The 282,048-nt window shown below is 40.8% G+C and overlaps 23 protein-coding genes across 32 annotated transcripts in view; 10 read left to right on the top strand and 13 right to left on the bottom strand.

The window, feature by feature from the left end:
* Positions 1 to 15,978: 15,978 nt before the first annotated feature.
* On the bottom strand, positions 15,979 to 51,655 carry ndrg2 (NDRG family member 2). The gene is made up of 16 exons (XM_030430543.1): positions 51,091 to 51,655; positions 27,211 to 27,295; positions 25,004 to 25,045; positions 24,061 to 24,166; positions 23,856 to 23,976; positions 23,288 to 23,350; positions 22,356 to 22,416; positions 22,133 to 22,219; positions 21,886 to 21,942; positions 21,329 to 21,432; positions 21,196 to 21,234; positions 21,051 to 21,102; positions 20,879 to 20,926; positions 20,745 to 20,780; positions 20,517 to 20,568; positions 15,979 to 19,098 (listed from the first exon to the last, which is right to left on the bottom strand). The coding sequence occupies exons 2-16, from the start codon at positions 27,280 to 27,282 to the stop codon at positions 18,935 to 18,937; spliced, it is 1,104 nt and encodes a 367-aa protein (XP_030286403.1). The 5' UTR covers positions 27,283 to 27,295; positions 51,091 to 51,655; the 3' UTR covers positions 15,979 to 18,934.
* Positions 51,656 to 69,444: 17,789 nt separating this feature from the next.
* hnrnpc (heterogeneous nuclear ribonucleoprotein C) lies at positions 69,445 to 82,861 on the bottom strand. 4 transcript variants are annotated; one of them, XM_030430522.1, is made up of 10 exons: positions 82,555 to 82,687; positions 79,959 to 79,992; positions 75,352 to 75,401; positions 74,580 to 74,851; positions 73,536 to 73,608; positions 73,367 to 73,414; positions 71,982 to 72,142; positions 71,784 to 71,897; positions 71,205 to 71,353; positions 69,445 to 70,539 (listed from the first exon to the last, which is right to left on the bottom strand). In XM_030430522.1, the coding sequence occupies exons 3-10, from the start codon at positions 75,354 to 75,356 to the stop codon at positions 70,435 to 70,437; spliced, it is 927 nt and encodes a 308-aa protein (XP_030286382.1). In that variant the 5' UTR covers positions 75,357 to 75,401; positions 79,959 to 79,992; positions 82,555 to 82,687; the 3' UTR covers positions 69,445 to 70,434. The 4 variants fall into 4 exon arrangements, with proteins under 4 accessions (XP_030286382.1, XP_030286384.1, XP_030286383.1 ...); XM_030430524.1 differs by lacking the exon at positions 75,352 to 75,401; XM_030430523.1 differs by lacking the exon at positions 79,959 to 79,992 and having other exon boundaries at positions 82,555 to 82,679.
* Positions 82,862 to 83,594: 733 nt separating this feature from the next.
* Positions 83,595 to 90,512, bottom strand: LOC115589548 (FH1/FH2 domain-containing protein 1). Of its 2 annotated transcripts, XM_030430497.1 has the most exons (10): positions 90,385 to 90,497; positions 86,512 to 87,846; positions 86,246 to 86,386; positions 85,863 to 86,045; positions 85,132 to 85,251; positions 84,888 to 85,049; positions 84,468 to 84,721; positions 84,124 to 84,346; positions 83,926 to 84,034; positions 83,595 to 83,849 (listed from the first exon to the last, which is right to left on the bottom strand). In XM_030430497.1, the coding sequence occupies exons 2-10, from the start codon at positions 86,971 to 86,973 to the stop codon at positions 83,821 to 83,823; spliced, it is 1,683 nt and encodes a 560-aa protein (XP_030286357.1). In that variant the 5' UTR covers positions 86,974 to 87,846; positions 90,385 to 90,497; the 3' UTR covers positions 83,595 to 83,820. The 2 variants fall into 2 exon arrangements, with proteins under 2 accessions (XP_030286357.1, XP_030286358.1); XM_030430498.1 differs by lacking the exon at positions 86,512 to 87,846 and having other exon boundaries at positions 90,385 to 90,512.
* Positions 90,513 to 90,556: 44 nt separating this feature from the next.
* LOC115589588 (uncharacterized) lies at positions 90,557 to 97,594 on the top strand. Of its 2 annotated transcripts, XM_030430571.1 has the most exons (7): positions 90,557 to 90,694; positions 92,561 to 92,662; positions 93,706 to 93,795; positions 94,013 to 94,087; positions 96,052 to 96,122; positions 96,223 to 96,394; positions 96,670 to 97,594. In XM_030430571.1, the coding sequence occupies exons 2-7, from the start codon at positions 92,594 to 92,596 to the stop codon at positions 96,880 to 96,882; spliced, it is 690 nt and encodes a 229-aa protein (XP_030286431.1). In that variant the 5' UTR covers positions 90,557 to 90,694; positions 92,561 to 92,593; the 3' UTR covers positions 96,883 to 97,594. The 2 variants fall into 2 exon arrangements, with proteins under 2 accessions (XP_030286431.1, XP_030286432.1); XM_030430572.1 differs by lacking the exon at positions 92,561 to 92,662 and having other exon boundaries at positions 90,592 to 90,694.
* Positions 97,595 to 102,200: 4,606 nt separating this feature from the next.
* LOC115589527 (uncharacterized) lies at positions 102,201 to 108,755 on the top strand. The gene is made up of 4 exons (XM_030430466.1): positions 102,201 to 104,547; positions 105,428 to 106,367; positions 106,471 to 106,638; positions 107,641 to 108,755. The coding sequence occupies exons 1-4, from the start codon at positions 102,555 to 102,557 to the stop codon at positions 108,161 to 108,163; spliced, it is 3,624 nt and encodes a 1,207-aa protein (XP_030286326.1). The 5' UTR covers positions 102,201 to 102,554; the 3' UTR covers positions 108,164 to 108,755.
* Positions 108,756 to 109,084: 329 nt separating this feature from the next.
* LOC115589585 (complement C1q-like protein 2) lies at positions 109,085 to 136,017 on the bottom strand. Of its 3 annotated transcripts, none has more exons than XM_030430568.1 (6): positions 135,942 to 136,017; positions 131,762 to 132,175; positions 131,283 to 131,348; positions 130,635 to 130,763; positions 129,596 to 129,893; positions 109,085 to 109,812 (listed from the first exon to the last, which is right to left on the bottom strand). In XM_030430568.1, the coding sequence occupies exons 2-5, from the start codon at positions 132,018 to 132,020 to the stop codon at positions 129,613 to 129,615; spliced, it is 735 nt and encodes a 244-aa protein (XP_030286428.1). In that variant the 5' UTR covers positions 132,021 to 132,175; positions 135,942 to 136,017; the 3' UTR covers positions 109,085 to 109,812; positions 129,596 to 129,612. The 3 variants fall into 3 exon arrangements, 2 of the variants coding, with proteins under 2 accessions (XP_030286428.1, XP_030286427.1); XR_003985544.1 differs by lacking the exon at positions 109,085 to 109,812 and adding an exon at positions 129,235 to 129,328 and having other exon boundaries at positions 129,409 to 129,893; XM_030430567.1 differs by lacking the exon at positions 109,085 to 109,812 and having other exon boundaries at positions 129,350 to 129,893.
* LOC115589584 (cerebellin-4-like) lies at positions 109,578 to 111,678 on the bottom strand. The gene is made up of 4 exons (XM_030430566.1): positions 111,365 to 111,678; positions 111,196 to 111,261; positions 110,522 to 110,650; positions 109,578 to 110,110 (listed from the first exon to the last, which is right to left on the bottom strand). The coding sequence occupies exons 1-4, from the start codon at positions 111,621 to 111,623 to the stop codon at positions 109,830 to 109,832; spliced, it is 735 nt and encodes a 244-aa protein (XP_030286426.1). The 5' UTR covers positions 111,624 to 111,678; the 3' UTR covers positions 109,578 to 109,829.
* Positions 117,985 to 123,400, top strand: LOC115589543 (macrophage mannose receptor 1-like). The gene is made up of 6 exons (XM_030430491.1): positions 117,985 to 118,034; positions 118,189 to 118,557; positions 118,720 to 119,064; positions 120,046 to 120,390; positions 120,553 to 120,885; positions 121,879 to 123,400. The coding sequence occupies exons 1-6, from the start codon at positions 118,001 to 118,003 to the stop codon at positions 122,229 to 122,231; spliced, it is 1,779 nt and encodes a 592-aa protein (XP_030286351.1). The 5' UTR covers positions 117,985 to 118,000; the 3' UTR covers positions 122,232 to 123,400.
* LOC115589383 (secretory phospholipase A2 receptor-like) lies at positions 132,500 to 140,786 on the top strand. Its single transcript, XM_030430226.1, has 6 exons — positions 132,500 to 132,545; positions 133,557 to 133,601; positions 136,524 to 136,662; positions 136,897 to 137,219; positions 137,364 to 137,702; positions 139,065 to 140,786. Exons 1-6 carry the CDS (start codon positions 132,500 to 132,502, stop codon positions 139,415 to 139,417), a joined length of 1,245 nt encoding a protein of 414 aa, XP_030286086.1. The 3' UTR covers positions 139,418 to 140,786.
* A 1,728-nt stretch (positions 140,787 to 142,514) lies between these two features.
* Positions 142,515 to 146,897, top strand: LOC115589567 (C-type mannose receptor 2-like). Of its 3 annotated transcripts, none has more exons than XM_030430540.1 (5): positions 142,515 to 142,604; positions 144,014 to 144,054; positions 144,238 to 144,609; positions 144,772 to 145,107; positions 146,089 to 146,897. In XM_030430540.1, the coding sequence occupies exons 2-5, from the start codon at positions 144,021 to 144,023 to the stop codon at positions 146,439 to 146,441; spliced, it is 1,095 nt and encodes a 364-aa protein (XP_030286400.1). In that variant the 5' UTR covers positions 142,515 to 142,604; positions 144,014 to 144,020; the 3' UTR covers positions 146,442 to 146,897. The 3 variants fall into 3 exon arrangements, with proteins under 3 accessions (XP_030286400.1, XP_030286399.1, XP_030286398.1); XM_030430539.1 differs by having other exon boundaries at positions 142,533 to 142,604; positions 143,864 to 144,054; XM_030430538.1 differs by lacking the exons at positions 142,515 to 142,604; positions 144,014 to 144,054 and having other exon boundaries at positions 144,145 to 144,609.
* A 9,834-nt stretch (positions 146,898 to 156,731) lies between these two features.
* LOC115589384 (macrophage mannose receptor 1-like) lies at positions 156,732 to 159,482 on the top strand. Its single transcript, XM_030430227.1, has 3 exons — positions 156,732 to 157,177; positions 157,340 to 157,672; positions 158,623 to 159,482. Exons 1-3 carry the CDS (start codon positions 156,757 to 156,759, stop codon positions 158,973 to 158,975), a joined length of 1,107 nt encoding a protein of 368 aa, XP_030286087.1. The 5' UTR covers positions 156,732 to 156,756; the 3' UTR covers positions 158,976 to 159,482.
* Positions 159,483 to 163,329: 3,847 nt separating this feature from the next.
* Positions 163,330 to 167,467, top strand: LOC115589568 (macrophage mannose receptor 1-like). The gene is made up of 5 exons (XM_030430541.1): positions 163,330 to 163,368; positions 165,106 to 165,146; positions 165,346 to 165,735; positions 166,202 to 166,540; positions 166,646 to 167,467. The coding sequence occupies exons 2-5, from the start codon at positions 165,113 to 165,115 to the stop codon at positions 166,990 to 166,992; spliced, it is 1,110 nt and encodes a 369-aa protein (XP_030286401.1). The 5' UTR covers positions 163,330 to 163,368; positions 165,106 to 165,112; the 3' UTR covers positions 166,993 to 167,467.
* Positions 167,468 to 174,039: 6,572 nt separating this feature from the next.
* LOC115589559 (myosin-11-like) lies at positions 174,040 to 180,410 on the top strand. Its single transcript, XM_030430515.1, has 5 exons — positions 174,040 to 174,729; positions 174,906 to 175,064; positions 179,277 to 179,363; positions 179,465 to 179,602; positions 179,698 to 180,410. Exons 1-5 carry the CDS (start codon positions 174,054 to 174,056, stop codon positions 179,964 to 179,966), a joined length of 1,329 nt encoding a protein of 442 aa, XP_030286375.1. The 5' UTR covers positions 174,040 to 174,053; the 3' UTR covers positions 179,967 to 180,410.
* A 161-nt stretch (positions 180,411 to 180,571) lies between these two features.
* Positions 180,572 to 184,060, bottom strand: LOC115589535 (kelch-like protein 33). The gene is made up of 4 exons (XM_030430479.1): positions 183,140 to 184,060; positions 182,044 to 182,992; positions 181,766 to 181,936; positions 180,572 to 181,326 (listed from the first exon to the last, which is right to left on the bottom strand). The coding sequence occupies exons 1-4, from the start codon at positions 183,957 to 183,959 to the stop codon at positions 180,807 to 180,809; spliced, it is 2,460 nt and encodes an 819-aa protein (XP_030286339.1). The 5' UTR covers positions 183,960 to 184,060; the 3' UTR covers positions 180,572 to 180,806.
* A 2,451-nt stretch (positions 184,061 to 186,511) lies between these two features.
* On the top strand, positions 186,512 to 188,215 carry LOC115589583 (complement C1q-like protein 2). The gene is made up of 3 exons (XM_030430565.1): positions 186,512 to 186,960; positions 187,278 to 187,406; positions 187,589 to 188,215. The coding sequence occupies exons 1-3, from the start codon at positions 186,582 to 186,584 to the stop codon at positions 187,870 to 187,872; spliced, it is 792 nt and encodes a 263-aa protein (XP_030286425.1). The 5' UTR covers positions 186,512 to 186,581; the 3' UTR covers positions 187,873 to 188,215.
* Positions 188,216 to 189,902: 1,687 nt separating this feature from the next.
* On the bottom strand, positions 189,903 to 204,530 carry LOC115589519 (protein mono-ADP-ribosyltransferase PARP14-like). Its single transcript, XM_030430441.1, has 15 exons — positions 204,244 to 204,530; positions 200,527 to 200,660; positions 198,079 to 200,214; positions 196,824 to 197,060; positions 196,504 to 196,728; positions 195,870 to 195,936; positions 195,234 to 195,386; positions 195,029 to 195,088; positions 194,679 to 194,855; positions 193,587 to 193,725; positions 193,408 to 193,463; positions 191,933 to 192,640; positions 191,692 to 191,825; positions 191,411 to 191,588; positions 189,903 to 190,335 (listed from the first exon to the last, which is right to left on the bottom strand). Exons 1-15 carry the CDS (start codon positions 204,416 to 204,418, stop codon positions 190,055 to 190,057), a joined length of 4,860 nt encoding a protein of 1,619 aa, XP_030286301.1. The 5' UTR covers positions 204,419 to 204,530; the 3' UTR covers positions 189,903 to 190,054.
* Positions 204,531 to 207,799: 3,269 nt separating this feature from the next.
* LOC115589565 (macrophage mannose receptor 1-like) lies at positions 207,800 to 211,616 on the bottom strand. Its single transcript, XM_030430536.1, has 5 exons — positions 211,596 to 211,616; positions 210,145 to 210,198; positions 209,547 to 209,945; positions 208,763 to 209,095; positions 207,800 to 208,666 (listed from the first exon to the last, which is right to left on the bottom strand). Exons 2-5 carry the CDS (start codon positions 210,176 to 210,178, stop codon positions 208,320 to 208,322), a joined length of 1,113 nt encoding a protein of 370 aa, XP_030286396.1. The 5' UTR covers positions 210,179 to 210,198; positions 211,596 to 211,616; the 3' UTR covers positions 207,800 to 208,319.
* Positions 211,617 to 214,922: 3,306 nt separating this feature from the next.
* On the bottom strand, positions 214,923 to 219,621 carry LOC115589566 (macrophage mannose receptor 1-like). Its single transcript, XM_030430537.1, has 5 exons — positions 219,602 to 219,621; positions 217,426 to 217,466; positions 216,664 to 217,053; positions 215,861 to 216,202; positions 214,923 to 215,755 (listed from the first exon to the last, which is right to left on the bottom strand). The coding sequence occupies exons 2-5, from the start codon at positions 217,457 to 217,459 to the stop codon at positions 215,409 to 215,411; spliced, it is 1,113 nt and encodes a 370-aa protein (XP_030286397.1). The 5' UTR covers positions 217,460 to 217,466; positions 219,602 to 219,621; the 3' UTR covers positions 214,923 to 215,408.
* Positions 219,622 to 221,089: 1,468 nt separating this feature from the next.
* slc12a10.1 (solute carrier family 12 member 10, tandem duplicate 1) lies at positions 221,090 to 234,704 on the bottom strand. Its single transcript, XM_030430470.1, has 28 exons — positions 234,696 to 234,704; positions 233,185 to 233,391; positions 232,510 to 232,666; positions 232,191 to 232,319; positions 231,975 to 232,050; positions 231,328 to 231,423; positions 230,630 to 230,769; positions 230,376 to 230,486; positions 230,140 to 230,251; positions 229,699 to 229,829; positions 229,532 to 229,616; positions 228,669 to 228,826; positions 228,467 to 228,574; positions 228,114 to 228,237; positions 227,803 to 227,904; positions 227,508 to 227,663; positions 227,280 to 227,379; positions 226,969 to 227,080; positions 226,696 to 226,830; positions 225,887 to 225,993; positions 225,544 to 225,626; positions 225,357 to 225,425; positions 225,152 to 225,256; positions 224,875 to 224,986; positions 224,490 to 224,576; positions 223,702 to 223,837; positions 223,517 to 223,584; positions 221,090 to 222,298 (listed from the first exon to the last, which is right to left on the bottom strand). The coding sequence occupies exons 2-28, from the start codon at positions 233,355 to 233,357 to the stop codon at positions 222,160 to 222,162; spliced, it is 3,111 nt and encodes a 1,036-aa protein (XP_030286330.1). The 5' UTR covers positions 233,358 to 233,391; positions 234,696 to 234,704; the 3' UTR covers positions 221,090 to 222,159.
* A 2,696-nt stretch (positions 234,705 to 237,400) lies between these two features.
* On the top strand, positions 237,401 to 248,806 carry LOC115589537 (kelch-like protein 33). The gene is made up of 7 exons (XM_030430481.1): positions 237,401 to 237,449; positions 237,882 to 238,616; positions 239,121 to 239,563; positions 240,271 to 240,513; positions 240,599 to 240,849; positions 243,552 to 243,722; positions 243,812 to 248,806. Exons 2-7 carry the CDS (start codon positions 237,941 to 237,943, stop codon positions 244,338 to 244,340), a joined length of 2,313 nt encoding a protein of 770 aa, XP_030286341.1. The 5' UTR covers positions 237,401 to 237,449; positions 237,882 to 237,940; the 3' UTR covers positions 244,341 to 248,806.
* On the bottom strand, positions 248,151 to 260,340 carry LOC115589386 (uncharacterized). The gene is made up of 9 exons (XM_030430228.1): positions 260,185 to 260,340; positions 255,988 to 256,545; positions 255,264 to 255,464; positions 255,095 to 255,135; positions 254,732 to 254,974; positions 254,516 to 254,593; positions 250,668 to 251,222; positions 249,881 to 250,157; positions 248,151 to 248,617 (listed from the first exon to the last, which is right to left on the bottom strand). Exons 2-9 carry the CDS (start codon positions 256,543 to 256,545, stop codon positions 248,231 to 248,233), a joined length of 2,340 nt encoding a protein of 779 aa, XP_030286088.1. The 5' UTR covers positions 260,185 to 260,340; the 3' UTR covers positions 248,151 to 248,230.
* A 2,720-nt stretch (positions 260,341 to 263,060) lies between these two features.
* Positions 263,061 to 267,726, bottom strand: LOC115589551 (E3 ubiquitin-protein ligase TRIM47-like). Its single transcript, XM_030430506.1, has 7 exons — positions 267,298 to 267,726; positions 266,053 to 266,418; positions 265,863 to 265,958; positions 265,117 to 265,350; positions 264,352 to 264,508; positions 264,215 to 264,274; positions 263,061 to 264,110 (listed from the first exon to the last, which is right to left on the bottom strand). The coding sequence occupies exons 1-7, from the start codon at positions 267,520 to 267,522 to the stop codon at positions 263,581 to 263,583; spliced, it is 1,668 nt and encodes a 555-aa protein (XP_030286366.1). The 5' UTR covers positions 267,523 to 267,726; the 3' UTR covers positions 263,061 to 263,580.
* A 202-nt stretch (positions 267,727 to 267,928) lies between these two features.
* LOC115589387 (uncharacterized) overlaps positions 267,929 to 282,048 on the bottom strand; it is an 18,710-nt gene continuing 4,590 nt past the window's right edge. Inside the window, exons 3-14 of the mRNA XM_030430229.1 lie at positions 281,310 to 282,048; positions 280,924 to 281,160; positions 280,609 to 280,833; positions 280,432 to 280,501; positions 278,480 to 279,560; positions 275,812 to 276,062; positions 273,808 to 273,932; positions 271,655 to 273,712; positions 271,263 to 271,499; positions 270,948 to 271,172; positions 270,772 to 270,841; positions 267,929 to 269,875 (exon numbers count right to left, since the gene is read on the bottom strand). The exon at positions 281,310 to 282,048 is cut by the window's right edge and continues 1,307 nt beyond it. Coding sequence (XP_030286089.1) covers positions 268,791 to 269,875; positions 270,772 to 270,841; positions 270,948 to 271,172; positions 271,263 to 271,499; positions 271,655 to 273,712; positions 273,808 to 273,932; positions 275,812 to 276,062; positions 278,480 to 279,560; positions 280,432 to 280,501; positions 280,609 to 280,833; positions 280,924 to 281,160; positions 281,310 to 282,048 — 6,403 coding nt within the window. The 3' untranslated portion in view covers positions 267,929 to 268,790. The remainder of the gene's footprint in view (positions 269,876 to 270,771; positions 270,842 to 270,947; positions 271,173 to 271,262; positions 271,500 to 271,654; positions 273,713 to 273,807; positions 273,933 to 275,811; positions 276,063 to 278,479; positions 279,561 to 280,431; positions 280,502 to 280,608; positions 280,834 to 280,923; positions 281,161 to 281,309) is intronic.

Below are 282,048 nucleotides of genomic sequence, written 5' to 3' on the forward strand. Positions count from 1 at the left end.
AGTATGCTGAGTGATGCAGAAGCAGAAATACAACGTGGCATGAATTTCACACCATGTGAACTGAGCCAAGACAAAAGTAAGTGCTATGTCCCTGGCTTCCTCACAGATCTTGTCAAATCTAAACTAAAGGTTTGGATTGAAAATGCGTTCTATGCTCAAACCATGACAGAGGATCATCATTATATCATAGAGAAACATGGGATAGTGCCTGTCGACTACAGCTGCACAGGTGTTGTTGAAAACAACATGAAGTGGTCCGATGGGCTACACCAGTTTCTTGAAATGAAACATCAGCTCAAGCTGAGTGACATGACAGCCATCACAAACTACATGTCCAATGTTGGCTTACTTCAAAAGTATGGAAACCAGATCTTTGGAATCTCAGGGACTCTTGGCCAACAAGCAGAAACTGAGACCTTGCAGAAAATCTATGAAGGTATCCAGGTCTGTCAGATACCTTCATTCAAACGCAGAAAGCTGTTTGAGGTTGAAGGAGTGATTGCTGATGATGAGAAACAATGGATTGAGAAAATCTGCCATGTTGTTACCAACCACACTCAACGAGCCATGCTGGTCATCTGTGAGACCATCAATCGAGCAAAGGTTATTCACAATGCTCTCGGAGATAAAGTCCAGAACAAAAGGCTTTACATAAGCAACAACATGGACAATACTGCAATCTTTGCAAAGAAGCTTGATGCAGGAGAGGTTATTATAGCAACAAACCTCGCCGGTCGAGGGACAGACCTTCAGATATCTGACCAGGTGAAGGAGGCTGGAGGTTTGTTTGTTGTTCAGACCTTCATGCCAAAGAATGCTCGTGTAGAGGCGCAGGCATTTGGTCGCTCTGCTAGACAAGGATCTCCAGGTTCTGCTCAGCTCATCGTCTGCACCAGCCATCTGCAACAACAACTCCAACAGCTAGTTTTGACGAAAAAACGTATATCTTTACTGGAAGATATAATAGATGTCACCCCACTTCACCAAGATCTTTTTATGATGCAGTTCAGGTTGTATCAAAAAAGCCCCAGTAAAGTACAAAGTGAAGAAATGTCCTCGTCACTGTCACATATTTTACCTAAAAACACCAATTCGGTAATGAGAACAGTCAAGAAGACCAGAGATGACTTAGTTGCCAAAACATTAGCCAGCTACTTGAAGTATGACATCCTAAAGATAAAGAAAGAGGAAGAGCTATTCAGTCAGTATCTGAACGTACTAGATGAGGTGTACAAAAGCAGTAACAACGAACCATCAGAATCAGAGGTGTCTGCACTGAATGAGTTCTGGGGTATGTGGCTACTCACAAGCTTCAATGAGAAAGAGTCTATCATGGACTTAACAACCAAACTTACTACAGACTTGAAGACAGCCAGAGAAAAACTGAAACAGGGAGAATCACCCTCATCAAACCTGCACCACTACACTGCATTTGGCAATGAGCTGCGCAAAAAGGGACATCTTGATGAGAGTATCAAGATGTACTCTAAAGCCATACAGCAGGACCACTGTTGGGCCGCAATTGCATATTACAACCGTGCTTTTACATCTTTAGCCCAACAAGACAGGCATCAGCAACCAGACTGCATTAAACAAGCTCTGGAGGACTTACAAAACTCACTCAAGTCAGTTGAGCTCTACTGTGACCAGATTGAGGTGATTTGTAGATATTCGAAACAACAAACCAAAGTCTTCCACAGTGATTCTGACACCAGATTTTCAAATCACATGGAAGTTAGACTACAAGTGTTGCTGTGTTTTAAGGAAAACATTAATAATGCCATTAGGGAGCTTGAAAGGGCCAGGGACACTGGTGGGGATGTTGAACTTAAGAAGAAGCCAATTTACTTCCTCATTTCAGCAGTGCGTTTTATTCCCATGGTAAGACGTGCTTTACTATCATCATATCAAATCTTCTCCAGAGACCCTGTGAGGATGCAGCAACTCATCAGTGATCAGTCCTTTGACATTTCCATTGAACTGTCCTATCTGAAATCTCTGGGGCTGACTCATGTCTATACTTTAGACAAATTGTCCTTTTTCTCTAGACTTTTCTCAAAGATACCCGGTGTCCTGAGTCTACTTTATGCCCTGTATAAATTTATTGAATGGTTGATAAGACGAATAATCAGGATCTTATCAAGGTCCATGAGGTGAGGTAAATGTGTGAGGTTTTGTGTATCTAGTGGCCTTTTGTTTGCTCTTGGTGGTCATCTCTTTGTCAAATCATTTGTCATTCTTGCTGCCTGTTAAAGTGTGTTTTGGTTTTGAGCACCCTGACTAGATAGCCGCCGGGTAAGTTCTAAAGCTTGCCACTTTATGATTTTGCCTTTCTTATTTTTGTGGTAATCTTGAGTGGGGGCACGCTTCAGTGTATTGCGGTTGACTACTTTACTGGTCTTCGTCGGTACACTGAGTTCAGCTTTTAAAGCCGCCTCGAGATTGGCAAGCCACTGAAGACTAGTTAAGTCAGTTAGCTGTCTGAGTAGGCAGTAGGGGGTTGGGGTGTCTCTAAGCAGCTTGTTTTCCTTAGTTTTATACTTTACACAGTTACTTGGTTTTGTGTGAGATGACTGCTTCTGTGCTAGTCACTTTGTGAGTTGTGACTGTAATTAATACTTTCTGTGTGCAGTAGCTTGAGGTTTGTGACCTAGGGTTGTGGTAACTGCACCCTACTTTTGTTTGGTCACTTGTGGACGCAGGTTATGGGGAAGCTGGTTGTATTTGTGTGTATTGGTGACTACAGAATGACGCCCTTGTGTGTTTGATGTTGCAGTCCACTTTTGGTTTGGTCATGCGTGCACATAACAATTACAGTTAACTTTAATTAAAGTAAAACATTTTTGTTTGGGATGGAGTCACTCCACAGATCAGTGGATCTTTGAGTGGTGGTTATGGCTTCCCTCCCAGTTTGACAAGTCACTTTCTATTGCTGGCTTCCTACATCCTTTACAGCAAAGACACCACAAGGTGTCCATTTTGTTTGCTGCGGTAGTGGCAGAACACTTTTGCTGGGACTTTTTGTGCTGCTGTTAGTGTACAGCAGCAGCTCGGTAGTTTACTCATGGTGACCCTTTCTGTTGTAGCAATCCAATGTTACTGCGTTGTCGTATGTTAATGCAGTAATTATGTTTGGTTCCGTGTTATCGTTGTACTCACCTCTTGGTGGTAGCTGTTTTGTTAGTGGGAGTTGCACTCATTGATATAGGTCGTGTGTATTCTGTGATTCTGAAGATGATCACTGTTGTGTTACCTGCGAGTGTGACTAGCTACAGGTCTGTTTGCCTGTTGAGTGAATAAGAACTGTGATTGTAGGTTGTCCCAGGGAGTTAATAGTTCCACCCTCCAAGCCAGCAGTTTAAAGGCCGGCCCCTCCCAGTTCCTGTGGGCTCCCCAGTCTCCACTTTCTGCTGGACTACCAGCATTTCAGTTTGTTTCCCCTACACCCATTCATCACAACTGTCAGTTCAAATAAACAATTGTTAGGCAAATAAGTCTTAATATTAATGATATTTTTTTTTATATTTCTATTTTTTAAGTACTTTTTACTTTTTGACCAGATGTGTATTGTGTGACCTTGAAGGCTTGTTGCCATATCTTACAGTTGTCATTTTTTTCTCTATCATAGTTATGATTGGTTTTGATCTTTACATGTTCAAATCTTATTTCATGTATTAAAATGACAATAACAAAGTAATGTTGTGCAATGATAGACTAGTGTTGTCTTTGATCTGTTGTGGTTTTGGAGTAACCATGAAAATAATTGAAAGGATGTTTATTAATTGAAAGTGTTTTTACTGTAACAATATTTTACTATAAAATATCTCATTTTGTTAAAAATAATGTTTTAAGGAATTCAGTATAATAAAAATCAAGTCATCAGACATCCTTTTGAGGAGTAACTTAAGAACTTGAAAATGCTTAAAAAAGGGTGAACATTTGCGATTTTTGAACATTCTGCCATTCATTTTAAATGGGGAAAATATTGTTAAATATTTGGCAAAGTATAAAAGATATCAATAATGATATGATAACAAAATAATAGCAATCATCTGCTTATTGAGCTTTATGTTTTGGTACTTGAATGGAGTTTCTATGTTAAAAAATGTGGAAGTGGAGTTAGGTGCCAAAGAAGGTAGAAGGAAAAGATTGTCGAACATTTGATTGATGGGGAAATATTCACAGCAGAAACATAGCAGTGAAAGGTGAGCAGGACTGTTACTAATCACTCCATTACTGCCACTGTGTGGTGAAATGTGGAATTGACATTTGCCTGAGAAACTTGATTAATGACACTTTGTAGGTTGTTCGAGTACATGAAATACATTTTTGTAAGATATACATTAATATTGAATTTATCTTACAATACTGTCTTTATAGTCTACTGGAAACCCCTATGTGGCCCATACTAAACCCAGAAATGTTGTTTCCTATGAACTTTTATTATTAAAATGTCATCTATAGGTTTAGTAGATGAGATTAAGCTTGGTTGCTAAAAGTTGCATGTTGGGCAATTTGCATAATTAGCATAATGATCTTATTAAGGGGAGACACTACAGGTGAAGAAAAGGGCCATTTTTTTTAACTAATGTTTATCACCATGAAACTTCCCTAGTTGATTACTTATATTAAGTCAGGTACTTATTGTATTATGAGTTTTCTGAAATTGTACGTTTAAATATGCAAATGATTCATTATCCAATTAAATATGCGCTAATTTGCATACATTTCCAGAACATAAATCTAAACACTGGATAAAGCCAGTCTCAAAATTCTTGTTTCATTTTGTTGACATATCATAGCCATAGGGTTTTTACAGAGGGAATCCTAGATATCTCAATTTCAATTTTGCCCTGTTTTTAGGAATAAAATTTTATATAAATCAGGCTATGAATGATATATGAACAAACCCCTCTGTTAAAACCTTCAGAATATGGATAGGAATAAAACTGGAAAGTTTGGTGTATATAAGTGCTACTGAAGTGGAGATTTTTGGCTCGAGTATGAGGAAAAAATCATTTTAAGAAAACGGCTATAAAACTGGCTATAATATGTCAACAAAATGAAACAGGAATTTTGATCCTGGCTTTATCCAATGTTTAGATTTATGTTCTGGAAATGTATGCAAATTTGCGGATATTTAATTAGATAATGCCTCATTTGCATATTTAAACATACAAGTTCAGAAAACTCATAATACAAAAAATAATTGTCTTAATGTCAGTAATCAACTGGGGAAGTTTCATGGTGATACACATTAGTTTAAAAAAATGTCCTTATTCTTCGCCTGTAGTGTCTCCCCTTAATTAGTTAATTATGCTAATTACTCAAATTGCCCAAAATGCAACTCTTAGCAACCAAGTTGAATTTCGTCCACTAGGTCTATAGATTACATTTCAATCATAAAAGTTTGTAGGAAACACGATTTCCAGTAGACTAATGTAAATTATTACAGTTGGGGTTTGTGCACCCACTTCAGACAGCAAGCACGCTCACGCTTTGAGCTTAACAGCTAGAGTGAAGATTTTAAGTGTCTTTGAACTTAGCTTATTAGCTTCTGAGGTAATAGCATTGGCGCCCACCCCTCTGAAGTGGGTGCACCAGTACAACCGTGTATCAAGGGTGTAAATATCTTCTTCTTTTCTGATTTATTCATTCTTTAAACAAGTCCCCGTCTATATCAGTATTTAGGAGAACGCTGCTTTGCTGTAAAGCTCCAGAAATGTTCTGTGACCTTCGAACCTTCATCCATCTGTCTATCAGCATGAAGGTGAGAAGATAATGACTGAATTTTCATTTTTTGTGTGAACTTATCCTTTGAAACTACTGGCTTCGTCTTCCGCTATTATTTTGAAGGCTACTTCCCATCACTTCCCTCCTCTCTCTGACAGAGTCAGCATGACACTGATGAAAGTTGTTCACTCTACTGAGAGCCTGTGCTCATCTCAGTGTGATCCGACTGGTTGTCCTCACCCAGCTCACCTGGGCGGTGTGGTCCAGCCGGGTGTGTTGACATGCTGATGCTGTGTGTGGACAGATGATGAAACTCTGCAGTGTTTTGATTGTTGAACACCGCCTACTTCAGTCAGACAGATTGACTAAAATTGCATTTCTTAATCAGTTCCATCTAAAAACATACTGGACTCTCACCACATGCAACAATCAGACATTTCCACTCTGTCTTTGGAATGATGTTTTCCTAAAAGACTTTTAAACAATTGGAATTGTAGATTGTATCAGTGTGATTGACAGGACTTAATGAATCAGATCAATTAAGACTAGTTCTTTGAGGATTTCTTATTGGATGAAATCACATACTACAATGTAGCTGCAATAAAAATGAGGTTTTGTCAGTTGAACAATAAGGCGATGACAACAAATGTTGCTGGAACAACAAAGTACAAAAGTTTTGATCCCAACGTCAATTTTATATGTAACAACCAGATGAGTGGCCTTGAGGCTGATGAAAACACCTGATGTACAGCTTTTTAAAAACCAACCAGTTATATAACTGCTCAGGATGTAGGCAAATGTTGAGTCCTGAATAACAAATCATATTGTTGTATACAGCGAGGAGCTTAAAGTTAGTGTCACCCCTTTAGGCACATATATAGATCTTCTGGATCACATTCAGCCTATGAGTCAATCGCTGAAGGAGGAGCAGCAATAGAAAAAGTAACTTGCAAACTGTTGGTAAGTTTTTCCAGTTTTTTACTTCAGTAAACAGAAAGTGTTGTGACAGTGTTTATCCAGCAGATGGCAGAAGCTCTGTATAGACTATGCAAATAATCTTTTGTTTCTGGATCTGCAGGTCTGGTAGTTCCTTAAAAAAAAAAAATATTATTCTTACATTAACCGGCTTTAATATGTTTAAAAATTGGTACAGTACCAACCATGTAACTCATGGCTCAAATCAATAATTTAGTCTGAATTGTTAAACTATTGTTATTTGCCATTTTTAAGGAATAATAATACTTCAAGATTTTTTAAAACACCAGGTACATTTAACCTAAAGCATTTTTACCTCATTTACAGACTGTTAAAAAAAGTTATACATTATATTTTAGCAATTCTAATTCTAAGGAAATAAAGGGAACCTTACATTGAAATACTACAGTGGAATATGAGCTTATGTGGCAACAAGACTTGACCAATATTCATTTAAAATCATTCCACATGTGAATTTAGATCTGCAAAAGATCTAAAAAAAGAGATTGGATAAGGAAATGCTTCTCACAAAAAACATTTGATATTTAATATCAAATGTTATGATGGCGTGTTGTCATATTATGTTTACAGTAAGCGTCACATGACCCCATCGGCCAGCCTCAACTTGATGGGTTTCCAAAAATCATGCGATTGTCAAAAAAGTGAAAGACGGCTCATGGAAACATTGATGACAAGGGTAATTCAGTCTACAGACAAACAAAGATGTTACCTTGCCACGGTATGAGTTTTGATAAGATCTATCGATGAGATCTATTTATGGATTTCATGTAAGCAGGCTCTACCCAACAAAGACAGAGATACTGAAAGCTTCAACAAGTTGAGGGTAGTAGGATGGCCCAGTAAAATATTAAAGATACATAAGCTCTGAAGATTTGATTCTATGTCTTTTTGGCTGATATATATATTAATACAATACAGTAATATACAAACCTATAAGGGCTGATACTGCACTCTGCCTTTGGCCTATTTTATAGACTAGAAAGGTATAAGAAGGGTTAGTCAATTATTAATTTTAGTCAACCTGAGCTAAGTGATTTAAGGAAATAAACTTTATCATGAATGTTTTACTTGAAAAGGGTATACTGACTAAATATATCTAATTTTTAAGTTTTTGTCTTCATGTCCTTTAATTATTTAGTATTGATATTCATGTAAGCAAGAAGGTCCTGGGTGTCAGACCTGGCAGGCTTCTATGCAGAGTTTGTATGTTCTCCCCGTCTGTGTTATTGCTGTACCCCGGCTTCCTCCCACAATCCAAAAACAGACAAAACGCAGGTGTATCATTCACTCTAAATTGTCTGTAGGTGTGTATGTGCGTGTGAATGGTTGTTTGTACCTATAGGTCAGCCCCGTGGTGAACTGGTGACTTATTTACCCTGCCATCGTCCAATGCTATGTGTTGTGTCAGTGTTGGATAAATTCCAGCAGTCTGTGTGGAAAGCTCATGGTGGCTGTTACTCTGTAATAAGGTCTGATTATTTGGCTTGGTCATGTATCAGAGTTGGCCCCACGAGCCAAAGTAGGCCCAGCGTAAAATTTCATTTTTCCGACAAAGGTTTCTTATTGCTGTAATTTTTATTGGAAGTAAAAAGAAGAAAAAAATACATTTCTTTAGATACAAATTGTCTCTAATTATGAGTTATTTTTGATGATCTGAGAACAGTGGGCTTTGGGATTTTTGGACACTGACTACAGAACCTCTGAGAGGGAAGTGAAAAAAGAAAAATTAAGGAACTGAGATTATGCTGGCAAAACACTTTTTGACCTAAATCGCAAGATAGAAAACAATTTGGACTAAGAAAATGGATCACTGGATTTTGTTTTCCTCATTTGCCACTCGACTTCCATTTAGTGCAATTATGCATCTTAACAATACAATACACACAGTGTTTGCTGCTGGCATGCAGTTCACCATTAAATTTTGTCCCTCCAAGAGAAAAAGTTTGGGTGCCCTTGTTCTTAAAGGGCAGTGTTTCACATTAAAACTAGACATAAACATTTTGACCTAGGTGTGTAAAAATGGCTTTACATGAGGGACATTGAAGGGAAATGTTTGTTTTTGGGAGGAAACACTTGTTCCTCCTCGCCTGAATATTTGATTACTATCTGCAAGTACAGAAAGGTCACATGGTTTACAGGTAGTCAGACGGTCTAAAAGAAAGGATGGCAGGAAATTCCCTGCATGCCCAGACAGGGCAGGGCTGCCGCAAAAGAAAGTAAAACAAACATATAAGCAAGATAAAAAGACGCTCACCTGCAGATCATCTCAGACTCACATCATTTCTCACCCTGTTAACAGGTAAGTACACAACTGCTACAACGATATATGAAATATATTATCATATATTATAATTATGTAGCTTACAGTTGCTGTAAGCTACATAATGCAATGGATAGTTATGATACCTGGGTTTTGATGCATAATCATGAATATTTGCTTCTTGGAGTAGTTACACTTTTAGTAACGGAATGTTAATAAGTACATTTACTCAAATACTGCCCTTTACTAAGTGTTTCCATTTTGCTACTTTATATTTCAACTCCACTTTATTCTGAAGACAAATATTGTACTTTTGATCGACTACATTATTTTAATAACATTAGATACTGGTTATTTTTAAGATTACACGCTACATCAGATCCAAATGAGTGCACGTTTAACGTTACTGATTTAATGGACAATTGGACAAATAGCGTTGATTCTAATAATCAGAAAAATGCAGAATACCAGATCTGATAATTGATCGACCCAAAGCAGAATATCCATACATGTAAATATAGGTGTCATTTACTTTTACTTGTTCATTTAATATCAGATGCAAAAACATACTTTTAATATTTAAGTACAATTAACATCAGACACTTTAAGACTTTTACTCAATAGCTAAAGAAGAGCTAAAGATTTTAATTGTGAATGACTTTTAGAATATCATATTAATAATTAAAATGTGTGCTGCGGACAATGTGTGAACAATGTATTAACTGTATGTGCACTGTTTTAAAGACACAGTTTCAAACTCCGGTTTTGATTCCATTTTCTTTTAAACAGATTTGACTGTTTTTCCACAAAATGGAAGAACCTGACATGGATACCAGTGATGAAGAACTGGTTAACAGACTCAGAACTTCCCTCATTGCTCACTGTTTGTTGTCTCCCAACAACAATGAAGAGCAACTTCTCAACAAGCTGAAAGGACTGGTTACAAACATCAAATGGAACCCAATTGATGTTCAGGAATTGTTTGTTGCTCTGCTGCAGCGATTTGAGTCAACAACAAAAGACAGATCCCATCTCCTGTCCTGGCTGTTGGAAATGTTGCACTGTATAGAGATTCATTTCATCACTCCCAGCTGGAAATATCAGAAAGGAAAGACACTCATCGACCTGGTTCGAGATGAGATGGTCACAGATGAAAACCTGAAGAGATGTTTAGCTGATGACACAGAAAAGAAACTGGATGAAATCCTGGATGAAATCCGACAGCAAAAGTTAAACCAAGTTGATGAGCAGCTTTTAGAAAACGTGAGAGACATTGTGTCATCAGTTGCTGAAGATCTGATGTCACACAATTATGGATCACAGCAGACTGGCTTGAAAAAAGACTTGCTGAAGCTCTGTCAGGCAGTGGAAAAGACTCACTTCAGACCACGACTGACACAGATGGTGAGCTGGTGTATTATGGCTCTTTCTAAAACAGGAAGGTTAATTCAGGTTGGCACTGGAGAGGGTAAGTCGTGCATTGTGGCAATGTTTGCAGCTTATCGAGCTCTAGGAGGGGAAAGTGTTGACATCATGTCCAGCTCATCAGTTCTTGCAGAAAGAGATTTGAATGAATGGAAACATTTTTATGAAGTTTTTAACATCAGTGCCTCCTGCAACACCAACAAACAAGACAAAGACCAGTTAAAAAAGATCTATGAGTGTCAGGTTGTTTACGGTACTGTGGAACAGTTTGCTGGAGACTGGCTTCGACACAACTTCAAAAGGGAGGACATATTTGGGAAAAGAACATTCCAGTGTGCAATTGTGGATGAAGTGGACTCCTTGATGTTAGATAAGGGTCTCCATGTTGTCTACTTTAGTAGCGAAATGCCTGCTTTGCAACATCTCAATCCACTCTTAGCATTCATATGGGCCACTGCTAATCAGTTCAGTAAGATTGGCACAGGGACAAATGTGGGGCCAAAATACTCCTTCCCTCATGTTGTGCTTAAAAACATAACAAAGGGCAAAAGTATTGATGAGTTCACCATCCTTCAGATGGCTGAGGACACCGGTATTCTGGCAAAAGGTTCAGTCAAGGACCTTAGAAAGAATCTGAGCCTTTTAACTGAAAAAACTGCAAGTGTTACTGTGAAACAGTTGACTGAGTTCTTTAAGACAGTAGAGAGGAGATTCCCATCCTGCCAGTTTGTTCTCCACTGCCTGAATAATGATGGTTCAATAGAGGAACTGGACAAAGGGCCACAAAAAGAAATGGCTGAAAGACAGAGAGTGCCACTGCTTTTAACTGATGGAGGCTTCTGTCAGTACATGTATACTAACAGAGAGAGTATGTTGAGTGATGCACTAGCAGAAATCGAATGTGGCATGAATTTCACACCATGTGAACTGAGCCAAGACAAATGTAAGTGCTATGTCCCTGGCTTCCTTTCAGATCTTGTCAAATCTAAACTAAAGGTTTGGATTGAAAATGCATTTTACGCTCAAACCATGTCAGAGGATCATCAGTATATCAAAGAGAAACATGGGATAGTGCCTGTCGACTACAGCTGCACAGGTGTTGTTGAAAACAATAAGAAATGGTCAGATGGGCTGCAGCAGTTTCTTGAAATAAAACATCAGTTTAAGCTGAGTGACATGACAGCCATCACAAACTACATGTCTGATGTTGGCTTACTTCAAAAGTATGGAAACCAGATCTTTGGAATCTCCGGGACTCTTGGCCAACAAGCAGAAACTGAGACTTTGCAGAAAATCTATGAAGGTATCAAGGTCTGTCAGATACCTTCATTCAAACGCAGAAAGCTGTTTGAGGTTGAAGGAGTGATTGTTGATGATGAGAAACAATGGATTGAGAAAGTCAGCCATGTCATCACCAACCACGCTCAAAGAGCTGTGCTGGTCATCTGTGAGACCATCAGTCGAGCAAAGGTTCTTCACAATGCTCTCGGAGATAAAGTCCAGAACAAAAGGCTTTACATAAGCAACAACATGGACAATACCTCAATCTTTGCAAAGAAGCTTGATGCAGGAGAGGTCATTATAGCAACAAACCTGGCTGGTCGAGGGACAGACCTTGGGGTTACTGAGAAGGTAAAAGAGGCTGGAGGTTTGTTTGTTGTGCAGACCTTCATGCCAAAGAATGCTCGTGTAGAGGTGCAGGCATTTGGTCGCACTGCTAGACAAGGATCTCCAGGTTCTGCTCAGCTCATCGTCTGCACCAGACATCTACCAGAACATCTCCGACTAGTAGTTTTGACAAAGACACTTCCATCTCCACTTTATCGAGATCTTTTAATGATGCAGTTCAGGTTGTATCAAAAAAGCCAAAACAAAGTACAAATTGAAGAAATGTCCTCAACGCTGTCCCATATTTTGACTGAAAACTCCAATTCGGAATTCAGAACAGTCAAGAAGATCAGAGATGACTTAGTAGCTGAAGGACTAGCCAGCTACTTTAAGTGTGACATCTCAAAGATAAAGAAGAAGGAAGAGCTATTCAGTCAGTATCTGAACGTACTAGATGAGGTGTACAAAAGCAGTAACAACAAGCCATCAGAATCAGAAGTGTCTGCACTGAATGAGTTCTGGGGTCTATGGCTACTCACAAGCTTCAGTGAGAAAGAGTCTATCATGGACTTAAAAACCAAACTAACTACAGACCTGAAGACAGCCAGAGAAAAACTGAAACAGAGAGAATCACCCTCATCAAACCTGCACCACTACACTGCATTTGGCAATGAGCTGCACCAACAGGGACATCTTGCTGAGAGTATCAAGATGTACACTAAAGCCATACAACAGGACCACTGCTGGGCCGCAATTGCAAATTACAACCGCGCTTTTACATCTTTAAACCAACAAAACAGGCACCCAGATCTATATTGCATTAATCAAGCTCTGGAGGACTTGAAAAATGCATTCAAGTCAGTTGAGCTCTACTGTGACCAGATTGAGGTGATTTGTAGATATTCCAAAGAACAAATCAAGGGCTGCTACAGTGATTCTGACACCAGAATTGAAAGTCACATGAAAGCCAGGCTAGAAGTGTTGCTGTGTTTTAAGAAAAACATCAATGAGGCCATTAGGGTGATTGAAAGGGCCAGGGGTGTTGAAGTAAATGAGAAGCCAGTTTACTTTCTCATTCCAGCAGTGCGTTTTATTCCCATGGTGGCACGTGCTTTACAATCATTGAAGCTAATCCACTCCAGAGACCCTGTGAAGATGCAGCAACTCATCAGCGATCAATCCTTTGACATTTCTATTGAACTGTCCTGTCTGGAATCTCTGGGGCTGACTCATGTCTACACCTTAGAAAAACTGCCCTTTTTCGCTAGAATTTCCTCGATGCTCAGCCGTACCCTCTATCTAGTTTCTGACGGGTTACAGAAACTCACTACTCGTATTTTTAAATGATTTGGGTATTGCCCTTGAGTGCAATCTGCAGCATGCACTCATGCAGCAAGTGGAGCTGAAAAACTGTGTAAGCCACAAACCTTTAGGAATAGGATTGGAACGATTGACATTGCTATCGTGGGCAGCCATTGACTGCTATCCCCTGACCATTGTATCAACCTGATTTAACAGGCTCTACAGCAGAGGGCATAATTAAGTGATATGTGGGGAGAGGAAATGAAAAGCAAAAAAAATTCGTCTCTATGTCCTGTTATTTTCTTATCAAATCATCTCAGTTAGGCGAACCAAGGACACCAAAATTTGTGGCAGCATTGCTTCTTTTCCAGTGGGCAGCTGTTTCTCTCAGTCATGCTGATTTAATATATTTCTTAGCCAACTTAGCTGGTCGGCCAACATTGCTTTATGCATGTGACGCTGAACAAAGCTAAATGACAGGCATGTGGTGTCTATCACTTTTGAGGAAACTTTGCTTACTAGGGAAAACAATGGAATCCCAACTGAAAAAACGGACATGCATAAACTAATGGTAAAGTGAGCATTAAAGAAAAAGTTTCACCCGTTCATTTATTGTGACATGAAGTGCACGTTCTTTGTCCATTATTAAAGTACTTCATATTATATTGTTTCTTTCATTCATTGCTGTCAGTTCAGTTTTCTTACTTTTTACATTTTAACCATATATGTAGTGTGTAACATTGATGGTTTTCAGCTTCATCTTCATATTTTTTGTCTTTTTTCTTATATCATATGATTGGTTGTTTTTATTCTATTGATTTAAATGACGTTAACAAAGTAACGTTGTGTAATGATATTAAACTAAGGTTGTCTTTGATCTGTTATGGTTTGGAGTAACCATGAAAATAATATCAAAAATGTCTACAAAATCATGTTGGCCGTAAGCTTATTCAGTGAAGGTGTTTTTACTATAACACAATTTTACAATAAAATATCTTGCATTTTGTAAAAAAAAAAAAAAAAAAAGCAAAAAGCAAAAAAAATGAAATGAAGGAATTCTGTAAAATAAAAATCGAGTTATCACCACAGAAATCTGGTGGTTATTGTCCAATTACTTACCACACTACACAACATTTACATATGTGACAAATCAATTGCAAAATACTACTTTCTTTTGAACAGTCACCTGATGAGTAACTTAAGAACTCTTCATACATGGGGAAATATTCACAGCAGGAACACAACAGTGAAAGGTGAGAAGGACTGTTACTAATCACTTCATTACTACCACTGTGTGGTGGAATGTGGACTTGACATTTGCCTGCACTAGAAACTGAATTAATAACACATTGTAGGTTGTTCAAAGTACATAAAATAAATTTTTGTAAGATAAACATTAATATGTAATTTATGTTACAATACTGTACTTAAATGATAAATGATGGGTTGGGTAAAGAGTTTGTCTAGGTTAAATATATAACCTAGACTTTTCTGGCACCTAACTCCTTCCACATTTTTCAACATAGAAACTCCATTCGAATATCAAAATATTTAGCTAAATTTGCAGATGATTGGCTCATTGATGAATGATTTTTCATTGATTTCCTTCACACTTTCCGAAATATTTAACATTTTCTGCAAAAAAATTCCCCATTTTAAATGAATGGCATAATGTTCCTACATTTTCACACTTTTTCAAGCATTTTCAACTCTTACCTACTCATTCATGCTTTCAACTTCAAATTCAAACTCAAACTTTGACATAATCCACATCTGTTTTACATTTAAGCTCTCATTCAACTTTCAAATCCCATAAAAAAATTTAAATTATTCATCTTTATTTAAAGCTTAGTTATACTGAAAGTCAATTAGAAATACCCTCAAACCCACTCATTTTCAGACTCTTCTCAGTCATACATACATTCACACAGAAACTCCATTCAAACTTTGAAACCTTCACAAAGATTCTGACTTTCTCATGTTATTTCAGCTTTTTAATATCATGCCTACCTTTTACACAGTAACAGTTCTTTTTAGCTAGAAACAATGGAAGCACAATTGAACGACATTTTGGCATTGACTTTGAGTTACCTGATCTGGAACCTATTAACAATTATGCATATTTTTCATTTAAAATATTGCAACTTACAGCAACTTCTTATTTTGAAATTCAAGGCAACAATGCAAGGTAGCTCCTGACCTATAATATACTTTTGAATCCCTTATTCCTCATCCTTATCCCTTACAACTGTGTTAAGCATTAGCTTTTCCACAAACAAGCAAAATATTCCAACCATCAATGTGCATTTGATGAGAGCTTTTTTAACAGCCTGCATTCATAACTGCACATTCTTCACAACTTACCATCTCTAGTTTGTGAAACTGACCCATCAAGGTTTGTTTTTGGTACCAAGCAACCCACCTGAGAGGTGAGAAACACTGGCATTGTATTGACAAAAAAATACAAACTTCCCTAAAATATCTTCACCTGGTGAGCAAGTGCATCCAATCTCATTTGATACCCCAAAATTTAAAAAAACAATACATTTATAAACAAGATGGTGCATTATATGTTTCTTGCGCTTTGAGGTGCACATAAACAATATTTTCCTCACATCAACCCCTTCTGAAAATACAACACAGGAGACACAAAATTTCTCTTAAGCTTTTATTAATATTTAGGTTTGCTTTTTTTTAGGATGTCCATTGTTTTACACAGAGAAATTAGCCACACATGTAAATTTGATTGTATTCTCTTTACTTTTAATCTTTTTTTTATTATTGTTAATTATATTATTCTCCCTTATCTGCGCTAATGCTAAAAAAGTTACACAAGAACTATCACACGGTTAACTAACTTGTGAGCACATCGGGACGGTAAACTAACACTTCACAGAGATAAAACAAACAAACAAACAAAATAAAAATTTAATAAAATTCCAAAACATAGAGGGGAAAGAAAAATATGATTGAAGTAAAAACCAAGAGACGAACAAAAGACGGAATTGACAAGCATTTACAATCACACAGCCCTGCTCAAACTCTTCGCAGAGAAGTACCACTCATTTTTCCTTATTTGGCAATTTAATTCTCTAGGCTCCACCCATTTCCCTTATTTGGTAGACGTTCCCATGTCCGGTTGTTTAAATTTAAGTCTGAGAGGAGCCAAACGTTTACATTCTACACTGGACAGCAACACAAGTGCCTAAAACATTTAGCACAAATCATTGAAACATCAAGATTTGCAGTTGCCTGATTAAATGCAACAGTAGTGAACATTTTAGCAAGTTGCACCAAGTGATGGTCCAGAGAGGAAATTGCTTAAAACAGATTACTGTCGCCATCGTCACCGCCATCATTAACACCTCCCGAGTAACCTTTCTTTTAAAAGCTCAAATCTGAGAACCTCCGCGGACTTTCCCGTCACCATCATCAAGATCACCGCTCTGTCTCTACCTCATCAGATGGGCTCGGGGAAGGAGCGCTAGACAGCATGTGAAAGACACCTGCAGCTGACTCATAAAAATGATACTGCTTGTTGAAGAAAAACAAAATCATCGGAAACACAAACTTACAAATGCACATGCGCACCAAGGATATCGGATTGGGTCCAACTAAGGGTCCTTTAAGAGTGCGGACAGTCCAATGGCTACACATCGCAGGGCAGTGGCAAGCTTTGTGATGTAATATGAACTATTTAAAAGGAATTTAGACTTTACAAATTTAGCCTACAGCATTTCTGAAGGACCCCATTGTATTTTGAGGCTCTTAGTTTTGGCAGTACGAACGCTTATTGGCTGCATTTCCAAATCAGTAGATTGAAGGTGCAGATATTGGCTGATCATTGTTCACTCCCAAAACTAAAGGCATTACCAAAATGGTGCAGCTTTTATGGAAACACCTTTTTTTGCGTGTTTTCTGAGTGTGTTGGCAGTGAAGGGGCTGGTACATTGTCATCGATAAGTCACAGGGGGGTGTTGCTGGTCTCAAAACTGAAACTTTTTTTCCAATAGGACCCTGGCCCTCCGTGCTGCATTAATTGTGCTTACAGGATACAATCGCTTCCATACACCTGGCGTTTACTTCCTCAGACACACACACACACACATACACATGCAAACGAACTCTCCTGTCCACTCGGGCGCGCGTTCATTTCTACCTCGCATCGCACAGAAACTCAAGTATGCTAGCTGGGTTTGTTGAGGAGGTATCCATGCAGTGGGCAAGGCTAAGAGCTTACAAACCCCAGATGATAAACACAGTGATCCCTTCTGGCCACGCCGAACACTTATAATGCAATATCCATGACTAGCATGCTACCGATGGAACGTGATGCTCGTGGATACCACACAGTGCGAGACCGCCAGCAGTATTGGAAGCACTATTCAACGTGCGACTACCGTTAACGATTGGGTGCTGGCTAGCGGAAAAGCGCGCGAACACCCGCCATCTTACTTACACTCGCCTTCCGACCGTCGCGTTCGCCAAACATAACATCACACGCACGCACGCCCGAATCCACACAAATCATTAGAATATAAAAGAAGAAAAAATAATATCCAGTCAATATTCACATGGGCTGAGACCAGGCATGCAACTTCCAAACAGTCCAGAAGAAAAGAAATAAGATTAAAAAAATAATTATAAGCTTCCTGCCTACTTCCTCAAATCCAATGGGAAAACAAAAACAGTCACTTGGAGACGGGGCAAGTGGAAGACGTAACGACCCGGCGACATCAAGGAGGAAGTAGTCACTAAAAAATGGCTCTCATTGGCTGTTTCTGTAGCACGTGACGGTTCAACCAATCAGTAGCTGCAGCCCCTTTCGCTGAGGCAGGCAGGTTTTTTACGAATAAAAAAAAAAAAAAAAAAAATCAGATTAATGACAAATTAAAAATAACACAATAAAAACTAGCTTAAAAAGTAGTAGACACACATCGTTATAAGTATCTCTGCTATAGTACGTTTTTTTTTTTATCTATGTCATTTTAAACTCGTTGCGTAATAAAGAGAAAAGTGTTACTGTTTTTTTTTCTATCATCATCATTATCGTCATCATTAGCTTCATCATCAACAAACATAATCATCATCATCATCAACAACAATACCGTTTTAATTATTACTATTGGTTAACGCAAGGTGTGTGTGGTCTCTACAGGCCTCCGTATCTAAATTAAAGGGCTCTATTGGCTGACACAGGCGCCGACGGAGGGAGGGAGGGAGAGAGGACTGGACGCCATTTTTCCCCCATACCTCCCCCTTGTTTAATCAATCTCTTAAGCTTACACATCTAATGTTTATTGTAGAGCAGCCCGATCCACTTTGTTTGCAGCGGGAAGGGGGGATGTGAGGAAGAGGGGCTGGACTTTTTAAATGTGGAGGAACTCATCTTCCTCTCCGTCCCTCCCTCTCTTCCTGCTCTGCTCTCGTGGGGAATGACGGGAGTTGTTTAGTGACAAATAAGTAACCCATTCGTCTCGTTCCTGCGTTATCGTCACGCTTTCACCTTTCCCTCTTTTCCCGCTCGCCCTTTTCTCTTTTCCACTCTTTTCACTCACTCGCTCTCATCTCTCTCCTGCTCTCTTTTATCTATCGTTCTTTTTCTCCCCTTCAGCAGGACACCTCCATCGTCTGGGAGGGGCTGGGCGGCATCTGGCCGCCCTGCGAGCCCTGCGACAGGGTGCGGGAGCGAGAGCGCGAGCCATCCATGGAGTAGGAGGAGGAGAGGGAGGTGGTGCGGGAGCGGGAGAGGCGGGTCATGCAGGACGAAGCCACTGTGGAGAGACGGAGAGAGAGATTAGCGTGTTAGCTTTAGCACCTCACAGATAAGGCTGCTGTTTTTCTGTTTCTTTCTTACTACGGTGGCCCTGAGAGCTCAAATATTGATTCTTTTAAACATAAACTGAATACCTATCTGTTCAGTCTGGCTTTTGTGTGGTGTTTTTATACTTGTTTTTATCATAGCCTTGTATTGGTTTTACTATATTTCATATAAATTTTACTGTTGTTCGTATTATTCTTATTCCTATATTATAGTTTATAAACTTCTTAAATCAAATGTTAGTGCAATTTTTTAATTTATTTCTATCATCATTGTTATTAACGTGTTTTTATCTTTACTTCCTTGTCCTTTATCATTTTTTATCATTATTTTTTTATATTTTACCTGTTTTCTTGCAATTGGTGTATATGAGTCTTTAAAACTGTTTTCATACTATGTCCTTTTTTTCAGTCACCTTTAAAACACTTTGAATTGTATTTTGATTTTTTTAAATGTGCTATGAAAATTAAGTGCGATTGATTGATTGATTGATTTAGACAGAACAGAGTAATTTAAAGGGCCTCTGAGAAACTTTTGCGTTGTGCCGGAAGCCAGTTGTTTCTAAACTACTGTTTACTGAGACGAGCATAAAGTCACATCTTCAGGAAACTCCCGTAAAATCTGACCTCTGTCCTTCACAAACAAAAATCCGCGGTCCAGCAGCGTCAAACAGCCTAAACAAATCATCCACAGGCTTGTAGAGACGAGGAGGGTCTCATTTTTGGTGTCAAGTTACAATCTGCTCACTTGTCGCCAATAAAAACGTGATTAATACTTTTGAAATGACAAATTTCGGCTGTGTGCGTTTTAGTTTCATAGTTTCCTTTTGCATGTTTTCTAAAAGTTGTGCAGACGTTTTCTTAATTTGCTTGTGTCCAAATCCAAAAGTGTGTCAGTGTTTCTCTCAGTGCATTCAGACTCGCTCCGAGCTGTTCTTTAATAGCAGCAGATGAGTTTCCTGAAACAGCTGGTCATCACAGTTGTCAGCAAACATTACGCAAACGAGAGCAAAAAAACAATGACGCATCTGTTGGGGAGTGTTTTCAGCCGCAGATTAAAAACACGCTTGAGCAGCAGGATGGAGGACGTGGGACCAGCTGAAGATACCAGTTTAGCTTGTTTCTTTCGTGACAACAATGCAGCTCCATGGCACAGAGGGATTAAGCTATATCTGGCTTCGGCTACATGAACAATACTTGTTGTTGGTGGGACAAATTCATTGTTGGGTTTTTGGCCGTTTGATTGGATTTGTTGACAATAAGAAGAAAAATAGAATATCTGCAGCCTCATCCGTTAAAGGTGGCGATACAGAACATGCTCATCACATGTGTTTTTGCGATAAAATCCTTCTGTTTTATTGGCCGAACTTACTGTAGCCCATTCCCTGGATGAAGTACTTGAACGCCTCGGTCAGTTTCGCCGGCTGCAAACACAAAGAGAAGAGATGCTGTCAACACAAACCCCATATTCTGACCTGAAGCAGGTATTAGTACAATGTGGTGACCCCTGATGGCCGCCAAGGGTTACAGCTTCAATTGAATTCTTGCTAAATCAATCAAATTTGCAACAGGATGCTTGAGGTTGTTGATCTGTTGTTACCTGGGTCAGCTGAGGGAGACCGCCTGCATCAGCCATCTGTGGAGGACGGAGAGAGAAGAAGAAGAAGAAGTGTGTGAGAAGAGAAAATGTGAAGAGAAAATCTTGTAATCAAGACAGAAACGAGGGTGAGTCACCTTTAGGAATGAGGTTGTCGTCGGGTCCATTTTGCTGTTGCACTCCACCTAGTGGCCACAGAGGGGAAAACAGTAAACCTCACAGCAAGACGCTCTTAAATAGTGACGACAGAACAACTCGGAATGTGTCTTAATGAGCCAGAAATAGGAAATAAAAACATTTTGGACTTACAGCAGCGTCCTCATACGGAGCCTGATCGCCCACCACCAACATCACTGGACACCTGAGGTCAGAAAGATAAGACCGGCCGGCTTATAAGGATTTTAAATAAAGAATATAAGTAAGCATGAAGATGAAAAGTTTGGAGGATATTTACTTGAAGGTGTTGTTGCGCTCGATGTTCAAGTCTCTGCGACTGAAGGGGAAAGAAAAGAGAAGATTACGTGGGTCTTCGTTCGATGTTCAGTACGTTCGTGCTCCTGCAGAGATGCGTGTGAAGGTGTACGTACCTGTTGTAAGTCTTCCAGAGGAGCTCTATGTTGACCAGATTAGAGGCTTTGGAGATGCGCTCTCTGTGAGACTGCACGAGGTCTGTGTTTGACGACAGCTCCTCCTGCCAAATACAAAGAAAATAGAGTTTTTTTCATCACCGATCCGAAAAACTAAAGAAAATGATGCAGAATAAGTGGTTAGGTAGGATTTTTTTTTACTTCTGCAACTAACCAAATATTACACAATGTCTTCATCTTAATCTTCTAAATCTTTTTTTTAATTTTATCTGTGAAAACACACTCGTGTGAAACCAAGTGAAGGAAACAGGAGAAGGAAAAAAATTAAGGAACTGATACAGATTGTCCTGGCAAAACTTTTTTTTAACATCTGTCAACGTTTGTTAATGTAAATCTGAGTTATAGGAACGATTACATCTTTTTTTCTTTCAATAATGTTTGACTTTGGGACTTTAAAACCTAATACCAGGTTTTACTCTGCACGAATGACCATTTGAAGCTGGTTTTGATACACATTTTTTCATTTACACTTTAAAAAACAGAACATTGTGGCGTACCTGGCTGAAGAGGTGGGACAGGATCTGCTCGGTGAGGGAGGAGGTCACAGAGCTGAGCTGCAGAGGCAGAAATCAATGAAGTTCATCATTAAATCCATTTTATATAGCAGGATCAATACTTCTCAGTGTACATACAGTCACATAATTTCATATCCACCGCTAAACATAAACTGATGGAGGACTCCCAGCAGGACTAAGCAGATTAAAACACCACATGTTTGTGTGACTCAGAGGAAGTGGAACGAACCTTCTGAGCGGCCCAGTCTATCCATCCCCGGGCGTTAGTGTCGATGTTGACCAGAACCAGACCCTCCACCGAGTCTGGGTTTGCGAGCTGGAGGCAGAGAGGAGGAAGCGGCAGAGTTATAGGCGGAAAACGTGCTGTGACCGCGTACGACCCGCGGCGTGATCGACAAATCAATGAAGCGCCATTAAAGCCGTGAGAGCTTTGAACCAACGGTGACACTCACCGCGAACTTGGAGAGGATGTACGCTCCCGCTCCCACGCCCACTCCGATTACAGTACGGAAGCTGACAGAGGGACAAAATTAGACAGTTATTGACACAAACACACAGAACACTCAAAACAAATGTTGATTTTCATCTTTGCATGAAAACACCAGTCAGACACGAGCCGCCATTTATTTCCATGCTAACGCCGGTTCCGTTGAAACGAAGATGTCGAAGGTACGAACGAAGCACGCCAGCTGGCCTGCTCAGCACATTTTCAAGTGGGGACAACAGCATTTAAAAAATGTTTTTAAACCTGAAGCAGCATGATATTTGATCAAGATGAGGGTCGGCACAGAGCTAACATTAGGAGCTAACATTAGGAGCTAGGAGCTAACGTTGGGAGCTAACATTAGGAGCTAACATTAGGAGCTAGAAGCTAACGTTGAGAGCTAACATTAGGAGCTAACATTAGGAGCTAACATTGGGAGCTAACATTAGGAGCTAAGCACAGGAGCTGCTCTGTTGTTGGCGACAAGACATCAACACAAACACCTTTGACTCCCATCTAAGGACGTCAAGACCAAGTGGATTCATTTTATTTTAGATGGAAATGTGATGGAAAACTATTGGACTGTGTGGCTACTATCAATGAACGAGGACCAGTAACTGGACAAGCCCAAGAAAAGGGTGTCTCTGACCCGACTTCAGGCCTGGAATCTGTACGTTTTATCATGTTTTACGTTGCTGTTGCTGTTTATGTGTCGAATCAAGCGTTAGCATGTTGCTCAGCTAATGTGGCTAACGTTATTCCCAGTCTGAGAGGAGCGGGAGATGAAAACGTAGCGCCTCAAGGGGGAGTGCAGCTGCAGCAGTGGACAGAACGAGTCAACTGATGTGTGTTTTGAGCACGTCTCCTCACCTACCGATGTAATAAATACTGTTTACTCACTTGAAAAACTGCAGGACAGCCGGGATCATCTCTGCTACAATGTCCATGGAGGGATACTGGTAGCTGCAACACAGACATTTCATTTTTTAACATGTGTTCACTCGGCTGAAGAGCGCTTTACTCAACAAACCCCGTTTATAACTGTTGCAAATTACAACTATAACTTCAGCTTTTTTACGTATTGTTTCATGCTGACGTGAAAACCAAGAGAATAAACTTCCATTTCCCAGAATCACCAGCGGGAGTCAAGGGTCACAGCGGAGATGCCGTGACGATAGCTGCATTAAAAATCCTCCTGAGCTCCTAAAAATAATCACACAGAGCAAGACGAATGCTGGAGAAGTGCGGAGGAGGAAGGAATGAAAACTGGTACAGAGAGACAAAGGGCCAGATTTTTTCTTTAAACCTTCTGACAAGAGCGTATTAGAGACCGGAAAGGAGGGAGATGGGAATATTAAGTATTTTTGGGAGAGATTAGTTTTTAAGCCTGCCACAGAGGATTGTTTCCATTTCTGAGAAAAAAGATCAAGGTCACTTCAGGGCGACAAACACACATATAATGGCGTACCCTGCGGGGTAGGCAGCGGCCCCCTCCTCCTGCCCCGGGGCGTCGATGTGGATCAGGGTGAAGTTCTTCACGATCTCCTGCATCTCCTCGAACTTGAACAGAGGCGAGAAGCAGCTCTTACCTGCCGGACGGGAAAAAGAGAGGAAATCAAATATGGGAGGATGACGGAGAGGGGGAACGGCGTGAGGAGGAGGGAGTCACTCACTGTCCAGACCCACGTCGTGGAAGGTGAGGATGGCGGGCCTGCGGGTGGTCCGTGTGCCGTGCAGGGTCACGTGCAGGACGCCGTGTGGGGTCTCAATGCTGTGCTCCTGAACGCAACACAGGCAGAGGGTGATGCTGACGTTTGTGAATCATTCAATTGTTACTATGGTCGTTTATTCTCCATCTTATTTTACATTTATTACAGCATCATATGTCTGTTTTTATCCTTCATATTTTAAATTTCATCTATTCGATACAAAGGCTTGATACAAATGATATGATAATTATGATTATTGAGGTCATTTTTATTCTAAACCAGCACACAGACAGACTCCTTCAATCGTTGTCAAGTTTTTTGCAAGCATGAGCGCCTGGAGCTTGTGTCTTCTGTCATTTTTCCTTCCACAGCACCTGCGTTTTCCTCGAGTTCGACGGTACAAACACCGTCCTCGAGCACCACCACCTGTTTCGCAAACCTTTTTTTTTGCGTCGAGGTCGTCTGCATCAAGATGAGAAAGACCCCAAAGTGTATTTTATTTCTCTCATAGGATTCACAGGTGGCGGTGAAACATTTGTGCTTTGCTTTTTCGACGAAAAGATGAAGTCTGTCTGGTCACCTTGAATACACTGCCGCCATCTCTTGTAGCTAACGCCAGCCAATAATAAAGAGATGTGGTTATTACTTTTAGGGTGAAATCATGCAAAACTTGAAGATGTGTCAGTTAGAACTGAAGAAGCGTCTTGGATGAGAGTTGAGACGTCATCAACAAACTGAAACAAGTCCAGCTGCACCTCGATTTACCGCGACCTGGACGACTGAGAACCTTCATCAACATGTCTTTAAGAATGTTCTACCAAGCTGTTCGTCTGTCCTGCCTCTTATATATTCACATCTTCAGTCGGTTAACCAGAATAATAGGATGGAATATATTTTTTTCTTTTACCTGTCCTTGGTCCAGGAGTATCCTGGCAGCCAGTTCAGCATCCTGTAAGAAATGAAGCAATGAAGTGTTATTATTGATGAGACTGGAGAGGCAACTTCACTTCTGTCCTTTGAAAACATAAAGAATGACACGTACGGCTGCAGCTAACAGCTAAATCTCCTCCGCAAAGCACGAGGAGGAAACAGTCCAGAGTTCCTGCTCCGTCAGATCAACAGTTCATCCAAATTAAAACATGACGCACGACTCTTCTGCAAGCGCGCCATGCTGATTCTGGTTTCCAGTCTTCTGTCCGTCTCGCCAAACGCCCAAAAACCCCGAAGATAATCAGTTTTCTGTTATATATTACACGGACGAAGAAGCAGGAACATGGGCATTGAAATGGGCTTCTTCTCTTCCTCTTCCCTTCTTATTGTCTTCAAATATAAAACAGAGAGCATATACAACAGATATTTCTCTGCCTTTTTGTCCCTTCACAAGCCCTTCATGTTAAGAGAAGCCTTGTTTCCTCATTAACACCCGCGGAGCGAAGACGCGGCGGCCTTACGCTGCCGAGGGGCTCTTCAGAGGACGGGTGGTTCTGGCTGCCGAGGATTATACGGAGGGGAGTCTGTCGGCGGGAGTTTTTTTTTGTTGTTTTCTTTTTGTTTTTTTAAATGGGACATTCATTAGCAGCCTTGGATCCATTCAGCTCATAATGAATTAAGAGGCATCGGGAAGCTTTAAAAGGAACTTAGCACTCTGGGAAGTTGAAGTGTGTGTGTGTGTGTGAGGGGGGGCGGGTGGGTGCGTGCAGACGGGTGTCATCGCGGAGGAGGACGCAGGGGAGTCCTAATCACTGGTTTATAGAGTGCAGCGGCAGAGGATGGATGGACAGTAGATGCACCAGGGTGGAGTCCGGAGGTTAGCGGTGAATGATGGAGGTTCAGGATTAAACGCAGAACCTCCCGATCTTTAGTACATTTCCTCCTCAGAATCACCCTCCGCGCCCCCCGTGACCCACGGGGGGCGCGGAGGGTGATTCTGAGGAGGAAATGTACTAAAGATCCATCCCTGTGATCTCTGTGAACCTTTACATCACACCTTTTAATCTAAAACGCAACTTCTCCTGCAACTTAAATGGAGACCTTACGCGTCCTCAGCTCCCCTTTTATAATCTCAGCGAGATGACTCCAGAGGCACCCTTCAACTTTTAAAAGGCATCATTTCCTATGCATAATACGCTGATACAGAGGCCACTTTCACTGCTACGTCTATCGAATTCTTCAGAAAACACCCCCAAAGGCGACTGGGTTATGTTAAAAAACTTGGAACATACTTGGCAACAAAGGGTGTTTTTTCCCATTCATCATGTCGAGTTAAAGTAATATGACACATGAGATTGTGGAATTTGAATGTACGGTTCTTGATGATAATAGAAGTATTATCGATTGAGTGTCCACTTTTTCGAGAAAGTTTTCCAGCTTCATTAGATGTGAATATTCTCCATTTCTTTACATCTTCTGCGACGGTAAGCTGGATTATCTTTGGGTTGAGGGACAAACGAGACCGTTGAGACGTTGTCTCAGGCTTCGGTAGGACCATGATCAACATTTTCCACCACTTTCTGACAGAAGAACTAATCAATAAATCACGACAGAAGTCCAGAGATGAATCAAAAACACTCAGTTCTGATAAAATGCTGCACTTTTGTCCCTCTGTTAAATCTGCGGCTGTGCTGTTTTTGTTTTAAAAGCTGTGTTTCCCTGATCGTCCAGCAGGTGTCAGCGGTGAGAGGCGGACCCCGCCGCTCTGCAGCGCAGCAGAGCAGAGGAGCCGCTCTCGCTTCCCCCCGGGGCTTTGACGTCAACCCTGGCAGATCTGAGCCGGCGCTGCAGCTGTGCACTGACACACACACACACATGTGTTTGAGACACATGTTGGCCTTGCTCAGACTCAAAAGTGCACACATACACACACACTTGCATTCACGTGCACGACAAGGACTCAAATGTTGACACACACAAACTGACCCTTGTGTTTTGTGTCTCCTGGGACACACACACACACACACACACACACACACACACTCCTGGTGTTTATCTGTGGTTTCAGATTACTCACGTCACACACTGACATCTTGCAATTATACACTCATGTGTGCTCATGTCTGTTTCTCCATGCTTGTAAACATTAAAGATATTGTGTGTGTGTGTGTGTGGCGGTCTGACCTTGGTATCAGCCTGACCCGTGAGTAAAGGCTTCTCCTCCGTGATGGCGATCTCCTGCATTTCCGTCGTCATGGTGTCGCCTCCTGTGCAGGTAGAAGAGAGCGGACGCATCAAGGTCTGCGCCGTGACAACCAATCGCACCACATTCCCACTGTCACGCCACCAGCAGATGCTTGTGTGCGCGTCCACACCGAGTGGTTAAATACTGTGTGTTTTTCCTTGTGGGACTCTGCTCGAGCTGTGGGACGTCACCAAAGTTAATTAGCAATTAGGGCCGGCAGGAGACGAACAGGAGAGGATTGAGGGGACAGAAAAGGAAAGAGAGGTAGAGGAGAAGATCAGCGGACACGGTTATACTGACAAACACTCGACGGACGCGTGAAACACACATAGCGAGTTGACAGCGTTGACGCTTAGCAATTCGAAGGCGTGATAAAAGCCCCGGAAGATGAAGGTGGGCGAAACGGGGAAGAAGACATGATTGTGACAAAATGACAACCGCCCGAGGGGGAAGAACCGACTGTGACGAATAAGAGGCAACAAAGACGACACAGTGTTGACACGGCACCTCATTTTCGCACACCTCTGCGCCCACAGGTTGCGTTACCGCGAGTGCATCGGAGGAGCCGAGGAATTAAATGCGGCGCCCTGAGGGCAGCAAGGGTGGCGGTTCAGAGAGGTGGAGGTAATTTAATTTGACCACACTGATCCCTTCACAGGTCGGAGGAATTCAAACTGGAGCCTGAAAACCTGTAGACATACCGGTCCTTACACGTTAAAGCGCAGCCATGGCTGCCAAAGAGTGAGTCACAGAAAACTCTATTGTATATTTTTGTGCCCGTCATCACATATCTATTCATTATCTGAGCCAAAAGCTAAATTGACTCTATTTATACACTTTATACGCTTATTTATACACTTTTATACATTTTGTATATTACTATTTTCTATTGCTATTTAATATGTCTAGGTTGATCCTCTTATTTCATTGTGTTGTTATTGTCTCTGTGTGTAATGCTGCTGCTACACTGTAATTTCCCAGCTTTGGATCAATAAAGTCTATCTATCTATCTATCTATCTATCTATCTATCTATCTATCTATCTATCTATCTATCTATCTATCCATCCATCCATCCATCCATCCATCCATCCATTCTGAGCCAAGACCCAACCTCCAAGTTTCCTGGATCCATTCAGTAGTTTTTGTCGAATCCTGTCATCAAACCAACCACCAACCAACCAACACACCAATAGGCGAAAACATTGCCTCGTGCTAAACTACTATTCTAGGTTAGGTTTAGGAAAAGATCACGGTTAGACAAAGAACAAGAACCAAGTTGGGACAGATGGGTGGGTCGCTGCCAGAACCCTCACATGAGTGACCGGGCTTTGCCTCCCTTACAGACTGAAGCTAGTTTAGCTCAGAGCATGAGTTCATTGTCAGAGGAAACCAACACAAACCCACAATCACACTGTAATACCTTAATTGAGTCAAGTAGCTAAAACCAAAGCCTTTCAAACGGCTACCCTCACGTAGTTAAAGAGAAAGAGACTCTCCAATCATTTTCAGAACTAAGTGCTGCAAAATTACCAAACTTCATCAGATTTTGCTCCTTCTGGACGCACAAAAGGCCCCGTACATTTTTTTTCACAGATACACTAGAACTCTCTGCAAACGGACTTTGAAGAATCAACACTTTCTCGGCAACAAAAGACACTGTCATTCAACAACAAGAACAATGCACCCGGCCAGACGCTCCGACACTTTCTGAGCTACCACTTGCAGAAATAATGCAACCATTTCCTGCTGTATCTCCTCAGATAACGTGACGTTGGAAACCAAGTGAAAGCTGTACATGTCGTCCGACGTGAAGCAACTAGACCATGGAGGCATGTGTGATTTGTTTACTCCGGCACTGCTGCACCGACTTGAGGTGTTATCGTGTAAAACCTCCCAAACTGAGAATCCCGACTGTCGCACAGCGGCTTCCTCGAGCCGAGAGGGAATAATAAATCTGAGCGGGTGGCGAGCACAGGTCGTCACTGCGTCCGGCTGACAGCCCGATCTGACATTTAGAGAGGAAATACGGGGCCGACTGACATCACGAGTGTGTGTGTGTGCACAACTCACGCTCCCATAAACCGATGACTGTACTCTCTCTGCAGATTTGGCATCGCGGGATTACATCAGAGGGGGTGAATGCAAGCGAGTTGGTGTGTGTGTGTGTGTGTGTGTGTCTGGGTGCGTGTGTGCACTCATCAGAAAATGAACTGCATCCCCAGGAGGCCTGTGTCTCTGTGGGTCCCAAACGGAAATGATTAGTCACCACAGCAACCCCCACCCCCTCCGACAAACACATTGCTTCCATTGTTCGCCATCCATCTTCCCTGCCCTCCCTCTACACTGAACTGTCCAGCGTCTGTCCGTCATGTGTCTCCATCATCTTATCCGTCTCGTTTCTGTCTTGTTTCTGACCTCGGGGTTCGGCTCTCAGTGAAGACAGCAGGTGTGTGTCACGTTGTTTGCGCTGGGCGTCGGACTTTCACCCCGCCAAGCAAAGAACACAGACCGAAAAAGGAAATAGTTCGGGCCCCAAACAAAAACGAACAAAATTAATCATCTAATGGCGGAAATCCTGCAGCCAGATTGCAGCCGAAATGTAATCAAGTGATCTTCGGGGGCCGACGGACATGAAGCCAAATCCACTGCAGTGCAGAAACTAACTATTTCATTACCAGTTCATCCATTAAATGGACCATGGCAGGCACGGAAGTCTTTGCTTGATCACAGAATCACGTCCGTCCAAATGTGAGTATTTTAGAATGTGGTGCTTTTAGAAATTAAAATATTTTTATTTTTATGTCCGTCCAACAGTCAAAAATTTCAAGATATTCATTTTATGACGATATGATCAAAGAAAAAGCAGCAGTTGATCACATTTAAGAAGCTGGGACGTGAAAATCTTTGGCCGTTTTGCCTGAAACCAGAACAACTTGATGATCTGATTCATGGCGGAGGAATTTACTGTCAATTGACAAGTTGATTAAATGAGCCAAAGGTCGCATCACTCGTCGGCCGAGAAGGAGAGAGAAGGAACCAGGAATCGGATTGGACGTGAAAAAAAAAAAAGGCATCTGTGAACCTCTGTTTGTCTGGCTGTCATAAATAATTGTCTGCTGACACTCAGCACCACATGAAATCGATACACCAAACACTGACGGGTGAAGAATAATTCTGTGGCTCGATACGGAGGTAACACAAGAGGCCCCGGCAGCTGTTTACAGGGATAGGGTGTCTTCGCCTACAGAGCCTCTTCAGGAATGTGCTATACATAGCCTGAGAGCGCGTGACGCCAAATCGCTACTTCTATTACAGTTACAAAGCATTCCGCGAATAAATGCAGGAGGATAAATGATGCATTTTGATCCGTCGGCCTAATTTTCCTGCATTTTCAGGTGAATCAATAACGACAATAATCCTAAATTGGAGTCGTATAAACCTCTGAAATACTACAGGATCTCTGATAACTACTTTGCACAAAGACAATTAAAATGAGACGAATATAAAAATCTCCTGGTTGTGATTGTCTCCTCCTCGCCGCCGCCCTCCCTCCCCCGTTCCCTCCATGACCAGCAGGCTTATCAAGGCCTGTTTCTGGACCGTGGCTTTGCCAAGGACTTTGGTGGCTCCGCTGCGGTTAACATGCCTTCAGGATCCGGCGCATTCAAACATGCACCAACGCAAAAATGTGCATGCAAGCGCTCGCGACGGACAACCCCACGCATGCAAACCCAACTACGAATGAAGTGACATGCGTTTTCACCTCAGGCATTATCAAATCAGGGGCGAACGAAAGCAGTGATGAACCAGAAACGTATGCACATTTATTATGAGTTTCAGCGCCAGAGCTTGACATTTGAGGGCGAAGGGGTGAAACTCATGATGAGACGGTAAAAATGTTAGTTAGTATTTTGCAGCATTGGACGACAGAAAACACAGGGTAACTGAAATATCCCAACAACAGTATCTGATTATCCAGAGCTGGTTTTGATTTGTGTATCTTGCTCGAAGACACTTTGTCAACAGACCCGTCAGCTGATGACATGTAGCCTTCAACCTGACCTGCCCTCCCTGACAATGCAGACCGTTGAGCCTCTCCACCACTATTTTTTACAGGTCTGACATGTCCTAACTTGCCTCTAGAGCAACTGTTTATATGCTCCTCTGTGTATATTAATAGTTATCTGGTATTACTCCATGAGGATGTTTGGGAAGGTCCAGCTGCGACAGGATCTCTGGAGAGTTTCTGTTTTTAACATGAGATCCACTTGGGAATCAACACAACCAAAATCTTCTCTATAAAGTTTTATTTAGCTTATTAGGACCACTCAATATAAATACAGGATGTCACACATCAGTCAGTATAAAATGGGCCTTTTCACTTTTCTTACATCTTCATTAGTTTGGCAAAGTTATTTAATTTACAATGATTTTAAAAAAGAGGAAAATGGTAAATCCTCACACTTAAGTATCTGGAGCCAGTGAACATTGAGCAGTATTGCTAAATACATTACTTGTTTGATATAGCAAACTTATTAGAGAACTTCACTTGGAGTTCTATGTTTAAAACTCAACAAATGTCCACTATTCTCTCTTCTATTAGCTCCGTTTTCAGCTGCTAGCTTGTTTACGTTCCTTTCGGTGCACTGGTAGCTAGCTCTGAGTTTATTGTTGTTTCCCCGAAGAGACTTGTGATTTTAAAAACACTAACATGCAGTTAGTGGAAGGGGAGAAGGATACCGAAGGAACTATCTGGCTCCACAATGTTTGCTAGCTAGCAGCTAATTTTGTCTGCCTGCGGTGTAGCTCCTAGCAAGTAGCATACAGTTGCTTAATTAGAACTTTCTCAACAAAAACTGCTGCCTGCTATTGGAAACAATGCTGAGGAATTGATAAGTGTGAATAACAACAGAAAAGTTGAGGGATGTAAAATCAAAACAATTCGCTTAAAGCAGCTAAAATGCTCAGCGGAACTGCAAAATTGTGTCTGTACGTTTATCTTTTATATTACATGTAATCTCTTCATTGTTAATACAAATTATTAATTACAGCAGCTTCTTTAAACAAAATGGTTGCCAACAAATCAATCAATTTACTCTTTGATCGTGCACTAGTAGCTATAGGACGCTTATAGAGCATTATTACATCCAGATATAAAAATGACTGAGTTGTCCTATGATGACATGTTTCAAAGTGTTATAAGCTAAAAAGTTGACCTTGAATTTTATAAGTAGACAGGTGTTTCCCACACATATAGTTTACTTGGGTGGGCCGACCAGGAATCTTAACCTTTTCTCAATTTTTGATTACTATTTATTTTTAAATCCATCCTTGAGACTGACGCCATCTGCTGTTATGACAACAGAACCGCGCCTGACAGAAATCTTAAACACAAGGTGTGTTTTTGGGCACCTTTACAAAACGTACTGTTCTGGGAGAACACTGTAGAGTTTGAATTATTGTAATGAATATGGGACATTTCATAATATGCTGGCACTTTTATTATCTAAAGCAACTCTATGGACTTCATCAATGCCCTGTGGGAGCCATGTATGACACATTATCTAGTACTGTAGACTGAATATGGGTGAAATATCACAAAGTGGCCAAAGATATGTGCTGTGAAAGCCTGCAGATAATGTGGTAGAAAAAGACAGTCACATGACCAAAATCCTGCATTAAGCAGCATTGATATGGGTCTCACATAATTCACTCATTATACTTAATCTGCTGTCTTGGTTACGTACACACACAGTACCCCCTCTCTCCTCCACATGCACAGCTTCCCTGATGCTGTCATATTTTTTAATCGGCCTAACTCCCTCCATCATCCATCTTTGTCCATCTCTTCCTCTGCCTCTCTTGCGAGCCAGTGTGTTTTTGAGCGTGTAATAACTGCTAAACTGCACAGGAGGCACCGTCTGTCACCGTTGGAAAGAAGAGCGCAGAGATGGAGAGAAAAAAAGACAGATTTGCATGGAGAGCAGGGAGGGAGGGAGGCTCTGAGAACCAGGGAGGAGAACGTGTTCCCTCGCTGAGAAACGGAAAGAAATTAAATGTCTGATCTGAATCTACTCTGCTTCTCCACGTTTCAGCTGTCGGACAACAGTTGTTGGGTTCATCTGTTGCGCCGAACAGGTTTAGTGTCTCAGATACCAGGCTGCGTCGGATGATCACTCTAGCTAAATTAATCCAAGCTTGTTTTATGCTCATTCGTATTCATGCACAGCACTGGCATTTCAGTCGTCCACCGTTATCAGGCCATCTCATTCCAACATGTCACAATCTGTTTTCGTCAATCCTCCCCGTCAATCCTCCCCCCCAACCCCCTTTTATTTATTTTTTTCTCCTCATCCCCCCTCTCTCTTGCTCTGTCACGCCGACTCCATCCCTTCATCCCCTGATGCGCCGCCGCGTCACCACCCAGCAGCTCTGGGTTTCTGGCTGCCAACAGCCGCTCTCAAGTCTCAGCGAGCTGATTTGAGCGACGTAAGACTGAGCTGCGAGGTCTGGTGATGTTTTCGATGAAAAAGCCAGAGCGGGATAGGCTGCTGCACGATGGTGATGATGCTCCAATGTTTGACTCAAGCTTATAATTTCATGCTGGTAAACACCGAAAGTTGAGGTTGTGAATCATAAAAAGGCGAGAGTGCCGTTTACTATTCACTGCACCCGACTATAACAGACTTTTAGTTTTGGAGGAGTTTGGGTGTTGAATAATTTATTAATGCTTCATAGATCTGTACAAGATCTAAACAAAGGGCGTTCCCGGCGGAACTGGTACATGACACGATAAATCCCGAGATCCGGACAAGGACACTAGAATTTGTTTCCATAATCCGTTCTAGATTCTTGGAATCACAGTTACCCAGGCCGCATCTCTACAAGTTTTGTGTGGATTTGTCGTAATCAAGGATGCCTGAGTTGATCGAAAAAGTGAGTTCTAGGCAGAAATACAGTCCATCACGAAATCTAGACAAAAAACACAAGCATTTTCTCGGCCGAAAACGACCTTAAAACAGCCTTACGAACTCATCTGAGTAGTTTGTGAAGTTCAGCTTGCTTTCAACAGTGCAAATGGCGACTGACTGATTCACGTTGAGATCCTTTCACACTGCAAACCTGAACGCCATGTTTGACTAAAACGGTACAAAATGCGAACCCTGATATATATTCGCTGATTGACCTACAGGGGATGAACCTACTGCAGCACATGATCACACGATAGAAGGTTGGATCCATACTGCCAACCCCAAGAGCCGACTGCTATAACTTCATCTCCAGTGATCAGAGGGGAAGTTTGGCGAGAAAACTGAAGCCGAGATCTCTCTGAACAAACTGAATCAAGGCGGAGTAGCGATAACCTTTACAAAAGAGGCAAGTAGCGCCTTCTCTGCTGTTACATCTCGATCGTGTTGCAGAAACAAAAATAGGTGTTCGGTGTCTTGCTACAGTGAAAGAAGCTTCCAGCGAGGCCAGACAAGTCAGCCAACAGCAGTGCATTTGCCTCCATGACACAGTCCGCTGCAGCGAGAGGAAGAAGGATCGTCTTTTTACTCGTGCCAGTCGTCTGCTGCCAGCAACGTTTGAGATATCAGAGCTTGTATTCCTGCCATCACAAGGTGGCATTTGTTGCTATTTTTTCCCCTCGCGCAGGGAAGAGAAGCAGCTCCCGCAGACTGGAAAATTGCAGGAGAGAACTCATACAGAAATAAAAGGGGCTTCGACTTGAAAATGCACCTGGGTTCTTTCTTTAATCAACCTCTAGACTGTCGCTGGCGGAGCTGAAATAAGAAGCGGCCTGTCATAAAGGAAAACTTTCTCTCCCTCCGTCGCCATCTGCCCTCCTCCTCTTTATTTTAATCTCTTTTTCTCACAGCTCCGCACTCGTCGCCGTCTCTCTCCATCCATCTTTTGTCACGCTGCTGACTTTTTCATTCTCTCTCTCGCGCTCTCTCCGTTTCTGCTAGTCATCGCTCCTCGTTCTGTCTCACTGCGGGTCTTTGTCTCATTTCTGCCATCCTCCTTTCTGCCTCTCCCTCTTTCTTTTTCCCTCCACCCAACAGCGAAGTGAAAAGGGGAAAATGGGCAAACAGTTCTGCTGGCAGACTTCTTTCATTTGCTCTCTCTCTCTTTCTGCTGCCAACCAGTATTAGCAGCTCGGAAACAAAGAGGCGCGCTCAGACACTGAGATACACACCCAGACATACAAACAGTGCGCTAAAGTAGGGCACTGAGCATTAAGGTCACCTATATCGAGAATGTAGGGCTGAAGGCTGAAAGGTTAAACTGGTGGCATTCAGGGGACAAATAAGCGGTTGTGTCAATGTGTGAAGGCGTTGGTGTGGAGGTGTTTACGGCTTGATGACATCAGAGGGACAACAGAGTGATATATTTAATATCTGACCTCATCAACATGTTTCAAACTAGTTGGGGCATGAGCAACGTAAGACTGGGACAGTTGTTGCTGCAAAAACACGGTGACAGGTGGTCGTGTCGTGATTGGGTATGAAAGAGCCCTCCTCGAAGGACTGATTGAAGAAAGGACATTACTGCATGGGCTCAGGAACATTTAGTTAAAAAATGTTGTGGTTAAACACAATTTGTTTGCAGATGACTGCATTCTGTTTTTATTTATATTTTCCACAGTGTCCAAACGTTTGGAATCAAGACTGTGATTAAAAAGTAAGAACATTCTCACCAGGTGTTATTTGAAAGGTTTCGACAGATTTTTCCAAACTTTCATTTCAAAACCCTGCAATTGATTCAGAATAGTTTTGGTTTTGGCCTCCTGGGGCAGCACAACAGGCTTCACACACATTTATTTTAGCTAAGGATTGAGGTCATGTCACGCTGGTAAAAACAAGGCCAAAAAACAAGGGAAAATACAGGTTCTCAGGCAAAACCATTGTCTAATGAACTATGAAAAATGTATTTAAAAATCTATTACTCAAGGCCAATACTGCACATCGCTATCAGTTACCAGCCCCAGCTATAATAGCATCAGTATGACGAATGTAGTAGCACATATTTACAATTCCCGCAGACACTGATGAATCCTATTTTTACTCTCCTTTTAGCTCCATTTTTGGTCTCCACCAACTCCCAAAAAAATATTCAATGTTCACCAACTAGTCAACAACTTTTTCTGTCTGTCGTTTGGTGCGGGTAGTAGTAGCGGTGCTGTTGTCTACAGCTGGCTTTTTACTGGGAATAGACCTTTTTTTTCCTGTCAGATTGCAGATAAAATAAACATATTTAAAAATGCGCTACTTTGGCTCTGATGCAACATCCTCTCACACAATGCATCTCATTGATTTTAGGGTTAGGGTTATTTTGACTGAAAATGAATACTGGCTCCAAATATTGGAACTAGAGTTATGAACCCTGAAAAAGACATATCAGTCGTCCTTATGAAAACGGCTGCATGCTGTAGCTTGGAACAAGGGTGACCAAAAGCAATACTAAGAATCTGGGCAAGTTTTCGTAACTTGCTGCAGTCGTCACATCTTAGTCAAAAAATGATGAGACTCGATACCCGACCCAGAAGATACCCAGTAGTCGTTTGCATTTCCAAACAACAGTCACTGGAGACTTCCTGTTTTCACCTTAGTGAAAATTGGAAGCATACAATTGCTTCCATCACACATGTTTATCACCCTGCTGACACACAAACACACTCTTTCATACACACAGCAGTGAGACCCAGGTGTGGAAGACATAAACACTCTCGAGACCGAATCTGTTCTCTCTCCTGAAGCAAATTGTGTTAGTCTGCAGAGCTTCACCACTGTGACACCTGGGTACCCCAACGTCAGCTTTATATGCACAGCACAGTGACGTGAGGTCTGCATTCGCGCTTTCTGCTGAGGCCGTCTTTCGTTTTTCACAATTCAGCACTGTGACACTGGATGGTATACACATGGAAATGGACGGAAAGTCTGGCTTTTTACTGCAACCAAACTGGACTTGCATATCGCCCCTTTAGAAGGAGTTATTAATTTGCTCGAGTGGTCGGTGGTAAATCCAATTTGTGGTTTGAAACGTCAACAAGAATCGGACCTCACATCAACAACTACTGAAGTGCGGTCAGTCAGAATGTTTTTTTGGGGGGTTTGGGAATCTGTTGCCATGTCTGCTGGACAAAACAGTCCGCGAGCAGAAAAAGAGAGAGAAAAATGAGCGACAAACGTCTGGTGAGAAAGGAGACACAACAGCAGCCACCATGGAGACCCAGAGAGAGGCCAAAGCTCCCCTCATCTCGTCTTTGAGCCAAAGCCTTTGCTCGTTCACCCCCCCCCCTCAAATCTCCCGGGCTGCTTCCCACGGCGTTGGATGGGCATACGTGGATCACCTTGGCTCTCCCCGAGAGACACAAACAAATGAAAGAGTGGCTTAGGAAAAAGCCTGTTTTCTCTCCCGGTCTCTCGGCAGATCACTTTGGCCTCTTGTCTCCTCAAATCCTCTGTCGTTCATCATTCGGCGGCTCTGCTCAGTTCTCCTTTTCATTTTCCGAGCCGCCTATTATTCCCTCCGTCATGATATCACCTCCACTCAGACATCCAGTCTCTGCGTGTCTTGAAAAGTGAGAGCTCTCTCTGATAGAAGGCTGTTTGTTGAAAGAGCAGATGATCCATCACATCCTCGGAAGGTCGTTATGAAAGGAGAGATCGTAGATTGCGAGTCTGTCATTAATAGTTATCGATCAAAAGAAAATAGATTACCTGAAGTTGAAGTTTAAAGTTTAACTCACTTTGGTAAAAAAATAAAAGGTTTATTCATTCACCACTAAAGTTGACATGTCGTCTTCGAGCAACGTCAGCCCCCAAATGTCAAATGATCATAACCCATAGGCTTGAAGCTCAGACAGTTTATTCAGATGCCTCAAAATGTTTTTATTTTCTTTTGAAAAGTGAAAAATTGCACAGAACATGAAGACAATTCAAACTTCTGTTCAAATTTCCAGTTCTTTGAGTTTTGGATTTGCTTAGGCAAAAAAAAGCAATCTACAGACATCACTTTAGATTTAACTGGATCCCGTAAACTGGGAACTTGTGCAGGGCACTTCCTTTTAAATAGATTCTGAATGTTTTAAGTACAGAAAAAAGTTAATCTAAAAAGACCTCACTCTAAATGTTGCATTCCACCTCACCCCTTCCACCGCTGTTGTACGAATCATCTGCTCCCTCAAGTAGTTGCCAGTTTCTCGCACTACGTAACGTTGCTAATGCTAGCTAGCTAACGTTACGCATAACATAAGAGAAGCGCATACCGTAGAACTCAATGTGGTCATTTTTTCCACACATTAGCAACTCCCAAGACTCTTGATGCTGACAAACAAATACACAATGATGACGTTTCACTATTGGCTCACAAACCTTGTTTAGAAGCTGGAACCGACCGTCCGACACAGATATAAACAAAATAATTTTCAAAAGATATACGTTCTACATAAATACATAATCAATATGTGTTTTAAAGTGGTTATAATTTGCCTTTTTTCTTACTTGATGTGTTGGTGACTATGTGCAGCACAAACATGGACTTCCAGGAAGTCCAATCCGCAGAACACAAGAACGAATGTGATTCTTGTTCTCTCTTGTTTATCTATGAAATTCAGATTCTCTCTCCTCCAGCGCAAAACGGCCCTCACAGTCGAGAAAGGGCTTTTAGTCTGCTCGCTCGATGGCTTTGAGGGCGCATCAGAGCGGAGCGCGGGGCCAAACCAGTAATTACCTCGACTAATTATGTAAAATGTACAGAAGACAGCGGTTCAGTTGTTTCGGGTCAGATCTGTAGGAGTGTGTTCAGCTACATGAAAAACACCAACCTGAATGCGACTCAGACGGCTGAATCGATTGTTTCGATTCAGCTCGCAGACCAACAGCCGAGCACATGATCACAGACGCACAGAGATCCATGCAGTCACACACACACACACACACACTGATGCTAATTGACCTTCAAGCTAGGGAACATTTACATGCCGGAGCCATTGGCTAAAAGCTTATAGAGATAAATGGCTCGTGATGGGGACTGGATGGTTGCTGCAGCTGAACATTAAACAGCTTCTCTCAAGGCTGCAACTCCCGAAACTTGCAGTTTTATTATAACATAGTGCATGCATTCAATGTGAATATTACATCAAAAGTTGCTTATTTTGTCCCACTAATAGCCTGACATTAGACTCCTGCGTGATTGCTGACCATCTCATTCCATAAACCACGGGCGCTAATACGCTGCTGCAGCAATCTTCTTTAGGTTTTATAACCTAGCTGCAGGGATTTGCCCCCATTCAGCCACAAGAGCACCAGCGAGAGCGTCCGCCATGTCCTGCGATAAGGCCTGACTCACAGCCGGTGTTCCAGTTCAATCCAAAGGTGTTAGGATGTGGATGTGACCGGGGCCTTTTGCAGACCAGGCAGGTCATTCTATAACAAACCAAGAAACCTAGAAAAGAAGGGAAAGGCTCGTTGCGTCACTGAATCTCGCTTTGGTGCCAGGCTGTGGTGTCAGCTGTGTTTAAGTCTATGGGGGACACAGTAAAACCGACCATGATGAGGAAATGCCTCCAGGAAACGAGAAGTCACACTTCAGAGAGCAGGTTAACAACTCCATGCATCTCCCATAGACTTCAATACAGGGAACACAGTCTGGCACCAAAGCAAGATTCAGTGACAAAATCACCCTTCCTTCTATTTTAGGTCCCTTGTACCAACTGGTAAAACCATTCCTTCATTCCTTCACCTGACTTTGTTCACCAGCTCACTGCTATGTAAGAACAGGAAAGGGCCTTCCCAAACTGCTAAGAGCAAAAAAGTTGGAAAAACATTAAAGTTCAACGGACAATGGACTTTTGAAGGTGATATAATAAGATAGTTTGGAGCAGGAAACAGGCTCTAGCCTACTCCAGCTGCACCCCTAGGTCCAGCCTGAACCCCAACCCCCTAACTATTACGTCCAGAGAGGAGGGACTGGAGCACCCATGTGGCTCTGCAGAGAGCCCCACTTAATAATAATTGTACCATGTCACCACCACAACAAAGCAGACCGCTCGTTGACATTATTAGCAACTGAATAATTGATCATCTCAGTCATGTTATAAATGCCAAATAAACAAACAAACTAGAATTACCGCCTTGCGGTTTTATACCTCTGCGCACCAGTCAGGTTGCCCTTCCTGAGCTGTGACTTACCCTTTTTTCGCAGAATATAACCTCTGACCTATTTCTATATCAAATGTCATAACTTCATCTTGTGACATCGCAGCACAACACCTCAACCTTTGGCCACCAAAATCTAATCGGTTCAACCTTGAGTCATTGTCAACGTTTTCCCTCAAGGCGTTCTCGAGATATTGTTTTTGAGGGACAACTTGAAAGCATCATGCCTCTGTTCACGGCTGTCGCTGAACATCAAAATCAAATAAATACATACTTAAATAGATATATACATTGATTATGTGCATCCCCTTGCAACTGGTGCAGGCTGTGCAGCCATCTGTCACTACCGGAGCCAAGATCTGCCATAAAATACCGCTATATACTGCAGCGTCAATATGGCCTTAGTCCATATTATGTATGTAAATGTCCTCAAAGCAGCATTTAAACTGGGGTGTCCGTATACTTTTGGCCATATAGTGTACAAACCAGAAAAGCAGCTCAATCCTCCTTTTTTAGAAACAGGAACTACTCTGTCAGATAACGTCAAACCAAAGACTATGGTGCACATTCGGTCACAAGCCTGTGCTTCTTCGTCTTCGTCTTTGGATTTTAGCCTGCAAGCTGCTCCAAGCATCTATACATTATCCCTACGAGTCACGCCGATGATCCTACAGCATGTATGGTGTTGTTAAATGAACCGCATGGAGATGGCCTCCTCGTGCTGCCCCCGCTCGGCCTCGCTGGTCCACCCCGAGATGTAACAGACGTCCTCTGTCTACACTTCCTGTCCGGACCATCAGAGCCGACTGTCCTGCTTCATGCAAAACACTTACGCGACTAAATTAAGTTAAACGGCCTCCGCTATGGGCTCCAATATGAACAGCTAATGAGGGGACTACCGTGTGGGTGGGTGATTATGCAGATAAATTAAATAGGTATACATGAATAATAGATCAGATGTCCAGACTCAAAGCTAAACGGACACTAAGTATCTGCTCCTCCCCGTTACTGTGTCTGATTGTGAGCTCACAGCCGATAAAAATGAAGCCAGCGTGGAGCGAACGATGGGAGCTATTATTACAGCGGGCGCCTAATTGCTTTGATTACTGTATTCGCTAAACAGCTGATTGATAACTGTGAAAAATCAAGTAGAAATGAGTCGATGCCGCTCATCCCTTTGAGTTTATTAAAAGGCTAATTGGTTCCTCTGGATGTCGGTAAGTACAGAGTGGCATTTCTGCTTACGTAAGGTTCGATACACGCGACCGACACAGGAAACATCATTAAAATACAACGTGACGTCAATAACAGGGCGCCATTCGTCCTGGTTAGGTCTCAGATCAGATCAGTTATCGATTTAGTTCGTGTCTGATGATACTGCTGCTGAAAGAGTCCAAATTTCGAGGCAGTTGGACCAAAAAAGTTGAACAATTCACACATTTAAAAATAGTTTATATCCTCTGGTCTCTCAGCCAAGAAATGAAATCCAACTGAGCCACCGTCATCCTTTAATTCCCCTCTTTAAATATTACTTTTATCAGAGAGCTTGTCCAGATCTTTCCTCGACTCTGTTTTAGAAACCTGAGCTGAGCTAATTCAGAATTTCCTAGAACTGCTCACAGTTTGTCCGACATTAAAAAACATATTGCTGAAGCTGAAAGCAGATAACGCTCCTGGGAGAGTGCAAACAGAACCAGTTGACTCTGATTAGGGATGTTAATGATTAATCAATTAATCGCTGTTCAGAATTAAACCGATTTAAAAAATGTCTTCATCAACAATCAGAGGCAGGCACGAATACAATAATAATATATTTTACGATAACAGATTACAGATACTTGTTTTTCAAATACATCCAAATTGAACATGAAATACTGGTGTGAGAAAATGGATTTAATTGAAATACAACTAATTGTCTTTTAAAGTATACAAAAAGACATTAAAGCCATTTAGTCGCCTCAGTATGGGCCGGATATTGTTCCCAGTTGGCGAACAGCGACAGACTGTTCAACAACTAAAGATTTAAGCAACTTTACGTTTACTTTATCTGTTCTCTTAATTCCTCTTAATCTGTTCTCATGTAGCTGACTTAGATTCTTAACCAAAGATAGATCAAGTCCATCGTTAAAAGTTTTCTAATGGAAAAGAATGTCGAACGTATTCAATATATTGTCAATAATTAATAGATTGTCAAGGCAGCAGACTATGGATTAAAGAAATAACTTTAAATGTACATCCCTAACTCTGATGTCTTGTTCTATCCACCCACCGCCCCCTCTAAATGGACTTTAATCGTCTCTATATAAAACAACTGCAGTACATCTACACCAAGACTTCTCGTTGAACATCTCTAGTTCTAGCTCTAGTTGTTCTCGGGAGGGCAGTCCAACTTTCAGGTATCTCTTCGTACATATTTATCGATCAGTAGCCTGCAGGCATGTTTTTTTATTTGCGGTGGACCTCCATCGTGGCGGCAGCCCGTGTTGCTAGGAGATCTGAGACACCGCTGCAGACACACTGCTCTGTAAAAATACGCCTCGCATGGACATTGTGCGTACCAGCGGGGGACCAACGTGTTTTGTTTTGTGTTGCCGTTTATTTTCTGCACCGCTCAGCTCTTCCTCTGCCTGTGGATCTATTGACAAACACTCAGGATTATGTAACCGCGCGCTGTGGAATGCTTCCCTCAGTGAACCATCGCCTCTGACAGCACCAGACTGAATGCACATTTGGACGCGTCTCGGGGTTCGCTTCCATTTAAAATCAGAGTGACAGAGTGTAACACTTGCAGCGCACCGTTTAGCTTTATCAAAAAGAAGAAGAAAAAAAAGATACATGTGTATACTCCACTCAACACTTCCAACATGAGAAATATGAATGGAGTTTGGGCAGAGCGTTTGTCTATAAATAGGGTGTTGTAAAGAGCCGGTGGACTCGTGGGAACAGACAGGGCATTGTGCTTCCCGGCCTATCTGTATCTGGCCTCCAGCCATCGGGAAAAAGGACTGAACACCCCCCCGCAAGCACACACTGGCCTAGATGCTACCGTGCTAGCGTAGACACCTACACATTAGAAAATCAATGCGCAGCGACCCAGATGCTGAGACTGCTACGCTTCAGTACACCTACACAGAACATTAAAAAAAATATATACAAAATCCACATTTCAACAAACACCCAGGCTGATTTGCACTAGACACTAGCGCTGGCCAAGAGTCTGATGATGACAATTCAGATGAAAATTTCACTTGCATGGTCAGAATTGACTCCGACTAGACTGATCTCCAACACCAACGCAGGGAGCCAACATTGTTCGCCGCCGCATAAGTCATCCGCTAACTCGCTCATCTTCACTGTGCCTACAGTAAAAAACACATCCGAGCTCATGTCGCTGCCAAAAATAACACGAGTCGTATCGAAATCAGTCACCTGCCTTCAGTTACAGGCACCGTGCTGTCAGTTCCCCTGTGTATCTGTATTCACCGTTTCAAGAAATCAGTCTGATTTGTTTTGTCTGTCATGCACTGGTGGAAATGAGAATTTAACTTTTACTGCTTTATAAACTATTATCAAAAATCCTTCTTAACACAGCCACGGGATGCAGGTCTGAGTGGGAAACGACATTTCTGTTCTGTTTCTGCTGTTCGAGCTGTGCTCTGGTTTCCTCCCAATCGATTCATTTTTAGTAGCCTGCGAGTACAAATTTCAGTGTTTGTTTTCTGTTTACGATGGTCTCTTGTGTCGTGTTGGCCAGGGTTTGAACACACCGGACTGAATCCACTGTCAACAGAGAAGAATCAATGTTTCTGTTGGTGCCAACATTAGAAAATGCTACACTGGCGGCACTCAGATACAACCGGAGCATGTAAATAAAGGCTAGGAGGAGGGTTCATTATTTACATATATATTCACACAACTCACCAAAGCATTTTCATATATCTAGATACAGATTTTATTACAGTGCATAGCAAATAAAAGTGAAAAATGGCATCCCAGTCAAAAGCGGCATCTTTAAATCCTGTCCTTTGTCAAAAAACATTCACATATGATAAGTAAAAGCATTACATAGTCAAATTGAAAAGCCATGAACCAGTGAATTATTTCCCAAAAGTTCATCTAAACGATTACTGTATTGGCTGATTGGCCATCATCTGATGTTCAATAAAATATATCCAAATATGAGATTACTACAATCTTATAATAACATTAATGTTTGTGTGCCTATGGAGTCATAAGGAAAGCCGTATTTCTAATCTCTTGATGTCTTGTTTCATCTGCAGACAAAGACGTCTGAGGCAAGACATCACTGTCCTTGTAGAGTGGACAGCAACCACTGAAAAGCAGCTACATTAGTTAGATAAGTTATTTATGCGATTTAACCTTGATAAAAAGTTAGGTAAAGCAATAAAATACCACGTATCGTCTTTGTAGCGTCCATAATGTATCCAAATTACAATTAACACCACAAGGAGTGAAGATGTTTCAAAACAAGAAGCTAAAAGACGTTGAAGTCGCCCGTTTGGTGTTCACTGATAATTTCCCGTGGGTTTCTCACGACACCTTTTCTATTACATATGGTGATTTGATCTATTTCTAACATAAAAATATGGAAAGAGCCTGTTTTAAGGATCTACTTTACTCTCTTTTTTTGTTTTGAATCATCAATGTTGGTGCCTGTTCCAATTAGCAAACTAATTATCTGCCTATCGGCCCTCCATCACGTTTGAGAATGTCTGCTACAAATGAACAGCCACACTCAAACTGAGCTGTAAATAAAACCCTAACTCTGAAGAGGCAATCAGCTCCGAAACACCATCAGCACTGAAACCCCATCAAACACAATAACACAGTCCACTTACACTACAATAATGCTTCACATTTAATTAGTGGCTTGCGGTCGCGATACAGAGCTCGAATCACAACACCGACAAGTTCTTATAAACCCAACAGCTGGCGCACATTAGAGAGGAGACCAATTCAGCGTCATCAACACCTCAACATAAGGACAAAGACTATATCCAAGCAGTGGAGATGACAACAGTGTTTGATTCCCTGATATTCTGGGACCTGAATCCACCTCTGAAGAATTGCTTGGTATCCAATTATAGCTGTTTACTGGCCTAGTTTGCTAGTATCCACACATTCATCTACCTTTCAACAGTGTTATCAGTGTCTTTTATTTCCTAGCAGCTATCAGACCTCAGTGCCATGCACAGTAAGATGATACAACATGTAGATTGTGTGGTTAATTATTCACTGTAGATCACTTAAAGTCAGGGAAATTACTCAATTTTTCAGTATATTGTAGAATAAACTGTTACATTGTAAAAATCAGAGTGTGCTCATAAGTAATGACTCCCAATTTTCATTTTACATTAATAATCACGATGTAAGAAGTGTTGTTGCTAAAACCAAATCTCCAGAAAAATTCCCTTTCTCCAACATTGAAGGTCAGAATCAAAATCTGATTTGAACTCTAGTACCTAACCACTGTACAACCATGGCCGCTCTAACAGGTCAAGCATATAGTCTTTCCCCTGCAGTCACTACTGATGGATAAGCAAACACAGCGGGAGTAAATGTTAATATTGGTAGAGTCAACAGACAAGGTGACAGTCTGAATACGCTCAGGTAAGTTTCCCCCCTCACGTCAATGGAGGAGGAAGTGCATTTGTGCTTCGGCATATGGAGTAAATATGCAATTGCAATGCTACTGTTATGCTACAGTATCTATTTTTTCCACTTTAATTTCCTCCTTTATTCAGCACCATTAGACAACAACAATAACAATGACACAAATAACGAGCTGACTCCGCCTGCGGTGCAAAAGGTCAAACTGTCAATGACGATCCAAATGAAAACAGACAAGTGTCCAATGATGGTACAGCAAGTCTGTAATGAGGTCATATTGGTCAATAGCCGCCATAGCAACAAGGTCAGTGGCTCAGAGTAAGAATGGGACATACGCCAATGGTTGATAGTCGTCAACCGCTGATTTAAAAGCCCCACCCACTCCAGATCCATGCATACTACATCATACTTACCGATATAACTCCGGTCCTATGAGAACATGTTAAAAAGGCTTTTCTATTGGTTAAAGCTCCCTTTGATAAGATAGATTTTTGAGTCTCATTCCTTACTTGACAAATACACATTTTGGGTTTATGAACTTGTTAAATACTGGCCGCCATCCATAAGTGTCAGTATTTCATGACCTGGGAATGAGACTCAGAATTAACTTATCTTACCAGCCGGAGCCTTAACCCCACTGAAGCGCTGCTGAAATGATACCGCTGGAACAACGATATCATTGTCCATCGCAATGTTTCACTGTGGACATTTCCATATGCCATTTTGGTAGACACGCCCAACCCTAGTTCAGATGCAATGAAAGGTGGCTGCTTGGGTCACCATCAGTTTTTACTAAGACAAACTTTCTTTTGTCAAAAGAAGTGGCACGCAGATCACACTTTATCCTTACAGTCATCATGTATGGATATTTGTGTTATGTCAGCGGGTTCAGAAATGTCTGCAGGCTCCAAGTCTCTGAAGCAAACTGCTCCAGTCCACCACAGTTTAATGATGTCAACAAGTTGATCTCTCTGGATTATTAGTCTGGCCAGAACACAAACACTCGGGGATGTAGCATCAGACCGAAGGACAACTGGTACAGCTGAGGGGTTTATTTTTGGCCCTGACAAATGCATATGACAGGACTGCAGAAAAATGACACAGATCACTGCTGTGACACCTCAACAGCCAAGCTCACACAAATGAACAATGTCCTGGCTATAACCTCGGAGTACTGCAACGTCCTCATGACTTTTAAAGACTTGATGCTAGCAACTTGTTCAGTCTTTTGCCTTGAAATCAATTTTTCCTGAGTTGATGGAAAGATAAAGTGAAGTAATTCTGCATGTGGCGGTATAATTGCACACAACTGCCTCACCCCCACAGGCATCTTATTATATCTTAAATACATCAACTATATTGTTTCTGTGTTCAAACCACTTAAATAGTCTAATCAACAGTACAAAACCCCAATGGCTTTCTTCATTAATTAACCTTTTCAATGCCCTTATAAATTAATTAGCAAAGGGTGGAGAACAATAATGTTTTATTGATTGAGCTGCTCATTCTTATACGTTCTTGATGTTAAGAACCTTACTAAGTCTATATGAAGAACAGCCTTTGCTGGTGAGTCGGTGTTACACAAGACTCAGCTCATTGATCTGAAGAGGACAATCTGAACTCGAAAGTGACCTATGCAAATACCCCATGATTTGTAATTTCCGATGCAGGAACAGGTCAGCGGGAAAGCTAACATGTCTTCCCACCAACACGATAAGCTTGCAAACATTAAAACAACAGATACGCTGTTTGTATATGACTGTTAAACAGTGGGAGGAGGGTTCAGGTCATCTTAATTCAATTAAATGAGCACTACAATGATTTTACAAAATATCTATTCTAACGTAATTACATCCTGCAGTCGTAGGACCTGAGTCATACAGACGAAAACAGAAAAATGTAGTTTTCATTTTCAGGGGTTTTCGCTGTTGGTTCATGGAAGTTATCAGCTGGAATGCATTAATAAAAACATATTTTTCCTACTTTTTCTTCTGCAGATTGTACTGTTTTTATCTGCTGAGGTTTTAAGATATCAGTGTCTGATATGTCTGTCTCCATCTCCAGTACAATAGAGGTGAAAATAATTTTCTTTGTGCTGCACAGGGCATTGAAAAGTGACATTATGAAACTGGCATTCCAAATTCAAGTTCACATTTGGGTTTTATTGGCTTTCTGCAAAGAAACTGTCCCTAAGGAGGCTGCCCACGGTCAGTCCCAGAGACACAGTGCCTACCAGATTCTTTCAAATATCACTTTTTAACCCTTGAAACTCCTTTTACCATGGTTGCATAGATTGCTGCAAGACTCCTAAAACTCAGAAATAAGTTATTATTTTTGCACTTCTGGTTCCCTTGTCTGGAGGTCAGTGGGTTTTGGGTTAAATGCCTGAAATTAGGTCTGTGGTTAACACAAGCTTGTCAGATCTTTTGTTTAAAAGGCAAATAAATCAATTAGTACTTATGACACTTTTAAAACATTTATGGGTCTCAAAAAGGGCAGGCGCTAAAAATGATAACAACGGTGGCTACATGAGACTTCAGAGGTTGTTGGGGACTTTAAACGTCATCACACTTTAAAGGCCGACTTTAGCTGCAAACTATTCCAACTCTCACCTTTATAACTTCAATTCATAGTAAAGTGTGTATAGTATAGTGTAGAATGATGATTACTGGTGGTGATGTTAGCCTGATGTTCTTCGGCAGAGTTCATTAACACGTCGACAATCACCAAAGTGGTGTTCATCTGTGAAGATTATCTTACTGAACAAATCGTGTAAGTATCATAACCTTGCGTTTGCCACATAGCTTGTTTTATGCACTAACCTAAAATCAAAGGAAAATTCTGTAGGACCTTTTTGTCGAAGGAACCAGGCGATGCTACCCACTGAGCAAAAACATATTGCAAAAGACGTCTTTGCCAACATTGACAAGACTTCCACTGGGAGACATCTTAGACATCTTTTCAACTTCAGCCACAGACTTGTGGTTCAAAATTAAAAGTTTTTATGACAGCCAAATTTGACTCCATGCATCAGAAGCCACAGGTTAGATTTGAACCCCATCCAACCGTGGAATACTAGCTCGCCTGATGAAGGCTGGATGACCAAAAAATGGTTTGTAATAAAGCTGATGAGTAGTTCTCCTGGTAAGTGCATGCCTCATGCTGCATGGAGTCAATCTTAGCTGTCACAAAAACTTAAAATTTGAACCACAGGAAGTTTTTCAGACGTCCGTGACTGAAGTCAAAAACATGTCTAACATTACACTGTAAAACCCTGTAAGGATGTCAATAGGTCATCATGAGTGAACACTGAAAAGACGTCTTAAAGGTCAATGTCAGCAAAGACGTCTTTTGGACATGTTTTTGCTTCCGGGTTAGCCCACAAAAAACAACACCCTTCAGCACTCTTTGAAGGTAAAAGCAGAAATCTCAAAACCCCACTGGATAAAAACCACAGCATGTTTGTTGATGGTGAGCTGACCCTTTAATATCCTACTGAAAAAAAAAAATGAGCTCCTCAAGAGTTATTCAGCGTTTGGTCACCCTTTGTGGTACAATGCTGAAAGCTCATTTGTAATTAACAGCCACAAAATGATGGTAACACCACACCCACCAGCAGCTCCAACCAAGAAAGACTAACAGTAGACTGTGTGTGTGCGCGCATTTCCATGTCTCACCACAGTCTACACTTCCTAAAAAAAACAAAACAAAAAAAAGCTCATGGTGGAAAGCTGTGCGCGCCCGCTCGTGCACGATCCTGGAACAATGTCTACTTGAGAGGGGCGTGCGCGCGCGTCTTATCAGCAGGGGCTCCACTTCACTCGCGGAGCGGTGGGGCCGCGAGGCTCCGAATGCGGTATGACTCACGGAATCTGCGCGCGGGAGCCTTTTTGCTTGAGTGCGTGCAGCTTGCAGCACACAGTGAGGGAAAAAAGTGTGTGTGTGTGTGTGAGTGTGTGTCCGACCTTGGTCTGACACGACACACTGAAACACAACATTCCCCCCTTCTTGCCGGGCTATAAGACGTTCTATAAGGGGGACTCTTACGAAACGCATCATTTCAGGACATTGCTGCATTTTGATTTTCCTCTTTTTGGGTTTTTTTGTTTTTATCTGAGCCAGCAAAGGATGAGTGAACACACACACACACACGGACACACCTCCATTTGACATTGACACACATTACATCCCCTCGTCTGGCACGCCAAGAACCACAACACCCCCTGTCCTTTTCGACCACCCACCCCCCCACTGGGCAGCTCCCCCCCCCTCCTGTTGGGGAGGGAGAGACGAAAACAAGCTTTTTTTTCCCATGAGGGTAAAATCAGAAGTATCCCCTTGTTTTGAACAACACAAAGGATGAGCGGCGGTGCGTCTGGAGAGGGAGCTCAAGGATAGGATGGATGGATTGGGGGGTGGGGGGGTCAGGTTCATGCATGATGCAGGTTCATGTGGCAGGGGGATGTCAATAACGGCCTATATTCGGAGGGTTTTCTTTAGCTGTGCCAGTGAGCTGTCATGCCTGGGTTGGTTATCATAGATGGAGGAGGGGTGGTGGTGGTAACAAAGACCCGCTGGCTGTGCCACATGTGCGCGTCAATAACACGCACCCCCCCTTGCTCTCTATCACACCACACTGCATGCATGGATATAATCATATAAATCCTGATTTCTATCAATTCGTGCATCTTTAGATATCTAAATATTAATGTCCTGCAGAGTTGGGTGTTTTTTTGGGGTGTTTCTGGGTGAGGGTGGGAAAACACGAAGGGGGGGCACTGATTACTTTGCAATATGCGATGCTCAACGCGAGGAACAGCCTTTTTTTTTTAACACCCCTGTACAGAAACTCCCCCGAGAAAAAAAAGGGGGTAAAAAAAGCACATTTATTACCATTTCACTGCCTTGTTGCATGACTGCTGAGCGGACAATGAGGCTACTCCCTTCACTTTTCTCTTCCAAGCATGACATTAAATTCACTTTTTTAAGATGAATCACAGCTCAGTAGAAAGATTGAACTCACCTTTTTTTTTCAAAAAGAAAAACCAGCGGATGGGAAAACGAGAGGAATCTTCACACAGCAGCGGGGACTTCTGCAGAAAAACACAATTTTTCTTTTCTTTTCTTTTCTTTTTTTTTTTTTAGGATACGGCAAGTCTCGTTCTCCACTTGCAAAAAATGCCTTCTTCTTTTTTCCCAACCTGTCCCTCTCTCCGGAAAAAAACAGCCTCTCCCGCTAGTCTCCTGTTATATCACTTTCTCTTCTCTTGCTTCCACCTCCTGTGTTTTCCGCCGTGCCTTCTCTTCTTCCCTCTCAGTTTCCCCCGGTGTTGTGCTTTTCTTTTTTTTTCTTTTTTCTCTGCTCTCTCCGGCAGGAGCGAAGGAAAATATGGAGCGGTCAATCAAAAGGCAAGATGGAGCGCTGGAGTTTGTTGGATTTTTAGGGGGGGGCGGGGATAAACGTGGTTGAGCTGGTTTGCTTTAATCCAAAACACACGTAGGATGTTATTCGATGCACCTTGCGACGGCTCCGGCTCGGACCAGACTGAATCCCGACGCGACGGGGAGCAAAAACAAGCGTCGCCTCTCCTCCTGACGCCCCCCCCTCCCCCCTCCTCGCTTGATTCGCATTGGTACAGTCCACCCCAGTGGAAGCTCGTGCAGAAGCGTCCAGCGTAAACAGCAGGTAAACAAACGCACCTGGAGCCAAAGACAGAAAGAGGGTCCGACGTGGACCCTGGACAACCTGGCTGGGGGAGTCCAGGTCCCAGTGTCCCCCCGGAGGACAAGGTTCCTCCATCAGTCAGCTACATATTCAACAATCCCCCTGCAGTGAATCTTGTTTCTGCTGTTGAATATTTGTGCACAGTTTGACACCAGAACTGTTTTTATTTTCTTTCTTACATATATTGCCGAAAGTCCAAATTTTCTCTTTGCTCAATAAAAAGCCCATTTTATTTTTAAAAAGGGGGGTGGGGTTATGAGCTTGATTTTGTGACATCACAAGTGTTCATTTATGTATTGATGTATTCTGGAATTTTTAATGAGGGAGAATGAGCAGGTGCTATTTCCTAGATTTTAATGTGTAATTAGATGAGTACAGAAAAATGTATATATTCATTGTTGCTGTCACTTTCTATTATGGCTCTGTATAATTTAAAGGCAGCGGACAAAATATAATTGACATTAAGAGGCTAGGCTACACCTTTTTTGAATCCGGTTTCTTTATTTGTTTTTGTTTGTTTGTTTTAATTTGTTCTCTGAAGCTAGCAAGCATTACGATAATTTATTGTATTATTTTGCGTTTTTATAAATTGAGAAATGACAGAAATAAACTAACAAAAATGAACATTTCAATCTGAAAAATGCAAATTAATGGCATTTTCTCCCTCATATACATCGTGTAAGATTCCCTTTTTAAAGACCATGGAACATCAACACAATAGAGTAAAATAAAATCATGACATTAAAGTAAAGACAGTTCAGAAAATACCCTAATGTTGACCCCTAATTCTCCCCCCCGAACTCCCTTGCATATAAATTCCCACGATGTTCGGTGTAAGAAGTACACACGTGGCTGTGCAGAAACCCAAAAGTTCCCATGCTCAAGAAACACCACCAGTCCCAGTGGTTTTAGTTTGTGGTAATTTGACAGAACCTTAACTTTTATTTAGAAACGCGCAGCATGTGAACAGAGTCTCAACGGACTCAGGTCCCCTATAAGACACGACCCAACTGGGCCTAGTGTGGTGCTGATTCAACAATCAGGCACAACATTGGACACCACGAACACTTCCTGCCATGTCTAGTACGCTAAATAAATATCAAGAAACAATAAAGTCCGTACACTTGTTTTCACGTTTTTATAGTTAGTTATACCCAACCTGTTAGCTGGTATGGCTAGCTGCTAGCTTGCTCAAATGATTCCACGAGGAATTGTTGATAGATTATCATCAGTTTTGTTTGACTTAAATGTTAATGGGTGTTTTTGGACATATTTAAAGTTTGGGAAAAACATAAAACTTGAAATAACCATTAAATAGATGTTATTTGACTTGTGGACGTGCGTTTGATGTTTGCCTTTGGCAAAAGTTGAAAGAAATTTGAGGCATTAGTTGGCACGATGAAAGCTTTGTGTGATGCAGGGAGAGTGTATATACAATACAGAGATTTAAAGGTAACCCAATGTTGAGAGTAGAGACATAAGGTATGTTAGTGTTTAGTCGTGGCGTTGACTTCTTCTCCTTTGTGGTTTTCTATGCAGGAATACATAATGAGCTCTTTAACAGAGCAGCAGAGTGGTGGGGGAAATAAACATGACACTTGTAATCCCGGCTGGAACCGTACCGCACTGTACTCCAAACCCAGAGCAGAACCGCCAAGGACCAGAACATCACTCACCGGCCTGGCGGTTATGTAAGCCTCGTTTCCCCCAAGTGACACACATGCTTTCGTTTGCGTTGCCTCTGGATGACCACACTTTTTTTTCCCTTATGTGCCTCTCAGCTGTGCTCGGGCTGGAAAAAGACAACAAAATGAATTCATAGTGGACTGTGGTTCTGGGCAGTGGTCACAGTGACCTCGGCATTTAAATCCGTCCGTTTCTGTGTTTAAGTATATGGATTTAGCCGGAGAGCTGTTTATAAATGTGACAAATAACGATGGCTTTCACATTTTTATAGCCAGAATTTTATGTGGGGTTGGATTCAGACTGAAAACTCATGTTATCTGCATCATAGTTGCCAGTTTCAAATCTCTCCCCGGCCCCAAATTATCCACCTTACGTAATGATCCTGCAGCTCGTGCCTCCGTCATGTAGTGGCGAGCCAGATATTCGTCCCACCCGAGCACACTAACACCCATTTGAACAAGTTGCCGTGTCGCTGTGGATTTGGTCCAAATCAACACATACAGTACGAAACACCCTCGCTTACTTGAACTCGCGCTCACACTTTCTGCACACACGGTCACGGTTGAAAAAAATCAGCTCTGTCCCCTCCAGCTAAAGTGATTTGTTGAATTATTTGCTCCATTAAAAGCAGAAATGGTCCGTGCATAGAGAGAAGTGCAGACTTGCAGCAACTGCTTCAACAGTTTCACTTCTCTATCAGTGGTGGTCATCGCTTATCTTGGCCCACCAGCTGTGCATCCCGGCTGGATTAAAGGGCTTTCAGGTGACGTAATGCAGCCTCTGGTGGCCATACTGGCGGTCCAACAAAAGCTCAGACACGACTCGGCATCTTCGACGGCCGTGTTTGATCTTGTTCATGATTTTTCACCTGAAAAAAAAAAATGATTTCATTCAACAGATTTAATAAATCGGTGTATTTGTGAATTAGCTTGTTGGCTAGCTGTTAGCTACCTACATAATCGCTGGGTCTGATTTTGCTACAATTGCTTATTTACACACAGTTTATACAGCAAATCTCTCAAATGCTAATGTTTTCCCTCATAGAAAATAGCCTTCATAAAGTCAGTTAGCTAGATAGGTCGAGCTATCTACCAAAACAGCCATCTATGTGGAAGTTGTGCAAATACTTACATTTAAGCAGTGAGCTTAGTGCTTTTATCAAGGACAAGTGCAGTACAATTTGCTTTAGGTGGTAAAGGTTTTCTAAAATAATCGACAGAAAGTGAATAAATAACAATGTTGATGTTTCTGTACTGTGTTGAAGAGATATCAACTTAAGTTAGCATGCCAAACCAAACGCTCCTGTGCAAGTGGTGGCTAACTGAGCTAACAAGCTAACAGGAGCTGCAGTCATGGATGTATAAAAATAATACAGTTAGCAACAGTTGGCGATTGCGGCCAAAGTCTTTGGCTATTAGGTGTCTATCTTTTTTTTAAGAAGGAGGATGAAGACCTTTAAAAATGTAGAACACGTGACACATCTGTACTGCAAATATGAAGCCACCGCAAGCAACTAGCCTAGCTTAGCATAAAGACTGGTAACAGGTAGAAACAGCTAGCCTGGCTCTGTTCAAAGGAGACTAAATCAGCAATTAAAGCAAATTTTTGACACATTTTTGAAATTTCTGGAACAGTATTCTGAATATGTTTGAATGTTTTTATGATTTTAAGGCGGAGCCTTGAGTTAAGACGGATCCACATAAATGTTGCAAGAAAAATGTGTTTCAAGTCTCTGCTGAGAAAATACACAGTTGTAGTGAGACGGTAACAAAATTAGAAGTGACGTGCATTGTTAAATTTAGACATGTTTCTCCTGCTCGGCGCTGCCTCCCTGATGCGTATCCTCAGCTCCAACACATTTCTCAAAGCCACATCGCTGGATGGCTGGGATTCGTCTGACAAAGATATGTGAGAGTTTACCTCCGTCTGTCCTGAACTCTGCGCGACCTGGAACAACCCCAGCCATTAAATCGGGCCATGGAGCACTACCAAACAGTATGTCCGTCGGTGAGGTCGTGGCAGGTTGAGAGATTTGCAGGTTGCAGATGGAAAGCTTTTTCTCTTGAAACTACTAAGTCCTGAAATATAATGTGTGTGTTTGTGCGGCCTGTTGGGATTTTTTTTTTTTTTTTGGCACGCCTCGAGTCAGTCAGCGCTGGAACAAACAGACGAATACCTTCAAGTGTAAACATGTCATTTAGTGGAACGGAGGACTTTGTATTGTACTGCTGCCAATAAAAAGGTCTGCAAGAGGAATAAAGTAAGAACCTGCCGTAATAACTTAGAAAAACAAAACGTTGGACACACAATGAATCACAGGACACGCAGAGAACAATCAGCCTGGGAAGTGTTTGTTTTCTGATAAAATATTGGCTGCCGAGCTACAAAGGCAAAGCCAAGGATGTGACATTACGCTCAACTGGCACTGCATGCAATGTTGTACTCAAACCAGAACCTAACACTGAATAACCCAAACACAGGAGTCCAAGCCGCACCTGATTAATTTTTGCATTTTGAAAAAAATAAACACTTTATATCTCATTTGGACTTTCCAATCATACAGGATGCACCTACCGCCCACCCTTCTATTATAATCAGGCTCACCCTCGGCATCAATCAAATTCCGGGGCGCGTGGTGTAATTCGCTATAGTGCCGTTAAAATGATGAGATTTGGGATTAATCATAATCGATCCTATTGGACGGAGCCACGGGAGGTTCAGGTGGCTGCTCATGTAATCAACGGCGGGCCGGGGAAAAAAGTGACCGGCAGTGGGTGTATTAAATGAAGACTGAGCACTTTCATCACCTCGTTCACCAGCTCGGTATCTCTCATGAGGTCCTCTGCCCACATTTGTTACATGTCATCGAAGTGAAAACATACAATATTCAGATTTTGACAGGTTTGATAGTTCTATCGTAACAGTTTAAAGCTGCAGTAACATTTTATGCCACTAGGGGGCAATGGAAACATGCTGTAAACACACAACATTGACATATTCTGACATCCAGCACATACAGAGCAGTATTATCTCTCATTTGGATATGTTTTTCTGGCCATCTGACAACTGTACATCCAGGAGCCACTCTCCTTTTTGCTCTATTTTTGGTCTCCACCAACTACAAAGGGAAGTATCTGTCTCCGTTAAGCGACTTGCTAACTTTGTTTGTCGACCTCTGGCTCTTGGATGATAATGTTTTTTTCTCCCCAAAAAACAGCTGCGTCCAAGCACAATGCCTTGTCGAGAGTTGCGAGTCTGAAACCAAACAGCAGCGTAAATTTCAATCTCAGGGTTTATAGCTTCTGTTTATGATGTCATCACAACTTTTGTGTTTCGGAACGCCACATCCCGACATGTTGGTCCAAATGTGTTTTTTCAGGGTCAAAGTCAAAGATCGTGAAAAGAAAAACGGGAACAGTAGTTGGGGAACATAATGTCCTCCTCAGGTTGTCAAAACAACCCAAAACTCTCTGGAACATTCCTGATCACATGACCTCCCAGTCTGCAATAGTACATATAGTCCTGTATCTAGTGTGCCTCTCCTTCAGGATGCAGCTGTTGTACAGATGTTTCTTTCTCATCCAAGTGCATATCCACAGATCTGTGTTTCTCATGATAAGTATGACAAGATATTCAATAATTCCGTCAAATTTAACTTTTCTTTGCACAATCACTGCTAGTTCAAAATTGGCGAACTCTGTGTACCACAGTGAGAAGCACCCTGGACCCGAGGGTGACCATCATCGTCATAATCACCACCTCCTCTGCATCCTTGTGCCCTTAACTGCAGACGCCCAGACTTATAAATGAAAGGGTTATTTTTTTAGAGCAAAAGAAAGAAAAATCGGCAATTGTCGAGGCCTTTGATCTTTTGGATTTTCATCGTCACGGTCCAGTTCAATGTCTGTCTCATTCCTTTTTAACGAAGCACCGAGATTCACCGGCCCGAAGCTTTTATCTTGTTGTTGGGATGCTGAGCCAGACCCCTCGGTCCTGGAGTTTCAAACTTGCATGTCCTCCTCCTCCATCTCCTCCATGTCAGCTCCTCTTCAGCATTTTTTTCTCCCCCTCCCTCCGCTCTTGTTTTACAAGAAGATCTTAAAGCAAGAAGGGTTAAAGCAAAGACGCTTTAACCCTTCTGCTTCGCATCTCTTCCCTCCGCTCTCGGCAAGTTCAAGTCAGACTGGGTAATGTGCAGCAGCAGCTCCACCGGTGGCCCCGACCGGCTGAACCAGGCTCCTTTTAATCACTGCATGACCCTCTCTGGCCTCTTTACAAACACACCCTCCCCACATTTAACCCTCCACAGCCGACCTCCTGCTGGCAGCGGTCCACCAGGGTTAATGCTGATCTAAGGAGAGTCGGGGGGGATGGACGTTAATGATCCAAAGCCAGTCTGGTTTTCTGTCTGTCTTCCAAATTGTAAGTTAACTCCAACTAAATGCATATAACAGCTCACACATGGCCGTGCATTCCAACAATCCGAAACAGAAAACAGATGGAGAGCAGAGGAGATCTCAAGGTATGGCTTTTTCCCGTAAAGGTCTCTGTGGCATGCTATTAATCGCATTTTGTCCATAGTTAACTCGCGATTAATCGTAAATTAATCGCAATGTTTTTGGCACATTTTTTTCTGTTCTAAATGTACTTTAATGTATTTTTTTCATGTTCTTAATACTTTAAACAACATAAGAAGGGGCAACTATGCTTCCTTTATGAAAATGTGTATTCAACATTTCAAATCATGCAGGATAATAAAAGGCTCAAAAAATATCCCCTCACCCTAAATGGGATCAAAACATGGTGATGTCTGCTTTTGGCGAGGGGGGGCGGGGGTGGGCTCTCTGCATCTGCCGTGCGTTTGACTTGCAAATGATATTTGAGACTCGACGTACTTCAGTGGTAACTCATTTCATGTCGACAGTACGTGCAGTAACTTTGATAGCCCTAGTTCTAATACAAATACATTACAACACAAAACTTGCTTTTCAGGTGCTGAGCCAACGTACTTAACCAGAGCGATTAACAGCGGCCACATTTACAGAACCCGCGACCCATCCTCGCACCGCACTCTGATACTGTTGGTGAAATTAAGCCCTTGGACAGAGTGAGTTTTAATTGCAGTAACATGCTGCTGCTTGAGGGGGAAAACCTTGTACTTCCAATTTTGGCGACTTGCACGTTTGATCTTCAACAGAGGGATTCTTTCTCATCTGTAGATTAAGAGTAATGCAAAACTCTTCGGCGCAGGGAGGCAGTTCAGAACTCCACACAGAGAGTAAATATATAAAATATAAGATTGAACCAGCCTGTAGATTCGGAACCTATCATTATTATTGATGAAGTGTCGCCTACCAGAATCACGCAGGCACCTTGTAACTGAGCTGGGAATAGACACAGTCACATTCAAAGAGAGGGAAGATAATCACGCTTGTAGCTCAAGGACACGTCGACTCGGCACATCCTCCTCTGATGGACACATTATCTGTTCTCTGATCGATCCGATGTGCACACCGCCGACGCTGAAAGACTTCTTTTACTGAACCCAACCATCCCGGTCTGCAAGTCTCTCCACCGAACTAAGACATAAAATAGCGCAACAGAGAAAAATAAAGCTGCGTGTGTTGTGCCTCTTAAAGCACAAGTAGATTTCATTAAAGCTGGTGGATCTAAATAGAGAGGGATGTTATAAATGCTCCAACTGGGCCTTTATGTAACAGAGTGAATTTGCAGAGAATTACTCATCTGACCTCAATATAACGAGGTTCATGTCTTTCTGATTTACGCGCCTTGCTTTTCCGCTTGCCGAAAATGTACGCACACCACGTCCAGTCATTCGATAAAGTACGTGTAAGGTTTTTCGATTCACGTAGTAAAATGTGATTCATAAGTGCCTCCTCGCATTGTGGTTCATGATCGCTAAATATAAATATAAATGAGGGACTTGTTGAACCTGTCACCACCGTCACCATCTTGTCAGCGTGTTAGGATCCCAACCGTGAATGGACGCCGCTCAAAGCGCCTCGGGATCAAGCTGAAGGTGAGCACTCTGGGAAGTAGGAAGTGGGAAAAAGAGGCCGTCGGCCCGCATCACGCCCCCGGTCGACATCTGTTCTAAGTTGAAGATGGTTCCTAAGCCCTCCCAATCATTCTTGTTCACCCAAGAGCACCTAGTATTAGGCACCCTAACCCTAACCCCAGCACCAGTACCACCCTAGCCTCCTTTTCCGGGCCATCGTATACTAAAGTCTTGTCAAGTCCCTCTGGATCTCGCACAGATGCAGAAGATCAGCCATCGCCGCACTGTTGTATCACGTTAAGCACGCGATAGGGAACAAGGTGGTTCTATCTTTAACTTAATTTACGTCATTTATATCATTTACATCATTTTGTGAAACATCAGTGTTAAACAGAACCAGACCAACTTAAAGACCTTAATCAAGACTGAAGTAGGGATGGTAGGTTCTGCATATGTTCTCTAAAACTGGAGTCTGCCGGAAATGAGGTCTTCATTCTGAGACACTCGCTGGCAATCAATCCACTCAACCGTCTTGTCATCTAATTTACGGCGCCTGTTCCATGGTGATGTTATTAACTGGACAATATCACCGTGATTACTGCACTTTTTTTTTCCTTTTTTTTTTTTTTTACTAATCACACGATGTTGATTATCCTGATTAATCTGCATTCGAGGTGAGTGGGCTCGGCTCTTTCGGATAAAAAGCCGCACGTCGAGAGCGATACTTGAGCTGGCCGTCGCATTATTTCCTCTTTCATCTGAGGGTACTAAAAATAATGCTCTCGCCGGTTTGACCTCAGCTGAACCAAAAATCGGCCTGCCCATCTCGCGTTTTGTTTTTTACGTTTTTGCACTTCTTCTTAATGCTTTCATGCTCCCCCTTTTTTCTCGTCTTCCACATCCTCGCCTCATCCTCAGGGTCTGTATAATCGGCCTACCACTGCTGAGACACACACACACACACACACACACTCCCACACACAGACTCATCGTTATCAAGTCTCGTTGATTTGTCTGATGCTAAAAAAAATCAAAGGGAAAAAACATCAGAAATAGCTCCGTCCTCTTCAGCCCCGTCTGAGCGAGTAAAGAGGCTTTGGTGAGAGTTGACGTTTTGCGAGGGGGAAGCAGAGGATGGGGGTGGGGGGAGGAGGAAGATGAAGAGGAGAGGAAGGAAACAAGCAAAAGTTGCTGCATCTCCTCTGGGATTATAGTAGTCTGCTGTTACTGTCTGTCAGTGTCTGTGGCAGCAGGAGTGTGTGCATGTGTTGGTGACTGTCTGTGGTTTGAGACAGCTGCAGGAAAGGGGGGGCTGCAGTTTTTATTTTCCCGTGGCGGTGTGGAGAAAAAAAAAAAAGGGGGTGTGTCCCTGCCTGCATTGGCCCAGTGGGCCGATTCCAGTGTACGTGACATCACGACTTCCATCCTGACCTACTTAAAGTGGCCGTGACGTCACCGCTGTCTCTTTCACTCTGTCTCCCCTTCCTCCCCTCGCTTATACAACTCCTTTCTCCTGGCCTCTTTTCCTCTTCCTCTCCCCCTCTCTTTCCAATCCCTACTTTTTAATTATTATTTTTTTTTTTAAATGTATCTTTCTTTTTCTTCCCCCATCATACAGAGACACAGGAATAGAGCTGAAAAGGAGGGGGGAGGGCGAAGTGGCAGAACCATCCACCGTTGCCAATAACCCAATTTCTGCAGATTAAAGCTATATCGATGAATATTAATGTGTTGGAAAGCGGCTCTGGCCCCCGATGACATGACAAAATGGGGAGGCAAGCTTCCACCATATGGACAGAAAGGCTCCGTGGGACCAAAGAAGAAGAGTTCAGTGCTGATCTTGTTGTTTTTTTTTTTTGCTGATCATTGGTGTACGAACTATATGGACGTGACCAGCACAGTGAATGAGACTTTAAACCACATAATGTCCGTTAGTATGTGTTAAGTTATCTGTTAAGTTTACATAACACATCTATTCTAGTTCAGCTGGTATGCAAAGCTCATACACTGACTGTATGAAGCAGGATTTCAGATTCTGAGTGTCCTCAGGCTGTGAAAATGTGGAGTTGATGCTGAATATTGGCCCCAGTAAGCACAGATTTAATGACTTGCAAAAGACTTAGTCAAAAAACTGGGCCAAATCAACAACGTCCAATCTGCAGATTGAAACACGAGATTCTTTTCCATTCATGCGAAATTTAGAAATGTTTCACAAATTGGAACTGAGGCACCAGTCAGGAAGTTAAATAGCGACCGTAGAGTACATACTTAATTAAATATGAACAAACTAACATCGTGTAGGTTTGTATTTAGGGAGGAACAGAAGTGTCACAAAGAACATTAAAAAGCATTTAAACAATTGGATTATTGTATAATAAAAACAGGCATTATTACATTTGTTTACAACCATATTTCTAAATCTAAAAATAAACAAACTTAATTAAAAAGTAATTTCTGTGGGTAAAAAGAGGAATTATTTCCATGGTACACAGGTTTAAAAGTGAAAAGTAACTAAGTACACCTACACAGTATTTAAATTGTTAGCACATTTAATCGACAGCTAAAGTAACTTTACAGATTTTACATGTGTATTGTACATGTGTAGATTTTAAACGTGTAAAAATCATGCGTTTTTGTAAATTAAGTTATAAGAAATGAAAATAAAGTCATAAAAAATATCTCAATATTCGAAAGCTACGTACATGTTAAAGCAACAGTAGCAGTGGTTCCATCCAAATGTATCTGAAGCAAAATCCGTTTTCCCGCTTTCCGTTTCCCAATCAACTCTTTCTTTTTGAAAAGCAGATAAACTGTTTTGCGGAATTTCGGATGTTTTTTCTCACAGAACTTTGCCGTTTTCATCTCCCTCTTCTAATCCAATATTTAATGTTAAACGTGCATCCAAATCCTTGATGGACACAAGGCTAGTAATCATTTGATACATATGATGAAGCAACTTAATATGCTGAACGCAGTCAACTGCAGGTTATTTTAGCTTGGATTAAAGACCAAAAAGAGGCTGGACTAACTTGCCTGGCTCTGTCCAAATGTTTGTTTGTTTAATTTCTACACAAAAACGGATGCATAAACATTAAAATCATTATTTGTTGGATTATTTATTGTTGCCAGTTAACCAATGAAGCAATATAGTGTACAAAATACAGTCAACAGCAGGTAAGCGTAGCTTTGCATAAAGACCTGAAAAAGGCAGGAACAGCTCACTTGGCTCTGTCGAAACACTAGAGACACTTAACAGGAATCAGTTTGAATTAACCAGTTTCCCAAAATATTTCTATTCCATTAAGTGACATTTTGAAAGTAGGATCTCTGCTCCTCATTCAATATTCATATCATATCGTTGCTCTTCTTAAGTACCTCTGATGTATTTGCCACCAGCAGCTGCAGCATCAGTGTGGTGTAAACGCATTACGGTGGAAAACAGATGTAGCAGCAGATTTTTTTGTGTGTTCCCGGACGCGAGCAGATTATCTGCGAGCAGCGAGGGACGCCGAGGGCTGATTACAGCAGCGGGGTCGGATCTAATCTCGGGCTCCAGTCAAGATCAGGCAACAATCGGCCCAGAGCGAGAGGCAATGGAGGGATGGAGGGGAGAGCGATAGTGTTTAACGCTTAAAGAAAGAGCGGGGAGGAGGATGGAGGATGGAGATGGAGGATGGAGATGGAGGTGGAAGAGTTGGGAAAAGCAATGAAGTGTGGCGAAAATGGAAGGATGGAGAGTCACAGGGAGGGACGGCAAGAGGAAAACAGTAAATGGAAAAGAAATAATCGAAGGTTTCACAGATTTAAACAAAGATAAAGGAAGACAGCGAGAGGAGAGATAAGAGAGGGAGGGAGGGAGGGAGTCCAACTTTTCCTCCCATGGCCATGGGGAGAAAATGAGGCAGGAGGCAAAACAGCCGACGGCAACAATTCCTCCTCTCATCCTCCTCCTCCTCTTCCTCGCTTCTTCCCCCTTTGTGTTCAGTGGAAACCCTCTTCCTCTCTCATTTATATTCACACCAGCTATGGGGCTAGTCACAGGGCAACCACTGCACAATACTATTCACACACACACTGTTACAGTCAGGCTCGTCTTTGTTACGGTTAAATTAAGTGCAGCCGAGTGCAGCCGCAGCGGGCTGAACCAAAAAACGGGCAACTTTGTTTTGGTGTTAATTGAGAACACATTACAACATGTACCGCACAAAGGCAAGAGAATAATTGAAAGTCATTGAAAAATATTGAATGAATGCACTACAGTGAAGGAGTTTTAGGCTGCCTAAGTCGGGCAGACAGCTGCCAGAATCTGATGCTGCTGTAGGAACGATTAGTCAGCAATGCAATCAACACCAATGTTGATATCAGCTGATTAACTGTTAAATCATTATCAAGCAAAAAGGCAAACAGACAGACTAGAACTAGAACATAATGCAACAAGTTTTTTGAGGATTGGTGTAAACTGAATTTCTTTAGTTATCTTTTTTGTGACACAAAATCAGTTTGAAGACATCATGGATTTGTGTATATTTTCATTGAATAATAAATACATTCATTGAGAAAAAAATGAGGTGGTTAGTCATCAATAAACTAGAATGCAAATGGTACACAACTAACTACCAACCAACAACCCAATCAAGCAACTGACCAACCAACCAACCAACCAACTACCAACTACCAACCAACCAACCAACCAAATATCAACCATTCAACCAACCAACCAACCAACTACCAACTACCAACCAAGCAACCAACCAAGCAACTACCAATTACCAACTACAAACCAACAATCAACCAACTACCAATTACCAACTACCAACCAGCCACCAACCAGGGACAGGCGCATTTATGCACTATTCCAATATTTTGTCTTAATTTTCCTGCATTTCTACCCAAGTTGTTCTGTGCACAAGTTGAAAATGCACATAAAAACAAGTGGATGGAAAGCCACTTGATGAAAAGTCAATTTGTGTGTTTGAAATCTCACAAAACCAAACACATGCTAACCAAAACAGGGTCATTACATCAGTGTATCAGTAATTACAGATTTAATGAAAAGGGATTTAGGTGTAAATTGACATTAGAACAGGTCTATTGTTGCTTATGTTACACACACACACACACACACACATACACACACACACACATACACACACACACACACACACACACACTTGTACAGTCGGCTGCTTTGTTTTGAAACCAAACTGAGATACACTTTTCACCTCCTACGTTTAACTCGTACATCATTCTCTCTTCTTGTAGATTCCTCTGACAGGCTCACATGGGCCCGGTTCTTTTTATGGCTCTCTTTTCATCGTGTTTTCGTTTCACCCGCCTTCCCTCTCTGCTGTCATTCACACAAAGCGCTCCAAGCAGTGACATCGATAAATCACCCCGGAGGCTTACAGCTCCATCCCTCTATCTCGCTCTCCTCACCACCTCTCCCTGCTCCGTGACCTCTCTGCAGCCCTGTAATACTCCTCTCCCTTTTATCGCCCTCCTCCTCGTCTCTTTCGCACCCCTCTCATCCTTGCTTTCCTTCGTATCGGCCTTGACCTCCTTTATCTCCCCTGCCTCCATCGCCTTAACCACCTGTGAGGCTGAATCACCAGGTACATCATTCACTTCTGTTCGTTTTTATTTTAACCACTGATGTTTGAACAGTTGACATAAATTTTAAGAGACATAATTTTCTCTGTTAAATTAACTAAAGCACTGAAGCATTACCATTTGTTTTTGTATATAGTGTTTTTGCGCATTTTGGATTATTTAGGTAATCACATCGGCGTTTTATCTGTTACAGTTTGCCTGCCTAGATTAGCTTAACTGCTCGCTTTTACAAGATGTAAGTGTACACCAGTCGCATTCATTTTGTCGTGTCGAGTGCAAAAGAAGAGCCATAGTGAGCTAATGTTAGCGTGCGGCTAGTTAAGGTCGCTAACATGCAGTCAGGTTATTTTGTTTTTCTCGGGCAAATATATTTATTCACTTCCTAGCCAGGATTTATCTGAGAGCACCAGTACCAGTCTAATGTTTGTACAGTAAATACAGAGCTACAGCCAGCAGCTGTTAGCTTAGTTTAGCTTAACTTAGCACATGAGATGAAATGTGGAGAAACTGGGTTAAAAAGCTGCCTTTAGCTTTATTTTTACCTCATAACTTGGTTTCAATCTGATCTTCCAACTCTCCAAAAAATGTTGAACTATTCCTTTGGGGTTAGGCGTTTCATAAAACTTTGGTTAAAGTTTGGTCTATTCCGTGGTCTCTGAAAATAAAAGATCATGACACGTAATGTCTTTAATTAGCTTGATTAGCTTCCGAAAAACCAAGATATTTGAGTCACTAAACGCACCAACAACTACAATGATTACAAACTGTTCTCACTGTGGCCATTCAGAAAATAACCATAATGAGGCCATTAGTGGCGTTATTAGTCACACAGGTGTGACAAATAACAATATTAATAGCCTGGCAACAGTTAGTTGTGCCAGCTGAGCCAATGTGATCACAGAGGGCTCAGCTGGCACAACTAAATGGAGTGCAGCCATTATTAACATCATTTAAGCTTGTCCAAATTTCCCTGTTGGGGATCAATAAAGGTTTAAATGATCTTATCTAGACTTACAAAGGCTGTATCATCCTCTATAGGACGGTTACACAACGGTCATCTGTCAGACATTGCTGGAATCAAACCTGCGACCTCTCACTCACTTTCCAGGACACTTTTCATGACAAGTCTGTTGGAGCTGCGAATTCACATAAGATTTTCCATTGTTTCAATAAAAGGTTTCTGTCCTGTGAAAGCCATTCATCTCTGAAGGGTCAGCTTTACAAGAGTTGACACAAAGAGGCCTGTTCTAAGCTTAATGACACATAAAGTGTTTTTATATGGTTTAATAAGCTTAATAAGAAGAATATGTGTAAACCCATTAAATAATAGCATGTGTGTTTTGATATTTGTACAATGTAAGAGGCTTATGGTAAATGTTTTGCGCTCAGGGAGGGCGACAATGTACATGTGTGTAACTGTGCTACTGAGCTTTGATTCCCTGTAACAGTGATCACGACATAGTCACCCACTGCACTGTACTGTCATTAAAGGAGACATGCTCGTTTTCAGGTTCATAATTCTATTTTTGTTTACTTCTAGAATAGTTTTACATGCTCAAATGCTAAAAAAAAATCATTTTTCTCATTTCAGTTTCTCAACTCAGTTTTCTCATAAAGCAGCACTGTTTTCCCCCTTAGTCTGTTGTAGTCGCTGTCTCTTTAAAGCCAATCCCCCTTTCTGAATGCCCAGTCTCCTCTGATTGGTCAGCTCACACACGCCTGAGCAAGCGCTGCTCACTTTGTTGTTTTCAGCTTCCAGTTGGCTTCATTTCTACCGTGAATAGAGAGAATTGTGATGTCACAAAGTCCCGGAATTAAAGGAGGGACTGACTGGCGAGGCGTTTCCGGAGCAGTGTTTTCTGTGGGAGAGAGGAGCTTCTGTTGGCGTAGACCTTGGGTTTTTTTTTTAAATTTCAGGATCTTTTACATCACAAAAACCTATATAACACACTGAAGGAGAGTAAAAAACAAAACATATGGTAGACTATAAGTATGTGTGAATGAGTGTTTTACAGCAAGATTTGCACAGCGAGTTTGTTTTGCCTTCAGGGACAATCTGACATGCGTTTTTAGCAATGCCTTAAAAACACAAAACTCAAAACACAACTAGAGGTAATTTATGTCTCGTCAGAGCATTTAGTCGTTCAGTGCTTTGCTCAAGGGCAGCTATATTTCTAAAATAATTTCTAACTGAATTATAAGTGTTCCTTTTTCACCAGCAATCAGTGAAGTCATGTGTTTTCACACTTTATTTTCAGAACCTTTAATTGATTTTAAGAAAGGAAAGGGTCTGCGTTCAAAAACACTCTCATGATCAGTGCAGGAACTGAACAAATGACTCATTGTCCCGACTAAGGCGGAAGGGTTAAAGGAACAGTTCACCCAAAAATTAAAAATCAGTCATCGTCTTCTGACCCTCAGGCTGATGGAAAATTGGGGGAAGTTTCGTAGTCCACCAAACATTCCTGGAGCTTCACAGCAAAACACTGTTGCAGTGTTTGGGTAAATGTCGATGTGGACTCCATGCAGCTTGTCTGGACTCCCGAAGCCCCAAGATCTCAAATTAACTGAGAAGACGTTATTTAAACTCTTTTTTTTAATGCCGAAATCTTCACTGTGGCTGCTAAGGTACATGCATTAGCCTGGGTGCACGAGTTCTTCTATGCATGGAGGGGGAATCTATCCTTTGTACTTACCAATGAAATGTAGACCTACCCGTACAGGAACGAGCAATGACGCTGTGGAAAACTACACAATGCAAACATATTTTCACTGTTTACTAAGAAGAGACGCAATAAAATTATTCCATCCAATAAAACATCGCTACAGGAACAACCGCCAGCGCTCAGACGGTGTTTAAACCAAAGGTTGTGCTCTGCAATCACTCACTTTAACTGTTACACACCGTTTCCACCTCCCTCATCCCCTCCGAGCGCACGGCACAAAATCTTTTCCGCTCTTCCTGTCTTCTCTCCATCTGTCAGCTACTCCTCCATCTGTTTTCAGTCTTCTGCGGCCTGTTCATCCATCCATCCACCCCTCCATCATCCATAGTCTCATTATCCATCCCCCTCCGTCTGTCTGTTGTCCCCTCGTTAATCACAGCTCACCCCGAAGACGGTTGCTCATTGATTAGTTATCCATCTTTTCCTCTTTGCGTTTGCTCTTTTATTCCTGCCATCTCTGTGTTCCTGCCTTCATTAAGGAGCCCAGCGAACTCCCAGCAGGATAATGTATATTCATAAGGACGCTATATATCGATGTGGTTTGGCCAGTGGTAATGAAGTTACGGACAAACAAGCCCGTTCTCCCCGAGTAGATTTATTTTAATTCTTCCTCTTGCAGAGCGAATGGAAATGTTTACTCCTCCAAAGTTTACAGGAAAGAAAACTGTTTTCTAATTAGGTTCAGGCAACTAAAAAGGGTCAGACCGCACAAAATAACAAGAGGAATCACGTCCATGTTTAATGCAGAGGCCCTAAAGCTGTCATTTGCACCTTCGAGACGAGGTGTGTAAAGAGAGATACTGCCTGACGTAAAAGGCGATAACGATGCTTAAAACGTAAAGAAATCGGCGCCAAAACTCACACTCCTTCTCTGAGTCATTGTACGTCACCAGTCAAATCTGAACGCACGGGCATGACAGACGTATTTTTAGATCCTGTGTGATTTACACTTTGCATGATATAATTACCTCCAATGTGCGTCTGGGTACACGCCCATAAATCTGTTTAGGTATCATGAAAAGAGCTTCCCTTATCCCTGCAGAACTTGCCGAAGAATGATCAAGTTTTCTTCAGTATATAATCAATTAAGCGATAGTTGTCCGTATGTCCATGAGTACTTTGCAAACAGGAGCAGCTAATAGCTAATTCTGCACACTTGTAATGGAGCCAGTTGGCTAAAAGTGCAAACTCAATTGGCTAACAAACTGATCTTATTATAAATCGAATAATTGAAACTCCCGTTATAAGATATCATCTTTAAATTCTTATTTTTGCCTTTACTGTGGACAATCAGCTTTCACTAAAGGGTATTTTTGCAGAAAATTTCAAGACAAATATCTCTAAAACTATCTGCTTTGCTGGAGCAGCATGAGAAAATACAGACCCAGAGTCTTGGACGAGGTATTAAAAGCACTTCAAGCTCAGTCCAGCCTCAACCTGTCAGCTCTGCATTACACCCACCCATTGTATATTTTAATCACACTCTCGTGCTACTGCACAACCCATCATCCACCATTCATAAAGCTCCACCTTGAAGGCACGCCAACCTCCCACGGCCCTCACGCTGCACCCGAGCGCATTTTTCTGAATTGTACCAAAAAGCTCGGACAGGTTTCAACTTGGAAAACATGTTTTATTTACTTTCACCAGTGCAGTCGGATGAAAAAGAAAAAAAAGAAAAACATCATCGGAAACAGACAATCATGGAGAAACACTGCATTACACAAGTCAAGGTCAGGTAAGGTTGCAAAAAACCTCAGCAACAAACGAAAATGTTCTACAGAGCGAGGGGGGTTTTCTCCGAGCGTTGCTGTGCAGTTCAATGTGATGCTTTGTACGTGCTCATGTTATCTGATGAGCAGAAGGTGAAGGTTTTCTGTGATCAACAGAAATAAGTCCTTGTGGCCTCTATTGTGGCCAGTTTTTGTGATACACTGCCACCTGCTGGTTGGGAGGCAGCTGTACAGCAGCTGGATGAGGAATATATTTCAAAATGTTTACATTTTCGGGGCTGTAAGTACCATGTCTGGTAGTTTGTTCTTAATCCAGATTTATTTCAACGTCAGCCGCAGCCAGGTGGTAATTTGTTAATATCTGGGCATCAATTCAACACAATCGTCTAAAAAAAAAGAATCTAAAGTAAAATAGTAACAGGGCCTTAACTGCTTTTATGTTTTAGTGTCCCGGCCCTGAGTTCAAACATACAGTATTAGAAAATGTTAAGTTTATCCTCAATTGAACTTGAGTGTTGTGTAAATGTCACATATCAGAGTTTGGATTTATCCAACGGAAAAAAATGTCCATACAAACGTAAATAACAACAACAACAAAAATAATCCGAACATCAAATTAGCAACTCGGAAATAAAATTGGAAAATCCAGAAACAAATACTTGACATGTTTTATGATTTTGCATATGTGCGTGAGAGAGAGAGAGAGAGAGAGAGAGCGATATCTACAATACTGTGTAGAAATGTCCAGTCAATTCAGCAGATATGAGCACATGACCACTGTGTACGAGTCTGGTGTGGAGATATACAATCATACACAATTTGTTTTGTGTACGCGCGCGCGTGTGTTTGTGTGTGTGCCTGTGTGGTGTTTAGGAGTCGTCTCCGTTGGCGCTATCGCCGTCGTCTTCTCCTTCCTCCTGCTCGCCCTCCTCCTCCTCCTCCTCCTCCTCCTCCTCTCTCCCTCTGCTTTTCATCTGCACGGCAGGAGAAAGAACACAATGAGCTCGTCACATGGAGGAAATCCGAAGATGCGACAGACTCAGGAGATTGTGTTTGGGTTGTGTTGTGGTCATGTTTTTGAAAAATTGAATATCTTTGGGTTTTGGATGATTGGTCTAACAAAATAAAGCTACTTACCATTCATAAAAATGTATCTAAAATGATCCTAAAACTAGCCCAAAAGTAAATTCAGCAATGGTTTTGTGCTCTACTGAAAGGCAACAGTCCAATTTTTCCTCCCACAACAATCCTGCAGATGACCTGTAGCTGCCCCTAATAGCTGGAATGGGTCTACATCATAAAGTCTTACATGGTCCAAGTTCAAATTTAATAAGATTATCACTTAAAATGCACATCTACACTTGTTTTTTCTGAGGAAATACCCAGGTGACTGACCAACAAAATGCAATTTTATAGTTCTTTGTTTTCTTATTTACACGAGCTTTGTGCATATAAGATAGTCAGAAACAAGTGCTCACAATTGGGGAAAAAAGGCTATAAAAAGAGCAAAATGCATCCAACTATAAGTTGGGGCCTTCAAATAAAAGGATCCTCAATCACAGTTCATCACCATTGGGTCGCCATTTATGTTTAAAACACTGTGTTTTGGACTACGCTTCCCTCCCCCCTCCCTCCTCACCTCGTCGTCGTCCTCCAGCAGATCTCCCTCGTCCTCGGAGTCGTTCAGCTCCTGGCTCTCTCTGTCGCGCTTCAGGCTGTCATCCTTCTTGCTGGAGGTGGAGGAGTTGAGGGAGGACACCTCGCCCGGTTCCGGCTTGCTCTTCATCTCTGAGGAAATGGAGGGGAAAATAGTGTGCTATGAAGAGAAAGAGAGAGGTGGATGGGATCGAGGACCCTCCAAACTTAAAACAGGGAGGACGATTCTGCTCGGTTACCTCCATCCTAACTCCTAACCAGTGTTAGTTCACTTGAAGGACATGGAGATTTTATATGGTGGTGGAGGCTGATGTTTTGAAGGATTCACAGTCCATTTAATTGGATGCAACTTGAATATGCCCCTTCGTGACTAATCTTAGTGCAGCGTGAGTCACAGAGAATATGTTGTGACTTTTGGAAAGGGTGAGAAAAACAACCTCCTGTTATGCATTTGGCATTTGCAGTGACGTATTTCGCTTCCTTTGGCATTTAGCAGTCCCACGTCGGCAAAGTAACAAGTAAAGTTTCCGAGGCAGGACTTTTCTGAGTACTCCTTCCCTACCTGACTTCTTACTGTGGTCCTTCTCCATGCGCTCCAGGCTCTCCAGCAGGTAGTCCACCTTGTGTTTGATCTGCGTGAGCTCTCTCTTGATGGTCTGCAGGTCGTCCACCTTCACTGTGGGGAGGACGAGCGGCAGAAAAAAAAGTGATTACCAGCTTTGTTTGACGTCTGAGATCGTGAGACAGCAGCGGTACCTACTCGTACGGGAGGACCTCTGGCTGCTCTTGGAGGAGGAGAAGCTGGTTTTGGTCCGCCGGCTCCCTCCGCCGCTCAGACTGACCCTCGGACGCTTTGAGGGGATGACGGCGCGGGACAGTGGGGGAGGGGGAGGAGGCACCCGGGACTGGTAGGAGTACATCCTGAGACACAGGGACGCAATGATGGAACGGTGCCACAGACATCACTGTGAAAATCTCATGTCAACTTTAGAAAATTTAGTTGCAAAAATCATGTTTGGTCAGTGTTTCATTTTTTAATAAAAATCACCATGCATGCTAATCAAAAACCTGAAGAGCTAAGCTATATATTTATAATAATTTAAAAAACAAAAACAAGAATACATTTTAAATTGCAATATTTTGCACATCGACACATTTGGGATTAATTCGACTGAATATCTGACATCTCTAAAGAAGAAATGTTATTGATGGAAGTATGTCATCTCCAACCTCGCTAAAACCAGCTAGCATAACAGATCTCAGTAGCCTCGCTAACTGCCATCATATTTTTTACACTTTGGTAAATTTCATGTGATTTGGTGGTTAAGTTCCCTTTAAATCACATACTTAGATGTAATAAATTGAATGTTAAACATGTTATATATTGATTTCAACATATAAATAGTGGATGAGAAAGAAAGAAAGAAAGAAAGAAAGAAAGAAAGAATGAATGAATGAATGAATGAATGAAAGAATGAAAGAAAGAAAGAAAGAAAGGAAGAAAGAAAGAAAGAACACATTTGCAAGCAGATGGTCGGTGCATGAAAAGATGTAATTAATTTGCACAGTTTAGGGGGTATTTCCTAATTTCAGCGTTGTCCTTCTTGTGCTAATTCAATTAGCACATCCGTCAAAATTTGACGGATGACAGCTCGTTCTTCAAAACCCGATGTTGTCTGAACACTGTTAACGCTTTGCATTTCTCATTGTTGCATCTAACAAAGCTGTACAATGTGATTCATGGCACCAGACTGTCAACTTATCCTATCATCCAACTTGTAAAAAAAAAAAAAAAAAGAGGTCGAGAGCCTGAAGCAGAGACAGCTCGCCTTCAAAATAAAAGCTTCCTGTTTTTCAAGTGTGCTGGCTGCAGCGGCCAATCTAAGCTGAATAAATCATCATACTGCCAAAATAATGATTTATTGATTTTAATCATCATTCATTCTTTCATTCATTTATTTATTTAGCCTGATTAAGAGAGAACAAATGCACTTTTTTTCACATCAGATACCTTAGTGGCGTAATGATCTAATGAAGGAAATATCCAGTACCAAGTTGATTATCCAAAGACAGAATGTACTACCTCCATTGTTTAAGGTACTATGAGCAGCAGAATAGGATATATATACTAAATAAACAGCTTACCTATCGTAGTAATCTCTCTGAAAGTCATAGTCCAAGTCAAGAGATGAACTGTGGAGGGAGCAGAGACGCGGTGGAAAGATTAACTACAGGAAAAAAACACTTTGTTGCTTACATGATGTTCCCTGCTGACATTTCTACGTCGTAGCTGTGAGAATCAGCGCGCTCGCACCTGTACATGTCTCCCGCAGAACGCTTCACCGTCTTCGATCTGTGAGGTTTCGGCTCGCCTGCCAGGTTGATGTCTGAGGGAGGGAAAACACAAGAGTCAGGGAAGGACGAGTTACAGTTTCCAGGACCGGGACTGGACCGCGCCAGAACATGTCATGAACGGAAAGTGTGAAATCTTAATTAGCACATTTTATCACTCGTTCCTCTCCAACTGATGGTGTGTTATTTTGAAGGCCTAACGCAGGTTTTAACCCCCGCCAGGTGCTAAATAATGATTCACTCACATTTATTTTAACCTGCGTTGAGCACCAAGACAGGTCAGGGAATCTGGATCGGAAACAGCTGTTTCTCTGTCTCTACTCTGAAGACAGATTCTGGTGTTGTTAAAAATCATTTGCACAAGAATTCTTCCTTTCAGTGTTGTTGACTTCCTGGTTCTAGACACTAGAGGGCAGCACACAGGCTGAAAAACACAATTCCGTCCTGGGTTTTCATTGAAGCAAACTGACAGCTGTAATTTGTGACACAAGTGACTGTATCATGGCCTGTTTGTGGTGTTTTCTTGTCCTAACCCAATTGCATGCTGGGATATGACAGTAAAATAGGCCATATAAAACAATAACTATTTCAAAAGAGTAATTAAGAAAAATAACAATATGTTTGCTGTGGTCAGAATCTTTAATTTCCTCACTGAGAGATAAGCTAAGATCATAACCCCAGCTACAGCCAACAGTCGGTTAGCTTAGCTTAGCACAAAGACTTGAAACAGTGACAAACGTGTGACAAATCCATAAAGCTAGCATTTCTACCAGTGTTAGCTGAATAAGTCATCAAACTTTTCCCTTTTCACATATAACAAAAATGTATTCACAGCTGTTTTCCACTCATCAATCAGTTAGCTAATTTGTTAATGCTAACTTCCTGTGGCACACCGTGCACACAATGTGGCCGAAATCTGGAAGAAGACAAGAGGCCCCGTTAGGAACTAATGAACAATGTGTTGACTCACATACGCTGTGAAATGCTGTGGAGCCTGGAACCTCACCTAGCACCTGTCCCACGATCATGCGTCCGTCCTCGCCGGCCACGGCGGCCCGTGCGTTCCTCTCATTGGAGTACTGGACGAAGGCGTAGCCCTTGTGGACGGAGCAGCCCACGACCTTGCCATACTTGGAGAAGATGGCCTCCACGTCGGCCTTGGTGACCAGCAGGGTGTTGAGGTTGCCGATGAAGACGCGGGAGTTGAGGGAGCGCGGGTCGGTCTTGTTGGTCACGTTGCTGCTAGCCATCAGGCTGGAGTCGGAGGACGACGACCAACTACACAGCAGGGCAGAGAAGGAGATACCAGATCAGAGACAATACTTAGAAGACAGGAGGGGGAGAAGAAAGGGAATGTGTTTTTCCCTGCACTACAAATCTGTGTCTCTGCACCGAGGTCAGTGTAAGTTATGACCTTGTGAGTGTTCAAGATCTTTGATACTGGGTTTAAGACATTTTACGATTCATTAGTCTAATTAAATGCCGGAAAATGTCCAGAGCCAACAGTCCAAAGCAAAGATAATATTCAAATTAGAGTCATGTAAAATAGAGAAAAAGCGGCATTTCTTCAGCATTTCAGCAGCTAGAACAAGCAATATGTTGTTGTTTTGTTCTGGTGAACTGATGCTATCGTCACATGCGTCCTTACGAAAGCAAAATGGCATTACAATCAGTCATTCACACATAAGAAAATTCAAGGTGTGACTCCTACTTGCTACCCTCTACAACACAGGTGAACAGACAGAGTGTGATCAGGTCATGAAGCAGCCAGCACTCACTCCATTGTGTCTGTACTCGGCTCGGTGGAGGTCTGCCTGCCTGTGTGAGTCTGTTGGAGAGAAGAGGGTCGTCGGAGAGCTATGAGTCGGTGACTGTGTGGAGACATCTACTACACCTCCCCAAAAAAAAAAAAAGGATTGCATTTTTTTTTTCTCCCCCCCTCTGGATTATTTGCAAACCCAAGGAGTGGTTAAAAAAGGGGGAAGGAGGTGGTAGATAACATGTATTTTGAAGAAAAAAAAACCTGTGGGATAAATGTTTGTTATGACAGAACAAGATATTTCACTTGAGTGAGGAAGTCATTTTCAAAAGACTTTCCATATTTTTGTATAAACTGTTGCTGTCCGGGTGAGTCTCTGAAACAGCAGTAAACAACCTTCCTTAAGCTTATAATCAGTGTTTCATCACGTCTGACAAACTGTTACAGATCTGGGATTTGTATTTACGACGGTGTTGAAGATTTCTTCATGATGTTGCTTTAATGGCGAATCGTTTTGTTTGGCTACGATGCAAAAATATCATGAAAAATTATTAGTAGTTAAGGATCCTTCATATTTAAAGGGTAATTCCACTATTTTCCCACATTAAAGTGTGTATGCAGGTCTGGGGGAGTACTACTGCACGTGTGAAAAAAGTAGAATAAAGCCTTTTATGTATTTCAATCAAATTCCTCTAGTGATGTCACTCAGTGGCTGCGTTGCATTGTGGGTAATGTAGGCACCAGGTTTTGAAAAAGAACAATGTGAGGCATCTACTCTGATCGTTTGTTTATAAACTCTCCATAGTGGGTCGAACGGTGTTATAGGAGCAGAATGCTAGACTACACTACCCACAATGCAACTAGACACTGAGTGACATCACTGGAGGCAATTTATCAGATTACACACAAGCTTCCTCTGGAGACACCAAGGGCTTTATACTACTTTATTCACATATGCTGTCACACACAAATTCATTTATTTACTTTTTTTTCTGTGAGAAACATCTGGCAGGCCAAACTGAAACATCTGGCAGGCCAACGTTGATGGCCGGGATTAACTGTGTGCCGCTCTATAACAAAACTACTTGTTAAATAAAAACAAGGTAGCCAAAAAAGTGAAATGGCTTAACTTGTAACATTCATAAAAACGGTCATATGATGCTATCAGAGGTGAATAACTGCATTCCAGTGTAGCAGCTGTCTGTTAGGTGTGATCAGAATTTTCATGTTCGTCCCTTCGGGTTTCTTTCAGTGTCTTGTTCCTCTTTTACCATTCAAACAGTTTTGCATTTGTCCAAAAGCCATCAAGCTTTTCCAAACACCTCTCTGCTGCTTTACATAAATCTAGTGTTAGCAACGGATGCACCAGGAACTTGAGCGACAACTGTGTCAGTTGTGTAAGTGTGTCAGCGAGTGTGATTAGTGGCAAACACTGCAAAGTTATGTAACATTGCAGGGGGGGGGGGGCTTGGATGCACGTTCCAAATGATCCGACATTTCATTTGTGACATGGAAAATGACCGTCGCGCAGCCTCAGAGATCAGATATCTGCTCCAGGGTCTTGCTGTAATGTGTTTCTGTTATTTTGTCCACATCCTGCAGATTAATACGTTCTTGTTTTTATCTTTGTAGGATTTTTTTCCTTCTTTCAGCATCAGGACACATTAACACCAGCTTTATTCACTGGCCTTTTGTGTGCCTGCCGTGTATTTCGGCTAATTCCCCCTCAGTCCTGCGTGCCGCTCGTCTCATCATCGGCCACTTCAGCCATTACAAAGACCACGTCTCACCTGCCAATACGCAGCGCCGCTGCCAGCTGGGCTAAACTATGGCCCAGCGGCAGCCTCTCCATCTCTGCCCAGTAGCTGCTAGCAGGGGATTACACAGTAAGCAGCCGGCTGTCTGGCCAAAGCTTAATGCTCCGCTCTCCTCTACATGATTTGGCTGGGATGGTTCTATCTCTTGGCAAGCTGACAGTGTGTGTGGTGGCGGTGGATGTGTGACGATCACAGGCTGCTTCACAAATGCTTCTGATTCTTTGCGGCGTGTCGGGGTTCATGCAGGTATATACAGGGTTTATAGACGGGCGGTCCATGTGCTTATGTTTACTACAACCAATCAGGCATTTTACTGGATAATTTGGTGCTGATTAAAGGGACACTATGTAGTTTTGGAGAAGAAATTCAAACTCAGAATATTCAAATTTACGATATCATTGAGGTGATTTAACGAACTCAGAAATATTTATCTTTTCCATAACTGAATAAACAAGCTGTTCTCAAAGGCCCCCAGGACACTGTTTAAAGCTAGGAGGGTGGCAGGGTCCGCCACATATAAACAAAGTACGACAGTATGAAGTTGTGTTGTCCCTTCAGAGAGTTTATTTAGTTTGGTTAGGCATAAAAAAATGATCAGTCAATGCAGATCTTTCTCTTCCCCAAAACTACACAGTGCACCTTTAATACTCACACTCTGGTCGGACAAAATAACAGGAACATCTTACATGCAGTAGCCTATTGGATACAAACATACTGAAGCCCACAGTGGTCTTTCTGCTGGTCATGATCTACTTGTAAGAACTCGTCCTGTTTGCCCGTGTGACTTTCCTCTCTTTGGCACACTGGACGTCTTGATTATCCAAATCTTTCTTCATGCCGCACTTGTCTGCTGCCTGTTAAGCCCAGTTGCAATCATAATCAAGTTACAGTACCACTTGGCGGTCGGACTTTGACATTCATCATATTTATTATCAAGTGGTTTTTCGCAACTTCTGGGAAGTGAAACCAGGCCAAATGGCAGAGATTCGGTCATGAGTCACTGTTTTGATGACATGACTTGAAAGTTGACCAGTATGGAGGCCTGAAACTGCCAGAATGAAATAAATTGAATAAATAAATAAAGTTTTAACTTTGTCTTAATTCCCCTTTCATTTAAATCACTTTACTATCTTTCTTATTCATTTATTAATGCTTTTATTAATTAGTTTATGGATTTACGTATCAACTTTTCAATTAATACAGAAATATGTAAAAAATAAAATAAGACAAAAAAAATCTTTAAAAACGAAATGAAAACATGAAATGGAAAATCAAATTGTGATGTATATATTTTAAGGGATTAATAGAAAGGCAAATACATACAGAAGAAAATTAAAACAGAAAATCAAGTTTAAAAATGGATTCATGCCGAAGTTTACTATTAATATTATTTTAGTAATTAAATAGCATATCATTTATCTATTGCTTGATTTTAGTTTTGATTTTGGGAACGTTAGTCCTCCACAGGTGTGGACTCATGAGTGAAACAAGTCAAATTACTTGTCTGTGTTAATTTTACGTCTTCAATTTAGTTTTTTTTTTTTTGGTCTGCCTGTCAGTATTTCACTGTTTTAAGGAGAAAGGGAGGGAATATTATTGGTTGAGAAGAAATTAGTAAATGAATACGCTTTAAATTTGAATACAAATACAATTCTTTGAACGAGAGTAAGTACTTGAACAAGTAAGATAATTTGGCCAATAACATCATTGTTTTCTCTTTATAAATACCAGAAACTGCAGGTAAGTCTGCTGTATCTTCACTATGGACTTGACTTGTTACTGATCTATGCAGCCCTCTCTGTGGCCCTTCATGTTTCATGTGTCCATTCATTCAATGACATGATATTTACAGTCTAACATCAGTCACTTTTCCATCCTCTGCCTCATCTGGGCTTCATTGTGTGATAACAAACTGAATATCTTTAGTTCATACTGGACAGTGGGCTCACTGGATCAGCAGTGTAAGTGTGTGTTTTGGTGCTTCAACTGTGAAAAGACTCTGCGACTGCAGCTCTCGGGACTGGAGACAAAAAGACGGTCAGAGCAGCTCCGTAGAGATGTTGGTTTGTGTACATGTACTTTACAGATTTAAGGAGGAAAAAAACGAAGAAAAATAGGGTAAAAATCTGAACCTTTGAGGTTTAATGAGGTTTTAAAAGCTCTGTGTAGCTGATAGTGGATGTCTGTAGGTTGTTTTTTGATAAAAAGGTGCAAAAAAAGGTCACTGCTTTCAATCAAACAGATTAGCAATTACTGGAAAGGTTAGTAATTCATGGTATTCAGCAGGCATGCTGATTTTAATGGGTGCTACAGTACCATTTGGGATGATAAGAGCAGGTATATCTGTGTGTTTCTGAGGGTAATTTGACTCCAACAAATGACATGCACACTCAAAAAAAAAAAAAAGACATTACAAAGCAAAAATCAGGACTTATTTTTTCAGCGGCAGTCTTCAATCCAGGGACTGGGTGTACATGGGAGTGTTATTCAGCACTTAGCCAACAATCAGGTCTCTTGTAATCAAAACTGATTATGCATTGGTTTATCATAAATTGGGAACATTTGGGAAGCTCGTGTCAGAGGCCGCTAATGCCAAACAGTTAATTTTCTACTTTCACAGCACAAAAAAAGAAAGTAAATAAAAATAACACTACATGCTACTTGCTCTACGAAAGTCCAAAAGGGGGTCTAAATCACAAAAGGGTGAAAACAAAAGTGTAAGATAAAAAATAAAAAAGTGATGCAAAAGTTGGAGGTGGAAAAAAAGAAAAAATAAGAAAAAAAAAAAAGAAGGTTGAGATCAACTTACGATTCGCCGCCGTTCAAAAAAGTGGCTTCAAAAACTAAAGAGGGGGAAACAAAAAAACGGAATATTAGAAAAGAGGAGCTTCTAAAAATGAACTGTTATCACCACAAGCAGGGCGAGCAATATATGGAAAGAAAAGAAGATGAAAAATCTGGCAAATGAGAATAACCTTTACTTCACCAGCAGGGCTAAACCAATTGTATGAAAACAGGGGTGCCCAAACTTTTTCCCTTGAGGTCAAAAACTAAAAGTCAATGATGGACCACTGGTGCTAAGATCACTTAGCTGCCTCACTTCCTGTGTCAGGTGTAGCTCTGAGAATGAAAAATAATAACATTTTTGAGATCTTTCCCATTTAAAGAGCATTAAACTTATCATACATTTAAAAAACAATATCTAAAAAAAATGTTTGGGCTAACAACATCTGCTGGGCTAAACTAAACCTTATCTTGGGCCAACTTTGGCCCTCGCGTCTCATTTTGAGAATGAAACAAATGAAATGAAAATAGGTCCAATTAATTCAAACATGAAAATAACAAAGAAAGAAATGTAAGGCTCTGCTTTTTGCAAAAAGGACAACCAGAATGTCTCCAGCGCTTCACTAAATATGTGTTTTTTTTTATTTTAAGTGCTATTTTCAAAATAAGTAATTAAAGGTGCATTATGGGAAGACATTTTAATGGAGAATGATCTTCACTGAATGTTTTTTTCTTTTTAAATGTCCAAACAAACTAAATGAACAAAACCTAACAAACTGTTTTCACCATAGAATAAACAAACTGGCATTGAAAAGGACAACCCAATGTCATACTGTATATATTTGGCGGACCCTGCCACCTTTTCTAGCTTCAAATCTTATTTTTCTTACGAGGACAGCTTGTTAGTTCTGTTACAGAAGGTAATGTACTATTACCTCATTTATATTGTAAATATTATAATTCCAAATTTTAAATTAAAATACACAGATCTCAAACTTATAAATGCCTGTGCGTAACAAGATTTCCGCAAAAGTTATGCAAGATTGAAATAGTCTCCTTTATCAGAAGCAAACACTAAGTTTAATTATCTTAAGACTAATTAATTAATTAATTAATTAATTAATTAATTAATTAATAGGTATTCATAAAGCAAAATCATTCTCTTCTGGCGGGTACTGGCTTGCTTTACCTCCAGTGCTTGAATCGCATCAGTTATTGACATTTAAACTGCAAAATTTGATCTTACTTTTCAAAAATAAGAGCAACCACTATCTGGTAGGAGAGTTGGCAGGCGACCATGGCGCCAAGTTTAGCAGCAACTGGTCATGAAAATATTAGATAACGGGTTTAAAATTAGTCTTTTAAAACTAATACTACTGCTGGTTGTCTGTAAAACGCGATCTTCTACGCAATCTGACACCAAATCGGCACGACAAGGACAGTGTCAGATGCTGGCGTCAGCTTCTAAGTGCACGTCAGAGCATCACCAGTCCAAGATAGCTGGTGGTTCGGCACTCTTTGCTCCTGGCTGCCCCCCTCACAGGGGCCAGAGTACAGGGTCGGCTGCAGAACAGCGCCGCTGGAGCGTGGAGAGACTCCTGCTCAAGGGCACTTACAGAGGACACACTTTGGGGCCAAAGGGGGGAGGGAGGTCTGGCAGTTTAAATGTTAACTATGAGTCTACACTGTCTGCAGCAGGAGTTTTTTTTTTTTTTTTTTTTTCTCCACAGATAATTAAAAAAAAACATATTCAAGACAAGGAGGAGAGGCATGTAGAGGCCTGTTTACAGCTCAGTGCAGCCCCTCTGTAGGCCTCCCTCCTGGGTCTAAGCAGCTCCACAGCTCAGAATAAAACTGCAAACAAACTTAAGATGATAATATCAGAATTACCAAAAAGCACAAATCATGTCACACAGAAATCCCAGGTCCATGACTGCACCCACTTCTCACTGAGGGGGAGGGAGGGAGGGGGGGAGAAGAAGAAAAAAACAAAACACCCATCTTGCCTGCAAAAATTACATCATTCCTGAGAGACTTGCTGCAGAAAATACACTGTCTGAGCAAATGGCAAAATGACAAGGAAAACGGGGGGTAAAAACACGTCTCATGGAGTCAATGTCAACCACTGCACATCAAGTTACAGGTGGGGGGGGGGGCAAAACACAGGACGAGCATAAAAAGCCTTTTAAAAACACGTCTCCAGAAAAAGGGCGACCCGTTCTGAACACTGTCCAGAAAAGACTGGAACCTTCTTCCATATTGCCCTCCTCGAAAATACGACCACAAATCAGATTCAACAACAAGGTAACACAGCAGCAGCACTGGAAAATGGACGTCTCACTCGAAAAATAAAAGGCAAAAATGTCGTCGTGAATGCTACTTAAAACTAGTTTTTTTGAGGATTTGGGTTGTTTTTTTTTTGTCTGCGCAGCTCACATTGCCATCACAAAATGTACGCCACTAAAAGCCAAACACAGTCTCGGGAAAACACCAGCCAGGAAAAATGCATTAAAAATAAAAAAAAACAAAAAACAAAAAAAAGTCCAAAAGACGGGCTCAGAGTCAGGACAAAAAATATTTTTTTAAAAATAGGGAAAAATCTCTCGGTTAAAAATACTCACCAGGAGCTTAATACTAAAAATGAGTAAAATTCAACGCTGTTTTTACTTGAGTGGGTAAAGATCCGGCTCTGCAGGCTGATTGTATCACCTTGAAACCAGTGGACACGAAATGGCGTCGACTCGCACACACAACGGGGAGGGTGACGCCCACAGCCGGCGTAGCTGTTTTCTGATTGGCTATTTGAGCAGCGCCGTGTGTACATACGCGCCACGGATTGGCCGACGCGCCTGCCACTCCGGCTCTAGGAGTGACGTCCTGTACAGTACACAACACAGACGACGTATACTGTATGTATGCTAGGCTAAGTCAGAAAACTAGCAACACAGCTACAGCGCTGCACTGTTGTTCCCAAAGCTTTATTGATCTGTGACACGGCGACACACAGCTGCGGACAAACGTACGCAGCGCGTGGAGCGACAGCTGTCAGTGAATGGACGGGGCAGGGTGATGACGTCACCGGCTGCAATAAAAAAAAGAAAACAATGCAAGCAAAACAGTTAGCATCTGATGCTACATTGTAAACATAGGATAGAATGTGGAAGAACAGAAAGTAGCTACTCTAACAATGTGTTACAATCAGTGTTGGGCAAGTTACTGTAAAAATTATGCTAATATTACATGTTACTAGTTACCTTAATTTAAAGTAATATATTATGCTATACTATTACTGTCAGCATAGAGAAACAGATTACTTATGACACTGCTTTTAGTTATTTTAAAAAAGCCCAAATAAGCTTTATCGAACAATTAAATAACTGAAATATTTTTAAATATACAAATGGCACTGGACACCCAGATGAGCAGGAAGACAAAGGATCAAGATAGATAGGAACATAATATTTACAAGTCAAAACATCAAACCCTTTATTCTTTCACTTTCTGTCACATATTGCACCTCTAACATATCAATGTAGTTGATATTCACCAATGGGTTAATGTTTATGTTGTAATATTGATAATTCAATTTAAATTTTACACATTTTGTCTTTAATTCTTGTTTCATCAGAACCCAAACACACAAATAAATGTACACGTTGGATATATTTTTGAACCGACACAGACTTTAATGCATCTCTTCATTTAAACTCAAACATGATTACATTTTCATTGGCGTGTGAAATCTCGTACACCTGTCCATTTTCTTTCCCGATAAACAACAACGTGCAGAGCAAAAAAAAAAAAACCCAATGCCATAAATAACAATCACATTAATCTTCTTGTAGTACACCAGTGACTGAATGTGTTTTGACAGTGTATCAGCAGGGTCACCACGTCAGCTTCCGCGACAGAGAACCTGAGAAGTAAACGAACATGGGTTTAAGCAAAACACACGAGGGATGGATAAAAAGAGAGAAAGGTGTGTAAAGTACCTGGGATGTCTGTCATCCTCCTGCGGTTCCGAGGCAGCGTGAAGTCCAGTCGTGGGGTGGACTCAGGCGTTTTCAGCACCTCCTCCAGCTTACGTTGCTCTTCACATTCCTGGTGGATCGACAGATAGCAGGTTCACAAATCCAGTCAATCATTTTGTCCAGAACTGACCTCACATTAAGGGCATATGAAGTAAAAACCTGTGACGGAGTTTGCTGATGTTTCCTCCTGGCTGCAGGAGTGTTCGGGCCTGGACTCTCTGCGCCACTTCTCTGTCGCTCCCTCTCTCTCTGCAGGAGGATGGCCTGCCGCGTGGTCCTGTACTCCAGAGAGAAGTTACTGACGGTTCTGCAGAAATCCTCCGCTTTGGTGTCCCTCGCCATGGTTTTGGAGTAGCCGAGGAACAAGAGGAAAGAGTGGAACCTGGAGAAAGCAGAAATTTTTTTTTTACAGGAAAGATGTTTGACTCAGATTTGAATTTAAGCAAGAAGCCCTCGTCAACTGAAATCAACAAAATGAAATAAACCATGCGCTCGCAGCACACCTGTTGATGACCCGGCGATGGACGGCTCTCAGCACCTTCAGCCTCTCCTCGTACTCTTTCAAAATCTTCGGCAACCTGTGACGGAGCGAGCCCCCGGGTGCCGAGGCCTCATCTTCTCCCCCCCCTCTCCTCTTCTGCGCCTTTCCACCTTTCCTCTTGTCCTCCGCCTTGTCCAAAATCTTGAGCTGCTCCCACGATGCTTTGCACTGGGCCTCCAGCTGGGAGAAGTTGGACTGGACGAGGGAGTAGTCGCACTGAAAAGACGAGAGCGAGAGGGATGTTTTGACCTGTTTTGGCTGCCCTTATGTCTAAGAAAGGAGTAAATATATCCAAATCATTCGCCCTCAGACTCAGATGCAGTGCAGCATACACAGCTGAACACACACACACACACACACACACAGAGGGGGAGCCACGCACCTTGCCAGCTTTAGTAACAGCAGTGATGTCAGAGTAGAGGTCAGACGACTGCGGGTAGAGCTGCATCAGGAGCACACAGACGTGGTGCAGCAGGGGCTGGCGGGTGTGCGTGTCCCTCACCTGGGACAGCTTCCCCAGGTAACTCAGCTCGAAACCCCGGGCCTTGGCATAAATAAGATGCACTGTGAGTCTCATCAATGCGCAAAAATGTACTGAAGAGGGATAATAAAAGACAGGCTCTCACCTTGCACCCGTTGAGAAAGTTACCGATCGCTAACACCGTTGCCAGAATACATCTGAAGGTCTGGCTGGCTGAGAGCTGCTCCATGGCCAACTTTAGATGGAAGAGGGGCTCTGCGATCTCCTGTTGAGAGGAGGGTTAGGGTTAGGGTTAGGACAAGCAATCAAATCATGAATGTATTTTTTTTTATACTTGGATACAGCGGGTCAGCTCACAGACCGCCACTCATGAGTCTTTCTATAATGAATCGTTGATCCTCTGTGATTTAAATGTTTTAATTGATTTGTACATCTGTTGAGCCAAGAAAAGCCATTTAAAAATATGTGATGTTATCGCACTGTGGAGCAAGCAGGAGAATCAATGAGCATATTCATCGGGCCATGTCACCACCCAGTCTGAGTTGGCTGCCTGATGTGAGTGATGCATGAGCAAGTACGTCCGCCATCTTGGTTAGCTCGATATGGCAACACAACTTGGACAAACCACACGCAGAGCTGCATAAAACATTTGTTAAGCTGGTTTGTGATTATGACACATTTGTGTAATTTGATCCATTCGGTCCAGTAACGTTTGTTAAATCTAGAAGAACTGCACGATTAAATTAGTTTATATATTGTTTTGTTTTTATCATACAAATTTAGCGTGTCGTTTGAATCATGGTGTTAAAACCAGACAAACTGCTGTTGATTACGCCCCGTCTCATCCAATTATATGTTCGTTCAACTGTCACTTACCCTTTCTAAGGAGTCGTAGTCCAGAGCGAAGGCCCACAGCTGAAGCCTGGAGTTCAGATGAGGGATTTCCCCCAAAGTGAGAAGGCAGAGCTCGGCTGGGGCCAGAGGGGAGTGGGGGTTCTGGGCCTTGGCCTCCTTGACCAAGCAAAGCTCCTCTTCTGTTGGGATTAGCGCTTGAAGCCGCTGTTTGAGAAAGGAAATGTGGAAAGAGATGAACTCCCACTGTCGGACCCGTTAGGACTTTCTGCTGTGTTTGACCTCATCTGCATTGTGCCCATGTTTCATTTTACCATAACAAAGATAGCCCCTCCAACAAAAAGCAAACTTTAGAGGTGAGGCAAATGCTGAAGCTCACATTCTGGAGGGCACAACCTTTACTGTACCTGAACGTCCTCTCTGTCCAGCACACTGCTGTCCATGCCGTAGATAGCAGGAGGGAGGAGGCGGGGAGGGGGCAGGCTGCTCAGGGCGATGGTTATGATGTTACTCCGCTTCATCGCCAACACTGACACTGATGGCTGCTTCTGTGTAGGGATATAGAGAAGAACCTGAAGATACTAGCTATGTTTGTAAGTGCACTTTAGAGTCGCAGCCTACTGAAGAAGGATTAAAGAAGAGATTTTCTGAGGCATAGCCTGAAGCGTCTTACCTGCTTCCCAGAAACCACATTAAAAATGGTGCTAGCGCCTTTAGATTCAAACAGGTACTCCAGTTTGTTTGTATCCAAATGGACTGGCTCGAGTCCGGCCCAAATAGTCTGTCTCCCAAAGCGGGTCGTCCTCGGAAGGGGGGCTAAACTCTGCAGCTCCCTCCAGTGCAGCTTTAAGGTGCGGCATTTGATGGTCGCACCGGTATGGGAGGCTGAGGGCAAATGTGGGACAGGTGGAGGAGGTGGAGGAAGAGGAGGGGGTGCCGGAGGGCCTCTGAGGCATGCTGTTGGTTCATTGGTTAAGCTGGTACCCTCGTCCTCTGTGCTGTCTTCCTCGTCCCAGAGGTCTGAGAAGTCCAAGGTGTTGAGGCAAAGACGAGCAGCCGGGTCGAGCAGTGAACTCCAGGATTGGTCAAAATCCCAGGTCAGGGGGTTATCCTTGGTTTGGTCCGACTCCTTCATTGGTCTTTCAGAGCTGTCTGTGACTCAAAAACAAGTTCTGTTGATGTTCGGTAGCATTACCTCGACAAACCAGCTCGTAAGTTCTTGAGAAAAACTGACTCCAAGAAGCACACTCCTCATGTTAGATAAAACGAGACCTTCTTGGATCCGATCTGATTCGTCGCATGCTTGCCTTCGTCCTTATGTTCCACACAGCAGCTGAACTTGTTCCCTTCTTCACTTATTCTTCTGTGCAGTCGGACAACCTCTCACTCAATGTGTGTGTTTGCATCCGAACGTCTTTGGATGCTCAGCCTCACTTGCCGACCACAGAGGCACATAAATCGCGCAACCAAATCACAATCTTTCGAACCACCTCTGGGTGTTCTCGCGGCACGCTAACCTGCAATTGCCTTGGGTGTAGTGTTTGTCCTTCAAATCTAAAAATGACGAGTCGAGACTGACGCTTTGATCCCGACGTCCATTGTTCCCCTGCGCCAGAAACCTGTGACCTCAGCCGAAGAGGAGGAATTCGTGTGAGTTCTGACGGGTTGTGTTTCGTCCTGCATCCAATTCTGATGAGAAAATCCAAGGAATGCCTCCTCGGCTGTGCTTCCAGAGTATCTAAATGACGTGCGTCTGCAGCTCTGACTTGACTTTCATCTCCCTCGCTCGGCTTCTCTCTCGGTAACTGACAGAGAGGGTTTTTAGAGGAGAGAGAGGTACATCGGTCCGTTGGTGCATTAGTTTTGGTTTATTTGAGTTGCACCCTTTCCCTTAATTTTCTTATCAAGCCTGCATCTCCTGTTTGTATTGGTACTCGTGTATACACAAACCTCTCTATCTGCCACTGAAGATCTGTTACTTCCCTCCTCTTCTGCCTGCCCTCCTCCCCTGCAAGCGCATAAAAGAGCGTGAATGACCTGCATGCCTTTTTATTACATGCATGCAACAGACATTTTAGTGTGTATGCTTGCGATGCACCACACATGGAAGACACCTGCAAATCTTGATCTTGCGTTGATTCTTTGTAAGGAACACCAGGAAACATTTGCCTGATGGACGATAAATTGTTTGCCTCTTAGACTTCTTTAAAAAAGAAGGAAGAAATATTCTTTTAATGAAACATCAGGTTGCAGTTCAATGAGTGTCCAAGCGTGTGTTGACTCAGTCCAAAGCATCCAGTGTACATTTATGTTCACAGAGGTCATTTCCATGGTCGACATGCCGCCATAATGAGCATCCCTCCCTCGACCATTAGGTCCCCCCCCCCCCTAATTACACTTTATCTCGTTCAGTGAGTCTCATGGGACGTTTAGGCCAAAATGAGCTCGATTTGGAAAGCTTAAACCCTTTTGAACATTTATTTATCAACAGGGTTTTCAAGCCTGCTGCAAAGGAGGATTTAGATGGTAAATGCTCTTTTGCAGAGGGCACACCTGGGAGTGGTCACGCAACTGACTCTGACTTGACATTTGTACAACTGTAACAAGTATTATTTTGAGGTTGTTTTTTTTTACTCATTAATGATAATCAATACGTGTTCAGCTAAGTGAAGGGTTGAGCTGAATGTGACTGAACTGATGTGCAAGCTGTCCTGTATTTTGATGATGATATGGCGCAGCTACATTAAACAGATTCCTCATGGGAGCAGATGTTTTCCGGGTTCTTCTCTTTGATGATCCTTGTGTGTCTGGGTGGTAATGGTGGTGTGTATAACCACTGAATCACCACAGAATGTACTTCAACTCCGTCTGGGTCTTGACTGTGCAAGATAAAGATCAGGGCAAAGATAACATGTAGGCACTCCCAGTTAGCTTCGAGAATATTAACGGTTTAACAGACTTGAATTTTTCAGATGCAGTAGTTCTGCCTCTGAGTCAACAAGTACTCAAATTTAAAATATGTGCTTTAAAGTAACGTCTTGTATTGACTTTAACCACTCAATACACACCTTTTTTCTCTTCGCAACTTAACATCTCATTTTCCTGAAGGACAATTACATACTGGTGTACCACACTGCTCGGTACCACACATTCACTGCAACAATGCAGTGGCAGATGTGACCAGTGAAGATATGTGCGTAGGCTCCCTCCTTTGAACCTGATGATTGGTGGGTGCACAAAACCACTTTCAGATGAGGATCCAGTGGTGAGAACCAAGCCAGAGGTAGAAGGAGACCAAAAGGTAGTTAAGCTTTTCTGAAGGTGGGTTGTGGAAGGCTGTAACTGGAATTTAATTTTGATTGTGAAAACCTGCGTGCACCACTAAAGTACAGCATCAACGAAGGTCCTGAAGTCTGGCCCTTCTTTATTACTGAATCTCGAGGCCCCGTTTTTGCATCACATGACTTGATATGGTTGCAAATACACTGTGAAAAAGACATTTTGGAGAAAGGGGTGCTGTGTTTTGTTGAGCCTTTTTGAATCTATTATTCTGCCCCCCAAAATATCAAAGAATATCATACTGTACATTGTAAAATGGGACTAAGCTAAGTACATTTCTGTTTAGGTTTAGTTTCTCAATTTTTCTCTCGTCACAGCTCTGTTGTTATGCTTTGCTTTGGTTTAGGCACAAGAAGCACTTGGTTATGGTTAGGAATGCATCATGGTTTGGCTTAAAATAGTCTACCTGTTTTGGTCGCCACAGTTATGGCTTGAAATGTCCCCAGGTCTCCTTAAAAAACACTCAGTTTTGCTGCCACAAAAACAGGTGGAGATGATCCGCCTTCCCGTGAAAATAGCCAGTGATGGTTATAAGTAGCAGACAAAAAAAGTGCAAAGTATTTCAAATTTGCACACAAGTACAGTACTTCACTAAATGTACTTAATGACAATCTGTCACTGCAGGTATCCCATCCCCTCTGTTAAAAATAACTGAAAATCCTTGAGCGGTAATGAAGCCAAGGAATACAAGATGCATGCATATAGGCCTACTTCTTTGTCAGGGATAAAATGTAATTGGGTACTTCAATTTACTCGAGCACTTTCATTGAGTACAGTTTTGGGGAGGTTGTACTTTACTTGAGCATTCCAGCAATTTACAATTGCGCTTTTTTTTTTTTTTGGGTCATACATGTGCCTGAAAATCATGCATCATCACATACATCATCACTGGTGGCACCATCCATCCACCCATTCGTCCATCCACTATCTGAAACCGCTTATCCTTTTCAGAGTCACGGGGTCTGGAGCCTATCCTAGCTGACATTAGGTGATGGCGGGGCACAACCTGGATAAGTCGCAAGTTCATCACAGTCTCCAGTTCATCACACTGGTTGCGCCATTGGCCTGAAATGTCGCTGTCGATTTTTTTAAATCATTTGAGGTTATCATAGATTCTTGTTCACTTTCACCAACGTAATATTCCACCACTACATCTTTACTTAAGATCAAATATGACTTCTGAGAACTTTATATAACTTTCATTTACCTTTTAATTTGAAAGTCCCGACCGGAAGTCCCGCCTTCCGCGTCCCCGCGTTGTTTTGGGAACGTTCGCTCGGTGTCCCGGCGAGCGCGCGCCTCCCTGCCTGTAGCTGCCCGTCATCGCTCGTGCTGACATCACGCGGAGGATTTGCTACAATGTCAAACCCTCAGCAGCAGCAGCAGCAGCGCGAGCTCATGGCTTCCCCGCGCCACGATGAGAAGCACCGCCGCGTCCTGCTGCTCGTCCCCTGAACGCACCACCCTGCACACTCTTCATGGCTTCATCCCACGTCCGCGGACAGGATGCGTTTGAGGTAAAGCGGGTCACTCTGTTCTATCTTTTTATGGTTTAAAATCCAGACTTTTCTGCGCTTTCCGTGCGCGCGCGCGCGTGTGTGTGGTGTTAATTTGACGTGTCTGACGTCATGAGGAGACACGGTTTCTGGACGGTGACAGCTTGTTCTCCCCTCGCATCTTCATCCGAAAACTTAACGCTGACTGTCGGAGGCCATTACGTAATGTGAGTGCGGACAGTGGCGAGCAGATGTTACAGTGGAGCGGCTGTGATGACAAATCTGTGACAGCACGATCCAGACAGCATCATCCGGAGCAAGTGTTCTCTGAAACAACACGAATTTATTCACAGGGTCAAGTGCAGTTATGCACCATTGTTACTGGCACAGCTGCAGGGGGATGTTTACCGAAATTATCAATGAAAAAAGTTAAATAACTTCAATTGTTGAGCATGAAAGGCTGTTTCTTTCGTTCATTTATTTATTTATTTATTTTAAAACAACCTATAGACTATAACTATATCCTTTCACTTCCTCTGTGGACCATTTTGTTTTCCCAAACATTACTTTTACTTTTATTAAATCTAGATTTTTTGGGGGGGAAATCTGTGATGTGTTTACTGACTTATTGATAATATTAGTAAAACGTAACAATAAGAAATGCTTAAAAGGACTTTTTAGTCTTGAAGTCGAAATGTTTGACTTTTACTATATACAGTTTTAGATGTTTAAATGTGTGTGTGTGTGTGTGTATATATATATATATATAAATATGATATATGCATGATATATACATGTACACACATATATGTTTGTATAAGTGTATATATACATATAAACATATATATCTGTATATAGTAAAAGTCAAATTTTTTGAACAACTTCCCTTTTATAAAGGGTTTCTAATTTGTAAGCAATGACATATAGAGGATTATGGCAATATCGTTTGCATGCAATTTAGTTTATTATTCACAGCTTTATTCTGTTTGCAATCAAAAGGATTCAAATCAAGATGTATTGTTGGCTGCTCCTAAACTCTGCACTGGTGCACCTAAATGAGAAAGTAAAGCACATCACAATGTTTTTAACCAAATACCTCAATATCAGTATTGCACATTATAGCCCAAAATGATATGATGACTATTGGTACTTTCAGGAAATATTAACACAATGAGATTTTTGATAAATAATCATCAGTCATATGGATATTATGAAAGGTTTAGAAGTTGTAGGTATTGACTTTGGTTATACATTCTCCCAAAAATCTGCCAAATGCAACTAAATATGGTGCACTGGTCCTCCTCACTTTTGAATACTATTGAGGTTATCACAATTTATTCTTGCCTGGGATTTAAATGAAGAAAAACATGTATTTGCGACTCAATTCCTGTTAAAAATCACTTAACTTAACCACTACTAATGTTAAAAGTCTTTTGAAATCTCCTCAAAAGAACCTGAGGGATAAAATCAAATATCACACTTTCTTTTTTACCTAATACCTCCATATTAGTATTGCAACAGTCAGACTGTTGGTACAAAATATTAACACAATGAAATGTTTTGATGAATGAAACCCTAAAGGCATGTTTTAGGACAAGTAGAGCAGTTTTGTGAGTTCAGAAAATGACATCACTTTATTATAATGCAGCTTTTCTGACTATGGAATAACAACGTTAACACTATATCACCATATAACGACATCCAAAATGTAAGACGAATAGTCTCATATCATGACAATGATATAACATCAATGTGTTCCGCAGCCCTAAGATTGTCCTATAACTGTTACTAAAAAATTCATTATATACGTAAAAAACAATAAACAAGCGTCCTTAACATCAATCCTTCTATGTCTAGTTAACAGCTGACGTCTTTGCGCCCCGGCAGGTCAATGTGAGCGCGTGAGCCAGGTCAGAGGTCATGCTGCGGAGGGAATCTGACTCCCACGGCCTCTTTTCCTCCGGAGAGACGTCTGACAATGACTGTGAGGTGAGGTCGTTTATTTATAGCCGTGCTACCTGCGTTACCACAGGAGGGGGGGGGGGAATGTGCCTACGATATAAAAAAGCAGCAGGCTTGGAATCACATTTAGATTTTCACAAAGCCGCACGAGATATAATTTTTTCCAATAGAGCATCAATGTTTTCGAGATTAAGTGATTTGTGGTTTGGTATATAAAATCCCAGTTTCATCAAAAAACAGTTAAAAAAAAAGCAGGAAATCTGTATTTGAGGGGCTGAAAAGGGCGTTCGCTGCCATTTTTCTGAATGAGAAATTACCTCAATGCTAGAACGATGTATTTCTGGCGATCGACTAATCATTTAGTTGACTTATCGTTTCAGCTCCTGACACAGATTGTCCAACTAGAACATTCGGTGGTCGGGACACAAACCACCTTTTTATTTGTTAGTTATAGCTCGGATGTTATTTACTTCTATGACTGAGTCACACAGATTTGTCAGCCCTCGTAACTTAACCATCCTCCACTTTTTTTGAGCGGTTTGAAAGGCGAGTGGGTGGGTGAAGGTTAAAATCTCACCACCGAGCCGACGACGGGAGGGACGAAGGACGGCTTTTTGCCCGCGACGTGCAGAGCTGCGACGACCAGACGATCGACTATTCTCAACATTGGATGAATCGGTCGTTCTTTCGAGCAAAAAATTGTCAAACATTTGCTGGTTCCTGCTTCTCAATGTAAGGATTTCCTGCTTTTTTTGTATCATACGTGATAGTAAATGAAGATTCTCTGGGTTTTTGACAAATAAATCAATGTGAAGGAGTGGACGATTACTCATGAAAAGGAACTGGCAGATTAATCGATCATGAAAAGCCAAAAGGAACGTCTCCACCTTCACTCTTCACGATTGCTGCCGTACATTATATAAGTTGGCGTCCGTCCCTCCTCTTTTTTTCTTTCAACCGACTTTGTTAATGTGCTGCTGGCTGACGATAAAAGGGACGAGGGAGCTTCTCACAAGTCAACAGATCACAGTTGTTTACCCTCTCTTTTGTCTTTGTCTCGCTCGTCTCAGATGGGGGCGAGCTGCGGCGAGGTGGATGTAGTGTGTCTGTGCGAGGCCGGTCCCTGTACACTTTATTCAGAAGCACACACGCCTACGCCGGTGAGTGCTCAGGCTTCCCACTTAAGTGTCTGTGGCTGTCCGCCGCTCAGATTGTTCCTTTATCTGTAATCGTGCTGTAAATACATGCCTTTAACTTCCCCACTGACCTCGCTGTGTCCCTGCCGCTGTCCGTCACTGTATGTTCTGTTCCGTGGTGTCCATTTGTTAAGATTTAATAAACAATTTAACGCCGTGTCTTTTTTCTCCGTCTGCTCAGGACACGCTCCTGTGTGAACACTGTGGTAAAAACAGAGTAATGATAACCAGGTACTCCGAGGGATACGGCACAGAGGTAGGTTTTTTTTTTGTTTGTTTGTGTGTTGGCTTTTATTTTGGCAGGCTGCAGCGGTTTTGTAAGCCCGTTTCAAGGTTCCAGCATGTGAGGCAAACATGAGTAATACCTGGGTTCATTTAATGCAGACTCCAACTGATGGTATGTTTTGACATCGATGCTACTGATATGATTATGGCTCCAAAAAACTAAAATACTGGAAGTTTCACCTCCGAATATAGTTTTCTTGTTGGGAAAAAAGGCAGTTTCAAATGACACAACATTGCACAGAAGTCATATTACTATTTGAAATAGAACTGGTAGGAGTCTTGTGATGTTGTCAATGTTTAATGACCAGTGATTGTCAATACCACCCATATAACAGAATTACATATGAAACTACAGCCGGGAAACGATTAGCTAAGCCAATAAGAACTCGTAATGTGGTTGTAAAACCACAAAGCAGCTTTTGTTGCAGATTTTTGGTAACATTTTATAATAACCATCATTAATAAATGTTATATTTATGTTAATTAAACTTAAGTTGACAGTTATTTTTACTGTTAACAAGCAATCAAATGCTTTATAAATCATCTATAGTTTATTGTAATGTTTCAAGTGATGTTTATAATCCTTTAGAACTGTTTAATAAATGGTAATAAAGCATTTCACTGTATGTTAACTTAAGTTTAATTAACTATAAACTTACCATTTATTAATGATTGATGGCTATTTTAAAGTGTTACTAATCTTTTTCTGAATGAGCTAGTCTAGTTGTTCCCCCTTCCAGTCTTTGTGCCAACCGAAGCTAAGCTAACTGTCTCCTGGTTGCAGCAAAAAATAAATATATAATAATGAGCATAATTGCCAAAATGTCTAATATTCCTGTGATCGTCTTAATTGTAACAGTAACACTGATGCTTAACATTTGGCCTCAAATTGGTCATTTTCCACAAAGACAAAAATGCAGCGTTCATTGCTAAAAATTCCACAATGCAATCGTCCGATATGTAAATATTTATGTAAGTTACTGAGTGCAAAATCTCACCCGTCAGTATTGAATTAATAAAGTAAACAGTATATTACGGAGCAGTTTTGCACTGACTTGAGAATTAACATGATATTCCGGTTAATTTAGAAATTACCCTTTTTCCTCAAGATAAAATATATAACATAACAGTTCATATATATAAACATATGTGTTTGTGTGTGTGTGTATATATATATATATATATACATACATATATTTATATATACATACATATATATGTATGTTTTGTCTGTTTTGTCCATTTAAGCCAAACTTCTCAAATGTTCAATATAATTGAGACACAGTCAATAAACTTTGCAGCAATAAAATACCATAAATTGGAAAAGAGTATTATTATATATAATTATATATTATTATATAACTTGATTAATAAGTACAAGTCAATAAGTAATATATTCAGATCTATAAACACACTCTGGTTCATAAGACTGAATGTACTGTATGATACTGAGTGAGTCAATGAGGGAGAGTAACATTCCTCCCTGTGTCTACACAGTGCTCATCAGTTAGCGGTAGCGCGTGGATGATAGTAATTATATTTGCATGTGAGCGACTAAAGACAACCAGGAAATGGAAAGCAACCACCACATTAGATGTCTTTGAGCTCATTAGTCATGTGTAGAGGTGTCAGCTGAGTGACGCTCAGAAACAATGGTGGTAACCAAAAGTGACACATGGAAAAACACTCACACAGAAAAATGCCATCATCTAGTGTTGTGTTGGGTTCTTACAAAGAGTGGCGGTCGATGATGACTCACTGGAGGCTTTCATACAGCAACTACAAAATAAAAGCTCCCTGTTTATCATGGACGATGTTTGTGTGTGTGAAAGGCTTTTACATTCTTCACAAAAAGAAATTATTGGTCATCAAGCACGTTATATATTTGTCTTTTGATAACATATTATATATCTTATCTGTTTCGTTTCCCTGCAGGAGGAGTGCGTTCTGTCCGACCCTCAGGGGGAAAGCGATGCAGATGCTGATATAGAGGACACAGACTGCAGGTTCGATGTGCACACACATACATTAACACGTGCACAATCGCTGTAATTCTCCCCTCATAGTCGCCTGACCTTGTGCCTTTCAACCCCTGATCGGACTCAGACTCCAGGAGCCGGGTTCTCTCCAGCGAATTAGCTCGCGGCGGCGCAAGCGCCCGAGGGTGGCTCGGCAGGACACCACCGAGAGCGAAGACGACGGCGGGAGGAGCCACAGGTCGCACCGCTGGAACCTCAGGCTCAGTCCTGACAGGGCGCACAGCAGGACCATACTGGAGGTAAAAGCACAGAGATGTAAAGGCTAATTAAACAACTTTAATACGGCAGAGAAGCCTGAGAGGAGAGATTCTCAGCGTTTAAGCACGGCTGCCAGAAGAAATAGGATGGAAAGTTTTTATTCATGATAATGTCTTTACTTTCAGACATTAGGAGCAAAATTCAATGTGTGTTTTCATGTGGTGGCTCTTTTGATTAAGTGTTAATATACCTCAGGTGATTTAATATTTTGTTAGGTGATAGCCAATATCATGTTTCTTTCCTTTCCGTCCTCCAGGAGAGCATATCACAGGTCCGGCCACTGGTCATCTGCCGGCCAAACGTTGAGGGGCAGAAGAGTATGGCGGAGGTTCCCCGAGGCTCAAGGTGTCTCACGTCCCTGTGGCCGTCCTCCGTCCCCCTCCCTCTCATTCTCCTCCTCCTGCTGCCCCTCTCCCTCTCCCTCGTCATCGTCATCATGTCTTTCTTTCTCCCGTGGGCCAGAGCTTGACCCGGCGTTTACCTTTTTATTTTTTTCCCAAGAGGACAGTTTCATTCCAAAATTGTAGTGGATAGCACAAAGCGGCGGCAAAAATATGTTGCTTTACGCAAACATAGTGGGCTAGCTTAAAGGGACAGTTCACCAAAGAATCGGAAATGCACATTTTTCTTCCTATCTGTAGAGCTATACGTGTATCTAGATGGTTTTGATGCCAGTTGCTGAGTTTTGGAGATGTCTCTTGATCCCTCACAATAAAACACAGACTTTTGTTTTGAGCAGTTCCATAAAGGGAGAACAATCTACAGTAGCTCGATGATCAGAACAACAGGTAAAAGGAAACATACAGATTTTTAGTTTTTTGGCGAACTGTCCCTTTAAAAGATTTCTGAATAGACCCTCTGTATTTTAGAGTTATGTTGTGTTTTCTCCTCCCAGAATATACTGGAACACGTCGTGGACAGATTACAAACAGCTTGATTTTCTAGGGGGCCGCTATCCTTTTTTAGGGGTTTGATGAGAACCATCTGAGGTGCCAGCTCACGTTCCACCGCCTCTCTGACCGTTTTACATCCAGAACCCTGCTCGAGCTGGAAAACAACATCGACTCGGAGCTTTTTGCCTCATAAAATCTCACCTTCCGTCTCACTTTTCTCACCCCCTCGTCGGTATAAATAGACCTCTCGTCTCGCTCCTTATTCTAACGAGCCACAGGAGTGATACGTAGGGGGGTGGGTGGGTGGTTGTGGTGGTGGTGGGGGGGGGAGGTTTCAGGGCTGTGCAGGTAACACTCAGAAAGGAAAAAATAGCAGACTCGATAGAAAAATGCGGAAAGAAATAAAAAAAAAAAAGATGAAGCTGCTGAACTATGCAATTCTCCTGTTTCCTACCACGGCATCTTAACTTGCCATTTCCTATTTCCTCGGCACTGTCGTCACCTTTCTTGGCCCTCGCCCTTTATCTCTTGAATGAAAACACTTTTACGAATGCAGGGACTTCTAAAATAGAGCACGATCTAATTTTAAAAGCAATAGCAGGGAGAGATCAGATACAGCCGCCCGTCGTGTATAATCCACAGCACATCTGTTGGTTTAATAAAGTCGGGTTACATGTATTACTTTACTCGCTGCAGATTGATTTAGAAACAGGTGGATCCTTCTTCTTCTTCTTTTTTTCTTTCCTGGCTTCACTCGTGTATGTTTTTTAGTGAAAAATAAGCCGACCTCAAGATAGTATGAGCTTTAGTGAAACTTAATTATCTTAAAGCAATTTAGACATTTCTGTCATGTTTAATAATATTTATGTTGTTTTCTATTTATGAATTATTATTTAAGAAAAAAAAAGTAAGCTAGACAATCAGTCACGCTACTTGTTCCAATGGGGAGTAATTGGACAAAGCCATTGTGCTGTGGCTCTTCTGTACTATGTGTTTGATGTTATGCTGTTATTGTATGTTTTTAAAGTTTTTTGTTTTTTTCACACCACACTGAAGTTTGCTTGCATCCTTGTAGAAAAATGTTGATTTCAAATTTTAGGTTGTTCTGTATAATATGGCGCCATGTCGCTGCCACGGCAGGAAAAAGGAAAGCGGATCGACGTCACTTTACAACGTGAACGTTTTATTGTTATATTGTTTATACAACAATTATTATAGCAAGATTTCAGATTATTATATATCAGAAAAAAACTTTATAATGAATAACTTTACTTGTTATAAGAATATATTTATCAATAACAATGTATTTGTCTTTGCTTATATAACGTCAAAATATGTTGTTATACCATAACAATATCTTCAAACATTTAACTTTATAACAAGATGAATAGTATATCGTTATAACGATGTTGTTGTTACAATAGACTATTTATCTTGTTATCATCATCAAATTATCATTTATAACATGACAATATCATGGTGTATCGTGTAACATGAAATATTTAACGTTATGACAAGATGAACAGAATATTATTATAAGAAGTCTATAACATGTTATATAACAAGTTATAATGCTATATGGGACGTTTTATGTTCTGAAAAATTATAACATAAAGTGTTTCATGTCATTACGAGGTATATAGTATATGTTATAACTACAACTATTTATGTTGTTATAACATAAAACATTTCTTATTATAATGTGACAACTTATATTGGTATAACATGACAATATATTTTTATAACATAAAATGTTTTATGTCATCACGATGTGACATGAAACATTCAATGATACAACAAGATGAATAGTGTATTGTTATAACAGTATACTATTCACAATTGTTATAACAAAAAACATTTCATGTTGCAACATGATAACCTTTATTTTGCTACAATTTATGTATTTGCAAACAACAAACTCTTGTTGTTTTCATCTTTCATAGTGTTGATCTTTGACAATATAACATCAAAATATGCTTCATAGCATGCCAGTTGTTATAACGTGAAATGCTTAACGTCATCACGTCATAACATTAAACATTTAGTTTTTAAAAAAGACCAATCGTGTATGGTCTTGAAAAAGTTTCTCGTTAGGGCATAATACACTTTTTTTTGTAATAATGTGAAAATATTTGTCATAATGTGAAAACACATTTTTACAACACTGATATTTTCATGCTGTAATGTGATACTGATCCCTTTTTATCTTTCTGTTGTGGCACCGATGTGCTTTCGTAGTATGAGTTATTTGATTCATGTTTAATAGCCTTTCTTCTCCACCTGTTGCGTTGCCTGTCTTAAATTTTACATTGTACTTCCATGTTGGTTTGGTACGTTCACCTCTGTGTTTCATGGGGCCATAGAAGTTCAATAAAACTAGATTGTATTTTGACAAAAAAAAGCTTCCTTACTTTCGAATACAGCAACAGTGAAAAAAAAAAAACAACATGTCGAACTACTAGCTGAAGTTTTCCTGTATGGGTTACATTTCAGAATGTCAGTGTTCATACGACTTTAAACAACAGGAGTGACGGCTTTGCTTCTTCTTCTTCTTCTCCTCCTCTGATGAAGAAGAGGAAAAAATGCAGTAAGGCCTCATGTCCCGGCAGTGTTCGCTGCTCTTGAGGAAAGGGCCTGGGGGGTGGAGGGTTGGAGGAGGGGAGGGGGGGAGGGGGGTCCCATAACGAGGTTAGCGCTCTTCACTCTCTCCTCCTCTCACTGCGTGCATCGCCATGGCAACAATCAGCACTGCAGAGGAAACAGACTTTTCATAAGTACATTGTGAGCTGCTGCCCAGAGCGAAACACTGACTCTACACTGTGAACTCTGCAAACATCTGCACATCTGTACACAAACATCTGCTTACGTCGTTAATGTTTCGCTGAGTGGGACCTCCAGAAAAGTTAGTTTTGGGTCATCTATTTTATTTTATTCCTAAATATCCGGCGGAGCTGTGCGGAGGCTGTGTACATTATGACTTTTCCCCCTGTAAAAAGCATTCGCGAACGCGCAACGACACACACAGAAATGATTTAGTTCAGAACGTCTCGAAATGTACAAACATTTGGCTCAAGGTCTCAATTTATTTAAATGCATTCGACTTCGCTTTCTGCGTGGGGTTGAATAGCGATCTGACTCACTTGCCTTGTCTGCCTGTTTGAGCCTCCCTGTATGTATGTATGTATGTACATTGAGAATGTGTGTGTGTGTGTGCGTCTGTGTGTGTGCCTTACACGTGAATGGCTGTGAAAAGAGCACAGTCATTGTGTCCTCAGGTAGGAGTGTGTTTTGTTGCCCACCCGTTTCATTTCCAACTCACCCACTCAGAGTGCTTCAACTTCAAAGCATCTCAATAGAAACCTGCCCTGTATTATCGATATTGATAAATCACAGGGCTGCTATTGAACAGCATTTGGAAGGCGAGATCAAGATTTACCTCGAAGTTAATGGGACCGACTTGAATTTGCATTTGGTCCTCGAGCAAGCAACTGCCCAACTTATGCCTGGTTATAAAACTCTAAATCATATCTTAGATTTATGCAGCAACTCTGGCTGTTTTTGTTGGTTGGAGAAACAAGCAAGTAACCATGGCCATAGGTGAATATCACAGATGTTTAATATATTGCTGACTGCAATTTTTGGTGATTATCGTATTGCTCCAGGTGCACCAGTGATTTCCTGTTTACATGGCTGATGGCTGAACCAATAAACATCAGTACACCACTTTCACTTTCCCAACTAGGATATATCCTGCTGGTCTGGTTGACTTGAACATGCGACCCTCTGGTCACAAGTTAGGCCACAGCTGCACGAATTTGTTACTAAGACGCATTTATGTTCAATCCAATTTAGTAAATCGTTAGATTTAAAGGTCCAGTGTGTAGGATTTAGCGGCACCTAGTGGTGAGGTTGCATAATGCGATCCTCACCTCCCTCTTCCCCACGGTGGCTGCTAAAAAGGCAAAAAAACAAAACAAAAAAATATGTGAAAGACCTCCCTCCAGAGTCACTGTTTGGTTTGTCCATTTCGGGAAACTCAAAAATATGGTGTTGCAACATGGCGGACTCCGTGGAAGAGGACGCGCAACCTCCGTATATTTAAAAGGTTGACTCTAAGGTAAGGAAACAGAACAGTTTTTGGTTTCAGGTGGTTATTGACAAATAAAACCATAATCATGAATATTACATTTAATTTCTGCCATTAAGTCCTCCTCAATCCTACACACTGGACCTTTAAAAAAGGCAGCACATTAGCGAGGACTTAAGAAACAAACTGTTGTGGATTAACAACCCATGCAACCCAATCCACTTGCCATTTGAACAATGTGGTAATACAAGGAGACTGCATATTTGTGATGGTCCATTGTCAGCTACTTGTAACCAGTGAAACTGCTCTATAGGTCAAGGTTACAAAGCCGTTTGCTTATCTGTCGGCACCAAAGGGGACAGGTGTAAAATGGTGTTGTTTTGTTGCCCCCTTGGCCTCCTCCTTCCCCTCAAGCCTCTCAATCCTTGACCCAGATTCCGCTGTTTTGGACGTGGAGGAGCAATGTGACCCTCTTGGCATTTAATACTGATCCCACAGTCATATGGTCCAGAATCAAGATGCCAAGGCCCCTCGAGATGTCTTGGTTCACAGAGTTGGATGGGCAGAGATCCAGCTGCTTCCAGGTCTAGAATATTCCCTTGTTTATTCCTTGCTTGCAGTCTTTACAGTAGCAACACACGGACTGTGGAGGTGATCGCTGCAGGGAAAGACTGCAAAATGGAATAAGTTTAAAAAAATGATTAACTGCATGGCCTGTGTATAGTAGTGTATGTTTTTAAAAAAATCATACATTTAGCTCATCAACCCATGATGAACCTTTGTTATGTCTTAGACAGCCAGAGCAGTCTGGAATTTCTATTACCCCGTGACATAGTACACTGAAAATAGCAGCTTGTTTGGTCATGGGCCGTCATACCACTGTGGATGTTTGAGACATTCACTTACAGTTGGAGTGGAGAGACACGGGAGGAGCAACAGACAACACAGCTGCTGTCTGCAGGCAGCCAAAGAGGTAAAGGTCCTTGTAACAGCCACAGCAACATCCAAAACAGAGACCCAAGAACAGATTCTTAGTGGATCTACATCATTTTCTCTGAGCATTTTTTCTTCATAAACAGTGCAAAAAAAAAGTAAGTGATCTCACTGTTTTGAGGGATTAAGGGGGATCAGTGCAGCAGATTAGAGTGACACTGGACAGTGATGGCAGTAGCTAATCCGTACTCCAAGGAGTGGGAGGAATGGAAGAGAGGGATGGAGGAGAACAGGAGCAGGAGATGGAGGGAGAGGGTGAGCCGTTGGGCGAAAGTGGAGGTGAGTGACGAGGAGGAGGAAGAGGAGGATGATGGGCAGGGAGAGGAGGCAGAGAGCAAGGAGCGCGGGGAAGAAGAGGTGAGCACAGACGAGGAAGGGGGAAAAAACGGAGATATGGGGGTTAAGGTGGTCGGAAAGGGAGATGAGGAGGAAGACAGGGAGGCGATAGAAGCGGGTGAAAGTGTGGATGTGGAAGAAGTGGGAGAAAATGTGATGGAGAGGGAGTTTGAGGTAGTGCATGAGAAAGAGGAGGAGGAACTGGAGAAAGAACGAGAGAAGATTAAGGCGAGCAAAAATAAGGATGAGGAGGAAGACAGCGAGATGAAGGAAGCTAAAGAAATGGCGGAAGAGGAAGAAGAGATAGCGAATGAGGCAGAGAGAGAGGTGGAGGAGATCAAGGAGGTGGATGCTGTGGAGGAGAACGAAGAAATGGAAGCAGATTATGTAGAGGAAGAGGTGAAGGAAGCAGAGGAACTGAAGGAAGAAGGGGAAAAGTTTCAGGAGAACAGAGAGAGAGATGAGGAAGACAGTGACATGAAGGAAGCTAAAGAGAAGGGGGAAGAGGAAGTAGAAGGAGAGAAGGAGAACAAATTGGTGGATGCTGTGGAGGAGAAGGGAGAAATGGAGGCAGAAGACGTGGAGGAAGAGGAGAAGGGAGCAGAGAATGAGATGGAGTGGGATGTTCAAGAGAATAGGGAGGCTGAGGAAAAGGAAGTGATGGAAGCAGACGAAGTGGAGGATGAGCAGGAAGAAGGAGAGTTCGATCGCGACATGAGGGTGGATGTGGAGAAGGACAGTGAAAAAGAGCAGGCCAAGGAAGAAGATGATGAGGAAGAGGAGCATCGGGAACAGGATGAAACCGGACATTACCTGGTGGAGCAGTTCAGAGAACAGTTGAGAACTGAGGATGAGAGCATTCGGCAAAATCAAGAAAGTACAAGCCGAGAAGAGGAGGAGGTTGACGCGGAAGAGAACTTCCCAGGTTCACTTGAGTCTGATAATGAAGATTCTGACTCCACGGGATCTGAGGATGATTATTACAACTTCCAAAGGCTGCAGGGCGAAGAAAGAGCTGGTGAGGAACAACATAAGCAGCTTGAGGAACTGGAGGATCCTGCCGGAAAGTCGTGGAGGAGTGAAAATAGCCTTCCAGAGAGAAAAGAACCGGAAGATGAAGGTGAGAAGCTAACACACGAGGAGGAAGCAGTCACAGAATTTTTGACAACTCAAGACGAAGAGTTTCAAGATGACCATGAGAAGCTCGAAGGGGACGAGTCTACAGACGACGAGGCGGCAGCATTCTCAGCGGACGACGACGAAGACAACAATGATGAAGATGTGGTGAAGATATACTACAAAAAAGCCTATCTCACAGATGCATTCAGCACCTTGACGGAGTTCAGGAACTCATCCCTTCTCACTGATCTTACTCTGAGCACAGAGGATGGTAAGAGTTTCCATGTTCACTCCCTTGTCCTGGCAGCTGTCAGCTCACTTATCCAAGAAGGTCTGAGCAGAAGCAATGAAGTATACGAAAGAGAAGATAGAAGAGTCCACAAGTGGTCCCTGTCTCTGGGTCCAGAGGTGGCTCATGTTGGATTAGAGGCAGTTGTGGAGTTTGCCTACATTGGTCTCATATCATGTCTGAACAAAGATACTGTGAAGCAGATTAAGGCTGCCGCTCAAACGCTGGGTGCCCCCAGGGTGCTGGTTCTCTGCAAAGAGGAAGAGGAGAAGTCCACAAAAAATGGAGGGCAGAAGAAAGAGGAAAGACCGTCTGCTGCAGATCAAATGATGATCAGTCTCCAGTCCATCAAGCAGCTGTGGAGGGACAGAGTGGGCTGTGATGTCATTCTGGAAGCTCTTGGAGGATCATTTCATGGTGAGTAGTACAGTGACATTAAAGTCAACTCAGTCGTCAGAATAAATGTCGTTGGCAATATGTTGAAACTTTTCATGTCTTTATGTTGTAAAGGTTCAATTTTCAATTTGATCTTGTGACAAGACTGTGCTAATGCTTTGGTTAGGTTTAGGCAAAAAAGTAAGGGTTAGGGAAAGATCATATTTTAGCTTAAAACAACTGCCGTTGTCACCACAAACGGCAGGAGATGTCTTGACCTCCTGTCCAACATATCCAGTTTTTGTTGATAAAAAAAAAACAGGTATATTTTCTTGTTTCGCCACAAACATGGCAGGTCTTGAGTTTCCATTGCAAATATCCAGTTTTTGATGCCAAACATGACTGGAGATCTCCATGTCAAGATCTCTTAAAAAATGCCCTGTGATGTTGCCACAATCACATCTGAAAATGTCCCACTTTTCAAAAATACCCAATTTTGTCACCACATAATGGCAACAGATTTCTTGACTTCCTGCCATCATTATCTGTTTCTGGCTGCCACAAACTCGAAAAAGGGAGAAACCAGGACTTTCCATCAAAAATGCACAGTTTTGTCGAACAAAAACGACAGGAGATATCCTGACTTGAAATTATGTAGTTTTTAACATCACATTAGAAATAACTTCTTTTGTTACCAGAAACACGTCTAGAGATGCCCCCAACTTCCCGCCCAAAACACCTGGTTTTGCCACCACAAACGCGGCCAAACATACATTCCAAATACATGTCTGCTTAAACCTTAAACCTTAAAATAGTTGCAATAATGAACTAATCTACAACGCCTAATGGAAAGATTCCCCACGATATATGTAAAAGAAAACAAAGGATTCCTGTCCTGTCCTTACTACCAACATCCCTTTAGTCCACAGAGTCATGCTGGCTGTGTGCAGTGACTACTTCCGTGGCATGTTCACCTTGGGGATGAAAGAGTCCCTTCAGCCCTGTGTGACCCTTCCCTTCCAACTGGCGTCAGAGTTGCAGATTCTGATTGAATGCTCCTACAGCGGGGCTCTCCCCCTCAGCTGGAGTTGTGTCTTCGAGATCACCACCACCGCTCTCCAGCTCCAGTACCAACCTGCCCTCTCCTTGTGCCTTACCTTCCTGCAACAAGAAATAAATCCTCACTCCTGCCTCGATGTTGCATCTTTCGCTGAGGCCTATGAGATGGCGCATCTTCTTGAGGTTGCAGAGGATTTTGTCTTGCGGCAGTTCCAAAAGGTTGCGTGCACGTCAAAGTTCAAAGACCTGCCAGCCAAGCAGCTCCTGAGGTACCTGAACAGTCACTCGCTCTGTGTTCCATCTGAGCTTGTTGTATTCAAAGCAGTAGTGGCATGGATTCAAGCAAAGCCAAAGAGAAGGCTGAGGCTTGCTAAAGAACTAATGAAAACCATCCACTTTCCCCTGATGACGTTTAAAGAATTCAAAGAGGTGCAATCTATGAACATGTGGTCTGATCACAGCCTGGCAGAGCTCTATGAAGCAGTTTTTGAGGATTTCTGCTCTAACGAAACTGCACCGCAGAGTCAGTGCCGCATCTATCTGCCGAAAGAGAGTCTGGTCTTGATTGGAGGTGACCAGACCTTTGAGGACTTGGGCAGCCGCAGCATCAGCAGAGAACTCTGGTTCGGGAATTCCTTACAGAACCACACAGGGATAAGAAAGGCCATGGAGTGGAGAAGATTGGGAGAGATGCCAGATACTGCGAGGTTTAGTCATGAGGTGGCTGTACTTGAAGGACAACTTTACGTGTTCGGAGGCAAGAAGTATTATGGCACCAGCGACACACTAAATTCTGTCTGCAGGTGAGAGAGGGTAATCGTGGATCTCAACAAAACACAACCATTTACAGTTTTAAAGGCATGTTTAATTGTCTCTACCCTTGACTCATTTTATCATTCTTTGTAGGTATGACCCCGTTCGAAACAGCTGGGAGAGCCTAGCTGAAATGCAGGAGAAGAGATGCTCTTTCTCCGTGGTTGTGCTGGATGGAAAGATATATGCAATCGGTGGTGATTGTGACCTGGACTATATAGAGGGTGTGGAACGCTACTGCCCCATTGCAAACTCTTGGAGGTACGTTGGAAGGGATATTGATTTTCAAAAGTGTGTGACAGCAAATGCATCAAGAGTATAGCCTACCATATGAGGTAGATGTGGCTAACAACTGAGAGGTGTGTGGGCAGTAATTGTTTGCTCAGTGCATTTGCTAGAATAAATGTATAAATGGCAATGTTTCTGCAAACCAGATATGTTGTAACTTTGTTAGTACTGTACATTTCCTAGGTTCTCTTTTCAACTTGATCTTATGACTTTGGGCACAAAAACCACTCGGTGACTGTTAGGAAAACATCATGTTCTGGCGTAAAATACATGTCTTTGTCTCAACAAACATGGCTGTAGATTTACCAGGTCTCAATCAAAACAATCAGTTTGGTTGCCACAAATACGACGTCACCAAAAATATCCAGTAGTGTCACGCTTACAAATGTTGAACCGCAGTCCCAAACTGCAGTCTCTGGCTTCTGGCTTCACCTGTGACTCCATTCACTGAGGCACCTGGACTGGTTTGTTGACCAGACATTATAATTTGATTGCTAAAAACTTTACATTAACATAAATCAGATGCAGTGGAAAAAAAACATTGTTTACATCGGACCCTCAGTTTATACAGAGAGCTGACTGTATAGAGTCCTGTCCTGATACAAAAATGATCAAAATATGCTTTAAAGAAAATTAACTAGGGTTGTTGAGAGACTGAAGATTAAGTATCAATTAGTAGGGATTACAGGAGGACAGATAAAAGGGTTTTGGCAGGGCAAGATACAGGCCACCACTAAGTCTTAGCTAGAAACCTGAGAGGGCTAGCTGGTGATTGAATTCCCCAAGGTGATGAAAGGACAGAATAAGTGTGAACAGCAAGAGAATTCTAAGTGACAAAGAGTGGTTTAAGGCTACCCTATCAATGCAGATTATCATTAGCCACTGCAACCTTTTCTGCAAATACTAAATTATGTGAGTGTCTCAGACTGAACTGATTTTACATTTTCAGATATCAAATGTCTTTTTCTCTTTCAGCTTCGCCTGCCCCTTGGATCTGCCTCTGAGGGCCCATGTAGCAAAAGTTTTACATGGACAGATCTTTGTCTCCGGTGGGCTGAGCAGCAATGACCAATGTCTTGCGTCCATGTTCCTGTACCACCCAGAGACAGGAAGCACTTACCTGGCAAACATGGCCGAACCTCGAGCTCATCACTGCATGGAGACCCTGGGTGAATGTCTTTATGTAGCTGGTGGAATCACCATGGGCAATTCCATACATTTTGTTGACCAGCTAGCTTGTGAGGTGTACAATCCAGAGTCCGACTCCTGGACTGCCTTCACATGTCTGCCAATGCCACATGTAGGAGCAGGAAGTGCTGTTTTGGAGGGTAAGTTTTATGTGCTTGGTGGATACACCCAGGATGACTACAGTGACACAAAGTTGGTCCATCGTTACGATCCCACCGCGCAGAGATGGGAGAACATGGGCAAGATGCCCGGACCAAACAATGACATCCGTGCATGTCTGCTGCGTTTGCCACCACACTTCCGATTGTAAGACATATCTGGTGACATACACCAACACAACTGTTGTTATGGTTACACTTTTGCAGGTCCTGAAAGTTCATGGTAAGTGGGTGGGACATATTTGAAATGTGATGTTCTTTGAAATTACCCCTAACCTACCACAATAACTATGTCAGAAATGGTTGGAAATTAGCCCAATATTGTTAAGTCATTTTTGTAACAAGCTTCAATTAATAGCAAGATCAGTAGCAGGTAGTTCTGAAACTTCCAATTGGTTTCTGATAGCTACATTTTCATTTTCTATACATTTCTGCATATCCCTTCAGAAGGCAACTACAGTGAACTGAGTTGCTGCTGCTTGATTTCCAACTATTGTAACTTTTAGAAAGAGGGAAATTACTTCCTTGATTCTTAATAATGAAGTTGTATTTGTTAGTATTTAGCAATTGATGGTGGCAAAAATGAAAATTAAGGAAAACTGTTACAAAGTGATCTGAGGTTTCGACTGATCTGCTAAAATGACAGAAGAGAGTGAAATGTATTTGGTTTGAAATGTGCTTCAATTAATCAACTAAACTTGTTGGAAATGAAACACTCACTTTAATTTAGTGGCCTGAAGAAAGGAAGTTAAGCAGAGATCAATTGGACATTTCCTCAAAGTGTATTGAAATCAAAGCATCAAAACATTTGGAGGTTATTATGGTAAACAGGGGTTAATTTAAAAGAAGTTTCAAATATGTTACTTGATAATTACCACCTGCTTACCATAAAATTTGGGTAACTGTAAAAATTTAAATTTTACCATTGTTTTGTATAAGTTTATTGATTATTAATGGTGCAATAGGTCATTCTGGAGGAAAGTACTTGATATTTGATCAATTATTGATGCTTTGGATTTGTGGATGAGGCCGTCCACCAATCATAAGTGTGAACAATCAACAATCACCCATCATCCACATTGCATCTTTATTTCAACTGCATGTTAGTTACAGTGTTATTCTTGTAATTTAGCAAACATTCTTGAATTGTTGATGAGGTAAAGATGTATGTCTCAGCAACTTGATAGCTTTTTCATGATAAATGTGTCTTGCATAGTAAATGAAGTAACTTTAGGTCATGCCACATGCAGGATATGTACGTAATGTTATGCATTTGTGGTGATGTACTTGATTTTCTAAATTATAAATGGTATTCAAAGGTGCTTTGGTAAAACTGTTCATGTTTTAGTTTGGGACGTCAAGTATTTTCAAAACCAAATATAGTACAAATATTTTTCTACATGCTTTACTGCAATAACTTGCAATGAACACAAGAGGGAGCTGCTCATACTGTATTTTCCCTGCTTTAAGTGGCAGGTTGGTGAACACAAGTTGACATGCAGAGTTGACATGCAGAGAGTAGTTTTCAGTCACCAAAGAAAGAAGAAGAGATTCTGTGACTGTTGACTGAGTTAACTGTTTTGCATTTATTGTTATTGAGAAGGCTCATGCATTAAAATCGAATTGAAAATTCAAAACATGCATCAGGTTTTTGAGATTTTTCATTGACATTTTGCTGTACATTTGCTTGAGATTTGCATATAATCGTAAAACTGAGAAGGTAATGTTAGCCAGGATGGCTATACAGACTTGTAAAGACTTGATTTCACACTATTGTTGCATAAGTTTTTGCTCACAACACGTGTTGTTTATCATCATTTAGACTGGGAAAACAAGAAAGCCACTGAAGGTCGTGTGTCCATTCCAGTTGTCATACACTCTGCCGTTATCCCACAGCTCCATGTGCACCTTGTCACCAGCAGCCAACTGCAGGACAGCAGAGTTACTGCCGATGTCTGAGCTATCATCCGAAGTGTAGTCAAAGGTCGAAATTTGACGGACGCCGTTTTTCATCAGAATGGCCCCCGCTATGTGAGTGTTGTAGCCATAGGTGCTGAAGGTGAAGTAATAGAGACCGTTCACCGGAGCTGTGAAGACTCCTGCAACAGAGCAGAGATGCAAGATGAGTTACTCAAATAAGAAGTAGATTTAAGTTTCAGGTCTTTACATTTTATTGAAGGCAGAGCTTCTTTGAGGGAAGTTATATATTACTAATTAACATTTGTATATCTTGTATATATTGTCTATATAGATAGATAGATAGATAGATAGCATTTGTTTTGCCTCAACTGCATTATTGCATTTCATTGCATAAATCCTGCACCTCTTTTGAAACAGAACAACAATCACAAGAATGGGAGAACTCAATAAAGGAAAATTGTTATTTGGCAAAAATAACAACTTTATCTCAAACAACTACAACTGCTAAACAATTATATGATTCTGATGAAGCAGTTTAATGTGTCTAACACTTAGCAATATATTTAAAGTTACATGAAAATGTCCTGTACCTGTATCTTGGTCATAACCACCAGTGTTTACGAAGATCCTTTTGAAAACCAGAGTCTTATCTGTGCTTGGTCCGCTGTAAATCTCCCCGGAGTTTGACAAACAGGCCGAGAACGCAATCTGAGGAGCATCTGTCAACAGATGGTTACATGGAGACATCATAAAAGGTTGATTCAGGGTGATTGACTTATATCTGTTATATTTTTACAAAAAAAGCCCTTAAAAGGGTGAAATATAAGAATAAACCACCGGTCCTTATGCATCTGTGCCCAGGGGGACAGTAGTTCATCATCCGTCACTGTATTACTACAATTTATAATCTAACATTATACTGTGACATTTGTGTCAACAATTATTGTCAAGCACAGGTGACTCAGCAGTGGGGGGAGGGGGCCCCATATCAAATTCTGCTTAGGGCCCCCAAAAGGCTTGGGCCGGCTCTGGCTGTCCTTATTGTTAAACAGACACCATTGCTGATAAAAATCTAAAACATCAGTCAGGCAGAAATGTTCACAAATAAGCTTTTTTTCAGGTTTGAACATTGTAGGAAGCATTTGGGATAACTGTAAGACCACAACTCAACAAAATGTATTATAAATGTCTTGTCATTTTAGACATTTTAATGCCGAAATGTTACATATTAAACCTTTAAATACTGTAAGTTTGATCATCTTACCTTTAGCGCTGCTCTGTTTCAGCTTATCAATCTCCTCCTCCGTGGCATTCAGTCTCGTTCTCAGGTCTGTACAAGTTTAAAAAACTTGATAAATGGCAAAAATCCAAATGCGTCTCTCAAAACGTAGGGTTGGAATTTATGTTTTTCTTAATCACTATCAATCTTGTACCTTGATTCTCCCTGTTCAGTCTGTCCACTTCAGCTTTCTGTCTCGTCAGCTCGTCCACGGTGGCGTTGAGCCTGGCCTCCAGAGCGTCAACGTCGCTCTGCCATCCGTCAACATTTTTCAGTTTGTCCTCCAAGTTGTTTATGAATTCCATTTTAGCTCTCAGCCACTCTAAGGTATTCATGTAATCTCTCTGTACAAACCCTGGCTCCCCAAACGAGAGTCCCAGGAGGGTCAGCAGAAGCAAAGCCCCAAATTCCATTTCCTCAGAGTTTGTAGTCTCTTGGATATTTTCCTCGTGATGTGTGGAGGCTGGGTCTTTACTCTCTGGCTTTATAATACAGTACATCTGCTTTTGCTTAGACCCTCAGGGAGTCCAGTTCTGGTCGTGTCCCAACAGGCCTGCGAGTGTGATTTCCTGGAACATATACACAGGGAATGTGACATCCAAGGAGAAATGAGCATACAGTGGTCAGCAAGGCACCCAAGCATTTCATTCTACATTCTACACCAAAAACTAACCCTAATCTGCTACAAGAACATGGTTTTAGTAGCAACACAGCAGCCTGAGGAAGGAAGCTGCTCTATAGTCTACTTTGTTTCACCATCGTCATACATAAGCTTACTGATCCTACACAGCCAAAAACCATGACGTCATTGCTATGCATCCTGATGGTGCTGAGACTTGTTTCTTGTCATATGACGCTCTCCTCTAAGTGACGAGAAGTATGTCTGTAAAAAACCTTCAGCTTGAACATATACAGGACGGATCGGTCTAAAACAGTGTAGCTCAAACAAAAAAAAGTATGTGATATTTCTAGTACTTGAATGTCTTTGGTAAATAGACTCTGTGGGGGGATTTAGTGATGACCCGCTGATGTAAACATCTGATAATGGCGGCAGGGATGGTGAGAGAGCGTGCAAGAGAGGAGCGAGCAATGGGATGGTTTGAGAAATTAACTAAAGGCCTACGTGTGCAAAAGATAGTCCTCCCGTCGTGATTATTGTCCTATTGTGTAGAATAGAGTTCATTTCTGAGGGTTTAAAAGTTGTGTTGATCGTCCGGTTCTTTCTCGTCTTTGCAGTGCATGACAAAAAGGTAAAATTTGTTTACAGGTCCCTCAGAGACGACAGTAACACACTGTCTGATGTGAGCAGGGATGCAAAGTTGGATGCAAAGGAGCCACCGAGCCATGGCTATTTGCATCGGCTACGTTTCCTAAAAAAGCTATTTCTACACAACTCATTTGCAGCTAAAAAATATGTTCTGAGGAAGGACAACGCTAGGAGAAAAAAGGCTCTGTGTTGACATGAGGAAATGACAACTGGCAGAAATGTTGATCCATTAATTTGTTTTCAACCAATAGTCTTGCAGTGCACCATTAAAATGCAATGACTACAGCGTCAGTCTGCGTTTTAATGGTCAAAAAGGTCAGCAGTGCACTTAATCGACCCATCTCACATGTCTATGGTTGGTCAGGTGTAATTGGAGCGAGCCCTTTTCTTCTCATTCATCTGCATCATTTCCACCAGCTGCATTTTGTGTCTAACATGCATTTTGTTTGCGTGATACACAATGATTATAATATTTTTCTCAGCGGGGGGGAAAGTTTCCTGGTCATGATATCCTGCGTTTTTTCAATATTCAAATGCCGACATCGGCAGGCGAGAGGAATAATAAAGTGTTGTGAGTCTTCTCCGTTGGCACAGAGTGGAGAGAGGAAGCTGAGGAGAGCGGGAGAGACGTCAGACGAGGTGAGCCGAGACTCTGCTGTGTTATTGGACATTAACGTTAAAGGTGCAGTCTGTAGTTTCAGGGAAGGAATCGTAATCAGAAGAGAAAGATGTTTGTTGACTTATTTATGCAAACAAACTAAATAAGCAAACTGTTTCTTATCATGACTGCATTAACAAACTGATGATAAAGGATAACGCAATTTAATACTGTTTATTTTATCTGTTTATATGTGGCGGACCCTGCCACCTTTCTAGCTGCACACGGTGTTCTTGGGACACTGAGTTTGCATAATTACCTCATTTATGATTCTGAGTTTGAATTTCTTCTCCAAAACTATGAACTGCCCCTTTAATGTCTGAATCAGTGTCAACATTTTCATCTTTTCATCCCGGTGCATCTAAAATGTCATTTGTCCAATGAAATTACTGTTTTCAGGTAATGAGTGCTGCAACAGCTTGTTCAATTTTCTTCAGTTTTTTTTTGGACTACAGATATTAATTAATCGATCCGTCTTTAATTGATTAATACAAATAAATATATGTAAAAATGACAATCAGATATGGACACAAATTCATCAAAAAATAATGAAACAATATGTAATGATATCATACAGAATACTGGTATAAGAATGAATTAGAATATTTATTGGCCTCAAAATGGGTTGATTTTGTTTGGCCAGGCATTAAGATCGTCAGGCGAGAGCTAATCTTTAAAAATCATTATATCAATAATACAATAGAAATGTTTTTCTCGTCTTTTTTTTGGCGTATGTTGTTAAATAGGTGCAAAATACGAGTGCAGGTGTGATCAGAAAGGGTAAAAAAAAAAAAAGAATTAATTTTTCATTATGGCATGACTTTACAGTTTTTGCCGATTGCTTACACACATGTTGCAGATTTTGGCTCACTGTGTCATAACTTAACACACAGGTCGAGTAAGACACAGCACATGTAGATAAACTCCTAACTTATACGGCAAAATGAAACTCTTGAAACAAAACCTAACAATCCAATTTCAAAACTGTTTTTAGCATCAAAACATTAAACACATGCACCTTTGTTTGCACTCTTTCCTAGCAGCAGCAACACACAGATGTGCTTTATGCAAAACACAGCTGGATTCAGTACTTTGGATGGTTTTTGACTTTACAGTTTTTCTCGATTGTTTACACACATTTTCTGAAAGCATGCCTCATGCTCTCAGAACTCTACACACAAATCAAAAATCACACACACAACACCCCTCAATTCTCCTGAAAAATGACACTTTACATTCAAAACAATGTTATTTCTTCTCAAAATGGTATTTTGTTTTCAAATGACACACACAAACCATCAAATGAATAGACAATTATAAGAAACAGTTGAACACTGATGTCACACCCCTTCTCTCTCCCCTTTCCTGTCTATCCACTGTCAAATAAAGGTGTCTATGCCTTAAAAAAATCTTTAAAAAAATGGAGTGTATGGTGGCAAGTTGAGTGCAATAAATCTATTATGGTTGATGAACCAGTCCCGGACCAGAGCAGCCCGATGGAAACTGACATTATCCCAGAAGACAACAAACTGGGGCTGCTCTGGCCCGTCCTGGACTACTGTGTCATGAAGTGTGTATAGAAAGCGAATAATGAGGGCTGTGTTGTAGGGACTGAGGATGGAGTGGTGATGCAGTGTCACTGTTGCCTGCTCTCCTTCTTCGTCCTCTTCCTCATCCTGCTGCTGCTCTTCCTCTCCCTCTTCCTCTTTCAACCTCCATGTTTCCCAAGTTGGCACAAAGGAGCTGTGCTCACGTCAGGTGTATTTGTAGTGCTATGGCTTAGACTGATTGGTCTACAATAAGATTTGAAATGTTTTCATGTGTGTGAGTCTGTGTGCTATTCCAATTTTAGTTGTGTTTTGTATTTTAAATAGATGTGTTTTCCCAATGATTGCATGAGATTTCCTTTTTGAACAATGTGTCTTATGTAAAAAACATTGTGTAGTGTTTTGCAAGGAGTGTGTTGGAGAATTTCAAACACAGTGCAAAGCATATATTGTGCTTGCAGAGTTGGTGCTTTTGTTTAGGGCATGGTCACCAAAGTTAGAGGCTGTGATGCTTTGGGCATAGCAACCACTTTTAGTGTTTAAGCATTAGGCAAAAACTGTAACAGGATTGATTTTTGTGTTATTTGTTTGATCCTTTAAGTCACTGTTCTGTCCTGATGTAGCCGACATTAATCATGGTATTTTATTCACGAATAACCAATGATTAATTGTTAAGGCAGCCGATTATCAAATATAGAAATAGTTCAAACCCCTATTTTGGAACATAATGCAGTCAAATAGAATCCCTGTTCAGTGATATTACCTCTACAATGGATTGTTGTTTCATCAATGGATTGTTTTTTAATAACTTGCTCTGCAGTTTTTATCGCCCAATTAATGTGTCAGATCAAAACACTATGTGATTATCTTGATTATCCCACATAACTGGGATCATTAACCCCAATGAGGAAGGAGGTCATGTCTCCGCCCGTGTCCGTTTGTTGACTGATTGGTTGGTTTGTCAGCAGGATTACACAAAAACTACAGAACGGATTTCAGCAGGATTTAGGCGGAGGATGGGCGTTGGCCCAGAATAGACCCCAATGACTCTGACTTTTAATTTTGGTATTTTAAACAAAATTTTTTGTGTCGTTAAATTAAAACAGAATAAATTAAAACTCAGGTTTTTAATATTAACAATATTAATGAGGTAATCAGTTTGTTTGAATTAGGGGAATAAAGAAGCTGTTTCTCAGAGGCAAATAAAGTCCCCAGAACGCTGTTGGAAGATCGAAAATTGACAGGGTCCGTGTTACAATTACGAGAGAAGGTTAGAAACACTTTATTAAACAAAGTTGAATGATCAGTGGTGTAGTGGTCGGGGGACGCGGTGGAACGGCGTTCCCTCAGTCTTTTTGGCGAGATTTTTTTTTTTTTTTTGGCAAGAATTTTTTTTTTTATTTGTCTAAGAAATGTTTTTTAAACATTGCCTTTGTTATAATTTTCGCTATAGTATAGCTTCGAATAAAGTAATAATACATACTGCAATTCACAAATATAAATATAATATTTATTGTGTCACTGCGGGCGCGGTCACGCAGGATTTGAAGCCTGTGTGAGGTGGCAGTGCCTGTATGAGAGGAGAGAAGCAGCGCCGTCTCCTATTTGCAATGCCATACGTCTATACTTCATGCATTCATGCAATTATTAGGACAATAATTCGTCACTTTTTGCCGTGGGGCGAAAATGTGCATAATTTTGAATATGTGTGTTGAGAAGCGCCGTGTGTGTGTGTGTGTGTGTGTGTGTGCAGGGCAGTAGTCACCATTGAGGACACCGAGGTCATGTCCTCGGTATTTTTTTCCTTAAGTTTCTTTTCATTAAAACCGAAAGTAAACACGGTCGCGGTGTGACTGCAGGTCTATTTTTAGATCGGCAATTGATTGGATCAGAGCAAAGATGCAACGTAGTGGTAAGAGGCTGCATCAATTCAAGTTATCATTTGATGCAGCAAGAAAGGCAGAGGATGATCAGGCAAAGAGGAGGAAAGGTGAGAACTGTAGTAAGCTAAGAGAATGAGAAAAATAGTGAACTAGCCTACAGATGCAACAGATAGCCAATAGAGATGCTAACCTGTAACTTACTATAAATGTAGCCTAGGCAAACAAAATGAAAGGACATGCAATGAATCAGAATATTTTAAGGCCATGTTCAGTCATAGTATGAATTATCCATCAATAATATTATTTGGATGTTTGGATGGATAAGTAACAATGTGACTAAACATGGGATTAAAATATTCGGTCATGACTCAGTAGTATACTTAGACTTACTTGATACTTTATTTTAAAAATTCAACAGAGGATGAGACAGGAGAGAGAGATGGAGAGGTTGAAGGGACAGAGACAGGAGGAGAGGAGAGAGAAAGAGCAGGAGAAGGAACCAGTGAGATGCAGGTGGAGTCAGGTCCATTATCAGCCCATGACCAGCTACATACAAAGGCCAGAGTCACCACTCTGATTAAGAAAAAGGTAAGCTATGGTATTACTGTACTTATTGTTACCTATATGCAATCTTTATTTATCAGCAGCTTTGAGTCAACTGATTTGATATGGGTTAAATGTGTATTCAATGAATTCAGAGTCATTGCAGAAAAGAACTCCACCTTCATCATCTCTCTCTCTCTCTCTCTCTCTCTCTCTCTCTCTATCTCTCTCTCTCTCTCTCTCAATCACCATAGCCTATACTAAACACATAATGTATACAGTTATAGATCATCTTAGTTGTAGTTTTTGGTGAGGGAGCAACACCACACACACACACACACACACAAATAATTCAGTTACTGTTTTATATATATATTAATTTTACAATTACAGCAACACACTGATACAAAGACACACACTGAACAGTTTTGCATATGTTGTGTGTGTGTGTGAGAAAGAGAAGGAGAGCCGTCTAATTGCAACGATATATGGCTCAAGCATTTGCAACTTGGGTCTATCTGGGTGACCTAATCAAAATAACATGTTTTTTTTTTTTGGGGGGGGGGAGTTCCCCCAGTGATAAAATACCCACTACACCACTGTGAATGATATATATATAAAACAAGAATCCAGGAAAACTAAAGGCGGTGCAGGTGGAGTGAGGCTGGGCGAGGACAGGTGAGGGAAATCACACAGGGGGAAGGAGCCGACACAAGAGGGCACAATTTCAAAATAAAACAGGAGGTAACGGAAAAGACACCAGGATCGTGACTGTCAGAATGGTGTGACGCTGTGTTTGTTCGTTCAGTTGTGAAAAACTGTGTTTCCCTGCACCTGCTAAACTGTTTTTGTTTTATTCACTCACATATCAGTTTCATCTCACAGAGCAAAGATGCAGTGGAGTCTGGTTCTGCTCGTTCTGATGGGTAAGTGCATCTTATTGCCAGCTGCCCCATTTAGAAAAACAGAAAGAATGGTGTAAGTAGTGTGTGTGATCGGGGTTCTCCTGATTGTACGTTAATAAACAGTTGCTTGTTGTGTCAGCGGCTCCAACACTGCAGTTTCTTCATGTTGTTTTAGGTCAGTGCCTCTTCCTCGTGTGTCCCCTCCACGTCTACCACTTTATTAAAGAGACTAAAACATGGGAAGAAGCCCAGAGATATTGCAGAGAACACTACACTGACCTGGCCACAGTGTATGACATGAATGACACACAGAGACTCAATGACTCAGTGAATACAGGTGAAGCCTGGATCGGGCTGCACAGCAACATAAGACAAGAAAACAGGGTGTGGCACTGGTCTCTGCCAGGGGTGGAGGTCACTAAATACTTTTGGGCTCAACAGGAACCAAATGATAATGATGGTACTGACAACTGTGTGGTGATCAAGAATAATGAATGGCACGACCACAGATGCAGTCACAAGCGTGCATTCATCTGCTATGATGGTGAGAATATGTAGTTAATAATCCACATTCAAACTTGATTCACTGTTCCACTTGTATAGTAATACTTAGAAAAAAACAGTATGTTATAAGATGGAAAGACTTGATAGGATGCATATTTCTTCAAGACATGTATGGTGATGCAAGTTTTTCTGTTCATTCCAGAGAAGCCATCCGGTGAACAATACATATTTCACCATTATAAGAGGACCTGGTCAGAGGCTCAGAAGCACTGCAGAGAAAATCACATTGACTTAGTCAGTGGACTCCATCAGTTACGAGACAAAAATCTAAAAAGTCAGATAAATGATTGCAGACGCAGGAATGACGTCTACTGGATCGGCCTGTTCAGAGATGGCTGGAGATGGTCAGATGGGAGTAATGCCTCTTTCAGAGACTGGGAGTCAATTAACAATGACAACAGTAAGAAATGTGCTGTGACTCTGCTGCAAAATAAAAAATGGGACTCTCGTGATTGTGGTGAGAAAAGATCCTTCTTCTGTTATAAAGGTGAGTTTAACAGGTTGTATTATTCCTATTCATGCAGTATTTCCTTCATTGGTGGATTTATTTATTTTAACCAAATGTTTATGAGAGTGTGAATATCAGGTGGTATCTGTGTTTTTGTTGTTGTTGTCTATTTCATTAGAAGTGATCGTTCTCGTTTTTTAATGACGTCCCAATCTTCAGAGTAAATGTGGGCAATTTCCTTTTGTGCAGACCACAGATACGTTGAACATTCAACCTCATTGCAACTTCACATTTCACAAACATTCACAAAGACACAGCAGTCTTGTCAAAAATATCCGCTTTTCTTGACGAGAAAAGAACACGGTCGGAAAATGTCTCAGTAATATCCGGTGGTTACGCACTTTAAACATGTTGAGATGCCATCGTGACCAGTGGGCTCCTGTTCACCACAAATTTGAATAAAACGTAAAATATGAACACTTTATTTTAAAAACTGGCTATAATTTAATGGTCTGATCTATTGATGTCCTTCTCCGGTTTGTGTTAGTATGGAGGACTGCCAAAAAAAACAACCATTATTAATCATTCATCATTGATTCATAATTAAATACACCTGAATAAATAAATAAATGAAGGACGGCATTAGATAATTAAAAAAATCTGACATAAACTGATGTTTCTGCTTGAATTTTCTTTTATGGAAAACAAAAGTTGGTGGAAAAATTCAGAAATAAGTGTAAAAATCAATAACTGAAATGGAAAATTAAACAGGAAAGTAAGTAATTATTATCAGTACAAACTTAAATAAACTCATTCAGTATTATTTTTGGAAAACTCATTCATTTGTTTGTTATTCATTCCTTTATTTACTTTTGATTTCGGCAGTTTCAATCCTCTACATGTCCTACTAGAGACGTATTATGACACTGCTCGCTCTAAAGTAATACTGGATCCTAGTTTTCTAAACAGTAAAGTGAAATATGCTGCTTCTGTGATCTGTGTTTGTCTTCCATGATACAGAAGAAAACATGACCCTCATCAAAGAGCCAAAGACATGGGAAGAAGCCCAGAGATATTGCAGAGAAAACTACACTGACCTGGCCACAGTGTATGACATGAATGACACACAGAGACTCAGTGACTCAGTGAATACAGATGAAGCCTGGATTGGGCTGTATAACATCCCAGGAAAAGAAAACAGGGTGTGGCACTGGTCTCTGCCGGAGGTGGAGGCCACTGTGAAAGAGTTTTGGGCTGGCGGTCAACCAGATGATATAGGTGGTTGTCACAACTGTGTGGCGATGCATCACAATGGATGGAACGACCTCGAATGCAGTGACGAGCGTGCTTTCATCTGCAATGATGGTGAGAATATGTAGCTTATAATCCACATTCAAACTTGATTCACTGTTTCACCTGTACAGACACACTTTAAAAACAACAGTATGTTATATGATGGAATGACTTGATAGGATGCATATTTCCTCAATACATGTATGGTGATGCAAGTTTTTCTGTTCACTCCAGAGAAGCAATACATATTTCACGATGACAAAAAGACCTGGTCAGAGGCTCAGGAGTACTGCAGAGAAAAGCACACTGACCTGGTCAGTGGACTCCATCAGTTAGTAGACAGAAAACTCAGAAGTGAGATACAGAATCAGAAGAACAAGAACAGCTTCTACTGGATCGGCCTGTTCACAGACGGCTGGGGGTGGTCAGATGGGAGTAAAGCCTCTTTCAGAAACTGGAAGTCATTTGAAGATGACAACAGTAAGAAATGTGCTGTGACTCTGCTGCCAAGTCAAAAATGGGACTCTCGTGATTGTGATAAGAAAAAACCCTTCTTCTGCTATAAAGGTGAGTTTAACAAGGTGTATTATTCCTATTCATGCATTATTTCCCTCAGTGGTGGATTTATTTATTTCAACCAAATGTTGATGAGAGTGTGAATATCAGGTGGTATCAGTGCTTTTGTTGTTGTTGTCTATTTCATTAGAAGCGATCATTATCGTTTTTTAATGACGTCCAAATCTCCAGAGTAAATATGGGAAATTTCCTTTTGTGCAGACCACAGATACATTGAACATTCGACCTCACTGCAACTTCACGTTTCGCGAAGGTTCACGATTTTACTTGAGACACAGCAGTCTTGGCAAACATATCTCCGCTTTTGTTGCCACGAACAAGGTCGGAAAATGTCCCAGTAATATCCCGTGGTGAGACACCATCGTGACCAGTGGGCTCCTGTTCACCACAAATTTACATAAAACATCAAATATGATATTGAGGCATATAGACACAAATATATATGTATTAGTATGGAGGACTGAAAAGTGCCAAAATCAAAAACCAGCCATCATTCATCATTAATTCTTATTATTCTTAATTCAATGCACCTGAATAAATAAATAATTGAAGGAAGGCATTGGATAAATTGCAAAATCTGACATAAACTGATGTTTCTGCTTGAATTTTCTTTTATACGATTGTGGAAAAAAGTAGGTGGAAAAATTCAGAAGGAGAAAACTTCAGAAATAAATGTAAACATCAATAACTGAAATGGAAAAAATAAACAGGAATGTAAGTAATTATTATCAGTACAAAGGTAAATAAATCAATTCAAAATCAATCACAGATTCATTTATTTGTTGAGCCATTTTTTATTTCCTTTATTTATGTTTGATTTCGGCTGTTTCAGTCCTCAATATATCCTACTAGATACCGTATTATGACACTGCTAGCTCTAAAGTAAGTTTTTGGTTTTTTTTAATCCGTACTGAATCCTAGTTTTCCTAACAGTTAAGTGAATAATGCTGCTTCTGTGATCTGTGTTTGTCTTCCATGATACAGAAGAAAACATGATCCTCATCAAAGAGAAAAAGACGTGGGAAGAAGCCTCAGACTACTGCATAAAGAATCACCGTGGCCTGGTGTCCATCACTGACAGCTCCCAGCAGAGATGGGCAGCAGAGAAAGCCAAGGAGGCCGACACTGGCTACGTCTGGCTGGGACTGCGCTACACCTGCGTTCTGGATTTGTGGTTCTGGGTCAATGACGAGCTGGTCTGCTATAAGAACTGGGCCTCAGATGAAGAGCCTGTTGAGTGGTGTGATAGGGCTGTGGCCATGAGCAAAGGAGAAGGACATGAGTGGCACACAAAGGCTGATAATGAGAAGTTTAATTTCATCTGTGCTTTACACTGAGTTACAGCATACACAACACTAACAGTGTACAGTTTGTGCCGTCTGTTATTCATTAAAGGGGCTCCATGTGACAATTTGAACGTTTTGTTTATGTATGTGAGAGGATTGTAACGTAGTGTGAAAGTGAGACCTCCTCTGTCTCTCGGTTGCCTCTACAAGCCTGTGGTCGATTTGATTAAGTTGTTTAAAGTTGCTGGACCGAGAATTTCTTTGTGAAGGACTTCGGGTCAGAAATTGTGCCCCTCGTCTCAGTGAGCAACAGTGGCTGATGTTAGCTTAGAAGTGGTTCACCAGAGCCCCTTTCATAAATTTGGTACGGGTCATAGTGCATTTGTGACACTAAACCTCTCTGAAAGTGTGAATCTTTTATCAATCTTGATGTTCTTTGGTATAATAATAATGAAGTGTGGATCTTTTATAGTTCTTTAATTTCTTTGGTATAATAATTATGAACTGTGGATTTTCTTCTTTTTAAACACTCAAGCAACTGATGAAAACAAAAACAAAACACTCCAACTGCATTTTGTACACAAATTGCCATGAAAGTACTTCAACTCTCACTTGTTTACATTTTCCATCCAACATCACTCCTGATGATAACGGAATATGCATTACATTTTCAGGATTTTAACCCTTTAAAAAGCAGTTTGTTTACATGAGGCTACTGTTTTCCAAAAGAAGATACAAAAGAATAGATAACATGATAATAATGTTATTTTTCTAAGGGAACTAGCATGTATTTAACCACATAACACAGTTAATTGCTGTGTTTAGTGTAAAACTACAAAAATGTATGCAAAACTCATCCAGGACCACAGAATGAGAGACTGATAATTGAATTTAAAATAGAAAAAGAATAAACACTTTTAGCCAAAATGTTTGCAATACACATTTATGCAGTTGAAATGATACAACAATGACACTTAAAAAGCATTAAATGTATCAACAGTTGCACGAGGGTCAATCCTTTGATTTCATTTAGTTTTTCTATATTAAATCAACTAAATGTAACTTCCTGAGAAACATAATTGACTATTCAGTCGCATCCCCAGGTTGTCAGATACTGGTGTTTTGGGTTGGCTTTAATGTATTTTTAGGAGGATAAATATGAACACAATGTACAATGTATTTCTTCTTACTCTTGTGAAAATATTCTACTTTTTGGTTCAGATATGGTGATGGTTACATTATGTAAAAACCTGTTTTTGACATGAATACATTTTTTTATGTTAACTGATTTTCTCTGAATAAACTGCTGAACCACGATGTCGGCCTCTATTTCATTGACTTGATTGAACATTTAAATAGCTCATTTAATACTGAAGACCATAGACTTCCCTTCAAAGAGAAGTATCTTTCTCTAAAAGCAAGAAATCTCTGTCTGTCTGTCTATGTGTGTGTGTGAGTGTGCCTCATATACCAATTTCAACATGGCTGCTGCGTGGTTTAAGGATGTGCAACGTCGTATTTGTTTGGACTACAATGATACCATTAATAATTATTTCATAAATGATTTACGAATTCCGCTAGCATTGTCAGCCATAGCCACCATAGACACGTGCCACAAGAGCCAATCACTGCAGAGCCCATCCCCATGCCCCACCTCCTGAGTCGACGGAAGCACCGGTGTGTCAAAATCACGTGACCAATTTAAGATGACGTAGCAGCAAGACACAGCCTCTGTGAGTCTTGGTTTTGACGTATGTGTTGGTGGCCTTCAAACTATATGCCAGTTTTTAAATCGTGTTGATAGGCCAAGTAAAACCGGACTTATGATAAATAATATGTTATAAACATTTTCGCGAACATTGCCATCTCGTTTGCTGTGCGTTTGGTGCAGGAAGACACGATCAAAACGGGCTTCTCTCACGAAAGTCTCCGCAAAGAAGCGTTTGCAAGCAAAAACACCTGTGCTACTCCCTTTCCAATTGGTGGAAAAACGCACCAAACCAACCAATCACAAAATTATATGGCAAGCCACGTGATTTGGTTGATGAGGAACAGGGGGAAGTTGTGGGAGGGACGGCGGTGAAAGAGTGACAGCGACAGTGACGGTGATAGAGAGCGACAGTGATAGCGAGTTTTAAGAGTTGAGAGATTTGTGACATTGAGTGTGTTTGGAGTGTATAGTTAGTGTGTTATGGAGTGTTTGGTGTAGTGTGTTTGGTGTGTAGTGGAGTGGTTTTTTTTGTTTAATGAGTCAAAACAATGAGGAGACTGCTGGATGTGGAGCAGGCAGTGCAGCTCTGTATTCAGCTGGAAGGAGCACAGGCAGACCTGAGCAATGCCTGCATTTAAATGTAAATAGTTGCATATAACTTTGCAAATTTCAAACAATTATGCACAAATTTGGCAAACAACAATTTATATTTGCATTATAAGCAGTGTTGGGGCTCGTTACTCAAAAAAGTAATATATTACACATTACACATTACTCTCAAAAATAGTAATGCCTTACATTACATGATTACTCCCTGAAGAAAGTAATTGGTTACATTACTAGTCCCGTTACTTGTTACATTCATGTTGCTCCACGGTTCCTTAGCAACAAGCTTTGTGTTTGTGCGTGCTGTCTCTGTAGGTGCTTCGTTAAGTTTGAGGTAGTGTTAGCAGCGGTGGAGAGAAGTTTCCAACACAGGCAAAGTGTGCACCTTACAGTCAAGTTATTTTCCTTACGTTCAACAACTTCAAAGTAATGTTCGTACCTCCAACTGTCAAAAGTGGCTTTACGCTTCAGGCAAGTTGCATACTGCAGCATGTTCTGCTCGTGTTGTTGATGCTGCCATTGTGCTTCCATTATTGATGGCCCCCGGCCCCCCTGCCATGCAAGATGCCGACCAGCACATCAGGGGAACTTGGGGTTAGAGCAGCTTGCCCAAGGACACTTCAACATGCAGACCAGGGGAAATGAACCAGCAGCCTTCCGATAACAAGACACTGGCTCTACTCTCTGAGCCACAGCCGCCCCGAACTGTCCTCTAGGGTGCCCTTCCAGTTCTCTAAAAATGACTAAATGCCCTTTTTTTAGCCCCTGCCACCCAAAGATCATTAGACCAATCTTTGAACTCGGCATCATGACTACATCTTACACAGTCGTGATCCTATCATGTTAACAAAATCTGTCCACGGACAGACATAATAACACCTGGCAGAATGCTCAAAGCTCCTCCTGTGGTACTTCCCGCTAAAACAGGTGACAACTAGTAATATGGACCAGGGGTGTAAAGTATGTAAAGTAAGAGGCCCTACTTTCAGCACCCTTGCTCGGACCACACCCACCTTCAAACTCGGCCTTCATAATGATCTCAACTTAGCACCTGTAAAGTTTCATGACTGCACCCAGGGCCGTTTCTGTCTTTTTGGGGGCCCTATGCAAGATGCTGTTTGGGGGCCCCTATTTTGTCAAACTACGATGGATAGATTCCTAACCCTTTTGGATGATCCATAAAGATGCAACAATCTATTACATTTTAAGAGGAAAAACAGGTTAGAGTCGTGAAAGCCTCTCTCAAATTAAAATCAAACATCTTAAGTTGACCCACACTAGTAAGTTGAACTAATAGAAAATGATAATACAAGGTAAACAATACGGATCCTTGAAAGGTCAATAAATGAAACTGATGGAGTGTCCTCAATTTTATTTTATTTTAAGTTGACATTAAACATATAACATACATACACCCAAAACTAAAGTTAAAGAGTTGTAGAGAAAATAAAATAGGCTATTACTTAGAAAAGAAAATCACAATGAGTCAGCATCCATATCAATATGTAAACAATAAAAACAAAAAAACTAACTAGAATAATACTGTTGAGGTAGTAAGGAACCTTTCAAATGTAACACAAGCCCTTCAGGACCAACACAATAAACCAGCATACAATAAAAATGCAACAATGAAAACAAACCAACAGTAAAAACAATACTTTAAAGGAACCATACAGAACTATATAACACAATCACACCACTTTGTGATGATTATCAGTATCATCTGAGTCTTGTGTTTTAAGCAGATCTACCCTAAGCCCCTCCTCAAAATTTCTGCTTCCTTGCTGGCTCCAAAATACTTCAGAATTGCTCCTGCAAAGACGAAACTTCTCAGGTTACCAAGCAAAACAGATCCTAAGCATACTATATAATTGAGTTCTGTTACACTAATGGAGAAATTCATAATCTGTTTTTATTTTAAACCTTGCAATATACAGCACAGTGTCCCTTTAAAGCATGCACCCACTTTTAAAGTTGTCACTTTTAAGCAGTTTCAAAGAGTTATAAAACACAGATAAATGACTGATGAGCTTTATGTGATATTGAAGGAATATCTCCACTGGATGAGGATACAGCAGACACAGAGCCGTTTCTTGCTATAAGCGGACTATGCGGGTGCATAGGGCCCCCGCCCCACTAGGGGGCCCCCTCAAGTTGCAATGTCAGCTGCAATACCTGAGGAATGACCCGAAGGAAAATATGTGAAAAGGACCTGACACCTTGCCCGCTGAGAGGTCAAATCTGATGTCTACCACGCCGCGTTGCTATGACGACCAGTACTACTAAACTAGGAGGGGGCGGGGAATTGCGCCGAGCCGTAAGTTCAAGTCATTCACGGCATGGCGTCCAAACTACTGTATTCATCTGGCGCAGAAAAAAGAAGAAACCAGATGAAGGAAAACGCTCGCTGGATAAAGGTAAGGGTTTTTTTTTCATTATGTGGGTTGGAGGGGCTAGGTGAAATGCCGAAGTTTTTAGCTAGCTTAAGTGTTTGCTTTAGGAGAGGGCTAAAATAAAAAAAGATTTTATTTGCAAATGTTTATGTCCTGACATCACATCTTTGTTTACCGCCTCTCCCACCTCTCGTCTACAGAACAACAAGTCCTTGTTAACGAAGGACAGTCATAAAGATCAAAAAAGAAAATAGAAATATAAGATGTTTCCGGAAATAAATAGAGCAAAAAGGCAAAGTGGAATGAAAACACATACTTCACACTGATGTTATGTCTTTGAGTGTGTTGCCTACTATTGAATTCTGGGTGTATAATTCTGTTTGATGACATAAAGGATAAAGTATGGAAGCTTAATGTGACGTCACCATTCTGTTGTGTTGTGACTGATCATTTATTAATATTTTCAGTAAAAACCCTTAAAATGCAAAAATGTAAGAAACAGTTATGTTAAACTAGACAAGGAATGTGTGTGTGTGTGTGTGTGTGTGTGTGTCTGTGTCTGTGTGAGTTTGTGTGTGTGTGTGTGTGTTTGTGTGTGATCTGCTGTGCCTTATTTGTTCTCCATTGTTAACACACCTCTCTTGCAGGACAACAAGGGATCCTTGTCAACGATGGTCAGCTCCCCAGAAATGACAAACATCTGAGCCCGTGTTGTTTTAATATCAAATTCTGTGTCATGTCAAATCTATCCATTCTGAAATATTTTTTTTGTTTTGTTGTGTGATGTTCGTTATTGAACATAGACTCACTAACAACAGTGGATAACAATATTCATTCATTAGTGAAACTTACTATTCAGTGTTCTGTTTTTGTTCAAACTGTACCAGAGGGGTGTTTTGAATTACTCAGCAAATAGCCTGAAGTGTGCCAGTTAAATGATTACAGATATTAACTGTTAAAATGTGATAAATCAATACAAAATTAACCTATTTTAAAAAGCTTTAACAAAATAAATCGAACAAAATGGTGAATAGATCAAAGTGATGAAAATAACGAAAGATTATCTGGTGTCATACACCAACACAACTTTTGTTATGGTAACACTTTTACAGGTCACGCAAGTTCATGGTAAGTGGGTGTGAATTGCCAAGAAACATATCTGAAATTTGATGTTCTTTGAAATTACCCCCAACCTACCATAATAACTACCTCAGAACTGGTTGGAACTTAGCCCAACATTGTAAATTAACTTTCTTAAACAAGCATCTATTAATAGCAATATCAATAGCAGGTAGTTCTGAAACTTCCAATTGGTTTCTGACTAGCTTTCCACTAATAGCTACATTTGAATTTTCTATAGGTTTCTGCATATCCCTTCAGAAGGCGGCTACATTGAAGTGAGTTGCTGCTTGATTTCCAACTATTGTAACTTTTAGAAAGAGGGAAATTAGTTCCTTGATTCTTGATTATTAAGTTGTATTTGTTAGTGATACATAATTGAGGAAAGCTGTTCCAAAGTTGGACTGATCTACTGAGATTACAGAAAAGGGTGAAATCTAATTGATTTGAAATGTACTGCAATAATCAACTAAACTTGTTGGAAATGAACAACTCACTTTAATTTAGTGGCCTAAAGAGGGGAAGTTAAGCAAAGTTCAATTCGAAGTTTCCTCGAAGTGTATTGAAATCAAAACATTTGGAGGTTATTGTGGTAAATAGGGGTTAATTTAAAAGAGGTTTCAAATATGTTACTTGGTAATTACCACCTACATACCATCAAATTTTGGTATCTGTAAAAATACAATTTTTCCATTGTTTTGTATAAGTTTAAAAATTATTAATGGTGCAATAGGCCATTCTGGAGGAAGATACTTGATATTTGATTGATTAATGATTAATGCTTTGGGTTTGTGGGTGAGGCCATCCAACAGTCATAAATGCACAAATGTGAACAATCAACAATCACCCATCATCCACATTGCATCTTTATTTCTACTGCATGTTAGTGACAGTGGTATTCTTGTAATTTAGCAAACATTCTTAAATTGTTGATGAGATAAAGATGCATGTCTCAGCAACTTGATAGCTTTTTCATGATAAATGTATCTTGCACAGTAAATTAAGGAACTTTAGGTCATGCCATATGCAGGATATGTACGTAATGTTATGGATTTTTGGTGATGTACTGGATATTCCAAATTATAAATGGTATTCAAAAGGTGCTTTGGTAAAACTGTTCGTGTTTTAGTTTGGGAGAGGACATCAACTATTTTCAAAACCAAACATAGTACAAATAGTTTTTTTACATGATTTACTGCAATAACCGACAATGAACACAAGAGGGTGCTGCTCATACTGTATTTTCCCTGCTTTGAGAGGCAGGCTGGTGAACACAAGTTGACATTGCAGGAGGTGCAGAGAGTAGTGCTCAGTCACCAGAGAAAGAAGAAGAGACTGTATCGACTGAGTTAACTGTTTTTCATTTATTGTTATGGAGAAGGCTCATGCATTAAAATCTACTTGAAAATTATAAACATGCCTTGGGTTTTTGAGATTTTTCATTGACATTTTGCTGTAAATTTGCTTGAGATTTGTAAATGACTGTTAGAAAACTGAGAAGGTGAGCCAGGATGGCTATACAGACTTGTAAAGACTTGATTTCACACTGTTGTTGCATGAGCAGTTTTTCCTCAGTGTAGAAACATGTGTTGTTTATCATCATTTACACTGGGAAGACAAGAAAGCCACTGAATGTCGTGTGTCCATTCCAGTTGTCATACACTCTGCCGTTATCCCACAGCTCCATGTGCACCTTGTCACCAGCAGTCAACTGCAGGACAGCAGAGTTACTGCTAATGTCTGAGCCATCATCCGAAATGTTGTCATAGGTCGAAATTTGACGGGCGCCGTTCTTCATCAGAATGGCCCCCGCTATGTGAGTGTTGTAGCCATAGGTGCTGAAGGTGAAGTAATAGAGACCGTTCACCGAAGCTGTGAAGACTCCTGCAACAGAGCAGAGATGCAAGATGAGTTACTTAAATAAGAAGTAGATTTAAGTTTCAGGTCTTCACATTTTATTGAAGGCAGAGCTACTTTGAGGGAAGTTATGTATTACTAATTAACATTTGTGAAGATCTACCGAATATAAGCTCATGGAATCAATGGTTAGAATGTATCCTATGATGTTCCTGTAATGATTGTCTGACTATCTATCTATCTATCTATCTATCTATCTATCTATCTATCTATCTATCAATCTATCTATCAATACACTACATGGCCCCAACAATTGCATTTTTGAACTTTGATACATAGCTAACCCTCAGAACAAGCAGTTGAGGGATTTCTTTTGTCTCAACTGCATTATTGTGTTTCATTGCATTACATAAATCCTGCACCTCTTTATTGGAAACAGAACAACAATCATAGCTTCAAGAATGGGAAAACTCAATAAAGGATTTGGCAGCTTTAAACTCCAACCAGCACTAGAAAACATGAGACAGTCAAACAGTATCACAAATTCTTCTTCTTTGTGTGATCTTGTTTGAAATACCAGAAGCATGAGTGTGTGAGTTTTACAGCTTCAGGACATTCCGTGTCCACAAGAAGGGTTTCAACTTTAGAAAAACAACAAATTTATCTCAAACGACTACTACTGCTAAACAATTATATGATTCTGATAAAGCAGTTTAATGTGTCAAACCAATAGCAAAATGTTTAAAGTAACATGAAAATGTCCTGTACCTGTACTTTGGTCATAACCACCAGTGTTTGAGAAGATCCTTTTGAAAACCAGAGTCTTATCTGTACTTGGTCCGCTGTAAATCTCCCCGGAGTTTGACAAACAGGCCGAGAACGCGATCTGAGGAGCATCTGTCAACAGATAGTTACATGGAGACGTCATAAAAGTTTGATTCAGGGTGATAACTCTCAATGACTTACATCTTTTATATTTTAAAAAATAAGCCCTTAAAAAGGTGAAATATATAAGAATGAACCACCTGCCAAAGTCATACTACACAGCAGTATATTACCAGAGTAATCGCTAACTGCTGCTAACTGTGGCTGCTGTTAACTAGTAAGCTCAGTTATTGGTGCAGCTGGCGGTAAGGACTAGGAGCTCTGGGACAAAAGGGACTGTTTGAGATTACAACGCTAGCACAGGAGCTTTGGCTGGGACGGGCCAGGCTAGCTGGTTGCATGCTAACTCCAGGAGATATCTCTGTGATAAAATATGTAGATATCACAATTGTTATTGAATTGTCATTTCTTCACATTCACTTGATTTTTTTAAGGTCAACGAAATACATAATAAATGTCGTCATTTTAGACATTTCAATGCCGAAATGTTACATATTAAACCTTTAAATACTGTAAGGTTGATCATCTTACCTTTAGCGCTGCTCTGTTTCAGCTTATCAATCTCCTCCTCTGTGGCATTAAGTCTCATTCCCATGTCTGTACAAGTTTAAGAAAGTTAATGACAAAAATCCAAATGCATTTCTCAAAATATTGGGTTGGAATTAAAGGAGAAGGCCGGCCATTTTTAACCCATATCCCTGCTGATCAAGGTTACCGAGTGCTGTCATTAGGATAAATAACGAGAACATTTGGCACAATATTTACCGAGTATCAGAACGGCAGCTAAAGCGTACCCATAGGGGCAGACATAACCGGAAGTAAAACTTAAGGATGTCTGCCCCCATAGGTTCGCTTTAGCTGCCGGCCTGATATCTGGTAAATATTGTGCAAAAAATTCACAGTATTTTTCCTACTGACAGCACTCGGGAACCTCGATCAACAGGGATATGAGTTAAAAACGGCCGACGTTCTCCTTTAATGTTTTCTTTTAATCACTATTAATCTTGTACCTTGATTCTCCTTGTTCAGTCTGTCCACTTCAGCTTTCTGTCTCGTCAGCTCATCCACGGTGGCGTTGAGTCTGGCCTCCAGAGCGTAAACGTCGCTCTGCCATCCGTCAAAAATTTTCAGTTTGTCCTCCAAGTTGTTTATGAATTCCACTTTAGCTCTCAGCCACTCTAAGGTATTCATGTAATCTCTCTGTACAAACCCTGGCTCCCCAAATGAGAGTCCCAGGAGGGTCAGCAGAAGCAAAGCCCCAAATTCCATTTCCTCAGAGTTTGTAGCCTCTGGGATATTTTCCTCGTGATGTGTGGAGGCTGGGTCTTTACTCTGTGGCTTTATATACAGTACATCTGCTTTTGTTTAGACCCTCAGGGAGTCCAGTTCTGGTCGTGTCCCAACAGGCCTGCAAATGTGATTTCCTGGAACATATGAACGGGAATGTGACATCCAAGGAGAAATGAGCAAAATGAGCTGTTAATATCTACAGTGGTCAGCAAGGCCACCAAGCATTTCATTCTTCATTCTACACCAAAAAACTAATAACCTGCTACAAGAACTTGGTTTTATTAGCAACACAGCAGCCTGAGGAAGGAAGCTGCTCTTTAGTCTACTTTGTTTCACCATCGTCATACATAAGCTCACTGATCCTACACAGCCAAAAACCATGACGTCATTGCTATGCATCCTGATGGTGCTGAGACTTGTTTCTCGTCGTACAATGCTCTACTGAAGCAGTTTTGACGATGTTACAGTCACGACAGACAGTGAGAGGCGCCCACGTGACGAGAAGTATGTCCGAAAAAACCTTCAACTTGAACAGATACAGGAGGGGATCCGTCTAAAACAGTGTAGCTCAAACTTTTTCAGACTAAGGACCACTTCATAAATAAAAAAAAGAACATATGTGATATTTCTAGTGCCTGAATGTCTTTGGTAAATAGACTCTACGGGGAGATTTAGTGATGGCCCGCTTATGTAAACATAATGGCGGCAGCAACGGGATGGTTTGAGAAACGAACTAAAGGCCTACGCATGCGAAAGAAAGTCGTCCCGACCTGATAATTGTCGTATTTGGTAGAAAAGAGTTAAAAGTTAAAGTTAAAAGTTGTGTTGATCATCCAGTTCTCTCTCATCTTTGCAGTGCAGATATTATAAAAAGGTAAAACTTGTTTACAGGCCCCTCAGAGACGACAGTAATGTGCTGTCTGATGTGAGCAGGGATGCAAAGTCGTATGCAAAGGAGCCACCGGGCCGTGGCTATTTGCATCGGCAGCGTCTCGTAGAAAATATATTTCTACTCAACTCATTTGCAGCTGTAAATATGTTCTGAGGAAGGACAACACTGAAAGAATGACGCTCTGTGTTGACATGAGTAAATGTTAATCAAGGCACATGACAAGTGGCAGAAATGTTGATACATTAATTTTTTTTCAACCAATAGTCTTGCAGTGCACCATTAAAATGCAACGACTACAGCGTCAGTTGTTGTTTTAATGGTCAAAAAGGTCAGCAGTGCACTTAATCGACCCATCTAACATGTCCATGGTTGGTCAGGTGTGATTGAAGCGAGCCCTTTTCTTTCAAACCTCATTCATCTGCATCATTTCCACCAGCTGCATTTTGTGTCTAACATGCATTTTGTTTGCGTGATACACAATGATTATAATATGTTTCTCAGTGGGGGGGAAAGTTTCCTGGTCATGATAAAGATCTGAATCCTGCGTTTTTTCAATATTCAAATGCCGACATCGGCGGGCGAGAGGAATAATAAAGTGTTGTGAGTCGTCTACGTCGCCACAGAGTGGAGAGAGGAAGCTGAGGAGAGCGGGAGAGACGTCAGACGAGGTGAGCCGAGACTCTGCTGTGTTATTTGACATTAACGTTAAAGGTGCAGTCTGTAGTTTCAGGGAAGGAATCGTAATCAGAAGAGAAAGATGTTGTTGACTGATTTATTTATGCCCAAACAAACCAAACTGTTGTTTTCATGACTAAATAAACAAACTCACGTTAAAGGACAACACAATTTCATACTGATTTACTCTGTTTATATGTGGCGGACCCTGCCACCTTTCTAGCTGCAAACGATGTTCTGGGGACACTGAGTTTGCATAATTACCTTATTTATGATTCTGAGTTTGTATTTCTTCTCCAAAACTACGTACCGCCCCTTTAATGTCTGTATAGGGGTCGACATTTTTATCTTTTCATCCCGGTGCATCTCAAATCTAATTTATACAATGAAATGAGTGTTTTACTGTAATACTGAAAGTTATGCGACAGCTTGTTTGCATCTCAAACAATATTTTTGGACTACGGATGTTAATCGATCCGTCTTTAATCGATTAATACAAATAAATATATGTAAAGATGACAATCAGATATGGACACAAATTCATCAAAAAATAATGAGTGAAACAATATGTAATGATAACATACAGAATACTGGTATAAGAATTAATTAGAATATTTATTGGCCTCAAAATGGGTTGATTTGTTTCGCCAGGCGTTAAAGATTGTCAGGTGAGAGCTAATCTTTAAAAATCGTCATATCAATAATACAATAGAAATGTTTTTCCTGTTTTTTTTTTTTTTTTGTATGTTGTTAAGTAGGTGCACAATACGAGTGCAGATGTAATCAGAAAGGGTGAAAAAAATAATAATTTTATTACGGCTCTTCTTAACAGATTTTTTGATCTTTGTATTATTTACCTGATCATTTAAGTCACTGTCTGTCCTGATGTAGCCGACTCTAGACTCTAAAGTTGAAACTCTGGAAAAACAGCCAACATATTTCATATTTCATTCACGAATAACCAATGATCAATTGTTAAGGCAGCTGATTATCAAATATAGAAATAGTTCAAAACCCTATTTTGGAACATAATTCCATCAAATACAACCCCTGTTCAGTGATATTACCTGTACAGAGGATTGTTGTTTCATCAGTGGGTTGTTTAACTTGCTATCCAGTTTTTATCACCCAGTTAATGTGTCAGATCAAAACACTGATTATCTTGATTATCCAACATAACCGGGATTATTAACCCCAATGAGGAAGGTCATGTCTCCGCCCGTGTCCGTTTGTTGACTGATTGGTTGGTTTGACAGCAGGATTACATAAAACCTGCAGAATGGATTTCAACAAAACTTAGGCGGAGGATGAGCGCCGGCCCAGAATAGACCCCGATGACTCATTTGCAAATTTAAATGCGACTTTCATAAAACTTGAAATATAAAAAGATAATTCTCAAAGTAATCTTACGTTTTTCATCCTGTTCGCCTGTAGCTGAAAAGAAAAAAATTCTGGCAAGCGAAACATTCTGCTTTTATGTTCACTTTTTATTAATACAAGGTCATATTTACACTTTACATACAGTGTTGTGTGGAAGAACCAACTGTAGAGTACAGGACAAGGTGCAGCGCCCCCTTCTGGTGGTGAGAGACAGTAACACTGGTGTGTGTGAGTGTGGACCCAATGTCCAGTCCGGCAACTTTTGTACTTGAATTGCCAATTTCTGTTTGCTTACACAAGTACAAAACAAAACTGATTAGAGACGGATATCCACAGCTGATGACTGACGTATACATGAAACGTATCACCCGTCACTGTTTTGAGGGTCGAGCAGCAGATAAATCAAAAAAAAAAAAATGCACCTTCCACTTAGTAGCACATAGAAAAGCTCTGTAATGACAAAATATACCTGGTGTGTTCACAGTTATGACTTTTAATTTTGGTATTTTAAAACAACAGTTTTTCATGATCCCCAGATGTCCCCTGATCAAGTTTTAAAGGTACTGATGTGCCACTGAAAACTTTTCCTTTGTAAAAAAAAAAAAAAAAAAAGGGCAGAAATTTAAACTCAGATTTTTTAAATTAACCATATTAATGAGGTAATTGTTTTTTTTTTTCAATTAGGGGAATAAAGAAGCCGTTTCTCAGAGGAAAATAAAGTCCCTCTGAGACACCGTTCAAAGCTACAAAACTGTCAGGGTCCGTGTTACAATTACTAGAGAAGAGTAGAAACACTTCATTAACCAAAAGCTGAATGATATATATATATATATATATCTATAAAAGAAAAAAAAATGCAGGAAAAGTAAAAAATGAGTCAATAAGACAAAGTAGCAAGAAAAGCAAAGTGCAAATCAATGAAAACACAAAGAACAAATAAAACTAGAACATACCATGAGGTCAAATGGAGAAGCGCTAGAATAACACTGACAAGACAAGGGAGCACAAAGACTATACAGACACACTGACGAGGGGATGAGGTGCAGGTGGAGTGAGACGGGCGAGGAGAGGTGAGGTAAGTCACACAGAGGGGAGGAGCCGACACAAGAGGTCACGATTTCAAAATAAAACGGGAGGTAACGGAACAACAGACTCCAGTATCGTGACAGTCAGAGCGGTGTGACGCTGTGTTTGTTTGTTCAGTCGCGAAAAAACAAAGAGTTTGTCCGACATAAAATCAAACATCCCATTGAAATTCCTTCCCCCAAAAACTACAGAGCGCACCGTTAAAAACTTCCTTTCAACCGAGATTTTGGGGCCAGGAACAATAAAACCATCCAAGCGAAATAATTCACTGCAGGACTGTTGTACTGTACTGATACTCTACAGGTGTTTCTGATATTTTGTCCAGGTGCTCAGTCTGTTTAATCATCTGTATTTTAGTCAAAATGACACATTTTAATGGATGAACAGCTGTTAAAGGTTCTTATACTATGACTTTACTCACTGACGATTGATTTTCCTTTTCTTTTCAGGCCTGTTAACTGGACATATACAACAGTTTCACTGTGTTTCCCTGCAGCTGCTAAACTGTTTGTGTTTCATTCACTCACATATCAGTTTCATCTCACAGAGCAAAGATGCAGTGGAGTCTGTTTCATCTCGTTCTGATGGGTAAGTGGATCTCATTTCCAGCTGTGCGATAGCAAAAATAAATAGACTCAGAGCCCCATTGGAAAGACAGAAAGGATGGTGTAAGTAGTGTGTGTGATCGGGGTTCTCCTGATTGTACGTTAATAAACAGATGCTTGTTGTGTCAGCGGCTCCAACACTGCAGTATCTTCATGTTGTTTTAGGTCAGTGCCTCTTCCTCGTGTGTCCCCTCCATGTCTACTACTTTATTAACAGGCAAAAGACATGGGATGAAGCCCGGAGATATTGCAGAGAAAACTACACTGACCTGGCCACAGTGTATGACATGAATGACATACAGAGACTCAGTGACTCAGTCCATGAAGATGAAGCCTGGATTGGGCTGCACAACAACGGAAGCCAAGACAACAGGGTGTGGCGCTGGTCTCTGCCGGGGGTGGAGGTCACTAGAGAGTGTTGGGACAACGGTCAACCAAATGATCAACTAGGTGCTGCCGAGAACTGTGTGATGATCAATAATAATAATGAATGGCATGACGCCAAATGCAGTGATGTGCGTCCTTTCATCTGCTATGATGGTGAGAGTATGTAGCTAATAATCCACATTCAAACTTGATTCACTGTTTCATCTGTACAGTATGTTATAAAATGGACTGACTTGATAGGATGCATATTTCCTCAAGACATGAATGGTGATGCAAGTTTTTCTGTTGGCTCCAAAGACAAGAAGCAATCCAGTAAAAAATACAGAATTCACAGTCAGAAGACCTGGTCAGAGGCTCAGAAGCACTGCAGAGAAAAGCACACTGATCTGGTCAGTGGACTCGATCAGTTACGAGACAATAATTTCACAAGTGAGATAAAGAAATTTGAGGTCCACTTCTGGTGGATCGGCCTGTTCAGAGACAGCTGGAGGTGGTCAGATGGGAGTAAAGCCTCTTTCAGAAACTGGGAGTCATTTGAAGATGACAACAGTGAGAAATGTGCTGTGACTCTGCTGCAAAGTCAAAAATGGGACTCTCGTGATTGTGGTGACAACAAACCCTTCTTCTGCTATAAAGGTGAGTTTAACAGGGTTGTATTATTCTTATTCATGCATTATTTCCTTCAGTGGTGGATTTATTTATTTCAACCAAATACTTATGAGAGTGTGAATATCAGGTGGTATCTGTGCTTTTGTTGTTGTTGTCTTTTTCATTAGAAGTGATCGTTCTCGTTTTTTAATGACGTCCCAATCTCCAGAGTAAATATGGGCAATTTCCTTTTCTGCAGACCACAAATACGTTGAACCTTTGACGTCGTTGCAACTATATGTTTCGTGAAAGTTCACAAAGACACAGCAGTCTTATCCAAAAAATATCCACTTTGTTGCCACGAACACGGCCGGAAAATGTCCCAGTAATATCCCGTGGTTACGCACTTCAACGTGTTGTGGCGCAGAGCATGTGAGCGGAGCTGAGCGGCGAGAATTTCCGCTCCCTGCTTACGTGGGTGTTCGCTCCATCGCTCAAAGTTAAACCAGACAGCTCCGCTCAAAGACCGCTCTCCGCTCACCTAAAATTTCATTCAGCTCCGGTGAAATCGCTCCACGCTTGCTCAAATTTAAAAGAGGGAGAGCAATTCCTGACGTTGCACCTATATGACCTGTCTGCTTGCTTTTCGAAATGTTTTACAAACTCCATCTCTCAACCCTAGACTCGTGGAGAGCGATATCGGAACAGAACTGGAGCGAAACGGAACCATCGCTCTGGCCTTTGGATTAAAACCTGCTCTGTGCTCCGTCTATATTTCGCACACTCCGCTCCGCTCACATGCCCTGTTGTGACGTCAGAGTGACCAGTGGGCTTCTGTTCGCCACAAATGTGCATAAAACGTCAAACATTTAATTTTAAACACTGGCTGTAAGTAAACAGTTTGATCAAATAATGTCCTTATCCCGTTTGTGTTAGTTAGGAGGACTGAAAGTGCCAAAATCCAACCAATCATTAATCATTAATTCATCATTAAATGCACCTAATAAATAAACGAAGGACGGCTCTAGATCATTTACAAAATCTGACATGAACTGATATTTCTGCTTGAATTTTCTTTTCATGGAAAAAAAAGTAGGCGGAAAAATTCAGATATAAATGTAAAAATCAATAACTGAAATGGAAAATTAAACTGGAAAGTAAGTAGTTATTATCAGTACAAAGGTAAATAAATTAATTCAGTATTATTTTTGGAAAAACAGATTCATTTCTTTTGTTAGGGCATTAATTCCTTTATTTATTTTTTGATTTCGGCAGTTTGAATTCTCTATATGTCCTACTAGAGACGTATTATGACACTGCTAGCTCTGAAGTAATACTGGATCCTAGTTTTCTAAACAGTTAAGTGAATAATGCTGCTTCTGTGATCTGTGTTTGTCTTCCATGATACAGAAGAAAACATGATCCTCATCAAAGAGGAAAAGACGTGGGACAACGCCTCAGACTACTGCATAAAGAATCACCGTGGCCTGGTGTCCATCACTGACAGCTCCCAGCAGAGATGGGCAGCAATGAAAGCCAAGGAGGCCGACACTGACTACGTCTGGCTGGGACTGCGCTACACCTGCGTTCTGGATTTGTGGTTCTGGGTCAATGACGAGCTGGTCTGCTATAACAACTGGGCCTCAGATGAAGAGCCTGTTGAGGAGTGTTACATGGCTGTGGCCATGAGCAAAGTAGAAGGACATGAGTGGCACACAAGGTCTGAAACTGAGAAGTTTAATTTCATCTGTGCTTTACACTGAGTTACAGCGTACACAACACTAACCGTGTACAGTTTGTGCCGTCTGTTATTCATTAAAGGGGCTCCATGTGACGTTTTGTTTATGGCCGTATGTGAGAGGATTGTAACGTAGTGTGAAAGTGAGACCTCCTCTGTCTCTCGGTTGCCTCTACGAGCCTGTGGTTGATTTGATGAAGTCATTTAATGCTGCTGGACCGTGAATTTCTTTGTGAAGGGTTTCGGGTCAGAATTCCAGTGGCTGTCCAAAGGAAGCGACTCTATGCACGTTGTCAAGCCCCTCGTCTGAGTTAGCAACAGCGGCTGATGTTATTTTAGAAGTGGTTCCACGGAGCCCCTTTAATAGATTTGGCACAGATCATGGTACATTTGTGACACTAAACCTCTCCTATAAGTGTGAATCTGAACCTTTTGATTTTCTTTGGTATAATAATTACGAAGTGTGGATCTTCTTTGTTAAACCCTCATGCAACTGATAAAAAAAATAATGATAATATACTCAGACCGTACATACATTTCCATAAAAATACTTTATATTTATATTGTTTTCAACTTTCACTTGGTGACATTTCCCATCCAACATCAGCCCTGATAATAACAACCAAATATTCATAACATCTTCTGGATTTTAACCCTTTAGATACCAATTTGTTTACACAAGGCCACTGTTTTTTAAAAGAAGACAATACAAAATAATGTTAGTTTCCAAGGGAACGAGCATTTATTTGACCAAATAATACAGTTAGTTGCTGTGTTTAGTGTAAAACTGCAAAAACTATGAAAAACTCATCCAGGACCACAGAATGAGAGACTGATAACATGGGATGTATGATTTTATGCTATGAATCAAACGTTTTAATGGCTCATATTATGTACAACAGCTTTAGTTGTCTGTCTATAAAGTATGCAGTGTGTTGTAGACATATTATATGAGCTGAGGCTGAAATTCAAAAGAGAAAAAGAATTTTTGCCAAAATGTATGCAATATGCATTTATACAGTCGAAATGATCCAACAATGCCATTTAAAAAGCATTTAATGTATCAACAGTTGCACGAGGGTCAATCCTTTGATTTCATTTGTTTTTTCTATATTAAATCAACTAAATGTAACTTCCTGGGAAACATAGTTGACTGTTGAGTTTCATCCCCAGGTTGTCAGATACTGGTGTTTTGGGTTGGCTTTAATGTATTTTTATGAGGACGAATATGAAAACACAACGTACACAATATTGTTTCTCTTGTCTTACTCTCATGGAAATATTCTACTTTTTGGTTCAGATGTGGTGACGGTTACATCAGGTAAAAACCTGTTTTAGTCATGATTACATTTTTATGTTGACTGATTCTCTCTGAATAAACTGTTAAACTACAATTTCGGCCTTTCCTTCACTGACTTGATTGAAATGCAACATTTAAATGGCTCATTTTATAGTGAAGACCATAGACTGCCCTTTAATGAGAAATATCTTCATAAAAAATAAAATAAAAGTTCATTAAAAACTAAATAAATAAACTTTATGTATCTTTAACATTCAACAACATGATGATTTTGGTTTCTACATTGGTGGGATTTTTAAATGCAACTAGCTAACGAGGAATGTGTTTGAGGTCACCAACAGATTAAAATTGGTGTTTTAAAGGTCAACAGGCAGCTCGTTAAAAGAGTTGAAACCTTTTAGTAGAAAGTCTGGTAAGGTGTCACCTATCAACACTAGAGGGCGCACCTGAACCACCTCTCCAGACTTTTGCTAGCACTGGAAACAGGGTTAATGAGTCCATGATGGTGAGGACCAGGGGCGGTTCTAGGATCGGACCTGTAGGGGGGCTAAGCTCATAAAGACAACACAACATGCATACTGTGTATTATAACTACTGACTTCATCATCAGGAGCAATTTGGGGTTCAGTATCTTGCTCGAGGAATATTCAGCATGCAGCTGGGGATCCCGAGGATTTAAACCAGCGACCTTGCGATAACTTTACGACCCGCTCTACCTCCTGAGTTACAGCCATCCCAATGTTACTGCTGGAAGGAATCCAATTAGTCGGGTTGGGTCTGTTCTATTGTGTATAATAATAATGATGATCAGTCAGAATGGATGATCACATAAGTTCTGTTCTATGTACATAGTCAGATCCTTGGCAACCAACATTATTATCAGTGAGTTTTATCTGTAGCAAGATGTTTTCTTCAAAAAGGCAGACTTTTGGAAGAAATGTGTGCTCACTGACATTGCAGAATTTAATGAATGAATAAATATGCAACTGTTCTGAAAAGGCCAAACCTGCACGTATTGATCTAATGCTTCTCACCGTCCTGAAAAAAAACAGCAAAAGTGCATCTTAGATGTCCCTATGGTGGATAAAACATGACAAAGTGTCCTCTAGGGTTCCCTCCCAGTGGAAAAAACATGATTAACTGTATATTTACATTAGATTTACATTTATCAGACACTTTTTGTCCAAAGCGACTTCCAGTAATTTATGCCTACATGATGGAGGTGGCTGCCATGCGAGGTGCCAACCAGCACATCAGGAGCAGTTTGGGGTTTGAGTATCTTGCCCAAGGACACTTCAACATGCAGACCAGGGGACCTGAACCAGCAGCCTTCCAAAGACAAGACGCTGGCTCTACTCTCTGAGCCACAGCCACCCCGAACTGTCCTCTAGGGTGCCTTTCCATGGCTAAAAACATCAAAGTGCCTTCCACGGTGCCCTTCCAGTGGAAAAAACATGAGAAAGTGCATTAGGTGAAGTAGGAGGCCTTACTTTCAACACCTTTGTACGGACCACACCTACCTATGAACTCGGCCTTCATTATGATCTCAACTAAGCACCTGTAAAGTTTCGTGACTGCAACACAATCTAGACAGACATACTGTGAAAACAGCTGTGTGTGTGTGTGTGATCTGCTCTGCCGCCTTTGTTTTCCATTGTATTAACACACCTCTCTCTGACAGGACAACAAGGGATCCTTGTTGTCCTGTCGGAGAGAGGTGTGTTAATGCAATGGAAGCTTCCCAGGAATGATAAAGATCAGAGCCCTTGCTATTTTAATATTTAAATTCTAAATTAATTTTAGCTCCCATAGCGTGCGACAGGGTTCATTTAGTGCCGTGAGCGTCTCCATCAGCACAGAAGGGAGAGACGTCCGAGCAGAGTGAAGCTGAGGAGAGCAGGAGGCAGCAGAGGTGAGTTCACACTGTGTCATGTCAAATATATTCATTCTGAATTTAATTATTTTATTTAGTTGTGTGATGTTGGGTATTGAACATAGACTCACTAACAACAGTAGAAAACAATATTCATTCATAATGAAACTTTCTATTAAATATTCTGTGTTTGTTCAAACTGAACCAGAGGGGTGTTTTCAATTAATCAGCAAATATAATTTGTTGGCAGCTGTTTTCATTGCAACTGAGATTTACTGTAAAAATATACGGAGCCTGAAGTGTGCCAATTCAAGGATTATAGATATTAAAGCCGCTAAAATGTGATAAATCAATACAAAATTAACCTATTTTGAAAAGCTTCTGTAAAAAAATTTAACAAAATGGTGAATATAACTCAAAGTGATGAAAACAACAAAAGAATATTACATTTGACAATTAAAACATGATGTTAACATGGATAATAGGAACAGCCAGAGTTACAAATATAACATACAAGTTATTATATTTTATAATCTAAAGAAATGTTGTCATTGTTATTTGTATATTCTGTGGTTCTGTTGCTCTGTTCTGTACATGAGACGTCTATGACTTATCTTTCTCTCTCTGAGGTCTCATCCGATTTGACTTCCTATAGAAAGTTTGTATTCATGTCTTTATCTCCTGATCTGAATCGAGGGTCTGAGGACAAAGGCTGTCATACGCTTTCAAAACAAATGTTAAGCCCTCTGAGGAAAATTGTAATGTGTGATTTTAGGCAATGTTAAATAATAAAATAAAAACTTCTATTTCCATATTTTATGTTTAAAGCAAATTAATAATTGATGATTCCATTTATCTGCTTGTTATATTCAGTCTCTCAGGGTTTGGTCTCCTGCTTTAGTGTTCAGTTTCCTGTCCGAATGGCTTTAATCTGAAGTTGCAGCGTAGAAGCAATGTTCCACCTGAGAATTAACATAAGTCCCGCCCACAGAGCAGCAGCTGGAGCTCTGATTGGCCAGCTGCTGTGTGTTGGCAGGACTGTGACTGATGAGGCGGCACACTGCTCACACATCTTCAGTTAAGCACTTTTATGTGAGATGTGTTCAAACACATCATGAAAACACTCTTAGAAACTCTCTTCAGCTCCTTGAGTGCTGAAATGAAGTATTTACAGCATGGTTACACTATTATACTGTACAGCTGTTTCTGTTATTTTGTCCACGCCCGGTGCTCTGAACCACTGTTGTGTCTGCTTTGTTTATTTGCATATTCACCTTTATGTTCCTGTGTGTTATTAGACTGCAGCACAAAGCTTGAGTGAGAGCAGCTCTACAGTTAGTTCAGCCTGAGCAGACAGGAAGTGATGTGTGTTTACTCACATTCAGAGCAGCTGCTAAAATCTTTGTGTTTCATTCACTGCACACTCACATATCAGTTTCATCTCACAGAGCAAAGATGCAGTGGAGTCTGGTTCTGCTCATTCTGATGGGTGAGTTTATCTTTTTTTCCATCACCACAGTAGTAAAATAAAAAGAGTCAGAGCCCTATCAAAAAAAACAGAAAGGATGGTGTAAGTAGTGTGTGTGATCGGGGTTCTCCTGATTGTACGTTAATAAACAGATGCTTGTTGTGTCAGCGGCTCCAACACTGCAGTATCTTCATGTTGTTTTAGGTCAGTGCCTCTTCCTCGTGTGTCCCCTCCACGTCTACCACTTTATTAAAGAGCCAAAAACATGGAAGGAAGCCCAGAGATATTGCAAAGAACACTACACTGACCTGGCCACAGTGTATGACATGAATGACATACAGAGACTCAGTAGGTCAGTGAATACAGGTGAAGCCTGGATTGGGCTGTATAATGACGGAAGACAAGACAACAGGGTGTGGCACTGGTCTCTGCCGGGGGTGGAGGTCACTAAATACTTTTGGGCTGACGATCAACCAAATGATTACAGTGGTGATACTCAGAACTGTGTGATGATGCATCATAATGAATGGCACGACGCCAAATGCAGTGACGACCGTGCATTCATCTGCTATGATGGTAAGAATATGTAGCTAATAATCCACATTCAAACTTGATTCACTGTTTCACCTGTACAGTAACACTTAAAGAACAACAGTATGTCATAAGATGGAATGACTTGATAGGATGCATATTTCCTCAAGACATGTATGATGATGCAAGTTTTTCTGTTCACTCCAGAGAAGCCATCTGGTAAAAAATACAAAATTCACAATGATAAGAAGAGCTGGTCAGAGGCTCAGAAGCACTGCAGAGAAAAGCACACTGACCTGGTCAGTGGACTCCATCAGTTAGTAGACAAAAATCTCAGACGTAAGATAAAGGATCACGACGACGTCTTGTGGATCGGCCTGTTCAGAGACGGCTGGAGGTGGTCAGATGGGAGTAAAGCCTCTTTCAGAAACTGGAAGTCATTTAAAGATGACAACAGTAAGAAATGTGCTGTGACTCTGCTGCCAAGTCAAAAATGGGACTCTCGTCCTTGTGATGAGAAAAAACCCTTCTTCTGCTATAAAGGTGAGTTTAACAGGGTGTATTATTCCTATTCATGCAGTATTTCCTTCAGTGGTGGATTTATTTATTTCAACCAAATACTTATGACAGTGTGAATATCAGGTGGTATCTGTGCTTTTGTTGTTGTTGTCTATTTCATTAGAAGTGATCATTCTCGTTTTTTAATGATGTCCCAATCTCCAGAGTAAATATGGGCAATTTACTTTTCTGCAGACCACAGATACGTTGAACATTCAACTTCTTTTGAGTCTTGTAAAAATATCCACTTTTGTAGCCACGAACACGTCCCAGTAATATCCGGTGGTTACGCACTTTAAACATGTTGTGACGCCATCGTGACCAGTGGGCTCCTGTTCACCACAAATTTGCATAAAACCTCAAATATTAACATTTTATTTTAAACAATGGCTGTAATTTAACGGTTTGAACTCTTGATATCCTTCTCGTGTTTGTGTTAGTATGGAAGCCTGAAAGAGCCATTAATCATTCATCACTGATTCATCATTAAATGCACCTAACTAAAAAAATAATTTACTAAACAAATGAAGGCATGAGATCATTTACAAAATGTGACATAAACTGATATTTCTGCTTGAATTTTCTTTCATACGTTTGTGGAAGACAGTAGGCGGAAAAATTCAGTAGGAGAAAAATGTTGAAATAAATTCAGAAATCAACAACTGAAATGTAAAATTAAACAGGAAATCAAGTCATTATTATTAGCCTTAATTATTTTCAGCATCATTTTTGGAAAAACAGATTCATTTATTTGTTGAGCCATTTATTATTTCCTTTATTTATGTTTGATTTTGGCTGTTTCAATCCTCAATATTTCCTACTAGAGACCGTATTATGACACTGCTAGCTCTAAAGTAAAATCTTTCTTTTGTTTTGTTTTTTTAAATCCATACTAGATCCTAGTTTTCCAAACAGTTAAGTGAATAATGCTGCTTCTGTGATCTGTGTTTGTCTTCCATGATACAGAAGAAAACATGATCCTCATCAAAGAGAAAAAGACGTGGGAAGAAGCCTCAGACTACTGCATAAAGAATCACCGTGGCCTGGTGTCCATCACTGACAGCTCCCAGCAGAGATGGGCAGCAATGAAAGCCAAGGAGGCCGACACTGGCTACGTCTGGCTGGGACTGCGCTACTCCTGCGTTCTGGATTTGTGGTTCTGGGTCAATGACGAGCTGGTCTGCTATAAGAACTGGGCCTCAGATAAAGAGCCTGTTGAGGGCTGTGATAGGGCTGTGGCCATGAGCAAAGGAGGTGAACATAAGTGGCACACAAAGGCTGAAACTGAGGAGTTTAATTTCATCTGTGCTTTACACTGAGTTACAGCGTACACAACACTAACAGTGTACAGTTTGTGCCGTCTGTTATTCATTTAAGGGGCTCTATGTGACAGTTTGAACGTTTTGTTTATGTGTGTGAGGATTGTAACATAGTGTGAAAGTGAGACCTCCACCGTCTCTTGGTTGCCTCTACGAGTCTGTGGTCGATTTGATAAAGTCGTTTAATGCTGCTGGACCGAGAATTTCTTTGTGAAGGGTTTCGGGTCAGAATGGCTGATGTTATTTTAGAAGTGGTTCCACGGAGCCCCTTTAATAGATTTGGCACAGATCATGGTACATTTGTGACACTAAACCTCTCCTATTGTGTGAATCTTTTACCAATCTTTTGATTTGGATGTGTGGATCAGTTATTGTCCTTTAATTTCTTTGGTATAATAATTAAGAAGTGTGGATCTTTTTTGTTAAACCCTCATGCAACTGATAAAAACAAAAACAAAATACTCTGAAAATGTAAAATACTCCTTACATTTTCCATCCAATATCACTCCTGATATTAATGGACAAATGTTTATTACATTTTCAGGATTTTAACCCTTTAAATTCCAGTTTGTTTAGGCTGCTGTTTTTTCAGAAGAAGATGAAAAAAATAATAGATTATATAATAATAATGTTTTTTTCTAAGGGAACTAGCATGTTTTTGACCAGATGATACAGTTAATTGCTATTTTTAGTGTAAAGCTACAAAAATCTAAGCAAAACTCATCATTTGCCAAAATGTATGCAATACACATTTATACAGTAGAAATGATCCAACAATGCCATTTAAAAAGCATGAAATGTATCAACAGTTGCACGAGGGTCAATCCTTTGATTTCATAAATGTTTTCTACATTAAATCAACTAAATGTAACTTCCTGGGAAACATAGTTGACTGTTGAGTTTCATCCCCAGGTTGTCAGATACTGGTGTTTTGGGTTGGCTTTAATGTATTTTTATGAGGATGAATATAAAAACACAATCTACAATATATATTGTTTCTCACTGTCATGGAAATATTCTACTTTCTGGTTCAGATCTGGTGACGGTTACATTATGTAAAAACCTGTTTAAGTCATGATTACATTTTTATGTTAACTAATTCTCTCTAAATAAACGGGTAAACAACAATGTCCGCTTCTCTTTCACTGACTTGATTGAACATTTAAATAACTCATTTAATAGTGAAGACCATAGACTGCCCTTCAAAGAGAAGTATCTTCATAAAAAATAAAAAGGATTTCAATGAAAAACAAAAACTTCATGTATCCTTAAAATTCAACAACATGGTGATTTTACGTGATTTCTCTATAGGTGGGATTTTCAAATGCAACTAGCTAACGAGGACTGCGTTTGAGGTCACCAACAGATTGAAATTGGTGTTTTAAAGGTCAACAGGCAGCTAGTTACAGTTTTTATTGATTGCTTTGAAGCAGCAGTCAACTCAAACTCCACATTTTCAAAACAGTTAACACACAGGCCGAAACAGTGGCACTCATGGTCAAAATGACTCATTTTGTTTGCAAAAGGCTCTAACCGTGCCAAGACATTTAAAATATGCAACAAAAGCTAATTTTGCCTTCAAACAACACAACTTGCAAACAAGTGTATGAGCTCTTCCAATCAACCATTACACAGTGGACAACAAAATACAAAATACAGCACTCAGTGTGAATCAGTGCACCATTGCTTGTCATTGTGGCCTATTACTCTATGTAGCTTTCATGCCATTTGTTGTCAAATTTGCCTTCTTGCAAAGAATTGAATCCAGAATCAGAAATTCTTTGATGCATTATTTGATTCCATTGATTCTTTTTTTTTAACTGTGGCTGAAAACTGAAATACTGTAAATATTGCACAAAATACATGGAAACCAAAAATAAAATCTATTAGAGTATAAGAAAATAAGAAAGCTTGTAGTCTCATAGTTCACAAAACATTTCTGCAGCTTCACAGCAAGCATTTTCCTGAACAACTGACCTGTTTTAAAACATAGAAAAGAAGTTAAAGATATAAAATATTACAGTAAAGTATAACAATCTATTACTGTAGAGTAAAAGAAATAGCCACTATTGATACTCAGTCTCTTCTGTCTTGAAGATGGGGCCACATGGCCTGATCCACATCACATTCATTATCCTCTCTTGCAATGAACCAAGGGAAAAATCTTCTTGCATGCATCCAACCTTGACATTCCTCTGCACCTAATTCTCACTCTCATCTGCCTTAGACCTCTTCAATCCATGTTGGCAAAGAACAACACAGCCGCTGCACTTTTTAAGGCCTGCAGACTGATTGCTCATTGAAGATTTTTGTTTAGGAGTGTCAAACAGGTGCTTTAGTGATTTCATACTGATGTAGGTAGTTTCTAATAGTTAGGAACAAATGGTTTCTGTTTGGTTACCATAGCTAAAACAATCTAGCTTGGACTGCTTGAATGACATCTGTGTTAACTGTTCTGCAAAAGGGTGGAGAAAATGTGTCAATCCAATGAGAAAGGGTTAACACATTTGCAAGAGGTGTCTTGTGCTCTGCTGAGACAGTGATGATGAAAACCAAGTGGATCCCAGTTTGTTTAAACAGGTCAAAGCAATCAATAAAAACTGTAAAGGGTTGAAACCTTTTAGTAGAAAGTCTGGTAAGGTGTCACTTATCAATACTAGAGGGCGCACCTGAACCACCTCTCCAGGCTCTCAGCTGCCACTGGAAACAGGGTTAATGAGTCCATGATGGTGATGACCAGGGGCGGTTCTAGGATCAGACCTTTAGGGGGCTAAGCTCATAAAGAACAGAACATGCATACTGTGTATTATAACTACTGGCTTCATCATCAGGAGAAATTTGGGGTTCAGTATCTTGCTCGAGGAAAATTCAGCATTCAGCTGGAGGATCCCGGGGATTCACACCAGCGACCTTGCGATAACTGGATGACCTGCTCTACAACCACCCCAGTGTTACTGCTCGAAGGCACCTAATTAGTTAGGTTGGGTCTATTCTATTGTGTATAATAATAACAATGATGAATCGGAATTAATGATCACATATTTTAATAAGGAGTTTCTTTTACACGCTTTCTATGAATGTTTATTCTGATCTATGAACATCTATGAGTTTTATCTGTAAAAAGATGTTTTCCTCAAAAAGGCAGACTTTTGGAAGAAATGTGTGCTCACTGACACCGCTGAATTGAATGAATAAATAAATATGCAACTGTTTTGAAAAGGCCAAACCTGCACGCATTGTTGAAATGTTTCATACTGTACTAAAACATGACAAAGTGTCCTCTTGGTTTCCCACCCAGTGGAAAAAACATGATTAACTGTACATGTACCTTAAATTAACATTTAGCAGACACTCTTGTCCTTGTGACTTACAGTAATTAATACATTCATTCACACACTGATGGCGGTGGCCAGGGCCGTAACCAGGATTTTAGAAATACTGAGGTCATAATTGCGGAGGTCCGAACATAAGCAAAGTTTCAACGGGGGGTCCATAAGGAAATGTGTATTTGTAACTGACACTGTGTGTGTGTGTGTGTGTGTGTGTGTGTGTGTGTGTGTGTGTGTGTGCTGAACAACCTTCGAGAGGGCAGGGACAGCAGAGTACAGTACAGATGTGGAGAGATGAAGGCAGAGATGAGTGTAGACTCTGTTCAGCAGGTAGATGATGCTGTCCTCAACTCCCAGGCGGGGCTGGTAGGCGAACTGTAGTGGATCAGTGAAGGGCCTGACCATAGGCCTTAGCTGCTCCAGGACGAGCCTCTCCAGGGTCTTCATGATGTGAGATGTCAGGGCCACCGGTCTGTAGTCCTGAGGGCCGCTAGGGCGCGGCATCTTTGGCAAAGGAACGAGGCAGGACGTCTTCAACAGCACAGGGACCCTCTGGAGATGCAGGCTCAGGTTGAAAACTTGACTGAGTACTCCACACAGCTGGGGGGCACAGGCTTTAAGCACCCTGGGAAGCCAGCAGCAGAGTCTTGTGGGAGAGGGGCCGCAGTATCAAACCTATTGAAAAAGAGGTTCAGTTCATTGGCCCGGTCCATATGGCCATCCAACCCCATATTACCAGTCTTTTGGAACCCGGTAATGGTTCTCATGCCACTCCACACATCCCTCATGTTGTTTCACTTGAGTTTATTCTCCAGCTTTCTCTTGTAATTGTCTTTAGCCTCCCTGATGTTAAGTTTGAGTACCCCCTGCACTCTCCTCACCTCATCACGGTTGCCATCTCTGAACGCCTTCTTCTTCTCATTCAGGATGACCTTGATGTCCTTAGTGATCCAAGGTTTATTATTAGCGTAACAGGTTACAGTCCGAGCAGGGACATTGCAGTCCCCGCAGAAGTTTATGTAATCCGTGATGCACTCTGTGAGCCCATCAATGTCCTCCCCGTGGGGCTCAAAGAGTGCAGGCCAGTCAGTTATTTCAAAGCAGCCCTGCGGTGCCTCATGAGTGTCTCAGCAGTGTCTCAGCAGTTTACTACCCAATCAATATTGCTGAAATTGTAAACACTGCTTTGCCTGAATGAGGGATTTATCCTTTTTTCCGGGTTGTATGTGCCCCCTAACAAAAAAGCCGGTCCCAACCTGGCCCCCCTATTAAAACTGGTCTAGAACCGCCACTGAATCAACTAAATGTAACTTCCTGGGAAACATAGTTGACTGTTGAGTTTTATCCCCAGGTTGTCAGATACTGGTGTTTTGGGTTGGCTTTAATGTATTTTTATGAGGATGAATATAAAAACACAATCTACAATATATATTGTTTCTCACTGTCATGGAAATATTCTACTTTCTGGTTCAGATCTGGTGACGGTTACATTATGTAAAAACCTGTTTAAGTCATGATTACATTTTTATGTTAACTAATTCTCTCTAAATAAACTGGTAAACCACAATGTCGGCCTCTCTTTCACTGACTTGATTGAACATTTAAATAGCTCATTTAATAGTGATGAGCCTCCTCGGACCACCTCCTCACAGTCCTTTTAGTTGTAGGCTTCCTCTTCACCAGAGGCACATAGCAGGGTTTGAGGTGAACCAGGTTGTGATCTGACCTGCCCAGAGGGGGGAGAGAAGAGGAGATGTATGCATCCTTAATGTTAGCATACATGAGGTCCAGGGTCCTCTCCTCTCTGGTAGGACAGCTGACGTATTGTTTGAATGTCAGCAGAACTGCATCCATGGTGACATGGTTAAAGTCTCCCGACATGATGATGAGGGCACTGGGGTGTTTAGTTTGAAGCTTGGAGATGCTGGTGTGTATGGTGCTGCAGGCAGATGTCGGGTTTGCAGAGGGAGGGATGCACAAGACAACAATGATGACATGTGGGATCTCTCTAGGCAGATGACATGGACGGAGTCCAACGGCAAGCAGTTCAACATCCGGGCTACAGAGCTGTTCTTTAACTGTGATGTGACCAGGATTACGCCATCTGCTATTCATTAGAACGGCAAGCCCTCCGTCTTTCCGCTGACCGCTCTCGGTACAATCCCGGTCGGCCCGGATGGTGTTGAAACCATCCACGGAGACGTTCTGGTCCGAAATGTCCCTGTGCAGCCATGTCTCAGTAAAACACATCAGACTGCACTCCCGGTACTCCGTGTGGCTCCGCGTTAGCGCCGTCAGCTCGTCCATTTTGTTGCTACCGTACAATTCCCATAACAACAGAGGGGAGACGGGGCTTAAATCTTCTCATTTCCATAAGCCCGTCCCGTCTCGACCCTCCTTAATATCAACTTTAAGACACACTTAAATAACTCAAATGCCAAATAATGCAAACTCAAACACAAACAGTGCATGAACACAGGCAAAATGTAAGTCATACAATTTCACTATTAGTCTTACTAGATATGTTGTTAAGTTAAGTCACATTGAGATTAAATAATTATGATTATGATTGAATTAGATCAGAGGACAGTATTGTTTGTTTAACATCAGTGTGTTTGGGTCATTGATAATACTATCCTGGGGCAGCACCTGGTCTTCTCATTCACCTTTCTTTCCTTTTCTCCCCTTCTCGTCCTCCTCTTGCCTTACTATCTTCGTCCCAAAGTGGAGCAGGGTTTGTTGTGCTCTCTTCATTATGTCTGAAGAAAGTAAACACAGAACAACTCAGCTGAGTTAATAAAGTAACATTAACAGCGCTGGGTAACATTGTATTACTGGCCTGGCCTCTGTTAGGATTAGCTAACATTATAAAAACTAGTTTTAGAGTTCCAGAAGAAACTCTGTTTGCTTGCCGAAGTCTTGACGAGTACGTTTAATACTATGTTTAAAAGTATGTTTAATAGCCTATAATTAGTATAGGCTATTAAAACATCTAGTAGGTACAGAAATCACTGAAGTAGTAGCAGCAGCAGTACTAGATACAGTCAAAGAACAGCATAACTGCAAAAAATGAGCAAGCATGGATTATGAATTAGCTAGCTAACATCAGTCAACATAATTCATCTTCCCACTGCTTTCAACGGCCACTCTAAAAGACGGGCTCTTGTCAAGACAGCAGCATCACTACCTCTGAAACGACCATTTGTAGGCAGTTAACAATAGCTAGTTATGTTAGCACTTGTGATGGTTGATCACCAACTTGGATGGCACTACTAGGCGGGAAGTCGCAGTTAAATTAAACGTATCGTCACATGTAATACTTGTTGCTTCGTATCACTCACGTGAGCTTGTTGGCCTGCTTTGTATTTACATCAACGGACACTGTGTTTTAAAGTTTCAAATCGTATGGTTTATACAAGCAACCTGGCCAGTATATTCCAGTTACCAATTATGCGATGTCTATCTCAGGAAGTAGAGAACACTTCGGACTACAAACCCTACCGCTTAAGTACAGCTTGTCCAGAAGTTCTTTTAACAGAGTGTGTGAGTGGCGTAGCTCTTTCATGGATAGGGCGATGCGTGAGGTGTGCGTGAGGTGTGCGTGGGTGAGCGAGAGTGAGGGAGCGTGTGTATGGCAAACAGTGAATGAATGAGAGAGAAAGGAGTAGCAGCAGTAACGACAGGAATTAAATGTACAGCTGCAGTTAGCTGTGAATAAACGTGACGGCACCTCAAAAGACAGCAAAGCTCCCTGGCATTACTTACCGACCAACGACATACGTGAAAGGGGTTCACCCCGAAAGTAATAATAAACTTCTGCCCTGGAGGAAACATCTCCCCTGAGCTTCCCGACCACGGTCCGGGAGCCGAACAGGAATGGTGTAACAGTTTTTAATCCGTTATTGTGTATAAACGCTTACGGTTGCCAGATACAGCAGTCTGCCGGGCTGGAGCAGAGACACTGGATTTATAGAAGATTTTCCTCTTCCCACTGAGGTAGCCTAAACCAAAGCGATGAACAAAGATGGTATATTTACGACAGGATAATCCACTCTGTAACCCATGGAGATGATCAGACAGAGAAGTGGTTTCCATACAAAATACAGTTATTTGTTAGCAGTTATCACCTTTTTTTTTTTTTTTTCACTGAGAAAAAATACAGAGGACATGACCTCGGTGTCCTCAATGGTAGTTACGGCCCTGGTGGTGGCTGCCATGCAAGATGCCAACCAGCACATCAGGAGCACTTTGGGGTTAGAGTAGCTTGCCAAAGGACACTTCAACATGCAGACCAGGGGAAATGAACCAGCAGCCTTCCGATAACAAGACACTGGCTCTACTCTCTGAGCCACAGCTGCCCCAAGGGTGCCCTAGGGTGCCCTAGGGTGCACTTCCAGTTCACTATAAATCGTCCCTGCCACCCAAAGATCATTAGTCCAATCTTTGAACTCGGCCTTCATGACTATCTTGCACAGTCGTGATTATATCATGTTAACAAAATCTGTCCACAGACAGACATGATAACACCGGGCAGAATACTCAAAGCTGCTCCTGTGGTATTTCCCGCTACCACAGGTGACAACTAAACATGGACCAGAGGTGTAAAGTATGAGGCCCTACTTTCAGCACCCTTGCTCGGACCACACCCACCTTCAAACGCGGCCTTCATAATGATCTCAACTTAGCACCTGTAAAGTTTCATGACTGCACCTAGCGTGGTTCTGACACTACGGCAGCAACACAATCCATCCACATTCAGAAAGACATACTGTATTAACTATACCTGTGCTATACCTTGCTGTGTCTTTGCTGGGTCAGGCCCCATTGTGTGTTTTGCAAAACACAATAGGAACATGAGATGTTTGAGGAAACAAATAGAGCAAAAAAGCAAAGTGGAATGAAAACACATACTTCACACTGATGTTATGTCTTTGAGTGTGTTGCCTACTGTTGAATTCTGGGTGTATAATTCTGTTTGATGACATGAAGGATAAAGTATGGAAGCTTAATGTGACGTCACCATTCTGTGGTGTTGTGAATGATCATTTATTAATATTTTCAGTGAAAACCCTTAAAATGCAAGAATGTGAGAAACCGTAATGTTAAAGTAGACAAGGAATGAGTGTGTGTGTGTGTGTGTGTGTGTGTGTGTTTGTGTGTGTGATCTGTGTGCCTTCTTTGTTCTCCATTGTATTAACACACCTCTGTCCTGCCGGACAACAAGGGATCGTTGTCAACAACGGTCAGCTTCCCAGAAATGAAAAACATCAGAGCCCGTGTTATTTTAATATTAAAATTCTGACTTAAATTTGGCTCCCATAGCGCGCGACAGGGTTCATTTAGTGCCGTGAGCGTCTCCATCAGCACAGAAGGGAGAGACGTCCGAGCAGAGTGAAGCTGAGGAGAGCAGGAGGCAGCAGAGGTGAGTTCACACTGTGTCATGTCAAATCTATTCATTCTGAATTTAATTATTTTATTTAGTTGTGTGATGTTGGGTATTGAATATAGACTCACTAACAACAGTAGAAAACAATATTCATTCATTAATGAAACTTACTATTAAATGTTCTGTGTTTGAACCAGAGAGGTGTTTTCAATTAATCAGCAAATATAACTTGCTGTCAGCTGTTTTCATTGCAACTGTGATTTACTGTAAAAACATACGGAGCCTGAAGTGTGCCAGTTAAATAATTATAGATATTAAACTGTTAAAATGTGATAAATCAATACAAAATTAACCTATTTTAAAAAGCTTTAGCAAAACAAATTAAACAAAATGGTGAATATAACTTAAAGTGATGAAAACAACAAGAGATGATTAAATTTGCTGATTAAACATAATGTTAACATGGATAACAGGAACAGCCAGAGTTACAAATATAACATAAAAGCCATTATATTTGATAATCTAAAGAAATGTTGTCATTGTTATTTGTATATTCTGTGGTTCTGTTGCTCTGTTCTGTACATGAGACGTCTATCACTTATCTTTCTCTCTCTGAGGTCTCATCCGATTTGACTTCCTATAAAAAGTTTGTATTCATGTCTTTATCTCTTGATCTGAAATCGAGGGTCTGAGGACAAAGGCTGACATACGCTTTAAAAACAAATGTTAAGCCCTCTGAGGAAAATTGTAATGTGTGATTTTAGGCAATATTAAATAATAAAATAAAAAACTTCTATTACCATATTTTATGTTTAAAGCAAATTAATAACTGATGATTCCATTTATCTGCCTGTTGTCAGGGTTTGGTCTCCTGCTTTAGTGTTCACAGTTTCCTGTCCGAATGACTTTAATCTGAAGTTGCAGCGTAGAAGCAATGTTCCACCTGAGAATTAACATAAGTCCCGCCCACAGAGCAGCAGCTGGAGCTCTGATTGGCCAGCTGCTGTGTGTTGGCAGGACTGTGACTGATGAGGCGGCACACTGCTCACACATCTTCAGTTAAGCACTTTTATGTGAGATGTGTTCAAACACATCATGAAAACGCTCTTAGAAACTCTCTTCAGCTCCTTGAGTGCTGAAATGAAGTATTTACAGCAGGGTTACACTATTATACTGTACAGCTGTTTCTGTTATTTTGTCCACGCCCGGTGCACTGAACCACTGTTGTGTCTGCTTTGTTTATTTGCATATTCACCTTTATGTTCCTGTGTGTTATTAGACTGCAGCACAAAGCTTGAGTGAGAGCAGCTCTACAGTTAGTTCAGCCTGAGCAGACAGGAAGTGAGGTGTGTTTACTCACATTCAGAGCAGCTGCTAAAATCTTTGTGTTTCATTCACTGCACACTCACATATCAGTTTCATCTCACAGAGCAAAGATGCAGTGGAGTCTGGTTCTGCTCATTCTGGTGGGTAAGTGCATCTTTTTTCCATCACCACAGTAGTAAAATAAAAAGACTCAGAGCCCTATTAAAAAAAACAGAAAGGATGGTGTAAGTAGTGTGTGTGATCGGGGTTCTCCTGATTGTACGTTAATAAACAGATGCTTGTTGTGTCAGCGGCTCCAACACTGCAGTATCTTCATGTTGTTTTAGGTCAGTGCCTCTTCCTCGTGTGTCCCCTCCACGTCTACCACTTTATTAAAGAGCCAAAGACATGGAAGGAAGCCCAGAGATATTGCAGAGAAAACTACACTGACCTGGCCACAGTGTATGACATGAATGACACACAGAGACTCAGTGACTCAGTGAATACAGGTGAAGCCTGGATTGGGCTGCACAACGACGTAGGACAAGACAACAGGGTGTGGCACTGGTCTCTGCCGGGGGTGGAGGTCACTAAATACTTTTGGGCTGACAATCAACCAAATGATAAGAACGGTATTGAGAACTGTGTGGTGATCAAGAATAATAAATGGTATGACACCGCATGCAGTGACAAGCGTGCATTCATCTGCTATGATGGTGAGAATATGTAGCTAATAATCCACATTCAAACTTGATTCACTGTTTCACCTGTACAGTAACACTTAAAGAAAAACAGCATGTTATAAGATGGAATGACTTGATAGGATGCATATTTCCTCAAGACATGTATGGTGATGCAAGTTTTTCTGTTCACTCCAGAGAAGCCATCCGAAAAAAAATACACAATTCATGATGATAAGAAGAGCTGGTCAGAGGCTCAGAAGCACTGCAGAGAAAATCACATTGACCTGGTCAGTGGACTCCATCAGTTAGTAGACAGAAATCTCAGAGTTAAGATAAAGGATCACAACAACTTGTGGATCGGCCTGTTCAGAGACGGCTGGAGGTGGTCAGATGGGAGTAAAGCCTCTTTCAGAAACTGGGAGTCATTTAAAGATGACAACAGTAAGAAATGTGCTGTGACTCTGCTGCCAAGTCAAATATGGTACTCTCGTGATTGTGATGAGAAAAAATCCTTCTTCTGCTATAAAGGTGAGTTTAACAAGGTTGTATTATTCCTATTCATGCAGTATTTCCTTCAGTGGTGGATTTATTTATTTCAACCAAAAGCTTATGAGAGTGTGAATATCAGGTGGTATTTGTGCTTTTGTTGTTGTTGTCTATTTCATTAGAAGTGATCGTTCTCGTTTTTTAATGACGTCCCAACTTTTCTGCAGACCACAGACACGTTGAACATTCGACCTCGTTTTCAAGTCTTGTAAAAATATCCGCTTTTGTAGCCGCGAACACGTCCCAGTAATATCCTGTGGTTACGCGCTTTAAACATGTTGAGATGCCATCGTGAGTGACCAGTAAGCTCCTGTTCGTAAAACGTCAAATATAAACATTTTATTTTAAACACTAGCTGTAATGTAACGGTTGGATCAAATAATGTCCTCATCATGTTTGTGTTTGTATGGAGGACTGAAAGAGCCAAAATCAAAACTCAACCATTATTAATCATTCATCACTGATTCATCATTAAATGCACCTAAATAAATCAATTAACTAAGAAACGAAGGAAGGCATTAGATCATTTACAAAATGTCACATAAACTGATGTTTCTGCTTGAATTTTCTTTTATATGTTTGTGGAAGAAAGTCGGCGGAAAAATTCAGAAGGAGAAAAACTTGTAGAAATCAACAACTGAAATGTAAAATTAAACAGGAAATCAAGTTATTATTATCAGCCTTAATTATTTTCAGTATTACTTTTGGGAAAAATGATTCATTTATTTGTTGAGCCATTTATTATTTCCTTTATTTATGTTTGATTTCTGCTGTTTCAATCCTCAATATTTCCCACTAGAGAACGTATTATGAAACTGCTAGCTCTAAAATAAAATCTTTCTTTTTTTTAAATCCATACTAGATCCTAGTTTTCCTAACAGTAAAGTGAATAATGCTGCTTCTGTGATCTGTGTTTGTCTTCCATGATACAGAAGAAAACATGATCCTCATCAAAGAGAAAAAGACGTGGGAAGAAGCCTCAGACTACTGCATAAAGAATCACCGTGGCCTGGTGTCCATCACTGACAGCTCCCAGCAGAGATGGGCAGCAATGAAAGCCAAGGAGGCCGACACTGGCTACGTCTGGCTGGGACTGCGCTACACCTGCGTTCTGGATTTGTGGTTCTGGGTCAATGACGAGCTGGTCTGCTATAACAACTGGGCCTCAGATAAAGAGCCTGTTGAGGGCTGTGATAGGGCTGTGGCCATGAGCAAAGGAGGTGAACATAAGTGGCACACAAAGGCTGAAACTGAGAAGTTTAATTTCATCTGTGCTTTACACTGAGTTACAGCGTACACAACACTAACAGTGTACAGTTTGTGCCGTCTGTTATTCATTAAAGGGGCTCTATGTGACGTTTTCTCTATGGCCGTATGTGAGAGGATTGTAACATAGTGTGAAACTGAGACCTCCTCCCTCTCTGTGAACTCTACGAGCCTGTGGTTGATTTGATAAAGTCGTTTAATGCTGCTGGACCGATGAATTTCTTTGTGAGGGGTTTCGGGTCAGAATGGCTGATGTTATTTTAGAAGTGGTTCCACAGAGCCCCTTTAATAGATTTGGCACAGATCATGGTACATTTGTGACACTAAACCTCTCCTATTGTGTGAATCTTTTACCAGCCTTTTGATTTTCTTATAATAATCATGAATTGTGGATCTTTTATTCTCCTTTAATTTCTTGGTATAATAATCATGAAGTGTGGATCTTTTATTCTCCTTTAATTTCTTGGTATAATAATTATGAAGTGTGGATCTTTTTTGTTAAACCCTCATGCAACTGATAAAAACAAAATACTCTAACCACATTTTGTACATAAATGTATTATTAATATTGTTAACTTTCACTTGTTTACATTTTCCATCCAATATCACTCCTGATATTAACGGACAAATGTTTATTACATTTTCAGGATTTTAACCCTTTAAATTCCAGTTTGTTTACATGAGGCCACTGTTTTTTAGAAGAAGATGAAAAAAAGAATAGATTATATAACACTGATGTTATTTTTCTAAGGGAACTAGCATGTTTTTGACCAGATGATACAGTTAATTGCTGTGTTTAGTGTAAAGCTACAAAAATCTAAGCAAAACTCATCATTTGCCAAAATGTATGCAATACACATTTATACAGTAGAAATGATCCAACAATGACATTTAAAAAGCATGAAATGTATCAACAGTTGCACGAGGGTCAATCCTCTGATTTCATTTATTTTTTCTATATTAAATCAACTAAATGTAACTTCCTGGGAAACATAGTTGACTGTTTAGTTTCATCCCCAGGTTGTCAGATACTGGTGTTTTGGGTTGGCTTTAATGTATGTTTATGAGGATAAATATGAAAACACAATCTACACAATATTTTTTCTCGGGGAAAATATTCTACTTTCTGGTTCAGATCTGGTGACGGTTACATCATGTAAAAACCTGTTTTAGTCATGGTTACATTTTTATGTTGACTGATTCTCTCTAAATAAACTGTTAAACCACAATGTCGGCCTCTCTTTCACTGACTTGATTGAACATTTAAATAGCTCATTTAATAGTGAAGACCATAGACTGCCCTTTAATGAGAAATATCTTCATAAAAAATAAAAAGGAGTTCAATGAAAAACAAAAACTTCATGTATCCTTAAAATTCAACAACATGGTGAATTTACATGATTTCTCTATAGGTGGGATTTTTAAATGCAACTAGCTAACGAGGACTGCGTTTGAGGTCACCAACAGATTAAAATGGGTGTTTTAAAGGTCAACAGTTTGTTAAAAGGCTTGAAACCTTCAGTAGAAAGTCTGGTAAGGTGTCACCTATCAATACTAGAGGGCGCACCTGAACCACCTCTCCTGGCTCTCAGCTGCAACTGGAAACAGGGTTAATGAGTCCATGATGGTGAGGACCAGGGGCGGTTCTAGGATCAGACCTTTAGGGGGGCTCAGCTCATAAAGAACACAACATGCATACTGTGTATTATAACTGCTGACTTCATCATCAGGAGCAATTTGGGGTTCAGTATCTTGCTCGAGGAAAATTCAGCATGCAGCTGGGGGATCCCGGGGATTCACACCAGCGACCTTGCGATAACTGGACGACCTGCTCTACAACCACCCCAGTGTTACTGCTCGAAGGCACCTAATTAGTTAGGTTGGGTCTATTCTATTGTGTGTAATAATAACATAATAATAATAATAATGATTGTCTGTTACACGCTCTCTGTGAATGTTAAGATAGATAGATAGATAGATAGATAGATAGATAGATAGATAGATAGATAGATAGATAGATAGATAGATAGATAGATAACTTTATTTATCCCCGAGGGGAAATTAGGTCATCGTAGCAGCGGTACAATACAATCAGAAATACAATACAATACGCAATTTAAAATACTATACACTATATACAATATACAATAAAATGCTTAGCAGTTCCAGATAAATGTTAGATAATATTAAATACTGAGCAAAATGGAACTTAGTGGATTTGAAGGTGCAAGATAAAGAGAGAAAGGTGCATTTTCAATTACAGTGGTAAGATTTAAGTAATAAGTCACTTAAATGATGTGTGTGTATTGCCTGGGCGTTGCTGTGAAGCGTTGTAAAGTCTGATGGCTCCAGGTAGGAATGATTTCCTGTGCCGTTCTTTAAGACAGCGAGGTTGAATGAGTCTGTTGCTAAAGCTGCTCTTAAGCTTGTCCAGGGTTTCGTGGAGGGGATGAGAGACATTGTCCATGATCACCAGCAGTTTTGCCAGCATCCTGTCTTCAGCCACCTCCTCCAGGGTGACAAGCTTAGAGCCAACAACAGACCCTGCCTTCTTTATGAGTTTGTTTAGTCTTTTTGCGTCTTTTGCTTTGATGCCCACACCCCAGGACACCATAGTGAAGAAAATGGTGCTCGCGACAACAGACTGATAAAACATCTGGAGCATCCGGTTGCAGACATTAAAGGACCTGAGCCTCCTCAGGAAGCAAAGCCGGCTCAGGCCCTTCTTGTAGACTGCCTCCCTGTTTGCGGTCCGCTCCAGTTTATCGTCCAACGCCACACCCAGGTATTTGTAAGAGTCCACAATGTTGACGTCCGTCCCACCGATGCAGACTGGAGAGGGCGGGGGCTTGTTCCTCCTGAAGTCCACCACCGTCTCTTTCGTCTTCGCCACGTTCAGCTGCAGGTGTTTCTCCTCACACCATTTGATAAAAGTGCCGACCAGGTCCCTGTACTCATCCTCCCTCCCACCCTCTACACGCCCCACAATGGCCGTGTCATCAGAGAATTTCTGCAGATGACACGACTCAGTGTGGTACTTAATATCTGCAGTGTAGGTGGTGAAGAGGAAGGGCGACAGCACAGTTCCCTGGGGGGCGCCGATGTTGCTGATCAGACGGTCAGACACACAGTTCTGTAATCTCACATACTGTGGCCTGCCCGTCAGATAGTCATCGACCCATGTGACGAGAGGAGAATCCACCTGCATGTTCTCCAGTTTGGCCTTCAGCAGCTTGGGCTGGATGGTGTTTATTCTGCTCTATGTACATAGTCAGATACTTGGCAACCAACAGTATCAGTGAGTTTTATCTGTAGAAAGACGTTTTCTTTAAAAAGGCAGACTTTTGGAAGAAATGTGTGCTCACTGACATCGCTGAACTTAATGAGTGAATAAACATGAAACCAAACCTGCACGTATTGATGTAATGTTTCTTATTGTCCTGAAAAAACAACAAAAGCGCAGCTTGGATGTCCCGATGGTAGATAAAACATGGTAGAATGAACTGTAGGGTGCCCTTACTGTGCAAAAAACATGGTTGTACATTTACATAAAATTTACATCTAGTAGACACTTTTGTCCAATCTGACTCACAGTAATTAATACCTGCATTTATACAATGATGGCGGTGGCTGCCATGCAAGATGCTGACCAGCACATCAGGAGCAGTTTGGGGTTTGAGTAGCTTGCCAAAGGACACCTCGACAAGGGGAAATGAACCAGCGACCTTCAGATAAGAAGTCACTGGCTCTACTCCCTGAGCCACGACCGCCCCCAACTGTCCTCTAGGGAGCGATTCTAGCGGAATAAATGTGATAAAATATTCTCTGTGGTGCCCTCGAATTTGAAAAAAAACCTTAAAGTGCCCTCTAGTGTGCCCTTCCAGTTCACTGTAAATGACTAAATAAGTGCAAGTGCCCTTTTTCCCGTCCCTGCCACCTAAAGATCCTTAGTCCGATCTTTGAACTGGGCCTTCATGACTACATCTTGCACAGTTGTAATTCTATTATGTTCACAAAATCTGTCCACAGACAGATATAATAACACCTGGCAGAATATTCAAAGTTGCTCCTGTGGTACTTCCCGCTACATCAGGTGCCAAATACAAATATGGACCAGGGGTGTAAAGTAAGAGGCCCTACTTTCAGCACCCGTTACAGGCTCCATTGTGTGTTTTGCAAATGTTTATGTCCTGACATCTTTATTTACCTCCTCTCCCACCTCTCGCCTACTGAACAACACGTCCTTGTTGGCAAAGGACAGTCATAAAGATCTGAGTCCTTGATATTTTAATATTAAAATTCTGACTTGGAGTGTAAACAGAATACATATAGAGCCGTGAGCCGTCTCCATCAGCACAGAAGGGGAAGCCAGAGCGTCAGAGTGAAGCTGAGGAGAGCAGGAGGCAGCAGAGGTGAGTTCACACTGTTCACAAGTTTTATTAATATGTGTGATGTTGGGTATTGAACATAGACTCATTAACAACAGTAAAGAACAATATTCGCTCATTCATGAAACTTACTATTTAATGTTCTGTGTTTGTTCAGATTGTACCAGAGGGGTGTTTTGAATATAACTTGTTGTCAACTGTTTTCATTGCAACTGTAATTTACTGTAAAAACGTACTGAGCCTGAAGTGTTCCAGTTGAAAAAATATAGACATTTACACTGCTTAAATGTGATAAATCAATACAAAATTAACCCATTTTACAAAGCTTTTGCAAAATAAATTAAACAAAATGGTGAATATAACTCAAAGTGATGAAAATGACAAGATTATTAAATTTGCTGATTAAAACATAATGTTAACATGGATAATACCATCAGCCAGAGCTACAAAAATAAAATATAAGCCATTATATTTTATAATCTAAGGAAACGTTGTCATTGTTATTTGTGTATTCTGTGGTTCTGTTGCTCTGTTCTGTACATGAGACGTCTATCACTTATCTTTCTCTCTCTGAGGTCTCATCCGATTTGACTTCCTATAAAAAGTTTTTATTCATGTCTTTATCTCCTGACCTGAATCGAGGGTCTGAGGACAAAGGCTGTCATACGCTTTAAAAACAAATGTTAAGCTCTCTGAGGAAAATTGTAATGTGTGATTTAAGGCAGTAATAAATTATGAAAATGGGAGAAAAAACTTCTATTTCCATATTTTATGTTTAGAGCAAATAAATAATTGGTGATTCTATGTATCTGCCTGTTATATTCAGTCTCTCAGGTTTTCATCTCCTGCTTTAGTGTCCGAATGACTTTAATCTGAAGTTGCAGCGCAGAAGCAATGTTCCACCTGAGAATTAACATAAGCCCCGCCCACAGAGCAGCAGCTGGAGCTCTGATTGGCCAGCTGCTGTGTGTCGGCAGGACTGTGACTGATGAGGCGGCACACTGCTCACACATCTTCAGTTAAGCACTTTTATGTGAGATGTGTTCAAATGCATCATGAAAACGCTCTTAGACACTCAAGTTCAAGTTCAAGTTACTTTATTAGTACCCAGAGGTAGATTTTGTTTGCAGTAGTAGAGTCCTCATACACACATATGGGAAAACATAGAAACAAAATCACACATCATCCAATTTAGGAGAGTGGAAGAAAAATTAAAAAGGCAATTTAAGAACTTCTTAAAAGTTTTTTAAAAAGTTCTTACAAAGTTCTTACAGGTCCAGATTATTCTAAGATAGTGAAATTGAACTTAACTTCTAATAGCAAGAAGAAAATATACAACATGAATCAATAAAAAAATTTTAGGTTATAAAAAAAGACATAAAGGTTAAAATATAAATCAAACTTTTCATTCACTCTCACTCTCACTGCAGGTCGCTGCGTGCGCATGTGCCCCAAGACGCATGAGTGCTGAAATGAAGTATTTACAGCAGGGTTACACTATTATACTGCACAGCTGTTTCTGTTATTTTGTCCACGCCCGGTGCTCTGAACCACTGTTGTGTCTGCTTTGTTTATTTGCATATTCACCTTTATGTTCCTGTGTGTTATTAGACTGCAGCACAAAGCTTGAGTGAGAGCAGCTCCACAGTTAGTTCAGCCTGAGCAGACAGGAAGTGAGGTGTGTTTACTCACATTCAGAGCAGCTGCTAAAATCTTTGTGTTTCATTCACTGCACACTCACATATCAGTTTCATCCCACAGAGCAAAGATGCAGTGGAGTCTGGTTCTGCTCATCCTGATGGGTAAGTGCATCAGTGTACTACTGCAGTACTACTGCAGTACGTCAACTGCAGGACACACTAACAGACACAACTGAAGAGCTGGAACTGCAGTTTAAGTGTTTATTCTCACTGACAAAATATTTCATGTTCTTCAATCCTTGTGTAAAATTCATAAAGATGTTTCATTCATCCATCACTGCAGTGTTTTCTCTGGTTTTAGGTCAGTGTTCCCTCTTCACATGTCAACTCTATGAATACCACTTCATTAACCAGAACAAGACCTGGGATGAAGCCCAGAAGTACTGTAGAGAGAAATATACAGACCTGGCCTCAGTGTATGAAGAGACAGACATCAACAGACTGCAAACTGCCAGCAAACAAGACAAAGAAGCCTGGATTGGACTGTACAGTGAATCAGTAACAAACACAACTGAATGGGAGTGGCACTGGTCTCAGGCGAGGGAGAAGTACACTGAAAATCAGACAAACTGGGAAGATGGAGAACCAGATAATGCAGCAGGTAGTGAGTACTGTGTGATCATGAAGGCTTCCGCAAACAAATGGTGGGATACCTCTTGTACGCCAACACGTCCATTTATCTGCTACAATGGTAAGAATATATTGTATATATTTGTACATTCTGGTTTCATCCTGTGTAACAGTGGCACTATATGTTGATGTATCTTTTCTCGAAAAAAAAACAAACATCAAAAGCTAAGTGACTATCTGGGTCGTCAGGGTCAGAAACTATTCCCAAGACTCAATCATTAAAGCTTAACCTTCAATTTCTGATGTCAATAAAGATTACACAATGTGTTAATGAATGTCAGAAGTTGGTAGTGGCTTTATATTTACTGCACAGAAATGAGAGTGAATGAATCCAGATGTGTATTTCCTAAAATGTCAAACTTTTGTTTTAAATGATTCACCGTTATATGTATACAGTACCTTACTCTAAGATATTTCCATTTGTTTCAAGAATCTCTCTGAATTACACCGAAAACAATGAAACTATATCTGTTCCCTTGGCTAAGCAGAGTATTACCTGTAAACATGTTCCTCTGTTTGCTCCACAGCAACGAATTCATCTGACAAATTCTACGTGAGTGAAAAACAGAAGAACTGGCTACAGGCCCGAAGGTACTGCAGAGACAAACACACAGACCTGGTCAGTGGAAAAACACAGCTGGAAGACCAACAACTAACCAGTAAACTTCAGGAAGGGCCAGATTATTGGATCGGCCTGTTCAGAGTCACCTGGAGGTGGTCTGATGGGAGAAGTTCCTTTTTCAGACCCTGGAACCTAATCTTTTCTGACAGTCAGCCAGACAACAAGACGTGTGCTACACTGAATAAAAAGGGCAACTGGAGTAATGACAACTGCAACTCAACAAAACCTTTCTTCTGCTACAGCGGTGAGGTTTCCACAGTTTGGTCAACAGGAATATCACCAGAGACAGTCTGAGGATCTGTCTGAATTCACATTTGCGTGTTTGTGTGTGTTTTAATTTCCCTGCCAGACAAAGTGATCCTGATCAACGAGAACAAGACCTGGGAGGAGGCCATCAATCACTGCAGAGAGAACTACAAGGACCTGATCTCCATCACTGACGCTGAGCAGCAGAGATGGGTCCAAGAGAGAGCCAAGGACGCCTCCAGTTCCCACATCTGGCTGGCACTGCGCTTCACCTGCATTCTGGAGGCCTGGTTCTGGGTCACCGACGAGAGAGTCGACTACAAGAACTGGGCCTCACAGGTAAAGACGGACGACTGCAACATGTCTGGAGCCATGGAGACAGGAGGAGAACACAAGTGGTACAAAGAGGATGATATGATGAAGTTTAATTTCTTCTGCTCTAAGTTTTAAAACCCTCCCTGCTCACTGGCTTTTATTCATTTCCTCACTTTGTTTCGGTGGTGAGTTATTCTTAAATAGCTTACATTATTATACTGTGTGTTCTCTGGGTTCATTGAATGGCATTCTCGGAAATGTAGGACTCACAACCTGAGGAGGAGATGAGTGAGATCACTAACAGACTGGTGTAACTGCAGATTGAGGGGAGATGTGCAGGATTTCTGTGAGTGTCAACAACTGACTAATTATTAATATGAAGTAACGATGTAAACATATTTTTCTATCATTCGTAAGTGTGGATCTTCTTTTCTTTCTTTCTTTTCCGAGGTTTAAAACATGTAGTTTTCTCTCACAGCGGTGGGCTCATTTACTTACAAGAGAAAATAGTAACAACTTTTTTGTGCGTGTGTGTTTTCATGTTTTGGTTTTAAATCATATTAGCTTGTGTTATATTTGGAGTTTGGATGTTGAATAAAATGTGTAACCAGATGTCTCTGTTTTTGTTCGCTGGCTTTTTTTTAAAAACATTTAACAGGACGTTATTCAATCCATATTTACCTCACACTCACATCTGAGACTGACAGCACGTTCGGAATAATATGGAAGATTAAAAGTGACTAATTAAATGCAAATCAAACTAATATATTGAGCAGAAGGCAATACCTATTTTTGATGTACGTATTTAATGTGCTTCAATAAAATAGATATTTGTTCAACAGTTTAGATTTAGAGCTTTATCTTTAATTACTGAATGAATTCTTTCAGTGACGTGAATTTTGCCATTTTAAAACAACATCAGAAAACACAGTAATAAAGATGTCAGACTGTGTCAGCAGAGGGCAGCGTACTAAATGCAGAAGCTCTGTCATTAGCTGTCAGGAGGAGGAGCATTTTCAGAGCAGCCTCATGTCTGTCCATTCAAAAATAAAGAATACAAAACAAACAGAAAGACAACAATGGACAGCCTGCTCACAGGGTGGAGGTGGAACAATAGGTGGAGCTTTTCGGTGCCGAGATGAGCTGATGGCAGCCATGGCGGTTTTGGTGGGACGCGGAGGATGACACCAACAACATTTAAACAAACAAGTTGATCAAAAAGCAAATGTGCCAAATCACTCAGACAATAAATCTGTGAAACAAACTGCCAAAATCAAATATTACAGTTTTTTTTCTTCCAATTGCTAAAATACAATTTTGTAAACTAGGCTGGTTTTATCAAAATATTTAGCACAATTTACAAAACCACATACCCAAACTGCAACATACCTCGTACATCCTGCAAAATGAAGCACTGCAACCAAAACTACATATAGCATTATCAAAACCAAACTTTTGGACCAAATGGCACACACTCCATTCATATTACCAGATTTTTGTCTAACCAGCTACACACTGTTATGCATAATGAAAAGCACTCTCATCTTCAGTATGCTTTGCCAAAACACTAAGATAGTTCAAATTGTAGAAAATCCTTCTGATTGATCACATGCAAAGAAATATTTGCACATACACAAATATTTATATGAAACTTTTTTCTTTTTTTTTCACCATACAAGTCAGTGCAACATATGCACAGCAGATATGCACGTTTCAACAAACAACTCCATTAATAGGCAAATGCGCCAAATCAATCAGACAATAAATCTGTGACCCAAACTGCCACAATCAAATATTAATTTAAAATTCATCGGAAATTTTGAAAAAGGAAATACAGAAACAAGAAGTTTGATGAACTAAATAGAGTGAAAAAGCAAAACACTTGCTTCATACTGTGATTGTGTCTTTGGGTGTGTTGCTCTCTTTCATATGGAGCCTACTGTTGGATTCTGGGTGTATAATTCTGTTTGATGACATGAAGGATAAAGTATGGAAGCTTTATATGACGTCACCATTCTGGTGTGTTGTGACCCAACGAAAGAAGATTTTCTATTCTATTTTCATTTTTTAAAATGACCAGAAGCAGAGGTCCCCTTTTGGAAGGTGGAGCAATTTAGTGTCCTGTTGGGCTTATTGACGTGTACAAGTGTGCGTGTGTTTGTGTGTATTTGTATGTGTGTTTGTCTGTGTGAGTTTGTGCGTTTGTGCGTGTGTACATGAGTCCCTCTCTCTGCTTGTCATTCAACAGTCAGCTGACACCAAAACAATCAACAAGTCAATTTATTACCGGGGAAATTAAACTGAATATTTGGGTTCATGAAAATAATTGATCTGCTGCGCCTTCTTTGTTCTCCATTGTATTAACACACCTCTCTCCTGCAGGACAACAAGGAATCCTTGTCAACAATGGACAGCTTACCAGGAATGATAAAGATCTGAGCCCTTGTTATTTTAATATTCAAATTCTAAATTAAATTTGGCTCCCATAGCGCGCGACAGGGTTCATTTAGTGCCGTGAGCGTCTCCATCAGCACAGAAGGGAGAGACGTCCGAGCAGAGTGAAGCTGAGGAGAGCAGGAGGCAGCAGAGGTGAGTTCACATTGTGTCATGTCAAATATATTCATTCTGAATTTAATAATTTTATTTAGTTGTGTGATGTTGGGTATTGAACATAAACTCACTAACAACAGCAGAGAACAATATTCAGTCATTAATGAAACTTACTATTTCATGTTCTGTGTTTGAACCAGAGAGGTGTTTTCAATTAATCAGCGAATATAACTTGTTGTCAGCTGTTTTCATTGCAACTGTAATTTACTGTAAAAACATACGGAGCCTGAAGTGTGGCAGTTAAATGATTTTAAATATAAAACTGTTTAAATGTGATAAATCAATAAAAAAAGTAATCTATTTTAAAAAGCTTTTGCAAAATAAATTAAACAAAATGGTGAATATAACTCAAAGTGATGAAAACAACAAGAGATGATTAAATTTGCTGATTAAACATGATGTTAACATGGATAATAGGAACAGCCAGAGCTACAAATATAACATACAAGCCATTATATTTTATAATCTAAAGAAACATTGCCATTGTTATTTGTATATTCTGTGGTTCTGTTGCTCTGTTCTGTATATGAGACATCTATCACTTATCTTTCTCTCCCTGAGGTCTCATCCGATTTGACTTCCTATAAAAAGTTTTTATTCATGTCTTTATCTCCTGACCTGAATCGAGGGTCTGAGGACAAAGGCTGTCATACGCTTTAAAAACAAATGTTAAGCCCTTGGACCTGCAGTTTAAGTGTTTATTCTCACTGAAAAGCTATTTAAGGCTCTTATTTCACTCTCTCTTCATATTTTCTCTTTAAACCTTTCGAAGTTGAGTAAAAAACAAAATTCAGACAGGTTCCATTCATCAGAAGAGACACTGCAGAGAACGGTTTCAAAGTTAGACAAAGATAATTAACAGTGCACCACCGATACGTCCAAGTGTCTGAGCACCGAGTTTCATGTGGATGTAGGAGGTGTGTCCTCACTACTTGTGATTTTGCAACTCTTACTCCATCACTGCAGTGTTTTCTCTGGTTTTACGTCAGTGTTCCCTCTTCACATGTCAACATGTCTGGAGCCATTGTGACAGGAGGAGAACACAAGTGGTACAAAAAGGATGATATGGAGAAGTTTAATTTCTTCTGCTCTAAGTTTTGAAGCCTTTCTGTTTTCTGGTGGTGGATTTCTCTTGAGCAAGCTGACGTTGTGTGTTCTCTGGATTTATTCAGCTTGAGACAAAGTTAGTTACAAAGTGCTGCGGGATTGCTGAAAATGTTTATGTGAAAATCTGAAGTTATGATATAAAAAAGCTTTGCTGTTTCTAAAAAGTGAATGACTCTCTTGATGGTTGGATGCTGAACATGACAGCCAACAACAAGCAGAGATCGTTTGTTTTTCCTTCATGTTTATTTTTCTCTCAAAGTGTGGACCTTTTAGCATCATTATATAATTTTTATCATCAGTAAAATATATCAAAGTTATGTTTTTACTTCCATTTGTGTGGTATAATCACTGTTGAATATGTTATCTTTAATTGCTAAAAGTTCAGTTAAGATCTGGTAGATGATTATATTAACATGTAAAATCATATTTCTGTCTCAATCTCATTTTCGCGTAAACATTTAATTTGCTTCATTTATTCTAAATAAAGTGTTAAACTGTGGAAAGGTCGTCTTTTTTCACACTGAAACTGTTGTTTTGTCCATGTGAGCCACTACTGCAGAGACCTGGCTTCACTTCCTGACAGTTATGTGTCTCCCTCTGCAGGCTACATGTAGAACAGTGGAGGAGAAAGTACTCAGATACTTTACTAAGTAAAAGTTCCACTAAAACTTATAGAAATAATAATAAAAAATACTGCATTACAAGTCCTGCATTCCAATTCAACTTTTGGACAGTGGTATTACCAGACAAATACACTTGCAGTAGCAAAAGTAAAAGGTCCACATGCTGTAGGAAAACATTTATATATATTTTTAATTTGGCATTCCACAACTGGTTCTCTGATGTTTTGACATTTTACCTGTCACTTTGGGTTTAATTTCATAATATATGTATAATCACATTTACATAAAATATAATAGCCTATATGTTTTTGTTATTGCAGTTTTTGTTTGTTTTATGTGAACGAATAATTGCTTGTTCTGATGTTAAATAAAAGGTGGTGGTTCTGTGACATTTGTCAATGTTCAACATTTCCATAATTCTTATAGAAAACCATTACAGTAGAACTCAACAAAGAGCAATGATAAAAAAAAAATACATTGAAAAAATCCCATGTTTAACTCGAGATAAAAGTGATTTTTCCAGATTCCATAGGTCTCATTCTTAAAGGTGCACTTTGTAGTTTTGGCTCATGTTTTTATGTGTCAACCTGTACAGTCGAATTTGTTGCACAACTCTATGATTTATGAAAAGATAAAGTTAAAGTGCCTCATCAAAGCAGTTCTTAATCCTTCCAATTAAGTGATCAGGCAGGTTTGACTGGCATATGATCATCATGGTTGGCGTGAGCTGTTTGTTTCCTTATAAACCAGTCTCCACTTATCATACCAATGAGCTTTTTTTTAGTCTACATCCTCATTCCATCTTGACACGACTTTTTTTCCCTTTATCTTATATAACTCATTCCTTTCGACCGCAGACATGATATCAAAGATGTCCTGCTCACTGGTTTCCTTGTTCATAAAAACCTCAGTCATGACTTTCAGTGTAACATTTACATTGTAATTTTGAGACTAGACGCTCTTTTGTATCATGAGATGAGATTTAGCCATTATAGGCCTACCCTGTACCACAGTCTGTGTGTACACTCCTTCCACACAAGTAAATGACTGTTATTCATACGCCTAGACGTAAACAAAAACATTTTATTCTGTGTAATGCGCTGCAATTTTATGTTTTACAATTTCTTGTTACAGTGTCAAACTTTAAATCACTGATTTACTTCACCCAAGGAGAGTTATTTTTAGTTACTATACTATTAAATTACCTGACCATTGGCAATGCAAGTGTACCAAGCAAAAGCTCATCTTTTTAAAATATTTAGCTAAAGGCAATCTAATCAAGCAAGCTAACGTTGGATAGCTTGTGAAGCTGAGCTAAACCTATTTGCTAACCGTCCATAGATGCTAACATTGCATTACATTACATCATAACAGACTGACTGTCCTATCCGGGGTGTGTCTGTGTGTGTGCGTGTGTGTGTGTTTGTGTGTTTAGGTGCATGATGAAGTTTGAAGTTGTCGATCCAGCATCCTTCATTTTGATTCTGCAGATCTTGCATTATGCAAGTCTTTCTTTTTAGGCCTTGTGTGAAGCCAAAGGTGATGGCAAATGGCACAACAGTTACCGGTGTGTTGAGAGGAACACTTCAGGTACATGTTAAAGTTATAGATTACCATATAAGCTTAATATTTAAATGACTGTTCCTGTCGGAGTCTGTCCCTCAGTTTTACTTTGCCAGTCAAACACTTTAACAAGTGTTGGCTGTTAGGGGTTTGTGTTGCTGCTTTTCTTTTATCATAACAGTGGAATGATTTTGAATTTTTTTTTTTAAATGACCTGTTTCTGTTGGTAGGAATCAAAACCAGACTGGGGTCAGCTGAGGGACAACTTGATGAACCAAATACACTCCAAAAAGCACTGAACAGGCTTACAGCAGACGGTAAGGGCAGAGAAAGGATATCTACTCAACATTCCCAGATGCTTTAATGTACACACATAAACTCTAAAATTAACCATAATGATTTTCTTTACCTTCTTTACCTAATGCAAAGGTGGCATTTTCTGCTACTATACTCAAATCTGACAATGAGAGTTGTCACAAATATTGGCAAAGCTTACAACTCTAAAACAGGTATGTTTATACATACTGACCCTTCAGAAAACAGAGACAAATCTAAAAAAAACACTACCTTTTCCTTGTTTACCTTTTTTGCAGGCATCTTAACTGCTCCACGGAAAGGGGTTTACCACTTTTCATTCAAGACTTTTGGCTTGGTGTGTGTTTTTAGCTGCCTGAAAAACAGTTTGAAGTTGTTGATCGAGCATCCTTTATTTTGAATTTGCAAATCTTGCATTATGCAAGTAATTTTTTTTGGGGCCTTGTGTGAAGCCAAAGGTGATGGCAAATGGCACAGCAGTTGCCGGCGTGTTGCTATGGTGTTATATTGAGCTGTGTCATCCTCATCTGTGCCTGTGCACTTCTGGACCAGGTATGAAGGTCAGCTTGCATCTTAGATCTTGAGCTCGAGTCGAGACTCAAGTCTTTGTGTAGCGCAAACTCGAGTCCCCATCTCTGGCATGAGGTAGGACCTGAGAATGCATCCACAGATGACAGATGGAGTAACATGAGAAAGAGGGGTTAGGGTTAGATGCAAAACAAGATATCAGTTGCCTTTTAAAACTTTGACAGTCACTTGTCAGAAGGGTAAGTATACACTTGACAGGAAAATTTTCCCTTTGTCTACTGATAATCAGAGTGACAAGGGAGATTCCCTAAACAACATTTCATGCGAGAAACCTCTGTCTGCATCCGTGTTGTGACGAATGAGCTGCCCCGTGTGAGATAAATAGAGCTGCTCAGCCAGTTCTTGCACAGTAGCTCTAATTTTGCAGATGGGTGTTGAAGCTAAAAACCTATGCTATCTGTAAAAATGGTTGCCAAGACGGTTTTCCTTCTTGCTTTGTTAGGAGTTGCATCCTCCAAACTCCCGCATCATCGGACATGTGACCCAGAACCAAGAAGGGACAGACCAACTCTCTGCTCAAATTACAAAAACATATTATACCTTGATGATCACCAGGCAAAAACTGAAAAGAAACAAAGGACGCTGGAACAAAGAATTAGTGCACTGGAAGGTAAGACCAAGAAGATTACACGGCTGGAAACCTTAGTTACTGACCTTTCAAGTGCACTAAGTGATGTTGAAAGGATGAAGACACAGACCGAGACAGAATTCCAAAACACAAAGACACAGCTAAAGAAACACAAAGTGGACATCGCCAGCCTGAAGAGTGAAGTTCGAGATCTGGTCAAACACAGGGAAAGAGTGGGGGGAAACTTCAGTGAGATTGAAAGGAAGCTTGATGCTACTGAGAAGCAGTTGAGGGACAAAACCGCCAAGCTTGAAAATCTGGAGACTGAAACTGAAGGTGCATTCAATGACACACAGAGACTCCTGAGTCTCTATAAGAATGAACTTTCCAACCTAACCATGACGGCCCAGAAGCTTGAAGTCAAAGTTGAAGCCAGACTGAATTCCACGAAGACGGAACTTGCTGCCAAACTGAAGAAAGTACAAAACAAAAATGAAGGTAATTTCAAAATCAGTATTAATCTAATCTTATAATGTCCGTGTTGACTTCTACCAACGTGTGTATGATAACAACATGCATTGATTTTCATTTTTTCTTTTTTCTTTTTCATGTATGTGACCTGCTAATCTAAACATAAACTTTGATGGTGCTCTGACTTTATTTTTGTTTCCAAGCTTTCAGCACAAAACTGAATGAACAAAGAGCTAAAGTTGATGAATTTAAGGAGGAAACTGACAGAAAGTTGAGGAGTATTGACACACAGCTGAAAACACAAAAAACTACAGTGGACAAGCAGAAGGCTGACATCGACTCCCTGAAGAGCAACACTGCAGGTACATGTTAAAGGTATAGCTTACCATATAAGCTTAATATTTTAATGATTGTTCCTGTTGGACTCTGTCCAACAGTTCATACTTTGCCAGTCAAACACTTTAATAAGTGTTGGCTGTTAGGGGGTCTGTGTTGCTGCTTTTCATTCATCATAATGAAAAGCTAAGTGTTTCATCATTAAGCTGATAACAAACACTGGTTGGACAAAATGGAGTATCTAGAAAATCAGTCTAGAAGAAACAACATTGTCATTGATGGTATCCCAGAATCACCTGACGAAAGCTGGGCTGACTCTGAAAATAAATGTAGAGGAATTTTAAGTGAAAAAATGAAAATCGACCAAAAACGTATTGAAATAGAAAGAGCACACCGTATTGGAAGGCCATCAAATGATGTCGAGGGCAAAAGGCCAAGATCCATGATAGTGAAGTTATGTAGGTACAAAGATAGGCAAGTAATCCTCTCAAAAGCAAACCATCTAAAAGGTACTAACATCTATGTGAATGAAGACTTCACGGATGCTGTGCGCCAAAAACGCAAAGAACTGCTACCTGAGATGAGAGCTGCAAGAGCAAGAGGAGAATGGGCCTATCTTAAATATGACAGACTCATTGTACAGCCCAGGAGAGAAAAGCCAAATAATTAGTGGTAGTAATACGTCACCCAAGGTTTTTGTAAACCATGTATCCACCTGTTTTAAATAATTTATGGCTAAACAAGCCCAGTGTTCATATGATGAAAGGGGAAATAACTCAAATTATGCCCTGGCTAATGTCCTAACTAATCATGATCTTAATTTACAGCAGCTTCAAAATGATGATAAGGTCTACAATGATTTATTTAATCCTGATTCATTTTTGCCTTTAAATAATGTATCCATAAATGCTGATTCGTATGATACAGCTTATTGCTCATCTTCATGTGATTATTTCTCGGAAAAACATTTTAATTCTTTTATTTCAACCTACAGAGAATCCAACATCTTTTCTACTCTACATCTGAATATAAGAAGTCTCCCTAAAAATTATGACAATTTCTATCATTATCTTTCATCATTAAATCACGTCTTCTCAATTATTGCATTAACTGAAACATGGCTCACAGAGGATATTAACACCCTATTTGAAATTGCTGGCTATTCAGCCACACACAGATGTAGAGGAAGTAGAGGTGGTGGAGTTTCTCTATATGTTCGTAAGGGTCTTGATTTTAAACAAAGAACTGATCTTGAAGTGAAGTTTCAAGACTGCAACAGTGAAGCTGTTTTTCTAGAGGTTCAAACTGTTGTCCTGAAAGAGAAAAAAAAAGTGATTATAGGTTGTATATATCGTCCTCCAAATACCAACATCAACGAGTTCAAAGAAGGTCTGCTAGAGGTATTGGAACATGTTGACAAGGAGAATAAACCTTGTTATTTACTAGGTGATTTTAATATCAACCTTTTGAATGAGGAAATCAAACAACACATTGATGATTTTATGAACTTACTGTCCTCCAATTATTTCTACCCTTTAATTAACAAGCCCACAAGAATAACTAGTAAATCCTCTACACTGATTGATAACATTTTTACTAATGCATTTTCTAATGTTACTAAATCTGGTATTCTTTATACAGATATCTCAGATCATATGCCGGTTTTTCAGCTTTCTGTCTTGTGTGGTAAATCAAATATGTCTGAACCAAAGAAGATTCCATCTCGCAGGTTCAATGAAAAGAATATCAACACCTTCAGAGAAATGTTGGCAAAATTGTCATGGGAAGCTGTATATGAGGCTCTGAATGTAAATATAGCTTATGATTATTTTTTTACTAAGTTTTATTCTGTTTTTGACCAATGTTTTCCTCATATAAATAACAGTAAAAAAAACACTGCAGGCATGAACAAACCATGGTTTACTACTGACCTTAGAAAATCTGCCTTGAAGAAAAATAAATTGTATAAAAAATACATACAAAGTCCTACTCCTCTAAACTATGCTGCATACAAATCATTTAGGAATAAGTACAATCATTTTCTTAGAAATGCTAAACGGGAGTATTATAGTGACCAATTTAGAAGTTCTACAAATAACATTAGATCTACATGGGACAATCTGAAAGAATTGCTCAATATGAAACATGCATCTTCTCCATCCCCAGCTGAATTCCAGGATGGTGAAGTAAAGATAACAGAGCCACCACAAATTGCAAATAAATTTAATGACTTTTTTGTGAATGTGGGACCATGTCTTGCAAAACATATTGGTGACACTATTGGTTCTCCCACTGATTTCATAAGTAAAGAGTATGTTTCCATAAATGTTTTTGAGCCTGTAAAGACCACGGAAGTACTTGATATTATTATGAGTCTCAAAAACACCTCTGCTGGCCATGACGAGATTCCTGCCTCATTGATCAAAAAGGTAGCCTCTCTAATCATTGATCCCCTAACATTAATTTTTTCCATGTCCCTTGAATCAGGTATTATCCCTCAAGCCTTCAAAATTGCCAAGGTTATTCCGCTCTTTAAATCAGATGATCCAACTGTATTCTCTAACTATCGTCCCATATCAATATTGCCTTGTTTTTCTAAAATTCTTGAAAAGTTGGTATACAGCAGAATTATGAAACATTTAACTACTAATGATATTTTGTTTGAACATCAGTTTGGGTTTAGGAAAACCTATTCTACGTATATGGCTCTTTTGTTCCTCAGAGAAAAAATCACTGCTGCACTGGAAAAAAATGAATACACTTTAGGCATTTTCTTAGATTTATCAAAGGCTTTTGATATGGTAAATTACGAAATTTTGTTATCAAAAATATCATGCTATGGTTTTAGAAAACATGTTTTACAATGGATTGCAAATTACCTACACAATAGAGAGCAATTTGTTGTCTTCAATGGTGTCCAATCACAGCGGGCTGTACTAAAGTGTGGTGTCCCACAAGGGTCCATATTGGGACCCCTGTTGTTTTTGATATATGTTAATGATCTTGTAAATGCATCAAGTTTATTGTCGCCTATTGTTTTCGCTGATGATACAAACCTCCTTGTCACTGACAAGAATTTTGATTCCCTTATTGCTAAAGCTAATACTGGACTTTTCCATTTTTCTTACTGGTTTAAGTTAAATAAGTTATCATTGAATGTCAAAAAGTCAAACTTCATTATTTTCAGAAATAAAAACAAGAATTACAATGCAGATAAAGCTAAAATCTATATCAATGATAGTGTACTTGCGCAAGTTTCATCAGCGAAGTTCTTGGGCATCTACATTGATGAAAAACTTTGCTTTAAGAATCATTGTGAATTTGTTTGTAAAAAGGTTTCAAAATCTTTAGGCATTATAAAAAGGGTAAAACAGCATTTGAAAAAAAGTACACTTCTAACCTTGTATTACAGTTTAATCTATTCTCATATCTCATACTGCAATATAATTTGGGCCAGCACCTACTCTTCTTATTTACAAGCAATTCATAGATGTCAGAAATCCTTTGTAAGAATTGCCACCAACTCTTCTTATCTAGCCCCAACAAAACCACTATTTAAACAATTACAACTTCTTACAATTTATGAGGTGAACAAGTACCAAACAGGGGTTCTTATGTATAAAGTAATCTGCCTTCCTGCATCTCTACCTAATTTTTTTCCAAGCTATTTTGAGTTTAACTCACATTATCATACACATTCTACAAGAAGAAAGAATGATTTACATATTCCTTTCTGTAGGACTTCTGTTGCTAAATTCTCATTTGTCTATCAAGGTGCAGTGTTGTGGAATGATATAAAACATTTTTTAGAATCTAGTTTCTCTATAAATACATTTAAAACCAAGTTCAAACAATACCTACAGACCTAGTCACATCTTTACATCATTGGGTTTTAATTGAAATGAATCTGCAATTTTATGGATATTTTCTGTTTGTTGTTTATTGTGTTTTTTTGTTTTTGTTTTTTTTGTTTGTTTGTTTTCCCCTTTTTTCTTTTTCTTTTTCTTTTCTTTTCTTTTTCTATTGATTGATCTGTTTTAGAGATTTTGTATTGAGGGGGAGGATCTTATATAAGCCCTTTGGGTTTCTTTTCCTCTCCTGCACAATTGTTTGTCTTTGTATTATTAAACAGAATTCTTGTTTTATCATTGTGCATATAAATAAATAAATAAAATAAATAACAGTGGAATGATTTTGACAAATGTACCTTTTTTATAATGACCCGTTTCTGTTGGTAGGAATCAAAACCAGACTGGGGTCAGCTGAGGGAAAACTTGCTGAACAAAATACACTCAAAAAAGCACTGAACAGGCTTACAGCAGACGGTAAGGGCAGAGAAAGGATATCTACTCGTCATTCCCAGATGCTTTAATGTACACACATAAACTCTAAAATTAACCACAATGTTTTTCTTTAACTTCTTTAGCTCATGCCAAGGTGGCATTTTCTGCTACTATACTCAAATCTGATGATGTGTTCACTGGACCTGGCAGCAGTCACAGAAAAACTCTGATCTTCAACAGAGTTTTGACAAATATTGGCAAAGCTTATAACTCTAAAACAGGTATGTTCTACATACTGACCCTTCAGAAAACTGACCGATGACGGAGACAAATAAAAAAAAAAAAAAAAAAAAACCCTTATTTACCTCTTTTGCAGGCATCTTCACTGCTCCACGGAAAGGGGTGTACCACTTTTCATTCATGACTTTTGGCTACAGCACCTACACTTCGGGAGCCATCCTGGTGAAGAACGGCCATTACCAAGTGAGCACATGGGAATTCAAAGGACCAGACTCAAGCGACACCACCAGCAACACTGTCATTCTGGAGCTGAATGTCGGAGAGTGTGTCAGCATCATCCTGTGGCAAGGTGGAAAAGTACATTCAAGCGTCTTCAGTGGGTTCCTTGTTTTCCCAACATCGTAGAATTTGGGGAGATGCTTTTAATTCAGGACACATTCTTTTTGTCTTGTTTACTTACTCATCTTATCAATGTTTCATGAAGTGTAAACAATCCTAAGAATGAGTTAACTTCTTAAGATACATTGTTGAAATAATCAGAATTATCACAGACATAGCATAGAAACTGTTAATGCTCTCCCTGAAGAAAAAAGGCTGTTCGTTACATGATTTAAGTGAAATTCATTTTAATGTACTATTTCTCATTATATGATGATTAAAAGGCTATTCTTTAGGGTGGTTGATGATTTATTTGTGTTTTAGACAGGGTGAGATAACTGACCATAAAGTAATCTCAAATGATGCTTTTTTAAATAAATGTCTTTAAACCACTACATTTGTATTTTGGGGATTTGTACTTGGATGTACATTGGACTATTAAACAACAACAAATAATCAGAAATATATACTGTATATTAAAAAAACTGAGCAATAAACTTACAAAGTCAAAACAATTTGTAAGGTTTATTTTTGTTGTAACAGGAAGTCAATCGATTATATTGAACTTATATTTCCATAAACATTAGTAAACATTTAAATGTGTCACACTGCAATAAGAAAAAGACATGCAGAGCTTCACTGAAATAGCATACTACTGATAAATGATTTCAAAGTAATTTAATTTTTAATATATAGTTACTAGCATTTGGTGAGTAATTTTGATCTTACTCTTTAGTGTCTGGAATTTATAAAGACAAACAGTACAAAAATATATATAGTTTAAAACACATCTCTGACTTGTAGCTAAACTACACGTGCTAATTGTAAATCAAATGTTATAAAAATATCATATTGATCAGTCAGTTTTTAAAGTCTTAAGTGTTGGGGCAACTGGAGCAGACAGGCCCGTATGTCAGTAACAGCCCCAGGCAGTCTGCCCATGTTTTCCCATCGCTGTGTGCTAGGATCGAAACGGTGGACCAGCCCAGACTCGCTGTAATCTTCCTGGCAGTATCCCCCCAGTACATAGAACTTTCCCTCCAGGACAGCTGAGGCTGCACCCACATGAGGCACAGACAATGGTGTGAAAGCAGTCCAGGCATCGGCCACAGGATCATACGCCTCACAGGTTTGTTGGTCAGTGTAAAACTTCCTCAGGTTACACACACCTCCAGCGACGTAAAGACAGCCACGCAGGTGCTCCATGCAGTGCTGGGCTCGGTCATGGGTCATGTCTGCCAGGTAGGTGGTTCCTCTCTCTGGATGGTACAGGAACAAGGAAACCAGACACTCATATTTACAGTTGAAACCACCAGAGATGAAGATTCCTCCATCTGTGACAGTGACAGCATATCCACTCAGAGCCTGGTCCAGGGACTGGATGAAACTGAGAAAAATGAAACAATGCATCAGACAGGAATGTAGTGAAGGGATAAAAAAAAGTGCTATCTCATGCTGACACTGTGCAAATGAATGAATAGTCTGGAATAAGCATTAGGATGTAGTACACAGTTAGAGGTTTTCTGGGCACGTCCAACTGGGATAGGGCCTTGGGATAGACCTAGAACCTGCTGGAGTGATTACATATCTCATCTGGCCTGGGAATGCCTCATGATTGCCCAGGAGCAGCTGGAAAGTGCTTTTGAGGATAGGGGTGTCTGGAAATACCCCGTTTAGCCTGCTTCCACCACTACCAAACCCTGGATAATTACAAGTAAATAAATGGATGGATAGATGTTTTTTTTTTTTTTGTTCCTCCATCCAAACACTTCTGCAAAAAGGTGCATTATTATACATAACAGTGAGAAAAATACCACCCATCTTACCTCCACGAGTCAGTGTCTGGGTTGTACATCTCAACACTGTCTATGTTGGTGTTAATCTCCTTGTCTCCACCAATGGCATAAAGACGCTCCTTGTGTACCACCACTGAGAAGTTACTTCTAAACTCTTGCATGTCAGCCAGCCTCCTCCAGGTGTTCTGCGCAGGGTCAAAACTGGCAAGTGGGCAGTTAAGGTAAAGGCAAGATGTAAGAGGCGAGAGTTGTGCATCTTTACGACTATCTGGGTTATCGAAAGTGAGAAGAGATATTTGTGCACTTACCTGTAGGCAGATTTCATTATGTCATCCTTGGTGTAGAAGTAGCATCCTCCAACCACATACAACTTTCCTCCCATTGCTGCTACCCCATGCCTGAACTTCGGCTTGTCTGGCATCTCACCCAATCTCCTCCACTCAATGTCCTTCACTAACCCTGTACCACTGCGTAAGGAGTTTGCAAACCACAGTTCCCTGCTTGCTATGCGCCAACCCGCATCTGGGTCCAGCTCGTCTCCCCCGACCAGAACCAGAGCATCTTTGGGATGTCGAACCCGGTAATGATCCTGAGATTTTGGAAGGCTGAAAGCAAATTCCTTGAGCGCTGAACCATAGAGTTCCACCTCATTGTTTCCAAAGCACTCCATGCGCAAATTAATGGCCCTGACCTCTCTGAACTCTCGAAAGGTCATGAGGGGGAACCGGACTGCAGTCATCAACATGCCAGCCTGCCCCAATCTTTCCTCAGGATCAGCCTCAACCCAGGAGGATACAGCTCGAAATACAGCCAACTCTGAGGGAACGCACAGACCATCACAGCGGAGGATGTCCAGAAGCTTCTCCGCTGGCAAGTCTTGAAACTTTGCGGTGGCTGACACCTCCCAAAAGTTCCTCAGTACGAAGTCATTAGCTTCCTCAAAGAGTTCTGACATCCCATAGGCTTCCGCAAAAGATGCGACATCCAAGCAAGAGCTTGCTTCCATTTCTTGTCTCAAGAAGTCAAGGCAAAGTGAGAGGGCAGTCTGGAACTGAAGCTGGAGAGCCGTGCAGGTGATCTCAAAAACACAGTCCCAGCTAAGCAGAAGGGAACCACTGTAAGAGCTGCTAATCAGAGCCTCTAACTCAGAAGCTAAAATGAAGGGAAGGGTGACACAGGTCTGATGGGATTCCCTCATGCCAGAGGTGAACATGCCACGGAAGTAGTCACTGCTCGCCGCCAGGATAACTCTGTGGACTGGAGACGGACAAAAAAACAGTTAAATTTTTGACTACTAACAAATAATCATCAACAAACACACAAAAATAAATGTGGTGTCTTGGAAATAAAGGTTGGACAAGATAGTCAACATTGCACTCATAGGAAAACATTATGTCTACTAACCATGGAATGATGCACCGTCCACATCCAGAATCACATCACACCCCACCCTGTCTGCCCACAGATGTTTAATGGACTGAAGAGTAATCTTCAGCTGTTCTTGAGAAGGGATCTTTAGCGCTTCCTTCTTAGGACTTCCAACTTCCTTTACTCTCTCCTCTTTGTTGCAGAGATCTAGTAATCTAGGGACCCCCAGGGCTTGAGCTGCAGCCTTAATCAAGGCCATGCTGTCTTTGTTTAAAGACAATACCGCTCCAGTGTAGGCGAACTCCACAACTGCCTGCAGCCCAACATGATCAACGTCAGGACCCAGAGTCACTGACCTCCTCCCGACTTTGACATCCTTTTCGTTGTTCGATCTTTTTCCACTTTCATCCTTCAGTGTCTCTTGAATGAAGGAGCTGACAGCAGCTAGGACAGGAGAGTGTACATGAAAACTGCTCTCATTATCAGTGGTCAGAGTCATGTCTGTGAGAAGAGATGAATCCAAGAATTCCCTCAAGGCCGAGAACACTTCTTCAGGGTAGGTTTCACTGCAGTATGTGTGGACAAGTCCTTCATCTCCAAACGCCTCCTCGCTTATTTGCTCCCTGAATTCCTCCTGACTTTTACCTCTCACCCTGACCTCTGACCCCTCTTTCTTACCCCTTGCACTCATCAACCCCATCCTGGAGTCATTGTAAGCCACAATGCTCTTCAGCTCGCGGTTGTCCTGTTCTATTCCTTCTTCTCCGCCGTCTTCTATCACTCTTCTACGCCTCTCCTTCTCTCGCCTCCAGCGCTCTTCCCATTCCAATGGCAGGTAACGCCTGGTGAACTCCATGACAGCGGCTAGGCTTAACCTCACAGTCTTTTCTTGATAAATGTATTAGTTTTTAATCATATTTCCTTCATCTGTCTCCACTAATCTTTCTTTACCCCTTAAATCCTCTCTCTCTCTCTCTCAGACTTCTCTTCACTGCATAAACATGAAGCTATTCTTGGCTACTGGGTCAAAGAGATTTGGTTACAGCTGGATCATGGTTCACACACAGTGTTTATCAAGGAAGGTCAACTGTATAATCACCTTCATTTTCCTATGATCACGAGTTATATTTAATTCATTTTCTAGAGATCAAAAGTTAGGAAATAACAAATGTTCAAATGTTTTCCCAAGATAACAAGATAATTAATCATGAGAAAACAACTTTATGAGATTCAAAAGAGTGGCCCATTACAAGTGCATTGCTCTTCGGGTTTTTTTTGGTTTTTTTTGGCATTTCAAAGTAAACATTTGAACTTTTTATATACCCATTGATAATGAGTAATCTTTGACCCGACATTTACAGCCTGAACCAGTTTCTACACTTGCACACTTGTTAACTTAACACACTGATAAACAGTCAGCTCTCTGAAATATTGTAAAAGGCTATTCCCTTTTGTTTTCTTCTGATAAGGGATTTATTTTACCTTGTTATCTTAGGTAAATAACTTTTTTCCCATGATAATTATATATAAAAAAACAATGGTTATCACTGGAAAATGGTAATAAAACTTTCAACCCCTGACCATTTTGGAGGGCACAAAAAAAGCGTTTACAGTTTTTTTGTTTTGTTTTATAAAGTACTGCCTGGTAACTGATTCATTGTTTGATGCAGGTTATTTTACAGCATCAGTGCGAGGAGTCTTTGTAGTTCACCGTCACTTCCTTCTGGCAGTTTGTACAAAAATAGAAACCTGGTAGCGTCATGGTTGTTACATTAAGGTGGGACCCAAACACAGACACACACGGGAGGCAGAAATGGGGGGGGACAAACTAACAAGGGGATCAGGAACAGGGAACACACAGGAGAAACTGAAAAAGAGGAGATACACAAGGGCATAATTTCAAAATAAAAACACAACAAGACACAGAATCATGACAAAGTATGCATACTACTGGCATGCCACTGCTGCTCTGATAAACAGTCAGCTCTTGGAAATATTGTGAAAGGCAATTCCCTTTTGTTTACTTCTGAGAATGGATTTATTTTACCTTGTTATCTCAGGTAATAACATTTGTTTTTCCATGATAATGACATACCGTATTGACCCGCATATAGGACGACCCTGATTATAAGACGACCCCTCTTTTCAAGACTTCAGAAAAAGACTCTGATAACCAAAATTCGTTTCTCAATAACAAAGTCACATACCCTCCTGTCAATCTCTTGGAAGCGGCCGCTTAGAGGACCAGGATAAGCTTTTCTCTTACTGTTAGCGTTTTCAGACAATCTTTTTGGACCCGCCATCTTCGGACGTTACACTCCATAACTCCATATTTCTTAAAGTTATCTTAAAATCAGCATCATAGCTCCGCCTCAGATGTCTGTTAACTTGCCACACTTTTGATCCACTTTGCTCCGTAAAATCACCGCGTCTCTCCATTTTTCATCTCCTGTCACTTCTTCTCCGCTGTGATTGACAGATAACCGCAGCCACAGTGTCAGTGACGTCTCTACAATAAGCTGGCGCCCTCTGCTGTTGTGGTCGTGTAGCGACCCAGACAACTATCAGCATGTGTCAACTGTTAGACCCCGATTATAATACCACCCCACTTTTTCCACATAATTTTCATCCAAAAAAAACTCGTCCTATATTCGAGTCAATACGGTACTAAGATAATGGTTATCACTGGAAAATGGTAATAAAACTTTCAACCCATGATGGTTTTGGAGTGCACATGAAAACCATTTTTATAAAGTACTTTCTGGCAACAGATTCATTGTTGTTTGATGCAGGTAGTTTTTCAGCATCAGTGCAAGGAGACTTTGTATTTCACCTTCCTCTTGCAGTTTGTACAAAAATGGAAATCTGGTAGTGTCATGGCATGATGCAGATTTATAATCACTCTGGATCTGTCTTTCAAATGATAGCTGTTCAATTCCTTGTTATAAGGGATTAATTTATCTTGTTATCTTGGGATAGCAAAGCTGCTTTTCTCAAGATCTCGTGAAAACGATCTTAGCGCAGGTAAATAACATTGGTGCTTCCATGATAATTTCATAAATTACTTGTGATCTTGAGAAAAAAACAATCATTATCAATGGAAACAGTAATAAATGTTCAACCTTTGAACAATGTTGTGGAGGGGCACATAAAAAGCATAAAGATAGAATGACCCACGTGTACAGACATGTGCACCTTGACTTGCTTTGATCTTCTTGACTAACGCCTAAGTAATAAATCAATAAAACATCCCGAGCAAGAAACAACTGCCGAGAAGCAATAAGGAAAACAGGGTACAATTCAGCAGATCATCTTATGTTTTTGCCTGTTTTGGTTTGCCCCCTTGCCAACCCTGAAAACCTTGACTAACAATTATTAACCTGAACTTTCTTATAAATACATACCTCCTCACTGTCAGTCAACAGACCTTTCCACAAATCAGCCAAATCTAACAGAAAGATTCCTTCCAAGCTGAAGAATGGAGAACATCTCAGTACTGATGGTTGTGTGTTTGCTTGCGGGTCTATCTGAATGCCTGGCTGGAGAAAACGGCAATCAGACCCAAGTTACCGAGGTGACAAATGAGGATGTGGCGGAGACGTCGATAGAAAATGACGCTATCCATAATTTGAACCAAGGGTTTGAAGCACCAGCTGTTTTGGCATCTAACTCAACAGGAACCCAGAGCAGATGTGAGCCACCCATCTACACAGTGCTGAAGCAGCTTGGGGCTCTGGAAGAAAGGCTTTCTGCTACTGTGAGAGCTCTGGAGGAAACAAACAAGAAGCTAGAGGCCAGTGAGAAGAAGCTGTCTGCACTGAACAGCACAGTGACTGAACTTAGTGCAGAGGATAAAGGTAATTAAATATATTACACTTAACCATGGTTATGCAGAGTCATAGTTTGACATGCAAACTCCCTGTTTTGAGCTTAATTTGATTAGATTTGAGAAACCATTTCAGTCAGATTCTCTTGCCTCTGCCCAACACTGTCTCATATGAGCCAAGAAGGCAGACCGTTTATTTAAAACTGAATGCTGATAAAAAATGAATTGATTTCAATATGCACTATCCTGGCACTGATGCAGCTCTACAAATATACTAGTTTCTAAAGTTTTAAACGATTTGCCATTTTTTAAGAAGAAACAATATTCAGGTATGTTTTTATCCTTCAGGATGGCCTCGGGTTGCATTTTCTGCTGCATTACCAATAGATGGCACCATTGGTCCTGCAGATGTTCTTTACTCGCTGGTGTACAAAAATGTTCTGTCAAACATTGGAGGGCATTACAATGCACACACAGGTCAGTATTTTAGTACAACCTTTAGAAACTTTCTCCTTATTGTGTGATATGGTTAGAACTATTCTAAACGGTCTTTACTCATCTCGTTTTCTGCTACAGTGTCCTCTTTACAATCTCTCTCTATATTTTTTTTTAAATAAAGTACTGCCTGGTAACTGATTTATTGTTGTTGTTTGATGCAGGTTATTTTACAGCACCAGTGCGAGGAGTCTATTATTTCAGCTTCACCTCCTTCTGGTGGGGAGCAAATCCTGGAAGTTGTGGTGGAAGTTTGTACAAAAATGGAAATAAGATAGTGTCATGGTATGTTACCAATAGCAATCACGCTTCCTCTGGATCTAACAGCGCTGTATTGCAACTACAAGTTGGAGACAATGTTAATGTTCGTCTTTGGAATAATAGGAGGATCAGTGATAATACAAATAAGTACTCCTCATTCAGTGGATTCTTGCTCTTCCCTGTGTGAAGTGTATGAAAACATTGTGACTTCCAAACAGATCATACATCAATAATTGTTGAAAGATTACAAAGTGTGATGTGACTTTCTGGAGCTGTAATAACTGTACGAAAAATTTAATGTATTTTTTTTTTTTCTTACTTAACTGATCTATGTTGGAACCCAGTGGAAGTTAAGACTGTTTTATTAATATTGTTCTGTTTCAATATCATTTGTTCTTAAATGGTAGATATATCATGTTGAAATGTGTATAATTCAAGAATCATCTCATTTTTCAAATCATCACTTTATTTCCATTGTTAAGAAAGGTGCAATCAAAATGGTCAATAAAGCTGTACCCGTTGTAATGTTATTACTCTTCTGCCATGTATTTTTTTCTAATCAAAGACACATAAATTAACTGCACTGACACCCCACATTCTTCATTGGATTTCACTCAAAGCAATAGCAATCCTTCACCTTCACGATGTTTAGCAACACAATACTCCTCAAATAAAGTGAGACCACTTTTAATAAATGCGTTATAATGGTGCATTTTTAAAATTTGCATGCACATAATATTTTACCGAACCGAGAATCTGTGACAATTCAACACTAAGTTAGCAGATACTGACATCATTAAGCTGACGTGACTGTTTAATCTTTTGTATTTGAACTTATAACTGAACAAATATCTTGCTCTGAAGCTTTAATGTTTGACATCAAACATCAAACTATTCTTTCTTAAACAAAAGATATAATTCTGTACATTACAGTCTAATAAACAATCAATAAAATACAATCAATGAAATATATATAGAATATATGAAATTAACCCTAAAAGAAAAATCTTCACAAATTTAAAGTTACGCCCGCTTAATAAGGCGTTAAATCCTGTTACCTTAACATTTCTCTGTATCGCAGCATTAAGTATAATTTCAGTTATACTAACAGTATAGATCTGACACAAATACATTTAAAAGATACTAATTTCAAGGAGCGTTTCTTCGGTGCAGTTTTGTCCGACATTTCAGACACACTCTAAGACAGCGATCCTCAATAGGCAGATCAGCCTGTTTGTGGCCCCCAAACTTTTATTCCTTCACCATGGGCTTTGGTTGGGTCAGCACGTGTGCAAAGGGACTTGTCTCCATGCCAACGATACAGAGACAGCTGGGTCACTCACCGCTGCGAGTGCAACTTTTAACTGTCACTTTCGTTTTCGGAGCAGTTCGCGTATTCACATTTTGCCGGTGGTATAAGATTGAAAATGGCGTGTTTCCAAGTAAATTGCTATTACAAAGTGAACAGTGAAAATCCGCGACTCAGAGAAATAGGGATTTAAAATTTGCATTCATTCTCCCTCTGACAGGACAAGCCCCACGTATCTGACAGTGCAGCGGTAACAAAGGCCAGACGTAGTTTAGCTAATTCTACTCCGTCTCATCATGTATTTTCAAACACACAAATATTGTAACGGACGGGGAGTTTCTCCCGGCAAACACCCTTTCACTCACGGTGCCAAAATGTTTATCATCCTTGTTAAAACTCAACACCATTTAATCAAAGAACAAATGACGTGAATTAACCCACAATCATCTTACATATCATCTTATTCACAAACACATTCACGAACCATAATTACACCAACACCAACAGAATACCCAAGAGTCATTGCGCCACAGTCCACAGGGGGCGTTACAATATGCCAGGAGAAGCTGTGATGAAGATTTCCAATTTGAAACGGCATTATGAGATGAAGCATAGGAATTTTGAAGAGACATTTCCTCAAAATTCAGCGATAAGCACAACACCAATAAATGCACTGAAATCGTCATATCAAGCTGCAAGCAGGATGCTTGTCACATCTGTCACAATGAAATAAAATAATGCATGACTGAAGTGATGGACACAATGTTTGAAGGCAAACAAAAAGAGGAAATATTCAACTATGTATTTTAATTTATGTTAAAATGGAAATTACATTTTATTTTAGTTCGTATTTTGTTGTTTAGAATGAAAAGGACATTTTGTTTTGAATATTACAGTATTATTACATGTGGCCTGACCGACCTCAACACATGGACCTTTGAGTTATTGAAAAAAATCTTTGTGGCCCTTTAAGATTTGTATTTGAGTACCCCTGATCTAAGATATCACTATGTTTTTTATTGTTTACCAGGTGTACAGTGTAGAGCGATGACTTTTCTCCTCAGCGGAAGGTGATGAGGTATTCTGGGTAGGCCTGGTCATCGTGGAAGATCACAAACATGGAGGGCGGCTGCTGGTTGTTCACCACACTGTCGAAGCAGTCGGTGGGGTCTGCGCCTCGAGGAGGGGGGCTTTTCATATCACGATTACCGACAGTGTAACGGCCGGTCAGGACACGGGCAACATACAGCCGCTTCAGGCCTGCCGTGTCTGCCGGGGAAAATCCACCTGCTGAATAATTTGCATCGACTGCGAAGTAAACTCCCTTTCCATACGCAGCAGCTGTGATAGGGATATACAAGGACGGAGACATGTCAATTTAAAGCAACATTTCAAACGCATCAACATTTTGGGGGAGGATTAGGGCCTTTGCTAGGGCCAGAGTTCTGACTTTTTGTTCATACTACTGAGTTTTTTTCTTTACTTTAAACTCAGAGCTCTGATTTTTCAGGATTCAGGCTTTCTCAGAATTATGACTTTGAATGTGCCATTTGTAAGAAAAGTTGATTTTGAGTCTCATTCCCTACTTGTCAAAAACTTGCTCTCTGGGATGACCAGTTCTACAATCCCAGGCGTTATTATTTGACGAGTTGGGAATCAGAATCAAAAATGAACTTTTCTTACAAATAGCACCTTTAAACTCAGAATTCTGACTTCTTCTCAGAATTTTGAGTTCTTTTTTCTTTTAACTTTAACTTTTTTATCAGAATTTGACTTTTGAGTCACATTCCCAACACGTCGGAAACTGGTGCTTTGGGACGACGCCCGACCAGTCCTATAATCCCAGAGTATTATTATTTGACGAGTTGGGAATGACAATCAAAAAACAACTTTTCTTACAAATAGCCCGTTTAAACTCAGAACTCAGACCTGTCCTGAGAATTCTGATTGTGAACATAGATTTCTGAGAAAAAAGTGTCCCTAATCCTCTACCGTTAACTTTCATTTATTAACAAGTAGATGAGAAAATACAACACCACTCTCATGAAGCTATAGCTAGGAGCCAATTAGCTTGTCTTAGTCTGAAACTGAAATAAACACCTCATCCGCCAATGCACCCCATAACCCTACCTAGTTTTTTGTAACATAACACATAACGTATGTCTTAGTGCGCTTTCCAGGTGCTGGTAGGCATATTTTGTTACTTTTGGGCAAAGCCAAGCTAACTTTTTCCCTGGTTTCTGTCTTTATGCTAAGGTAAGCTTCATATTTACCAGAGAGACATGAGAGCGGTATTAATCGTCTAATCTAAACTCTTAGCAAAAAAGCAAGTAAGTGTATGGGTTTCTTAAACTGGTTGTTTAAGAAACAGCTGTATTTTCAGGGGATTATAACACTATGAGACAACATTCTTTACCATGTGTTCCTGCGTAGCTCCTGTCAAATCTGTCCCTCTCAATGAGGTTGCATGACTCTGCCGAAGTGCCGTGGTAGAGAAACTTCTCCCCCAGGTCTGCTTGACCGTTTTTGGCGAGTATACGCTGCCTACACACAGCATAGGCGTTCCACAGGTAGAAGTTCTGCACACGCTCAATCTGACATCAGACAACAACCATTTAATGAACCGTAGATTTTCAAGCGCTGAAAAGCTACAATGAGATTATAATATAATGTCTGGTTTTGTGTGACCATACTCACTTTCTGAATGTTGTAATTAGCCATTTTGAGGAAACCCTGAGCTACATGCTGGTACTCGGTTGAGTTAGGTTGCAGCTGGACCTTCTTAAAGAGTTCGTCACGCATAGGGTCCCAATGGGTTGGAATCTCTAAGGCTAAAGAAGAAGTTACACAAGTTAATGTTAATCCTTGAATATTCTTAATGATTAGAAAAGCAGATGTTGCAAAATCTGAGGGAAAGCGCGAGTAAGTGAAAACATACTTGTTTCTGTGTCGCTCCTCTTTACTTTGTACTTCAGGCCTGTGAGCCAATCTGTGGCTTCTTCAGCCATCAAGTTTACTTTCACCATCATGCCGTCTGGTGCCGTCACATCTACAGACACTTGTTTCTTCAGGTGAGCCTCCTCCAGCAAGAAGTTGTCATGCAGGCTCAGCTCCTGCCAGTCTCCGTTTACTTTCTGAATCAACCACTGGACATTGAGAGCCAACATTGCTTCTTCTTTGCTTTGGAGGTCTTCGCAAAGTGCTTCTTGGACTGCTTTGTTCACAAGCTCGATGACGCTCAGAACGTCCTCTTTCAGGCCTTTCAGCACATAGACGTCTACTCCTGACACTGACCGATCTCTAGCTGCGTTTCCTGCTCTGATACCACTCACACCACCAGGACCTTGACATCTCTTGTATTCCAGGCTAATTTCTAACAGTCTGACTTTTGCCTGCACTGCCTCCACCTCCATGGCTTCAAGCCTGGAAAAATTATGCACATCCACCTCTCTCTCAACTAGCTGCTTCTGCAAGATCCCCTCCAGATCTCTGCCAACGGTCCTGATGGTGTCTCGACTACAGGCAATCACATTTATTACAGCTGGCAGTGGCTTGAAAGAGAGGAATGTTGCGTCCTGTGGTGCTGAAGTTGTGGAGGTCCTTGAATATTTTTCTTGCCATTTCCTGAGTATTTGTTTGGCTTTTTCTATTTAAACAAGAGCAAAAAAGATCATAAGAACACTGCGTAATCAACTTTTTATCTCCCACCTTAGCAGAAATATCTCAATATCAACTATTAGGATGGTCATAAAATGTTGTATCAACTTTCATTGTTCCATGAGGATGAAGCCTATTGAGTTTTATAACTGCCTGACAATTCCTCTGGCACCATCAAGAGGCTGACATTTGCAGCTCTTCATTTGAGTGAAACATCTTGACAACTATTGGGCTGAGGACTAGCTCCGGTTGGGAAGCTCAAATGCTAAGATAGTGTTATGCTGCCGTTTGTCATGTTCCAAATCAAATAAAAGTAAGGAATCTAACAAATCTTTTTAATTCAACCACATCCTAATTGATCAGCAACTAGAAAGCTGATGAATAGTTAAAACCTGAAGGAAAATCGAGCCTTATTTTAATTTTAATTTGTGAACATTAGCATTCAACCACTTCCTAGCTAATATTATCATTTGACTGCCTCCAGTGCTTTTTAGTTATGAATGTGTTGATATATTAGAATCAATTTAACACATTTCCTATTGTGTAATGTAACACTATCAAACAGTAACGTTCGCTAGGAAGTGGTCCAATGCAAACAGTTGTGTCGTGATGTAAAAAAAAAATGGCCGCCATGTGAAAATGATGTCAGCTAACTAGCATATGTTCACATGCTAAGATGATGAACCTGGTAAGTATTACATGATGATAATTTGCCACAAAGTACAAAATATTCAAGCCTCATTAACGGGAACAAACCTCTTACGCTGAGATGGCGAGTGGCCGTTTGTCCAAAGCGGTTCTCCAGCTCTGATCTGCAAAAACACATCAAAAGACAGACATTTAAAAACAAGATGATCTGACTGATCAGACAATGCTACACATACCAAGTGATAAATAACCCTTCTGTTACTGCATGAGTAAGATTTATATGTGACCTGAAAGCTTGGAAGACCTGTTGTTGCAGGATCACAATGCGGATGAGCGAGACAGACTTTGGTTTCACGTCTGTAATTGCTGAGGTCATGCCATCCAGCATGGCTTTACATGCCCTGACGAAGTCCATACCACCCACACCTGATGGGAAATAAGACAATGGCAGTAAATCATTGCATCAAGTTTATTCCACCAGTGATTCCATTCATATTGCCGCAGTGAACTTTTGTATATTCCTATTCACTGTGTTGACCTCGAATGCCATTATTTGTATTGTATATATACAATAATTTACTATGATTAATGTCTTAAAATTGGCCTACTTTAGATCTCTAGAGGTATGTATAGATCTATGGATCCACATGAACAAGATGTTTTACTTATTGTCATGTGTTACTAATGAGCAATATTACACTGGAGGGTGAACTTTACTTCAACAATGTGGCGCTAATGATGCTAAAGCTAATTCTCAAGTTTAATAATGGGAGTATACAACAATTATCAATAAGGATAAAATCAACATTTTCTTGGAAATACATCAGGTCTGACTAATAACTGGAAACTTATCTGGAGCTTACTACTTTATCCATAAGGCCGACCCTTAGTTTCGACCTAGAAACAACGACGAGTCCATAAACTAAACTAAAACTAAAATATCTGCTGAAAAAAAAAGAATTCTCTGTAAAAATGTAGGTATTACGTCCCCACAAGTTCCCAAACTATTCTATAAATATTACTTCAATAGAAATAGCCAAACAAGAGGTAATAGTCTACATAGGCCCACTGTGGTGTGGTTTTTTATTTTCCTGAAAGTTTTTTTCTCGACAGGACCCTGTGTTTGACAATATATGCGTTTTTATCAAGCTCTCACAGGTATAATGTTGCCCAAGTAATAGTGGACTTATACTGCTGACAGCATGTCAGGACTGCTTGTTGTATACTAATTTCTATACATATGCAACGTTTTTAAATTTAACTAGATGTAAACATGATTTTTTTTTACTACTTTTAAGTGATTAAAAGGATTGGTGTTGACCACACAATTAAGAACTCAAACACACACACACATGCATCCATATACACACAATACAAACCAGTATTGATAGCTGGGAAGGCCACTGATCGGTATCCTTTGCTCTCACACTGCTTCAGTATCTTTTTGCAATTTTTCCGAATCACCTGAGGGTCACACCTAAAACTAGCATGAATAATTTCCCTACAGGCAAGCATCCCGGGTCCTGTGGTGCACATGCAGTCTGCCGGAATTCCCACTTTCAAAACACATCACACAAAAAGAAGGGTATCAACACACAGCACTGGATTTTTGTACAGGATGTTGGGTGGTGATAATGGACAAGATATATTGACAAAGTTATGATAGTAATGTGCATGCCCGAAAACCTCTTAGAAGTATGCGTAGAGTTTTTTTTCAGTCTGTACTTACCTCGTGCTAACTCTGCTTGAACAGTGCCCCCTGCTGCAGTCAGAATAGCTTTGGACACACCTGTGGAGATTGTGAACAGAGACTTACCGCAGAATCCAAACTAGGCCAATATAATATTTAAATAATGCACCAGTCTTAGGTGCTGTGGTTGTGCATGTGTATATTTAAAATCAATGGAAACATTTAGAAAATCAATTAATCACACCTGATTGATGATTGATGTTGGAGAAGTCAGTTGTATTGATAATGGCATCAGTTCTCTCATGAATGATGTCTCCATGGACCATCTGAAGCTTGACTCCGCCCAGCATGGCTGTGACCTCGCCGTCACTTAACGAGACATGGCGGTAAAACGAAGCTAAAGTCATGTCAATTAAAAAGAAAGAATAATTATAGTTTATCATGTTTTATATCACATTAAAAAGTAATAATGATAATAAACTACAATTAAACTGACGGAGCACACAGATTTCTTTCTTAGCCTCATTTAGCTTCTTGTTTTGGTTTTACGCCTGCATGTTTGACAGAACCTGTGTACACTACCAACTTAGCAAACAAACAAGTTAGCAAATGCTTGAGGAAGACAGTTGAACATCTGCAAGTTAAGCTAAGGGTTGGTGGTCCATCTCTGCTCTGTGTGTAATTAGGCCGTGCTTTGCTAGTACATTAGCCTAACTTTAAAAATTGGTAATATGGTAGTGGTTCTGTTTGGTCGCCTCTTTGATATTTTTCTGTCCCCTTGTGGCCGTAGAATGATTATAGCACCCTTAGAGATTGAAGGAAAAATAATTAATCAAAGTCTTGTTCAACCTTAAATTGAAAAGAAGTTATCAAAATCAACCTTGATCTGGGTTAGCATCATTCGTGAATCCTCTGAGATGCAAAGAGTCCTGAGCAGACTGGAAGGCCTGTATGAATAAAAAAAACACCAAATAATTGTAAAGTTTACTTTTTGCAGTCAATGGTTTAGATGTAGTATTTTCAAAAAGATTGTATTCTCAGTGTGCAGCTAAATATATCAAATTTGAGCTTGTATTATGTAAATATGGGTAGGGTTGGGGGTCAGGGTTGCGGCTCTGGCCCAGGGAACAAGACAGACAGCTAAAGGCGCTGAACTCGTCTTAAAATTAGCCAGTTCCCATGGAGGTCAACCATGCATCATTCTCTTCTTTGCCCCATTAAGGCACGGACACAGGACGTCTAGGGGTTGGCAGCGAATATGGATCTGATTTGTTTCAGTGCAACTCAAGGATGCCTGATCTGACTGGGATCTGGGTAATTTGGAGGCCAGGTTGGCCTATTAATACACCTGTTAGTTCTTTTAAGGTTGTGGGTTATGTAAAATATTATAATTTACACAGCAGTCTACAAATTAAGAAATTGGACATACTCTTTAAGGATGCAGGCAATGTTGTTATTGTGATATTTGTTATTTGATTTTCTTTTACAAGGCACTGATATTGCATTTTATTTACCTTGCTCGATTCTTTGTCACTGGGGTGGATTATGATACGGACCAGGAAAGATGTTCTGTTGGCTCGTTTCTGTTCAAATACACGGACCTCCTCCAGTAGAGCCTTGGATACAACTCGGTGAGGAAAACACAGGACTGCACCGGTCCCAAGTACAGGGAGAGCAACTGATCTAAAGCCTCTGTTCTCACAGTAAGCCAGAATTCTTCTAATGCCCTGTCTCAGGACCTGGAAAAATCAAGAATTTCCAAGGTTAATACAGTCCCTAGTTTTTTAAAGCAGGCAAAACGAATCACATTTCACAACACACAAGAACAACTCACCTGGACTGCATTCCCATCTCGATTACCATCCCAGGGAACAAGGTTGAGGAAGAACACTCCATTAGATGGAAGTCCAGGCAAGCCCTCCACCAGTACTGTCTCACCAGGCAGTGTAGCTCCTCCTGCTTCACTGTGAAACTTTATAGCCAGTTGTGGTCCAACCATACCAGACAAAATGTTTCCAACACGAGTGGAAAGAGGATCATGGCCGGCCATAGGAGATACGAGGCCATCCACCTATGAGAATACAACAGTCTAATGTCTTAAAAGTAAGTAGTAAAGTTTACTCTTTAATGATTCTGACCACCATGCTTATCCTAAAAGGAGAATCTGTAGCATCTGCTCTTTATGCAAATAGACCAACTTCTGAAACACCTTAAAGGAGTCATCACCTGGTTTTTTACATATCCAGTCCCTCTTGGATCGCTTTGGATCAATTCTTAAAACTTATTAGAAAAAAAATAATTTAAAAAAATCAAACATAGAGCTTGTTCTGACCCTTTTTCATACCGCGACTTTCTCATGCGAGATTATGCGCGAGGTTTTGACCGGTCCGGATGTGCATTGTATTAATATGTAATGAGGCGCGCGTTGATTGGCCGCAGGAAGGACAGAGCCGGAATGGGGGGCGAGCCTGCATGTACACAGACTCCAAAACACAAACAGCCCCCTGTCATGGCGCACACACTAAATGAGGAACCTTACGGAATTCAGGCATTTATGTACGAGCCGGAGTCGGAACCTGAACGGGAGAGTGAAGAGACAGAGACGGTGGAAGAGACACGTTTACAGCAGGACGTCTCTGAATGGTAAATTCTTTGTTTTTTCCTTCTTACTTTTCACACTCGTGTTTTACATGTAAGACCTGAGTTTTAATGCTGGCGGTCACGATGTATGGCGTGAAAATGACAGAGAAATAAGCAGATTCGGCGTGCTCACTCTGGCTGAGGACGGCTGTGAGCCGATGCTTAATATGCAAGTAGCCTCCTGTGGTAACGTCACCACAGGAGCAGAGTCAAAATCTCGTGCTTTAGGAACGCGCACTATTGTGCGCTATTCCTGTTCGGAAAAAGAGCCAAAGCGAAAAAAGTAAGCCACTTTCAAACTCCAGCTTTTCAGGCAAGTTTCAACAGAGGTCCAACACCAATATGCATGATTTAACGAGAGAAATTGCGATTTCCGGGTGATGACTCCTTTAAATTAAGTCGCAAAAGTTACAGTAAAGCAGATTCAACATCTCAGCAAAGCTTCTCACCTGCTGGGTCTCAATGGTTCCCTGAATGACCTCTAGACGGACACTATCTCCAGGAGCTCCAGCAGTGGCTCCTCTTGCTGTGTCTTGGGCATCAACATCCATCTGTAACCCCGAATCACTTGGTGAACTGTTTTTGGTATTCATCCCCCGGAGGAGCCGATCACATGCCCCCTGCATGGCCCTCACCACCTCTCCTCTGTTATCAATCAGGATGATTCTGCTCAGACTTCGCCCTCCCTCACTACCAAACTTCTTAATCGCAGTCACAATAGCCTCTGAGCACAAATCTACAGGAACACCAAACAAACCTGAGCTGATACAGGGAATAGCTATGGACTCCAGCTCAAACATTTCTGCCAAATTCAAAGCAGACTGGACAGTTTTTTCCAGTAACGCTCTCTCTCTGCCACCTGATTTTCCAGCTACAGGCCCAACAGCATGCAGCAGTTTCTTGCAGTTTAAGTTCCCCCCTGTCGTAACTACCACATCACCTGTAGCTATTTTCCCAGCCTGCTTTACTAGAGCACGGCTCTCCTTCTGCACCTGAGGGCCACCTGCTTTACTCAGTGCAGCAGCAACACCTCCACCATGGTCAAGGTCTTCATTGGCAGCGTTCACCAGGGCATCAGCACCCAGTTTGGTGATGTCACCCTGGCACACCAGCACCTGGAGGCCATCAAGGAGGCTGTAGCTCGCAACTGTTGTACCTCCTTCAGCAAATGTTGCACCAGATGTCAGATTCTGTCGAGCAACATGAGGTTGGTTTTGAAGTATGAGACATTTCTGAGAATTAGCAACTCTCAAAATGTTCTCTTTTCCAGATGGACTTAAGAAATACCTTACTGCTCCGGGCAGGTCAATGGTGACTCTGTCCTGAACAAGGGAGTCTAGAAAAGGACCCAACTTGTTCCTGACCTCAGTCACTTTGCCGGATGGACCTTCCAGCACCAAGATGGGCCCAGAGGAAGATGTTAAAGCACGGAAGGCAACACCTGAATGGTCAAACTTGTGCAGCTGCAACAATTCTGGTAAGAGTTGTACTAACTCTGGGAAAGGAAGATTGACTTTGCCTTCTACGCTACACTGGTCCAAAATAAACTGTGTGACAGCTTCACTCAGCTCTTCAACCTCATTCTTGTGGCCCAATAAGGTAGCCATGTTGTCTGAGCCAAACACGACCTGAGCCCTGTATTGTCCTTGGTTCATCTCATTTGTCTTGGACTTGAGCTTTTCCTGGAGCTCAGATGGCACAGCAGAGCAGTTAGGAATATCAATCTTGACTTCCTTAAATTCTTCTTTCAGTTTTCTTTCAGTTTCATCCAGTTTATCTTCGAAGAGGGTGAACAAACGTAGCTCTGTGTCTCGTAACTCTATTTCCACCTTGTCATCACTCCCTAAAAAGCCACCAAGCACCCCCGGACCTCCATAAGCTTTTCTTAGAAAGACCACAAAATGTGGACTCATGTCAGAAACTTTCCTTTCCAAAACCAGATTCTCCAGACCGGTGATCAACTCTCCAGCCTTCAGAATCTCCTCCACAGAACCCTCCAAAACTATCTGACCTGCATCTCCCTGTGTGACCTTCACTCCTGGAAAATCTCGTCCTAAATTGTGCTCAATCTCTCTCCAGAGCAGACGGAGTTTGGCTTCACCCAGTCTTCGAATCCTGGTTTTCTTCTCACTTAAACCTGACCCCTGTTTAACATGTTTATCCTGTAAATCTCTAGCCCTGGCCATCACCTGAGAACGCTCCCCAACTATAACAGCCATGCCAAGCTCACTGTACACCTTCACCTCATCTGTTTTCTGAGGAGAGCTGCTGCAGGACTGAAGCAAAGCTTTGATTTTGTGAGTGTCCACCTCATAGTGGCACAGGTAGCGATCAAAGAGTTGATCTACTTTGGCTTTCTGATTTCGAACTTCATCTACAGAACCTGGTTGGGCTAAACTCCTGACTAAAACCCTCTCTTCCTCTGGGTAAAGCTGGGCAGAGCATGACAACAAGGTGAGTTCTTTCACTAGTTCTTTCTCCACCTTTGGACATTCCTTTAGATAACGTAGGATGTATGGATCAAGTTGTAGTTCATACTCTTCACCACCTGGTGAAGTTGTTGAGGCAGGGATGGACTGCTGTCTCTGTCATTGAAAAGATTCAGATCATATACATTTTAATTTTCAGCACAACAGTTTTAATGAGTTATTGATATGCAATCCGAAACAAAGTTAGAAGAGGACTTATATGCTTTTTCTTATTCTGCCATTTAAGGCACTTAAGTTCCAGTTCAGGCAACAATCAAAGCAGCTTTTACTACTGCACAAGTAGCAAATATTCAAAATCAGCTAGCAACTTGTCTAACAATAAACTGACATACCCTGAAGCATTTTAAGTGTTGTGCACAGCATGTAAAGAAAGACGAGACACTATTTAAGAAAACCTTACATACTGACCTGTAATGAAGCGGGGTCCAGTTTTGGGCTAACCGACTGGCTTGTAGGTCCCGGACTGTCTCTCACAGTCAGCACCAGAGAACCACCTGCAACCTCCAACACATGTCTAGATTTCTGAAGGACTCTTTGCTGAGCTGAAACAAAAAAGGGACATTATTGATTAGGTCCTGTCTTTATCAGCACTAGTTTTTTTGTCAGGTTTGTTGCCCCTCTATCCTTAATCCTCTGTCCCTGCCTCTTTGTTTATATAAATGGAAGGAAAAAAGTGTGTTAAATGTTCAATCCTGTATTCCTCCCTTACCGTGTTCCTGAAAAACATATGCAACCGTATATTTTGTGGTAGTAATTAGAATTACTAGTGCATTGCCCGTAGGAAGCATGTTTTCCTATAGAAAAGTGGGAGGTTAAGTAGCTTTTTCATGGATGGCCAAATGAGGCTGTGTTTGAAGGTGGGACGTCAGGGATATAATTGGCTGTTTTTGACTACTTTTGATTATACCATTATATTTCACCTTAAAAACTATTTACCTTGCCTTACTTGGTGTAATTATTTTTAACACAACCTCACATGTGTGACTGTACAGTTATTTTTTCATTTTAAGGTACTATATTAACACTATGGACCTAAAATCACAAAATAACATAAAATCAGAGTAGAAAAAGTTTGTTTTTTTACTGTGAAAACCACAAATATGTTTAATGAACCAATTGCATTAGTTATAATGCAAATATAAATTGTTGTTTACTAAATTGGTGCATAAGTTTTTGAAATTTACAAAGCTATGTGTAACTATTTACATTTAAATGCAGGCTCCTCAGCTCATTCCTGCCTGTTCCACATTCAGCCGTCTCCTCCTTGGTTTGCCTCACAACACGACTCCACTACTCACTAAACACACCACACCAAATACTACATAACACACTAACTATACACTCCAAACACGCTATATGTCACAAATCTCTCAACTCTCAAAACTCGCTATATCTGTCGCCGTCTCCAACACATCACTGCTGCTGTCAATCATCCGCCGATGTCCCTCCCACATCTTCCTGTTCCTCAACAACCAAACTTGCTGCTTGAACACTTTAGTGACAAAAGCACATTTTTACTGTTTCTTCTTGCACCAGACATAAAGCAAACGTAACGGCAATGTTAGCGAAAAAGCGTGTTGGACATTATTTACCCTAAATCTAGTTTTGGACGTGCCAGTGCATCTGCTCCGTCAACTCGGTAGGTAGGCCGTGTGGGTCGGTTAGCGGCTAGCAGCTAGCTAAACACGAACATCCACAGATTCCGCTCCCACTTTGTTGACCGCGCGTCTCCGGATCTCCTCAGACCCGAACAGACTCGGTCTGGACTTGTTTAATCTCATTACAATTCACAACAGTCAGTTTAGATGAACTGAACAGAATGGGACCGAACCGCCTGCAAAATCCCGGTCCAGCTCACGCCGCTGCAGGTATAAATCCACTTGTGACAAAAGCACATTTTTACTGTTTCTTCCTGCACCAGACACAAAGCAAACGTAACGGCAATGTTCGCGAAAAAGCGTGTTGGACATTATTTACCCTAAATCCAGTTTTGGACGTGCCAGTGCGTCCGCTCCGTCGACTCGGGCGGTGGGCCGAACATCCACAGCGCGTCTCCGGATCTCCTCAGACCCAAACAGACTTGGACTTGTTTCATCTCATTAATCCACAACAGTCAGTTTAGATGCACAGAACGGAACCGAACCGCCGGCAAAATCCTGGTCGAGCTCGCACCGCTGCAGGTATAAATCCGCTTGTTTCTTCAGGTATGTCGTGGGCTTGAGCTCTGCAGTGATTGGCTCTGGTGCGCGCGTGGCCACTGTGTGCAGTGATTGGCTCTGGTCCGCACGTGACTGTAGTGGCTCCGGTGGACAACGCTCATGGAATTTGTAAAGCATTTATGAAATAATGTATTAACGGTATCATTGCAGTCCAAGCAAATGCTAAATTGCACGCCACTGAACCACACAGCAGCCATGTTGAAAGTCTCAGGTCAGTCTGATCCTGATCCGCAGAGATATTTGACACACACACATACACACACACACAGACAGACAGACAGAGATTCCGTGTATTATAGATAGATATCTTTTAGTGTTAATGTGGATCTTCTGCAACAGGAGGCTTTCCTTGAGACAACCTCTCTCATCTAGAGTGTCTAAGAAAAAATGCAAAATGTGTGGATGCCAGTTTCCACCAGTTCTAGAAATGTTAAAGCAATAAAACTAAGCATGATGAAAAATGTACCCACAGTAATTCATAAATATGACATGAAAAGACATATTTATGAGATAAAAAGTCATGATTTAAAAAATTATGTCACAACTAAAACTTTTATCTATTAATTCTGATTTGTATTGCTTAACTTCTACCTTTTATCCCATTATTGGGATTTCAAATCTCATAATTTGATCTGATCATTGTGACTTTTTCTCCGATTAGTTGACCTTTTATCTGATCATTTTTACATTTTGTAAAATATTGACTTCTTATTTGATCATTTTGACTTTTATCTCATGATTTCATCTTATTTTCGATCTATCTTTTAATATTTATATATTCAACGAGGCTAGTCATTCTTTTTAATCTAAGTGGCGGGAATGGGAAATGAGGCCAAGAAGCAACAAAAAGAAACATAAACAAAACAAAAGATATACGCAAAGGGACCAAAAAGGTTCACAAAACCAGCACAAGAAATATACAAAACTAGAAATAGATGCAAAACCACTCCAAATATGAACAAAACAAAGTCAAGACAGTGATGCAAAACAAATACAATAAAATTAAAAAGAACTCCGGACAGAAAGGAACACCTAACAGGAGATGCAAAATAACCACAAAATGTCTTTATCTTGTCTTTAGGGGGGCTGGGGTTTTCATGTTCATATTGTACAATATTGTGTTTAATGTACATACGAGTCTATTCTATTTCTTACCTTTTTATTTCAATATAATGTTTATTTTTTACTTGTATTATTATAATTAGTTTTGTAACATTACTGTCCTTTGGCTGCTGTGGCAAAGAAATTTCCCTGTTTGCATGACAATGAAGGAACTCTGATTCTGATTTCACATAGTGCTCTGGGATTCATTGCTTTATAACCCATACATGTTTTCAACTAGTGTGCAGATTTCATATCAGCTTAACAAACTTTTTTTTTTTTTGTCTCTGTTGTTGAATCTTTATGGAATTTCTCACAACATCAGGACTTATGGAGTTGACAGACTGTTATCATGTGACTTTGACATGATCCTCTGTCACTCCAGCAGTCACCTATGGTACAGAACTGCATGTTCTTTAACAGCCTATTATATAAGTGAAAATATTGCATTATGACCAAGAGTGTAAATACTTACCCTGGACTGTCTTTGACGCAATCCGATCTTTACGAAAGTGAAACTAGAGTCGAATGTTTCTAAATTTAGATACAGGCCTCAACAGTTCGGCTTGGCATCCCAAAAGACACAAAAAAAGATAAAACAAAACATCGACGGTGGAATATTTTAGGTGTGGGTGTGCAATTAAATGCGTCTGATCAATAAAAGAAATGCATGAAATCAACCTTTTTTTTCTGTACGGGTGCACACTTTCACTTTCACCAGGCATTTGACATTTGTGTTTTCAAGAAAGTAAACAAGTCAAGGATCCAGTTCAGCAGACACGCATGTAAAACCAAAGCGTCTTACCCTCTCGATCTTTAAAAGCAATGCTGAAAACTTGGTCGTCAATGCGCGTCACCGAGCCGCAGTCGCCTCCTCCCGACTTTCGGCGAATGTGGAAGAAGTTTTCTATCTTTTTCTTTTGCTCCTCGTTCAAACCGGGACACTCGAAGAAGACGGGATACTGGTAAGTTCCCCCCATAGTACACACACTTAATGATCAAATGTGTGAGCTAGGGGTCAGCCGGGCGGTGCTGGAACCGAATGGAGCCGCAGGTCCTGTGCGCTGTGCAGGCTGCAGGATCCGGTGAACCCTCTTCCGGAACTGATGGGAGGCGTCACTGAGCACCGTGACTTCCAGGAAGACCTCTTACTGTAAAATTCACATAACAAAAGTCAATTTACCAACATTTCTCCGTGACTCTATAGGTTTCATGTGCGAATTTAATCAAAAATGTGTCTGAAATTGACAGTAAAAAAAAATAAATTATAAAAAATAGAAAATAACAATTTAATTAAACAGAGAAGGCTGGTGTGTTGTTTTGTACCTTTTCTAACTTCCTTCTTTCTTATTTTTCTGATCCTTTATATGTAGGACATGTCTGATATGTTCTTATATTTTATCGTTTTTAATGAAGGTAATAAAGTTACTAAAGACTTCTTAGCTCAAACAGAGCTCTTTATCAGCGCTAAAAAAATAGCTTTTATTCATGCAAGTGAGGAACAAGGCGTATTCTAACAGGGGTCATATTATGCTAATCTTCAGGTTTGTTATTTAAAAAAAAAAACGAGCAAGGTAGTGTGATCTAAAATAACGCAGCTACAGCTAAATACATTTATAAATATGTATGTTTAAATAAAGTAAAGTAAAGCGAGTGACTCCCTTTGTTGTGGCTTTTTCACTTTGCAGACCTTTTACATGCATTAGAATGTTACATAACACAATAAAGGTAAGGAAAAACCCAAAAAGCAGAATATGACCTCTTTAAATTACAGAAGAATATTAGGGTCAGGGGTGAGAAGAAAAAAGTTGAGAGAAGGAATTTCTTTTGTCTTGTTTCTTTTTTTTTTTTTTTTTACATTATGCACTTCAAGAAAAAAAGTCAAAATGTTGAAAATAAACTCTACTCTTTATCTGAAACAAAAGACAGGACATTACTGTTCAGGGGTGATATTCTTGCTTTTTAACTGATAATTTTGACTTTTTATGTAATTTTGAATTTTCTCCCATAATTTCGTCTTTTATTCTGAATTTGTTTTCTCATTATTGTCCTCTTTTATATAGTAAGTATGACATACCATCAATGTATATCTACTTCATCAAGGCTTAGTTTTACTTTTTTTTTTAAAAGCAAAACTAAGCCTTGATGAAATAGAGATTGTATGGGCTTCCATAAACTTGTCAACAGAGTTGTAAAAGCAACAAAAAGAAACATAAACCAAACAAAAGGGACATAATGGCTATAAATATATTGCTGCTGTTAAATATTCTATTGAGGCGCCGAAATGTAGCCCTCTAAACCTTTTTTTTTATGATTTTTCCATTTTGGTGAGAGCTACCAAAATGTATAATTTGGAATGTTTAACAATAATTGACACACATTGAAAATGACTAAGGCTGGCAGGGAGGCCTGGTTAGTTTATCAATTGCAACTACTCTACAGCATTAATTTTCCCATGCAGTTTACTTTAACCATAACCATAGCTCTTGTTCAATATAAACACCATCAACATGAAAAACACCTTTTTAATGGCTAAACATTTTAATGGCTTAACCATTTTAGTGGCTGAACATGGTGGCTCATATATTTTCCCTTTGTTTTGAACCACCTCATAACCAAGAAATACACACACATTGGAAATCTTTAAAGTAGTAATACCCTGGGGTTTTTGTAGTATTTCAGTGAGTACCACTGATGGTGCTAGTGCTGGAGCTCATGTAGACATCCATGTTAAAACCGCAGGTCAGGATACTCACACCCGAACCATGGAAAAGCAATCCAGCAATTTCCTCCAAAACCTCTTCCCAGAGGCAGCAACGTGACCAGAGACCCGTCCGGAGGCTTGGTCCTGCACCGACTCCTCCGTCCTGCAGCAGCTTGTGGCAACATCCAACGCGATTTTATTTCTCACCCTTGGCCCTAATACTCTTCCCCCTACCCCTTTGGTCAAAACATGGCGACAGTGAAACAAAATCAACTTTGCCCTGTCGTGCCACCAGACTACAGAGCAGCTTCTCTCCTTGGGCTGTGAGAACCCCCAATTCATCCTCGGATATCCACCATAAACTTTGTTTTGATTTTCACGACTTATTCGGAACTACTCGTATTTAAGTAAAGAATTGTGGTAACTTTTCCATCCACCGCTGTTTTATCGACTTGCGTTTAAAGGGGCACTGTGTAGTTTTGGAGGACAAAAGTTCTAACTCAGAATTTATAATGTTACTGAGGTAATAATACAAACTCAGAAATATTTAGCTTTTCCATAACTGAATAAACAAGCTGTTCTTGGAGGGAAAAAAAGTCAGTGGCAAGGTCCGCAAAATATAAATAAAGTCAAACAGTATGACATTGTGTTGTCCTTTAAGGTCAGTTTGTTCATTCAGTATATTCAGTCACGTCATGTCATTGTCCGTAATAGCTTTATCCCTTTTATGGGGTCGCAGTTTTTTGTTTTTTTCGCTGGAGCCAATCCTAGCTGTCTCCAGGAGAGGGCAGGGTACTCCCTGGACAAGTCGCCATCATCGCTGGGCCCTCACTGATGGCAGAGGCTGCCATGCAAGGTGCAAACTGCACATCAGGAGCAATGTCAGTATCTTACTCAAGGACACTTCGACATGCAGCTCAGCTCAGCCCAAAACCAGGATTTGAACCAGCGACCTTCAAATCACTAGCCGACCTGCTCTACCCGCTGAGCTACTACAGCCGCCCTGTCACAAAAAAATGATGACTATTCTCTTCTGATTAAAATTATTTCACAAAAAACACAAAGTGCACCTTTAAGAATGAGACCAATGGAAAACCACTGTATCTCCAGGTAAAACAGGTTTTTGACACAATTTTATTGAAACCAATTTTAAACTGGGATGATTTTAATGTATTTTTTATCATTGCTCTTTGTTGAGTTCTACTATAATAGTTTTCTTTAAAAAGTCCTTTCATTCATAACAGTACTCTGCATTATCACCACCAAATTAGAAATCACCTATGGAAATGTTGAACATTGACAAATGTCGCAGATCCACCACGTTTTCTTTAGTGTTAGAACATCCAATTATTTGTACACATAAAACAAAACAAAAAAACTGTAATAACAAAAACATATAGGCTATTAGGTATATTAAATGGAAGTGATCCCAAAGTGACAATTAAAATGTAAAAACACCAGGGAACCAGTTTTGGCTTGGAATTTCAGATTTAAAATTATATATTTATTTTCCTACAGAATATGTACCTTTTACTTTTGCTATTGCAAGTGTATTTTTATGGTTATGCCACTGTGCAAAAGTTGAATTTGAATGCAGGACTTTTTACCTGCCAGCAGAGGGAGACACATAACTATCAGGAAGTGAAGACGACTTCTCCACGGTTTAACACTTTATTTAGAATAAGCAAATTACATGTTTACACGAAAATTGAGATTGTGACAGAAATATGATTTGACATATCATTACCTTCATCTACCAGATCTTAACTGAACTTTTAGCAATTAAAGATAACATATTCAACAGTGATTATACCAAACAAATGGAAGTAAAAACATAACTTTGATATACTTTACTAATGATAGAAAATTATATAATGATGCTAAAAGGTCCACACTTTGAGTGAAAAATAAACATCAAGGGAAAACAAACGATCTCTGCTTGTTGTTGGCTGTCATGTTCAGCATCCAACCATCAAGAGAATCATTCTCTTTTTAGTAACAGCAAAGCATTTTTATATAATAATATATAATATAAAAATTTTCACACATTGGATTATAAACATTTTCAGCAATCCCGCAGCACTTTGTAACTAACTTTGTCTCAAGCTGAACAAACCCAGAGAACACACAACGTCAGCTTGTTCAAGAGAAATCCACCACCAGAAAACAGAAAGGCTTCAAAACTTAGAGCAGAAGAAATTAAACTTCATCATATCATCCTCTTTGTACCACTTGTGTTCTCCTCCTGTCTCCATGGCTCCAGACATGTTGCAGTCGTCCGTCTTTACCTGTGAGGCCCAGTTCTTGTAGTCGACTCTCTCGTCGGTGACCCAGAACCAGGCTTCCAGAATGCAGGTGAAGCGCAGTGCCAGCCAGACGTGGGAACTGGAGGCGTCCTTGGCTCTCTCTTGGACCCATCTCTGCTGCTCAGCGTCAGTGATGGAGATCAGGTCCTTGTAGTTCTCTCTGCAGTGAGTGATGGCCTCCTCCCAGGTCTTGTTCTCTTTGATCAGGATCATTTTGTCTGTCAGGGAAATTAAAACACACACAAACACACAAATGTGAGATCCTCGGACTGTCTCTGGTGATATTCCTGTTGACCAAACTGTGGAAAACTCACCGTTGTAGCAGAAGAAAGGTTTTTTTGAGTCACAGTTGTCAGTCCTCCATCTGCCTTCTTTATCCAGCATAGCACATTTCTTGTTGTCTGGCTCAGAAAAGATTTGGTTCCAGGGTCTGACAAAGGAACTTCTCCCATCAGACCACCTCCAGGTGACTCTGAACAGGCCGATCCAATAACCTGGCCCTTCCTGAAATTTACTGGTTAGTTGTTGGTCTTCCAGCTGTGTTTTTCCACTGACCAGGTCTGTGTGTTTGTCTCTGCAGTACTTTCGGGCCTGTAGCCAGGTCTTCTGTGCTGTACTCACATAGAATTGGTCAGATGTAGTATTTGCTGTGGAGCAAACAGAGGAACATGTTTACAGGTAATACTCTGCTGAGTCAAGAGAACAGATTAAATTGTCTTGATTTCAATGTCATTCAGAGAGATTCTTGAACAAATGAAAATTTCTCAGGGTAAGGTACTTTTTACATATAAAGGTGAATCATTTAAAAGAAAAGTTAGACATTTTGGGAAATACACATCTGGATTCATTCACTCTCATTTCTCTACAGTAAATATAAAGCCACTACCAACTTCTAAAGCTCGTTAACACATTGTGAAATCTTTATTGACATCAAAAGTTGAAGGTTAAACTTTAATACTTGAGAGTAATTTCTGACCCCGATAGTCACTTAGTATTAAATGCTTTTTTTATCTAAAACGCTACATCAATATATAGTGCAGCTGTTACACAGGATGAAATCAGAATGTACAAAATTGGGTTATAGCGTCAAATTCTTACCATCGTAGCAGATAAATCGTTGTGGCTTCGTACAAGAGGCATCCCACCATTCTTTTCCATCCTTCCCTGTTATCACACAGTACTCACTACCTCCTGCATTATTTGGTTCTCCACTGTGCCATTTTGCTTTTGTCTGATGGTCAGTGTACTTCTCCCTTGCCTGAGACCAGTGCCACTTCCATTCAGTTTTGCTTGTTACTGTTTCATTGTACAGTCCAATCCAGGCTTCTTTGTCTTGTTTGTCAGCAGATTGGCGGAGTCTCTCGATGTCTTTCATTTTATACACTGAGGCCAGGTCTGTATATTTCTCTCTACAGTACTTCTTGGCTTCTTCCCAGGTCTTGTTCTTGTTAATGAAGTGGTATTTATAGAGTTGACATGTGAAGAGGGAACACTGACCTAAAACCAGAGAAAACACTGCAGTGATGATGAATGAAACATCTATATGAATTTTACGCAAAGGATTGAAGAGCCTGAAATATTTTGTCAGTGAGAACAAACACTTAAACTGCAGTTCCAGCACTTCAGTTGTGTCTGTTAGTGTGTCCTGCAGTAGAAGTACTGCAGTAGTACTGCAGTAGTACACTGATGCACTTACCCATCAGAATGAGCAGAACCAGACTCCACTGCATCTTTGCTCTGTGAGAAGAAACTGATATGTGAGTGTGCAGTGAATGAAACACAAAGATTTTAGCAGCTGCTCTGAATGTGAGTAAACACACCTCACTTCCTGTCTGCTCAGGCTGAACTAACTGTGGAGCTGCTCTCACTCAAGCTTTGTGCTGCAGTCTAATAACACACAGGAACATAAAGGTGAATATGCAAATAAACAAAGCAGACACAACAGTGGTTCAGTGCACCGGGCGTGGACAAAATAACAGACACAGCTGTACAGTATAATAGTGTAACCCTGCTGTAAATACTTCATTTCAGCACTCAAGGAGCTGAAGAGAGTTTCTAAGAGTGTTTTCATGATGTGTTTGAACACATCTCACATAAAAGTGCTTAACTGAAGATGTGTGAGCAGTGTGCCGCTTCATCAGTCACAGTCCTGCCAACACACAGCAGCTGGCCAATCAGAGCTCCAGCTGCTGCTCTGTGGGCGGGACTTATGTTAATTCTCAGGTGGAACATTGCTTCTATGCTGCAACTTCAGATTAAAGCCATTCGGACAGGAAACTGTGAACACTAAAGCAGGAGACCAAACCCTGAGAGACTGAATATAACAGGCAGATAAATGGAATTATTCATTTGCTTTAAACATAAAACATGGAAATAGAATTATTACTTTTTTTTCCATTTCTATTAGTTATTATTGCCTAAAATCACACATTAATATTTTCCTTGGAGGGCTTAACATTTGTTTTTAAAGCGTATGACAGCCTTTGTCCTCAGACCCTCGATTCAGGTCAGGAGATAAAGACATGAATAAAAACTTTTTATAGGAAGTCAAATCGGATGAGACCTCAGGGAGAGAAAGATAAGCGATAGACGTCTCATGTACAGAACAGAGCAACAGAACCACAGAATATACAAATAACAATGACAACATTTCTTTAGATTATAAAATACAATGGCTTGTATGTTATTTTTGTAGCTCTGGTTGTTCAAATTTTCGTATGTTTTAATCAGCAAATTTAATATTCTTTTGGTGTTTTCATCACTTTCAGTTCTATTCACCATTTTGTTCAATTTATTTCGTGAAACCTTTTCAAAATAGTTCAATTTTGTATTGATCTACCACATTTTAACACCTTTAATATCTATAATTATTTAACTGGCACACTTCAGGCTCCGTATATTTTTACAGTAAATTACAGTTGCAATGAAAACAGCTGACAACAAGTTATATTTGCTGATTAATTGAAAACCGCCCTCTGGTTCAGTTTGAACAAACACAGAACATTAAATAGTAAGTTTCATTAATGAATGAATATTGTTCTTTACTGTTGTTAGTGAGTCTATATTCAATACCCAACATCGCACAACTAAATAAAGAATAATTAAATTCAGAATGAACAGATTTGACATGACACAGTGTGAACTCACCTCTGCTGCCTCCTGCTCTCCTCAGCTTCACTCTGCTTGGACGTCTCTCCCTTCTGTGCTGATGGAGATGCTCACGGCACTAAATGAACCCTGTCGCACGCTATGGGAGCTAAATTTAAGTAAGAATTTTAATATTAAAATAAGACGGGCTCTGATGTTTGTCATTTCTGGGAAGCTGACCGTTGTTGACAAGGATCCTTTGTTGTCCGGCAGGAGAGAGGTGTGTTAATACAATGGAGAACAAAGAAGGCGCAGCAGATCACACACACAAACACAAACTCACACACACAGAGAAACGTACAGACATGCAAAAACACACACGCGCACAAACACACACACATGCACACACACACACACACACACACACACACACACACACACACACAAATCTTTAAACTGACACAAAGAAAGCAAAACCTCTTCTCAAGTCTCCAAAACTTTAAACACATTTTCTGCTTTACACACATATTGCAATTCAAAATGTCACTTTTTTAAATGCACAGAACACAGTTCTCTGCATACGACACAACAAAATGACATAAAGTCAAATGTTTGCCATTTCAAAACACTACCATTCAAAAATGACACTACATGAGCTAAGTGGCCACTATATGTGCCACCTGGCCAAACAATTGCTATTGTAATTGTTACCACTTCAATCAGGAAGTCAGCACTAAAAGACCACAGGTGAGCACCTTTTTTTTTTTTTTTTACAACAACAACGGAAGACGTTGCAGAGAGTGGAAGAGGAAGAGGGAGGGTGAGAATGAGAGGGGGAGGAAGGGGGAGAGGTAGGGGTAGAGCTGGTAGAGGAGGTCATGGCCAAAGAAGATAACAGCTTTCAAATGAAATCAGAGCAACCTTAGTTGATCATGTCATCAACCACGGGCTGACACTGCGAGAGGCTGGACAGAGAGTGCAGCTCAACTTGAGCTGTTTTACTGTCGCCTCTGTAATCTGGACATTTAGACTACAGGCGTACAGATATGTAACCAACATTTCTTTCTCACTATGTAGTACACCCCATGTCATAGTGTATCAGTTGTGTGACACCTGTTGACTTCACGAATGGCTGATACACTGACTGTACAAGTTTCCTGTACAATTTACTCTACTGTGGGGGAAATATCTTTAGGCTGAAATGTCCAAGCCCTATATTTTTGTTTTCTTGGCTTTCTAAAGGACTGAGAAACACAACCATGGTGGAGGAAGGGGCCAAATGTTCACCGGGGCACAGGAAGCTGCCGTTGTAAACTTGGTTTTGGAAAATAATGAAATCAGATTACGAGAAATTCAACGCCACATCATCCAAGACAATACCATATTCAACAACATTCAACGAGTCAGTCTGTCCACATTGGCTTGCATTCTCAAGTGAAATCAAATCAGAATGAAAAAACTTCATAAAGTGCCTTTTGAGAGAAACTCCCAAAGAAAAAAAGAGCTCAGACGAGTATATGTGGATGTAAGTACAATATTGCCTGCAGCACACTACACGCAACATTTTTTCCCAGTGTACTGAACACCATTTTGACTGATTTCTGCTCTTAGTTTTCAGAGAGCAGTGGAAATGGATGCTCATGCAATCCCACATGAGTTCATCTTTACAGATGAGGCTGAGTTCAACCTAGCAAAGACCAGAAGGAAGGGGAAGAAACGTCATTGGTCACAGAGACAATATAGATGTTCCTGGCCAACGTGGTGGGAACATCACAATGTGCGCTGCCATTTTCAATACGCATGGTGTCCTCCGCCCTCATGCCAACCTTTTACCATACAACAGAGCCCATGTTCTCACATTTCTGGACAGACTCTACGACATTCTCATACCACCAGAGCGTTTGAATGATGCAGACCATCAAAGAAACTGCTATGTTGTAGTATGGGAGGACATGTGCTTTCATAGTGCAGCCCCACTCCAAAACTAGTTTGATGAACCACCCGCCATTTCTCATGCATTACCTTCCACCACACTCACCATTTCTGAACCCCAAGAGTTATTTTTGGCATGGTGGTGGAAGGTATACGACCGGCAGCCTTTTGTGCGCATGCCTCTTGTGCACTCTATGGAAGAGGCATGTGATGAAACTGTTGCGGGTGAGATTCAGGGATGGAAAAGGCACTCAAGGCGCTTTTTCCCTCGATGTCTGTCAGGGGAAGATATTGCCTGGGATGTGGACAAGGCGTTGTGGCCAGACCCAGCTGTCCGGCAAGATGCTGCCTAATTATTTGTCTTGCCTCTTTTTTGTTCCTATATTTTTTTCTGCACATTTTTTCTGCAATTTTCTTTTTCAGTTTACTGTTTTGTGGGCATATTTTTGTTCACTCCAATGTAAATATATCTGCTGTGCATATGTTGCACTGACTTGTATGGTGAAAAAAAAAAAAAGTTTCATATAAATATTTGTGTATGTGCAAATATTTCTTTGCATGTGATCAATCAGAAGGATTTTCTACAATTTGAACTATCTTAGTGTTTTGGCAAAGCATACTGAAGATGAGAGTGCTTTTCATTATGCATAACAGTGTGTAGCTGGTTAGACAAAAATCTGGTAATATGAATGGAGTGTGTGCCATTTGGTCCAAAAGTTTGGTTTTGATAATGCTACATGTAGTTTTGGTTGCAGTGCTTCATTTTGCAGGATGTACGAGGTATGTTTCAGTTTGGGTATGTGGTTTTGTAAATTGTGCTAAATATTTTGATAAAACCAGCCTAGTTTACAAAATTGTATTTTAGCAATTGGAAGAAAAAAAACTGTAATATTTGATTTTGGCAGTTTGTTTCACAGATTTATTGTCTGAGTGATTTGGCACATTTGCTTTTTGATCAACTTGTTTGTTTAAACGTTGTTGGTGTCGTCCTCCGCGTCCCATAGAAACTGCCATGGCTGCCATCAGTTCATCTCGGCACTGAAAAGCTCCACCTATTGTTCCACCTCCACCCTGTGAGCGGACTGTTCATTGTTGTCCTTCTGTTTTTTGTATTCTTTATTTTTGCATGGACAGAAATGACACTGTTCTAAAAATGCTCCTCCTGACAGCTAATGACAGAGCTTCTACATCTAGTACGCTGCCCTCTGCTGACTCACTCTGAAATCTTTCTTAGTTTGTTTTCTGATGTTTTAAAATGGCAAAATTCATACATACATCAAAACTGTGTATTGCTTTCTATTAATATATTAGCCACTTTTAATCTTCCATATAATTGTGTGTGTGTTGTCAGTCTCAGATGTGATTGTGAGGTAAATAGGGAATGAAAAATGTTGTGTTAAATGTTTTTTTTTTGTTTTTTTGTTTTTTTTAAAAGCCAGTGAACAAAGACAGAACCACCTTAATTAACAATTTATTCGACGACCAAACTCCAAATATAACAAAAGCTAATATGATGTAAAACCAAAACGTAAAAACACACAAACAAAAAACTCGTTGTCACTATTTTCTCTTGTAAGTAAATGAGCCCAATGCTGTGAGAGCGTGTTTTAAACCTAGGAGAGGAAAGAAAGAAAAGACAATCCACACTTACAACAAAATATGTAACTTATACAAATGACCGGAAAAACATGTTGACATCGTTACTGCATATTAATAATCATTCAGTTATTCACACCCACAGAGATCTCCTCTCAATCTTCAGTTACACCAGTCTGTTAGTAATCTCACTCATCTCCTCCTCAGGTTGTGAGTCCTACATTTCCCAGAATGCCATTCAATGAACCCAAAGAACACACAGTATAATAATGTAAGCTATTTAAGAATAACTCACCACCAAAACAAAGTGAGGAAATGAATAAAAGCCAGTGAGCAGGGAGGGTTTTAAAACTTAGAGCAGAAGAAATTAAACTTCATCATATCATCCTCTTTGTACCACTTGTGTTCTCCTCCTGTCTCCATGGCTCCAGACATGTTGCAGTCGTCCGTCTTTACCTGTGAGGCCCAGTTCTTGCAGTCGACTCTCTCGTCGGTGACCCAGAACCAGTCCTCCAGAATGCAGGTGAAGCGCAGTGCCAGCCAGACGTGGGAACTGGAGGCGTTCTTGGCTCTCTCTTGGACCCATCTCTGCTGCTCAGCATCAGTGATGGAGATCAGGTCCTTATAGTTCTCTCTGCAGTGATTGATGGCCTCCTCCCAGGTCTTGTTCTCGTTGATCAGGATCACTTTGTCTGTCAGGGAATTTAAAACACACACAAACACGCAAATGTGAATTCAGACAGATCCTCAGACTGTCTCTGGTGATATTCCTGTTGACCAAACTGTGGAAAACTCACTGCTGTAGCAGAAGAAAGGTTTTGCTGAGTTGCAGTTGTCATTACTCCAGTTGCCCTTTTTATTCAGTGTAGCACACGTCTTGTTGTCTGGCTGACTGTCAGAAAAGATTAGGTTCCAGGGTCTGACAAAGGAACTTCTCCCATCAGACCACCTCCAGGTGACTCTGAACAGGCCGATCCAATGATCTCCTTTCTTGCCCTGAAGTTTACTGGTTAGTTGTGGGTCTTCCAGCTGTGTTTTTCCACTGACCAGGTCTGTGTGTTTGTCTCTGCAGTACCTTCGGGCCTGTAGCCAGTTCTTCTGTTCTTCACTCACATAGAATTTGTCAGATGAATTTGTTGCTGTGGAGCAAACAGAGGAACATGTTTGCAGGTCATACTCTGCTTAGCCAAGGGAACAGATATAGTTTAATTGTTTTGGGTGTAATTCAGAGAGATTCTTGAAACAAATGAATTTATCTTAGTGTAAGGTACTGTATACATATAAAGGTGAATCATTTAAAGAATAGTTAGACATTTTGGGAAATATACATCTGGATTCATTCACTCTCATTTCTCTACAGTAAATATAAAGCCACTACCAACTTCTAAAGCTCGTTAACACATTGTGTAATCTTTATTGACGTTAAGCTTTAATACTTGTGATTTGGGAATAGTTTCTGACCCTGACGACCCAGATAGTCACTTAGTGTTAAAGGTTTTTTTTTTTGGTTTTTTTTTAACTTAAAAGATACATCAACATATAGTCCCACTGTTACACAGGATGAAATCAGAATGAACAAATATTTACAGTATATTCTCACCATTGTAGCAGATAAATGGATGTGTTGGCGTACAAGTGATATCCACCCAGTATTTTTTTGGAGCCTTCACGATCACACAGTACTCTCTACCTCCTACATTATTTGGTTCTTCATCTTTCCAGTTTGTCTGATTTTTAGTGTACTTCTCCCTCGCCTGAGACCAGTGCCACTTCCATTTAGTTGGGTCTGTTACTGATTCATTGTACAGTCCAATCCAGGCTTCTTTGTCTTGTTTGCTGGCAGTTTGCAGTCTGTTGATGTCTGTCTCTTCATACACTGAGGCCAGGTCTGTATATTTCTCTCTACAGTACTTCTTGGCTTCATCCCAGGTCTTGTTCTGGTTAATGAAGTGGTATTTATAATGTTGACATGTGAAGAGGGAACACTGACCTAAAACAAGAGAAAACACTGCAGTGATGGAGCAGAAGAGTTGCAGAATCACAAGTAGTGAGGACACACCTCCTACTTCCAAATGAGACTCGGTACTCAGACACTTGATGTATCTGTGGTGCACTGTTAATTTGAAACCGTTCTCTGCAGTGTCTCTTCTTATGAATGGAACCTGTCTGAGTTTAGTGTTTTACTCAACTTTGAAAGGTTTGAAGAGTAAAATATGAAGAGAGAGTGAAATAAGAGCCTGAAATAGCTTTTCAGTGAGAATAAACACTTAAACTGCAGTTCCAGCTCTTCAGTTGTGTTTGTTAGTGTGTCCCTCAGTAGAAGTACTGCAGTAGTACTGCAGTAGTACACTGATGCACTTACCCATCAGGATGAGCAGAACCAGACTCCACTGCATCTTTGCTCTGTGAGATGAAACGGATATGTGAGTGTGCAGTGAATGAAACACAAAGATTTTAGCAGCTGCTCTGAAAGTGAGTAAACACACCTCACTTCCTGTCTGCTCAGGCTGAACTAACTGTAGAGCTAGAGTTGTTATCTGTTTTTTTATTCTAGTGTAAGCAAACTGAAAGAAAAACAGCCAGATTTTTCCAACTCCAATTCAACTCTTCAACACCATCACCTGTTACCATTTCTCACCACCAGAGTGCAGTGCGGCACCCTGTCTTGCACTCTACAGGTAGTTCATCCACACAACACTTTAATGTGTAAATATGATTCTGTATCATCTAAAAAAAACCTCCAGAGTATTACATTAAACAGTGAACACACAGCAAAAATAAAAATTCATGAATGAATGAATTGGGTTAAAAAATTTAACAGATCGAATTAAATGTGTGCGCATTTACATGTATTAAATGATCATAAATCTGAACTTTGGATTTAAATTCCGAAACTTGGGTAATTTAGTTGACACATTAGAATCAAAGTTTTTATAGAGTGATTTTTGGATATCTCTTATCACTGCGCAACAATAAAACACAACCACAAAAGGCCATGAAATGATATATAAATCAGGCTGTGAATGAAATCAGAACAAACCTGTAAAAATGTAAAATCCTTCATAAAACAGGAATAAAACTTGACAGTTTGGTGTATGCACAATATTGAAGAAATTTCTGGCTCAGATTATGAGAAAAAACTCATTTTCAGAAAACAGCCTTTAAAGTTGTGTATTCCTACAAGAATTTTGACCTATTTTTTTGCAGATGCAGATGTTTATTAACAATCATTAAAACTGTAACCAATTGAACCTGCACCGTCCAACTAACTCTCTATCATTTAGCTAAGTTGGGAACTGGAACCCCCTCAAAGACCAATATTGTCCCCAGACCACTGGTTGAGAATCACTGCTTTACAAAAAACTACATGATGCAGCCATTGTCGCGGTTTTGTGTTGACAAACGCAGTCGAGAGCGTGGCTACTTTGGTGGTGTCCTTATGGGGAGGGATGACGTATTTCCGCTTTTACATGCACTGTGATAGGTTTCCTTCTTTGACAAACACAGCTTGTGTCCAAAAGTATTTTAGAAAAAATAAAAATAAAAAGAGATACCTGAAAGTAACGAGTACTTTTCAGCCTTCCTAGAAATTAACTTGAGTAAAAGTAAAAATATTTGTCTTGGAAATGTATTCAAGTAAGAGTAAGAGTACCAATGAAATCTAATACTCAAGTAAAGTACAAATCCTCTGGATGTGTACTTAAGTACAGTACTCAAGTAAATTTACTCTGTTACTGTCCACCACTGAGTATTAGTCTAATTTACTTGGTAATTTTGAGTTAATTGGTTTTCCCCAATCTTTTTTTGTAAGTGTTGTCAACTTTGTTCAGTTTGTTGTCAGTTACATTTGGACTCAGTTATATTACATCTCTGAACTTTTTCACCAGAACTCCCTCACACAGCTAAAAAGTGTAAACAATTCAAAATTATCAGTCCAATTAACTTGGTAATTTTGAGGTAATCAGACAACGTTTGTCCCAAGTCATCTCGTATAGTTTGTTTGAATATGCAAAAAATACTATCTACATTTCTGAACTATACCATGAGAGAAAAGAAACTTAAAGTGTAGAAGACTAAGTGTCGACAAAGTCAACAACAGCAACCCCAATAGTATCAACATTATGTTTTTTTATTTTTCTTCAAAACAAACTTAGCAATAACTAAACATTATTTTCTTTTCTTTCTTCAGGTGACGTGTGCAGAGTTTTGTGCTCGGATTATGTCGACCCCTTAATCTTTGTCCTGCACAAAATTACTTTACTTCAAATGAAAATCGAGGGAACTGATGACCTCAAAATTACCATGTAAGTAGAGTAGACTAATAATAATTTGAAATTGTTAAAACCTCTGAGGTAAATGTGTTCCTGACAGTTTGAGGTAAAGTCAACTTTTAAAATGTACAGTGTGAGGCCAAAAGTATTGTAAAAATGTAAACTTGCTCCATCGATATTAGCTGAAAACATTAATTCCCTTATATGAATTTGATTTTCTACACTCTAACATATCATCTCAAATAATAAAGCAGAGTCCTAACTTACGTCACTTTAAAGTCACTCCCGCTCTCTTGAGCTTCACTCTGCTCTGATGTCTCTCCTCTCTGCTGACTGAGACTGCTCACAGCAGCAATCCTTTTCATACACCCTGGTTTCCACACTGACGTCAATATTTGCATAGCAAACTATGGAGGCCTCAGGTCTCTATCATTACCAGAGAAAATGTCTGATGTCGACATGAATAGTCCATGTGTTTTGGTAAAGTTGACATTTGATTTAATGATAAAGAAAACAAACATATCACGCTAAGCAGACAAAATGTAAAACTGCACAAAACGCAGCCTGTACAAATAAAGGACATTAACCAAAGTCACTCATGGGAAAAATGTGCTAATGTTGAGTCCTGATGATACAGATGGAAATAAATGGACTAATAATTCAAAGATAAGCCCGCCCACTGAGGTATTATTAATGCCATTTTGATGGCAGTGTAAAGAGTTGAATAATTTTACAATGAAAAAAATTGTGCAATTATAAAACAATGTCGTTTAAAAGCAAACATTACATCGAGTTGAGGTCCATTTCAGTTTAATCCAAATGACTGAAACTATTCCTCAGTAACATCCAAAGTGAAATCCTGATACACACAAACAAATTTCACCATGGCCAAGGGTACTCAGGCATCCATTTTCAAGTACCTGAGGCTGCCTCCATCTCTTACTCAATCCTGCTCCCCCTACAATAGACACTCACTAGTTTACGCCATAGTTTACTTCAGACTGATACTTCGTACATCGTTATTTTACATCATCACAGACAGGTGTTGTGTGGCATGATTTTTCATTTGCGTGCATCTACAAAGTCTGTTGGCAGAAAGCTGAGCGCATGTTATGTATGCTTCCTCTCACTGATTTGTTGTGTTATTGAGATAAAAGGCATTAATCTCATTCTTAGAACGAGGAGATTCAAATGAAATGGCAGTCATTTTTTTTTACTATATTGTATTGGAACTATAGTGATAAGCATCTCAAGCTTAGTAAATTGACTGGATCTTACAAAAAATAAGCTACTAAAGCTTGGTTCCAAATTTAATGAATAAAGAGAGGACCAAGTAGAGACCCTTGTGGGACAACAATACAAACTATAAGCGTACAATATGTAACTTCTGTCAGTAGGGGCCTCTGTATCAAAATAAATGTATTAAGAGTGTGGAGGACCAGGCACAGCGGGCTGCAAGAGCCACTGCTCAGCTGCTTAAAGCTAACAAGAGAGTCTGGACTAGAGCAGGGCCCTCTGAAGAGTGAACACCAGGAGTACTGTAACTCGGATCCTGCTCTGACCTGGAAACGCTTACCGACGCTAGGAGAGCTCAGAGATTATTTTTGGGATTAAATAGTGGATTTATCTTCACTCCTGTTTATCAGCCTGACTGCTGCAGCCAGACTGGAGCTGGAGGGAAAATGTATTCCACCTCATGAATGTAAGATGGCTGTTTGGAGCAGATTAATTGTTCAATAAGTGACTCAGACGGGGTGATGTTTTAATGTTTTAATCATCTTTAATGTAGTCTCTTACGCTGACTTCCCTATGCCACAAGTAGCGGCAGCAACTTAAACTAAATCGGACATTGTTGGAAATACTTTTACCATAAAGAGGGTGACAAAAAACATTTCATGGACTGTTCATCAAGGCCTAACAAGAATAGCTATTCGACTAATATATTACAAACAGTAAATATAGAGATAATATTGACACATCTTATTTGTATTTACAGTGTAAATACTACCATCTTAATTTTATGTATGGTAATTCTTCATATTTTCCCAGCGACATGCTATAAATTCTGTATACACAATGCATTACCTCTCAAAACACTGACATTACCTCAGTTATTACAAAAACGGTATAATGATGAGACCAAATATATTATTTTACATTTGAGGTGTGGCAGATGAACAAACTACTTGCACACTACAAATTGAGGATTATGATAACTCTCTGGCATTTCATCTATTATGGTCCTTTTCTTTATAACAAGCATAAAACAATCGCGCCAGCCAACTAGCTTGCTCCCTAACACTGTTATTGCAGATTTGTGTGTGAAAGTCTCGTATTTTGATGCATTTCAACATCGCGCTAACCCTCCGATTGCATTCAACAACTGCAATTTAACCAAATAGGCAATTTAACCACTAGTTGCATGGCTATGAACTAACTTCCTAACTGCAGCTAAAATAGCAGCAGGTAGTGGTTACTTGAACAACAAAGCACTGGTTTCTCTCCATTAGTAATCCCCTTAACCTTACCTCATTGTTTGCTTTCACCGTCATCTGTCACAGATGGCAGCTAAGATGGCGTTAGCATTCACACCTTCCTGAAGATGATCTCATTGGTTGTGATGCTTAATGATATCTTCCATCACAACATTCTACAGTACATATACTGTTCTTACAGTTCAAATATTAAGTTTCACCATGAATTCTATTCTATTCTATTATCACATTTTTGTTTCACTGATGGGGTTCATGTGGCATGTTTCTCTTAGTTCCTAGGGTATGGTTTTAATCTACTGCCTTAAAATATCCATCCCTGTAAGTCAACTTTCACTGGCAGTAGTAAGTGAGGACGTTCTGTTGGTTTCCACGAATCAGTACAGCAGGGCAGTGGAGGCCACAGGTCAGAGTGTCCAGCCAGGCCATGTACAAAGCACTGGGGCAGTCGCTGTGTGGCACAGGAAGGCTCCTGCAAAAATCCATCACATTTACATGAACATAGCAAAACAGTATATAAGGAAAAGACGCTGCTCATGCAAATGTGTACTAACAAAGCTGTGTTAGTGGTAGTGGCCCTGGAGTTTGCAGCCAACCTGAAAAAAATCTAATCTCTCACATCTCTTCCTGTAACATCAATAATGCTGTTTTAGAAACAGCCATGGTTTGGTGGCTCCTTGCAAATAATTTGCATCCCTGTCGAAATCGGACAACGTTTAGCTTTTCATCTCTGCCAGTGAGGCCTGTAAACATGTTTCCATCTACAACCCCTATCCTTAAGAGAGTAAGTGGTGATCCGCACCCCATCCTTGCTTGTGAACAACTAGGCCTTTGTCTTTGTACTGTGTTCATTTGATCATACGTGAAAAAGGAGTGGAAAAAGATCACCTTCTCTTAATTTGCATACACGTCACAAGTTTTTTTGGAAACTGGGTTGCATAATGAAAAACAAGAAGAAAACCACATCAAGTTAACTCAAAACTTTAAGTTGAGCTGTTGTAACAATTTTCAGATTATCATAACAAAAATCAAAATCACATTCTGATTTACACAAATTGTGTCTTTTCCAGTACTGATGTGGGCAGTAGCTAAGGAGTGAGATGTTCTGCTTCTTTCTCATCTCTGTTGAGAGTTGAGAGCTGCTAAGCTAAAAGATTTGGCGTGCACCCCTGAAGTGCACAAGCTATTTGTTTTTGTTTTTTCATATTTTATAACCATACCTCACCTGCTTCAGTTATTTAGGAGAATGCTACAACACTGTTTTGCTGTTAATCTCCAGAAATGTTTTATGGACTTCACCTGACTATCCATCGGCGTTGGGGTAAGTATGATAATGACTGAAATTTCATTTTTGGGCGAACTTGCCCTTTAAAGTTGTAATGTAATGTAAGAAGTGGTCACCTTGCATATTCATACTCAAAACAAATAGGGTCAACATATCATGCAGGTAACCGCTCACTATTTCTAATTGTAGCCGCCATTAGCGAGTTAGCTCATTTAGCTGTGCAGCTAGCAGTTTGGACTGGGAGCTCTGTCTTTTAGAGATATCCTAGCATCAAATGCAGGACGTCACCTACCCCAAGTCCATTAAATGAGCTCTGTTTGCGAAAAATCTGATGAGCCTTAATGTACCATGTTCGTTAAACTGTTGAATCCTGACCTGAACCAATGATGTAAAAGTGGTACTCACACAAGCACGAGAGCAGCATGTTGTGAATTCCTCCGGATGATTTCATTCAGCCTCACTTTTCTCTCAGACTGTAGAGGGAGGAAACAACAAGTAAACTGACAAGTGATGGGCCTCATAAACATCAAGGTTATTCTCAGTGGAAGACATCCAATGGCACAGAATGTCGATGCACATGTGGGACAAACCTTAAGTTTGAAGGCCTCAAACTCTTTGTCTGATATTTTCCATGGGGCGCTTTGTCTAAGCTCCTGAATTGAGACACCCTCCTTCTGTTCATCATACAGCCTGAAGGGGGCGACACTGTCGACAAACCTTCTCAAGCTGAGAAGCAATAAGAACAAAGGGACAGACGTCAGCAGGCGTTTAAGGACTGACAAAAAAAGACAAAATTGAAATGACCACAAAACTTGAGAAAGTGTCGGTATGTCCCAATAGATATCCGACGAGACTCAGCCGCTTCTCAGATCAACATAGTGAGAGATTTTTTGGGGCCTTTTTATAGCTTTATTGATAGTAAATGATAGATGACAGGACACTGGATGAGAGAGAGACATGCAGACATGCAGAAAAAGACCACAGGTCAAACTCTAACCCTGGGCCTCTGCAGCGAGGGACGCCCGCTCTACCAACTGAGCTAACGGGTGCCCCGAACTTTCCCACTTTGCATTCTGCATGGCATGGATGCAGGCAGGACATTTGCATGAAGGCAGCAAAAACAAACAGCTAGGAGCGTTCATGTGAGAGCTTGTACCTAATTTATTTTTATTTTTTTCCGTTATGTGAAGCTAGATGACAGAGGAAAATTGCCGCTGTGGGAATATCGTTGGACAAAATCAAATGCCGTTTTAAATGTTCTGCAACACCCTAAGCATGTGTTTTTGCAAGGTGCTGGAAACGGCAAACCGTCATAATAGGCTGATGCCTTCCTGTATCAGAAACTGTTCAAGCGTATACTATGGCTTTGTGGACATACTTCTTGTCGTGTGGCCGCCTCTCGCTGTCCGTCATGACTATGACGTCGTTAAAATCCAGACGAAACCTCTTCAGTAGAGCAATCATCCTACAAGAAACAAAAAAGTCAGAGAGAAAAATCTGTTTCCACATCCATCATACACCATGTACAATCCAGCAACCGGCAAAAGTACATAGGATTCCAATATAACACTATGTGGTTAAACAGACCCAACTGTGCAAATGCAGATCATTACAGGTCGGAACCTTTTGGGCAAGGTAAGGATTAAATTACTTTGCTGTAGAGAGATGAACTGTCAACAAATTTAGTATTTTTGGTGTTCACTTTTCCTGATTACATTATAATTACTTTATTTACTTAAAGTAACTATTCAGAGAAAACCTACTCGTTGCGTCCTTCCTCCATGTTTTGTTCGTCGCCCATGATGAAGACCCTGACCTTACTGCGGTGCCAGTGTTTCCTCCTGGTGAGCAGGTATGGCACCAGCAGAGTCAGACCTTAGAAGAGAAGAAGAAGAAGAGGAACACTGCGGCTATGAAAGAGAGCAAATAAAAAGGGCACCAGCTCACACGGAAAGGGAACTGGGAGAGCACCCAAGAGGGCACTTCACTAGCGTTTGGTGCTTGCTTGCTTTGTCAGATTCAACCCCTCCTTGTGCCCACCTCCGTCATCGGCTATCCAGTAGACATCGATGGTCTTCTTCCCCTGGTCATTCTGAAACACCGTTTTGATCTGATCACTGTCGCCTTTATCAGATATGTCGTCAGCTGTAAGAAGAGCGAAGAGTGGTGAGCGAATGAATGAGTGAATGTTTGAATGATAATGGATATTGATATTGGTGTATGTGTGCATACAGTAAGCGCTGACCTGATTCCCTCTCAGGAGATTGCTGGTCATCGTTTTCAACAGTCTCGTCATGCTCGAAGCCCTGGTTCACTGCAGGACAGACGTCACGTCCTTCAGCATTGTTTTCCGTCAAGTTTGATTTTACATAAATATGGGATGTTATATGCAGGCACACAGAGAAAATTCAAACAACATCTGGATTTCTAACCTTCTGAATGAAACTGGTCCGAGATGTCCTGCCCGTCCATCATCCTCAAGATACACAAGCAAAAGTTGGAGTCGAAGGTGTCACTGGCGAAACAAAGAGCAGGAGAAGAAGAGTAAGTTATGCATATTTTGTTAAGGCAGCATTAGCATTATACACTCAGTTGCCAGTATATTAGTTACACCTAGCAAAAAAAAATAAATTCAGCATAAATTAGTTAAGCAACGCATTATTTTTAAAGTTTGCATTATTTCCTCACACTATAGAGAGCTGTGTAATACTTCAATGCTGGTAAAGCTGAAAAAGCCAACAAAAATGTTTTTTTCTTCTCTCTAACTCCACTTACTATATGGTGTTGATATAATCTTCAATGCTCTCGGGCGAACTGTCCCTCCAGTTTGCCTTAAAGCCCAGGACCAGGGTATTGGATTTCAGCTTGCCAAGTCCAGAAGCCTTGAAAGAAAAGTGCCACATAGGAGCAAAATCGTTAAGTCTTAGGTTAAAGGTGCAATTTGTAAGAATTTGAGTTAAAGACATTTAATAAATACCAAAAGTATGTAAATAAGAGTTCTGACGTTATGACGTCTACTTATTGTGTTGCATAGCTATTTACTAATGTTAGCATGCTAACCAGCTAGCCCCGACCCACCCTGGTCTAATGTGCCTGTGCCAGCTGTATAAAAAAACAACACTCCCGAACTCTCCGAGCACCAAGTCCGGACTGCCAGCTGCACATCTAACTGAGCCATCTAGCAAATGGCAGTCACAGTTAGCTGTTACTCTGGAGATATGCCACCCCCTATTTGTTTTGAATCCGACAGGTGGTCCATTCTTACATAAAGCCGCTTTAATGAAATACAAATAAAGCACATTGTAGGCAAAAACACAATGCGGGCAGTCGCAGGATGATATTATTGATAGTAATGTTTGGCACCCAATTAGATGATGGGTCCTGAGAAACAAAAGGGAAGCAATATAAATGGGTATAAAAAAAGGGGTGAAAAAGGATTTGTGTGCATTAAACTACAGTTTTTACCATCAGCCACAACTGCAATGGTGAGATTTGCATAACTTGTGTTAAAATAAATTCCCTTTAATGTGCTCTGTCCAGCTGAAGCTGGAGAATAAAAACTGTTCAAATATGAACTGTTTTACCTGTAGCAGGTGTCGGGCTCCAAGTCTGAGGCTGTCAGCAGTGAAAGGTGTGTAAAAGGAGCGCACCTTTCTCTTGTTCAACCACTTCAACAACCAATCCGTGGCATCCTGAGGCCGACTCTGCCTTTCTTGCGCCTAGAGAGGAGTGATTCATTAACGTCATTACGTAACAAGGAGATTTAATTAAAAAGTGTTAAGGATAATGATAGTTTCTTTAACACAACCACATAAATCCTCTCTCTTGAAGAAAATTATTGAGATTGATTGGCTGACCATGATTATGTCGCCACAGATCATGAGGCTTGTGTGTTTGGTGAAGGAGGCGACAAAGTCCACCAGGGCTGGTCGCTGGTTTGGTGGCCCGGTCAGGACAAGACACTGCGGTCTGAAAGAGAGTTGCTGCATTAATCAAAACTATCGCAACTGATTATCCCTTAGCACTACTGAATGAGACAAATTAGATAAAATTCTAGTTGAAGGTGTAAATTGCAAAATGTGGCCAGAATTCAAAGGTAGCTCAGAAAAATACTTTGTGTGATGGAGGGATTATTGATGCGCGATATATCAGATTTTTGGTCACTCACCTGAAATTCTTGACATGATCCTCGACACCAGACAGAGCGACGGAGTATGACAGGGCCATGTTGTATGTCCCCGCCTGGACTGATGAGCCCCAGTTTACTTCTGTGGACGTCAAGACACACCCAAGTGAGGAAACTATGAAATAACTCAAACAGGTAGAAAAATCACACAGTTCTGTTTCAATCTAATCTTTAATCCAGGCCACGTTACATCATTTGTCTTGGACCTACCTGGCTTGTTGTAGTTGACATATCCAAACAGGAAGAAGATGATACAGAAGGTGGTGAGAGCGGCCCACCAGGTAAACAGGAACATGAGCACCACAGAGATCACCGCTCCAAATAAAGCTGTCCATTTACTGTAGTAGTGAAATGATGGCCTCCAACCTAAAGGGGGCGACAGTGAGATATACAAGGCTGCCTGGTGGCACAACAGCTAAAACTCACAATATGGCAGACAGGGGGCAAAAGGCCATCTTCCTTTAGTAGTGTCGTCTAAAGTGTAGTGTGTAAGCTGGCAACTCACCAGGGGAGTTGGTAATTGAAGCATGAAAGCAGCTGAAGTTGATGAGGCTGTAGGAACACAGGAAGAAGTTGGAGATCAATGCTGCGATGAGGTTCAGCTCAGCTGTAACAACGCAGGAAAGAGAAATTAAAAATACAAATCACAAACCCAAAGCCAACAAACTGAATGAAACTAAAATGAAAACTGCTTGAACAGTTCTTGCTTTACATAAATATCAAATCATTTGAACAAGAAAATACTTTTTCTGTGAAGAGATTAGCGTATCAACACGAATATTTGAGTTAATAGTCCATGTATGAGAACACACCCACCAATGAGAATGAAGGCAACAGCAATGATGTAGCAGAGTAAATAGGCCCGCAGTGGCTCATCATTTTTCCCATAACCCTTTGCAAAGAATCCAATGTACGGGTATAAGTTGTCTCTGCAAAGACACTGGCAGATAAGGCAGAAAATGTAAACTTATAAAACAAAAAATGTGCATCATGTTTTTCATCATGATACTCAGGCGGTGTATCATGCATTAACAATGTTTGAAAATACAGTACTGCAGATATATAAGCTATTCCTAAATATAGAATGGTACGTTTTTGTTTAAAAAAAATAATGATTTAAATAGATGCAACAAGAATCTTATCATCAGGGTGTGGCTGTGGTTTCTCACCTGAAAGACTTTAGGGGCAGAGACAAGAAAGCCGAGGGCAGATGACAAGCTGGCTGCAAAGACACCAGCAGTGATGAGGTGGTAGAAACCTGAAAGTTGGCCCAGGACCTAGTTGGAGTAGTCATCATTAATAAATCTGTGTTCAGGTATATGAACACGGATTATAATATCAACATCTAAGGAACAATGAACGACCTGGTACCTTTGAACTGTTGGCCAGACCGTATTCACAAGTCTGCGTCTGGGCGCACTCGGTGAAGTTCCAGCCCAGTTGACATCCCAAACCCACACAGTCATCTGTGATGTTTCCAACGAGAATGTCAGTTATATTACCAGAGGCGTCCCGCAGCACGCATGCCCCTGGAGGAGAATAAAGATGAAAATATTGCACTCACAATTCATCATGATTTATCATAAAAACCATTAACATATTGCAAAAGAAAAGGTGGTTACAAGATGACATAATTAAATGTCTATTTAGCTATTTTTGTCTCATCTCTTGGAGGAGATACAGCTAACTTTCACGGTTACCAAAGTCATTTTATTAAGACATTTTATTTTTTACTCAAGTTTGACTTTGGAGTACTATTAACCACAAGAAGTAAAGCTTAAATTATACCATCATTACCAATTACAATTATGTTAAAAGAGATAAAGAATGGGGAGCCCCAGTAGGTTAGTTGGTAGAGCATGTGCCCCATGTATAGATGCTGTGTCCAGGCCACAGCCGCCCAGGGTTTGAAGCTGATCTGTGGCCGTCTCTCATCCTGCTTCCTACCATCTTTGTCTTTCTGATCTAATAAAGCCACAAAAAAGTGGCAGTACAAGAAGCAAATATGTGCATGCTCATTTGAAAAGTCATGTGAAAGTTGTTCCTTTTTTCACCATTTCTGCTCCCACTCATCCAGTACGCTGATGACACTGCCCTTAAAGTCATAAATCCTCAGCCCCCATGCCTCCCGTCTTTCCTCCCAAAGTACTCAGCACCACAAACTATCCTTTCCTAATTAAACCAATCAAATCAGAAGCAGATAAATTCTAAACAAAAGCTTGTTAAACGCTTACCAACAGTTACAGAAATAACGAGATAGCTGACTGTTGTCCAGAAAATAGCCACGAGGGTCCCTTTGGGAATAGCAGTAGCAGGGTCCTGCAAAAGGAAATAATACACAAGTCATCATTCTTGTCGTCCTTTTAGGTAGCTGTGATATAAGAACTTTTTCTCCTCATACTTTAAGGTCTCCAGAGATGTTGGCTCCGGAAAGGATGCCGATGGCAGAGGGGAAGAAAATGGCAAACAATTCAAAAAAGTTCCCTTCAGGTCCTCTCCAGTCAGGTGTCAAGTTTTGTACAAAGATATCACCTGGTGACAGGAAACAAATAGCAGTCAACTGTCCACTAAAACTTCATAACTAAAACTTTTTAAACTGATAATGACATAATCTGTGAAAAGAGGCACAAATAAGTTAAACCATTGGCTTTAGAAAATAGTTTTCTGTTGACAAAGACAAAAGAATTGCACATGTGAAAACTTTTCTTTGCTCATGGCCCTGAATAAACAAAACTGATTTCTGAATTTTCTAAAAAATTTCAATATAATGATTTCTACATTCATTATTTACACAGCTGCTGAATTTTAAGGCAGTGGCTTATTTAAAGGAGCATGAACTCACTTCGGTATCCAAAGATCCCCAAGGCCTGTTTTTCTACACTTGGAGGGATGACTGTTCCCACCAAGTAGTTGGCAAACGAGACCAGGAGAATGATGAAGAACAAAATCTGTGTCTGAGCGACAGAGACAAATAAGAGAGAAGAAAAAAAGAAACAAAGTAAACAAGTTAGTGAGAGCTAAGTAGATTTATTGGCCAACTCTAAAAAGTAAAGTGATAATGTGGCAGGATTTGCTGACCTTGGACTCCCACTCCATTCCAGCCAATGAAATGAGCAGGAGAACAGTCACCGTGACAACGCCCACGATACGGATGTCATTGATTGGATCGACTATGGGGACACCAAACTCCTACATCAACACGGAATTATTCACACATGTGTAACAAGCCAAATGCAAAAAATGTTTGTAAATAATTAAAGTTCTAGGTAGTCATTGCTTATGCTAAACAATATCATGTATGTGTTTTTGGAACGTTGAAGACAAATAAACACCTGCAATAGATCACGGACTACTTCTGCAAAGCCAACAGTGTTGAGGGCGCACGCCAGAGCATTGGCGAAGGAAAAGACCATCCCAATCGGTCCACCAATTTCAGGACCCAGGGAGCGGGAGATCATGAAATACGCCCCACCTGGGATTGATGTTCAACCAAAAAGAAGTGACACAGAGACATGGTTGTCATCACAGAACACTGTAGATGGAGGAATACTTAATATATAATTATTATTATATATTTGCATTTTTTATTTCCTTTGTCCTTCTGAGTGCAACACCATTGTCGTAAATACAAAACCAAGGTATGTAACAATTGGTCAGACATAATGTAGGTGCTAACTACAAACAACACTCGTTACAACGTCATAACGGTGTTATGTGTCGTACATGTTCACTTGTATCTTGAAGTCAACATGTATGTAATGCTGTGATCCTAGCCTGTAAGTGAAGCTACATAGTGCAGAAACAAGTGATAGGGGCAAAGTGGCTGAGACGGACACCATTCACCCTTCATCACAAGACACTGTACTATCAAATGATTTTGAAGCTGTTATCCTTAAGCAAAAAGTTGCATAATATGGCTTAAAAGTTAAGTTTCTAATGTATAAGGTAAGTATAAATAACACTGTTAACACAGGAAATATTTTTTTATTGATAGATAGAAAATGATTTTGAAATACATGAAGTGACTGACCTGAAATCACCCTCCCGTTGGTGGCGATGGCAGAGATGGAGAGTGCAGTTACTGAGGTCACCGTCACCGACATCAGGATAATAAGCCAGGTCAACACTGAGGTGATAAAATAAAGGTAGTCACCAGAACTATGATACCGATAGTCACATCACTGTTTGGGTTACATCCAGTTCCATGTTTTTGTGAATTTCTTCATCCAATAAATGGAAAAATGTTCTATACCATTTACCTCCAGGATCTTTTTTTTTTTTTTTATCAACACTTATGCCTTTGCTTTGAACCTTCTCTCTCTTTCTGTTGCTTCAGCTAATTGCTGCATGACATATCTTGAGGTATTTTAATACCTTTTATAACTTATTTTATGGCTTGGTTTGTGGCGTACTTGCAAACATTTGTGAATTACTTATTGTCATCACAGAATACAGAAAAAGAAGGGGAATGGGGGTACGCTGCAGGTTTAAACCCATATATAAAATACATCTCTGGTCAGAGTTGATCACAAACTTTGGCTAAAAGACTCAAATATTAAAGTTGATCAGGTTTTAAAGTCATGTACGGGGGCAAAACTGAGGCTTTGGCATGTTACAGCCATAAGGAAGAATAAGAATGGACTATTGGATGGATGAATGTGCGACGTGATAACTTACAAATCCCTGCTTGAGAAGTGATCAATGACAGGCGGAGGAAGAGGATGACTCCCCAAATATTCAGCATGCAACGAACCTGTGTTGACAAAAGTTCATTAGAGACCTGCTTAGTGAGGGTTTCTTTTGGTGTGATTTTTAAAACAATCTAATGAGGTTAATATGAAGATTTTTGTCTATGTTGTGCACTCAAATAAAAAAAAAAAAAGCCTTGCTCACCATGACTCCAATCACCCAGCCAAATCTAACCGGAGCTTTCTCCTCTTTAGCTTGTGGCTCTTCATTCACAGAGTCTGTCACGGGCAGGCTGCAACCTCCAGAGTCTGTGGTGGTCCTTTCCATCTCCACCTTCAGAGAAAAACACATTTTATACACAGAAGATTATAGATGATGTTTCATTTTAAAGCAGTAAGGATGCATTCAATTGAATGTTTCTATTTGTAAGATATAGATACAGACTACGTTAAAAACATGAGGTTTATTCACAGTTTGATGTGCTGGGATTGATGATGCATGTTGCTTTGAACTGTAAACTCACGTCAGATGCTCTGCGGAGAGCCTCGAGAGACGGTCGGCTCTTCATCCGATGGTGTGGCAGCGATCTGGCGTAATGCTCCAGCTGTGGCACCAGGTCTAACGTGCTGTAGAGGGAAGATCGCCGCACATCCATCCTCGAGCCCTGGCGCTCAGATACACTGTTCAGTAGGAGTTCAGCAGCAGCATTGGAGTGAAATCTTTTTTCAATTCCATTACAAAGGTAATTTGTAATTGTCATGGGCTGCAGTTCCTTATTGGCCACTAGATGTCACTAGAGTACAATGCAAGTAACCTGTTCTTATTCCTGGAAACTTACATTTTTACCATACCATGCCTCTCCCAGCCAAGCCCAAAGTAAATTTAAAGCAAGTGCTGAATCATTTAAAGTACAAGCATTGTTTTGAACACACTGAATTAGTAGTATTTTGTAAAGACAGAAAACTTCATAAACTGCATCAATAGAGGCTCAGGAGAATAAGAAATAAGAGAGAATGGGTCAGTGGTCTACATGTTCGTTTATTTTCTGTTTTAGGCCCCGGGCAGTTTGACATAAAAAACACAAAAAAAGCATTAACAGTTGCACTTTCTTTGCCATTATGTCACCCATTTAATAATGGGATACTGTGTTTTTGAGCTAAAAATCTGATTTGGAAATGGTCACTAGAACAATACAAACCTTGAGTCCACATCGGATACAACAATGGTTGGGGGAACTTGGAGGTTGCCATCTTGTTGCTGCCTGCTGGCGTCTAACTGCTGTGAAGAGTATCTGGGAGGTCCTTCCTCACTGGTTGTAAAGTGAACTCGAGGGAGAACCAACCCGTCACGCTTAGAGGTGATCTGCCCCATCAGCAGCAAATGATAGTGACAAGTCCCAGTGTTGCTAGATATCGCGAGAGAAACAAGCAAGCGGGCCTATGAAAACAAGCCCAAAACAAGCGACTTCTCCGTTCGTGGTAAAAAAAGAAAAAGAAAAAAGAGAGAGATTATTACACTTTGCACACACACAAATATCAACCTGAATCCAGAAATATCATTGTATTTATTATTGTTTTTATATGTTTTGATCCTTTTTTCTTTTAGTTCCAGGACTTCAAAACAATATGACATGCAATACAATAGGAAGAGGAACACTTTAACAACAAGCCCAAAAACCCGCAACCCACGACATTTACAAGCGACTTTACAGAAAAACAAGCACAAAGTCGCCTGGCAACTGTGACAAGTCCTCAAAAAACTGAAAAGGGACATTATTTGTATTGAGGCCAGTGCTTCTTTTAATATAGTGTTCACTTGAGGCAATTTATCAGATTTGTTTTTAACTTTTACATGCATAAGAACCTATGTAACACTGAAGGAATGGGGGGAAACAATGAAAAGGCTCCTTTAAATTAGAGGTTCACTGATGCATTACTGATTTTGAATATTGGTCTGATGTTGACTGAGATAGCTGGATTGGGAATCGTGACAATGTCGCACATCTTGGGACCAAAATTATTGATCATTATTACAATGCTAATGTCTATGTTTAGAAAGAATATATATTTCTATATTTGTTTATACTGCTTTTGTGAATTGTGATGTAACTACTTTGCTTTTGCTACTTGATGGTGCATGATTGATATTATCCAAACAGTAAGTAACGATTCAGTAAATTTACATCTATGTATATATTTGTTACATCTCGTTTTAAATAGTTGGGAAAAACAATCTTCAGGTTGAACCTAACGTTACCTTACACAATTTGAATTTCTGATATTGATTTGTAAAGTTAAAATAAAGTCTTGTGCGCAGAGGCAGTGTGTGGAAGTTCTCTTTTCTACAACATACTGAGCTCATCTACAATGCACCCGAATATGAAATAGTGCATTATCACAGCATTTCATCCATCATTTCTGTCCAATGAGACCAAATGGCTATGTTATAAATCATGTATTTAACTCAACATATTGTTCATAAAATTGTCCTAAAACGTCGATGTTTGGTTGCTGTGCATAAAGCCTGTAAGATGTCAAACGGTAAAAGGAAATTGATAAACATTGTTGATGTCGTTAGTATCAACAGTCATCATAATACACATTTTAAATATGAATAAACTGTTTAATGATTCCATCGCGTGAAAAAACTAAATTTCAGTACTATAATGTGATGTAGAAAGTGTATGGCATGAACAGATAAAGTACTCACACAGGTTCTTCTTTCCCAGAGGAAAATTGTCCCTTCTTTCCTTTCACACTACGACGCCTTACATTTATACCTTCACCGAGGTAGATGACGTCTCCTCCCATCTTCCTCAGCTTCCTCCCTCCCCCTCACACTCACACCCCTCATCATCATGTGCACTAAAAAAAGATAGAGATAATTTCATACAGTTCAATCCATAGGTTTTGATATGCAGTAAATTACGGCATTTTTATTAAAAATACAACCTTTTGGACTTGAAACAAAGCTTTAACAAAATTGTTTCACACGTCTTTACCTTTGCATTAGTATCATTTTCACATAATGGAATAAAAAATAATTTTTTAGTGACATTTTACCTCACCTAAAGTTTTTGATGAAAATATTTTGTTTCCAACTTATAACGAGGTGTTTTGTACCCCAGAGGTCGTATAAAACTGTCTGTTATATATGCTTTAATATGATCTGTGCTGTAATGCCCTGTTGTGTTACCTGAGTGTGTGTGTGTGTGTGTGTGTGTGTGTGTGTGTGTGTGTGATTGGTTGCAGGTGTGTTTAGCTAATTAAGTGAATGACTGTAGGTCATCCAGAGAGCTGATTGGTCCAGCCTCCATCCACATGTTGCACCAGGGTTTCCCCGTAGGCCCTGGTCATAAGGTTACCTCCTTTATTTTATTTTCTATACCTTGTTTCTGGTAGTTGTTTTCTCAGAAAATAAATCCTTGTCACTCAGGAACAGGAAGCGTTGTGTTTTATGTCACAGCAGTTCAAATGTTTGAAGTAAACAGAAAAGCATGCAGGTATCCACTGTTGCTATATATCCAGAACGCTGCAACGAGCTTCATTTACAATATACTCAAATATTCCCATGCGACCCCTCCTTCCTCCCTGACCTCCGATGGCTTCCTGCTGTGGCCCGCATCCAATTCAAGACGATGGTGCTGGCCTTCAAGACCGTACAAGGACGGAACTGCATCCGTCTACCTCCAAACACTGGTCAGACCACATGCCCCAGCGAGACACAACACAACAGTTCTCTCTAGTTAACTCTTGAACCCTTGAATGACAATTTGAAAATGTACTTTATTTACAATTCTGGCAATCAAAAATGCTACTAAAATAAATCCAACTAGAATTTTCTCAAAGAAAAATTATCTAAAACATTTTTTTTTTTCAAAGTAACTTACAAAATTGATACTTCTATTTACCAAATACAGCAGTGACCAAACATTGACAGTACATATTTTCAATTTGTTAATGATGCAACAGAACCGATGCATTCTTGTTACACGACTCAGTAGTCACTTGTTGACTGTACATGACTCTGTGTGTTTACTATGTCAGTGATGCACATGACAAGCTGCAGGTCCTCCTCTGCTTTCACAAGTGACACACTAAAAATAGTACACTACTGTTTGCACTTCCCTCATTCTAAAAAGCCAGTTCATGAGTCAAATGTCTGACTAAAGACGGCTAACAATGTCAATCAGTGTCTATTCAAAAAGTAGCTAATAATTGTCTCATTTTAAACAGATATTGAGGTACAAGAAGAATTTGATCTCACACGGACCAATGTCGCTTTTACGCTTTAAAATGTGTGACAGACCATGTTGTATTTTGCATCAGCATGTACTACTGTATTCAGATACAAAAGTAGTTGTGTTATTAAGTTATTTCATCAATTACATGCCTTACAATTTGAAAAATAATCCTCCATAAGCAATTTGATTTGGCAAAGACAATACATGTAGGTGTTGTTAGATCTAATAAAATGCAACCAATGAAATTTACACAGGGCTTGAAGCTAATAGCTAATGTGCCGAACTTGTCCCAGGTTGGACTTTTGAGCAATAAAAGAAAAAACAATGCTCTAAAACTAATAATGGATCAGACATAAGTGACTGTAACAACAACAATGACAATACAATTTCATTTGAATTTCAATTTGTCAATTATTATACACTGTAATACAAAAAGTCAATGTTTTGGGGGGAATAAAAAGGATGTTATGGACGATACATGGTACATCTAATTAAAATGCACCTGACTCAATGTTTATCGGACCAATGACCATGAAGCGCAATTAATGACGATGACAGAAAATAACGACTAAGAAGAGAAAAAATGGGGGGAAAGTAATGTATAAAGTATATGGAATATGTTACTGGGTATTTCCAGATTTGCCTTTGTTTAATCAATAGTTATGTAATTTTTTTTTTCTGTTTTTACATATTTATCTATTTATTTATTTGGTGGTGGTTTTGAGTAGGGGGTACTCCAAAAAACAACTTCCCTCAAACATTGACTTCATGTATTCCATTTCAGTATATCACTCATAGCGAAGTGTTTCTATCATGTTGAGTCAATGTGACTAAATTAAATTACATAGCCTGCTTTAATTAAGTTAATGCAATTATTATGCAGGAAAGTAATGCATTACATTTAGATTATGTGTGATTGAACATCTGTAAAACTTAACCCAATGGGTTTTCTTGAAAACAGAAAAAGAATTATAAAAAGATAACCAAATCTGATGATCCCAGTTAGAACAAACCCGACACATTTTCCCATCGGTTTCAGAGAAATTATCTTTTGAGACTCCATGGCGTGTCAATTCTGTAAAGGTGGAAACTTCTTACAGTGTATTATGCATAGTGCCAGTACCCTGCTATTATTAAACCTGCACCCTACATGCTCACAATGCCATTGTGTCCTGGTCAAAGTCACTTGTTACACCCACGCTGGTTGAGGAGTCACTGAGGTAAGTTTCTACGCAGTCGCTTGCTCCTAAATGAGATATTAACCGTTCGCTTCACTTAGTAGAACAGACTGTGAGGTGCTGCTGTCTCCAAGCAGGCAAACTGAGCGTGTTTTGACTATTTTTAGTTACAAAGCTGCATATTTCTTGACATTTGTGAAATATCAGGATTGTGCAACAGAGTAACTCTTTCCTAAAGAGAGTGACTGATGTTTTTGAACTTGTGATCGCCATCATAACACACTGTTTACACATAATTTTGTAGGTGAGGTTCAGAAAGGTTAAAGACGCCTCAGGAGTCATGAGGGCAATCAATGTCTGATAAGGGAAATTCCTAGGATTGCAGCATTGACATTTCCTCCCTACTGTCCCTGTTCTTTCCTTATCTTGCCTCTCCCTGTTTGTCCTTCCTTTCTTACCATGACGCTGTCACAGGAAATGCCTGCCACCTGCAGCGTGACAAGCGAGCAGGCCAGGTGACACGGCAGCCAGTTATGGAAAGAGACTCAAAAAAAGGAGGGATGACAAGAGGTGGAGTTGGACAAAGAAGAGGAAGTGAACCACCAGGAACTCGCCGCCAATACCAAAAACTCGGCGCGGATGTAAATTTAAAGCACATGCCGGACTCCAAAGCCTGTCACCTTCATCCCAATCCCCCATCATCTCTCCCCAAAGACCTAGACCTTGTCCCTTACACCCTTCACTCTCATTCAGACACCCTCTTCACTCACCTACATAGACTTAAAGAGGAAAAACTACTCCTGGACTGCACATTTCCCCTTAAAGGTGAGTCTTTCCAGGCTCACAGACTTGTGCTGGCAGCTGCCAGTCAAACCCCTGATGCGTTTTTTGGCTCAAAACAAATACCTGGAACACTTGGAATGGACGAAGTGAGCCATCATTTGACCCCAGTTGGGTTGAGGGTTGTTCTGGACTTTGCATACTCCGGAGACGTATTCGCGGACTTGAGCAAAGACGGGGCGATGGAGGAGGTGCTGGACGCGTGCAGGTGTCTGAGGATGGACAGGCTGAGGGAAAGGTGCACGTCAATGGCCGCAACACCTGCAGCCACAGAGAGGGAGAGGAGCCTGGCCATCATCAAGGACATGTGGGAGAGAGGGGTTGGTTGTGACGTCACGATACAAGCGGAGAGCGGAGAGACACACTCAGGTAAAAGAAGTTCCCTTAACCGCCGTTGGTTGTCTGTCCAAACGTCTATAATGACGTGATGTAAGAGTCGGTCCACATTTCCCAGAATAGTTCATAATCGTGGTTCCATCAGCTGTTGATTCTGCAGGTAGGAGAAGAAAAATGGTGTCACTGATAAGCAAAAGCGTGGGAGGATAAATTGTGAGTTGCTCGTAGGATGTTTTGCATGCCTTGACGCAGGCTGACCCGACATGCGCAAAGAAAAATAAATGTTTTTTAATGGTACGTCATAAAAGGAATGTTAAGAATTGGTCTGTAGTGGAAAGCGGTCTGCGTGTCCGCAGCACGAGATATTCTGGTGATTGAGGTGTGAATGTTTTGTTCAGAGGGCTGTGGTTGAGTGGAGTGATAAATTGTGGCTTAGCCCAGTCCGTCTGAAAGACATTAAAGACATTTCTGGAGTAGATTTGGTGAAGGGTTAGGGTTAGTCTACTCAGTCTACTCTATCTGTCCTCTCTCTCTCAGCACACCGTGTGGTGTTAGCAGCAGGTGGGGACTATTTCCGGGCCCTTCTCTGCGGAGGGTTGCGGGAGTCCACGGAGGACGTGGTGTGCCTGCGAGGTGTGCCTTCCCGGGTCATTGAATCCATCCTGGGCTTCATCTACACAGGACAGCTCAGACTGGGCTGGAGCCAGATTTGGGAGCTGATCGATGCACTGTGTCAGTTCCAGCTGCAGGGGGCGCTGTCGCTGTGCATTGACTTCCTGTTGGAAAAAATGGATGAAAGCAGCTGTCTAGACGTGCTGGTCCTCGCAGAGACCTATGGGCTGGCTCAGCTGGGGAAGGCTGCAGAGGAATACATCCTGGCCCACTTCCAGGGCATCTCTGCAGGGGAGAAGTTCAAAGACGTCCCCTGTTCCCTCCTGGGCAAGTGGCTTGAGAAGGACTCATTATGTGTGGAAAGTGAGGTAATGTTTTCAGCAGATTGGCAGATTAACCTCCTACTTCTTAATGTAGTTCTGTAGAAGTTTACAGATTAGAAATTTACGTTTAAACATACATAATGTGCTTACAGGTGGCTTTAAAAGATTTAATTCATGGAAACTATGAGTTCATTGACACAAAAGATACATTTCTTCAACTACTTGTTCCAAAAACTACTAAATCAGTGGCTTTGTAAACTTATTTTGGAAATTAATGTCCTCTAATTCACAATTCTTTTCAATCATTCACAGTTATCAGGGAAGCAATTGATAAAAAAAAAGAAAAAGGATCCAAGTAGAATTTGTCTGCACGATAGCATCAGAAAACTCTTGTTTTGAACTTAGTCTTACCTTCCTGTGGACATATATGCCTGTGGAGCATATTTTACTTTGGCGCCATCTAATGACATGTCCAAGAATGACAGCAGCAGTAAAAAATACCTGGTTACAGCATCTGAAACTGAAGGATCTCCTTTAAATGTCATAACACTGTAAATGAGCAAAAACAAGTCTTCTAGAAACAACACTTGGAACTTACTTTTTTCTATGATTTACAGAAGAAACTAAATGAATCAGTGAACTTTCACACGATCCTCATATCATTAATAACCCCTGGGGATCAGTGTTACATCCCAATTCATGTCGATTCTTAAAACTGTTAAGCTTCATTCCTTTCCCTTCTTCATGCTCAGATAGTGGTGTTCAGGGCGGTAGTGAGCTGGGTAGACGACAACCCTAAAAAGAGACTACCACTGCTGCCAAGTCTGCTCCACCATGTCCGATTCCCGCTCTTCAGCTCCTCTGAGCTTCAGGAGGCCCTGAGCTGCAGCCTCCTCTACGGGAGCTCCAGGGCCAGAAGATCACTGGAGGTACTCCGAAGCCTCCTGGAGGGGGAGTACAGAGGGCCTGGATGCCGACCTCGCACCCCAAATCAGGTACTCAAAATAGTTACCCTGCACATTTTCTAATCAGTATTTCTTGAGATTAAGATCACCATAAATCTCTCATTCTTTGGTTTAGGTCCTGGTTCTGGTCTGCGGGGACACTGTGGATGATGAATTCATGAAAAGGGTGCCCAGCCAAACCTTGTGGTTCGCTCAGCAGTTCCACCGTGGACCAGGTCTAATAAGGAACATAGAGTGGAGGCAGTTCGCCGAGATCCCTGAACCGGCCCGGTTCAGACACTGTGTCTGTGTCCTCAACGACAATCTGTATGTTCTGGGAGGACGCAAGTACTACGGAGCACTCGATATCCTCAAGTCTGCCTTCAGGTAGATCTTCAGTTTTTTTGCGTGAGAATATGTTGTCGTTTTTAGATTTGTTTTTACTTATTTTACAATCAAAAACGGCTTATTTCCAGTGTATTAGCTTATCTGTCAGTTTTTTTTATTTTCTTTTTTTGATCAAGGTCTTTTTATTTTGCTTTTACAGTTTACAATAAACACAGGTCCGACAGGGCAGGACTAGAAGAAAAAATAAAAAAATAAAAATAAAATTCGCCCCATTTCCAGCCCATCCCCTCCTCCCTCAGACACCAGAGTTGCAGTATTAACAGCATAAAATACGGAGTTCAAGACATTGAGTTCCCATAGCCAGACATGAAGAAGACAAATAAAATAAATAAATCAGATAAATGAAATAAATTACCTAAATGACTGAGGGCAGTATCAGGGGTTTACAGTGTTAAGTTATCGGCCTCCATATCTTCAACAAACATTAGGAAAGGCTGCCAGATATTATAACATTTTCTTGTAGACCCCCTGATTGTGTATCTGATCTTCTCCAACTTGATATGGTGCATAGTTTCCCTGATCCAACATGTGTAACAGAGTGGCTGGGTCCCGACCGCATCGATCACAAGTGGGGTCTATATTAGCTTTGATCTTAGAAAGTCTGACTTTAGACCAGTGCAGACGGTGTACGACTTTGAATTGAATAACAGCATGCCTGAGACAGATGGAGGAAGAGAAAATTCCCTGTATTATTTTGTGCCAGGTGTCATCTGTAATTGTTTCATTTAAATCAGTCCTCCATTTATTTTTGAGGAGGTCTAGAGGTGTCAAGTTATGAGAATACAGTATCTCGTATATTGTGCTAATAGTTCGTTTTCTTACTATCAAAAATTGAGTCTAACAGGCTAGTTGGGGGACATGACGGAAAACATTCTAGGTTTGAAAATGCAAAATTCCGAAGCTGTAAGTATTTATAGAAGTGTGATTTGGGCATATGATATCTCTGTACCAACTGCTCAAAGGAGGCAAAATTACTGTCAATATACAGATCGGACAGCGAAACCATACCTCTTCTGGACCATCCATTAAAGACATCATCTATTAATGATGGGGCAAACATATGATTTTTTGCGATTGGTGTGGCCTGAGATAGATCTGTGAGTGAAAAGGATCTTCTAAACTGGTTCCAGATCTTGACCGAATGTAAAACAACCGGGTTAGAATTAAAGTCAGAAACGGGCTGTGTAAATGGCAGCTTAGAACATAATAAGGCTTTTTAGTTGTTTTTATTTTCTGGGAAAATAATGAATTATTTGGTTTTAAAAAAGTCATAAAATAGTGAAACATGTCATCGCAGTTTATGAGAGCATTACATTTACAAAAGGTACCATTTTCAAAAAGCTACTTTTATCTGAACAAAGATCAAAAGCTCAATGACTTTCAATATAATACTACGCAGGGCTTATTTAAAAAAAATAAAATAAATTTGAGAATGCAAATTTTAGCACATGTCAGCTTAACTCCTTACGGTTACAAATTTTTTTTTAATTCAAGTTACATTTGAATTTAATTCTTACATCAATCATAAAAAAGAAGTAAATGTACCTTTTTACAACAAGATATGTATGCTAATATGTCAAAGGGCTAACAACATGCCAATAGGCTAACATGCTACAGGATAACAGGCCTACAAGTGGTCCAACAAGTTACACATATTAACAACAGGCTAACATTCTAACAGGCCTAAATGTGAACATACTAACATACTAACAACTGCAATTATGAGTCAGGAATTTACTGTAAAATTACAATAGTGTACAAACTACTTTAAGTTCTTAGAAGTAGAAATTCACGGCTCTGGGATTTTTATTTAATGATATTTTCCAACTCGTTCAGGCAGTTTCAGGCCTCCATATGCTGATACCGGTGCATGCACACTGCACATTTTTTACACCTAATCTCCTCTTATTCTGATAGGCCACTGGCCAATACAAATACACAATACTCTTAGAAATGTTCACAATCACTGAGTAAAATAAGAAAACTAGGATTATTCTTACTTTAATTCGATGCCATGCCAATATCATTGTGTGTCTCTGCTTGGAAGACCGGTTAAAGGAGAACGTCTTCCCAAATACAGGGAGAACTTTAAAGATACTTGTGCTATAAAAAGATTAAGACACTGCAGAATGGTTGGTGTGCTGCACCAACCATGCCTGCTGCTCGAGGGCCTCAGTCCGCAAGTTCAAAACTTTACTAAAGGTGTTGCTATTTGTCTCTTGTGAGTGTGTTCTGTTTTCCTGGCCTGGGGGCGACGTAGGGTTGACTCATGCACTCTTACAAGACTGGGTGCTGTTTCACACATGTGATGCAACACCTTCCTGCAAGGTTCATGTGTGACTTTTCCCTTTTATATCGGCTGTTTGGGTTTTGATTTTATTGATAAGACGTGACACAGCACAACCTCTCCACTGATGATTCTTGTGTCTCCCAGGTGTTTTTTGTGGCTAATTATGAGTCAGAACCATCTCTCGAAGTGTGACATCAGAGCTGTTCCTACACAAACTCTACCTCAACAAACCTTGATTACAGTATTCTTAGAATTTGTTTATTGTAACTTCAATCTATTTCTAAGTGTATCCTCCTTGGTTTTGTTAAAACGACTGATGTGCTTCATATCCGAACTTTTGAAAGACAAGTTCACAGTTTCAGAACGTGTCACTCTCATCTCCTCTCTGCAGGTTTGATCTGTCTCGGTGTAAATGGGAACGACTACCTGACATGCTGTGTCAAAGGGACTACTTTTCTGCTGTTTTACTGGACGGTAAGGTATTCGCCCTGGGTGGTAACCTTGATGACAGCCGTTACATGGATGCTGTGGAGTACTACACCCCTGAGGAGAACACCTGGAGGTAGAGTATAAGCACTATATGGTAAAAGAAATATGCATCATATATCATTTTGCTCTGATGCAGTACTTCAGCGGTCTCCTCCCATGCAGGCCGGCTCACCCTCTGGACACTGCTGTCTGCGGCCACGCTGCAGCCGTTCTGGACGGGCAGATCTTCGTCTCTGGAGGATGTGACCCCCACCAGCGCTGCCTTCCTTACATGTGGCACTACCATCCATCCCGAGGCTGTTCCACCAGAGCGCCCATGACTGTCGGAGCGGGCCGTGCGGGCCATACCATGTTAGCCTTGGGGAGGGGGTTGGTGGTGGCTGGGGGGCTGCAGCCTCTCTGGATGGGCTTTGGAGACCAGCTCCTGTGTGAGCTGTACGACGTCACTCACGACTCCTGGTCCTCCATCCCTGCCCTGCCTCGACCTCATCTGTCGCCAGGGGCAACTGTGATTGACGGGCGGTTGTACATGGTGGGAGGGTCTTCGGCAAGCACATCAAGGGATACCAAGTGGGTGCATCGCTATGACCCCATGGAGGGGTGCTGGGAAAACCTGGGGGCAATGCCGCACCCATACACAGATCTGGCAGCATGCTCCCTGCCACTTCCTGGCATTGTCGATGTGCACTGAAGTCTTTCGTTCCAGCACTGGTTGTTTTGATGTTTCTTTCCAGCAGAGAGGCAAAAGCTCACCAACAACATTCAGTGCGCAGAAAATCTGCTCCCACAAATGGACTTTTCTGCCTCTGTTATAATAGTTTCAGAATAGACGAGCTTCTCCTCCATTTTCTTGCTTATCTGGGCAAGGGGCGCCCCATCAAATATGTGATATTTGCCCTTTGTCAAGCAACTGCAGCTGTCGTCATTCGAAAGACCCGATTGAGCTTGGCCTTCAAGGGAACGCAGCTGTCCAGGCTTTCGTCACGAGGAAGTGGTTTTATCAGAAGTAACCTGGAAAAAAAAAGGCACATGAGAAGTTTGAGCAGTCTCAAGCTTGAGTCAATACAGAGCTCGAATAGCTCAAAACAGGGACAGTTCAACCACTCAGTTGTTGTTGTCCTTTGAATATAGAAATGCGACAGGAAACAGGAAACTAGTGGTGGGTGTAATCTAACCAACTACTGCCAAGATTGAGATCTCAACATTCACCCATATTTGCCCTGTTATCTCTAAATGTTTTACTGTCCGTCCAGGGGTAATTTCTGCCAGCTGGATGCAGCAGGACACAGTCATAAACACAGCTTTTTATCAGCAGCGGTTCAATCATCATTCATTCACATCTTGCAGTTATGAAGCAACATTGGCGTACCATTGGAGTTGTCGTTCAATATATGTTTTGATTTACTGTTTTCAGTGTCTACCAAGTCCTGAGGCTAACAGCTTAAACAGCTGCCTTTTGGGCAGCGAAACATGAAACAAGAAAACCCACGATCAAGCAAGCAAAGCTAAAATTCTAAAAAAAAGCTAAAAAATAAAATATTACTCCCAAGATTCATCACAAGCAGCCTCTTTTTCATCATCACGTTGCTTTCAAACTGTCATTATTTTTAAGAATGTTAAAAAGAGAAGAAAATAGTCATGTTCCTTAAGAATAACACAGAGGTTATGGTATAAATAAGTACTATTCTAAGATAAGAGATAACCACTTGGGTGGGGAACAATGTGTTTAACGAGAAACCTTTGCTGCATATACGTAGCTCCCCACCTTTTTCTCCCTTACTATCTTGACATATGGCTATATAGAATACCTCAGACAGCCCTTAAGGGGAATTCCACATATGAAGGTCAATATACACTTCACTAGAAACACTAACCAGTCTGTGAAAACATTTTTGTAAGGTCTTTCAGGGGGGTATGAAAGACCGTCATTGATCCCGTCATGATGTCTTTGATATACCTGCCAAGGCTTCAAACTTTAAAGTTATAACAGAATGCCCGCCATACAAACTAGAGACATAGAGTTTGAAAACTGAGGGTTGGAAGAAGAACCCCAATTAAGAAAAAGAATGAGTTTTCAGTGATACTATCAGCTAAATAAATAAATAAAACCTGAGGGGACCAACATCAAATGAAATTGGATGAATTTTCATGAATTTGCAAGAAATTCCAAATTTGTGAAACATTTCATTTTTGTTCCCCCAACACGTCAGTAAGACAATAAATGAGGTCAAATAACCCACAAACATTGAATCCTCTGCTTTGCAGAACAGTGTGTCCTATTTATCTGAAATCTTAAAGCTTCCTGTCATCAGTGATTTGTCAGAACTGTGTGTGTGTGTGTGTGTGTGTGTGTGTGTGTGTGTGTGTGTGGGTGGGTGTGTGTGTGTGTGGGGGTGTGTGTGTGCGTGTGTGTGTGTGTGTTCTATCTTGCTGCTGCTCTCTGACTTTTTGTATTCCTGCATTAATTATTCTCTTTGAAATCGATGTCCGCAAAAGGACAACACTCTAAAGTCAGCTATTCAAACATTAGCTAATATATTTTTCCTCTCATTTAGTGGTCATGTTAAAGATAAATATGCAACGCCCAGTTGCACTTTCAAAGTAAAGGCAGCAAAACTACTTGGTTGAGTTTAGGAGAAGATCTTGGTTTGGTCTAAAGGATACTAAAGGCTTCTGTTTTAGCTCCTGTCTCTGAACCGCTGACTACCCAGTTAGCTCTGATTGGTCAGCTCACACATGTCTGAGCCAGCACCCTTTGATGTGTCCCAGGTCGGCTCCGTCGTGTTTTTCGACTTCCAGCTAGATTCACTTCTACTATGAGTACAGGCATACATGATGCAAATGTGTGACATAGTGACGTAGTGTGATGTCACAAAGGTGGCTCCATTATGAAAGTTTCAGTCAAGAGTGAACATTCAAGATTTGAAAATATCCCAGTATGTGAAGGTTTATAACAACTATTAAAAGAGTCTTATCAAACATACAGTATGTGGTAGAAGGCCTCTGGGTTACTATCAGTTGTAACCAATAAAGCCAAGACTGATGGGGAAATCTTTGCTCTGAGAAGCATTTTGTCATCATCCTGTAATACGTCTCTGTCCTGAGGATGTTCTCATTTGAGGTGACCTGACATCAATTTGATATGACTCACGTTTCCTGTTAAAAAAAAAAGTTTGCTTTTTTGTTTTCTCACAGTGATACTCACAGGAAATCTAGCTCTGCAGAGGAGATCAACCACATGAAATGTTGTAACTCGGCGGTTTGACTCAGGTGTTAAGAAACAGTGGATGAAATAGAGTGAAGGGAAGGACACTTTGATGAAATGTGTTCTCGCAATGTTCTGTAATTGACCTTCGAATAGGATAGTACTTCATGTACTTGTCCGGACCTCTTGTGGAAAAAAAAAACCGCACTTTTATTTTATAAAAAAGCTTTATTAAATCCAACAAATGACAGCTGACAATACACAATATGATGACATTGAAATTATAATAATTTACATAACTTAGATTATGTTGACATGTTGTTGTTATGCATACTTCCCCGACGCACAATATCTTAGGCTTTTGACGTATCATTTTATTTATAAATATACAAATGAATCATGAAATTTTTTTTTACATTTCTTGACCGAAAACGATTTAATTAGAAAAAGACAAGTTTTTGCCGTGTCTTTAAAGTCTTCCTAGCTAGCAGTTCTGTGAAGCTTTACTTGAATTAAATGCTAATGCTAGCATGGCAACATTCTCAAAATGATGACGATGCTAGAATGCCTATGTTCAGCGGGTATTCTGCTTACGATGTTCACCATCTTAGCTTAGCCTGTTAACATGTATATTCCTGTCATGTATTACGTATGCACCAGATTTCATGGTAATCAATTCATCTCACAAGCTTATGGTGATATAACCCCATGAATGTCTGTACAAAAGTTGTGCCAATTCATTAAATAGACGATATTTAATTGGATTAGTGCAACCTTGACCCTCTGGTGGCAATCTCATCAGGATTCATCCTCTGGGGACCAAGATTTAAAACATTTCGCGACAATCCAACCAATAGTTGTTGACATATTTCCAGATTTCAGGACCCAACCCACCAACTGTCAGACCAACATGCCATGTTGCAAGCATTGCTTAAATCTGCAGCCATTTCCCTTTTTGATAAACAAAATTAAAGGATAAGCTCACCAAAAAATGTAAATCCACACATTACCCATTCGCCCCCATGCTGAAGGAACGTCAGGTGAAGTTTCACAGCCCACAGAATGTTTCCTGAGTTTCACAGAGAAACAGCATGGTCCTAAACAACTGAAGTACATGGAGACCTGTTTTAAAATGTACACAAACAACCGAAGAAGACATGAAACGGCTCCAGAGAGCTCGCCCGGAGATCCCAAATTCATTTTAAAGAAGACTTTATTTACACCCTTGGTGCACGAGCGAGCTTGTGCACCCACTTCAGCAAGAAGAGGAAGTAAAAGAAGTGAAAGCTCAAACATACAAAATTCCCCCTTAGTTGATTCATACAGAAAAGTAGTCCAAGGAAACTGGCGTTGGTTTGGAGTGTTTAGCTAAAGCACTACTCTAACTGCTCAACGCTGGCCAGAGTCTTGAGTTCAGGCTCGTTGACCTCTTTGCCCGCCACACTGCTGCTCCTCTCCTTGTTCTTGCTTTTGAAAGGCTTCCCGAGCTTGGTCGACAGTGTGTGCAGGACAGAGCTCTCATCCGGCGAAGAGCTGCTGCGACCGCTGCGGGTGAAGGTAGACGTGGACCGGCTCTCGGAGTTGGTGGCCTCGAAGAGCTTGCCCATGAAGCTGATGCCGGCCTGACGGATGTGGGAGCTGCCGGCGAACACGTAGAGGATGGGGTTGACGGCGCTGCTGAAGTAAGCGAAGGCCGTGACGTTTGGACGGGCTGTCTTGGCGGCCGTGATCACAGATTTGCTATCCTGCAGCAGACCGACCACCTGGAGGGAGAAGACAGGGAGAATGATGATAGGGGAAGGAAGGAAACAGCAAATAAAGGTCCCCTCACAATGAAAGCTTTGAGCAAAAGGAAGGAATCTGTGATGTGCAATACCACTTATTTCCTGAGTAATGTTGTGTGTAACCTCATTATATCCTGTTGGTGATTAAATCTCAGATTCTTAAAGAGATTTGTGGTGTTGCCTTCATACCTCAGAGTCATCCTACACGCATCAGATGGATGCAATGCTGTTGCTGCTCTGAGAACTGAAAAAGCTCCACACATGGGCCATCGTCAATATCAACTCCCTGTCAGTGTGTTTTGCGCAGGGGTGATGTCAATGTAAAAAAAAAACTTCTCCTTCCTACTTCCCCTTCCACTAACTGTACCAGTAGGCAGAAGGAGAAGTAGTTCCAGTTAATCAGACATTAGTTGAACTAGATCCGGGAGATATTGCACTTTTTTTTTATTGTGTTCATTCTTGATGATAGAGCACACATTAACCCTAAATTACTGACTTTAAATACTGGTCTTTTGATGTGAAAATTAATCCTATAGCAGAAACGTTTGAGACTGGAAGTATCGATATTTCCAGATTGATCCGCACAACATTAGTTACATTAAAACAAGCACAGGACTCTCACCCAGCAGACCACGGATCGTGTCTGGAGGGAAAAACTACAGTCGCCATTTAGTTATTTTAACTTGGAAATGTATTTTAGTGACGTCAAGCGGTTTTGGTAACTCAATCGCCAGGATAAAGTACGATTTTGCAATAAAAAAAAAGAAAGGCGTGTTTTGGTGTTTTCTTTAACTTTGCGTCATTTTTCTATGTGCTGGTATGAGTAATATTTCACATTATTCAGTACGCCAATTCACCCAACATTAAATATTAAATCTTGCATAGTGGAATCCTTGCTGTGGAAACACATTGTATTCAGCTTTTCTTAAATATTGTACAACAAAAAAGGCCCTCGTCTGTGCGATCGTCTTTATTTTGCAGCTGATGTCTTGCAGGTTTAAAGACAGTGACGTGTCTTTGAATGTATTTCCCATAAGTCCTCTGGGTCAAAATGCGTACAAAGCTGTTAATCCTGAAAGAAATGCATGTATAATGGTGATTTCAGTGTTTTAACATCCTGTTTTGGGAGCATTTTACACCAAATAAAACGCTATGTATCCGTCTGAATACAATATTTAGCATTCTAATAGATTCAATAGTAGATTCCCTGATCTGTCAGAATAAAGTGAAATCAAAAGCCACCTCTATGACATTGACGATGTGATAGGGCAGCCAGAATATCGCAAAGGCGCAGATGATCATCAGGATGAGGCGGCTGCCTTGGCCCCGGCGCTGGAACTTGGCAGTTTGCAGGCGGCAGATGACGGAGGAGTAACACGTGTTGATGAGGGAGAAAGGCACCAGGCAGCCCATGGTGGTCTCGAACAGGTACTGGAAGACCTTGTGACCCACGCTGCCGAAGTGGTACGGGACACAAAAGCGCAGAGTGATGTTGTTTGGCAGCGCCTTTTTCAGATTACTAAAAAAAGAAGGAGGAGAAAAAGACAAATGAAGGGTTAAAGTGGCTCCAAATGTACTGACCAAGGATCGCGTTGAGTCAACTATACATGAGGTGTATGACGGTAACTGGAGCGAAGTCAAGCAAATTAAAGATCCAGTTTATATACTGATACTGATTCTTAAGAAAAAGCCGTATCAGTATTGTTTATATGGAGAGCCTTGTCAAATACTGATGCTTTGGGGTGATAACAAACCAGACCTACCACCACCAAGGTGTTAGGATTTGGCCAGTTGGGATTGAGTTTGAGTTGGGACTTTAACTTTTGTCCTCTTTAAGTAAAAATAGTTTGGGCAACCCTGTTCTTCTTGATTTTCTCTCTTGCTGGTGCCTTGTTGAGTAAAGGGAAAGGTCGATCAATATATGGACTGTATCTTTAATTTGCTCGACTTCACAGGAGTTACCATCATGGGAAACGTGCCACGCAGCAGCCATTAGAAAGTCAAAGGAACAAGGGAAATGTAGTCTCACCTGCGGTAGAAAGGCATCGGCAGTGACAGGATGAAGGCTAACATCCAGATCCCCAGCAGGAGGACCAACAGGGAACGCTTGGTTCGCATTCTCTGGGACAGAAAAGGCCTCGTCACCGCCAACCAGCGGTCCATGCTCATCAGGCAGATGAGGTAAATGGACACGTACATGTTCACGTTCGACAGGTAATGCACCAGCTTGCACGCCGCCGAGCCAAACTCCCAGCCCCGGCCTCCGGCCAGGTAGCGCAGGAAAAACGGGGCGCTGAGCAGCACGAAAGCATCTGCCGCGGAGAGATTCAGCACCAACAAGCAGGTCACTGAGCGCTTCTTCACCCGGCACAGTACCGACCAGACCACAAACAGGTTCCCGGGGAAGCCCAGCAAGAACGCCAGGCTCAGGATGGCGATGCCGGCCTGGGCTGAGGCAGAGATGGGCATAGAGGAGGAGGCAGGGTGCTGGGAGGAGGTGGCGGCGGCGGTGACGTTGGATGCCATCAGAAAATCTTCTGAAGAAGGCGAGCTCGGTTTTGACAAACTGTGAAACTGACACAACCTTTCAAACAAACAGGCAGGAAACAGGATATGTTGTATTAACGCTTGTGAGATGTGATTGTGTCTCAAAGGTGTGAAACATTGCACAAGGCATTTGTTGTTTTTCTTATTAGCCCTTTTTGCGGACCGTGGTAGACGAAGTACATCAGATGTCAAGAGCTGTCTCTTTGGAGATGACTAGCTGATACAGTCACTGATCTCTTCATATGTTACGTGAGGGAGGCCTTTGAAAGGTTTATTGCGTAATATTTTTGTGCAGGCAAAAAAATGGAAATTACATAACACTAATTATGCACTGACATCTTTACATTGAACACAAAAGACTGATTGCTTAATTTCCTGCATTTTGTGTATGGTCTGTTTTGACCTAAAATGTCAGAACACTTCAAATGTTGAGCTTTTTGGAGTTTTTACATTCTAAAGATCAGAGGTGATGAGACATTGGTGACACTGAATAAATGAAATAGGGGTGTGACAGAAAAGATGTTAAAAAAGCCACATATAACTCACCAATATTCATTAAATGTTCATGAGCTGTTTTTCAACATCAGATCTGATAACCTTTTTTTAACTTTTATTTAAAGAAATCCTGAAAAACAGCTCCTGAGATTTGAGATCCTCCTTCTTCTTGAAGAAGAAAGTTAAAACAGTCAAACTCTATGACCTCCAGGAGGAAATTCAATGTGAAAATTGAGATATTTTTGTTATTAGAGTGTGTAGAATAAAAGCCAAACACTGACCTTCAACTGCCGATCTCTCTTTGAAAGCCGCAGAGGTAAATCAGAGCACCAATATCCAGCTATTTTTACACCTTCCTTGATCTACTCCTAACTCCCCGGCTTCTCTCTGTGCTTTGACTGAGCGTGGAGAGAAAAAAAACCCAAATATATATGTATATTGTGAAATAGAGGTCATGTGAGGGGAAATCCAGGACCACAGGAAACCAGCCTGTGCGCAGTGGGTTGCGATGTCGCCGTTGTTCTTCCTACATGTTGTGTTCTGCTGTTGCATATTGAATTTGCATGCGATAGCGATATCCACGTCGGCTTTCTGGAAAAATGTTGGTAGAAAAATGTGGGTGGCGGCACAGTTGCTTCACACTCATGATGAATGGGAAATTTAAGGTAGTGCTGTTTCATAGCGTGAAAAATTGTGAGAATATGAAAATCACAGACAGCAACAGCACAGCAGAGATTTAGTACCTCGTCGTCTAATAGACTGCTTTTACCTCTTATAGTTTTTAAATGTCATTGTACTTATTCTGTTTCCAGTCATAGGATTAAAGTTTTGGCTGTACTGACAATAAAGCTGAATCTCAGTCTGAAACATGTTGTGTAACTGGTGGCATCGAGCAGGCACGAACAGCACAAGAGACCGTTTGGATAGAGACGGTGAATTAGTCAGGGGGGGAAAATGCTTCGTCGAGCGTACAGTCCTGTCGACACACGAGCTTTAAGTCAGACCTCTGCCGTGTGGAGTCTGTGCTCTCTTGCGTCAGACATTTTGGCCACTTTACAGCATATTCCTCTTGCAACATCATCGAAACTTTCTCAAGTTACTGACTGTATGAGGGGCCAGATGAGTGAAAATTGTGACGTGTCACATTTTCAGGAAAAAGGTGTTTTACATCATTTTGTATTTTCCTGTAATTGGTATTCTGACAGCGTATGCTCACAGGGAAATATTAAAACATTTGTCTTTGGATGATTCCCTTTACGCTGCACCATTTATTGTCTTGCTATGAAACGTAGTAAATTTAATACTGTACTAAGGTACAATTTAGAGGTACTTGTGCTTTCATTTCACGGTGCTAGCTCTGCAGAGCGCTTTAGCGTCTTTCAGCTCATTGTTTTTGGTTTCACAGCCTCCAACTTCACTGCTCTCATTCTGTCCCACCTGTCACCACAGCTGCAGAGCCCACTGATGATAACAAACGTTGGGAACGTTTCTCAAAAATGTTGGCAGCTATGGAGTGCATCTGTCTGTTTGTTTTGGGCTGATTTTTCAAAATCTGACTGACTCCTGATTGTGGAGTGGAAGCAGCTTGGGGGCATTTTCCACCCAGCCAATCGGGGTGTGACGACGCCCTTTTTGTGAAGGCCTTAAAGAGGTGTGGAATGGCTCCCTCATTCCCTGACTCAATGAGAACCTTGTTTCCCCTTAGATTGGCAGCCAGAAACTCTGTTCTGTTTAGGCCCTACAGTGTTTTCTTGGCCGCCCCACTTCATACTAATGAGGGGGCCGTGTTGAGACCCTTGAAACCCGAACGCCTATACACCTTCAGTTCGACATTTTATTCCTCTGGGGCTTGTAGGAACACATTTGTTTATCATTCCCACAAGAGGCATTTGTTTATTAGTTTATTGTACAAGTAGCAGAGAATTGGCATTCCCCCTATATTTACATGTCATTGTTTCTATTTGTTTGTAGGTTGGGCTCGCCTGTAAGCATTTACTGAAAAATAAAAAGGTGCATTCTTTATAACATATCATCTTTCAGTTTTATTCACTAATTTCTCTTTTTTTGTTGGCCCGAAGGTTGTACTTTCAACTTCTTTTTTTCATATACATATACACTCTCACATTTGGGTATGATGGCACTTAATTTGGGCTTGTTAACATAGACCTCATGCAGTATTTGTTTGTTTACCGACCTTAACAACCGTAGAATGTGACGATATAGTTGGTGAAGTTTTCTGTGTTTTTTTTTTTTTTACAGCGTGTTCTACTGCCCTCTGGTGGCCGAAAATCAATTCATGCAGCTTTAAAGACAGTAAAACAGTGGAGGAAAAAAAGCTTGCAAAGCAAACGAAGAAAAGGGAAGTTCAAGTGCCACCATCAAGCTCTCGATTTGTGCGCCATAACTTGTCACAAACTAAAGAAAATTGACATTGTTTGAGTTCACTTTGACATTTCTGTGCTTCCATATAGCAATTTGACAAAATAAACAATGCATCAACAGAAATATACAAATGAATCTTATTTAAAAAAATAAAATAAAAATTTAAAGTAACAGTAAACATGCACATTAAGCGTGAGGCACCATCTCTCTTTGAGGGTTGCATCTTGAATCAAACAGAGTTAAACATCGGTTGGTGAGGAGAGGGAGCATCCTGGATTATAACTTCACAGTTTCTCCTGCCTCAGAGCTCATATATCATCAGATATACGGTTCTGATGTGTGCTATGGTTTCAGCACCATCTTGAAATCACCAATGTCATTTTGGGATGCGTTAGGTAGCAAGCTTATCCAGGATCGGTATGTCCAGTTGCATTCCTTTTCCGAGTCTCTAACAGTCTCATGTGGAAGAAAGATTCACGCAGCAGCTGAATCTGAAGTACTGCTGAAGCTTTGTCTTTCACCAGCGGCACACTGGTCCAAATTTTAAATGTTTTAGTTACTGGACGGAGATTTGAAAGCCTGGGTGGTTTAAATTTCCCCCTCCAGAGGATCAACACCACCACCCAGTGTCCGCCACTGAGCTCGAGTCGCCAACGGAGCCCAGGACGCTATCCCTTTAGCATGACGGCCTCCGCCTCCTTTTCCTTGTCGCGGCTGTTCTGGCTGTTCTGTCGGCTCTTCCTGCTAGCCGAGTCCAGCCCTGTGCCCTCGAACAAGCGGGCCATGAACGCCAGCCCCTCTCGTCGGATGTAGGACTTCCCTGCGAAGAAGTAGAGCACTGGGTTGGCACAGCTGCTCATGAAGGCTACGGATGAGGTGACTGCACGGCTCTTGTGCCATATTATGTTCAACCTGGGGAATCAAGTAAAGAAATTTTGTTAGATACGTCTGACAGAAAACAAGTTGGCTTGTTTTATTTTTTATAAATATATATATATGTGTGTGTGTGTGTGTGTGTGTGTTCTCACTTACGTGTCTTTTACTGGACCTGGTGGACACAAATCCCATGTAACCTGATAACAAGACCAACAAGTTCAGTTAAAATCCAAAATTCAATAACCAGCATCTTTTTCTTCCCACCTTATTATCTGATTAATACATTGGACCACAGCCAAAATACTTGGACGTATGTGTTACTCACTTGCACCATGTTGATGATGTGGTAAGGCAGCCAAAAGAGGCAGAAGGTCAACACGATGGCCAGGATGAGCTTCTCACTGCGAATGCGACGGCCGAACCTGGTCTTTTGGATCCGCCGCAGGATGCGAATGTAGCTGAAGACGATGATTCCGTAAGGAATTAAAAAACCCAGCACGAGCTCCAGCGTGTACATAATGACAGCCTGTGCAGGAAAGAGATAATACGTTTAATTTTTGTTACATTTTGTTTTAAAAGGCGGATGTTATCTCATTGACGTCACCTATCGGTTACTGATGATGACCAATTTGTCAAGCTTGGAGAGTCAGAGCTGAGGCCGATTGAAGACTGGTTGGTGGTTGACAGCTAGCTCGACTGCACCTACACTGTTAATTATGCATTGCTATAGCCTGTAATTTCAACGTGTGAGTATGTAAAAACACAGCCTGTACAGTTATCATATGTGGGTAAATAAAAAATGTTTAAAAAGTGCTTTTTGTACCGCCTGTTTAGCATTTTAACATGGGGTTTTAACATGGGGTCTTATGGGGATTGACTCACTTTCGGAGCCCGGTTCTGCTCAGAGGTTTCTGCCTGTTGAAAAGCAGTTTGGTTTTTGTTTTTTCTGGCCACTGTCACCAAATGCTCGCTCATGGGGGGAAATGTTGGGTTTTTTAAAGAAACTAATCAAGAGACCATGAGATGACTTTTGGGTTTGGTTAACTCACATCATGGCTTTCTTCATCGTGAACTGGATCACATGCAAAATGATCAGTATTCCCCCTCTTCTTCACTTTCCTGAAGACCATTGCGGGAACAGAGGCAATCATCACCAGCACCCACACCACCGCCAGCACCCGCAATACAGTCTTCCGTCCGGCGATGCGACCGAGTCTCTGCGGCCACAGCACCGCCACCAGCCTGTAGACGCTCATGATCATGATGATCCAGATGGAGGCGTACATGTTGAGCAGGCACAGGTAGAAGAGGACCTTACACATCACATTCCCAAATACCCAGTGCTTCATAACAAGGTAGACGATGAAGAACGGCGTGAGAGCCATCAGAGAGCCGTCGGCGATGGCTAGGTTGAGGATGAGGAGGGTGGTGACGGTCTGCTTTCGGGCACGTGCCAGGATGCTCCAGATGATGAAGAGGTTTCCGGGGAAGCCCAACAGAAAGACGAGGCTCAGGATGAGGGCACCCATTGTGGTGGCAGTCGGATTATCTACAGTGGTCTCATTCGACGGCGTGAAGGATATGTTAGAGAAGGCCATCTTTGTCATCTGCCAACAAGATAAAAGGTTGGAGTCAGTGCATTTAATTGTACCTATTTGAAAGAGCCAATCAGCAAGACAGCTGATCCACAAATACGTGGTTTGGTGACCCAACTGTCTTACAGATTAGACCTTTTTTTAAGAGACATAACACACAAAAACAGAAGTTCTTTTACAGAATTTCTAACAAAGCAAACCTCAAAAGTGACCTCTTGAAAATTATTATCAACAACAATGTGGACACATTTCTCTTCTGAAACCAAACAACTTTCTGAGTAATAAATCGTGTCACCTCTGACTCCTACTCCATGTTTTTTCTGGCACATGCAGGCCTCAGTCTGACAATACAAGTGTTTTGCTCTGCAGGAAAGCGTGGGAGTGTGGCGCAAGTGTAACAGGTTTTAACGGGGACTCTTAATTCCTGAACAACGAGACCAGACACGATCGGGGAGCAACAGTCAGTGTGTCGATGTCAAGATCTAAGCCACGATTCTGAGTCTGAGCATCATGTTCGCTTTGTTTCTGAGTATATTTGTGGTACCAATTGAGCACAAGAGCAACTTAAAGTGCTCGACATGAGACAAAAGTAATGTGTCAGTATAGTTAGAATAAAATCAAGAGGAGAAAGTTTAATCAATTAGGGCAAGGACAACAGGAAATGAGTTAAAATGCACCCAAAATAAGGCACAAGAAATATACACATTCAGGCCAAAAGTATGTAGAAACCACCCTTTTACCCTTTACTTTGGTATTTTCCAACTTTTATTGCACAGGGAGATATTGTTATTTTTACTCCACAACAGTCATAGTTAATGATTTTTTTTCAGACTGGCATTTTTAATACAAAACATAATCTTAGCACTTTAGTTACAGCAGGGTAATAACATGGTAGATTATAAAGTGGTCATTATGTAATACCATGTAATAACCGAAGTAATAACAAGTTGATAGCGCAACAATTGGTGTATCTGGGTGATATTAGACTAAAATATTCCCATAATCAATAGCTTATAGTGTGGAAACATATTTAAAGTAGGCAGCTGTGGCTCAGGGGTAGAGCCAGTGTCTTATTATCAGAAGGCCGCTGGTTCAATTTCCCTGGTCTGCATGTCAAGATGTCCTTGGCAAGATGCTGGACCCCAACCTTCTCCTGCTGTGCTGCTCGGCATCTTGCATGGCAGCCAGCAGCATCAGTGTATTAATGTATTTATGAATTACTGGATAAAAGCGTCTGCTACATGCCCTAAAATGTCAATGTAAAACTATTTAGCAATAGCATGGTAACAATTTGGTAACAAAATGGTAAGCTAATAATGAAATTGTATCAGTTCAATAATTTGTGCAACCCATAATCACTTTATAAATATGATGCGCAGCAATTCTGTTTTAAACTGTGCTTTTAGTTTTGATATCTTCAGACTTGTACATGGATGAAAATGAATGCCTGCAGACAGGATCCAAAAATCCTGTGTGAGTCCTTGCAGCGAGAAGTTGTCCCTCAGCAATCGAAGGTAGATAAGAGTTTCTGAATTTAGATCTGTAAGTGGCTGATGGTGCCGCGCCAGGAGGTCGGTTCCATCCGTGCATAGTAACGACTGTGAAAGCAGCATCGCCATGTTTGGCAAGTTTCAAAATCGGCCCGCAGATCTTCCTGAATCCTTCACACTGTTTCTAGCAGCACAGAGATTCTAGCAATGCTGTAAAATCTACATATGCTCTGAATATATTTCATTAAATAACTGGAAGTCAATACAAAACTTAAGAAGATAATTATGTGCTTGGTTCAGACGTTTGCATTAGCTCTCATCCACTCATCACCCACATTATGCAGGTATATTCTCTTGTATGCATCCTGTAGGCTTCTGCGGGCAACATATTTACTTTAGTGATTTCATATTACTGGAAAATGTTTTAAAAGGTGACATGTCATCACTTGTTCGACATATCTTGACGGTTAGCTGCAGAGCACACCCTTTCGCTGCAGACGTACCAAACTATGCAGTGCCGCTACTCACAAATGCTCACAGTCACATATGCTAATCAAGCCTTTTCGATACTTCCAAGCCACCCGCGATGTAATTATGTATTATTATAGTATAAATCAGTGTGTAATGGGCTGAAGCGGTTAGCAAGGTCACGCCAGGTGATATTACAGGTACAAACACTGAGATATTACAGTACATGCTGTTGCATGCTGTTGTGAACTAAAGAGGATGTTCTGAGCATGTAATTTGTCCAACATGCAAGGAGAAACTGTTATTCGGCACTTTGTTTGTTGTGTTTTGGAGGTATTTTCGTTTGTTTTTCATTTATAGTACAAACCAGACTATTTCACGTTAAATTAAGTCAATTAATTTATCTAAACCACATTTAAAAATGTGCGTTACAAATACAGTTAAATACAAGTTGGTAATGAAAATAAAACAAATAAATAGGTAAGTTGGTACGTTTTTTTTAATAACAGATTAAAAATATAGACACTGACAATAATAAATAAGGAATGATTTGCATTTTTCTTTAAAAAGTATTCAAATTTTTTTGGTAATGATGTGCTAGGGAATATAAATTAACATTTGACAACACTTTAAAATAACCATCATTAACAAAAGGTACATTTTAAAGTAAATCAAAAGCTATTTCACTGTTACCAAACAATAACAATAATAACACGAACACTTTATAAACCATTTATTAAGAAATTGTAAAAGTTGTTAAAGTTGTAAAGATTGCTTAATAAATGGGTATAAATCATTTCATTGATTATTAACAGTGAAATAAATATGAACTAAAGTTTAATTAAGCATAAATGTACCATTTTTTTTTTAACGGCAGTTGTGATAAAATGCTACCAAACGTTTGTCTTCTGCTGCGGATGGCGCTGCAACATCTTTTGGATTTCAGTAGAAGAGAGAGAAAGCGACAGAGAAATGTGACCACATGGCATGTTGTTTACTGAAAGCCGGTCAAACCGCACTGACTGAGGCCTCAGAGCAGCAGCAGCAGCCGGTGAAACGGTGTCACATTGTGCAATGGTCCAAAGATGAGACGCGACTACAACCAGCCAGTCTGTGTCATCCCCATGTTGAGCCTTTCTTTTTCTTTCTTTTTTTCCGTTTCCGCTCCTCTTGTGGGGCAGCAGTGTTTGTTTTTCAGCCCTTTTGTTTTTTTTTTACCTTTTTTTTATTGTCATTTGTGCACACAGGGCTCCCTGTAGAACGGGTTACCACATCAGAGACTACTAAACCTGATCTACTCAAAAGGTGTGTTCGTGTGGGCTCTGTGACTCACGCACATACTTACTAAAACACACCTGTTGCGCCTACAAAAGACAAATAATTCACAAAGAAAACAGGACAGCACATAGATTCAGATCGAAGCACATATTTGGTCACACAAATTGACAAAACGCCACTGTCAAATTGACTTTTAAGGCAACAGAGCCACGTGAAAAAAGTGTACAGTCTTAAAGATGTACAGCAATAAATGGTAACTCAAGCAAATTCTAAAAAAAAAAAAAACACTTCCCCAGCTTCTCCTCCAACAGTAGCAGTATCTGTGGTCGACCTGCCGTGATCTGATGACAGCTTTTACCACAGCAACAGAAACAAACACATGAACGCCTGACAGGTAAATTTGAAACAGACTCACCAAGTCATGAACTGTAAAATCCCAGCAGAGGAAAGAAGACACCAAGAGCCTCAGAAGAAATCTGAATCTGGTGTAAATGTATCTTTTCTTTGGACCCTTTTGACGTTTTTGTTTCCCCCCACCCACTCCTTCCCGCTCTCGTCCTCTCTCCCCAGTGATTGATTTGTCATGCTTGCTGTAACATGTAGTGTAGTGAGAGGTGTGTCACTATTACCTGCCAGGCCTCTGCCCTGGCGGTCTGTCAACACTGTCACATGTCGAGCGAGGAATTCCAATGCATCGTCCCTTTTAAAGGTCCAGTTCACCCAAAACAGTCTCATGAAATATATTCCCATGTCGATCACTGCTTTGCGGATCAACAAACAACCTCAGTATATATATATAAAAAAAACCTTCTGCACTACATGGCCTAAAGTATGCAGACACCCACACATATGAGCCTGCAGCTACAACATCTGCGCCTCTGTAAAGTCAAGATTAGGGCAACTGGCTGCAGAGACTTGCTCTAATTCAGCCACAAGAGTCCCGGTGAGGTCAAGAACTGATGTTGGGCAACAAGGCGGGGCTCACAGCTGGCATTTAAGCTCATCCTAACATAGGGCTGATGTTTTATGGGGTTGAAGTCAGGGCAAAGGTGGAAGCACACTAGTCTAAAATAACATTGCATGCTGTAGCCTTAACAATCCATGTTAAAAAAGGGGAAGTGTGTCCACAAATGTATATAGTGAACATGACTTGTCTATTCTGATTTCATTCAATTCTAACTTTATTGTTTTTTAATTTGATCTAGTTGAATTTTTTTGATGTTAACTGATTTAAATTCCTCTTCCACATTTCAGAAAATGCACAAACACAAACATTTCAGTAATCACAAAGATATTTTGGTTAACACAACATATATCAACACAAAAACAACATTTTGCTAAACACAACATTTAATAAAACACAAAAGCGTTTAACAAAACACAACAACATTTTGGTAAGAACAAAAACATTTAAAAACACAACATTCTGTTCAACACAACATTTAAAAACACAACATTCTGTTCAACACAACATTTAAAAACACAACATTTAAAAACACAACATTTAACAAAACACACACATTTAAAAACACAACATTCTGGTAAACACAACATTTAAAAACACATTAAATAAAACACAAACATTTTTAAAAAACAACATTTTGGTAAATAACATTTAACGAAACACAAACATTTTGATTAAAACAAAACATTTTGGTAAACACAACATTTCAGCTCAAGATTACAGAAAAGAAGGGAAAGCACTTCCTATTTGTGACTGGACAGAAGCCATGTCCCTGGTGACTTTGTGTCTTCTGAAATGTGTTCTTGTTTTGGCCCTCAAGGCCACCATAGTAAGGTGCTACACATATAAAGTTGTCTTGCTTGGCTGTAATAGAGAAAGAGAGAGAGAGAGAGAGAGAGAGAGAGAGAGAGAGAATAAAAAAGACCACAAGTATGTGACCAAACCCAAACAAATAACAAAGACATACAGGGAAGTTTTTGCGATTTGGGTGAAATCACCCTTTAAACATTAACATTCACACACACATCTGTGTACTTTATAATCTGTGGTAAAGCTCTTTGTTGATACATTCGTTTGACTTCGTTTTTTGTTGTTATTCTGATGTTATCTTCAACCATCCATACTGGGCAAGAGGCCAGCTACAAATTGGGTGTATACCGTTGGACGGGCCTAACAGATACTGTACAGGGAGACAAGTGTTCACACCCATGGGAATCTAAGGTTGGAGCAATCCCATTGTTTGAGATTTGTTATCTGTCTTAGTTTTCGGCTGATTTTCCAAAATCCCCCCCAGAAATATTCCAGGGAATTCAGATCACCTGTGCTCAGGGTGGTGGAGACTCACTCCTGATCGAGGATCTGCTCAAAGCAGCTCGGGGCATTGGGCCCTCTCACCCAATCGGGGTGTGACTACGAAGAGGTGGTGAATGATGCCCAGGTGGCTCGGTGACCTACTTACTTAAGACCTCGTGCCTTTTAGGTTGCCGGCCAGAAACTCTGTTCTGTTAAAGCCCTATTGTGTTTTCTTGGCTGCACCATGTCATTCTAGTTTTCAAGTGTTTATTCTGGAACCACTTGAAACCCAAACGCATATACACCTTCAGTTTGACATTTTATTTTCCTGGGGCTTGTAGCAGCACATTTGTTTATTATATCCAGAAGAGGCATTTGTTAATTGGTTTATTGTCCAAGTAGCAGACATTGGGCATCCCCCCTTAGATTTACATGTGTGTCTTTATGTAGGTTGGGCTGGCCTGTAAGCATTTTACTGCCCAGTACTGGCACAAGGTGATTAATTCAAACTGCAGGGGAAAAAATGGACCATCCTCCACAAGTAAACAGAAATCTAGGTTGTCTGTGCAAGCAGCTTATTACTACTCGGATTTACGGTTTTGTTAGGCAGTGACCTCTAGTGGCCATATCAATTTGACAGGAGCAAAGGAGGAAGTCAGGATGTCACCGGCTGATTTGTGGACGACAGTTTTGGAGCCTTGATTTTTGGAATGTGACCATATTTGGACATATCTTTAACTGGAAATGACCACATTTGGACAAGGGGGGTGAGCTGGGGAGGACTGAGTGCTGTACTTGTTTCAAACCAAACCATGAGTAGGGTTGGAGCCTAGATCATAACTGTGACTGCCAATTTAGTCACTTAGGGAGTCTGCAAACTACACATCTTGTCGTTTAGGTATGGAGGATGTATGGCGAGGAAACCACAACACCAATAGAAAACCCATGCAGATTTTGTGAGGACTTAAAAACTCCCTACAGGAAATTCCAAGCCCAGGATGCTCTTGCTAAACGACGAGAATAAACCAGATGGATACAAACAACGCTATTAAGTTTATTCTTTAAAGCACAATACATGAAACATTTTACAATCATCAAGGCATTCACAGGTGAAAAAGAGTGGACTGTTAGGTTCAATTTCTTCCAAGTAAAATTTCCACATATTCCAAACGGAGTCAGGGATTCAGGAGACGCTTGAACTTGCAGGTTCGCATTCTTACTCGATGAAGAAAAACAAAACTCTTGCGTAAGCATTTTGACTGAGGCCATGCTCGACATCAAACGAAATGCAAAGCTTTTTCTCAAGAAAAGAGAAACTGTCTGAAGTTGTGTGGATTACTTCACTCAGGGTGATGCGGGCTTTGTCACAGCTTGAAAACTCTGTTATCTTTTAACATCTGTCCTATAAAAACAGACTGATGCCAATGTCCTAATGCCAAAGCTATTACAATGTCTTGGAAAGAAAACGTAAGAAAATAAATAGCCAGTTTTGGGTCTCTGAGGACGCTAAATATTTTATGGTACAGTGCAAAAAACTTCAAACTACGCACGTTTCTACCATAACTTGACCAGCTGTGCATACACTCCAGCATCGTACCATTCGTAGTTTAAACCAAGCGCAGGATAAAGAGGCTGGGTGAACGTCGTCTTGACTTTGTGGAGCAGAACCATCGGCTCAGAGACCTGATAAAAACACAGAGTGCCCGCTTTGTAATCCAGATACACTCCAATTTTGTAGGCGCTGACGCCCGACACCGCCGTTTCCACGTTATTGTGACGGAACGAGTAACCGTTCGCCGCGCACTCCAGACTCCAGGATTTGTCGTTGTTTCCGAGCCGCGACTCGTCCGACGCTCGGCTGATGTCCTTGTAGGCCACTGCAGCGGACAGAGTGCGGGCGTACCACTCCACCTCCCAGTAACACCGCTCTGATAGACCCTCCTTGCACAGCACCTGCGCAAACTTGGTGAACCTGTCCGGGTGAGCGGCGTACGGGCTGGGCGAAGGCTTCATCATGAGGTTCTTGCTCACCAGGTTGAGATACGGGTAGTTTGTGGTCACGTCCAGAGTGAGGGGACAGCAATCTGCCAGGGAAACAAAGTGAGGATAAAACGGCGATCCAAATCTCAGACGGTGATGATTATCGCATTAACTAAATTGAAGTAAAGGAGTCAAGTGAATTTCTTACAGCGTAAAAAGTCTTCTCTGCTTTGAGGTTCCGGCAGTAGCGAGAAGTCAACATACGAGACTGCGAGAAAGAAACAGTCTTCATCAGCACTGGACATGAATATAACCAAAATCCGAGAGTCAGAATCTGTGTATTACTTGTGGTGGAGATCTTGGGCCACGTGTCATTCAACACCGTCTCCAATTTGTCCCTCAGCTCAGAAACGCTCGCGGTCACATCCTTGAAGCCGCGCAGAGGAGCAGCGCCGGGCGAGAAGTCCGGAGAGTCGCAGGAAGTGGAGAGAGACTGGAAAACCTGAGGAGGAAAAAACGAGACGCAACGGAGGTCAAAGACATTAAAACGATATTGGCGAATATCGAGAGAGTTCGGGGTCAGGAACGTAAGCGTCTTGCACCTCGCTCAGATTCATTGGTGGTTTGTGCTTAATCAGATAAATTCACTACTTTGTCCAGGAGCTCTAGTCTGAATTGGTGAATTCTGGTGTTTTCCAGGCTGGGCCCTGTGTTCCCAGGTACATTTTCCGCCAGTCGCCTCAGCATGTAACCGGGACACGGCTGCGATGTAATCGTTTGAGGCAACTGGAAGCGTTGAAGTTACCTCCACTGTCAATGCTTGTTTTTTGCCACTGAGATTGTTGTTCTAAGACTTGAAAACACCAGAATCCCCCTTTGAGGCAGATACGGCTTCGACTCAAGGAAAATGAGATGCAGCTTCAGAAGTCATCGATCAATTCTTGCTCAAACAGAGCTTTCCTTTCCTTCCTACCTTTTGATTTTGACGGTTGCAGTCCTCCATTGAACTGCACAATCATGAAACCGTTTCTTCAATCTTACGTTAATGCCAAACTTAATTTAAAAAAATGAATAAAGGAAAAGAAACATCTTTAAAAAGTCAAAGACCACCTGAATCAAATGGATGTGGTCGTCGGCGCGTAACAGACGCTCCAGTTCGGCGTCCCTCCTCCTCAGCTGGGTGACCTCCTCCCTCAGCCGCAGCCGGAGCTCCTGAGCGTGAGCGGCGGCGGTTTTCTCCTGGTCTGCGATCAGCTGCTTCACCTCCTTGTGTCTCCTCAGCATGGAGGCGATCAGGTCGCCGAAGATCTTGTTGCAGTCCTCCAGCGCCGTGTCTGCGCAACTCTGCGGGAACAGATCAGCTTTTTATCATTTAAAAGATTCGTGAGCTGCAACTAACGATTCTTTTTTTTTTTTTAAGACTGGTAATAACGTGCTTATCGGAATTTCCCTGAGCCCGAAGTGACGTCTTCATATCGCATCAACCGTCCAAAACCCAAAGACTCTTCATTTATTATCAGAACTAACAAATAAAAGCAGCAAATTGTCACATTTAAGAAGCTGGAACCAGCATTTTTTTCCTTGCAAAACGACTGAAATGATAAATCGATTATCAAAATAAGTGTTGCTCAGGTAAAAATGAAGAAAAACGACGACTAATGAACACTAATGTTGAAAAGTGTTTACTGGAAGAGTTGAGAGCCATTCATCAGTGTGGAAAACTGGGAGTGTGTTCAAAAATACTCCCTGAATTCTTTCCGCCAGGTGCCAAAGTTAAAAAGTCGCTCCCAGTTAAAATGGAACCTCACAAGCTGCATATCGACGCCTGCACGCCTCTAAATGAATGTTTTTCACACCTCGAGATTCTCCTCGGCTTCTTCCAGCCCCTCCAGCTCCTCCTCTCTCTGCACGACTCTCTTCTGGATTTCCTTTTGCCTGGAAAGCAGATGTTTCTGGAAGGGAGAAAGCAGGATTATTTCTTGGGATGTTGGAAGATTTCAAAAACTAAAAACAAACAGGCCTCAGTGTGGGAGATTCGGTGCCTACCTCTACGTCAGCCCTCTGTTCTGAAACAGGAGCGGTGGTGTGGCTCTTGTGCTCATCCACAGCGCACACAGAGCAAACCAGCTGCTCGTCCGTCCGGCAGTAGACGTCGATCAGCTTGTTGTGCTTTGTACACATCCTCTCCTGCAGTGGGACGGTGGCCGAGACCAGCTGGTGCTTCTTAAACACTGGAACACTGTGTCGAGACTGGAGGTGAGTCGGACAGTAAGACGCCAGACACGTCAGGCAGGACACGGTGGCTGCGTTGGGTTCGGCCTCGGAGCAGAAATCACAGGCGACGTCCGACGGGACGGCCCGGGCCACAGCAGCAGGGGGAGGAGCCTGCTGGATGCTCAGGTTCTCCACAAGCTAGGGGTGACAGGAAAGAGGTGAGGTCGGCCTCGGATGGCGGATCCTTTTAGGGGAAATTGGCTTAACTCAGAAAGCACATGTAGGGTGAAGAAACTGGGCTGTTAAAGGAGCAGTTCGGCTAAAAGTTAAATAAATAAAATGGTTCCACACAGCATACAAATAACAATTTTTGGGCAAAGGCTAATTTATCAGTAAGTTATGAGTTTATACCCCTGCAAAGACACCACATAAGTCTATATTTAATAATTTAACAATTAAAAAACCTAAACATTTTTCAAATACAAATGTATTTCTTAAATTAAAAAAAAAAAGGTGCATTCTGTGTTTTTTGGGGCGAGACATTCTGATCAGTGGAGAAAAATCAAACAGAATGGGGGGAAAAAAACAAATAAACAAACAATGACTTGAACAAGCTGTCTTTAAAAAGAACAACACTTTGTTTATGTGTGGCGGACCCTGCCACCCCTCCAGCTTCAAACAGTGCTGTGGGGACCTTATTCTCTTCTGTTTGTTTATTCAGTTATGAACAAATGTTTATGAGTTTGTATTATTACCGTATTTATATTGTAAATATTCAATTTCAGAGATTGATTTTATTTCCAAAACGACACCATGCACCTTTAATTTTTGTAGAAAAATAGAGGTGAATTTGACCTACATTTACTGTTACTATACCAAATCTCAGTCAAAATGTGTCAACTTTTGAAACATAGCATTAACTATTTCGACACTCTTGCTTGTGCTACATTTTGTGTTTTAGCACAAACAAGACACTTTTTTAATGGGAAAAAATGGGGGGTTAATGGGATTCATTTACAGGAGGAAGTATGGAATAAAAACTACAAATAATAAAACTGTGTAGTTGATGTAGTTCACCTCAGCCAGCATGTTGTTCCTCCTCAGCACAGGCCTCGGACTGAACACCTCCCTGCAGTAAGGACAGCTGTACTTCCCTCTCTTAACCTCCTGCTTGTCCCAGAAAACCTCCAGACAGCTTCTGCAGTAATTGTGTCCACAGTTTAAAGACACGGGATCCTTCGGCGTGTCCACACACACCGAGCAGCAGAACTGAGGCTCTTCTTGCTGTTGCTTGTCAGCCATGTTAGTGACAACCACGTTCAGACACAGAGGTTCATGTTGTGTCAAGTACTGAGGACTAAGTTAGCTTCTTCTTCTTCTTCTGTTGCTGCTGCTCCTTCTTACTCTTCTTCTTCTTCTCTTGCTCCTGCTTTTTCTTCTTCTTCATCTTCTGATATTTATTTGTGGCGCCACCTCCTGAAGAGAAAAGAAAATACTGTGCCGTGTACTCCAGTCTCATTTCGATTACTTTTTAAAATTATTATTTTGCTAAACTGTGTGCTGTGGAAGCTTTTGCTTTGGGGCTCCCCCTGCTGACCAGATCTTGCAGGTGCAGTGTAAGATTAGACGTCCCTGGTGAGGAGCAGGTGCACCAGTCAGCAGGACATGCATCAAACATCATAAAACAACATGAACAAATGAGACAAACTTGAGCAATCTGCGCTTTTATTGTTGAAAAATACATTTGTCACATATAAATAGAGAGAATAAAGATCAGTGGAAAAGGAAAATCATCAACAAACATGTTAAAATAAATTAATCTAGACAGAATTCAACATGAACCATCTTTAATCACTTTACATTTATTGTGCACATTACTGACATATAAAAGATTGCACGAGCCCAGTCTTCCTATGATTATGATTCTTATTACAAAATAAATCTTATTTAAAAGTGATCAGATAACAAACTCGACTTTTCCCTCCACCTGTGTCACAGCCACCGCTTATCTAGTTTTGATTCTTTTGTGGTCCTTCTTCCCATTATTCAAAGCTGAAATATTTTTTTTTTCTTTTAAGTGAATGTGTGTGACGTGAAAGTTGTCACTCGTAGTGTCAAACCCAGAAAGAGTTCACCCGACCCTGCATTTTCCTTCAGCTCTATGGATCCCTTTTAACCTCTTTAAGATCAGTGTTTTGGTTTTTTCTGGCTCTTACACTCGTATCAACCATGTTACTAGCTACCTTAAGCAGACAGAAAAACTGCAGGCAAAACTAATCTACTGGCAATAGGAGAGGAATTAATCATCTGTTCATCTAATCACCAGTTTAAAAGAGCCTCCATAGAACTTCTGTGTTGTGCCAAATGCCGCTAGTTTTAATGCTGAAACCCAAGAGAGCAGTTTTATTGCCTAAAGTGCTTAAAACTAAGCAGGTAGTTTTCCTGCTATTCATCAGGTTGTGAGAAACACAAATTTCAGATGATTATTTCAGATCTGTCACCATGATGTGTAGATAATGTTGCCATGTTGCACCACTGCCCCCCAAAAGGCCCCTCCAAATAATAATCAGTTACAGCTTCAACATATGTTTTCCTTTGTTAATGACGGCATTTGCTGCCCTCTCTGCTGCTTCGAATGGCGTTTCTGCTCCCTCGGCTGCTTCACGTCCAATAATACCTCCTACAACTCCCCCTGCTGCTACAACAGCCGCACCTACAGCGGCTCCAGCAGCGGCTACCGCAACTTCTCCTCCTCCTGCTGCTGCTGCGGTGGCTGCCCCTCCCAGTGCCGGTATTTTCTTCAGGAATTTCATCGCAACTGCTGAGTTCTGCAGAGCCGTGATGACTAATCCAACCATTGCTGCTACGCCGCAGAAAGCTCCCAACAACACTCCTGTTGTCGTACCTGCCAGGTTGATCAGAAACCTATTCGACACTGTGCTTTTAGCCTGTTTTCTGACCTCTGCCACTGGCATGTTTCCTGCTGACTGTCTAATGAGATCTTCTTCTTTCTGGATTTCTTTCTCCACTGCTTCGAACACCTGATTGACGTAGTAGCCTCTATTGTTTTCCATCACCATCTTGTCTACTGTGTTAAGTAGCTCCTCCACCTGGAACTGGTTGCTCCTGTAGTTATTCTGCACTTTGTTATTCCAGTATCTATTATCAATGACGTGGCATCGACCTCCGCAACTCTCTACCAGATCACTCAGATTCTTATTCTGGCTGACAAACTCCTCAATTTTCATCCCTTTAGGGAGCTGGTCACCGTGAGTGAAGACGATCACAGCATATTTTAGTGCATCTTTAGAGAAATACTGGCATATTTTGGTGATGACAGCCTGCTCGTGCTCTGTGAATTTATCCACCTTGAGCACAATGAGGAAAGCATGAGGCCCAGGAGAGCATTCTGTGATACAACTCATGATCTCAGGTTTCAAATCCTCTTCAGACCTTCCCGCATCAAAGAAACCGGGAGTGTCGATCAGAGTGATGCTTTGTCCATTGACAGATTTGGTTTCTGCTTGACATGTGCTTGTTCCAGAGTTGGGGGAATGGTTGGTGATGAATAACTTCTCCCCAAATATGGTATTAGCGAGGTTGCTTTTCCCGGATCCAGTTTTTCCCAGCAGGACGATCCTCTTTGGAGTTGACACTAGAAGAGAACAATTCAACTGTTAAGTACTGCTTCTCTTTCTTGTTAGCCTTCTTTAGCTGATAGCTTTCAATAGTAGTTTCTTAATATGTTTTGGAAACAGTGACCTGTACATGTTGTAATTTGTAAAATATGGCCAGAATTCAAAGGCAGCTCCAAAAATATATGGGACAGCATATCGACAGCACAACGCACAACTGCTGCTCTTTGCGAGCAACCATTATCTAATTAGCTCATGGCTCTGTTGGTCATGGAGCCAGTGGCCCTAGAGTTTGCCAGGACCGGATCACAGAGGGATTCGTCGGGTTTACCACCCTGAGAGTAAACACAGATGGACACTGAACTGGGACTTAAAACAGCCTCAAAGACCAATAGGGGTCAAGTTGACAACTGGGAATACAGTATGGAGGCGATTTACAGCGACTCCAACCAGGACAAGAGGGCAAATTTCGTTAACGTCAAGTTTAAATGAATGTTTTGTGTAGAGTTAATGGGGCAATTAAGTGCTTCTTAGTTTGGTAAAAGACAGAAACATGAATTCAGTGGATATAACGTATATAATAATTTCCTTACTTGACATTTTGTGAGTTTGTTTTGGTAGATTTAAATAGCTTGTGAAACGTAGTAAACTTGCTGCTGGCATATGATGCCATCTGCCAGCTGAAACTACGGGGAAATCAGACAGTTGCCTGAGACAGGTCAGGCTGTGGCTAGCTGGTTAGCAAACTAATATGGTAGCAACGTGATCACTGTTGTTTAATCACTCTCTTTATAACATTAGTTCAAACTAAAATGTAGGCCATATCTTACACATTTTTAAAGACCAAATGACAAATCAATTAAATGAAAATGGAAATAATTATTTGTTGCAGCCCTATCATATAGCATCTACCCACCTCCATCTGGTTGGTGAACATCTTTTGTGAATCCTCTCAGTTGGAAAGGTTCCTGGGCAGACTTGAAGACCTACAACATATGTAGAATTTAATACCAAACCCAGTATACTCATCTGATGCCGATACAATGTGGACATTTAAACAGGTTGGTTTGTGCAAAATGTATTTGTCATTACCTCACAAGAGTCATCGTCATTGGGGTGGATGACGATGTTGATCAGCATTGGTGTTCTGCTGTTTCGGTTCTGCTCAAACTCATGAACTTCCTCCAGCAGAACCTTGGCTACCACACTGTCAGGAAACCGCAGGGCAATCCCAGCTCCGAGTACTGGGAGAGCAATCGATCCAAATCCTCTTTCCTCACAGGAAGTCAGGATTGTGTTGATGCCTAGTCTCAGAACCTGGAAAAGGTCAGAATTTAATTAATTCAGAAGGCTAGACATGGGAAATACTGTATTGTGATGTGGAGAACTAGAAAACATTAATTTCACCTGGACTGCACCTCCCTCCTGGTCATCATCCCAGGGAGAGAGGTTGAGGAAGAACACCGCATTGGATGGAAGTCCTCTCAAGCCTTCCACCAGGATGGCGTCACCAGGCATCGTTTCTCCTCCTGCCTCCTCTCTGAACCTTTCAGTCAGTTGATCTCCAACCATCTCGTACAAAGTGTTCCCAACACGGGTTGAGACAGGATCGTGGCCAACCATGGGCGATACCACAGCATCGACCTAAGACGAGAACAGAAGAGGGGATTGGAAAGCCCACAGATTAAATCAGATGATTTCCACAAGAAGAAATACAAGTTAATCCCCCATATGGAACGTCTCCTTATTGGCTTAAAGGTCATAAAAGCTTGTGAACCAATAGTATACAGGTTTCTTACCTGCTGGGTCTCGATGGTTCCCTGAATGACCTCTAGACGGACACTATCTCCAGCAGTGGCTCCTCTTCTTGTATTGTCTTGGGCAGAAGTATCTATCTCGAACTCTGAATCACTTGGTGTAACCCTGATATTCATCCCCTGGAGGAGCCGATCACATGCCTCCTGCATGGCCCTCACCACCTCTCCTCTGTTATCAATCAGGATGATTCTTCCAAGACTTCGCCCTCCCTCACTACCAAACTTCTTAATCGCAGTCACGATAGCCTCTGAGCACACAGTTACAGGGACACCAAACACACCTGAGCTGATACAGGGCATAGCTATGGACTCCAGCTCAAACATTTCTGCTAAATCCAGAGCAGACCGGACAGTTTTTTCCAGTAACGCCCTCTCTCTGCCACCTGATTTACCACCTACAGGCCCAACAGCATGCAGCAGTTTCTTGCAGTTTAAGTCCCCCCCTGTGGTCACTACCACTTCACCTGTAGGTATTTTCCCAATCTGCTTTACTAGAGCAGAGCTCTCCTTCTGCACCTGAGCGCCACCTGCTTTACTCAGCGCAGCAGCAACACCTCCACCATGGTCAAGATCTTCATTGGCAGCGTTCACCAGGGCATCAGCATCCAGTTCGGTGATGTCACCATGGCACACCAGCACCTGGAGGCCATCACAAAGGCTGTAGCCCGCAACTGTGTTTGCCTCACTCAAACTCAAAGAGGACAAATTCTGTGCAACATTTAGGGGTTCATCTTTCCCAGTGGGCTCTTGGACATATTTTACGGCCCCTAGCGGGTCGGTAGTGACACGATCCTCAAGAAAGGAGTCCAGAAATTCATCCAACTTGTTTCTGACCTGAGTCACTTTGCTGGATGGACCTTTCAGCACCACAGCGGGCCCAGAGGAAGATGTTAAAGGATGGAAGCTAACCCCTGAATAATCAAAACCATGCAGCTGCAGCAATTCTGGCAACTCTTGGGCTAACTCCAGGGAAGGAAGGTGAATTATACTTTGGAAACTACGCTGGTCCAAAATAAACCTTGTGACAGCTTCACTCAGCTCTTCCACCTCATTCACGTGGCCCAATAAGGTGACTGTGCCATCTGAGCCAAACACGACCTGAGCCCTGTATTGTCCTTGGTTCATCTCATTTGTCTTGGACTTGAGCTGTTCCTGAAGCTCAGGTGGTACAGCAGAGCAGTTAGGAACAACAATCTTGACTTCCTTGATCTCACGCTGCAGTGCTGTTTCCATTTCATCCAGTTTATCAGCACAGAGGGTGAACAAAAGTAGCTCTGTGTCCCGTATTTCTACTTGCACCTTACCACCAACTCGCAAAAAGTCACCTAGCACAGCTGGACATCCATACGCCGTTTTCAGGAAGGCCAAAAGATGTAGGCTCATGTAAGAAATTGACCTTTGTAACACCAGATTCTCCAGATAGGAGATCAGCTCTCCAGCCTTCAGAATCTCCTCCACAGAACCCTCCAAATCTATCTGACCTGCATCTCCCTGCGTGACCTTCACTCCTGGAAAATTTCGACCTAAACTGTGCTCAATCTCACTCCAGAGGAGACAGAGTTTGGCTTTGCCCAGTCTGCGAATCCTGGTTTTCTTCTCACATTTAACACACGAGTCCTCTGCATCTATCAACTTGGCATTCACCTGAGAACGCTCCCCAACAACAACAGCCATGCCAAGCTCGCTGTACACCTTCACCTCATCCGTGCTCTGAGGAGAGCTGCTGCAGGACTGAAGCAACGCTTTGATTTTGTGAGGGTCCACCTCATAGTGGCAAAGGTAGCCATCAAAGAGTTGATCGACTTTGGCTTTCCATTGCCCAACTTCATCTACAGAACTAAGCTGGGCTGAACTCCTGACTAAAACCCTCTCCTCGTCTGGGAAAAACTGAGCAGCGGAGGCGACAGAGGCGAGCTGTTCCTGTAGTTCTTTCTCCGCCTTGGGACATTCCTTTAGGTACTGAAGGAGGTAAGAATCAAGCGGTCGTTCATATTTTTCACCACTTGGTGGAGGTGTTGCGGCAGGAATGGACTGCTCTGGCTGTGACATACAGAAAACAAACAAATCCTATTGGTAAATAGAGAAAGAAGCTTTGAATACACAACCTCGATGAATGACAGACATGTTGTGCTAACCTGCACCTGAGGAGTAAAGTCTTGGCTGGCAGTGGAGGTGGTGGTGGGAGGGTCCAGGCTGCCTCGCACAGTTAACACCAGATCATCCACGACATGCTTAGACCTCTGCAGGACTTTCTGCTGATCTGATTTAGAAAGAGTGAGTCAGTGGTTCTGCACTTTAAGGGACACTGTGTAGTTTTGGAAATTAAAAGGAAATTCAAATTTAGAATTTTAATGATTACAATATTTCTTTGTTTCAATAACTGAATAAACAAGGTCCCCAGAACACTGTTTCAAGTTAGAAAGGTGGCAGGGTCATCCACATATAAACAAAGTGAGACAGTCGTCCGTTAAGGTCAGTTTGAGACTTTCTCTTTTCTGTCACTTTTGTCACTTAAAATGAAATGAGACTAAGTACATTTACTCAAGGACCTTACCGAACAGTTGTACTTTACTTTACTGTATGTCCAGGTCCTGCAACTTCATACTTCCACTCCACTTTATTTTGGAGGCAAATATTGCACTTTTTACTTCACTACATTTATTCAATAACTCTAGTTACTTTCAGATTGCATGCTGCATCAGAGGCAACCATCACATTTTGAATATTTACTTATTTTATTGGTAGAATATTAAACTGTCTCAAAGGAAACATTCTGACAAAATGTACTGTGACTGTCATATTTCATACCTGAAAACTCAGTCGTTATCTACTCATCCTCATACTGACGTTTTGTAATGCACAGAACATTTCTGGCACTTCGCAGCAAAACACTGTTGCAGAATTCCTCTGAACAACTGAAGTAGATGGAGACTTGTTTTAATACGTAAAAACACATAAAATGGCCCTATACAGCTCTTCCGGCATAATCCCAAATTGATTTGAAAAGGGGTCAGGCTCATGTACCAACCTCAGACGTGGTGCGTGCCAACACGTTTAACTTTAAGCAGCTACAGTAAAGTTTTAATTTTGAAAAGGGTGAAAAGAAACGTCACTTGGATCACACCTGAAAAGCTATGGAGCCATTCTGTGTTTAGTTTTTGTTGCTTTTTCTTAGGTTTTAAAACAAGTCTCCATCTACTGCAGTTGTTTAGGACAAAACGCTGCAACGCCATTTTGCTGTGATGCTCCAGAAATGTTTTGCCGACAACAAAACTTCACCCGACTTTCCATCAGCAAGAGGGTGAGTATATAATAACTATATTTTCATTTTTCGTAAACTTATCCTTTAAATTCTTTTTTTCTTTTTTTTTAACAGAATTATGAGCGAGAAATGTGCGAAGCGGGTCACACTCACGCAAATCTCTGGCATTCATGTCTACTCACATTTTTAATGATATTTTGGTCGACACATACTGTATGTGCACAGGCATATTCATCAGTCTAGCTCGAGTACCTACATACACAATAGCCTTTTCTTTCTTTTAAAGTGAAATCTTGAATGTAACGTGAAATACTCAAAATTAGGCTATTTTAGTTCCACAGACAAAAAAACAAACAAACATACTGCTGGGCCAAATAAAAGCACCCATATCCCAATATACCCCTTACTCATATTGAGTAGTGCAGTTTTTAGCCTATTGGAATTGAGTATAAATAAAGAGCTGTATTGCTAGTCTTTAAGGAAATGATGTGTGTCTCCCAACACTGAGAGGGGGTACAGCTGAGCTGTTGCAGTGAATCAAACCACATGTTTGACTTGTCTTCAGCAGTGGATCGCTGACGTGCAGTGGAGCACACTTGACAGCTCAGTCAGCACTGATTCGAGTTTCCATTTCCTCGGAAGCGAAACTTAAGGGTGTCACTGTTTATGATCCGACCCCACACACTTCCTATTGAATCTGTGTTTTCATAAGCGAGTTTCTATAAAAACACACCAGAATCAACAGGCGAATAATTTAATAGAAATTGATGCAGTTTGTCATGGAGTCAAACAAAGGACATTCTTTCAACCGGCAAGCCAATATAATCAAATCAGATATTAAATATTTAAATTAATTTGAAAACATGTTGTGGCCCACCTCTCTGGTGTTTGAAAGCAACGCAGTAGACTGTCTCCTTCACGGTCCTCAGTGGTCCGCACTCTCCTCCGCCTGATCTGCGGCGAATATGGAAATAATTCTCTATCCTCTTCAGCTGTTTCTCCTGCAGGCCGCGGCACTCGAAGAAAACCGGGTGCCGGTAACTGTCAGCCATGTTCGGGCTGTTCCGGTGAGACGAGGTTGTCCGCCGTGTTCGGTGAGAAGAGCGGAGTGTGTTTACTGTCCGGTTTCTTCAACAAGCGCTCCGCCCAAGCAAACAGAGACGCAGCAAAAATGTCACCGGCTACGGAAGCCTTGAAGGGAAAGGGAAAGTGTTTTTTGCAGTGTTGTTTAAGTTCTAGTTGTTCTAGTTTTTTTGTTTTGTTTTTTTTTACATGTATGAAACAGAGTGCATTTTCTTTATTCAGAATTCTTTTTTTTTTTTTTTTGTGGAACTGAGCAAATAAACTTTTTTTTTTCCATTCCATTTTTTTCTGTGTCATACTGAGTTTTTTAATTTTATTTTTTTTAATGTGGAACTGCTTTTTTTTAATGTGGAGAAGAAATGCTTACTACTTCCCTTTTTTGTTCTTTTGTTCTCAGTATTGTTTTTTTGTGTGTGTGTGAAGTAGAATAAAACATTTTTTTCACAAGAATTCTTTTTTTTCTATAGATGTACTTCGAGACAAATGAAAATCAGAAACAATGGGCTGTGAGTAAAGCATGCATTTATTTGTTAACTCTTAAAATAAAGGGGAAAAAAATGATCCAAAACAAACTGTTACACATGTACAGACTTTGGATATTGTACATGACTGAAAATAAACATGTATCACATGTCTGCTCTTCATCACCAAACAGTCTAAAGGCTAACGTGGTTTTAAGTTTGGCTTTTTTTTTTTAAACTAAATTCTTATCTCAACAGTAGCCACCATTTTTAGAAGATACAGAGAAAATTGGCACAACAACTCTGCAACAAAAGAAAACACTGAGCACTGACCTTGAAATTTGCAGGACTCAGGATTTGATGTTTAATTCCTCGGTATTGAAAAATCACATCCTCTCAGCTATCATATATTATGATTGTATGGTTTATCATTTGACTTTGTTAATTTGGTTGAAACCGTTCCCCGACATTCATGCCAACAGATTTTCTAATTTCTGAATGACTGACATAATTCTGAGCCCCAGAGTGCTGATGGTGACATGACAGGACCTTAACATTTGGCGGGGCAGGATTCAACGTATCCTCTCATCCATCATATGGTGTCCATCTACAGTATATTGAAGGGCCAATTTCAGCCTGATCAACCTCCCCAATATGTGTTTCATAACCACAGTTTGATCAGTTCTGCATAAGCTCCACTGCTTGTCGGAGACAAAACCTTCAGCCCAAGACCAGGATAGAGAGGCTGAGTGAACGTGGTGTTTTCTTTGTGGAGCAGAGTCATCGTGACAGAGATGCTATAAAAGGACAAAGTACCTGCTCTATAGTCCAGGTACACTCCAATTTTGGAGGATTGAGGCCCTGACACTGTTTTGCTTCCTTTATTGTGTCGGAAAGAGTAGCCTTGTTGGGAGCAGTCTAGACTCCACGACTTTTTGTTATTTCCAAACTCTGAGTCACTAGATCTGTTGATATCTTTGTATGACACCACCACAGAACAAGTATAGCCACCCCAAATAACCTCCCAGTAACATCGCTTTGACAAACCCTGTCTGCACAACACCTGCCTGATACCTGTAAACCTGTCTGAGTGAGAACCATAATAGTTATCACAGCTTAACTTAGTCGCCCACCGGTTCTCTTGTGAAAGGGACAAATATCTGAATGCCGAGTTCACATCCAGTGCCAGAGGTCAGCAATCTGCAATTTGCTTTGGGGCTCCCCCTGCTGACCAGATCTTGCAGGTGCAGTGTACAGATAGATATCCCTTGTGAGGAGCAGGTGCACTAGTCAGCAGGACATGCATCAAACATAATAAGACAACATGAACAAATGAGACAAACTTGAGCAATCGACGCTTTTATTGTTGAAAAATAGATTTGTCACATATAAATAGAGAGAATAAAGATCAGTGGACAAGGCAAATCATCATCAAACATGTTAAAATTCATTAAACATGAAACACCTTTGATCACTTTATATACACATGTATTGTCCACAGTACCAACATATAAAAGATTGCACGAGCCCAGTGTTCTTATGATTATGATTCTTATTACAAAATAAATCGTATTTGAAAGTGATCAGTGATGACAAACTCGACTTTTCCCTCCACCTGTGTCACAGCCACCGCTTATCTAGTTTTGATTCTTTTGTGGTCCTTCTTCCCTTTATTCAAAGCTGAAAGTTTTCTTTTTAATCAATGTGTGTGACCCGGAAGTTGTCACTCGTATTGTCAAATCTTAAACTCTTATCAACCTTCATCAAGCAGACAAAAAAAAAAAAAAAAATGCAGGCAAAATTACTCTACTGGCAACAGGAGTAAAATTAATCATCTGTTTTCAGTGGGTTTTTCCCCTTTTAAAAGTAGCTCTCCGCTGGTTTTAATGCCAAAACCCAACGGAGCAGTTTTATTGCCTAAAACTAACCAGGTAGTTTTCCTGCCATTCACAAGGTTGTGAGAAACACAAATTGTGATGGAGGACGAGAAAAATATGTTAAAATCTCACAATTTTTTTCCCTTTGTTGTAGACAGCATTTGCTGCCATATCTACTGCCTCCGATAGTGTTTCTGCTCCCTCGGCTGCATCACGTCCAATAACGCCTCCCCAAACTCCGCCTGCTGCTGCGAGAGTCACACCTGCAGCGGCTCCAGCAGCGACTACAGCAACTTCTCCTCCTCCTGCTACTGCGGCGGCGGCTGCCCCTCCCAGTGCTGGTATTTTCTTCAGGAAATTCATCGCAACTGGTGAATTCTGCAGAGCAGTGATAACTAATCCAACCATTGCTCTTACGCCGCAAAAAGCTCCCAACAACACTCCTGTTGTCGTACCCGCCAGGTTGATCAGAAACCTATTCGACACTGTGCTTTTAGCCTGTTTTCTGACCTCTTCCACTGGCATGTTTCCTGCTGACTGTCTAATGAGATCTTCTTCTTTCTGGATTTCTTTCTCCACTGCTTCGAACACCTGATTGACGTAGTAGCCTCCATTGTTTTCCATCACCATCTTGTCTACTGTGTTAAGTAGCTCCTCCACCTGGAACTGGTTGCTCCTGTAGTTATTCTGCACTTTGTTATTCCAGTATCTATTATCAATGACGTGGCATCGACCTCCGCAACTCTCTACCAGATCACTCAGTTTCTTATTCTGGTTGACAAAGTCCTCAATTTTCTTCCCTTTAGGGAGCTGGTCACCGTGAGTGAAGACGATCACAGCATATTTTAGTGCATCTTTAGAGAAATACTGGCATATTTTGGTGATGACAGCCTGCTCGTGCTCTGTGAATTTATCCACCTTGAGCACAATGAGGAAAGCATGAGGCCCAGGAGAGCATTCTGTGATACAACTCACGATCTCAGGCTTCAAATCCTCCTCACCCTCCCTTGTGTCAAAAAACCCAGGAGTGTCGATCAGAGTGATGCTTCTTCCATTGACAGATTTGGTTTCTGCTTGACATGTGCTTGTTCCAGAGTTGGGAGAATCGTTGGTGGTGAATAATTTCTCCCCAAATATGGTGTTAGCTAGGTTGCTTTTCCCGGATCCAGTTTTTCCCAGCAGGACAATCCTTTTTGAAGTTGACACTAGAAGAAAACAATTCATCTGTTAAGTACAATTTATTTTTCTTGTTAGGCTTCTTTAGCTGATAGCTTTCAATAGTAGTTTCTTAATACGTTTTGGGAAACAGTGACCTGTACATGTTGTAATTTGTAAAATGTGAGAATTCATAGGCAACTCCAAAATTAAATGGGACCGCATAACCAACAACTGCTACTCTTTGCTAGCAACCATTAACTAATTAGCTCATGGCTCTGTTGGTTGTGGCGCCAGTGGCCCTAGAGTTTGCCAGGACCGGATCACAGAGTGATTTGCCGGGTTTATCAGCCTGAGAGTGAACACAGATGGAACCTGAACTGGGACTTAAAACAGCCTCCAAGACACTATTGGTAAGTTGACAACGGGGGATACAGTATGGAGGTGATTTACCGCGACTCCGACCAGGACAAGAGGACAAATTTCGTTAACATCGAGTTTAAATGAATGTTTTGAGTAGAGTTAACAGGACAATTAAGCTCTTCTTATGTGGGTAAAAGACAGAAACATTAATTCAGAGGATATAACATATATATAATAATTTCCTTACTTGACATTGTATGAGTTCATTTTAGTTAATTTATTACACTAACACCTTGTGAAATGTAGTAAACTCGCTGCTGGCATATGATGCTATCTGCTAGCTGAAACTACGGGGTTATCAGACAGTTGTCTGAGACAGGTCAGACTGTGGCTAGCTGGTTAGCAATATAGTAGTAACATAATCACAGTTGTTTAAACACTCTCTTCACAGCATTGGTTCAAACTAAAATGTAGGCCATATCTTACCAAATGACAAATCAATTAAATGAAAATGGAAATAATTATTTGTTACAGCCCTATCATATAGCAGCTACCCACCTCCATATGGTTGGTGAACATCTTTTGTGAATCCTCTCAGTTGGAAAGCTTCCTGAGCAGACTTGAAAACCTACAACACATGTAGAATTTAATACCAAACCCAGTATATACTCATATGATGCCAATACAATGTGAACATTTAAACAGATGGTTTGTGCACAATGTATTTGTGATTACTTCACAAGAGTCTTCGTCATTGGGGTGGATGACGATGTTGATCAGCATTGGTGTTCTGCTGTTTCGATTCTGCTCGAACTTATGAACTTCCTCACGCAGAACTTTGGCTACCAGGCTGTCAGGAAACCGCAGGGCAATCCCAGCTCCGAGTACCGGGAGAGCAACTGATCCAAACCCTCTTTCCTCACAGGAAGTCAGGATTGTGTTGATGCCCAGTCTCAGAACCTGGAAAAGGTCAGAATTTAATTCATTTAGAAGGCTAGACATGGGAAATACTGTATCATGATGTAGAGAACTATAAAACATTAATTTCACCTGGACTGCACCTCCCTCCTGGTCATCATCCCAGGGAGAGAGGTTGAGGAAGAACACCGCATTGGACGGAAGCCCTCTCAAGCCTTCTACCAGGATGGTGTCACCAGGCATCGTTTCTCCTCCTGCCTCCTCTCTGAACCTTTCAGTCAGTTGAGGTCCAACCATCTCGTACAAAGTGTTCCCAACGCGGGTTGAGACAGGATCGTGGCCAACCATGGGCGATACCACAGCATCAACCTAAGAGGAGAACAGAAGAGGGGATTGGAAAGCCCACAGATTCAATCTTCCATAAGACTTCCACAAGAAGAAGTTAATCCCCCATATGGAACGTCTCGTTGTTGGCTCAAAAGTCATAAAAGCTTGTGAATAGTATACAGGTTTCTTACCTGCTGGGTCTCAATGGTTCCCTGAATGATCTCTAGATGGACACCATCTCCAGGGGCTCCAGCAGTAGCTCCTCGTGCTGTATTATCTTGGGCAAAAGCATCTACCTGGAACCCTGAATCACTTGGTGTACCGTTTCTGGTATTCATCCCCTGGAGGAGCTGGTCACATGCCTCCTGCATGGCCCTCACCACCTCTCCTCTGTTATCAATCAGGATGATTCTTCCAAGACTTCGCCCTCCCTCACCACCAAACTTCTTAATAGCAGTCACAATAGCCTCTGAGCACACAGTTACAGGGACACCAAACACACCTGAGCTGATACAGGGCATAGCTATGGACTCCAGCTCAAACATTTCTGCTAAATCCAGAGCAGACTGTACAGTTTTTTCCAGTAACGCCCTCTCTCTGCCACCTGATTTTCCACCTACAGGCCCAACAGCATGCAGTAGTATCTTGCAGTTTAAGTCCCCCCCTGTGGTGACTATAACTTCACCTGTAGGTATTTTCCCAATCTGCTTTACTAGAGCACGGCTCTCCTTCTGTACCTGAGGGCCACCTGCTTTACTCAGCGCAGCAGCAACACCTCCACCATGGTCAAGATCTTCATTGGCAGCGTTTACCAGGGCATCAGCATCCAGTTTGGTGATGTCACCCTGGCACACCAGCACCTGGAGGCCATCACAAAGGCTGTAGCTCGCAACTGTTGTGTTTGCTTCGCTCAGACTCAAAGAGGCCAAA

The sequence above is a fragment of the Sparus aurata genome, chromosome 10 (genome assembly GCF_900880675.1).
Source record: "Sparus aurata chromosome 10, fSpaAur1.1, whole genome shotgun sequence".
Taxonomy (NCBI): domain Eukaryota; kingdom Metazoa; phylum Chordata; class Actinopteri; order Spariformes; family Sparidae; genus Sparus; species Sparus aurata.

Bases quoted from the DNA above. Each gene is read 5' to 3' on its own strand.
- LOC115589583 (XM_030430565.1), top strand. From the start codon at position 186,582: ATGGAGAACATCTCAGTACTGATGGTTGTGTGTTTGCTTGCGGGTCTA. The intron at 186,961-187,277 runs GTAATTAAATAT...TTTATCCTTCAG, and splicing joins ACTTAGTGCAGAGGATAAAG to GATGGCCTCGGGTTGCATTT. The intron at 187,407-187,588 runs GTCAGTATTTTA...TGTTTGATGCAG, and splicing joins GCATTACAATGCACACACAG to GTTATTTTACAGCACCAGTG.
- LOC115589384 (XM_030430227.1), top strand. From the start codon at position 156,757: ATGCTTGTTGTGTCAGCGGCTCCAACACTGCAGTATCTTCATGTTGTT. The intron at 157,178-157,339 runs GTGAGAATATGT...TGTTCACTCCAG, and splicing joins TGCATTCATCTGCTATGATG to AGAAGCCATCCGAAAAAAAA. The intron at 157,673-158,622 runs GTGAGTTTAACA...TCCATGATACAG, and splicing joins ATCCTTCTTCTGCTATAAAG to AAGAAAACATGATCCTCATC.
- LOC115589559 (XM_030430515.1), top strand. From the start codon at position 174,054: ATGCTATCTGTAAAAATGGTTGCCAAGACGGTTTTCCTTCTTGCTTTG. The intron at 175,065-179,276 runs GTACATGTTAAA...TTCTGTTGGTAG, and splicing joins CCTGAAGAGCAACACTGCAG to GAATCAAAACCAGACTGGGG. The intron at 179,364-179,464 runs GTAAGGGCAGAG...TAACTTCTTTAG, and splicing joins GAACAGGCTTACAGCAGACG to CTCATGCCAAGGTGGCATTT.
- LOC115589585 (XM_030430568.1), bottom strand. From the start codon at position 132,020: ATGGAATTTGGGGCTTTGCTTCTGCTGACCCTCCTGGGACTCTCATTT. The intron at 130,764-131,282 runs GTAAGATGATCA...ATCTGTTGACAG, and splicing joins GAAACAGAGCAGCGCTAAAG to ATGCTCCTCAGATCGCGTTC. The intron at 129,894-130,634 runs GTACAGGACATT...GCTCTGTTGCAG, and splicing joins TGGTTATGACCAAAGTACAG to GAGTCTTCACAGCTTCGGTG.
- LOC115589567 (XM_030430538.1), top strand. From the start codon at position 144,186: ATGCTTGTTGTGTCAGCGGCTCCAACACTGCAGTATCTTCATGTTGTT. The intron at 144,610-144,771 runs GTAAGAATATGT...TGTTCACTCCAG, and splicing joins TGCATTCATCTGCTATGATG to AGAAGCCATCTGGTAAAAAA. The intron at 145,108-146,088 runs GTGAGTTTAACA...TCCATGATACAG, and splicing joins ACCCTTCTTCTGCTATAAAG to AAGAAAACATGATCCTCATC.
- LOC115589551 (XM_030430506.1), bottom strand. From the start codon at position 267,522: ATGGCTGACAAGCAACAGCAAGAAGAGCCTCAGTTCTGCTGCTCGGTG. The intron at 266,419-267,297 runs GTGAACTACATC...TGTCACCCCTAG, and splicing joins GGAACAACATGCTGGCTGAG to CTTGTGGAGAACCTGAGCAT. The intron at 264,509-265,116 runs GTGGTCTTTGAC...TTTCCTCCTCAG, and splicing joins ACCACATCCATTTGATTCAG to GTTTTCCAGTCTCTCTCCAC.
- LOC115589588 (XM_030430571.1), top strand. From the start codon at position 92,594: ATGCTGCGGAGGGAATCTGACTCCCACGGCCTCTTTTCCTCCGGAGAG. The intron at 92,663-93,705 runs GTGAGGTCGTTT...CGCTCGTCTCAG, and splicing joins CGTCTGACAATGACTGTGAG to ATGGGGGCGAGCTGCGGCGA. The intron at 96,395-96,669 runs GTAAAAGCACAG...TCCGTCCTCCAG, and splicing joins ACAGCAGGACCATACTGGAG to GAGAGCATATCACAGGTCCG.
- LOC115589568 (XM_030430541.1), top strand. From the start codon at position 165,113: ATGCAGTGGAGTCTGGTTCTGCTCATCCTGATGG. The intron at 165,147-165,345 runs GTAAGTGCATCA...CTCTGGTTTTAG, and splicing joins GGTTCTGCTCATCCTGATGG to GTCAGTGTTCCCTCTTCACA. The intron at 166,541-166,645 runs GTGAGGTTTCCA...TTTCCCTGCCAG, and splicing joins ACCTTTCTTCTGCTACAGCG to ACAAAGTGATCCTGATCAAC.
- LOC115589566 (XM_030430537.1), bottom strand. From the start codon at position 217,459: ATGCAGTGGAGTCTGGTTCTGCTCATCCTGATGG. The intron at 217,054-217,425 runs GTAAGTGCATCA...CTCTTGTTTTAG, and splicing joins GGTTCTGCTCATCCTGATGG to GTCAGTGTTCCCTCTTCACA. The intron at 215,756-215,860 runs GTGAGTTTTCCA...ATTCCCTGACAG, and splicing joins ACCTTTCTTCTGCTACAGCA to ACAAAGTGATCCTGATCAAC.
- hnrnpc (XM_030430521.1), bottom strand. From the start codon at position 82,757: ATGTACACACGGCGCTGCTCAAATAGCCAATCAGAAAACAGCTACGCC. The intron at 73,609-74,579 runs GTGAGGTTCCAG...TCCCTCCCTCAG, and splicing joins GATCGTGGGACAGGTGCTAG to ACATCAACCTGGCAGGCGAG. The intron at 71,354-71,783 runs GTAGGGAAGGAG...CCATTTCCTCAG, and splicing joins GGACCACAGTAAGAAGTCAG to AGATGAAGAGCAAGCCGGAA.
- LOC115589383 (XM_030430226.1), top strand. From the start codon at position 132,500: ATGTTACAGTCACGACAGACAGTGAGAGGCGCCCACGTGACGAGAA. The intron at 137,220-137,363 runs GTGAGAGTATGT...TTGGCTCCAAAG, and splicing joins TCCTTTCATCTGCTATGATG to ACAAGAAGCAATCCAGTAAA. The intron at 137,703-139,064 runs GTGAGTTTAACA...TCCATGATACAG, and splicing joins ACCCTTCTTCTGCTATAAAG to AAGAAAACATGATCCTCATC.
- LOC115589537 (XM_030430481.1), top strand. From the start codon at position 237,941: ATGGAAAGAGACTCAAAAAAAGGAGGGATGACAAGAGGTGGAGTTGGA. The intron at 240,850-243,551 runs GTAGATCTTCAG...TCCTCTCTGCAG, and splicing joins ATCCTCAAGTCTGCCTTCAG to GTTTGATCTGTCTCGGTGTA. The intron at 243,723-243,811 runs GTAGAGTATAAG...CCTCCCATGCAG, and splicing joins CCTGAGGAGAACACCTGGAG to GCCGGCTCACCCTCTGGACA.
- LOC115589584 (XM_030430566.1), bottom strand. From the start codon at position 111,623: ATGGAATTTGGGGCTTTGCTTCTGCTGACCCTCCTGGGACTCTCGTTT. The intron at 111,262-111,364 runs GTACAAGATTGA...AAACTTGTACAG, and splicing joins ACTGAACAGGGAGAATCAAG to ACCTGAGAACGAGACTGAAT. The intron at 110,651-111,195 runs GTAAGATGATCA...ATCTGTTGACAG, and splicing joins GAAACAGAGCAGCGCTAAAG to ATGCTCCTCAGATTGCGTTC.
- LOC115589543 (XM_030430491.1), top strand. From the start codon at position 118,001: ATGCAGTGGAGTCTGGTTCTGCTCGTTCTGATGG. The intron at 120,391-120,552 runs GTGAGAATATGT...TGTTCACTCCAG, and splicing joins TGCTTTCATCTGCAATGATG to AGAAGCAATACATATTTCAC. The intron at 120,886-121,878 runs GTGAGTTTAACA...TCCATGATACAG, and splicing joins ACCCTTCTTCTGCTATAAAG to AAGAAAACATGATCCTCATC.
- LOC115589548 (XM_030430497.1), bottom strand. From the start codon at position 86,973: ATGAAGGAGTCGGACCAAACCAAGGATAACCCCCTGACCTGGGATTTT. The intron at 85,252-85,862 runs GTAAGTGACAGT...TCCTCTCAACAG, and splicing joins ACTACGACTCCTTAGAAAGG to GAGATCGCAGAGCCCCTCTT. The intron at 84,347-84,467 runs GTGTGCTGCGAG...TGCTTTCTCCAG, and splicing joins CATCGCCGGGTCATCAACAG to GTTCCACTCTTTCCTCTTGT.
- LOC115589386 (XM_030430228.1), bottom strand. From the start codon at position 256,545: ATGACAAAGATGGCCTTCTCTAACATATCCTTCACGCCGTCGAATGAG. The intron at 255,465-255,987 runs GTGAGTTAACCA...TTTCCTGCACAG, and splicing joins ACGATGAAGAAAGCCATGAT to GCTGTCATTATGTACACGCT. The intron at 254,975-255,094 runs GTAAGTGAGAAC...TTGATTCCCCAG, and splicing joins CCAGGTCCAGTAAAAGACAC to GTTGAACATAATATGGCACA.
- slc12a10.1 (XM_030430470.1), bottom strand. From the start codon at position 233,357: ATGGGGCAGATCACCTCTAAGCGTGACGGGTTGGTTCTCCCTCGAGTT. The intron at 232,667-233,184 runs GTTTGTATTGTT...CCTACTGAACAG, and splicing joins GTATCCGATGTGGACTCAAG to TGTATCTGAGCGCCAGGGCT. The intron at 230,252-230,375 runs GTCAGCAAATCC...TCTGTCGCTCAG, and splicing joins GAATGGAGTGGGAGTCCAAG to ACACAGATTTTGTTCTTCAT.
- LOC115589535 (XM_030430479.1), bottom strand. From the start codon at position 183,959: ATGGAGTTCACCAGGCGTTACCTGCCATTGGAATGGGAAGAGCGCTGG. The intron at 182,993-183,139 runs GTTAGTAGACAT...GTCCGTCTCCAG, and splicing joins GGACGGTGCATCATTCCATG to TCCACAGAGTTATCCTGGCG. The intron at 181,327-181,765 runs GTAAGATGGGTG...CATTTTTCTCAG, and splicing joins CCAGACACTGACTCGTGGAG to TTTCATCCAGTCCCTGGACC.
- ndrg2 (XM_030430543.1), bottom strand. From the start codon at position 27,282: ATGACGACGGAAATGCAGGAGATCGCCATCACGGAGGAGAAGCCTTTA. The intron at 25,046-27,210 runs GTCAGACCGCCA...CATTTCTTACAG, and splicing joins CGGGTCAGGCTGATACCAAG to GATGCTGAACTGGCTGCCAG. The intron at 21,943-22,132 runs GTTCGTTCCACT...CTGCCTCTGCAG, and splicing joins TAGACTGGGCCGCTCAGAAG to CTCAGCTCTGTGACCTCCTC.
- LOC115589519 (XM_030430441.1), bottom strand. From the start codon at position 204,418: ATGGGGGGAACTTACCAGTATCCCGTCTTCTTCGAGTGTCCCGGTTTG. The intron at 194,856-195,028 runs GTAAGTACAGAC...GTGTTTTGAAAG, and splicing joins TCAAGCAGAGTTAGCACGAG to TGGGAATTCCGGCAGACTGC. The intron at 191,589-191,691 runs GTGAGTATGGTC...GTCTGATGTCAG, and splicing joins CTAATTACAACATTCAGAAA to ATTGAGCGTGTGCAGAACTT.
- LOC115589565 (XM_030430536.1), bottom strand. From the start codon at position 210,178: ATGCAGTGGAGTCTGGTTCTGCTCATTCTGATGG. The intron at 209,946-210,144 runs GTAAGTGCATCA...CTCTGGTTTTAG, and splicing joins GGTTCTGCTCATTCTGATGG to GTCAGTGTTCCCTCTTCACA. The intron at 208,667-208,762 runs GTGAGTTTTCCA...TTTCCCTGACAG, and splicing joins ACCTTTCTTCTGCTACAACG to ACAAAATGATCCTGATCAAA.
- LOC115589527 (XM_030430466.1), top strand. From the start codon at position 102,555: ATGGCAGTAGCTAATCCGTACTCCAAGGAGTGGGAGGAATGGAAGAGA. The intron at 104,548-105,427 runs GTGAGTAGTACA...ACATCCCTTTAG, and splicing joins TCTTGGAGGATCATTTCATG to TCCACAGAGTCATGCTGGCT. The intron at 106,639-107,640 runs GTACGTTGGAAG...TTTCTCTTTCAG, and splicing joins CCCATTGCAAACTCTTGGAG to CTTCGCCTGCCCCTTGGATC.